The sequence below is a fragment of the Myxocyprinus asiaticus genome, chromosome 16, assembly GCF_019703515.2.
Source record: "Myxocyprinus asiaticus isolate MX2 ecotype Aquarium Trade chromosome 16, UBuf_Myxa_2, whole genome shotgun sequence".
Taxonomy (NCBI): domain Eukaryota; kingdom Metazoa; phylum Chordata; class Actinopteri; order Cypriniformes; family Catostomidae; genus Myxocyprinus; species Myxocyprinus asiaticus.
Window position 1 is genome coordinate 987501 of NC_059359.1, and position 230000 is coordinate 1217500.

The 230000-nt window shown below is 37.6% G+C and overlaps 12 protein-coding genes across 19 annotated transcripts in view; 4 read left to right on the forward strand and 8 right to left on the reverse strand.

Annotated features, from left to right (window-relative positions):
- The window catches only part of LOC127453662 (5-azacytidine-induced protein 2-like), a 19117-nt gene extending 16965 nt beyond the window's left edge, over positions 1–2152 (reverse strand). For both annotated transcript variants that reach the window (XM_051720225.1, XM_051720224.1), the window contains exons 1-2: positions 2008–2152; positions 501–723 (exon numbers count right to left, since the gene is read on the reverse strand). In XM_051720225.1, coding sequence (XP_051576185.1) covers positions 501–716 — 216 coding nt within the window. In that variant the 5' untranslated portion in view covers positions 717–723; positions 2008–2152. The remainder of the gene's footprint in view (positions 1–500; positions 724–2007) is intronic.
- A 4649-nt stretch (positions 2153–6801) lies between these two features.
- LOC127453669 (nuclear receptor coactivator 7) lies at positions 6802–15356 on the reverse strand. 2 transcript variants are annotated; one of them, XM_051720234.1, is made up of 7 exons: positions 15279–15356; positions 12512–12662; positions 10309–10434; positions 9985–10137; positions 9635–9730; positions 9452–9525; positions 6802–7730 (listed from the first exon to the last, which is right to left on the reverse strand). In XM_051720234.1, the coding sequence occupies exons 1-7, from the start codon at positions 15302–15304 to the stop codon at positions 7595–7597; spliced, it is 762 nt and encodes a 253-aa protein (XP_051576194.1). In that variant the 5' UTR covers positions 15305–15356; the 3' UTR covers positions 6802–7594. The 2 variants fall into 2 exon arrangements, with proteins under 2 accessions (XP_051576194.1, XP_051576195.1); XM_051720235.1 differs by lacking the exons at positions 12512–12662; positions 15279–15356 and adding an exon at positions 10800–11329.
- A 26546-nt stretch (positions 15357–41902) lies between these two features.
- cndp1 (carnosine dipeptidase 1) lies at positions 41903–53111 on the forward strand. Its single transcript, XM_051720216.1, has 12 exons — positions 41903–42131; positions 42222–42329; positions 46402–46545; positions 46712–46874; positions 46965–47053; positions 47158–47355; positions 50431–50515; positions 50600–50760; positions 50963–51127; positions 51220–51361; positions 52554–52701; positions 52803–53111. Exons 1-12 carry the CDS (start codon positions 42129–42131, stop codon positions 52873–52875), a joined length of 1479 nt encoding a protein of 492 aa, XP_051576176.1. The 5' UTR covers positions 41903–42128; the 3' UTR covers positions 52876–53111.
- Positions 53112–54808: 1697 nt separating this feature from the next.
- On the forward strand, positions 54809–71042 carry wdtc1 (WD and tetratricopeptide repeats 1). 2 transcript variants are annotated; one of them, XM_051720188.1, is made up of 16 exons: positions 54809–54999; positions 55445–55574; positions 56092–56175; positions 57663–57709; positions 57789–57900; positions 57988–58175; positions 63343–63525; positions 65893–65987; positions 66086–66201; positions 66334–66409; positions 66548–66638; positions 66765–66938; positions 67885–68120; positions 68303–68471; positions 69973–70165; positions 70338–71042. In XM_051720188.1, exons 2-16 carry the CDS (start codon positions 55509–55511, stop codon positions 70533–70535), a joined length of 2028 nt encoding a protein of 675 aa, XP_051576148.1. In that variant the 5' UTR covers positions 54809–54999; positions 55445–55508; the 3' UTR covers positions 70536–71042. The 2 variants fall into 2 exon arrangements, with proteins under 2 accessions (XP_051576148.1, XP_051576149.1); XM_051720189.1 differs by lacking the exon at positions 66765–66938.
- A 12910-nt stretch (positions 71043–83952) lies between these two features.
- Positions 83953–90679, forward strand: tmem222a (transmembrane protein 222a). The gene is made up of 6 exons (XM_051720246.1): positions 83953–84114; positions 85172–85256; positions 85338–85369; positions 85463–85559; positions 86091–86221; positions 89633–90679. The coding sequence occupies exons 1-6, from the start codon at positions 83990–83992 to the stop codon at positions 89718–89720; spliced, it is 558 nt and encodes a 185-aa protein (XP_051576206.1). The 5' UTR covers positions 83953–83989; the 3' UTR covers positions 89721–90679.
- A 9559-nt stretch (positions 90680–100238) lies between these two features.
- Positions 100239–118639, forward strand: LOC127453660 (keratinocyte differentiation factor 1-like). The gene is made up of 4 exons (XM_051720223.1): positions 100239–100467; positions 104857–105872; positions 107076–107165; positions 117079–118639. The coding sequence occupies exons 2-4, from the start codon at positions 104876–104878 to the stop codon at positions 117129–117131; spliced, it is 1140 nt and encodes a 379-aa protein (XP_051576183.1). The 5' UTR covers positions 100239–100467; positions 104857–104875; the 3' UTR covers positions 117132–118639.
- Positions 118640–121439: 2800 nt separating this feature from the next.
- LOC127453668 (nuclear receptor subfamily 0 group B member 2-like) lies at positions 121440–124665 on the reverse strand. Its single transcript, XM_051720233.1, has 2 exons — positions 123847–124665; positions 121440–122833 (listed from the first exon to the last, which is right to left on the reverse strand). The coding sequence occupies exons 1-2, from the start codon at positions 124370–124372 to the stop codon at positions 122592–122594; spliced, it is 768 nt and encodes a 255-aa protein (XP_051576193.1). The 5' UTR covers positions 124373–124665; the 3' UTR covers positions 121440–122591.
- Positions 124666–135221: 10556 nt separating this feature from the next.
- On the reverse strand, positions 135222–155336 carry LOC127453642 (polyadenylate-binding protein 1A). 2 transcript variants are annotated; one of them, XM_051720195.1, is made up of 15 exons: positions 154736–155336; positions 147561–147754; positions 147323–147438; positions 146728–146858; positions 146545–146639; positions 146315–146452; positions 143517–143612; positions 143150–143422; positions 142940–143030; positions 142755–142868; positions 142527–142672; positions 140850–140934; positions 140584–140714; positions 135643–135738; positions 135222–135531 (listed from the first exon to the last, which is right to left on the reverse strand). In XM_051720195.1, exons 1-14 carry the CDS (start codon positions 154926–154928, stop codon positions 135649–135651), a joined length of 1893 nt encoding a protein of 630 aa, XP_051576155.1. In that variant the 5' UTR covers positions 154929–155336; the 3' UTR covers positions 135222–135531; positions 135643–135648. The 2 variants fall into 2 exon arrangements, with proteins under 2 accessions (XP_051576155.1, XP_051576154.1); XM_051720194.1 differs by having other exon boundaries at positions 146719–146858.
- Positions 155337–155707: 371 nt separating this feature from the next.
- LOC127453674 (polyadenylate-binding protein 1-like) lies at positions 155708–162766 on the reverse strand. The gene is made up of 9 exons (XM_051720240.1): positions 162578–162766; positions 162371–162486; positions 161690–161829; positions 161379–161473; positions 160873–161010; positions 160690–160785; positions 156487–156762; positions 156293–156360; positions 155708–155923 (listed from the first exon to the last, which is right to left on the reverse strand). The coding sequence occupies exons 1-8, from the start codon at positions 162749–162751 to the stop codon at positions 156301–156303; spliced, it is 1095 nt and encodes a 364-aa protein (XP_051576200.1). The 5' UTR covers positions 162752–162766; the 3' UTR covers positions 155708–155923; positions 156293–156300.
- A 3083-nt stretch (positions 162767–165849) lies between these two features.
- On the reverse strand, positions 165850–204068 carry LOC127453643 (pleckstrin homology-like domain family B member 3). 4 transcript variants are annotated; one of them, XM_051720199.1, is made up of 15 exons: positions 203901–204068; positions 191528–191679; positions 191316–191426; positions 191122–191244; positions 188687–188815; positions 185997–186167; positions 185637–185747; positions 174855–174956; positions 174684–174765; positions 173220–173391; positions 172209–172293; positions 168891–169022; positions 168601–168808; positions 168311–168396; positions 165850–166382 (listed from the first exon to the last, which is right to left on the reverse strand). In XM_051720199.1, the coding sequence occupies exons 2-15, from the start codon at positions 191657–191659 to the stop codon at positions 166248–166250; spliced, it is 1779 nt and encodes a 592-aa protein (XP_051576159.1). In that variant the 5' UTR covers positions 191660–191679; positions 203901–204068; the 3' UTR covers positions 165850–166247. The 4 variants fall into 4 exon arrangements, with proteins under 4 accessions (XP_051576159.1, XP_051576157.1, XP_051576156.1 ...); XM_051720197.1 differs by having other exon boundaries at positions 168601–168805; positions 203892–204068; XM_051720196.1 differs by having other exon boundaries at positions 203892–204068.
- A 2814-nt stretch (positions 204069–206882) lies between these two features.
- LOC127453665 (persulfide dioxygenase ETHE1, mitochondrial-like) lies at positions 206883–215786 on the reverse strand. The gene is made up of 7 exons (XM_051720230.1): positions 215560–215786; positions 214523–214667; positions 214100–214248; positions 212518–212647; positions 209576–209665; positions 207712–207828; positions 206883–207413 (listed from the first exon to the last, which is right to left on the reverse strand). Exons 1-7 carry the CDS (start codon positions 215686–215688, stop codon positions 207367–207369), a joined length of 807 nt encoding a protein of 268 aa, XP_051576190.1. The 5' UTR covers positions 215689–215786; the 3' UTR covers positions 206883–207366.
- A 1534-nt stretch (positions 215787–217320) lies between these two features.
- LOC127454539 (transmembrane protease serine 6-like) lies at positions 217321–228732 on the reverse strand. The gene is made up of 9 exons (XM_051721838.1): positions 228411–228732; positions 225783–225887; positions 224571–224705; positions 224311–224497; positions 224018–224196; positions 221442–221537; positions 221174–221316; positions 220909–221064; positions 217321–217530 (listed from the first exon to the last, which is right to left on the reverse strand). The coding sequence occupies exons 1-9, from the start codon at positions 228730–228732 to the stop codon at positions 217477–217479; spliced, it is 1377 nt and encodes a 458-aa protein (XP_051577798.1). The 3' UTR covers positions 217321–217476.
- Between the last annotated feature and the right edge of the window lie 1268 nt (positions 228733–230000).

A 230000-nucleotide genomic window follows, 5' to 3' on the forward strand; every position in this document is an offset into this window, starting at 1 on the left:
TCAATCCGCACATCTTATTACGTGGCTTGTTGAGCGCGTTGCCATGGAGACATAGTGCGTGTGGAGGCTTCACGCCATCCACCAAGGCATCCACGCTCAACTCGCCACGCGCCCCACCGAGAACGAACCACATTGTAGCGACCACGAGGAGGTTACCCCATGTGACTCTACCCTCCCTAGCAACCGGGCCAATTTGGTTGCTTAGGAGACCTGGCTGGAGTCACTCAGCACGCCCTGGGATTCGAACTAGCGAACTCCAGGGGTGGTAGCCACCTCCTTTACCACTGAGCTACCCAGACCCCCGACAAGTGTCTAACAATTTGGTCTAAGAAGTTGGAGTAATAATAATAATAATAATATGTTTATTTAGTAGAACAGTATTTTTCAAGCCAACATAATAAGTTCCTTAACAAAAAAAACAAGCTTCACGTGCCTGTTTTTAAACTCTAGACTTCTGCTGTAATGGTGTTTTTAACCTGTAAGACATGATTTAAACCGACCTTGTCCTCGAGCTGTTTAACTCTTCTTTTGAGCAGAGCGTTCTCTTTCTCCGTGTCTCGTAATCTCTTCTTGATGTCCTCGTATGCCGTGACCAGGGCGAAGTGAGACGCCACGGACTCGTCGCTGGCGCACACAGACACGGGGCTCTCGGTCGGGCCGTACGCCGTCTCATGCTTCAGGATACAGATGTCATCATCCACAGCGGGGAAATCCATACCACAGCTGCCAAACAACACATCATAAACACATTCAATAATTAGTGACAGACGGATATACAGTATATGAGCCAGGCTGATTAATCACATGATATTTGGCTATTCTGAGATTATCGGTAGCCTTGAAAAATCTTTCATCTCTTTTTGGTAAGTTTAAATGTCCATATAAACTATATTAAACAGCATTATTTTATAATTACATGCAGCTTTAATGAGCTCATATTAATCGATAGACTACATGGCATATTTGTATTTTACAAATTCATTTACCACACTGCAGGACCATTTAAAATTAACTAGTGAAGAAAATAAGATAATGATAAAGATGATAATGTTAAAAAAACATTAACATTAATTGTTAATTGTTCACAATTAAGGTCCAATCAAGTATTTGTCCTGATTCAAAAAACAAACAAAAAAAAAAGATTTTTATGCATGACAGAAAAGACAATAATATTAATTATTAATATTATTATAATTTATTGCTAGCAATAAAATAATGAATTATAACATTATTATAATGATTGCTAAACACATTTAATGTTGATCTATACATAAGCTGTTTTGATAAAGTGTCTAGATAACACTTTTATTATGTAAATATTATTATTATTATTTAAATAGCAACGCTTAGGTAACATGAACTAATAATGAACAATACTTTAGGTCACTTTAATTAATAAATCTTGGTTAATGATCATTTCTACTCATGAATACATTACAAGTTGTATATGTTAACATTAATTAATGCATTATAAACTAACATGAACAAGCAATTTTGATGCATATCAAACAACATAAATGTTGTATATAATTATTCATGATACCTAATGCATTTACTAATGTTAATAAATATAATTTTGCAGTATAGTGTTACAAAAAAAATACAATAAATAAAAAACACCTTTATTTTAGATTGTAGGACTCGTTAAAATCGAAAGAGAAAGCAGCTTTAGTGTGACAAAGGAGCAAAGAGCAAAATGATGAATGTCGAATGAAATATGAGGCAGATGAGGTACATTTCTTAGATTAAAAACACCACTAACATGATTATTTACATTATATGAGAAAAAAATAATCATATGAATCCTCAAGTAAAGCAGCAAATGTCCTTTTCAGCAGCACAAAGCAACAAGCTGTCATGTCAAACTCCAGCCAATCATCACTTTAATTTGTAAACAAACAAACATGTACGTTGTTTCAATATGATGTTTTTGTGTTAAAGATGTTGACAAATATGAGGCTCAATAATGTGCTCCCTATCTAGTGTACTATGGGGTGACACACTTACCAGACAGCAGTCAGACTGGACAGCAGAGTGGAATATAAATATAAACCATGATACAGAGTAAAAACACGGTGATTTAGAGAGAAGACAGTAAAAACACGACAAAATAAAGCAGCAACACACAAACACACACTGCAGGAAGTGAACCTCTATGACGACTGTACTTCCGGCGGAAACACAACTGTATTGCAATCCACTTCTATTTAACCCTTGTGCGTCAATTTAAATAAGTTACTCAGAGGACACAAACGTCCGCGTCAAAAAACTGCCATAATAATATTATATATTAATATTATTTTCCACTTTCAATAAGTTATTTTTTTATAAGTCATAACTACCAAATATTCAATTATTTTCAGGATTTTAACCCTTTAAATGCCAGTTTGTTTATATAATGCAACTGTTGTTTATATATATATAATAAAAAAACACATAAAATGAATTATTTTACATAAACTCAATGCTAAGGGGATTTATTTATTTATTTAATTTTTTATGTTTTTTTTTTGTTTGTTTTTTTTTTGGATTATCACAGTCAGGGATATGTCAGTGATTAGCAACAACATTGATTTTGATGCATTATTATTTTTTGTGCAGTGTCAGATAAAAAAATAACAAACTCACACTCAGGACCTTAGAGGACAAAAATGTCAGCATCAAAAAACTGCCATAATAATATTATATATTAATATTATTTTCCACTTTCACTGACTTAGGTTTTTTAACCAACATCAGTCCTGATCATAACTACCAAATATTCATTCATTTCAGGATTTACCTTTAAATGCCAGTTTGTTTATATAATGCCACTGTTGTTTTTTACACACACACACACACACACACACACACACACACACACACACACACACACACACGCACACACACACATATTTCTCAATACACACATACAGAACACACTCTGACATCCATACCAACACACACACACAATTTTATCTGCATCATTTATTTAATTGGCCTGCAGTGCACTCTAATACAGCAAACAGAAAATAGGGGAAAAGCTTGTATTTGCTCCATAAGCTAAACATGAGAAAAATGGCGCCATCTGGTGGAAAATATTAAAATGTAAATTTTGAAGCCAGGGCTCCAGAATGAAAGCATAATATCATAGAATTCATTATTTTCTGCTTTAATTACACTAGGATCAAATATTGCAGTTTTAATTGGTTTCAATGGGGACATTTTTGTCCTGGAGGTCCTGATTGTAACTATTTTGTGTATTATAGATGTATTATAGGAACTGACGTTAAAATATGAAAATTCCCCCAAAAATACACACCTTTGGCTAAATTTATGCCATTGGCATTAACACAGACAAAATAATAAAAAAAAACAAAAATGAAAAAGACAAAAATGTCCCGAAGGTCGCACAAGGGTTAAATTAATGGGAGAAAGTGGAACGCTCAACCAAGAAGCTCTGAGCGCCCATCGGTCAACTGTTGTAGAAAGGAAGTCCCGCCTTACAGGTAAAAGAGCCAATCACCTTTTAGATATAGACATCGCCTGTCAATCAACCCGAGAACGCACATGCGCATTAGCTATACAAGACAGAAAAAGCCCAGTCAGCTCTGATTGGTCAACTGGTCCAGTCTGTTGTGATTGGTCAACTGCTTAGAGCGTGTGTCGGAAATGTAAAGGCCCTTACCGTAACCGAAGTAGCCCTTAGGTGGGCATTATGCAAATGTGTTACATAGTGACATAGCTAAGTCACAGAAGTAATGGCTGGACTGCAAACCAGCCATTTCTTGTAGTTGTTGAGGAGTATTTTCTGTGGGAGAGAATAACTCCCTTTGGCGTGGATTTTGTGCTTTGTAACTTTGCAGACCTTTTACATGCACAAACAGCTATATTACACACTAAAGGAAAGTCCCAAAAAGCATAACAGGGCCTCTTTAATAATAACCATTGTAGCCCTGATCTAGTAATGATTATTGTGATGATGCACTTTCAATGTGTGGAAAAAACCTAGATGCAGTGTTATGATTAAAACAGAACTCAGGTGTCTTGAGACGCGTCTAAAAAACCGCGGTGCTTCTGCTCGAGGTGGTAAAAAACAGCGATACGTGGCGCAACGGTCAAAGACATCCATCTAGCGCATATTTACATAGAAAAACAATTTAAATACAGCGCATCGCGTGAACAGCCCCTTACATTCTGTAAAGTATCCTTGGAACGCTGTTTTACAAATCAAAAACACTGCATGATAACATTCTTAAAGGAATAGTTCACCTAAAAATGAACATTCTTTTATTATTTATTATGTCGGTCCAAAACTTTATGACTTTCTTTCTTCTGTAGAACATAAAAGACACGTTAAAAAAAAAAATACATTAAAAGAAAATTTTCCCCTCTGCAATAGCTTTCAAATCTCATTCACACTTGTGCATATTAAAACCTGGTGCATCATGTTCAGTTACAGTGCACTCGAGAACCAATGGCATTTGAGTGCGTTTACATGCACGTTCTTACATCGATTATGCTTAATAAGCTGACAACGTGTGTGGTCATATAAACGTGTTAAACAGCGTTCCTTTATCGATGTAAGGTCATAAACAGCATAAGAATAAGCTGATCGACACAGGTAGATTTTTGCCCGTTACGCCGATTTCGCGTGGCATGTAAACGCCTTAACTACGTTCTTACCGGCTTATCCAATGTGTGCACATGTTGAGCGCATGACTCTTCACTGATGACGTCAAAAGCAGACAACAACTCCTTTATTTAAAATGTCATGTGAATGCAGATTTCTTGCTATGTCTGATTTTTTAAATAAGCTGATTTTTGGGAATTATGCAGGGCCGTTTCTAGCTGTAAGTGGTATAAGTGGCCGCTTAGGGCCCCTGAGCCACCAGGTTGGAAGGTTGTTTTCTTGGGTGGGACTGAATCCGGGACGGCGCCCAATCAAGAATTCACTTAGGGCCCCCACATGCTCAGAAATGGCCCTGTGTGCATATGAACGCGCTCATTGCCGTAAAACCTGGCAAGAAACATTTTAATGCCACAAATTTGAATATGTGCAAGCACCCATGAGATTTGAGAGCTCTGGCGGAGGGGAACTTAAATTTTGGCATGCTCCTCAAAGTTTTATTGTAGGTCTGTCTTCAAAGGTTTATATGTTATCATTTGAGATGAATTTCTCTATGGAAAATGAATGGATTTTTACTTCCGGAACCTGACTGTTGCACTCTCTTATGATGTCACAATACAAGTATTCAACTGTGTAACAGCATGTTCTCAAATAGAGGGTCATATTCCCATTTTGATTTTCATGAGATCTCCTCATAGTTCAAGTGCTGCTGATATCTAGTCTGTGAGAATAAAGAGGTGGAGCGTTTGACCCAGTGTTCAGAAATGTGGGACCAAAACATCTCAACACCAGAAGTAAAGCATGATTTAAACCCTTCCCGCTCTCACCAACAGGGAAGCCAAAAAGGCAAGTTGATCTTGGGAAGATCTCCAAAAGTTTTTTCTTGCCAGACATTGGGCAGGAGAAACGTTCACGAGAATAAACGACCTCAGGGCGTGTTGGAGTCAGAGCACCCATCATTTGTCCAGAGCTATTGCTCAAAAATCACTTATGAGACTGTGTGACCAGTGCAATCGCTGACCGCTCCACCTCCTCTCTAATGCCTCATTTACCTGGCAAACGCTGGGCTTTGCCACAATGCTGTGTCACTGCACCTTGCCATTTCAGTCTGTGCCCCATTCAAGCTCTCAGATAGATGTATGAAGATGGGCACCTATAGGCTCACCAGCCAGTGTTGTCTATTGTGAGTTAAAGATGGTTTGAAATAAAATGAACAAAAAGGCGAGTGTAGTCTTACCCCATTATACACGGCAACAAAAAAAACGTTTGTAATTACTCTTTTTTTTTTTTTTTTTGGCTTGTTTTCCCATATAAATATCTAATAACACATTTAAAACAAGGTACATTTACTTGAGGATGTGTTTTCAGAGAATGCTGAATATAATCTTGAATATAAGGGTATTTTGTCTTAAAGGTGCATATCACTTTATAAAAGTCATATCAGTAACCTTATAAAAGCTGTTTTATTCTACATGGAGAGGGTCCGCACATGGGGGCTGCCATGTTATAATCACATGACATGAATCTCAGTCACTGTCCTGTTATTTGACACTTTCACTCATTGATTAAAGTAATCATGGCTGAATTAAAGTAATCATAGCTAAATTTCTACAATTTCTGAATTAAACTCCTTGAGTATTTTTTCCTGTAATTCAGTAAAGGTTATTTGGAAGTGTTTAAAAGATGCTTTTGTCCTCTTTTCTTTATTTTTTTAGTAAGCACATGTTAAATACAACCTCTTAACTCCAGGCACAAGCTGAATTGTCGGTTAAGAGCTGATGGTTAATCGCTGCAATAGTTGCTAGATTAGTTGTCGATTATCAAAATAATAATTAGTTGCAGCCCTAATGAGAAAATACTGTAACCACTAGGTGGAGCTGCTCACAAAGTAAGCAAACCTCATTTATAAGCAGGTTTCTCCACACGCTTCCTTTCAGGCTAAGAGTTGTATTAAAACCTATTTCGATTTTTTCTGACATCATGTTATTTTGAATGATCTAATACTGTGATGATCATATGAAACAAACTCAAACTCTGAGCCACACTCACACAGGTGTCTGATATATGGCAGGTGTGTATACATGCATACTTGTTAATAGGTCAGTATGGACTGTGTGTTTTATTTTGTTCTCATTAAATGTTGGGAAATGAAAGAGCGTTACCTAACAAGATAATCCGAATTACACATGATGCAAAAGCCATGCTTTTTATTAGACGTTTCAAGGTTTACAAATGCAATGCCAGCACTGCATGAGAAATACAGACACAATCTTAGTCAGTAAAATAGTTTAAACATTTAAAAAAACAGACTAATTTACATAGTTCAAACAAGTTATTTAAATACAGTACAAAAATACAGTAATTTGTAGTAAAATCGCACCCATCCATTTTTAATTTTCACATCCTTTTTCATCAATGCTCTGATTGCTGGACACAAATCAATTAGTAGTATAACATGTAAACCATTGGTCCTCTATTAAGTGCATTTTTAAAGTGAAGACACTGAGTATCTGACAATACACAAAGTGACTTTTCCTCAGTAGTACTCAAGAGCTCTATTCCAAAACAGCCTACATAGGGAGCTCCCTTCTTAGGCAGAATCCTAACTGAAATAGAACCTTATACAGAAAGTGACAGATTTGGATTTCAATAACACACACAAGATTAGCTTAAATAGTCCATTTTTAAATACACGATGCCCAGGAGTGAATTTATGTGCTACTCTAGAAGCTTTAAATCACCATTACAGATCTTGAGTAATGGTTTTCAGCATTGTCAGTGTTGTCAGTTTTCAGTCAGGTGGACTTTGACTGGATTTGTACAGTTACTGAAAATAGCAACTCCAAACGGTAATCCTGCCCCAACCTGTTTTCTTGATCCACCTGTAACTGTTTCAGTTAGGAGACAAGTTACGGCAGTTTCAGAGCTGGAATGGTTTGTTGCAATGAAGCCTTTGGCGATGCTGGGAAGATTCTTGATTTCTCTTCACATGAAGGTCCACACCTCCAGATCCTGAATGGTGAAGTCATTATGGAGTGAGAGTGGCTGGTTGTAGAAAGTGCTGCATGAATAACTCGAGCCTTGATACAGGTCAGCATCCAACCACAGGCCAAAGTATCCACTGAACACACAAACAACATGATCATTAGATAAATCCATCCATGTGCTTTTATCAATTATCATTAAAGGATTAGTTCACCAAAAAATTAAAGTTCAGTCATTGTTTACTCACCCCTGTGTTGTAATAACCCTATATGACTTTCTTTCTTTTTCTGAACACAAAATGTTGTGCTCAGTGATGTCATACAATGGCAGTTTATGGTGACCACCTCTTCAAGCTTCAAAAGAACACAAAAGTATAATTCAGAAGTCTAATAAATTATTCATGAGACTCATGATTGTTGTGAAAGCATACGATAAGATTTGATGAGAAACAAACTGAAATCTAATGTATTATTTAGTGAAAATGTTCACTGACCGTTGATCTCCTGTGCGAGTTCATGATAGGACACGAGAGCAACAGTTCACGCAGCCCCTTCACGACATTGGGGCGTTCAAGTGAAAACTCGTTTTATCTTAAAACAGGTCCTCCACAGCGATAGTCACAACACAACACAGCTGCACACAAAACAGAGAACAGAACTTTCTAAACATGTCTGAAGAGTTTGTAGTCGAAGAATTGATGCATTTCTATGCCCAGCCTTATTTATTTTTTTTAAGTTTTTGGACCGGTGCCAGTTCACAGTGGACAGAGTAACCCACAAAATGCTGAAAATAGAAAACAAGCGATCTATAGAATGTACCATCACTCATCACTGCTGGTTAGGACAAAAACTCTGATTACCATAGAAAATATACCTTTAATCGCGTCATTTGCCATCAGTTTAGGACACGGTGTGACCGTGGCTGCCTGTAGCGCTCCTCTATAAATAAGGCTGGGCATAGAAATGCATCAATTCTTCAACTATAAACTCTTCAGACATGTTTAGAAAGTTCTGTTCTCTGTTTTGTGTGCAGCTGTGTTGTGTTGTGACTATCGCTGTGGAGGACCTGTTTTAAGATAAAACGAGTTTTCACTTGAACGCCCCAATGTCGTGAAGGGGCTGCGTGAACTGTTGCTCTCGTGTCCTATCATGAACACACACAGGAGATCAACGGTCAGTGAACATTTTCACTAAATAATACATTAGATTTCAGTTTGTTTCTCATCAAATCTTATCGTATGCTTTCACAACAATCATGAGTCTCATGAATAATTTATTAGACTTCTGAATTATACTTTTGTGTTCTTTTGAAGCTTGAAGAGGTGGTCACCATAAACTGCCATTGTATGACATCACTGAGCACAACATTTTGTGTTCAGAAAAAGAAAGAAAGTCATATAGGGTTATTACAACACAGGGGTGAGTAAACAATGACTGAATTTTCATTTTTGGGTGAACTAATCCTTTAATACAAAAACGACTTGGGACTTAAATTAATAGTTTACCCAAAAATGAATATTCTGTCATCATTTTATACTGTCAAGCTTCAAAACAGACAAAATACACCATAAAAGTAGTCCAAACGACTTCTGCAGTCATACGATAGCTTTGTCTTAATTTTAAGCCCTTATTCATAGTTTAAATTGATCGCAAGCATTTTAGGTTTCTTTATTGTCTGTTTTGGATCTTGATATACTGTTAATCACCATCTGCTTTCATTATATGGAAAAGACCAGCATGAACATTCTTCCGAACATCTTTGTGTTTCACGTAAGAAAGTAAGTGAGTAAATGATGACAAAGTTTACATTTTTGGCTGAACTATACCTTTAATGTCATGAAACAACAGTAATACTCACCCTCCGCCTCCCATCTGGAGCGAGTCGAGGAATCCTCTTACAAAGTAGGAATTTTCTCCACTCCAGCGGAATATCTGCATGAACACAAACCGTTTAAGAACCCGTGACATTACAGTAGGACAGCAGGCAGTTGTCCAGCTATTTAACAAAAAACAGAGCGGCAGGGACTGAAAAAATATTTACCTGAAACTCCGGACAGAAGCTGTACAGGAACGTTTCTCCGGTGCCATAACAGTGGCTGCTCACTTTGAAAGGGTCGGAAGAGAACGCTCCAAAAACCTGAAAATTATTCAACAAGATTGTTTTATCATTTAGCACATGTCCAGGTCCAATTTCACCCCAACAATCAAAAGATAGAAGGAAATATACAGAAATATTTTGCATGTTTTATAAGATTCATCCATGTTTACGTTAAACATAGCTTAGTTTTCAAATTCATTTAAAAGTGCATAAAAGAAGTTGCACATATTGAGGGTTTAACTGATGTAAGATCAAGTCATGCATGTGCATCAATGATCAGTTTTTCATCTTACCTGGTTGTTTGTATCCTTGATGACCAGAAGAACAGGTCTGTCTATGTCTGCCATGTGTCTGTAGAGTGTGTTCAAACTGGTGCCGTGCTCCGTCGTGCTATACAGTAATTTCCATGGATACTCTTGAGTCCGTGCCGGAATGTGATTCATCAGCTGTGAAGATCAAGATGCACATATAAATATATAGAAATAATGAAGAAACGACATTTATGAATTTGACGGAGCACCTTGTGCATTCAAGCTATGCATTTGATCAGTCCATGCATTGCATGATGTACCAGATGAACACTAAATTAAAAGTTTAAGAACTTAAAAAAAGCTTACTCGTTCAAGATGATGCACCTGCAAAATATGACTTTGGTCTGTTAAAACTGGCAGCAGATCCTCAAATTCAGAGTCTGTGGAGCTACAGAGACTCAGACGACGCTTGTCCGGTTTTACAGTGATGATCTGAATGCAAAGACACAAGAAAAGCATTGTTAACATCAACGACCAATGAACAGATAATCCACTTAAAATCATCAAAGCTTTGGAAATCACACAGTAAAAAAATAGCAACTTGTTACTTTATTTCCTAAGCAAGTCTTAAGAATGACTTTTGTTGGTGTAACAATGCATTCAGGTTAATTAAGCTATATTAAATAGTATCTAGCCTAACAACACATGAGCCTCTGTATGCTGGCTTCAAACTAAAAAGCATTTTTTTCATGCATTCATAAGATGCAGAGATTTTCATGCACTGTCAAAATTTTGCATGCACATTGCTGCTCGTTTTCTAAAACTCTCACAAATTCATTCCTCAAAGACAAGCTCACCTCTACAAAAGGCTCCTCGGATGTTTTGGCAAAGTATAAAACCTTCATGCTCTTTGGTATTGGTCTCATGTCTACTGAGGGTATTTCTGGTGTGTAATAGTTGCTTTGAAAGTGTCTTGACTCTGTTTGTGTCCTCAGCCACTCTCTGTCTGCTTATATAGTGTTTCCTGCCTCTCATTGGTCTGTTCATTTTTTTCTCTCTTCCCGTCAGTTCAACCCTAGGGACTTTTAATTTATTTTCCAGCAAAACACAACATAAAAGAGGAAGTCTTGCCAAATATGGTATGTTAACAGTAAACTGTTACAAGTCGCTTGCAGCCTCATGGCACATTAGAAGTTTGGAGATGGGAAAATGATTGTGTTCCTGGAGAATTATTTAAATGTGTTCTAACTCACAATTGCACAAATCCCTTTTATAACTCAGTTTTTTTCTCCTATAGACATCAATCAGATTAAATAGAGAGCAAATTGAGACTTTTGCTAAAGTCTTCTGCTTCTGAGATGTTTCTCCAGAGAAAGACTCCAGTAATCTTACATGCATCTGCACTAGAGTTCTGAGTTGAGATCTCAACAATGTCTCAAACTGTGCTCAGATTTGCAGAGATCTCAATATGAACTCAAACATTTCTCATTAAATTCTTCCAGGTCCAAATGATCTATCCACAATTAATCTATATGACAACAATGACAGTGATTGGCTCATTGGTGTCTATTTGTGTTTCTAAATAAGTTTTATGATATTTAGAGATTCTGATTCTGATTTTTGTTTCCAAATAAGTTTTATGGTATAGAGATTTTTTTAACCAACTAGTATAATATCTGTTTTGTCTGCATTTATTTTGAGGAAATTGGTGGTCATCCAGTTCTTGATCTCATAAAATATGGCAATTAAAGAACAGGGGGGAAAGTGGCAGTGGGTTTGGGGCTAATATGTGTCCTGAGCTCGTGCTTTTCAAAACTAGTGAAGCAAAAACGATTGTTTTTGTTATCTGCAATGTTGTTCCGAAAAGCTGCGCAAAGAACTACTCCAACAGAAATTTCCTAATGAAAATAATTAACTAAGCTCAAAACTGTTTTTGCAACAAAATATGCAAAATATCTGATTGTAAAAGCTGTAATAAATGTGTTACGTCACATTAAAACTAAATGCGCGTGTATCTCGAACACTCTGTGCTTTACAGCAGTGATGCTGTCAATCATGTACATCACCGTTGCCATTATTGGCCCTTTGTTGCCAAGTCCTGCCCATTTGAGAGCTTGACCAATCATCATATAAAGCAGCCAGGCTTCGATTCAAAAGCCAAATGTCCAAGAGAGTGCAACAGTCAGGTTCCAGAAGTAAAAATGCTATTTTTTTTTCCATAGGCGATAACTTATAAACCTTTACAGACAGACCTACTGTGAGCTACCATGAAGCCACTAGTCCACGTTATTTCAATTTTTAAAAAAAAATCATGTTTAATAGCAAATTCCTGGTGAAGAACTACACTACCCATGATCCTGTAGAGAAAGATCCACTAAGCAGAGACAAGCAAAGGGCGCCAAAAGTGCTCTGCAGCAACCGCCCAATCCCATGATGCATTGTGAATGATGCAGTCGAGTCGCTCTCCCTACACTTTCAAACATATATCTGAATATTTTGCAGTAAAATAAAAAAAATATTAATTAATCAACAAGTTTAAATAAAAACTATATATATTTCTTAAAGTTACCTGCCAGTTGTTGGAGGCGGGATTCTTGAGTAAACTGCCAATCACAGTCAGTGTATCCCTGTGGACCTTCACTAAGCTCTGCTTTCTGCTGTGTTTACTGTAGATGCTCTCTGGAGACCACTGAACGAAGAACGTATACAAATGATCGACTCTAAAATAAACAGAAGCATACTCCGTGTTATGAACTGTAATACGTAATTGATTGAAAATGAGCTTAAAATTGAGAATTGAACACACTTTCCTCTGCCAGATAATGCATGTATTTACATGCTGTTATGCAAAGTTTGATGGAGTGAGTATCATGGGCAGTGCTAGGGGTGGGCTATGGGGGCTTAAGCCCGAATGTTTTTTATCATCTTGTAGAGATATCAAAAGTACCAGTACTTTGGTATCAAGTCTTTAGTAAAATATAAATATATTTTAATATTAAGTAATATGTATAAGTAACGGGGTGGGCTACAGGGGCTTAAGCCCCGAATGACTTGGTCCATTCAAATGAACATACTTAGATACATAATCCTGAAAACAAAGAGTAATATAAACTGATCAGCCACAACATTAAAAGCACCTGCCTAATATTGTGTAGGTCCCCCTCGTGAAATACTATTCTTCTCAGCACAATTGTACAGAGTGGTTATCTGAGTTACTGTAGACTTTGTCAGTTCAAACCAGTCTGGCCATTCTCTGTTGACCTCTCTCATCAACAAGGTGTTTCCATCCACAGAACTGCCGCTCACTGGATGTTTTTTGTTTTTGGCACCATTCTGAGTAAATTCTAGAGACTGTTGTGTGTGAAAATCCCAGAAATACTCAAACCCGCCCATCTGGCATCAACAATCATCCATGTGATTATCTAATCAGCCAATCATGTGGCAGCAGTGCAGTGCATTAAATCATGCAGATACGGTTCAGGAGCTTCAGTTAATGTTCACATCAACTATCAGAATGGGGGAAAGATGTGATCTCAGTGATTTGGAGCGTGGCATGATTGTTGGAGCGTGGCATGATTGTTGGTGCCAGATGGGCTGGTTTGAGTATTTCTGGGATTTTCACACACAACAGTCTCTAGAATTTACTCAGAATGGTGCCAAAAACAAAAAACATCCAGTGAGCGGCAGTTCTGTGGACGGAAACACCTTGTTGATGAGAGAGGTCAACAGAGAATGACCAGACTGGTTTGAACTGACAAAAGTCTACAGTAACTCAGATAACTGCTCTTTATTTCCAAAAATATATAAAGATTGACTTTAATTTATAATTTGATTATAAAGTGTATTATTTTACAAAATACACCCATACGTAACCACAGATGTCGGGGCTAAGCCAAGAATATCCACTGACCCTAGAACCGCCCATGAATATCATTACAATGTCAGACTGGGTTTTCCAGACTGGGTTTTGCGCAAGTGAATTCCAGGAAACTCTTGGAATGTTGGAAACTGGAACTCTTATAAGCGCTGCTACACTGCAGCACATTTGTTTTTAACATTCAAACCAGCAGATTTCCCTCAAACTTGCGCACAAATTAAAGCATCAAACATGCACAAATGTTTCACTGCACACAGGAAACAGACAGTTGTTGTGTCTTTATGGCTAAACTAAATTAAAAACTAAATTTTACTGCACCATGTAAAAGAGCTCCATTTTTGGCTGAAAGCCCAAGCACACATGCTATCGTCCCTAACTAGTGTACATCCTATACTTCCTGTTGAATAGACCACCGGTCACCAGCATACAGACAGTACGTTTGGACTTCTTTATATATTTTCTATCGGTCAGCCCTGCTGAGAAACAACATGAACGTTCATAGTATTTCTTTCATTTTTTGCTGGTAAACAACATAGCTACCCTGGTCCAGCTAAACTAGCACTTAACCAGCACTAACTAGCATAAACCAGCTTAGACCTGCATGGAAATTAATTAAAATTAATTAAAAATTCACGTCTTAAGTTGTGCAGATAGAACATATTTTAAAAGGATCAAATTAAAAGCTAGAAATGTCATAATTCAGATTGGACGAATTAGCCCTCCTTTCAAATCATGAGTTTCAATTTAAGTTGAATTGGCCTCACCTAAACAAAGAGTTAATTGAATTATAATTCAAAGAAAAGAAAAGTTTTTTAACAAAACACAAATAAAAACATCATTAATTTTGTCTAATTATGCATATTTTATTCTTGATATGTCGAGTATATATATTCATATTCTCTAAACTTTCATAATATGAAAGTTAATTGATTAAATTCAATGAAATACAAATACATTAAATTCAAATTTCTATTATTGGCATCGCAAACTTTGATTATTAGTATCATATAATTTGTCTGGAAACAGTCCAGGTTTTAATGGGTAAATTATTCAAAAACATTTAATATATTTAATTATTACAACTTATTTAATTAAATTGAATTATTATAATTATAATTGAAATTAAAATTAATTTCTTATTTATAATTTTTTTTTCTTATTTACTAAATGACATTTACACATTAAAAAAAATATTTTAAGATTTACAATTTAAATTCCATAACAAAATTAAATATCAACAAAATAAATACATAAATATTAAGTTTTATTAGTTTAATTTTAGTTAAAAATGACACAATTCTAAGTAAATCTTAAATAAAGGCTAAAATATTTTTAGAGTGCAGTTTCTTTGATTTTTTTGTTTTTCATTTTAATTATATTCCCTTAATTTCACATGTTTCGATTTGGAATTTAGAATGCGTTCTCAATTCAATACTGCGATTTAATCAAAGCGACTTACTCTCCTACGCTGTATACGACACCCATGTTGATCAGAGGATGCAGATGTCTTTTATGTAGGAGTGTGTCGTAGTGCTGGAGACCGAAATCCACCCAGACTCACTCGCCGCCGCTCCGTTTTATACCCACATCTTAGCTGAGATAAGCTTCTTTCACCAAAACCCTTCCAAAGGTCCTTCAAGGTCCGCCATCATTTCACAACTGGGTTAGGAAGACCACTGAGTGACATATTAACTTCAAATGAGTCTTCTGTGCTGCTGACTGGAGTTCAATAAGTTACTGTGCCACTTCAGGTCTGGAAATTTGCTGCCAAAGAGATAAAGTCTCTGAACATCAGCGCTTTCTTACCTCAACGTGATTAAAGGCACTGTGCTGGTCTTGAACGATTCACCACTGCACGTCATAAGATAAAAATGTTTGTGTAAATAATCTTTAAGTCGAATGTACTAATTTGCTCTGAAACGACTTTCCTTTTTAGCTGAAATCTTCCTCAATCACCTAATAGAGACACTTTACACCAGCCAATCAGTTTCTAATTAATAAAATCAAATCCCGCCGATTTATTTCTAATTAAATATCCTGTTTCACTCTGACATGTATCGGATTATGAAAGCAAAATGCTTTTACATTAAAGTCATGTTGACTTTAATGTAAATGTGTTTTCTGTATTATTGCAATATCACATTTGTACTAGTACATACTGTGCATATATAGTGCATATATAATGCATATATATATATATAATGTGCAGTATGTTGTTGTCTGTGTGCTTTGCTTCAGGGAGTTACAGAAGGTCATTTGGATCTCTGAGTACAATTCATCTATTATGTGCTGTGGCACCACTGACTTCTGATAAACACCCATATATATATATAGATATTGGTCATATCCCACCCTGTCATCCCGACATAACCCAACCCATGTCTGTTCTTAACATGGACACTTTAAGGCATCTGTGCATGGATGGTTCTTGTGCTATTTTGTTCACAAATGTGAGTGTCTCACATTTGTGTAAATTTGTGTAAATTACCATATTAGGTTTCTTTTGTCTACAATGTCTTTAATGTTTACTTTTGCAATCTTGCTGACTGTCTGGCTGCAACTGTATCCCAATTACACACATACGGTCAATAAAGGTATGTATGTACAGTATGTATGTTACAACATAGTTTATGACAACTCATAACTAATAATTTGCAAAAATGGCAAAATCGTAAGACATTGTACGACTTGGCTTGTACGAAAAGGTACCACTTTTTCAATCAACAAACAGAACTTCAAAAATGTTTAAGCTTGCCTCCTATCCAACACTTTATTTTATATGAAAGGCAACGACTGTTTGGTTACTCATTCCGTATTTATTTATGCAATACAAACGACTGATATGTGTTAATAACCTGTAATACGCATCTCTCGTCTCGTACCAAACCCTGATGTTTTCTTTCTTATGTGGTACACAGAAGTTACTTTCCTATTACAATCTTGGTTTAGGTTTGGGTTAGGGGTTAAACTATGGAAAAATGGTAATAACATTGTTCTTTGGTTCATTCATTTTTCTCTATGGGAGTAAAAGTCGTATGTTTTTGTACGAGCCAACTTGTGCGATTTCTTAGGATTTCTAAATGCTTGCTTAAAATTTGTTTAGAATAAAAATAGTTTAGAAATTAAAATTGTGCATATGTAGGAATTTCTTTACAAAATGAATATATACTGTATATTCACATTTACATTTACATTTATTCATTTGGCAGATGCTTTTATCCAAAGCAGCTTACAAAAGAGGAACACATAAGTGAATCATCTTAAGGAGACAGTGGTATGAAAAGTGCTGTATTACAAAGTTTCACTAGCATCAGAATAGCATTTAAAACAGAATAATGTGCAACAAGGACATTTTTTATTTTTTTAATAACTGGTTAAGTGCTCATGGAAAAGATGTGTTTTTAGCCATTTTTTGAAGACAGAAAGTGAAGTCCGGGAAAGTGTTTTGGTGCCTCTTTGTGTTGGTACCACAAGGCGACGTTCCTTAGCCGACCGCAGGCTTCTGGTGGGCACGTAGCTCTGTAGAAATGATTTTAGGTATGCTGGAGCAGACCCAGTGACTGTTCTGTATGCCAGCATCAGAGCCTTGAATTTGATACGTGCATCAACCGGCAGCCAGTGAAGAGAGACAAGGAGTGGTGTAACATGTGCTCTCTTTGGTTCATTAAAGACCAGACGTGCTGCTGCATTCTGGATCATTTGCAGGGGTCTAATTGCACATGCAGGGAGGCCTGCAATGAGAGCGTTACAGTAGTCCAGTCTAGAGATGACAAGTGACTTAAGAAGTTGTGTGGCATGTTCAGAAAGGTGGAAGGTGGAAGGGTCTTATCTTCCTGATATTGTAGAGTCTACATGATCGTGCTGTCTTTGAGATGTGGTCTGTGAAATTCAGTTGGTTATCAATGGTTACCCCTAGATTTCTGACCATTTTGGAAGGCGTTACTGTAGTTGCACCTAGCTGCACGGTGATGTTGTGTTCAACAGCAGGGTTGGCTGGAAAGACAAGGAGTTCGGTCTTGGCTGGGTTGAGTTGCAGGTGGTGTTTCTTCATCCAGGGTGAGATGTCCACCATGCAGGCAGAGATTCGAGCAGTCACTGTGGTGTCGTTGGGCTAGAAAGACAAGTAGAGCTGTGTGTCATCGGCGTAGCAGTGGTAAGAGAAACCATGTGCCTGAATGATGGGTCCCAGTGATGTTGTGTATATAGAGAAGAGAAGTAGCCCAAGCACTGAGCCCTGAGGTTCCCCAGTAAGTAGCTGATGTGACTTGGACACCTCACCTCTCCAGATATATATATCCAGTATATGTGTGTGTGTGTGTGTGTGTGTGTGTGTGTGTGTGTGTGTGTCAAGTTTGTAGACATGTAATCTTTGAGTTTATGATGTTTTAAAAAAAACTGAAAAACATTTATAGCATTTTCTACAAAAACATTGATTTAATGACTTTAAAAATTTCATGTGGTGTAACCATCAAGTAAAAGGTATTACAATAGTTTCTTGCACCTTGAATACATGAGAGTGAACGCAACTTAATCATTAATTTCAAACATGTTTCAAATATTTTTTTTACAAATATCATGAATTTTTAAGTCAAGAATATTAAGAAGTTTTCTCGTGGTTGCACCAAATGACCTGAACCAAATGAGCCTTTTCATGCAAAATACTGATATTTAATGATATGACAAAATAATGATTTGTTTTTAAATCTTCACACACAGAGTTTAAATAGGTCTTCTCAGTTTTATGATTTTTGTCACATGACAACAACATTTCTACCTACATGTTGGTTATACCACATTACTTTGATTTGGTGGACAAAACGTTTTTCAAATATTAATCATATTTTATAATAAAATTGTTTCACTGTTTTAAAAAAAATTAGTGCTGTCAGTCGATTCAAATTTTAATTGCAATTAATCACATTTTTTTTTTTTAATATTTAATCCAGATTTTAATCCCACAGTTTTAGAAAATGCCGACTCTAAATATACTTATTTTCCTGTCAAAATGCATTTATTTCCTTCTTAGGAAAAAAGCAAAACAATATGTACCAATATAATGTTTTATGAACATTTTCCAAACAAAGCCTTCCATACTATAAAGATAGAAATGACCTAAAATATCACCAATTCAAGTAACATTAAATGTTTCATAAAGTCAAAGTGGGAGTTTGACTAAGTGAAAACTAGTCTCCACATATGTTGCATATTCATTGCAATGCGCATTAAATCTCTTAAACTCTCATCATCCACAATATGAATCTGCCAGTAGACTGTGACTATACACTATTACAGCAATCGTGAAGCTGCGTTCATGATTCGCGTCAGAGCAGCAACACCAGCGTCCAGCGCCGCTCTGAACTCCACATGAAAAGCGCTTGCTGACAAAAACGTCTCATTCTGTGTTTTGGTGATAGTCAAGACTTAACGTGCTTCTGTGGTAATTAAAACGTGCCTTACATAGGCTGAAAAATACTTGATTTCTATCACAAGTCACATCTCGGCTTGTTTTGCACATCAAATAGCGCTAAGAGCTTAATCATTTAATCACTGACAAGGAATCACTGTTGTGTGTGTTTGTGGTGTGTGCGTCAGTGTAATGTCTTCGGGCGCACACTTTGCAAAGGTTCCGCCCTTTCAACAAGTGTATATGCTGGTTTATACTTTATCAACATCAAATGCGTTAATCGCTATAGGGAAAAATTAACGTGTTAAACTTTTTTTTTATTTTGACAGCTCCAGTAATAATAGATTGTTCAGCACTACTTGTGTCAGTGTGTCTGTTTGACTAAACAGAAAGGATTTGTGCAGTCTGTTTTTGGTATTTGCAGGAAATGATGCTAGACAGAACTTGTTGTAGCATTTCCTATGGGAAATCCTTATCAAGAATATTTTGCTCTGCCTCCACTTGATGCAATACTGCATCATATAAGCCCAATGGGAGCCCTGTATGTAAACAAAAGAGTTTGTTGGTCCCAGATAACTTGGAACTTTCTCAAACTTTCACAAATGAGCTGACGGGAAACATGGAAATGCCCACTGACGTCATGCAATATTAATTTTGTGATCTTGACTTAATGAAAAATAATCTCAAGAAAAGTAATCTTGAGAAAACAAGACAGGAAATAGTAGTAACACATGGCCTCTAACAGTTATATATGAGGAGACCGGGGCTAGTTGTCACAAAGGCTTATATCTCAGTAATGATAAGATTTAGAGACAAAAGTCCAATTATACAAAAGTGTGTTTACTCGAGCAGAGGATTTGTATGTTGGTTTCACACACCTCGTTCAAAACTCTCTTACATTAGAGTAATGTTTATGTATTTTACCCTCCACGCTATCATCATATCTGTGTTATAGCTCGTGTGTTATAAACAGTCAACTATATTATGAATGTTTAAATGTGTTTTCAGGACAAAGATATTTTTCATCAAAGTCAGGTGATGCATGTTATCACATGTGTTTTAAATGTAAACAATTTATCAATTACAATATTTGCCCAAAATTTTTTTTTTGTTGATATTTTTATATGTAATCTTCTCTGTTTTTGTTGTTTTATTACTTACTTTTTACATTTTGCTGAAAAGCCTATAAAAGATTGTTTAATGCAGGTGTAGATTTTCTTTAGGTGGTTGTGATGGTTGGGCAAGCACTATTGCTTGTGCTATTGGGGCAAGTTGTCACAAAAGTTCAACCTATGTCTAATGTACTGTCTACTTTCCCTGGGCAATAACGGTGGACATGTGCAATAGCTTTAACCTCCAGTGTGCTGTCTGTCTGCACTGGTCTCAGAACAGTTTGAAATGCACCTTATTTTCATCCTAACTCCATATAAAGCCTCTGAAAGACACATTTTTCAGCTTTTGCATGAATACATTTATTCTCAATGTGATAATATACAGTAAATATAGGAATGCATTTACTAATTGTATTGTATAGTGATAACAAAATGTATATAAATAAAGTGAAGCTAAATGACCAACTGATGTGTTTATGATGAAAGTTATTCAAAATAACTAGTTTTTCCAACTTTTGAGGGAATAATGTCCCAAAATCCACATATGTGGATGTCGTGTTTATCAGCGTGCCGATGCTTGAAAAATGAACAGATTTTTTTAAAGCAGCATATCAAATGAAACTAGAGACGCTACTCTTTACAACCAAACAGGTTTCAATGAAAAAACTTAAAGAGATTAAGTTTTATCAGAGGCACTTTTTTTGGCTCTGTGCCTGTAGAAGCATTTCAAGGAAATCAGCGGCATATTGTTGTGTCATATGAGTCGTGCGGCAGAGCTTTAACCCTTAAATGACAGTCTAGAGTCTTATGAACAGTATTCAGTCAGTTTAAATTGATTTAAATTATGCATTACATATAGCGAAACCAAAATACAATGTCCACAAGGTTAAGGTGTGTGTCTATACAGAAACTGACTTTCAAAAGTAAACCCAATTAGTAAACCCCACCCTCAAGTGTGACAATTAGCCCTGCTCTCAATTATATAGAATTGATTTCATAGATTTTGCTCAGCAACAGCAAAACTGAGATGGAACTTTGGTCCTAATCTCACTTCTTATGCAACAAGAGCAAGTGCTTTACAGATCAATTAAATAGGAAACATACATTTTAACATACATCACACATTGAATGAGACTTATTTACATAATTTTTTATTGCTGTGCATCATAAGTCAAACGCTAGTCTTCCACCTGGTGTAATCGCGGGATTTCGAGCCGCACATGCCCAGATGCACTTCCTCTTTTGCTTCCACTCGACTCACACTTGTTTTCAGTCTTTGTGCTGCTTTAAACACTCTCTTTCATTCTGAGAATGTTTACATTAGTCACAACCTCTGGATCGACACAGAGCATGTACCAGAGAACAAATTTGTAAAAAGAATAAAATGAATGGGCATCCAGAAATCCAGAAATGTATGGGCAAACGATGCAGAATTTTTGGTAACACTTTCTATGAAGACCGTATTTATAATGCATTGTAAAGGCATTATAATGCATTAGTAATTTTTCATAATACACCTTATAGTAATTTCAGTTATTTTATAGTAGTACAGTTATAATACATTAAAAGACTTCCCTTATTCATAATTATACTTTAGAGTATAATGCATTATAACACAAGCAACATCCAATTTTAATGCAGCAGAAGTTAATAAAGTTAATGTTATAAGTGCTGTATAGTGTAAACAGTCTAAAGTCTTTATGACACGATCATATTATAAGTGGTAAAGTTACAAAAGCAATATCTTCTTTTAAACAGCCATACACTTGTAACATACAATACAAATCAGACTTATATTATGGAAGTTATTTATTAAATAAGTTTCTAAATAAGATGCACAAACATAAAGTTTACTGAGTATAGAATCGGGTGATTTATTCTTGGGTGTACAGTACATGTGTGATCAACATATATATTTCTTTCTCAAGAGAGTATCTGATATATTTTAACCTTGTAGCTTCACAAGTGTTTTTCATAATATCTAAAAATTAACATTGAATGTGTGTTATTTTTTATTTCATACATGTGTAATGTATATAACTTCCAGCATAACTTGCAATGTCTTAAAACCGCTTAAAAATATCTTATGGGTGTTTATAAGAAGAAACTACTTTTGTCACTTTACTTAAAGCATACCTATTATATTTATTACAAATATATGTAATACATTATAACTTCTGCAGATAAAAGGGGATGTTGCTTGTGTTATAATGCATTATACTTTAAGGTATACAGTAACTATGAATAGGTAAGTATTATGATGTATTAAAATTGTGGTTACAATTATTTATGAAAATGTATAACATATTATAAGGTGTATTATGAGACTAATGCATTATAATGCGTTTACAATGCATTACAAATATTGGCTAAAATGTTTAGGGGCCAAGCACCGAAGGTGCTGTAGCACCTATTGTTTTGTTATTATTATTATTATTATTATTATTATTATTTTATCCCCTTTTTCTCCCAATTTGGAATGCCCAATTCCCACTACTTAGTAGGTCCTCGTGGTGGTGCGGTTACTCACCTCAATCCGGGTGGTGGAGGACAAGTCTCAGTTGCCTCTGCTTCTGAGACCGTCAGTCCGCGCATCTTATCACGTGACTCATTGTGCATGACACCACGGAGGCTCACAGCATGTGGAGACTCATGCTACTCTCCGCGATCAACACACAACTCACCAAGCGCCCCATTGAGAGCGAGAACCACTAATCGTGACCACGAGGAGGTTACCCCATGTGACTCTAGCCTCCCTAGCAACTGGCCCAATTTGGTTGCTTAGAAGACCTGGATGGAGATTCGAACTCGTGACTCCAGGGGTGGTAGTCAGTGTCAATGCTTGCTGAGCTACCCAGGCCCCCTCGTTAGTATTATTATTATTATTATTATTCCTCCCCAATGGGAGTCTGAGGCCATAGAACCGTACGTAGGAAAATTATGAAATTTGGCACATTGATAGGGGTGGTCATGAATAGCCCCCATACCAAATTTGGGGTCTCTAGGACATACTTTATAGCGCCACCACCATGTAAAAAATTCACTTTTCTTTTGTGTGTACCTTTTGAACTGTTTTGCCTAGAGACACTGTTGTTATTTTTTTTTGTCTGATTACTCCTCTTGATGATTCAAATAGACCTCTTACATTAAGGCTCTGGCCATTACAGTGGCCGCCATCTTGGATTATGTCATCGTTTTTTCACTACTATTTCTTCAAACATTACCCAATTCTGCAAAGCAAGGTTTCAAAATAATCTCCAGATTGAGCCGCACAGACTGAATAAATACAAAATCATAGTTAACGAGGTGGTCGTGAAATCAGATTTGAGGCTGTATCTCGGGAACACTTTGTCCTCTCGAAAAGAAACTTGGTATGCTTCATCAGCACCATGATTTGAGGGCACATGCAGAGTTTCATGACAGCCCCACCTATGGGTCAGAAGATGTGAAAAATGGCTATTTTGCCCATAACTTTTTCTAAATGTCCTAAAATCATGGGGTTGGTGTCTGTGGATTCCTTAGGTCATACAGATATCAATAAACCAGTGTTAAAGTTATAACTTGTTTCAAGGGTTGTGGGTTCAAATCCCCAAATCTGCAAGTCATTCTGTAAAAAGTTTTGTAGTTCTGTTGATTTTTGTAATGTGCTTAATAGTTGCTGGGCTTTTCGACAATCAAATTCTGAATTTGATCTCTGTTGAAAAGTTACATCATTATAAATTTGATCATGGTGACTTTTGTGATTTGCTGTAAAAAAACTTCTTAGCATAGTATGTTCCTTTTGGTGGCTGTTAGCCCAGCAGCTGAGTGGAGCAGTGCTTAGAGCCATGAAATGTCAAATGGAAGGTTCCCAGCTTGATATCCACCTTAGCATATCACACATTAGAAATGTGTATAGTTCTGGATAATTTTGTATTGTGCTTACTGAATCGAGGTTGGGCTTTTCCCAATCAAAAGTAGATTTGCATCTTTGTTGAAAAGTTACATGAATATAAAGTTGATCATGGTAAAAGCTGTGCTCAGCTGTGATTCCTCTAAGGTTGGTATATCTCTTTGTTGATTGGTAATGTTGTGGCTGTGTGTTGCAGTGGATAGAACACTGAACAGTGGAACAGAAAGTCATGGGTTCAAATGCATCTGGGGCAATATTATCTATGCTTGCTCTGTGAGATCTTTGGGTTGTGCAGTGGTTGCCATGCTGGTGCTTGGCCCTGTAATTGCTGCTTACAGCTATATTTATTATTATTCTGTCTAGTCTTCCTCCTAATGGGAGTCTATTTTCTCCAATCAAATTTTGATTTTCATTTTGTTATAGATATATCTTCTCTTTTTACATTGTGCTTGAATCTCTCCCAATAAAGAGTAAAAATAACAATAATAATAAAAATAAATAAACATAACTGAAAATTAATTATTACGTTTGATGGCTCCTGTTTCACTCTCTGTTCAAGCTGACGAGTCAAACAATCTATAGTATGTAAGTTTCACATGTTTATGGCACCATCTAGTGGTTATTGTGAAAAAAGTGGTTTCAATGTTTATATCGATCTATTTAAAATGGCGGATTTGCACAAAAAGTGGCTCTTATGTTGGGATAAATGACAGCTTATTTTAATAAAGTAAATATGACAGTAATGATTATATTGTTACTGATATTTTAAAATGAGTATTTGCTGAATAAGCAACTTGTGCTTGGTTAAAATTTTGTACATTATTTTATTGAAAACCCCCTTTGAAATCCATGTATCAAATATGATACAACAGGCTTTTGAGGAATATCTCTCAATCACCATTACTTTACATTCATGCACACCACACAAATTTTTTTTTTTAATTAAAAAAAATTAAAAAAATCACAGAACTTTGAAAATTCTGACATATATTTTTTATAAAGTATATTAAAAGTGTGAACTAATATTTCTGTGTATTTTTATATATGCAACCTACTCTGTCATTATAAAGATCTAATTGATGTCATTACATAACTAAACTGAAATCTCCTTTTTTTTTTTCTAAAGGCACAAAAATACTCCATAAAAAGTTGCAAATAATCTTCATTGTGCTAAAAGCACTTTTCCTCTGCAAAACAATAGGCAACTCCGTATGTTTGCATCTGCCTTTAACATTACTTTAAAAATACTCAAGGGACAAACCCAGAACTGCCAACATATCTCACATTTACATAAAGCTGGACTCAATTTATGTTTCGATTGAAAGTGTACATATTTAACCAGAGTTTGCATGCCATTGTATTTGTAAAATTGCTTGCTGAAGGAAGTTTTAGTTCCTTTTTCAAAATCCCTTCAGTTAGGGCTCCAAAGTCTGAGACCAGAAATAACTATGCTTGTACATTCTTTTCTAATTTAATAGCATAACAATTAAAATAAAAAAAAATGTACATCAAATTGAGAATGTTGCAGAATTTGGCATGTGTCTCTTTTGCGTTAATGAGAGCATGCACTGGAGCTGACTGCTGGCTGTATATAATCCCTTATATACTGTATATACAGGTGCATCTCAATAAATTAGAATGTCGTGGAAAAGTTCATTTATTTCAGTAATTCAACTCAAATTGTGAAACTTGTGTATTAAATAAATTCAATGCACACAGACTGAAGTAGTTTAAGTCTTTGGTTCTTTTAATTGTGATGATTTTGGCTCACATTTAACAAAAACCCACCAATTCACTATCTCAACAAATTAGAATATGGTGACATGCCAATCAGCTAATCAACTCAAAACACCTGCAAAGGTTTCCTGAGCCTTCAAAATGGTCTCTCAGTTTGGTTCACTAGGCTACACAATCATGGGGAAGACTGCTGATCTGACAGTTCTCCAGAAGACAATCATTGACACCCTTCACAAGGAGGGTAAGCCACAAACATTCATTGCCAAAGAAGCTGGCTGTTCACAGAGTGCTGTATCCAAGCATGTTAACAGAAAGTTGAGTGGAAGGGAAAAGTGTGGAAGAAAAAGATGCACAACCAACCGAGAGAACCGCAGACTTATGAGGATTGTCAAGCAAAATCGATTCAAGAATTTGGGTGAACTTCACAAGGAATGGACTGAGGCTGGGGTCAAGGCATCAAGAGCCATCACACACAGACATGTCAAGGAATTTGGCTACAGTTGTCGTATTCCTCTTGTTAAGCCACTCCTGAACCACAGACAACGTCAGAGGCGTCTTACCTGGGCTAAGGAGAAGAAGAACTGGACTGTTGCCCAGTGGTCCAAAGTCCTCTTTTCAGATGAGAGCAAGTTTTGTATTTCATTTGGAAACCAAGGTCCTAGAGTCTGGAGGAAGGGTGGAGAAGCTCATAGCCCAAGTTGCTTGAAGTCCAGTGTTAAGTTTCCACAGTCTGTGATGATTTGGGGAGCAATGTCATCTGCTGGTGTTGGTCCATTGTGTTTTTTGAAAACCAAAGTCACTGCACCCGTTTACCAAGAAATCTTGGAGCACTTCATGCTTCCTTCTGCTGACCAGCTTTTTAAAGATGCTGATTTCATTTTCCAGCAGGATTTGGCACCTGCTCACACTGCCAAAAGCACCAAAAGTTGGTTAAATGACCATGGTGTTGGTGTGCTTGACTGGCCAGCAAACTCACCAGACCTGAACCCCATAGAGAATCTATGGGATATTGTCAAGAGGAAAATGAGAAACAAGAGACCAAAAAATGCAGATGAGCTGAAGGCCACTGTCAAAGAAACCTGGGCTTCCATACCACCTCAGCAGTGCCACAAACTGATCACCTCCATGCCACGCCGAATTGAGGCAGTAATTAAAGCAAAAGGAGCCCCTACCAAGTATTGAGTACATATACAGTAAATGAACATACTTTCCAGAAGGCCAACAATTCACTAAAAATGTTTTTTTTATTGGTCTTATGATGTATTCTAATTTGTTGAGATAGTGAATTGGTGGGTTTTTGTTAAATGTGAGCCAAAATCATCACAATTAAAAGAACCAAAGACTTAAACTACTTCAGTCTGTGTGCATTGAATTTATTTAATACACGAGTTTCACAATTTGAGTTGAATTACTGAAATAAATGAACTTTTCCATGACATTCTAATTTATTGAGATGCACCTGTATATATATAATTTTCTTTATTTCCAGCTATTTCAAGACTTTTGAAAGCCCTTGTGTCTCTGTAACATAACTGTCACTTGCTTGATAGTAAAATGTGTAATATAATGACACAAGGTGTCACGTTAAACACTTAGAGTAACGCAATGCATTGAGTAAAAGGGTGTAAAACACTCATTTAAGGGTGTAATTGCACTGACTCAGGTGAACTGTGTGATGACATGTTGAAACGGTCACTGACCTACTTTGTGACACTCTACAGAATAACCACCATCAAACAGATTGTCTGTTTCCGTCTGTGGTGAGAGTACATTTGACAAAATTCCCCAGCAGTTGAAAGGAAACATTGGTCAACATTTAAAACACTTTTAAACCATCAAATGTCAAACCATTGTTTTGGACAACAAACATTGCAATTACTAAGTTGTGTACATTTATAACATTTAGAACACATGCATTTAAATAACCTAAATTAAATAATTACTTTTTGGAGAAAAAACTACCATCATCATAGAGCATTATGAATGTATGGCAGTGTGGTTTTATCAAAGGCATTCTTCTTTAGGATTATTTGCACATTCTCGAATTGACTGACAGGCGATGTCTGTATCTAAAAGGTGACTGGCTCTTTTACCTGTGGACTTCCGCTTCTACATTCACCATATTGGGTGTTCCAGTGTCTTCCATTCTCCCATTCAAGTTCTCCATCTCTGGCTAGAATGAAGAGTAACATTTTAAAGCATATTTATCTTGAATTTTTTGTGAATGAAATTGTTAAATTACACAGTAATTTGATTGAAAACTGTGGAGACGCTGAATCAGGTTGGAGGCAAATGATTATCACAGTCACTTGAAAAGAGAAAAGCTTCATTTAATAGTGATTACACACCTGATAACATTAGTGTAAGTGAACATAACTGCTTATAATGTCTTATAACATACTTGCTATGATGCAGTGAACTCTTGGTCCCACTTTATTTTAGGTGTCTTTAACTACTATGTTCAAAGATTAAAATACATACGATACAGTGTAATTATTGTGTAACTACATGTTATTCTGCACAATTCTAACAAATTCACATTTGCCGCTACTGAGGTTGAGGTATGGGTAAGGTTAGGTTAAAGTTAGGTCAGGGTAGGGTTAGGGTGAGGTTTAGGTTAACAGTGTAACTACAGATGTAATTACATGCAGGTACTTTAAATGAAAATTCAATGCAACAAATCGTAGGTACATAATAAGTACATTGTATCAAATGCTTAAGTACATAATAGTTAAAGACACCTAATATAAAGTGGGTCTGAACTCTTTTACTATCGCCTTTATTAAGACCTGAATCAATACGTAAATTTATGAAAGTTAAGTTATTAGCTTTATGTACCTTTGAGCAAATGTAGGTGTCCTTTCTGATGATGAATATGTTCATTTTTGGTTCAAACTGGGACTGACATATTTAAAGATAAAAAATTTAAAAAAAACACTGCGTTTATCCTATCTGGGTACATCGAGGTCATTTCTGGGTACATTTTCCATTTCTCTTTTTAATTTATAACTAGTAGCACCTAAGAAGCAAGCAAAAAAACAAAAAAAACAAATTTGTTTTTAAAGCAAGTACTCAACCTAAAAATTATGTCCACATATGTGGACAGCGGGACTAAGTTGTGAAATTTTAAATAATATCAAACTATAGAAAGTCAGATTTTTTTCATCAAATTGTTTATTATGTTTCCAGGAGAGTCTCCTGAACTGAGATCAGTCAGTTTAAATGAATTTAAATTATGCATTGCGTATAGTGAAGCCAAAATACAACGTCCACTCATGTGTACGTGGGGTCGCACGAGGTTATGGTTAATTACTGAATCGAAAAGCTACATCTTAACTATTGCAGGGCAGTTAACATTTGCAAATTCTACATTTTTAAATGATATTTAATATTATTACTAAACTATTTTATTATTATTAAATATTAATAACATTGAACTGGACCTTGATACCATAATTATTGATTTATTTATTTTTTTTGATGGTTATAACTTTCACTTTCAATCTTTATTGTTCTCGAAAGGGCATTTCAGGTAGGCAGCAGCCAAAAACACGATTAACATCAAACAATACAAAAATGATCTTATGAGCTATTTATAGAAGTAATTATTGTGGGAATAAAATCATTGGCTACTGTCCAAATGTCTTACCGTTGGACCCCTAAAAAAATAATAAAAAAAACACAAAAAAGATTACAAAGATTACAATGAATGCGAATGGGAATGATGCCAAGACCAGGGAGTTACTTGCCATCTGCATTGTACATTAGATGTCACATTGTGACGTCACTTTAGTCTTTACTGGATTTCTCGTGATATGTGTGAATGTGAGCACAGATTACGGGAAAGCTCTGGGCAGTTTGAATGAACAACATCTGTGTAAAAGACGCTATTGTGTTTAGACCTACTTGTGAATTCTGCCCTTCAGAATTTATTTATTTATATATTTTTAGATATCTGTTGGGTAAACAAAAAATATTCTACTACAAGACAGTTTAAAACTAGGTGTTTGAGATAAACATCCACTGCTTAAGAATTTGGATCATTAGAATTTGTATATAGCCAATGTGACTACTTGCCCCGATCTCCCTTATATCAGGGATATAGGTGCGTAATAGTGCACACGCTTTAACTTGCATATGTTTGCATTTTGTCCTCACTAAATTTATTTAAAACATTTCTGACATATAATGAATGTCTGTTCATCACTCTAAGTGCTGGATCGTACTGTAAGGTCAAAGGTTAGCAGGTTACATTGTGCTGCCCATGCAGCATGTGAAGTGTGTTTAACACGTAGCATTTACACAAGTCTGGCATGAGCACAGCGCTGAAGCATGCTCACTTCAATCATTTATAGAACGGATTAGTTCACTCAAGGGTTACTACAGTATTATATAATCTCAGAACTTGGCCTGGAAATCACAAATCACTTCTAACTCATACAATGGAACATGTGGATTTTTCAGTATGTGACCATTATGCATAGGTGTAGAGGTGGGCACACACACAACAACAGTGTTTCCAGCTGTGTGGGTGATGCTAAATTCAAGATGTTCCTTTACTAGGTTTTGGTGACCTGATTTTGTGGCACCCATCATGTTTCCTGTCTCAAGCGTGGGGCAGGGTGGGGGGTAAAACTATACTTTCACAGTAGTGTGGTTTTAAAAGAGCAGCACAATCTCATTCTGAGAGCAATTTTAAAAAAAGAGACCCTTCTTGAAATCTCACAGTTGAATGAGTTAAAGATCAGATTATTGCTATAAAGAGAGCATTAACTGATGCAGCACTGAAAGTTCAATTTTTTTTGTTGACAAAATTCAACATTTCTGGTTGTTCATGATTACTGGATAGTGATTTTTAAATTGTGAAATGTATATTCACAACAGAACTTTCCATGACTTTTCCAGGCCTGGAAATCATAATTTGAAAATTTCCTAATATTTGCAGGTTTTTCACTACTAAGGGAACCCTCTATTAGAGGCAGACCTATATATCGGTTTTACCAATGAATCGTTTACTGACAAAAATCTCTGCCGGTAGTTGCTGAAAGTTTTTTCTTTTTTTATTCCTCTATGAATAAAATATCTTGTTTCTCTGTGGCCGTCGCTGAAGGATTCTACAGATAAAATGGTTTGGTTCTGCAATATGACAGCGTCTTCTAGAGATGAAATAAAAACAATCACTGACACCTCTTGAGGATTTGCTGTATCTAAATCTTTCATCATTTAAAATATTCATCCATATTTTTAATCCACACTTCAATGCATATTTTGATTAGATATATATTTAGATCAAGTGTTTTAAATTAAAGCAAGGGTATGCAAAGAAAAATGCGACTATATGGAAACGTCCACTGTCAGCACATACACTAACTACTTTTCCATCCAAGGGTTTTTTGTTTTTTTTTTGCGACAAAAGGTGTAGCGCATCAAAACCGATATAGCTTATGGAAATGCAAATTAATCGCTAAACTTTCCCAAGTGTCTACATAATATTTTTCCATTTAACTCTAGCACATAAACTCTATGTTGATACTTCAAATGTTGCGAAAAACTGGTTTGGAAACACTTTGTTGAGAAAATTGGCATTAATGCAAAAATGAAGGGTCACATGACAGAAGTTACCCCAATCATTAGCCTGTGTTAATCATGACAACAAGGTATACATCCTTGAAAGCCAATTTATTGTATGTGAAGCATTTCTATCAGAAAGACTTGCAGACTTGAGTAAAGTTTAAGATGACATTTATTTGATAAATATGAAACATGAAGCGGTCAGAAGAAGTTGTACTTGGAACCCTCAGATCCTGCTGGAGATAGGAGGCAGGGACGAGGAACCTACCCCAAAAGAGCGAAATAAAATACTACCCCCAAAAGAGATGGTTATGAACCAGGTCTTGTGTTTGCCGTTCAATCTGGAGAAGAGAAAAAGAGATGTAACAACCTAGAATTGACACTTGGCATGAAATACACAATATCCCTGGCATGGTTGTGCAATACCTTTGCAATAGGATGAGCCGTGCTTGCGTTTACTGATGGCTCTTATGATAGAGGGGCATAGTGTGAGTGATATCCTTGCTGGAGGATAGCCCTTGTTGAGAGACAATGAGTTTGATTTTGAGCCCTCCGACAAGGCGCCCATAGTTGTGTAGAATCTTTGCCAAAAGATAAATGTAATATGAGGCCCTATGATAAGGGCGACATTGTTGTGCTCTACCGTTTGCTGAAAGATAAACAACACTGATTATGAACTCTCTGACAAGGGCGGACGTTGTTTGAAATATCTTTGCCAGAAAATGAACACCGTAGCTTAAAGCCCTATGATAAGGGCGACGATATTGTGCAATACCTTTTGTTGAAAGAAAAACAAAATTGGTTATGAGCCCTGCGGCAAGGGCAGGCGTAGTTTAATGGTTATCTTTGCCAAAAGATGAACAACATAGCATAAAAGCCATACGATAATGGTGACGTTGTCATGCAATACCCTTTGTAGAAAGATGTACCATGTTGATTATGAGCCCTCCGACAAGGGCAGACGTTGTTTGTAGAACATCTTTGCCAAAAGGTGAACAACATAGCATAAAGCCATACAATAATGGCGATGTTGTCATGCAATACCCTTTGTAGAAAGATATACCACATTGATTATGAGCCCTCTGATGAGGGCGGCCGTTATTTGATGGTTATCTCTGCCAAAAGATGAACAACATAGCATAAAGCCATATGATAATTGCAATGTTGTCGTGCAATACCCTTTGTTGAAAGATGTACCATGTTGATTATGAGCCCTCCGACAAGGGCAAACATTGTTTGCAGAACATCTTTGCCAAAAGGTGAACAACATTGCATAAAGCCATACGATAATGTTGTCGTGCAATAGTTGTTGAAAGAAAAACAACATTACGCATGAGCCCTCTGATAAGGGTGAGCTAGGCTTGTGCAATACCTATGCAAAGGAAAACCATGTTTGGGACTGTGGAAGCACTGGTGAGGAGGGTGGATATGGCTATACGGTGTCATTGCAGGACAATATAAATGCTTGAATTTGATGATTCTGTGAGAAGAGATGTGGATGAGCAGAAAGAGCCCCCAACCGCCACCAGATTGGTATGAAAATTTACGGCTGATGGAGAGTTGAGCATATGTGATATTTGAGGGTTGGGTCAAATACATTTCTGATAGGATGAGGAAGACCAGCAGCTGAGTATCTTGATTGTGGGTTCTTATAGTCCTTGATGAGCAGCCATTGGCTGCACCAATTTTGAATGAGTGCCCCGAGAGACTCGGGGAGGGGACCGCAATATTTGAGGGGTCAGATGCGAAATGTGAACTAGTTTGCAGTATATAATGTGGAGGTGTCGGGTCAGGAGGAGCTGGAGATTATAGATATCGTTACACAATGACCACACCCTGAGTGGTCTGTTTTGGAGTGTTTGAGAAAAAAGGGGGAAATGAGCGTGGATTGGGCGAGTCCTTCTGCATGAGTTTTAGCAGAATCTAAAAGGGGGAGGGGTGAGGGGCTTAGTCCGGCAGAAGGTCTGAAAGGTGTGGGCAGGGGACGGGAAGTATGCTGGTGGAGGGACATGTCATTGAAACTCCTAAAACGAGATAGAGAGTCAGCGATTGAATTGAAAACCCGGGAATGTGCTCGCTGAGAGAATGGAGTGCAGTTGATGATCTGCCATGTCAAATGTCTCAGTAGGGGTTAAGGAGCTTGGAGGACCTGCCTTATAGATGATCGCCACGGCGGTGGTGTCGCAAAAAAAAATACATTTCTATGCCAAGATGGGACCCCATAAAATTCTGCCGACAACGATGGGGTCAGTTTCGAAGATGTGGATGAATGGGAGCTGGGTACGAGTGAAAAATTAGTCTGGCCATTTCCCTGCGAACAATGTTCCTATACAGTAGCCTCAAGACCTTCGGAGGGCACGCATCAGTGAAAAAGGACATGTCGTCTGAGGTCTCAAGGTTTTTATTATGGAATATAGGGAATTCAGTTCCAGTGATTTAGTAATGGGGGCCAAAATTAGAGGTCTGATCGCAGCAGTCGTCAATAGATACATTGTCAGAGTTATTGATGGAATGGGCTAGCTTGAGGTGAGAGATGGAGCGGCCTTGATGAATGATGCCCTGGCAAAATAGGTGACCCGAAGGGTCAGCGGATTGCATCTGGAAACTGATACTGGCAAGAGGAAGGAAATGCAAACTAATGATCTGTCTGATTTATAGAGAGGTGGAGAAGCTTGTGTCTGGGGGAAATGGAGCACGATACCAGTTATTTTGAGAGACATAGAAGGGCTATGGTTTTTCCACTGGAGAGGGAATGCCCAGCTTGTGAGAAATTTTGTTTAAATGTCCAGGGTGGAGCTGAGAGTGGCACGGGAAAAGAGGAGCAGAGGATCGGAGCAGGTGCATACAGATGGGAGCTTAAAATATTGGAAGGATCCGGCATAAGCCTTCCGACTGAGAATTAAATGACTACTTCTACTCATGATTGTGAGCTGGACAGTGAAGTAAAATTTACCACATGATGCCGAAATTGGCCAGTCAGTGGGATGAATGGGCATGACTTTTTGGAAGCGTCTTGATGTTTGCTTTGGAGAGGAGGGCACCGTGCCCAGCCTTGGATGGGGTTGAAGTATGTAGATGCGAAAGATGTGATGATTGAAGCTTAAGCTCCTGATAGAGCCTGTAAAACCAGCAGCATGACACATGGTCCATGACAAGTAAAGCTTCAGTCGACGGAATATTTGGTATCTGCTTCACAAGAAACATTAATCCGGCATGGTTTTATCCAAGAGTGAACGAATCTTACTTACCTGTTGCTAAATGTAAGCTGCCCTGACTGCAAATATATTTATGGTGAATGGAGCGGAGAGCAAAATGCATTTGTAACTTAAAGAATAATAAATAAATAATGCGTTTAGGCAAATCTAGTTGTAGAAATAACATAGAAAGCATTATGAAGGAGCATATGTCTTACCAGCAGGAACAGAAAATGAACTATAGCGGAATTGAAATAATGAGTTTTTTGACATTTCGTGTCAACTAATCCGGTACAGGTTGGATGGTTGGTTAAATGGATATGATTGAGAACTTAGCTTATTTCTGATGGGGATCAGCTGCTGCCTTGAGGCAATGATTTTGATGGACTTGGCAAGGAGCGCGCTTCTTCTGATTGCGGTAGATGCGGTGGCTCGACTTAGCGAGGTCTCCTATGTGATTGAGGTCTGGATGAAGATCAGGATTTGCTGATCGTTTACACCCTGTGGGTTTGATGCAGGGCAGACAGTTGAAATGGAGTGGCGGCATCATCGGGGAGGGAAGGCAGGCTTCCCAAGATGTTGGGTGCGATGATGTACAGCTGCGAGTCTTCCCGCTAGAACTACGCTGCTTACATTACTCGCACTGCTATGGATTGGTCTTAACGGCACACCTGCACAGATCCGATGCTGCAAACACATCTGCGTCATGACACTTCCAGGAATGCCAACACAAATATCTTGTATCATGCACCTGTCATCGACAGGTGCATGGAGAACAAATAAATGGCCACTCTTTGCGATTAATTTAATCACGGTAGCCATCCATTTATTTATTAAAGTTGCTTTTCCACACCATTCAAAATAATAGACGGCAGTCATGGAATTAGCCCACAAGACAAAAAACATATCATTTCTGTGCACAAAGATGTTTTAAATTAAAAATAAATACACAATACTAGCAGAAAAGCTTCAGTGTGCTTTTTTGGAACACTATATAGCCCAGTTCTATAAAATTATTATTTAGCTTACTTATGAAAAAATGCTGGCAAAATTCCTTGTATTAAATAAAATAAATTACCAAACGAAAAAATAATATTGTTAGGACTATATACTTGCCTTTTCTTTTTTCTTTTTTCTTTTTTTTTCTTCTTTTTATCCCCTTTTCTCCCAATTTGGAATGCCCAATTCCCACTACTTAGTAGGTCCTCGTGGTGGCGTGGTTACTCACCTCAATCCGGGTGGCAGAGGACAAGTCTCAGTTGCCTCCGCTTCTGAGACCGTCAATCCACACATCTTATCACGTGACTCATTGTGCATGACACCGCGGAGACTCACAGCATGTGGAGGCTCATGCTACTCTCCACGATCCACACACAACTTACCACACGCCCTACTGAGAGCGAGAACCACATTATAGCGACCATGAGGAAGTTACCCCATGTGACTCTACCCTCCCTAGCAACCGGGCCAATTTGGTTGCTTAGGAGACCTGGCTGGAGTCACTTAGCACACCCTGGATTCAAACTCGCAACTTCAGGGGTGATAGTCGGCGTCAATACTCGCTGAGCTACTCAGGCCCCATATTGCCTTTTATTTCACAAACTTAAATTAGGCTTACCCTGTTCTGTGGACAAAAAAATTTGGCTGAATGACATTCTCAGAATGTTCTAGACTTTTTTCAAAACTATAAACTATTGGAACTATTTGTCCAATGCTGAGTTCACTTTCAGAAAACGAGCTTTTGAACATTTTAAAACTTTTAAATTGTTTAAATCTAACCCTCTTTACCTCGGATCGCATTTGCTGAGCTTCTTCAGAAAATGTAAATTGCATTATGAAGGTAAAATTAATTTTAGATGAAAATCAAGTTCAGTTGGTCATTAAAAGTTGCTGGACAAATATGGAGGACATAATGCAGTTGTGATGGCAATATTTTAGATTAGATGATTGTTCAAAATAGCCTATTGAATATCAGGAATGTATCATATATGTAAACCCTGATATTACTCTGCATCAATTTTTCTTTAATAGTTGTGCACACAGTATATACACATTGATGGATGGTCCTTCTGGGAATTAAAAGCTGTTTATTTTTTGCCATTTTTGACCTATTATTGACCATAAGACATGCCCGTCTATTGTATACCGTGGCAACTCAAAAACAAACACAAAGACAATGTTAAGCTTCATTTAATGATTCAGCTGTGTTTGATATAATGGCAAGTGATTTTCTAGAACCAAATTAGCAATTTAGCATGATTATTGGAGTGATGGCTGCTGTCTAGATTTGATCAAAAATGACTTTTTTCAAATAGTGATGGTGCTGTTTTTTACATCAGTAATGTCCTGACTATACTTTGTGATCAGTTGAATGCCACTTTGGTGAATTAACATTCCAATTTCCTTCCGAAACAGCCAAATCTGTACATTATTCCAAACCTTTGGCCACCAGTGTATGTCTTTGACAGTTATGTTAGTGTTTCTTATATGCCACATTTTTGCTGATAACTTCAAGAACAATAAACATAACATAAAATATCACATACCATTACTTATAGGGGGTGATTATCTTTCAAACGAGCCCACACACAAGGTAATCAGATGCATAAATCATTAGATAATCCACATGAAGCACAATGTTACATATGACCACCAGGAGATGGCGCCAAATACATGACACAGACTCAATGATGACTCAAATGACACAGAATGAAACTCATTCTGTGAAATCTCATTACTAAAATCATGTCTGCATGCTATACAAACCTTTAGTCATTGTTGTGTTTGCATGTGTAATTAGTTCTTATGTACAATTATTATGTTTTATTTGTTTGGAGAGGCTTTTGGACACTAGGATAAATTATTTTTGCAATGTTATACGTTTTTATTGCTTTGTTGTATCAACAGAAAAATTTTCTCAGATACAGTTGACATGATTGGGAACAAAACAAAAGCAGTTTTTCGGAGCCACCTTATTTACACCCAGAGATATATAATGTTAAATAAGAAAAAAAGTAAAATTTTTGGCTCAATTTTTGTTTTTGTTTTTTGTGATTTTTCAGCAGTTTCTTAGGCTGAGAGTCTCAGAATGTATCATAATCTATATCATATTTTTTTTTTCTTTACAGTGACACCAAACACATGACTCTCCTTGTTTTTGTTTTTTGTTGTTGTTTTGTTTTGTCAAGTTATAAGCCTTTAGTTCTGGGTATGCCACTGAAACAGGAAATCTTTAAAAACACCCTCAGAGCTTAAAGGGTTCATAACTATTGGCTATTAATCTGTTATCTGCCTTTTCCACCACCTTAGTTATCGGTATCACCAAAATCCACTATCGGTCGACCTCTTCCCTCTATACTGCATTAACGCTTCAGGCATTGTGGGATGCCATTTTTGTACCTGTATACTTTACATTTCCTAACTGTACAGTATGGTATATACCATTAGTTGATAATACATTAGTGTACCAACTATTTTAAGTTCTTAAAATTACTTTGTACCACCATAATATTACAATACATAGAAGTCCCCACAATTTCTTAAAGTTCATTGAATCTGGCCTTTCTGTGAACAATGGCTAATAAACATATATAGACAGACAACACACTGTCAGGGTACTACACAAGACACAAAAATTCTGTCATTAGAATGTACTAAATAACAATAAATGTAACATGATACATCCTAATGTACATAACTGATAACACAAATAAGAAGAAACATAACTATTTTAATAAAATACAATCTTCTGGGAACACATTTGTAATGTTTTCATGTAAATTTTACTTACATAATTTTGACAATATTCAACTGTAAAAGTGCATTTATTCTTCTACTTCCAAAACACATAATTTTTTTCAGTATTTTACAGTAATGTGTTGTCTTATTAAAATCTAAAATTATTTTCACCTTAAAAGGTAAGGTTGCTTACTGTCAAACAATAAACCGTTTTTTCCAGTAGTACTTTACATTCTTATCCCATTAAAATAAAGAATACATTTTTCAAGGGCTACACCTTGTGGTATTTCTCTGGAATTACTTGCAAGCTTTACCAAAGTTCTGGAAGGTCTGTGATGCAAATAAAAAAATAAAATAAAAAAATGCTCCATGCAGTTAAGCTCTCCTGACTAATCCAACTAACTCAGGACAGAATTCCAGAACTAAAGCACAAACCGTAGTCTTTAATCTCAAAGGAATTTGAAAAACACTTTAATATGACATTTGTAAATGCAGGTTATTCTTTACGTATATTTTGCACAGAGTGTGTACACTCATTTAGGAACGGGTCTGTTTGAGCATGCTGGGTTAATCTGCAGAAGTTAAAAGAACCGGAAATATTTCATATTTAATTGTGTTTTGAACCTGTCAATCTAATTACCAAAATTTCCTTGTTGACCCTCTAATTAGGCCCCCTGTGTTTCAAAGTAAAATGTCATCATTCTTTTCTTGTCTTAGAAGGTAATTATGTTTTTGAAGCTGGGAATCAATACATCATATTATTTTCTTTTAAAACCCCAGGAATTTAAAATGAGACTTTTGTGGCAAAATGACTCTCAAACTGTTTTAAACATTCAAGTTCAAGGGTTTTCACATTTTTTAATGACAAGGTCCCCCATGCAAGGGCCCCACTTTCTTAAATATAAAGACAGCTACAGTATAATTTATTTAGTACACAAACCCATTTATACTATTTGAGAAAAACATTAGATATGATTTACACAACAGGTTGTTTCCTAAATTAAATTATTGGCACTAGAGGGGGGTGCTATATCACGAAACAAGTTTATGCTTAAAATGTTAGTCAGAGATAACCATCACTTCTGCATTTGTTACTTAAAATAACAAAATAAGGCCTCAAAACATCTGCGTGAAAATTAGCGCCCCCTAGAGGCAACGGGGTATAAATATTTATATGAAAATAAAAATCCTTCACATATATGGACAAGTCATATATCAAATGAAAGCTCTCACTCTCATGAATGCACCTCTACAGTTAATTTTGTTGCACTAATATCACAGTTTAAAAGATGTTCAAAAGAATCACAAAGTGAAATATGATTTCTGTAAGTCATCAAATACAAACGTCACTTTTATGCTCCGATAACTGCTGCTGTAAGTCCCAAATAGCTAAAAAATGTATATCTGATTTTACTTTAGGCAGTTTTTTTTAATGAGCCATTTGTTACTCGTCTGCGAGATTACTTGTGTGGATAATCCAATGTTATATCTTAGATGTCCAGAACAAAATATTCCATCCAGAAGGAAAAGCATGTTAACAAATTATCAGAAAATATTTTTGACTATTGATGATAAAATGTTATATATCATCAAAAAGGGGAGGATCTCAGCTTTCTAATGACACCTAGATTGAGCTTCTAGTCCACTTAGAGGCCGAGATATTCAATGAAATAATGAGGGTGTTGCTTGAACTGAACATTAGACTGAATGTCTATGGACGAGCACATCTGTGAGGGATAAAATGTGTTAGAGCGCCACCTACATTTCAGATCTGTATATTGTGATGGAATGTGATGGAGAAAAAAAATCTGTTAACACTTTCTATGAAGCCCATATTTATAATGCATTGTAAAGGCATTATAATGCATTAGTAATGTCTCATAATACATCTTATATGTTATAACTTCTCATAAATAATTGTAACAACAATTATAATACATTATAATACTTACCTATTCAAAGATATACTTAAAGTATAGTGCACTATAACAGAAGCAACATCAAATTTTACGTGCAGAAGTTATAATGTATTCTATATATATACTGTATATATATATATATATATATATATATATATATATATATATATATATATATATATATATATATATAATAGATATGCTTTAAGTAAAGTGACAAAAGTAATGTCTTCTTATAAACATCTATAAGGTATTTTTAAGTGGTTGTAAGATGTCATGCTGGAAGTTATACTGTATATTGTACACATGCATAAAATAAAAAATAACACACATTCAATTTTGAGATATTATAAAAAAACACTTGAAAAGATACAAGGTTAAAATACATCAGAAACAAAAGTATATATGTTGATCAAACATGTAAAGACACCCAAGAATAAAATAAATAAATGTATACTGGACTCTATTCAATAAACTTTAATGTTTGGAGACTTATTTTATAAATCACTTCCATAATATAAGTTTGACTTGTGATGTATTGTATGTTACACATTTATGGCTGTTTATAAGAAGAAACTGCCTTTGTCACTTTACTTAAAGCAGGTAAAGAGCACTTATAATATGATTATAAAGACTTTAGACTGTTTACACTATACAGCACTTATAACATTAACTTTATTAACTTCTGCTGCATTAAAATTGGATGTTGCTTGTGTTATAATGCATAAAAAGTATAACTATGAATAAGGGAAGTCTTGTAATGTATTATAACTGTAGTTACTAACTTATTATAAGGTGTTTTATGAGACATTATGAATGCAGTATAATACATTTATAATGCCTTTATAATGCATTATAAATATGGGCTTCATAGAAAGTGTTACCAAAAATGTTTTTCTAGTGCTTACTACCATCTAGTGGAATAAAATGAGACTTTTCAAAGTGAGTGAACAAAATCAGGATTACATGTTTACAAAGTTATGTCTGTTTATCATAAGATTATAAACAAATACAATATTATTTATGAATAATGGGGGTTTTTTTTCTTTGGGGGGTGGGTGGGGGGGTGGTTGGAGTTTTCTGCTAAATTAGACCAATTTTTTGCAATTAGTCCACAGTATGTGTGAATGGTGAGCTTTGTATTTGAGGGTCAAAAATTGAGGGTGGCAGCCCAAAAATGCACCAGAGTTTAAGGGGTTAATATTGGTTATTATTAGTAATAATAATTATTGTTTCAAAGTAGCCTTATAGGAAATACTGTCTTATAACCAAGCAAGCACATATGTTCAGTATGTGTATATTCACACTTTTGTATGAACAAATATACAGAACGTTGCAAGGAAGGAGAGATGAACACTTTAAAACTATTTGCAGATTTTTTTGTTGTGTTATACAGTTTTCTCTCAGATTGTTTGTGGACGTGTTTGAAACCCCTTCTCTAGTTTGTTCTTCTGACACATTGCTCTCTGTATTACTCAATGTTTGAGCTTTGGAATGTCACTCAGCTGATCTTCCATATGAAACTCAGCATGAGCTTTAGGGATTGTGTTTGTCAGCGAGAGAGTTCATTTTGGCAGTAATAAGCTGTTTTTTCCATGCTAAGGAGACATTGGTGACCTTATCTCGACAGGAGGTGCCCTGTGATGAAAACTATTTAACCACACTTTTCTGGAAAAAGCCATTTGATTAGAACTGCATTGAGAGGTTCGGAAGCTCTTCCTTCTAAAGCAGTTCATTTTGATATGGTAGGTTATTAAACTTCTCTTTAAATATCTTATCTTAAAACGGGAGATTATGTCATTCTTGTGCTCATTACGTTTGTTTGCTCTCAACAGATGAACATCATTACATTTGTTTGTCTGCTTCTGTGGACAACAGTGTCTTCTTTCAGATTTGATGACTTGAAACAGTATGTTGACACCCATGAAGAGGATTTTATAGAGGTATTATTTGGGTGTTATGAGACTCCTTCATTTTAAATGCAGTTGAGCTTCAGTTTTGCATCTCTGTGATAAGTGCATTGATATTTGTTGATTATTACTGGTCACCTGACGTGGGTTTTTAATAGCCGATACTGCTATTTAGAGAGCAGACTGACCGATGGTGAGAAAATACAATTTAATGATGGCAATAAGAAGGATGTATACTAAATTGCTGAATTAAATAAACGTTTTTTTAACATCAGTTTTTTACTTAAAATTAATTTAAAGAATCTGAGAACAGAAATGTATATGCTACTGTATAACACTTTTATCAATAAACCAGTCGGGCACAGTAATCAATACTGATACTGATACTTTTAAATAGGCCAAATATCTGACGATGAATTGGTCTGTTAATAACTGATATCCACATAAGCAGACAGTGAGACTGTTTTGTGTTTTATTAATTTCTGAGTGAGCAGATGAAGCAAACCAAAGATACTTAGAAAGATTCAAATCACATGACGACAGGACCAACATCCTCTAATGTCATCGTTATTGATGCATCTAATCACAGTAAGAATGTTATACAATCAGCTGCACTTTATAACATGTGTTTGTTTATTTAAACTATAGATAAACACCAGTATTGCACACAATCTCTTCTTTGATCATTTAGCATTGTCAGCACAGATAGATTAGCTGCTTTGACGACATGCAATGCATAAAAAATAAGAGTTTGGAGGGCCTCATTTGGAGAATGTTGTTTAAAATATCTTTGCAATTCCTACTTTTTTTATTGAGGTAGCAAACAAGACACAGAACTGTAATGCAAATGTGAATTTAAGGAAGAAAAATTACTGCTGTAAGTGTTATTTTTAATAACAAATTTGAATCATAAACCTACTGTGAGAAATATTTGCAGACACATTAATTTATATTCACAAAGGGTTCCACCTTTTTGACCAATTTCCATGACCTTTCCACACTGTAAAAAACTACTGTAAATTTACGACCAAATTCCTACAGCGATCTACTGTAAACTTAACCCTAACCCCTAACCCCTAACCCCTAACCGCAACATTAACCCTCACCTAAACCCCTAACCCTACCCCTAACCCCTAACCGCAACACTAACCCTAACCCAAACCCCTAACCCAAACCCCTAACCCCTAACCCCTAACCCTACCCCTAACCCAAAAACAAACCCCTAACCTTTAACCCTAACCCCTAACTGCAACACTAACCCTCACCTAAACCCCTAACCCTACCCCTAACCCAAACCCCTAACCCAAACCCCTAACCCCTAACCCCTAACCGCAACACTAACCCTAACCCAAACCCCTAACCCAAACCCCTAACCCCTAACCCCTAACCCTACCCCTAACCCAAAAACAAACCCCTAACCTTTAACCCTAACCCCTAACTGCAACACTAACCCTCACCTAAACCCCTAACCCAAACCCCTAACCCCTAACCCCTAACCCTACCCCTAACCCAAAAACAAACCCCTAACCTTTAACCCTAACCCCTAACTGCAACACTAACCCTCACCTAAACCCCTAACCCTACCCCTAACCCAAACCCCTAACCCAAACCCCTAACCCCTAACCCCTAACCGCAACACTAACCCTAACCCAAACCCCTAACCCAAACCCCTAACCCCTAACCCCTAACCCTACCCCTAACCCAAAAACAAACCCCTAACCTTTAACCCTAACCCCTAACTGCAACACTAACCCTCACCTAAACCCCTAACCCTACCCCTAACCCCTAACCCCTAACCACTAACCGCAACACTAACCCTAACCAAACGACTTTCAAATGGCACTATATGTGGCAACAGTGATGCATTACACATAAAAACATAAAAGCAAAAACAGTAAATGATATTTCAGCAAAATGAGTGTTTGATGTTTTTGATGAACTTACAGCATAACTCGAGTTGTTATCAAGACACACACAGATATCAACTCTCGGCATACAAAACGCAACAGTGGTGACAATTAACAAACATACTTTTACATAAAAAGTAAAAGCTGAACATTAAAATACAAGCAACTTAGATGGCAACAAAAACAACGTCAAAATAAACCTGTAAACAATAAAACATCTAAGTAATTTCTTCATGCTGCAGTGCATGCTGGGAACTTAGCTGTTCATTTCAACAACAGTAGATAGTATGTAATTTGACAGCTATATGCTGCTAAATTACAGTTGTATACTGTAGCTGTAAAAACAGTATCTAGCTGTTAATTTCAGCAACAGCAAGACACCGTTAATTTTACAGTAACATGCTGGCAACCCTGCTGCCAGTTCTTTACTGTTTATCAACAGTGCAGGCGTTTGTGATAACTGGAAAATCGTTTTGATTTGCTATCGGAATTTACTATGAATCTTTTAGAGCGATTTGTTAACCGCTTAAAGTTATTCACGGAAAAGAACTCAAAATATCGATAAGTTGAACATCACTATGGCATCACTAGCCAGCTTTACTCTAAACAAAATAATACTTGTCTGAGCAAAGAAGAACTAGAAAAATTATATTCACTATAGACATTTCCATGACTTTTGAGATGACAATGACTTTGCCTTTATTTTAAAACTCCCTGAAATATAAAATTCCCTATATATATATATATATATGTATGTATGTATGTATATAAATTCTAGAGCAAATAGTTTTCCTAATAATGTATGTCCTCATATGTGGACATCGAGACTAAGTTGTGAAATTTTAAATAATATCAAGTTATAGAAAGTCAGATTTGTTTTTCATCAAAGAGTTTATGATGTTTCCAGGAGTGTTGATTATTCATGTTTCTGAGATGTTACAGACATTACATCATAAATTATCATAATTAATTCTGATGCAAAGTAATGTCCAGCATCATCCAATCACTGTCAACCATGTTAAAATAAAATGATACATTATAAATTCTGAATCTATGTACTGATTATCATTGTCTCATGTCTGTCAAACATGTTGAGTGATCCAAACATCATCTGCAGCCTGAAACTGAACTTTTGATCAGATTTTAGGAGTGAATGCACTTAACTGCATAGAGAGCTATAGGATGCTCCCTTGATCCCTATTTAGTGAATGACTTAACCTCCAGTGTGCTGTCTGTCTGCACTGGTCTCAGAACAGTTTGAAATGCACCTTATTTTCATCCTAACTCCATATAAAGCCTCTGAAAGACACATTTATCAGTTTTTGGATGAACTCGTTTATTCTCAATGTGATAATACACAGTAAATATAGGAATGCATTTATTAATGTTAATGAATAGAACCGTATTGTACAGTGATAACATAATAAAATATAACTAAATGTATATTAAAATGAAGTGAAATGACCCACAGATGTGTTAATAGTTATTCAAAATAACGAACATGTTTTTTCTACTTTTGAGGAAATGTGGTGCCAGTGTCCACGTATGTGGACGTCATGTTTATCAGCGCGCTGACGAGCGATAAATGAACAGATTTTTTAAAGCAGCATATCAAATGAAACTAGAGACTCTCCTCTTTACAACCAAACAGGTTTCAATGAAAAAACGTAAAGAGATTTCTTACCAGAGGCACTTTTGTTGGTGCTGCATCCATAGGAGTGCTTCACAAAAATCAACGTCATGTTGTTGTGTCACGTGACTCGATGCACCAGAAGTTTAACCCTTATATGACAGTCTAGAGTCTTATGAACAGTACTCAGTCAGTTTAAATTAATTTAAATTATGCATTACATATAGCAAAGCCAAAATACAACGTCCACACATGTGGACATGGGGGTCGCTCGAGGTTAAGTAGATAGTAGTTAAAGACAAATAATATAAAGTGGGTCTTAAAATGTTATTAATTTACTTTAGGCTATCCGTCATTATTTAATGGGCCGTGGTGACAGAACATGCTCCATTTTTCCAAAAGTCTTCAAAATGGAGCAAAACAACATAAAGCAGGCTTATATTATAAATAGTGTGATTAATGATGCAAAATGAAAATACTAAAGACTAATGAAATTTCTTTGTTTGATGAAAAAGAGGCATTTAAAAATTTTGCCCAACACGCGTGTTCGGTCTGTACTTTGTTTCAGACACTGAGACAGTGGGTCGCTGTAGAAAGTGACTCCAGTGATGTCACAAAGAGAACCGACTTGCACAGAATGATGGACATGACGGCAGAGAAACTGGGCCTCATCGGAGGACGTGTGGAAATGGTGGACATCGGAACGCAGACGGTCAGAAAACGAGTTCACGCTCATGATCAACCAATGTTCTCCAAACTACTCCAGTTCTACAAGTTTAGAGTGTTAAATAAAGATTCTGTTTCCTCCATAATGCCAGTGTCAATTCCCCAAAACAATCCAAGCTTCATATGATCTGTTCTTTTCACCTGTTGTACAGTTGACCAATGGAAGCACCATCGCGCTGCCCAAAGTTGTGACAGCTCAGTTTGGTAATGATTCTAGTAAATACACTGTTTGTGTTTATGGTCATGTGGACGTCCAGCCAGCCAAAAAAGAGGACGGATGGGCAACAGACCCTTACGAACTGACCGATATCAATGGTAACCCTCTAACTTAGTTATTTCAGTTACTGTTTCACTGGAGGTTTAATTGTTCTCTGGCAAATATTCATACGTAAAGTTTCCTCACAGGAAATCTATATGGAAGAGGAGCATCTGACAACAAAGCACCAGTGTTGGCCTGGATCCATACAGTGGAGGTCTACAAAGCCCTCAACATTGTAAGAGATGCTGAAATACAGAAATGTTGTAATAAATCAAATGCAACAGGTTGCCGTTCAGTCAATAAGTGATGTGTTTTCTAACTGAACTCTCTGTTCTTCAGGAGCTGCCTGTGAATGTTAAATTCATTATTGAAGGGATGGAGGAGACTGGATCTAATGGTTTGGATGCTATGATTGTGGCTCAGAAAGACTCATTCTTCTCAGATGTAGATTACATCATCATCTCTGACTGTGGTTGGCTCAGTAGACGACCAGCGCTGACATACGGCACCAGAGGAAACTGCTACTTCTTTGCTCAGGTGTTCTCTCATTAGCAGATATTTGTGTTTTATGATGATGGCAAACACTTTTAGTTGCCAAACAGGTTATTAAGCATGTGCTACAAGCATCAGGTACAGTCTGAAGTCAGTCAAGCTTACATGGGATTCACTAAGCAAGATATGGTATAAAAAAGGACAAAAGCAAACCGTTCTGTGTTTTGGGTGACAGACTAACAGTCAGAAGGCAGCAGTTTCTCTGCCAGCATCAGTTTACACAGGGCAAACACATTTCAATTCTTAACTCTATTACAGTTTTCATAAATGGTCACATGTAAAGATAACTTATAATTCAATAATTCAAAGACAGTGATTCAGTACATAGTACATAGTCGTGAGGTCGCCTGCGTTAGAAGGTAAACATGCAGTTCAAAGACTCAAATACTTAGATTAAAGAATCAGATAATCTGTTCAGAGATACAAATATTAAATTCAAAGAATCAAACACTGAGTACAAATAATCAGATGCTCGATTCAAATGATCAGATAATCAGTACAAAGATTCAGATATTTAGATTAAAGAATCAAATACTCAGTTTAAAGAATCAAACACACAGTTCAAAGAATCAAGTACTCCGTTCCAAGAATCAAATACAAAGTTCATAGAATCAAACACAAAGATTCAGATGCTTAATTTAAAGAATCAGATACTCAGTACAAAGAATCAGACACTCAGTACAAAGAATCAGATGCTCAATTTCAGAATCAGATACTCAGTACAAAGAATCAGATACTCAGTACAAAGAATCAGATACTCAGTACAAAGAATCAGATGCTCAGTACAAAGAATCAGATGCTCAATTTAAGAATCAGATACTCAGTACAAAGAATCAGATGCTCAATTTAAGAATCAGATACTCAGTACAAAGAATCAGACACTCAGTACAAAGAATCAGATACTCAGTACAAAGAATCAGACACTCAGTACAAAGAATCAGATGCTCAATTTAAGAATCAGATACTCAGTACAAAGAATCAGATACTCAGTACAAAGAATCAGATGCTCAGTACAAAGAATCAGATACTAAGTACAAAGAATCAGATACTAAGTACAAAGAATCAAATACTCAGTACAAAGAATCAGATACTAAGTACAAAGAATCAGATACTAAGTACAAAGAATCAAATACTCAGTACAAAGAATCAGATACTCAGTACAAAGAATCAGATACTAAGTACAAATAATCAGACACTCAGTACAAAGAATCAAATACTCAGTTCAAAGAATCAAATACTTAGTTTAAAAAATATAAATACTCAGTTAGAATAATCAGATGCTCAGTTTAATGAATCAAATACTTTCATAGTTCATAGATTCAGTTGCTCAGTTAAGAATCAGATACTCAGTACAAAGAATCAGATGCTCAATTTAAGAATCAGATACTCAGTACAAAGAATCAGATACTCAGTACAAAGAATCAGACACTCAGTACAAAGAATCAGATACTCAGTACAAAGAATCAGACACTCAGTACAAAGAATCAGATACTCAGTACAAAGAATCAGACACTCAGTACAAAGAATCAGATGCTCAATTTAAGAATCAGACACTCAGTACAAAGAATCAGACACTCAGTACAAAGAATCAGATACTCTATTTAAGAATCAGACACTCAGTACAAAGAATCAGATACTCTATTTAAGAATCAGACACTCAGTACAAAGAATCAGACACTCAGTACAAAGAATCAGATACTCAGTACAAAGAATCAGATACTCAGTACAAAGAATCAGATACTCTATTTAAGAATCAGATACTCAGTACAAAGAATCAGATACTCAGTACAAAGAATCAGATACTCAGTACAAAGAATCAAATACTCAGTTCAAAGAATCAAATACTTAGTTTAAAAAATATAAATACTCAGAATAATCAGATGCTCAGTTTAATGAATCAAATACTTTCATAGTTCATAGATTCAGTTGCTCAATTTAAGAATCAGATACTCAGTACAAAGAATCAGATACTCAGTACAAAGAATCAGATACTCAATTTAAGAATCAGATACTCAGTACAAAGAATCAGATACTCAATTTAAGAATCAGATACTCAGTACAAAGAATCAGATACTCAGTACAAAGAATCAGATACTCAGTACAAAGAATCAGATGCTCAATTTAAGAATCGGACACTCAGTACAAAGAATCAGATACTCAGTACAAAGAATCAGATACTCAGTACAAAGAATCAGATGCTCAATTTAAGAATCAGATACTCAGTACAAAGAATCAGATACTCAGTACAAAGAATCAGATGCTCAATTTAAGAATCAGATGCTCAGTACAAAGAATCAGACACTCAGTACAAAGAATCAGATACTCAGTACAAAGAATCAGATGCTCAATTTAAGAATCAGACACTCAGTACAAAGAATCAAATACTCAGTTCAAAGAATCAAATACTTAGTTTAAAAAATATAAATACTCAGAATAATCAGATGCTCAGTTTAATGAATCAAATACTTAGTACAAGAATCAGATACTCAGTACAAAGATTCAGTTGCTCAATTTAAGAATCAGATACTCAGTACAAAGAATCAGATACTCAGTACAAAGAATCAGATACTCAATTTAAAGAATCAGATACTCAGTACAAAGAATCAGATACTCAATATTAAGAATCAGATACTCAGTACAAAGAATCAGATGCTCAATTAAGAATCAGATACTCAGTACAAAGAATCAGATACTCAGTACAAAGAATCAGATGCTCAATTTAAGAATCGGACACTCAGTACAAAGAATCAGATACTCAGTACAAAGAATCAGATGCTCAATTTAAGAATCAGACACTCAGTACAAAGAATCAGATACTCAGTTCAAAGAATCAAATACTTAGTTTAAAAAATATAAATACTCAGTTAGAATAATCAGATGCTCAGTTTAATGAATCAAATACTTTCATAGTTCATAGATTCAGTTGCTCAATTTAAAGAATCAGATGCTCGGTTCAAATGATCAGATGCTCAAAATCTTAATCAAATAAACTGTAAAAGGGGATGAAATAAAACCAACTGTTAACAGTCACATACTTGTGTTTATTTTTGACTCTTGCAGGTGGAGGGACCAAAGCAGGATTTACACTCTGGCGTTTATGGAGGCACAGTGATTGAACCAATGACAGACATGATTGGCATCTTAGGTGCTCATTAAACCTTTCTGCTCTTTATGATTTCATATGACAACAGCTGATGTTCTACATTGCAAAGATTCATTTTCTTCACAGACAAACTCATCAGCCCGAGCGGGAAGATCCTGATCCCTGGCATAAGAGAAGCTGTCGCGCATCTTTCTGACGAGGAATGGAAGATGTATCAAGACATTGAATTTGACGTGGAGAACTACAAGGAAAAGATTGGCGTCAGCGAGCTCATGTACAGCAACAAGGTACAGAACAAGAGATCAGATCAAGGGAAAAGGCTTAAAGGGAATGTTCTGTCATCATTTACACACCTTAATGTTGTTCCAAACCCATATTACATTCTAGAATGTTCACACAACTTTTTTTTAACCTTTAATAAAGCTAGCTGCACTTTATTTTGAAATCCATGAAAATATAATGTTGATGTTTTTTCACCCCCCTTTTAAGGTTGACCTGCTTGCCCATCGTTGGCGTCACCCAACTGTGTCTATCCATGGCATAGAGGGGGCGTTCTCTGCACCAGGCACTAAGACTGTCATACCGGCCAAAGTAACGGCTAAGTTTTCCATTCGCCAGGTACCGAATATGGATCCAGCCATGGTTGAAAAACAGGTAAAATCAGCTTATTTTAAGATGTAAAAATGGCTGTTCACATTATTTATTAGCTGTATTAAAAAGAGTTTAACATGTTCTTTTTAACACAGGTGACAGATTATCTCCACTCTGTGTTTGCCAAACGAAAGAGTCCCAATAAACTCAATGTCACCATGGTTATTGGGGCCAAGCCTTGGTTAGCTGATATCAATCATCCACTGTATGAAGCCGGAAAAGCAGCGGTCAAGAGAGGTTTCATATTATACACTTACTGTACACCATATAATTCACTGCCATTGTCACAGGAATTATCAGACATGCAATAGAGAATAACAGATGTAAAAATCCTATTCATTTTCACTTTGACAAGTTATTATTTGTGATGGGTTGTTAAGCGAGGGAGTATGCTTCGGTAGAAGCCAATAAGTAGGATTCATTTTTACTTCGTTTGAATAGAATTATACAAATAATTGTTTAATTTAAAAACATACTGTATGGGGTCTGGGTATCTCAGCGATTATTGATGCTGACTATCACACCTGGAGTCGTGAATTCGAATCCAGAGTGTGCTGAGTGACTCCAGTCAGGTCTCCTAAGCAACCAAATTGGCCCGGTTGCTAGGGAGGGTAGAGTCACATGGGGTAACCTCCTCGTGGTCGTGATTAGTGGTTCTCGCTCTCAATGGGGCGTGTGGTAAGTTGTGTGTGGATCGCGGAGAGGTAGCATGAGCCTCCACATGCTGTGAGTCTCCGCGGTGTCATGCACAACGAGTCACATGATAAGATGCACGGATTGACGGTCTCAGCTGCGGAGGCAACTGAGACTTGTCCTCCGCCACCGGATTGAGGCGAGTCACTACACCACCATGAGGACTTAGAGCGCATTGGGAATTGGGCATTCCAAATTGGGAAGAAAAGGGGAGAATTTTTTTAATATATATATATATATATATATATATAGAGCAGTGTAACAAATCTCAAAATAAGAGTCCCAAACTAAGTAAGTATATTTCGGGATTGTTTACAGTTAAAAAATGTTAGCGCATAACTTGGGGCTCTGGTTATCAAAAAAGGGACAGGAGCGCTAAACCACAACCCTAACCTTGAGTAAAAGTGACGCCCCCTTTCAGAGTTGCCGCAACCCCTTCTGGAGTATCGATTAATCGGTAAAACTGATATATCGGCATACCTCTAGTTCATTGCCTCATAAAGGTAGGTTAAATGCACATTTGCCTTTTTAACCGATTTTTAAACACCTTTATTCACTTTTCTGACACCCTATAGAGAAAATGAATGGGTAAAACACTTTGGTCACGGTTGCACTCTATCAGAACCCAAAGATCACGTTTGTTGATAAATCATGATAATTGTGGTTATGGTAACTAAATGATCGAATGAATACCACAATCGTGTCACAAAACATGCTAACCTCTACTCTTCTGTAGTTTTTGATGTAGAGCCTGACCTGATCCGTGAGGGAGGCACGATTCCCGTCGCCAGAACTTTTCAGGATGAGACGGGCAAGAGCATCATCATGCTCCCCATCGGCGGCTTCGACGACGGCCTTCATTCGCAGAATGAGAAGATGAGCAGGTAAATGTGTTTCTCTTTAGTCAGTGGGACTGCTTTTCTTTACTTACGCAATCCATAAATAAATTCTATTTTGTTTTCAAATATTTTTTGTTATCTTTCAGGTACAACTACATTGAGGGAACCAAACTGTTTATTGCCTACTTGAATGAAGTGTCCCAGATCAAGAAGCTTTAATCAGATTATGTGAAGCTCTTTCTGACAAAAGCATACATGTGAAATATTGCTGAGACCAGTGTTTCATATCCTAAGATGTACTTTGTAACCTTCAAATATCACCATTTTGTATTGGTTGAAATAGCTGCCCTGTTATCAAATATAAAACCTGTATTTTCCACTCTTATTACATCTTCTGACTGTGGAATTGACAACATTCGTGTGACTGGCATATATTAATTAAACAAATGTTTTGCAATGCATATGCAGTGGTTGTATTTGTATAAGATATCTATGATTAACTCATGAGCGTTCATTTACTCATCAACGTTTGTTTATTCAGATGACTTTTATTTTGTAATTTTACGCTGCTGGTAAAACAGGAAATGCCTTGACAGCGTGAGAGTTGCCAGATATTTATTAATCCGACCTTTGTCCCTCCCTCATAAACTCATTTCTCATAGTTGTATTTAAACTTTCAAAGCACATATGAGCAGTTTTCTCTATAAATAGAAAACTTTGTTATTATTAGTAGCATAGATTATATCACTGATGATTGACAGGCGATGTCTGATTGACAGGCAAAATCTGTTTCTAAAAGGTGATTGGCTCTTTTATTCGTAAGACGGGAATTTCTTTGCTACATCCGTTGGCCCAGTCAGAATTGATTCAACAAGGTTTATGGAGTTACACTTGTGCCACAATTCTGCATGCACAAAATTATATTTTGAGTGCACAAAAAAATGTTCTGCGTGCGCAAGATGATATTTTGAGCATGCAAAAAGGTATTTTTCATGCAGAGTGGGTAGGAGGAGAAGAATTCTGAGAAAATTTACATTCAAATAAACTTTATTCAAATGCAAATTAGATTTTCGTTTTCTCAAAATGAATTTATCTTTGCAAGAAGAAACATTGCTTTACAAAACTGAGTTCAAGCACGTGCAAAATAACTTTTTGTGCACTCAAAATATCTTGCACGTGCAAAATAACTCTTTGTGTGCTCAAAATATCATCTTGCATGTGCCAAAAAAAAATACAAAATAATGTGCACTCAAAATATAATTTTGCGCGTGCAAAATAACTGTACGTTCAAAATTTCATCTTGCGCGTGCAGAAAATGTTTTTGCACTCAAAATATCATCTTGTGCGTGCAGAATTTTTTATTTTTTTTTTTTGCTCTCAAAATATCATTTAGTGTGTGCAGAAATTTTGTATTTTTTTTTTTGCACTCAGAATATCATCTTACGCATGCAAAATAACTCTTTGTACGCTCAAAATTTTATCTTGCGCATGCAGAATTTTTTTTTTTTTTTTTTCACAAAAAATATGCTTGCGTGTGCAGAATTGTGGCACATATATAACTCCATACAACGTTAGCATAGAATTGCATAACGCAGCGGTCCCGTTCAGATTCTATGGTGGGACACTGGCGAGGAGACAAGAGACCGTTCTTTTTGAATGGATGTCTATGGAGGAGATGCTTCCCAATGCTGAATAAACTGCTTTTTGGAGGAAATAGCTCATCACTTAATGAATTGACAGCCTATGAACGAATCTTCAACATGTTGTACACTAAACAGTCTTTTGGAGTGAACTATGTGTGGAGCTGACTACGATAAAATTGCTGTTTTATCAGAGAAGACACGGACAATTTTGCGACATGTATGTGTCAGTTTACGGCTCTCCCCATTCATTTGTATGGTATCCGCAAACGGTGACTTACTGTCGTAACACGCACGCTTGAAAAATGTTAAAAGATCTCTGGTAAAACAATAATAACTATAGGTTTCATTTTCCTATATTATTCCTATTATTTTACTACGAATATAAGGGTTAAAATATGGTTACTGTATTAAACCCACGGAAAATAAGCTTTTTGTTACTAAATAAAAATAAATAGTTCTGTGTCGTAACTGGATATGATGACACGGCGCATTTAACGTGATCTGGCAACCCGATCAGTCAAGGAAGCGTGTTTGTTATGTAGCTTAGAAATCTTACCAGCGCTTAACCACAACTAGTAATCTGTGAACGGAATACTTTAATCAGCGCTACAGTATCGAGTTTAATTAATCAAACTAGTCTTCGGTTTTCGGCGTGAACATCGAGTTATCTGCGCACATAAGATCAGGCCAGACTGCACAGGTGAGGTGACACTAACTAACTAATAAACAAGCTGACTTTGTTTATGTTTTGGTCAACTGCATCAAATCAGACACTCAAACTAAGCATGTGCATGAATGATATTTTTAGCAGAAATAAAACACATGATTTATGTAGCTGAAATTGAGGTTATATGGCCTGCTTGGTAAAATACACAACAAATTTGCACGACATATTTGTTACTGCATGCAGGTAATGTGTCATGCTTTTATTTATTACCATCGAACACAATATCAAAGTCCACTTGAAGGTTGATTAAAGCCAAGATCTGATCTTTAGTCCAGGACATCTGATAATATGTGTTTTAACAGGTTGTAGTCAGTCATGCCCCAAATTGAATAATCACCCATATTTACTGTAAATATTGTGATTTTGTTTGGGTGGGTGTTATGTCCTGTTAATACATTGTTTTTGTTTTCATTTATAGCTGCTTGGCCTCTCGGTGAGGCTTTGATCGCACAGATGATCGGAGATCTCTGGCATCTGGATCCATGACGTGCTGTGAGACCATGTCCGTACGGAACGTCACTAGTGATCTTCTGCACAGGCAGATCAGGGTGAGAAATGCATTTTATTTTGAGGAAAAAATGTGGTGAGATATACCACAACACAATGCTGTCATTCCGTCATTAGTTTCTCGATTCTGACATTATTTACTCATACTCATGTTATTCCAACCTGTTGTTTTCTCTGTGGAACACAAAAGGAGATATTTTGAAGAATTGTCAGGCAGCTCTTTTCCATACAATGACAGTTTATAGTGACCATGACTGTCAAGCTCCATTAAGAAAAGAAAACAAAGTAGTTTAAAGTAGTCCATACGGCTTACAGACTATATTCCAAGTCTTCTGAAGTGATCCGATAGCTTTGTGTAAGGAACAGACCCAAATTTATGTCGTTATTTACTGAAAATCTTCCCCTTTGCTACAGCTCTTAAATCTCAATCTCTATTTTGCATATTCAAATTACTGTGCCACGTTCAGTTACGACATACACAGGAAACTGCTAGTTTTGCGATATGAGATATAAATTAGTATTTACAATGCAGTCATGTGTGTTGACCCATTTGTGTAGGAGAACTGGGCCCTGGACTTCCAGAGACACTATCATGTGACCGATCCCTTGATAAAGAGACTAGGACTGGAGGCAGAACTACAGGTGACTTTTTATGAACAAATGAGTGTGTTAATATTTTAGGGCTGCTAATTAAAGCTGTTCAATATAGCAAGTAAATGTTGTTTGGATATATTAGTGCTCTTAAATTAAAATGATCACTCTTCCATGTGCTCTGTTAGTTAAAAACGGTTGCTAACTAGATTTCTCACTGTATTTTTTAATTTTTACATTAAACATTTTGTATCTACTTGGCTGCATTGACTTGAAATTGGTTTAAATGATGACTCCTTTGGGGGGATGCATACAAATATGTAGTACATTGAGATACAGTGGCAAGAAAAAGTATGTGAACCCTTTGGAATTAGCTGGTTTTCTGCATTGATTGGTCATATAATGTGATCTCATCTTCGTCAAAGTCACAAGGCCCCATTAAACATTCACAGTGCAGGTTGGGAAAAAGTAAGTGAACCCCTAGGCTAATGACGTCAACATAAGCTAATTAGAGTCAGGAGTTGGCAAACCTGGCATCCAATTAATGAAACAAGATTTGAGGTGTGGGTTAGAGCTACTTGACATATAAAAAGCACTCAAATATTTTGAGTTTGCTATTCACAAGAAGCATCTGCTGACGTGGACTATGCCTCGCCAAAAAGGCCTACATTCCAGAATTGTTGCTTTGCATAAAGCTGGAAAGGGTTACAAAGTTATCTCAAAGATCTTAGATATTCATCTGTCCACAGTTAGACAAATTGTCTATAAATGGAGATGATTTAGTACTATGGGTACTCTCTCTAGAAGTGGCCGTCCAGTCAAGATGACTGAAAGGGCACACCGCAGAATGCTCAATGAGGTATAGAAGAACACTAGAGTGACAGATAAAGACTTGAAGGAATCATTGGAACTGGTTAACATCTCTGTTCATGAGTCTACTATACAGAAAACATTAAACAGGTATTGAACAGGTCCATGGCAGGACATCACAAAGGAAGCCGCTGCTTTCCAACAAAATCTGAAGTTGGGTGAAGCAGCAGGACAATGACCCTAAACATTGAAGTAAATCCACCAGAGTCCAGACCTTAACCCAATAGAGATGCTGTGGAATGACCTCAAGAGAGCCGTTCACACCAGATATCCTCAGAATATGTCTGAGCTGAAGCAATTCTGTAAGGAGGAATGATCCAAAATTCTTTCTGTACGTTGTATAGGTCTAATCTGCAACTACAGTAAACACTTGGTTGAGGTTACTGTTGCCAGAGGAGGTTATTAAATCCTAGGGTTCACTTACTTTTTCCACAGCACTTTGAATGTTTAATGGGATGTGTTCTATAAAGACATGAAAGATTATAATTGTTTGTGTGTTGTTCTTTTAAGCACTTTGGGTTCGTCTATATTTGTGACTTTGACAAAGATGAGATCATATTTTATGACCAGCTAATTCCAAAGGGGTCACATACTTTTTCTTGCCAGTGTACAGTATATATTGAACCTCATCAAAATGCTGAAAAAGACATAATTGTGTGTGTTTTCAGGGTCACTCGGGGTGTGTGAACTGTCTGGAGTGGAATGAGAGGGGAGAGTAAGTGCTCTGAATCTCAGTGTGTTTATGTGATTGTCTCTCTAAATAAACTCATTCTTTACTTGTTCTTTGTGTTTAGTCTTCTGGCATCAGGATCCGATGATCAGCACGCTATCATCTGGGATCCATTCAGACACAAGAAGCTCGTCACAATGCACACAGGACATGCTGCCAACATCTTCTCAGTGAAGGTGAACTTCAGACTTGAGCACTAGAGTCACAGATGAATTTAGTACCTTAAGTATTATTTATCGATTTCTGATTGTGCCTGTTTACAGTTTCTGCCTCACTCCGAGGACCGAATCTTAATCACAGGAGCCGCAGATACCAAGGTGCACGTCCACGACATCACAGCAAAAGAAACCATTCACATGTTCTCAGATCACACAAACCGGGTCAAACGAATCGCCACGGCGCCCCTGTGGCCCAACACGTTCTGGAGTGCCGCTGAAGACGGGGTCATCAGGTAGGTTGTGTATCTGCCTCAGATGCCACGCCCAGGTTCACATGGCATGTACAAACAAAATGAATTGTGGTTGGTAACTTAACATGTTGGTCAGACAGTCTTTTCCTGTCTAAAGGAAGTCACACATCAAGCCTGTTTTTTCTGTGCGAATGTTTGTTTTGAACAAGCTTTTGACTAGGAACAGTGGTTTCCCAATGGCACAAATTAACACTGTTTTTCAACAAAAACTATGGCTCCTACATTCTACAATATTAGTAGCACTTTATTATAAGGTAACATTTGTTAACATTAGTAAATGCATTAGGTATCATGAACCTACAATTAACAATATATTTATTCTTTGTTAATGTTAGTAATAAAAATACAATTGTTCATTTTTAGTTTGTTAGTTCATGCTGCATTAACTAATGTGAACATATACAACTTTTGATTTGAACAATGTGTTAGTATATGTTGAAATTAACAGTAACCAAGATGAATAAATGCTGTAAAAGTGTTATTCATTTGTAGTTCATGTTAACTAATGTTGTTACTAATGTTAACAAATGTAACCTATTTTAGTGTTACCAAAATATTACTATAGTAAAACCGTAGTTAAACTATGGTATTTGCATTAGTAAAACCATGGCACCCACAAAATTATGATTTTTATTAACAACATTTTCATTTTCCTGTATTATCACTATGGTTTCGGGAATGCAAAACTATTTTGAGGGAATGTAAAACTCACTGCGAGGGAACGCAAAACTATTTTGAGGGAACGCAAAACTCACTGCGTGGGAACGCAAAACTATTTTGAGGGAATGTAAAACTCACTGCGAGGGCAAAACTATTTTGAGGGAATGTAAAACTCACTGCGAGGGCAAAACTATTTTGAGGGAATGTAAAACTCACTGCGAGGGCAAAACTATTTTGAGGGAATGCAAAACTCACTGCGAGGGCAAAACTATTTTGAGGGAATGTAAAACTCACTGCGAGGGCAAACTTTTGAGGGAAACTCACGCGGGCAAAACTATTTTGAGGGAACGCAAAACTCACTGCGTGGGAACGCAAAACTATTTTGAGGGAACGCAAAACTCACTGCGAGGGAACGCAAAACTATTTTGAGGGAATGCAAAACTCACTGCGAGGGCAAAACTATTTTGAGGGAACGCAAATCTCACTGCGAGGGAACGCAAAACTATTTTGAGGGAATGCAAAACTCACTGCGTGGGAACGCAAAACTATTTTGAGGGAACACAAAACTCACTGCGAGGGAACGCAAAACTCACTGCGAGGGCAAAACTATTTTGAGGGAATGTAAAACTCACTGCGAGGGAACACAAAACTATTTTGAGGGAACACAAAACTATTTTGAGGGAACGCAAAACTATTTTGAGGGAATGTAAAACTCACTGCGTGGGAACGCAAAACTATTTTGAGGGAATGCAAAACTCACTGCGTGGGAACGCAAAACTATTTTGAGGGAACACAAAACTCACTGCGAGGGAACGCAAAACTCACTGCGAGGGCAAAACTATTTTGAGGGAATGTAAAACTCACTGCGAGGGAACACAAAACTATTTTGAGGGAACGCAAAACTATTTTGAGGGAACGCAAAACTCACTGCGAGGGAACGCAAAACTATTTTGAGGGAACGCAAAACTCACTGCGTGGGAACGCAAAACTATTTTGAGGGAACACAAAACTCACTGCGTGGGAACGCAAAACTATTTTGAGGGAATGCAAAACTCACTGCGAGGGCAAAACTATTTTGAGGGAATGTAAAACTCACTGCGAGGGCAAAACTATTTTGAGGGAATGTAAAACTCACTGCGAGGGCAAAACTATTTTGAGGGAACGCAAAACTCACTGCGAGGGAACGCAAAACTATTTTGAGGGAACGCAAAACTCACTGCGTGGGAACGCAAAACTATTTTGAGGGAACGCAAAACTCACTGCGAGGGAACGCAAAACTATTTTGAGGGAATGCAAAACTCACTGCGAGGGCAAAACTATTTTGAGGGAACGCAAATCTCACTGCGAGGGAACGCAAAACTATTTTGAGGGAACGCAAAACTCACTGCGAGGGAACGCAAAACTCACTGCGAGGGCAAAACTATTTTGAGGGAATGTAAAACTCACTGCGAGGGAACGCAAAACTATTTTGAGGGAACGCAAAACTATTTTGAGGGAACGCAAAACTCACTGCGAGGGAACGCAAAACTATTTTGAGGGAACGCAAAACTCACTGCATGGGAACGCAAAACTATTTTGAGGGAACGCAAAACTCACTGCGAGGGAACGCAAAACTCACTGCAAGGGAACGCAAAACTCACTGCGAGGGAACGCAAAACTATTTTGAGGGAACGCAAAACTCACTGCGTGGGAACGCAAAACTATTTTGAGGGAACGCAAAACACTGCGAGGGAACGCAAAACTATTTTGAGGGAATGCAAAACTCACTGCGTGGGAACGCAAAACTATTTTGAGGGAACACAAAACTCACTGCGAGGGAACGCAAAACTCACTGCGAGGGCAAAACTATTTTGAGGGAATGTAAAACTCACTGCGAGGGAACGCAAAACTATTTTGAGGGAACGCAAAACTATTTTGAGGGAACGCAAAACTCACTGCGAGGGAACGCAAAACTATTTTGAGGGAACGCAAAACTCACTGCGTGGGAACGCAAAACTATTTTGAGGGAACGCAAAACTCACTGCGAGGGAACGCAAAACTCACTGCAAGGGAACGCAAAACTCACTGCGAGGGAACGCAAAACTATTTTGAGGGAAGGCAAAACTCACTGCGTGGGAACGCAAAACTATTTTGAGGGAACGCAAAACACTGCGAGGGAACGCAAAACTATTTTGAGGGAATGCAAAACTCACTGCGAGGGAACGCAAAACTATTTTGAGGGAATGCAAAACTCACTGCGAGGGAATGCAAAACTCACTGCGAGGGAACGCAAAACTATTTTGAGCGAACGCAAAACTCACTGCGAGGGCAAAACTATTTTGAGGGAACGCAAATCTCACTGCGAGGGAACGCAAAACTATTTTGAGGGAACGCAAAACTCACTGCGTGGGAACGCAAAACTATTTTGAGGGAACACAAAACTCACTGCGAGGGAACGCAAAACTCACTGCGAGGGCAAAACTATTTTGAGGGAATGTAAAACTCACTGCGAGGGAACGCAAAACTATTTTGAGGGAACGCAAAACTATTTTGAGGGAACGCAAAACTCACTGCGAGGGAACGCAAAACTATTTTGAGGGAACGCAAAACTATTTTGAGGGAACGCAAAACTCACTGCGAGGGAACGCAAAACTCACTGCGAGGGAACGCAAAACTATTTTGAGGGAACGCAAAACTCACTGCGTGGGAACGCAAAACTCACTGCGAGGGAACGCAAAACTATTTTGAGCGAACGCAAAACTCACTGCGAGGGAACGCAAAACTATTTTGAGGGAACGCAAAACTCACTGCAAGGGAACGCAAAACTCACTGCGTGGGAACGCAAAACTATTTTGAGCGAACACAAAACTCACTGCGAGGGAACGCAAAACTTACTGCGAGGGAACGCAAAGCTATTTTGAGGGAACGCAAAACTCACTGCGAGGGAACGCAAAACTCACTGCGAGGGAACGCAAAACTATTTTGAGGGAACGCAAAACTCACTGCAAGGGAACGCAAAACTCACTGCGAGGGAACGCAAAACTATTTTGAGGGAACGCAAAACTCACTGCGAGGGAACGCAAAACTCACTGCGAGGGAACGCAAAACTATTTTGAGGGAACGCAAAACTCACTGCGTGGGAACGCAAATCTCACTGCGAGGGAACGCAAAACTATTTTGAGGGAACGCAAAACTCACTGCGTGGGAACGCAAAACTATTTTGAGGGAACACAAAACTCACTGCGAGGGAACGCAAAACTCACTGCGAGGGCAAAACTATTTTGAGGGAATGTAAAACTCACTGCGAGGGAACGCAAAACTATTTTGAGGGAACGCAAAACTATTTTGAGGGAACGCAAAACTCACTGCGAGGGAACGCAAAACTATTTTGAGGGAATGCAAAACTCACTGCGAGGGCAAAACTATTTTGAGGGAACGCAAAACTCACTGCGAGGGAACGCAAAACTCACTGCGAGGGAACGCAAAACTATTTTGAGGGAACGCAAAACTCACTGCGAGGGAACGCAAAACTATTTTGAGCGAACGCAAAACTCACTGCGAGGGAACGCAAAACTATTTTGAGGGAACGCAAAACTCACTGCAAGGGAACGCAAAACTCACTGCGTGGGAACGCAAAACTATTTTGAGCGAACACAAAACTCACTGCGAGGGAACGCAAAACTTACTGTGAGGGAACGCAAAACTATTTTGAGGGAACGCAAAACTCACTGCGAGGGAACGCAAAACTCACTGCGTGGGAACGCAAAACTATTTTGAGCGAACGCAAAACTCACTGCGAGGGAACGCAAAACTCACTGCGAGGGCAGGCAAAACTATTGGGAGGGCACGCAAAACTTTTTTTTGTTTTTTTTTAATCCTGCCCTGTCCTCTAAGGGGCTCCATAGAATATGGTCCGAGCAGGAAAACAAAATAAATATGTTTGTAGGACAGTGCTGCATACTGTACAGTGGTAGTTTTGTTTTTCATTTTATTTGTAATGGTCTTGGTGTGAATGGAACTTTTGACGGTTATTCTCGCAAATTCGTCATAAATTTGGTGTGAATAGGCCTTAAGTGTGCAGTTATTGGCCAGAGTGGACCCTTTTAACAGACTATGTTGCGTGTTTCCACTTTATTTAGCAGTGTAAATCTAGTCAGTGTATTTTTTTTTTTACCCTCTGTACCTGTACGCTGTCTCAGAGGGAATAGAAACAAGTCACACTTATGAGAAAAAGCTTATATGCCCTTGAAAAGCATGTTCCATCCGCTCCAGATGTTGTGTTGGCTGCAGGGTGGTATCTCCCATCAGGGGGCTCGCACATGCCCAGGCACAGTAGGTCTCTCGACAGTGCCAAAGCTTACTGCCACACTGTCTTATGCTTTCCATGTAGAGGACACATGGACAATGTATGAAGAGCTTTTTGGAAAACCGCTTTCACTCCAGCCAAACAAACTGAAATCTGACGTCAAACCATGTTTTTAATTAATCTGTTTTTTCCCTGTCTCTGCAGGCAGTATGACTTGAGAGAGAGCGGCAAGCGGTCCGAGGTTTTAATTGACCTGACAGAGTTTTGCGGGCAGCTTGTCGAAGCCAAATGTCTCGCTATCAACCCACGTGACAACAACTACATGGCTGTGGGAGCCAATGGGCCCTTTGTTCGGCTTTATGACATTAGAATGATCCACAATCACAGGTGAGTTTATTAGAATAAAGAAATGTTGCTCCCACTCGTATTATTCCAAACCTGTATGTCTGTCTATCTTCTGTGAAACACAAAATTAAATGAGAAACCAAATGTCCGAGCTGCTCTTTTGCATACAATGAAAGTGATGGTGATTTATACTACCAAACTCCAAAAAAAAAAAAAAAAAAGAAAAAACACCTTAAAAGTATCATTAACCCTTTTAGCTCTGAAGGTGTTTTGAAAGTTTTCTGTTTTAGTGGCATACCCAAAATGTAAGGCTTATAACTCGACAAGTAGGGTAAAGTGTTTGGTGTCATTGTAAAGAAAACTTTTCACGTTTTTTAATGATATACATTCTGAGACTCTCAGCCTAAGAAACTGCTGAAAAAACAATTTAGCCAAAAATGTACTTTTTTTCTTATTTAACATTATATATCTCTGGGTGTAAATAAGGTGACTCTGAAAAACTGCTTTTGTTTTGTTCCCAATCATGTCAACTGTATCTGAGAAAATGTTTGTGTTTATACAACAAAGTAATCAAAAGTTATAACATTACAAAAATAACTGATCATAGTGTCCAAAAACGTCTCCAAATAAATAAAACATAATAATTGTACATAAGAACTAATTACACATGCAAACACAACAATGACTAAAGGTTTGCATAGCATGCAGACATGATTTTAGTAATGAGATTTCACAGAATGAGTTTCATTCTGTGTCATTTGTGTCATCATTGAGTCTGTGTCATGTATTTGGCGCCATCTCCTGGTGGTCATATGTAACATTGTGCTTCATGTGGATTATCTAATGATCTATACATCTGATTACCTTGTGTGTGGACTCGTTTGAAAGATAATCACCTCCTCTAAGTAATTGTATTATATTTTATGTTCCGTTTATGTTTGTGAAGTTATAAGTAAAAATGCGGCATATAAGCAACACCAAAATAATTGTCAAAGACATACACTTCGCTATTACTCGCAATTTGTTTGTCTGTGATTAAAACAAATAGGTTGGTTGTATTCTGCTGTTTGAGGGCCTTCCAACGACATATGACACATGACTATTTGATCAGTTTGATGCTTTTACTGATTGCAATATAATTTACAGTGCAAATTTGTTTTTATAAATCATCAAAATGGAACACTTCTGATGATTATCAGTAAATAAGGTGTAGTGCATGAGTTGTTTAACCACTTCAACTCTACGGGCGGCGCTATATCACAAAAAAAGTTTACGCTTAAAACATTAAAGTCTCTGTATACATAAGTCAGGCATATGAGGTATCATTTGAAAGCTTAGAATTTAAACTTTTCGGAGATAAACATCACTTCTGCATTTATGTTACTTAAAATAACAAAATAAGGCCTCAAAACATTCGTGTTGAAAAGTAGCACCCCCTAGAGGTAATGGGCTAGAAATATTTATATAAAAATAAAAGTCCTTCACATAGCATCTAAATGGACAAGTCATATATCAAATGAAAGCTCTCACTCTCAGGAATGTGACTGTATAGTTTATGTTGTTGCACTAATACCACAGATCGAAAGATGTTCAAAAGTATCACAAAGTGAAATATGATTTCTGTAAGTCATCAAATACAAACGTCTATTTTGTGCTCTGATAACTGCTGCTGTAAGCCCCAAATAGCTAAAAGCTTTAAATCTGCTTTTACTTTAGGCAGTTTTCTAAGAAATTAGCCATTGTTTAGTTGTCTGTGAGCTTGCTTGTGTGAATAATCTAATGTTATATCATAGATGTCAAGAACAAAATATGCCATACAGAAGAAAAAGCATGCAAAATAAATAATCAGAAAAATATGTTTTTGACTATTGATGATAAATTGTTATATATCATCATCATCATAAATGGGAGGATCTCAGCTTTCTAAAGACACTTAGATTGAGCTTATAGTCCACTCAGAGGCCGAGATATTCAATGAAATAATGAGGGTGGTGCTTGAACTGAAAATTAGACTGAATGTCTATGGACGAGCACATCTGTGAGGGATAAAATGCGTTAGAGCGCCACCTACATTTCAAATCTGTATATTGTGATGGAATGTGATAGAGAAAACATATTTTTTCTAGTGCTTTCTGCCATCTAGTGGAATAAAATGAGACTTTTCAAAGTGATCTAGAGGGAACAGAACCAGAATTACATGTTTACAAAGATAGGGGGTAGAGTTGGGGGGAGGGGTGTTCTCTGAAAAATGAGACCAATTTTTTGCTTTTAAATTTGAGTGTGAAAAATTTTATGGAAATGAGCAACTTTGGAATTCTGCTAAGCATCTTTTGTGTTTCACGGAAGAAAGTCGAACAGGTTTTCGGGAGAGGTGTTGTTTTAAATATTATGCTATATTTCTTCTTGTAGGAAGTCTCTAAGTCAGAGCTCATCAACCGGAGTTCATACTTTTTGTGACAAGCGGAAATCGATACCGGACGGGGCAGGACAGTACTATGTGGCAGGTTTGTATTCAGTCGTGCTGTTCGAACGTTTTATTGAACAAAGTTTTGTCGCTCTAATTCTTATCTGCTTTTACAGAAATGTATTTCTCTGTTTGCAGGTCATTTACCGGTCAAACTTCCTGACTATAATAACAGATTAAGAGTTCTGGTGGCAACTTATGTGACCTTCAGTCCTGACGGTACGGAGCTACTGGTTAACATGGGTGGAGAACAGGTGATCAACTTGAATAGTGATTGTTTTGTAAGGATCTTATAATGCTGAAAGTTATTATAAGATTAAATTATTAAAGGACAAAAAGACTGTCCATTGCCGATAAACATTCATGCAATGTTGTTTCCTTTTCAGGTTTATTTATTCGATTTGACATTCAAACAAAGACCTTACACATTTCTGCTGCCCAAAAAGTGCCACTCATCATCAGGTAAGAAGCAATATTATTAATGAAAGATGTGCTATTCAGGAATATTAGGTATTGTAGTTAATTATGTTCATTACTGGCATCATGTTGTACTGTTGTGCTCTTGGTTAATGTTTGTTTATGGTGCACTTCTCTTGGCAGAGGTACAGAATGGCAAAACCACTAACGGATTGTCCAATGGAATTCACCTTCCTGCCAGTCGCCTCAGACTGACTCACGGCAAACTTTACAGGTAATGATTCATCTTTTCCCTTATCCAGGTTAGGGATGGACATGAGTACTCGAGGACTCAGAAGTGACAGCAGTGGTATTCATATTTTCATGAGCTGTGCTAACTGTTGCTATGTGTGTGTGTCAGTGGATCAGGTGATCTTCCTCCTTACCTGGAGAGAATCAAGCAGCAGGCGAATGATGCGTTCGCACGGCAGCAGTGGACTCAAGCCATACAGCTGTACAGTCTGGGCATCCATGAGGATGGCCAAAACGCCATGCTGTATGGGAACCGTGCCGCCGCCTACATGAAGCGCAAATGGTGTGATATAAAATGTCTTCAGACTGAATGCGTTACAGCGTTAAAAAAAGCTAGAGGCAACTAAAATAAAAATTGAAGCTATAAAAGTGTGCTACAATAAGAACGAAAACTAAATAGAATCATAGAGAAAATTACTAGCACACAAAATGTGATGGTATTATTTTGAGCATGAGTAGTTTCTGATTAAGTGCCATCACAGGCAGATAATATGGTAGGCTAACACTTTAAAATAAAGTTGCACTCGTTAGCATTAATAAACGCAGCATGAACAAACAAAGAACAATGTTGTTTTATAGTATTTATTAGTTCAATGTTAATTTAGAAATCTACAATTGTTCATTGTAGTTCAAGTTAGTTCATATTGCATTAATGTTAAGATATACCATGTATTAACCTCCTGAGACCCGAGTGTGACTGTTGTGTGCATTTTCCATTTCCCTTTTTTGATTTGTAACTAGTAGCATGTAATAAACATGCAAACAAACAAACAAAAAAGGTTTTCTAGAGCAAATAGTTTTCCTAAAAATGTATGTCCTCATATGTGGACATCATGTTTATCAGGGCGCTGACATGTGAAAATGAACAGATTTTTTGAAGCGGCTTATCAAACGAAACAAGATACTCAGGAGTCAGTGGGTTTCAATTAATTTAAATTATGCGTTGAGTATAGCGGAGCTAAAATACAACATCCACACATGTGCCGTTTTAAAAAAAAATGCAAATGAAATAAAAACTAGTGAAATTTTCAAAACTATAATAACCCTGCAGAGACATCCGTCTACCACATGTTGAACAGCCCCTAATGATGTGAAATACATCTTATAAATGTGTAATTTAGACTCGGAGTTCTGATTGGACAAGCTTTGTTCAAAGCAGTTTAGTGGATTGTTGTTTGATTATTTGAATGTATGTTGTGTTTATGTGGTTTTACTCTTTGTCTCTGCAGGGACGGTGATCACTATGACGCACTGCGAGACTGTCTCAAGGCCCTGTCAGTCAACCCCAGTCATCTGAAAGCACACTTCCGTTTAGCACGCTGTCTATTTGAACTCAAATACATCGCAGAGGCGCTGGAGTGTCTAGACGACTTCAAAGGAAAGTTTCCGGATCAAGCGCAAAGCAATGCATGTGACGCGCTGGACAAGGACATTAAAGCAGCGCTCTTCTCAAAAACAGACTCTTGTACGTTCTTTACAAACACTGATTTTTTTCCTGCTGTTCGTGGCCTGATCAGAACAGAACTGTGGTTTATTTTATTATTCACACCAGTTGAGATGCACTGCTTTACAATAACTCTTGTATTTTGTTTGATTGGCATGTGAATAATCAAACCTGTCTAAATATTCTCCATTTATCTGATGCAGCTGAAGATAAAAAGGGGAACAGCTCGATCCGCTTCCATAATTTCAGCCGGAAAGAGTCGATCCCTGAAGATGAGATGGTCCTGAGAGAGAGAAGCCTCGACTATAAACATCGCTACTGTGGTCACTGCAACACCACCACTGACATCAAGGAAGCCAACTTTTTTGGAAGGTCGGTCTGCTCTTATTATAGTGATTGATTAAGACTTATACTATATATATTGTTACTGATTCTTAACTTCTCCTAGATCTATCTGTCTGTCTGTCTGTGTCTTTCCGTTTGTCTGTCTTATCTGTTTGTGTCTGTCTGTCTGTCTATCTATCTGCCAGTCTGTCTGTGTCTGCCAGTCTGTCTGTGTCTGCCAGTCTGTCTGTGTCTGCCTGTCTGTCTGTCTATCTATCTGTCAATCTGTGTGTGTGTCTGTCTATCTGTCTGTGTCTGTCAATCTGTTTGTGTTTGTCTGTCTGTGTGTGTGTGTCTATCTGTCAATCTGTCTGTGTCTGTCTATCTGTTTGTGTTTGTCTGTCAATCTGTTTGTGTTTGTCTGTCAATCTGTCTGTGTGTGTGTGTCTGTCTGTCTGTCAATCTGTCTGTGTCTGTCTATCTGTCTGTGTCTGTCAATCTGTTTGTTTTTGTCTGTCAATCTGTCTGTCTGTCAATCTATCTGTCTGTCTATCTGTCTGTGTCTGTCAATCTGTTTGTGTTTGTCAATCTGTCTGCCTATCTATCTGTCAGTGTGTCTGCATCTGTGTCTGTCTGTTTGTCTGTGTGTGTGTCTGTTTGTTGTCAATCTGTCTGTCAATCTTTCTGTGTCTATCTGTCTTTGTCAATCTGTTTCTGTTTGTCTGTGTGTGTGTCTGTCTGTCTGTCTATCTATCTATCTGTCTCTGTGTATGTGTGTCAATCTGTCTGTTTGTCTGTGTCAGTCTGTCTGTGTGTCAATCTGTCTGTGTCTGTCTGTGTGTGTGTGTATCTGTCTGTTGGTATACGTGTCTGTCTGTTAATCTGTCAGTCTTTCTGTTTGTATATCTGTCTGTGTCTGTCAATCTGTCTGTCTGTAACTGTCTGTGTGTCAATCTGTAGGTGTCTGTCTGTCTGTCTATCTATCTGTCAGTCTGCCTGTCTGTCTGTGTGTCTGTCTGTTGGTATGCATGTCTGTCTGTTAATCTGTCAGTCTTTCTGTTTGTGTGTCTGTCTGTCTGTCTGTATCTGTCTGTCTGTCTTTCTGTATGTTTGTCTATCTGTCTGTCTTTTTGTTTGTCAATCTGTCTTTCTGTATATGTGTCTGTGTCTATCTCTCTGTTGGTATGCATGTCTGTCTGTTAATCTGTCGCTCTTTCTGTTTGTGTGTCGGTCTGTCAATTTGTCTGTCTGTATTTCTGTCAATCTGTCTCGCTGTGTCTGTCTATCTATCTATCTATCTATCTATCTATCTAACTAACTGTCTGTCTGTCTGTCTGTCTAGCAATCTGTGTGCCTGTCTATCTATCTGTCTGTGTATCTGTCTACCTTTCCATCTATCTGTCTATCAATATTTCCATCTGTATGTCTAACTGCCATAGCAACCAACAAAACACACTAGTAACTCTGTATCATTTATCCAGAATACACCAGCAGTTACAATACAATGTGTGTTATTTTGTCAGTTTAATTCTGTATTTACTCTCGACAGTAAAAGTCAGTACATAGTGAGCGGTTCTGACGATGGCTCGTTTTTCATCTGGGAGAAAGAGACGACAAACCTGGTGCGGATCTTACAGGGAGACGAGTCTATAGTGAACTGCCTACAGCCACATCCCAGTTACTGTTTCCTGGCAACCAGCGGCATCGATCCAGTGGTGCGATTGTGGAGCCCCAGACCAGAGGTATTAAAGCAGTCTAACAGCACATCACTGCCATGTGTCATTAGTTTTGAGGGAATGTAGAGCCTCCTGCGGTGTGACAGTGAATATTCACAATATATCTGGAGTGGTTAAGTTGGTATAAAATGAAGCAACATTCTGTACATCCCAATGATTTGAATGTGTTTTAATCCAGTCGGAAAGTGAGAATTGTCGTGTGGTGGAGGACATGGACGGAGCGGCGCAGGCCAACCAACGGCGCATGAATGCCGACCCACTGGAGGTGATGCTGTTGAACATGGGCTACCGCATCACGGGTCTGAACAGCAGAGGAGCCGAGGGCTCTGATGAAGAGGACAGCTCAGATGGGCAGGTGCAATGCCGATCCAGCTAGAATGACACAGTCTTCCATCACGCACCCATCCCGTTTGAGAAGAGGGGAAAGCATCTTACATATTTACTTTTCAGTTTCAGTTTGTGAACATGAATTTTGTCGCTTGCACTCTATGCACTGGCCACATGGACAGTAGATGTTTGGAGAGGAGGAGGCCCATGACGAGGATGAGGTGCGCTTCAAATGCCCCTCGCTAAACCGAAGTTGAGTCAAAGCACTTATAGATCAATGTCTGCAAAAACATAGCGTGCTACAGTCAGGTTAAAGCTTGTTTCCAAAGTTGCAAAGCGCTCTGTTTTCTTTCTAATACAGGGCTTGCTGCTGGACGCTGTTGGCCACGATATTTTGTTCTCATTTTCTTTCTTTTCCGAATGAACTTGATAATCGTTAGGAGCGTCAGAGGACAGTCAAGTGTGTTATCGTTCCATAAAGTATGTTTATAGGACTGCAGCACTTTCATTTTGAATATATTCTGGAAAAATAAACAGTGTTTGTGTTCGATCGAGACTTGCGTTTTGAATGTTCGTGGATCCTCTGGTTTGCTGGGACTGAAGATGTTTTGTTGTTCATGTTTATTGTAATGTTTTGAAACATTGGAATTGTATGTTTTTTTTTAGAACAAGAAGGACGGCCGACCGTTGCTTTTTTATCTTCATAGATAAACCTGAGAAGAGATTATAAAACATTATACAGGAATAAACAAACACAAAGACAGACTCTACACAAAGATTTTAACGCACATAAAAAGATGCTGACGTTTGCTTTATTACATTGATATGCACATAAAATATGACCTATATAATAAACAAAAACATTCTGTGCAGAAGCAATAAATAAAGATCATATTTTTGCATAGCAAACATATATAATGTAATTAAGACCACTAGGGTCTTAATGTATCATCTGAAACCTTTGTAATAGCGGCGTGTTATTGATACAAGATGGCAAGTCCAAACGTACTGTCAGTCTTTAGCCGAAATGACTTCATATAAATGGTTTGGAGGAAAAAGGAAACTGAATTGTGTCTTCTAACACGACACCATACAGATTATTTTGGAATATGTGTGCTTTTGTTTCTTCATGTTGCTTCTTTTTTTTCTTTCTTGAGATTTCAGTACAGTTTAGTGCAAAATATATATATATATATATATATATATATATATATATATATATATATATAAAGACTCAAAGTTCTGCAACAGCTCTGTTGTTGCTGTTATGATTCTTTGTGGTGGTGTTTTTTTGGGGGGGTTTCACAGAGGAAAACATTTTATATAACTAAAATGTAAATTTTGTCTCACCAACATCTTATGAAAAGCATGACTTTTTAAAAACAGCTCAAACATCATGTTGTACATGCAACAAAACTAGGCCACTTCTATTATATTTAATGAAGCCGTTTAAACTGGGAACTGCCATTGTATCAGTTTGACAGACACACTGTTTCTATTTTTGACATGCTGCGCAGCTGCTCCTGCCACTCAATTTTTGTTATCCACCTGACATAGAAATATATGTGTTAATTGAGAGATTTTATTTTGACTGGTACTGTATATCAAATCCATCCATCCATCCATCCATCCATCCATCAAACTACATCTGGTAAGAAACCATATTAAGTTTTTACATTGAAACCTGTTTGAGTCAAAAGATTAGAGTCTCTAGTTTCATCCAATATGCCATTTTAAACATTTGAGCAATTTATTGCGAAATGGCACGCTGTTAAACACAATGACCACATAAGTGGACTATAGGATCATTTTCCTTTAAAAAGTCCTATATTCACTGTGCAATATCACTTTGAGAATCAATGAATGCATCTTTTTTGTTTTGTTTTTTGGAATGCCCAATTCCCACTACTTAGTAGGTCCTCGTGGTGGCACGGTTACTCACCTCAATCCGGGTGGTGGAGGACAAGTCTCAGTTGCCTCCGCTTCTGAGACCGTCAATCCGTGCATCTTATCACGTGACTCGTTGTGCATGACACCGCGGAGACTCACAGCACGTGGAGGCTCATGCTACTCTCCACGATCCACACACAACTCACCACACGCCCAATTGAGAGCGAGAACCACTAATCACGACCACGAGGAGGTTACCCCATGTGACTCTACCCTCCCTAGCAACCGGACCAATTTGGTTGCTTAGGAGACCTGGCTGGAGTCACTCAGCACGCCCTGGATTCGAACTCACGACTTCAGGGGTGATAGTCAGCGTCAATATACACTGAGATACCCAGGCCCCCATCTTAAAAAAACTGGAAAATGTGTCTTTCAGAGGCTTTAAATGGAGTTAGGATGAAAATAAGGTGCATTTCAAACTGTTCTGAGACCAGTGCAGACAGACAGCACACTGGAGGTTAAGTCATTCACTAAATTGATTGGTCAGTAGTGAACATTCTACAGTGACATGCAGTGCGCCTCTCCTCTAAACCGATTGGACACTCTGAATTTACACAAGCTCCCCGCTAAATCCCTGAGCACTACTTTGATGAAGTTGTTATATACATTTTCTCTGCCCACAATTTGTGAAAGTCTGTCTTTTGCTGAATATTCTGTTTTTTTCTGCGAGCATAATGTATTTGCTGTCGTGTTGTGCCACAAACAGAGTGAAACTGTGTTTACCTGTCCTCTACAGGCCACCTGACCTACAGTATCTCACAGAAGTGAGTACACCCCTCACATTTTAGTAAATATTTTATTATATCTTTTCATGTGACAACACTGAAGAAATGACACTTTGCTACAATGTAAAGTAGTGAGTGTACAGCTTGTATAACAGTGTAAATTTGCTGTCCCCTCAAAATAACTCAACACACAGCCATTGATGTCTAAACCGCTGGCAACAAAAGTGAGTACACCCCTAAGTGAAAATGTCCAAATTGGGCACAATTAGCCATTTTCCCTCCCCGGTGTCATGTGATTCGTTAGTGTTACAAGGTCTCAGGTGTGAATGGGGAGCAGGTGTGTTAAATTTCGTGTTATCGCTCTCACTCTCTCATACTGGTCACTGGAAGTTCAACATGGCACCTCATGGCAAAGAACTCTCTGAGGATCTGAAAAAAAGAACTGTTGCTCTACTTAAAGATAGCCTAGGCTATAAGAAGATTGCCAAGACCCTGAAACTGAGCTGCAGCACGATGGCCAAGACTATACAGCGGTTTAACAGGACAGGTTCCACTCAGAACAGGCCTCGCCATGGTCGACCAAAGAAGTTGAGTGCACGTGCTCAGCGTCATATCCAGAGGTTGTCTTTGGGAAACAGACGTATGAGTGCTGCCAGTATTGCTGCAGAGGTTGAAGGGGTGGGGGGTCAGCCTGTCAGTGCTCAGACCATACGCCGCACTGCATCAAATTGGTCTGCATGGCTGTCGTCCCAGAAGGAAGCCTCTTCTAAAGATGATGCACAAGAAAGCCCGCAAACAGTTTGCTGAAGACAAGCAGACTAAGGACATGGATTACTGGAACCATGTCCTATGGTCTGATGAGACCAAGATAAACTTATTTGGTTCAGATGGTGTCAAGCGTGTGTGGCGGCAACCAGGTGAGGAGCACAAAGACAAGTGTGTCTTGGCCTACAGTCAAGCATGGTGGTGGGAGTGTCATGGTCTGGGGCTGCATGAGTGCTGCCGGCACTGGGGAGCTACAGTTCATTAAGGGAACCATGAATGCCAACATGTGCTGTGACATACTGAAGCAGAGCATGATCCCCTCCCTTCAGAGACTGGGCCGCAGGGCAGTATTCCAACATGATAACGACCCCAAACACACCTCCAAGACGACAACTGCCTTGCTAAAGAAGCTGAGGGTAAAGGTGATGGACTGGCCAAGCATGTCTCCAGACCTAAACCCTATTGAGCATCTGTGGGGCATCCTCAAACGGAAGGTGGAGGAGCGCAAGGTCTCTAACATCCACCAGCTCCGTGATGTCGTCATGGAGGAGTGGAAGAGGACTCCAGTGGCAACCTGTGAAGCTCTGGTGAACTCCATGCCCAAGAGGGTTAAGGTAGTGCTGGAAAATAATGGTGGCCACACAAAATATTGACACTTTGGGCCCAATTTGGACATTTTCACTTAGGGGTGTACTCACTTTTGTTGCCAGCGGTTTAGACATTAATGGCTGTGTGTTGAGTTATTTTGAGGGGACAGCAAATTTACACTGTTATACAAGCTGTACACTCACTACTTTACATTGTAGCAAAGTGTCATTTCTTCAGTGTTGTCACATGAAAAGATATAATAAAATATTTACTCAAATGTGAGGGGTGTACTCACTTCTGTGAGATACTGTACATACACTAATGAGAGGGAGACACAGCTGACATCTCGGCCAGAGAGGAGGAGAAGATCGGTTCAGAGTAGCATATTATCATACTAAGCTTACTGTATCTGCAGAATATAACATGTATACTGTGTACAGTAATGAGTAAGTTAGTGTTCTATTTCAAGCATCACTTACATTACTGTAGTGCAACAAATGTCTTGTACTTTGACAGAATATTGTAGAACACCTCATATGCTCGCTGGCATCCTGCCAGAAGTGCACACCTGTGCCCCATTTTAGTGAGTTTGCTAAGCCATTAGGTTGATAAAGAAAGCTGTATGGCAAAGCAGGATGTCACACAACTGTAAGGACGTACTCGATAGTGTCACCCCTAACAGTCTGCAGGTGTTACTGAGTTACAGAATACACCTGTTACTATATTCCTGTGATTTTAAGAGGCCCTGTTCTGGTGCTTACAGTATGTTCTAGATGGGTCTCCTGGTTCTTAATATGGCAAGATATTATTCTACGATGCCAGGTAATAATTCACCTCTGCTGTCCCCCCCCTAAATAGAAATTACATGTATAAAAAACTATTAAATAAAATGAAGCCTTTTCTTGGTCTGATAAGAATTTGTTACTTTTTGACATTTTTAGGACAAAAAAGCAATGATTCACCCCACATTCTCACTACTTTAATGCAAAATAAATGAATAAAATATATATATTTATTCACTTAAAAATAAATGTTTTATATATATTGTATGACAGTAATGAGAATGGCAGTAAAATAAATAAAAAGTCAAATGCCCTGACCAGCTCTTTATTTCTTTGGTCCAGACTCATTATGGAAATAAAAATAATGTAGCAATAAATAAAAAATTAAATAATTTCTTTATATAAAACATAAATAAAAACAAAAACACAGAGATCCTAAAAATAAACTTAATTTTCTTTATGCAAAATATAATTTCATACTTTATTTTTTTGGTGTGAAATATGACCTGGACATGTTTTCATGAGATTCACTCAAATTCATCACACACTCGTCAAAGTTTAATAAATAAGTAAATAAATAAAATGACTCATAGTGGCCCCATGACATTTGGGCTCTATTTTCGCAGTGCTACATGCTACGACCATGTGTTATGTCTTATCCAATTTTCGTGAGAGCGCTAATTCTAAGTGAAAATTTAGTGCCAGCGCAGAGTGCAAGTGGCCATTGGTGGGAGTGTTTGTGCTATCTGTGGGTATATTGTATGGTAATTAAGTGGCGAAAAGCGCAATTTGTTATTTTCCTGAGAAATAGGTCATTGCGCTAAGACGTTTCAGAACCACGTCTGTTTTCAGTGCAATGTCTAAATTCAGTTCCTGCATTTGCAGTTTGGAGATTCCACCATTTTCGTGCCACTTGCGCTCTGCGCTGGCACGAAAATTTCGCTTAGAATTAACGCTCTCACGAAAATTGGATGAGATGGTGATAAATCAGATGGTGATAAAGTTCATGTCCAAATTCTGACAATACAGTGGAACATGAAATTAAGTCCCTACACTGTTGTAGCTGTTTTATGAAACAAATATGTATGAGAGTTGTGTTAAACTATCTAAAGTTCATGGTTTATTTTCAAAAATTATTATCATTATGTTTATATTTACAATTGTATTAATGATCTGATTTGTATTGGTATTTTTCCACTTGTTGTCGTAGAGTGATTTTTTAGTCACTGCAAAGCGGTCGGTGGAAGAAGTTGGAGAGAGTAAAATGTTTGGATTTGGTATGATTTTTTCGACCACTTCATCATATTGATTCTATTTTCGTTTAGTTTGAAGTGTAATTTGAATTTAGAAATATTTTTGGTTTAATTTTTCGTGTTTCAATAAATGAATATAATTTTTCTAAATCAAAATGGACCGGTAGAAGTGAAGTGCATGCTGATACAATCACTGTTAATACTAGCCATGATTTATGTGTCAGTAGATGAAAATGATTAATAATACTTACATTCTCTATAATTTAACGGGCATTCAAATCCTGATGAGAATCACATATTTCATGAGTATAAAAGGAGCGTGTTACTATTATACAGATATGCCTGACATTCATCAAGGACGCAGTTAATGCACAATAGAACTTGAGTCCATATTTCTATTCTTCTAATTCATTGCATACATATTGCATTCATATCGCTGGTGCTTGAGAGAATGGACTGTAAAATAGGACGCAGATGGTGAAATAACCGGAGAAGATCCTCAGAATTAAACTGCACTTGGTTACGCCTTTTTGTGAGTTGTGCGCATGATTAGCGCATGCGCCCATTGACTTCGCATTTATGACTTGAGCCCCATTCACACTGCAGGTGGCATGTTGCTAGACTTTACGATCTGTGTCGCTGGTGGGCGTTCCTACTGCTGCCACCACTCTAACGTTATTGGTGGACTGCACAACTGGCCATAGTAGCGTTTGAAATGCTGTTTACAGATGATACCGCCGATAAAACTAAGATATACTAAATTGACTAATAGATAGATAATACTAAAAGGAACAGTGTTGGGTAAGTTACTCAAAAATAGTAATCCACTACAAATGACTAATTACTTCTCTAAAATTATAACCAGATTACTTTACTAATTACTTCATTGGACAAGTAATCACATTACTAATTATTTTAATTTTAAGTTACTTTCTAAAACACTTCCTCTCAACGAATTCAAAATAATGTCTCTTTTTCCTCCTCGTTCATTGTTGTACATAAGTCATACACTCAGCACCTCACATTACTCATATTATAGACCTCACTCATTACAGGTCTATAATTCATACATTAAAAGAATTCTACATAAATAATATTATTTCAAAAACATGTGTAATGCTAATAATGTACTTAAAATACTGGATATGATCATCATGATGGCCGCCTCGGTGTGGAGCTCCTCAGTTCTTTTGTTGTTTTTGTTTGTTTGTCCTGTGTTTAGTAATCTTTTTCCAGTCAGTTTTAACAGTGACGAACTGCTGAACATTCGACAGCATGTACCAGACAATTTTTTCCCGGATTTTGAATATTCAGACGTTTTGTTTGACATTTTAGTTGAAGGCACGGCTTTGTTGTTCAGGAGACGCAGGCGAGGAAGACGAGCCAGTGTGCTGGTCAAACTCCATCGCTGTGGATTTCGAACAGCGCTGCCGAGTATTCACTTAGTGAATCTCCGCTCCCTAATAAAACGGACGAACTACATCACCTCACCCGCACAAACAAGGACTTTTCAACCTCTGCTGCCTTGTGCTTCACAGAAACCTGGCTGAGTGAAGCCATTCCGGACAGCGTGTTACATCTGCTTGGCTTTCAGCTGTTCAGAGTGGATTGCATGGCGGAGTTAACGGGGAAAACGAGAGGTGGTGGAACATGCTTTTACATCAATGAAAGTTGGTTTACAGATGTAACAATGTTAAAGAGGATGTGCTGTCCTAATTTGGAAGCGCTCTTTATTAACAGTAAGCCTTTCTACTCGCCACGGGAGTTTACCTTGTTTATTCTGGTGAGTGTGTATGTCGCACTAAACACGTGTGTGAACACAGCGCTGCAACAGCTGGCTGATCAAATCACAGACACAGAACAGCAATACCCGGACTCAGTTATTATTATTCTTGGGGATTTTTACAAAGCAAATCTCACACGTGAACTGCCCAAATACAAACAGCACATCACATGCTCCACCAGAGACAGGAACATACTGGATCATTGTCTGGTTCCTCTTCTTCCAACCTACAGACAGAAATTAAAATCAGCTAAACCTGTAGTAAGGACTGTAAAGAGATGGACCAATGAAGCAGAGCGGGAACTACAAGCCTGCTTCGATTGTATGGATTGGAGTGTTTTTGAGGCTGCAGACACCAATCTGGATGAGCTCACAGATACTGTTACATCATATATAAGTTTCTGTGAGGATATGTGCATTCCTACTAGGACTTATTTAAAGTTCAACAACGACAAACCATAGTTTACAGCAGAGCTCAGGCAGCTTCATCAGGCCAAAGAGGATGCTTACAGGAGTGGGGATAAAGTTTTGTACAATCAGGCCAGGAACACACTGAATAAGGGAATCAGAGTGGCTAAAAGAAGATACTCTGAGAAGCTGAAAAACAAGTTTTCAGCTAACGACCCTGCATCAGTGTGGAGTGGCATGAAACAACTCACAAATTACAGGACTCCTACCCCCAACCCTGTGGTGGACCAACAACTGGCTGACGACCTGAATGTGTTCTACTGTAGATTTGAAAGGCCCAATCTCACACCCCATACCCACTCTGACCTTCACTTCACACAAACACCAACACCTCCTGTAACCCCCCTCTTCCCCCATCCTGCTACTCAACCTGCATTTAAGATCAGTGAAGATGATGTGAGCCGCGTCTTTCGGAAACAAAAGACGAGGAAAGCTTCAGGCCCAGATGGTGTCTCACCAGCGTGTCTTCGATCCTGTGCTAACCAGCTGGCCCCCATCTTCACACAGATCTTCAATAGATCACTGGAGCAGTGTGAAGTCCCATGCTGCTTCAAATGCTCAATCATTATTCCTGTCCCAAAGAAACCAAAAATCACAGGACTTAATGACTACAGACCTGTCGCCCTGATGTCTGTGGTCATGAAATCATTTGAGAGACTGGTGTTGGCCCACCTGAAGGACATCACTGGACCCTTTCTAGATCCCCTTCAATTTGCTTATCGAGCAAACAGGTCTGTGGATGATGCAGTCAACATGGGATTCCATCATATCCTGCAACATCTGGACAGACCAGGGACATATGCAAGGATCCTTTTTGTGGACTTCAGTTTGGCTTTCAACACCATCATCCCAGCTATACTCCAGAATAAATTACACCAACTCTCTGTTCCCATGTCTATCTGTCAGTGGATTACCAGCTTTCTGATAGACAGGCAGCAGCTTGTGAGACAGGGGAAACTCACTTCTAGCACCTGTACAATCAGCTCTCCCCACTACTCTTCTCCCTCTACACCAATGACTGCATCGCCAAGGACCCCTCTGTCAAGCTCCTGAAGTTTGCAGACGACACCACTGTCATCGCCTCATCCGAGATGACGATGAGTCTGCATACAGAAGGGAGGTTGAACAGCTGTCTGTCTGGTGCAGTCAAAACAACGTTGAGCTGAACACACTCAAAACGGTGGAGATGATAGTGGACTTTAGGAGAAACACCCCAACACTGACCCCCCCTCACCATTCTAAATAGCACTGTGGCAGCAGTGGAGTCATTCAGGTTCCTGGGCACTACCATCTCACAGGACCTGAAGTGGGAGACACACATTGACTCCATTGTGAAAAAGGCCCAGCAGAGGTTGTACTTCCTTCGCCAGCTGAGGAAATTCAACCTGCCACAGGCGCTGTTGATACAGTTCTACTCAGCAGTCATTGAGTCTGTCCTCTGCACTTCAATAACTGTCTGGTTTAGTTCAGCTATGAAATCAGACATCAGAAGACTACAAAAGACAGTTCGGACTGCTGAGAGGATTATTGGTTGCCCCCTGCCCCCCCTTCAAGAACTATACACTTCCAGAGTGAAGAAAAAGGCTGGAAAGATCACTCTGGACCCCACTCACCCTGCCCACTACATTTTTGAACAAGGAATTTGTCGACCTTCTGGCCGACGCTTCAGAGCTCTGAGCACCAGAACCGTCAGGCACAGGAACAGTTTTTTCCCTCAGACTATCCATCTCATGAACAGTTAAACTGCCCCATTGAGCAATAACTATGTGCAATACACAGTCTAGTCTTTTTTATATTTATCCAACACATCCAACCTCTTCTGCCATTTAATTCCTCTGAAAAAAAAAAAAAAAAAACATTTGCACTGTACATAACAGATTTGTATTAGATTTGCACTACCCATGTGTATGTGTGTACGTACGTATGCGTATAATTAGTTTTAATTTTATTATTATCTATGTCTTGCTGCTGTTTTTGTATTGTTTTTGTATTGTTGTACACTGGAAGCTCCTGTCAACAAGACAAGTTCCTTGTATGTGTAAGCATACTTGGCAATAAAGCTGATTCTGATTCTTCTTCTTCTTTTAAAAGTAATAAGATGAATTAAAAGTCAGTAACTCTAATCTGATTACAAGAATTTAAAATGTAATGTGTTACACTACTTTTGCCGTAAAGGTAATTAGATTACAGTAACTAATTACTTTGTAATTGCATTACACCCAACACTGACAAGGAATCAGTTCTTTTGCCTCTAAAAATGCACATTGTGCAGGGGAGAGCTTTTTATATAACCTGCAGCAGTGCTTAAAGCATCATATGGTTTGGACGGATGACGTAAGCTCCTCTGTCTTCACTCTCATTGGTAGTCGCTTGCGAATGTCGCACATCATTTGCATAAAGTTGAAAATTATTCAGCTTGTCTTGTCACTCCCCACGGCGATCTCTGTCGCCAACGGTCGCGACAGGTCTTGTTGCCAGAAGTTGCTGTGCTCGCATTAAAAATGAATGGGATAGTGTCGCTGTCTCGCGCAGTGGCGCTGCTGGTGTGATTGGGGCTTTAAGACATTGCGTTGCGCGTAATGCTTGCGCTCTTAAAATAGGGCCTTCTCTGTTTGTTGTACTACCTTAAATTCATGCAGAATTGTATTACTTTTTCCATTGAGAATAATGACAATTACAAAAGAACTCAAAAGTAAAATGTCCAGATGCATTACAGAAATAATAATAATAGGCTTAATTTGTTTTAATTACGCACAATATATATATATATATATATATATATATATATATATATATATATATTGGTTTGGTGTGACCTGGACATGTTTTTGTGAGATTAACTAAAACAGTTACACACTCATTGTCGTATAATAAATCAATCAGTCAATCAAATGAATAACATACTAATACTACTGACCCCCTACAACGTGGTGGCGGGCTAGTCCCCCTTCCCTAAGGAGAATATATAGTGATTTAATAAGATCTACTATAGATTATGGCAGTATTATATATAGTTCAGCTTCTGCATCTCTGGAAAAAAAAAAAGGTAAAAGTTATCTAATTCCAGGCATTAAGAATTTGTTGTGGTGCATTCAGATCTTCACCAGTAGCTGCTTTTCAAATGGAAGTGGGAGCAGGGCCATTTCTAGGCATTGGCGAACTAGGTGGTCACCTAGGTCGCCACCTGCTGGGGGGGTGCCAAAGAGGTGGCCGCTGCAACGCACCCCAAACCCCCCCCCCAACAGGGGCAGCAATAGGGATCTTGCCTAGGCCGCCAGAATGGTCTGAAACGACCCTGAGTGGGAGAGATGCCTTTGGAAATTCGCTGGTTACAATTGAAAATGGTTTATTGGATATCAATAAAAGGACATAGTTATAGTCATCCTGTAAAGAAAGTTCTGGACAACTGTTGGGAGTATGAGTAATCACAGTTGGCGAGTTTCAGTTGGAACGCAAATAATGAGGCTCACCGAATGGGAGTTTTCAATGTTGAAGTAAGCCCAACAGTGGCAATGCCAGGGTTACCTCACTGGATGTTTCCAATGCCATCAGTCGAATTACAGTTGCTGGAAAAAATAAATGACAAACAAAGATGGGTTTCTAAGGATATGGTAGTGAGGTAATATATAGATTAAGAGCATTATTATTGTATACAAATAAACAATAATAGTTCAAAGGATCCAGAGTCTGGACATACAGCAGCAGTAGTTATTCCTCAGTTTGACTGTAAAATATGGAAAAGAACATCTAATCATTTATCTGTTTACTCATCAGAAATGATAGCAATACAGTTGGCTCTTCAGTGGGTGGAAGAGGTTCAGCCACTAAATGTGGTGGTCTGTTCTGACTCTCTTTCTGGCCTTACTAGCTTAATGAATGGGAAATCTAATTCTAGACAGGATATCCTTTTTGAAAACCTTCAGACATTGTTCAGAATACGACAACAAGTGGGCCTGGGTAGCTCAGCGAGTATTGACACTGACTATCACCCCTGGAGTCGTGAGTTCGAATCCAAGGCGTGCTGAGTGACTCCAGCCAGGTCTCCTAAGCAACCAAATTGGCCCGGTTGCTAGGGAGGGTAGAGTCTCATGGGGTAACCTCCTCGTGGTCGTGATTAGTGGTTCTCGCTCTCAATGGGGCGTGTGGTAAGTTGTGTGTGGATCGTGGAGAGTAGCATGAGCCTCCACATGCTGTGAGTCTCCGCGGTGTCATGCACAACGAGTCACGTGATAAGATGCGCGGATTGACGGTCTCAGAAGCGGAGGCAACTGAGACTTGTCCTCCACCACCCGGATTGAGGTGAGTAACCGTGCCACCATGAGGACCTACTAAGTAGTGGGAATTGGGCATTCCAAATTGGGAGAAAAGGGGATTAAAATATATATATATATTTTTTAAAAAAAGCATACAACAACAAGGGATGAAAACATTGTTTCTGTGGGTGCCGGCACATGTGGGGGTAAAAGGTAATGAACTAGCAGATGAAATGGCTAAACAGGCATTAGAGTATCCAAGAATAGATATGAATATACCAATGAGTAAAGCGGAAATGAAAGGAATAATTAAAGAGACAGTTAAAAGGAGGTGGCAAGAAATGTGGACCCATGAGAGAAAGGGAAGACATCTATATGGAATTTAAAAAGAGGTGGGAAATGAGAGAGTAGTTTGTGGCAAAAGAAGGGATGACACAGTAACTTCACAACTCTGTATTGGACACATTGCATTGAACCAGTCACTATTTAAGATAGGAAAGCATAACAACGGACTGTGCAATCATTGTGGATTACTGGAAACTGTTGACCATGCTCTATTAGAATGTATAGGAGATTACAAAAAAGATCTCAGCACAGAGAAGATGTTAAAGCCATATCCAAAGGGATAAATAGTTTAACATTACAGAACTTACTGAATAACAATTCAAAAGTGACTAAGGCTGTATTAGATTACCTAAAGATAACAGGTCTGATTAGAAGAATATAACATCAAGTCCTTGGGAAATAATATGATATTCAGATTAAACCTTTTTTCCATCTTTTTATTTCCTTCTTCATCAGTGCTTCACACTCCATTCCAGTAGGTGGCGGAAATGCACCTAAGCTTGTTTGCCAACCGCCAATAAATCCAAAGAAGAAGAAGAAGACTCCGCGGTGCCCGTGACGCATCCATGACGTCACTGCGGGCCGACTGTGATGGCGGATGTCAGTGAAATAGACACGATGAAACATAAACATTTACAGGGAAGTTTCGAGAAAATCGACAAAGAAATGAGCCGCTATCCGTTCTGTATCGTGTGGACACCTATTCCAGTGCTGTCGTGAGTTGCGGACTAATATTACATAAATATATAATAAATGACTGATGAAGATGATGTTAGCCTGTGTGCTAACAGCTGATGACATGACCAAACATGACAGAAAACAACAATATACGCGATTTAGTGTAATAACTAGGATATTATTAAACTCTTGTGCGACCTTCGGGACATTTTTGTCTTTTTCATTTTTGTTTTTTCGATCATTTTGGCTGTGTTAATGCCAAACGGCATAAATTTAGCCGTTTTGAGTGTATTTTGGGGGAATTTTGATATTTGAACCTCAGTTCCTATAATACATCTATAATACACTGTGTACACAAAATAGTTACACTCAGGACCTTCAGGACAAAAATGTCCCCATTGAAACCCATTAACACTGCAATATTTGATCCCAGTGCCATTAAAGCAGAAAATAATGAATTCTATGATATTATGCTTTCATTCCAGAGCCCTGGCTTCAAAATTTACATTTTAATATTTTCCAGCAGATGGCGCCATTTTTCTCATGTTTAGCCTATGGAGCAAATACAAGCTTTTCCCCTATTTTCTGTTTGCTGTATTATAGTGCACTGCAGGACAAATGAATAAATGATGCAGATAAAATTGTGTGTGTGTGTGTGTTGATATGGATGTCAGAGTGTGTTTTGTATATGTGTATTGAGATGTGTGTGTGTAAAAAACAACAGTGGCATTATATAAACAAACTGGCATTTAAAGGGTTAAAATCCTGAAAATGAATGAATATTTGGTAGTTATGATCAGGACTGATGTTGGTTAAAGAAGTTAACTCATTAAAAGTGGAAAATAATATTAATATATAATATTATTATGGCGTTATTTTGACGCAGATATTTTTGTCCTCGAAGGACCTCCGAGTAACTTATTTAAATTGACGCACAAGGGTTAATTATTGTTCTCGACTGATGTGTTTTATTATACTTATGCACATTTCAGTGGATTTTTGATTTGGTTTCACTCATCTGTATGTATGTTGTCATGGTAATAAATCATTTTAAAAATGAGCATCTAATGTTATATTATTGTTTGGTGTTTTCAGGTGGTTTCTGCCGTTCATTGGCCACATGGGCATCTGTACTTCCACCGGTGTGATCAGAGATTTTGCTGGGCCGTACTTTGTATCAGTGAGTGTATATGTGATAATTGAGCTTTAACTGTATATTTAGCCTTTATTCACTGACTATTTTTATTCATATCTCATGTAGGAGGACAACATGGCTTTTGGAAAACCAACAAAGTGAGTTATAATCATATGCACAATACAAGACACAAAGATTATGTTATAAATTGAGTATTATTGGTTTAATGTCTTATATGTGTGTGGTTTCAGATACTGGAAGCTGGATAAGAATAAAGTTTACGGTGGTGGAGTGAACGCCTGGGACGCAGCTGTACACGAGGCGTCTGAAGAATACAAAACCAGAATGGTAAAATTATATTCGTTGATTAATACATTCGGTCTGTTGTAACAGGGAGCAAACATTTTATTTTTGTATGTATTTGATTTATTTAGAGAGGTTTTAGACACAGTATAATCAGCATATATTATGTAAGAGTATAAATAAAAAGATATGTATAGTCAGAAATAATATAAATGTGTAAAGTTCGTCTGTGGCGAGAGTTTTCCGTCCTCTTTTTTCACACTGACACATGACTTGTTGATGCATAAGTTGTTACTATAGAAACTGATGCAGATATTGATCAAATGGATCTGATTTCATCCCTTGCAAATTTATAGTGTGGACAGTCCAACCAAAATCAGAATTGAACAAAACCAAACGTATCTGAATTATTTGATCTAATTAATTTATTTCTAAAAACATGGTTAGGGTTAATAAAACATTTAGAATTTGTATATACCTCTCTTAGAAATGACTCTCTCTGAAATAGTAACATTTTCCATTTTTGAACTGACATGATTCTCTCCCTTCTTTTGTGATGTCATCACCACGTTACAGCACAATCTGTGTTGTGATAACTGTCACTCTCACGTTGCCATGGCTCTGAATCTCATGCGCTACAACAACCGCTCGTCGTGGAACATGGTCAACCTCTGCGTACTTTCCTTTATACACAGCAAACATGTCAGGTGAGTCTGTTTACTTCATATAATGATAATACAAGTAGAACAAAGGAGGGAATTGCACATTAAATGAACACAGAGATTTCATCATATGCATACATAATGAGGCGGCTCTCTATAGATATAATCTAGACGGTCTGTAGATGTTTGTTCTGCCTCAAACTCTATCTAGCAAAAGATTTTCTCCTTATATCCTTTGATTGTCTGTAGCCCTGTCCTGGTGTATTGAGCAGAGGCATAGCAACCATTATATCAGAAATTAGTCAATTCGGCCCATTCACTTTTTAGGAGATAAAAACATATTTTTTATTTCTTTTTTGGTCCGCAACTGTTAAATTGTTCAAAAATACAATTAACACAAAACAAAGTTGATTAATATTTTAAAAACCTTTGTCCGCCAAATCAAAGTCATGTGGTGTAACCTTCATGTAGGTAACAGAGAGGACCCCTTTAGTCCATCATGACCATGTGTGAAGTAAAAAAAAAAAATTATATCATTCAATTTCATAATTTTATGAAAAGGCACATTTTGTTCAGGGTATGTGGTGTAACCCTGAGAAAACTTATATTGGGATAAATATTATTTTTTCAATTAACCATTTTTATCATATGTATTTTATGCACCAAACACTATATTGACATTTATAAAAGGGAAATTGTAAAAGTTTTGTCGCTGGCTCTCAGGATCTTATGGTAAGATGACGTCATAATAGCTTGTGATGTAAAATAATGAGATCTTTATAATGACAGAGCACGCTGCATTAGGGCTGCACGATTATATCAGAAATCATAATTATTGCCCTTGATATTGTAATCGTAATTATTAATGTCGATTAAAATATTAAATTACTGTGATGTCACAAAATAAGCAAAGTAGCAGATTTCAATGGTGGATATGAGCTGCGCTCCAGTTTCTTTTAAGCATTAAATATTGTAATAATGTTTGTTAATGTTTGGGCAAATAAAACTTATTTTAAAATGGATATCTATGGTATAAAATACATTAAATTATTGCTAAATTACTGCTTAAATTATTAGTCCACATACAGTAAATAATATGGCATATTCAGTATTCAAACTTATTAACAGCTGATATAAATTGACCAAGTTACTGCATTCAGTAAGAGACGGGACTGTTCATCCCCTTAGATCTTCAATGGTGATCTTGTTCATGTACGATCATCGTTAGATCATTTTTGGCCATTTGTGGTGCACTTTGGAAATTAAAAACAGTCGGTGATTCCTGAAATATGCTATTCATGCCATATTCTTTATGTTGGCTACACCTCCAAAACACCAATAGAAGAGTTAAGCTGAATTACTTTATTGCTAGTTTGTACAAATCATATTCACATTGGCCTACTTATTAACATGACAAATCTAAACATTTTTAATAAATTGTACACAGAAATCGAGCAACCCGACAAACTCTCCCATTACAATGACTGCTGTCACTCACTGCAGGTTTCAGATCTGCATTTCAACACAAGCTCAGTGACACTCCACACAAAGTTCTGCACTCTCACGAATGCTCTCATTAAAAACGAAGCTGTCTAATCAGCGTAATAAATCAATTATTTACACCAGGTCTATACCTTGATTGGAGAGTGTTTTAGTTTTGCCGTGTTGCTCATTTGCAGTGTATTTAACATCTACGTTCAAAGCGAGCGGCGCAATATGCAATGAATCCAAAATAATTCCAAAGTGCTTCTCACTCTTGTTCTACAGCTTCTTTTCAAGTGTCAGGTGATGTTTCTTCAGTATTCATTTTCGTGTGCCACCGCGAACAGAGGTGGAACATATAGCATCTGGGCATTCAGACAGTTTAAAACCTGCACATTAGGATCAGTTGTCATTACTGATAGGACGGAGGACTAATCTAAGCGGCTCTGATTGGCCATTGCCGTTTCACTGCTCAACGGACATGTTAGTGATTGCTTAGAATACTCAACCGCTGCAAAAACACGTTGTAAATAGAAACCATTGAAGCAACACGAGCAGACTTAAATTGAACGCTGTAATCGTCAGTTTTCACGATTACATAATCAAGGCAGCCATAATCGTAATCCCTAGGCTGCATATATGAAAATACACAGAAATATTAGTTCGCACTTTAAATATATCTTATAAAATGGGCATGAATGTAAAGTAATGGTGATTGAGAGATATTCCTCAAAAGTCTGTTGTATCATATTTGATACATGGATTTCAAAGGGGGTTTTTCAATAAAATAATGTACAAAATTTTAACCGAGCACAAGTTGCTTATTCAGCAAATACTCATTTTAAAATATCAGTAACAATATAATCATTACTGTCACTTTTACTTTATTAAAATAAGCTGTCATTTATCCCAACATAAGAGTCACTTTTCATTTTAAATAGATCGATATAAACATTGAAACCACTTTTATTTCCACATATAACCACTAGATGGTGCCATCAACATGTGAAACGTACATACTATCAGTTGTTTGACTCGTCAGCTTGAACCGAGAGTGAAACAGGAGCCGTCAAACGTTGTAATTCATATTTGATACAAACGGCGTTATAGGGTTAAGATACCATTTACTTGATGATTGCACCACACGACATTTTAAAAGTTATTAGATCATTTATTTTGTAAAAATAAAAAATGCTATAAATGTTTGGTTTTTTAATTCATGAAGCCAAATTGGACAAAGAGAGTACATTTCTACGCACTTGACACCTGTGTTTTTAAACTACATTTTCAAACGATTTCTTATTTGTATCACCTCAGACAACCTTATTATCAATGACCCATTAAAGAGGTTTATTTTGCTTGGATGAAAAAAACAAGAGCACCATTTTCTCCATCAAAGAGAAAGAAAAGGTAAGCCAAAAGAAGGTATCTTAGAAGGCAGCATCATTGTACTGTTTTTAATTATGTGGAACAGTTGGGAGTGCACCTAAATAGCTGCCTTAAAATGCAGTCTAGGTAGGCAGCTCACTAGGTTTCAAAACCTTCTTTCGCCGCTGGTTTTGACCATGAGATATCTGTAGGTTACTGTGTCCTCACGTGTGACTGAATGATGTATGGCTGTATATCAGCACTCCTCCATTTGGACTCATGTAGAGGACACAAACACATAACAGTGAGGGTTTCTGGGAGAGAAAGAGAGACATAGTAGATCTCTGCGTAAGACTATCCTCATATTTTTATGATTATAACAAAAAAGCTCACCCAATAATAACAATTCTGCCAGCGTTAACCCTCCCTGTCATCCTCACTTCTTTTGCGTTTCATGGAAAAAATAACAAAATCATTACAGGTTTGGGTGACACGAGGGTGAGTAAATGGTGACAGAATTATCATTACAGTGCAGTGGGATATGTGTCTGGAATGTTATTACCATAATGCTAAACTCGAAAGTGTTTGCTCCTCATCGTCTCACAGCTTTGTGGGGTTCCTGAAGACCTGGCTACCTTTCCTGATGATCTGTGGGATCATAGTCACCATCGCCCTCGCTGTCAACCTGCGATGACTGACATCACATGACAGCACCTCAAAGAATGTTGGGTGGCCGAACACGTGCCTCAGGACCAGTTTAAGCTACGAGAAGCAAATCAAATCCTGTTGCTGAAGCAGAACTTTAAATAACTTTTTAATCGCACAGATTCAGACTGCACTGCGAATAGTCTCTTATTTGCATCTGACGACATCGACACATGAAGACTATCATTACCATGGTAAATAAGTGGATTACAGGGACTTTTTCCATCACTGCTTAGAAACAAATCGTTTTGTATTTATAATATAATCATATCATACACTTCAACTAATTCCCCCACCGACAAATGGTACTGAATGAAACATTGATTTCATGCAATTTCCTGTCAAAACTGTTGCAAGTAGTGACTTCACTACCTGATGTGGTGAATATTGACAAATTATTATTTACTTAATTTTTGGTTGCCATTTTTTCATAGAAGTTTGCATTTAATTCACTGTAAACCCCAATGTTGTCATTTCCTGGTCTTAATTAAACACAACTTGAAATGTCAAGTTTTGGGCTCGTAACTCTACTATCTATGTTATAGAGTTTGTATGACCTAAATTTGAGTCAATTAAATACAAATTATTGAGTAGAAACAACAACATTTAAATAGCAAATCTGAGTTAAGTCTACTTGCATCTAGTTACCTTAAATAGTTAAGTTCATTCTATATGATCACCAAGTTAAGTGAACTTATTTACACAAGTTTTGGGGATGCCATTACTCAATTCAATTAAGGAAACGAGTTTACTCAATCAGTTGAGTAAAGTCAACTTATTAGGGTTTTCAGTTTTGTGCATCATTATTTTGAGAATGTTAAGTATTTAAACATTGCAGGATGTTTACAGGTATAGATTGCTTTGTTTTATGACAGTCTGTAAACATGGTTCAGTTCAGTTTATGTCTGCATTTATACTATATGACCAAATAAAAAAGTATATCCTTAATCTTTGTTCTCATTTTTATACAGAGTATATATATATATAAACATATGTTGTAAAAATTGTGTACGGTCTATACATCTCGGTTTATTCAATATTAACCTTGTGCGTATTTTGGCTTCGCTATACGCAATGCATAATTTAATTTCATTTAAACCAACTGAGTACTGTTCATAAGACTCTAGACTGTCATTTAAGGGTTAAACTTCTGCCGCATCGAGTCACGTGACACAACAACATGACGTCAATTTCCGTGAAGCGCTTCTTTGGATGCAGCGCCAACAAAAGTGCCTCTAGTAAGAAATCTCTTTATGTTTTTTCATTGAAACCTGTTTGGTTGTAAAGAGGAGAGTCTCTAGTTTCATTTGATATGCTGCTTTAAAAAATCTGTTCATTTATCGCTCGTCAACGCGCTGATAAACATGACGTCCACATACGTGGATTTTGGGACATTATTCCCTCAGAAGTTAAAAAAAACATGTTAGTTATTTTGAATAACTATTAACACATCTGTGGGTCATTTCACTTCATGTTAATATACATTTAGTTATATTTTATTATGTTATCACTGTATAATACGGTTCTATTCATTAACATTTATAAATGCATTCCTATATTTACTGTGCATTATCACACTGAGAATAAATGAGTTCATCCATAAGCTGATAAATGTGTCTTTCAGAGGCTTTATATGGAGTTAGGATGAAAATAAGGTGCATTTCAAACTGTTCTGAGACCAGTGCAGACAGACAGCACACTGGAGGTTAAGTCATTCACTAAATAGGGAGCAAGGGAGCATCCTATAGCTCTCTATGCAGTTAAGTGCATTCACTCCTAAAATCTGATCAAAAGTTCAGTTTCAGGCTGCAGATGATGTTTGGATCACTCAACATGTTTGACAGACATGTGACAATGATAATCAGTACATAGATTCAGAATTTATAATGTATCATTTTATTTTAACATGATTGACAGTGATTGGATGATGCTGGACATTACTTTAAATCTGAATTAATTATGATAATTTCTGATGTAATGTCTGTAACGTTAATATTCAACACTCCTGGAAACATCATAAACTATTTGATGAACAAAATCAGACTTTCTATAGCTTGATATTATTTAAAAATTCACAACTTAGTCTCACTGTCCACATATGAGGACATACATTTATAGGAAAACTATTTGCTTTAGAAAAAAAAAAAAAACGTTTTTTTGGCACGCTTCTTAGGTGCTACAATTAACAAATCAAAGGTGGAATGTAAAATGCACACGGCAGTCACGCTCGGGTCTCAGGATGTTAAGACACCAGTCAAACTTTTAAATGTGTGAATGTCACTGATCAAAGTGATTTTTAAATCAACTGGTGTGTTGGTGATTTTTAGTGGATGTATGAAGTCAGTTCCCCTCAAGCTCACACAGGTGTCCAAACCACAGGTGGAGTTCAGCACATTATCTAATAACATGACACAAACTGACACAATAATGAAATACTGGAATGTGTTATTGATTATGCTTATGCATTTGGTAAAATAAATAATAATGCAATGACATTCAGACATTTTAAAGTGCCACTTAAGTGTTTAAATACTTTTGGGGGCCTCTAATACACTGTAAACTTGAATGCATGACTAGGGACTTGAAAGAAAGTGCTAGAAAGTTGATGGATACTTCTATTTCACAATAGTATAATTTAAACCAGTATAATCATCATAAAGGAATAGGTCCAGAGAATTTGAATTCCTTTAGACATACTACTTACTACTTACCCTACTCCTCTGAATGGATGGATGTAGAGAATATAGAGCCCCACCCACTGACGTTATACAGTGTATCCGAGATCAGGTGTTTCTAAAAAACGAGTCCCGCGTGCCATACTACACGTGTACAGGTTTAACGGACTGAAGAATGTCTTCGACCTCAACCTGAGTAATAACGGGTAAGAAAACCTAAAACCTTATTAGTAGTAGTTTTTTAAACACAAATTTAGGGGAGACCGGGGCTATTTGTCATTTATTGCAGTGAATATTTCTGTATATACACAAACCTGGAAGAAAAGATTTTTAACATTTCCACCGTTATTGCCCAGGAGAAAATATACAGTTCATTCAACACATGACCCCTTATAGTAGGGCATGTTGTCACACTATAGGGGTAAATTGTCACTGTGGGAACTTGCCTTTAAATTGTATTTTATAGGATTTGCAGCAAAATTATTATGAAACAGCAAACATACAAAAATGATCAAACATAGTTTTGACCAACAGAAATTGTGATTAATGGAATATTCCGGGTTCAATAGAAGTTCAGCTCAATCGACAACATTTGTGACATAATATTATTGATTACCACAAAAATTTATTTAGATTCGTTCCTCCTTTTCTTTAAAAAAAAAAAAGCATAAATGTGTGTTCCAGTGAGACACTTACAATGGAAGTCAATGGGGTCAATCTGTAAACATTAAAATACTCACTGTTTCAAAAGTATAGACACAAGACATAAACAATATGTGTGTTAACATGATTTTACTGTGAGAAAATCACTTTTCAACTTTGTTGGCATGATGACGTAATGCCGTAAACCCTAAAACAACAATCAAAACGACGATTTAATCAACTTTACAGCTCAAATAATACACAAGTTTATCAGAAGAATTAATGTAAGTGCTTTTATAAAATTATAAGAGTCACATTTCTGCCTTTAAACCCTCCAGAAATTGACTCCATTGACTTCTATTGTAAGTGTCTCACTGGAACAGATTTGTGCTTTTTAAAGAAAAGGAGGGACGAGTCGAAATTAATTTTTTTTGGTAATCAAGATTATGCCACAAATACTGTCGATTGAGATGAACTTGTATTGAACTTTGATTATTCCTTTAACAAACTGCATAGCATTTAAAACATGTGACAACTTGCCCCAGCCTGACATCTTTTCTATCTATCTATCTGTCTGTCTGACTGTTATCTATCTGTCTATCTGTCTGTCTGTCTGTCTTTCCTATCTATCTGTCTGTCTGTCTGTCTTTCCTGTCTGTCTGTCTGTCTTTCCTGTCTGTCTGTCTATATGTCTGTCTGTCTTTCCTATCTGTCTGTCTGTCTTTCCTATCTGTCTGTCTGTCTGCCTGTCTTTTCTATCTATCTGTCTGTCTGTCTTTCCTATCTATCTGTCTGTCTGTCTGTGTTCCTATCTATCTGTCTGTCTGTCTGTGTTTCCTATCTATCTATCTATCTGTCCATCTTTCCTTTCTATCTGTCTGTCTGTCTGTCTTTCCTATCTGTCTGTCTGTCTGTCTTTCCTATCTATCTGTCTGTCTGTCTTTCCTATCTATCTATCTATCTGTCTGTCTGTCTGTCTTTCCTATCTATCGGTCTATCTATATGTCTGTCTGTCTTTCCTATCTATCTATCTGTCTGTCTCTCTGTTCTATCTATCTGTCTGTCTGTCTGTTTGTCTGTCTTTCCTATCTATCTATCTATCTATCTATCTGTCTGTCTTTCCTATCTATCTATCTGTCTGTCTGTCTTTCCTATCTATCTATCTATCTATCTATCTATCTGTCTGTCTGTCTTTCCTATCTATCTGTCTGTCTGTCTTTCCTATCTATCTATCTATCTATCTATCTGTCTGTCTGTCTGTCTGTCTGTCTGTCTGTCTTTCCTATCTATCTATCTATCTATCTATCTATCTATCTATCTGTCTGTCTGTCTGTCTTTCCTATCTATCGGTCTATCTATATGTCTGTCTGTCTTTCCTATCTATCTATCTGTCTGTCTCTCTGTTCTATCTATCTGTCTGTCTGTCTGTTTGTCTGTCTTTCCTATCTATCTATCTATCTATCTATCTATCTATCTATCTATCTATCTGTCTGTCTTTCCTATCTGTGTCTGTCTTTCCTATCTATCTATCTATCTATCTATCTGTCTGTCTTTCCTATCTATCTATCTGTCTGTCTGTCTTTCCTATCTATCTGTCTGTCTGTCTTTCCTATCTATCTATCTATCTATCTATCTGTCTGTCTATCTATCTATCATCATCCATCTGTCTGTCTATCATTTGTCTATCTGTCTGTCTGTCTTTCCTATCTATCTATCATCTGTCTGTCTGTCTATGTATCATCTATCTATCTATCTGGCCGACCTCATAACCGCCCTGTGCTGGGGTGACCTCACAAACCTGCTGCTCCTCGACCTGTCGGGCAATCACCTGGACAGACTGCAGTGCACTTGACATTTTTATATCGAAGTATATGGGTTTTTAATGGCCAATGCTGATATCGATAACTACAGAGCGGGATGGCTGATGTAGTGCCAATAAATATGTTATATACACAACGAAATCTTTCTTGACAGATTTCCGATTGAAACAGGACATTTGGGCAATGTCAACAGGCTTATACATTTTGTTTAAATAGCAGAAAGACTGTACCTTTTTAAATACATACTATACATATCTGCAAAATATTATTTTGACAATGTTTAGAAGTACGCTAGCACTTAGATGACCTCAAAGTCAACAGACATCAACAAAAAAAACCACACAACACAAATTGTGATTTCATGGGGTCTTTTAGGCCAGGAGTTGTCAAACTGGGGTCCGCAAAGGGGTATTAGGGGGTCCGTGGAAAATTTCAGAGAAAGACAAAAAAGTGTTCATAAATGTAAAAAGTAAAAAACTATATTTAACAAATTTGACACTATTGCCATTTCAGTTTAATCAAAATGTTTTACTTCAGGTTTATACATTTAACATTACTCAGTTATTGGGTAGAAAAAGATATGCTGTCACTGTACTACAAAGTAGGCAAAATATTTCCCAGATAATTAGAGACGTGCCGATATGAACAGTTTTGGCCTAAACGATACCGATTTTAACAAAAAACTATAAGCCGATACTGATAATATGCCACCTACTCACCTTATTTTGTCATCAAATCACTGTTTTGCTAAGTAATTGTGCTTTAAAAATGCTTTTAAAAGCTAAGCTATTTTACTATTTTAAATTAATAATTTCCATTGAACATGGATTGGATCTGTTAAACACATGATAGGCCACAATGTAAGAAAAAAAAATTCCTTAAATTAAAAAAACGTTGTTTTTTCCAGTCCTAAACGAAACTCACATTTCACATATTATGACAGAACATTGCAAATTTATATTTTGCATTTTTGCCATTTATTTTGGTAGGTATATTTTGATATTACACACAGAAAAATTATTATAATCTTAATGCGACACAATAAATTAATAAACATAATTCATTATAAGTAAACCATTGTTTTATATACAGTATATAGATACACTATATCGCCAAAAGTATTCGCTCACCCATCCAAATAATTGAATTCAGGTGTTCCAATCATTTCCATGGCCACAGGTGTATAAAATGAAGCACCTAGGCATGCAGACTGCTTCTACAAACATTTGTGAAAGAATGGGCCGCTCTCAGGAGCTCAGTGAATTCCAGCGTGGTACTGTGATAGGATGCCACCTGTGCAACAAGTCCAGTCGTGAAATTTCCTCACTACTAAATATTCCACAGTCAACTGTCAGTGGTATTATAACAAAGTGGAAGCGATTGGAAATGACAGCAACTCAGCCACGAAGTGGTAGGCCACGTAAAATGACAGAGCGGGGTCAGCGGATGCTGAGGCACATAGTGCGCAGAGGTCGCCAACTTTCTGCAGAGTCAATCGCTACAGACCTCCAAAGTTCATGTGGCCTTCAGATTAGCTCAAGAACAGTGCGTAGAGAGCTTCATGGAATGGGTTTCCATGGCCGAGCAGCTGCATCCAAGCCATACATCACCAAGTGCAATGCAAAGCGTCGGATGCAGTGGTGTAAAGCACGCCGCCACTGGACTCTAGAGCAGTGGAGACGCGTTCTCTGGAGTGACGAATCACGCTTCTCCATCTGGCAATCTGATGGACGAGTCTGGGTTTGGCGGTTGCCAGGAGAACGGTACTTGTCTGACTGCATTGTGCCAACTGTGAAGTTTGGTGGAGGGGGGATTATGGTGTGGGGTTGTTTTTCAGGAGCTGGGCTTGGCCCCTTAGATCCAGTGAAAGGAACTCTGAATGCTTCAGCATACCAAGAGATTTTGGACAATTCCATGCTCCCAACTTTCTGGGAACAGTTTGGGGATGGCCCCTTCCTGTTCCAACATGACTGCGCACCAGTGCACAAAGCAAGGTCCATAAAGACATGGATGAGCGAGTTTGGTGTGGAAGAACTTGACTGGCCTGCACAGAGTCCTGACCTCAACCCGATAGAGCACCTTTGGGATGAATTAGAGCGAAGACTGCGAGCCAGGCCTTCTCGTCCAACATCAGTGTCTGACCTCACAAATGCGCTTCTGGAAGAATGGTCAAAGATTCCCATAAACACACTCCTAAACCTTGTGGAAAGCCTTCCCAGAAGAGTTGAAGCTGTTATAGCTGCAAAGGGTGGGCCGACGTCATATTAAACCCTATGGATTAAGAATAGGATGTCACTTAAGTTCATATGCGTCTAAAGGCAGATGAGCGAATATTTTTGGCAATATAGTGTATATACATATATAAACCGATGGTTGATATCAGTGATTTATATCGATGGTTATAGCCGATGGTTTTACTTTCATGCATCCCTAGAGATAATATTTTAATCATTTATTTTGGCTTTAGTACAATAACAATATAAAAGCTAATTACTTAAATTGTCTTTATAATAGCATACTTACATTTTACCTTAGTTTTTCTCTGGTCTTTAGATACAAAAATACATAGCGACCTTTATATATTTTAGGACGGGGTCTTTCATGAGGTGATTGTCATATTTGGGGGTCCTTGGCAATTAAAACGTTTGAAAACCCCTGTTTCAGGCAATTGAGGTATACACTTTTAAACTGAAATAAAAGAGTTTTTTTTACACAATATTTACTCAATTAAATCAGCCAGTGACGATAACCTCAAAATGCCCAAATATCAATTCATTTATCAGTTTGCTTGATATAACGGTATATAACTACATGAGACCGCACTTTTTCCAAAAACTAGTGAGCTGTCTCTGTAAGCAGCGTTTTAAGGCACCTTAGAAGGCAGCTGCCTGTGTAGGCTGTAGTCAACAAGGCAGCTAGTAGGTTTTTGACAGAGCCAATTACAGCATCTACCCTCAAATCAAAGAGCAAGTTGTTGTCGTGCCAAATTTTCTAGAATGTATGAGCAGACCTGTAGATGCACTGAATGACTTCTCATGTGTAACTAACACAATCTGACTGAATTACAGTCTTTGGTGCGGCCCCCCACATTCACTGCTACAGATTGTGTCCTCAATATGCCGTTACGGCTCATCTCACCGCGGCCTGAGGAAAGCAGGGCGATGAAGAGGGTGTTCAGGGGAAAATGGGGCACAATGAAGGGCACATAGTGAATGTCTGTGAGTGCATATGTGCTCGCCGGAGCTGTGAACTAATGACTGTAATTGGTCAACACCAGACAGCCATCTGTGTCTCTGCTTTTGGCAAACTAGTATTTAGTATGTGTGAACTATGTAACCTTCAGAAACATGTTTTTTAATCTCAGTTGCTAATATTATTAAAATTGCATTGCATCACTTTTATGTTAATGGACTGAGAAGTGTGTAAACGCTGTTACTGACGTTACTATTTAACTACGATAACACTATAAAATCACATCTATATACATAAGCACTGCATATTACATCAACAAAACCTATTAAAAGTTAAATTCAAGTGTGTTGTTTGTGCATGTGATTTTAGTTTTTGAGATAACCAAGCATGAATGACATTTATAGCATGAAGTAAACATACATTTTTTTTTACTACTAATGAACCTTTACTTCACCCACCTATTAGTATTCAAGTTTCATGTAATCCAATTTATTTATTATATATCTGCAGCTCATATCAGCTGATGTCATTGAAAAATAATCTGATAATTCTTTCTAAATTCTGTGAGACTAAAAACACCTTAATATATATATACATATATATATATATATATATATATATATATATATATATATATATATATATATATTTTTTTTTTTTTTTTATTGTTATTATTTTATTTTTATTTTTTTATTGATGGAGCAAAATAATTAGTTTTTTTGTCTATTGTTTTAAGTAAAATGCAGCTTAAAAAAAAAAAAGGTGGTGCAAGTAGGTATAGCTGCAGTCTGGAGACCTCCAAATGGGGGCGGGATCTCCACAATAGGGCGTGGCTACTCCAAAAGGGGGCGTTAAGGTTAGGGGAGGGGTTAGGTAAGGGGCTCGCTATTTCTTTAATGGCAGTTTGGAGCTCACGCCCCATTTTTGGAGCACTGTCTGCAGCTATATCCTTCTCCACATGGGGTTATAGTGATATCATGTAGATATTGGGACAATAGTTATGAAGAAAAATTTGTCAACTGATGCAAATAATTTTGAGACAGCAAGATGCTTTTTTTTTTTTCAAACACATTTGGCATCTCAGGTATTGTATGAACAAATTAATCTCCATTCATTGTGATTAGACCAGCCAATGTGAGCCCACTTTGAACATTTTACATAACAATCTATTCACCTCACTTGTGTTTTATAGGGGTCTTTAGCACCTGCAACAGGTGGGGGCTTTTTACCCCAAATACCATCCTTTCACTTATTGGTCAGTTAAAACTTCTGATTTAATGACTTTAAACAAAACTGAAAATGATAAATAAGTATTTTGTCTCAAAATAAATACATGCATATATTTGCAGCATTTTAAAAAATACTAAAAATGAGATCAAATTGCCTCGAAATCAAACTTTAGACATTACACGCAAATATTTCATGGATCAGGAATATTTTCCAGTGTAAAGTGACGAACAGGTGTTTAGGAAAAGCCTGTTGTCATTTTTGTTGCTATTTAGTGTTTTGAAAGAAAGTAAAATCAATGGAGCTAGTTGTACCCTAATATTTACCTGCGATTAATGGTAAAATCACATCTCTATAGACTTAAACAATGCATGTCCCTATTGCAAATGTGAATAACTGATACTAGATCAAGAAAACCTGTTAAAAGTCCAATTCAAGTGTGTTGTTTAGTTTGAGCATGATGTTTTTGTTTTGGGGTAATAACCAAGCATGAATAACATTTATAGTATAAAGTAAAGATGCATTTTTTTTAATTACTAATGAACCTTTAATTCACACACACACACAATTGTTATTATTATTATTATTATTATTATTATTATTATTATTATTATTATTATTTAACAATATGCTACTACTTTACGGATCATTCTTCAGATATTGTAATCTCTGCAGCTCATATCAATGTCATTGAGAAAAAAATCTGATAATTCTAAATTCTGTGAGACTAAAAAAAATCAAAAGGTTTTTTTTATTGATTAATTTTTCATTGGTGTCCTATTAATCATGATAAAAATGCGGATGCACGATTATATGTTACGAAGTATCTTAGAATACAGAAACGAAACAGAAAACATTGCAGGATTTCAGCAGCACATCCGTCTGGAGCCGTGACGTCACTGCTTACCTGTCAGGTGGGCGTTAGATTTACCTGTAGCCGCAGGTAAAATACGAAACACGGCAGGAATGAAGCTCACCAACCGAAGCTTTACTGTGAGCCGATTCTGGGAGAGCGTGTTTCGCGACGAAATCTCTACATTTCACTCGTTTTCAGTCAATGAATCAAAGCACAGATCGATGAGGTGGACATTATAAGGCGTCAAAGGGAACTTATTTCACACTCGGACGACTTCCGCGATCTTGCGCTCAAAACACTGAAGATTCCGTCCGAGTCTATGCGGTAAGTGTGACTCTCTGACGATCTCGATCAATCCGGAGTGTTCGACTTCACGCTTGTAGTGATTTTCAAAGCTCTGCAACCCTACATAATGCTCTGAAGTAGATTAATATTGTTTTTAATAGCCATAATATACAGTCGAGTACAGTAAGAGACAGTTAAGACTCAATGGGGTGATTATATTAGTAAACCCTTTGAATATATTGAACAGGACTGACAAACTACCAACATGTCAATACAAGCAACACATATGAGGCCATCTGTTTAAACCCCCCAAATAAAGTGTTTGGGACTGGACTGAGCATTCCTTACAGGCCTGCATCATGTCCAACTTGTTTAGCAACCTCCAAAGTACTGATATACCCACATAAAACCAATGCCACATAAGAAACCACATATTCAGGATTTGGTGGGACCAAATGTAGGATAGAAAAGAAATTGACACCCATGTCAGTCAATATTGGTGCGCATGAGTCCCTGTCAATGTTTATGGTGGCTATATTGCCCCGCAAGAAAATACACTGTAAATAAATGTCTGTATATTTAACGGTAAAAGACTGCAAAAATGCTACAGTAAAAAAAACGTTAATTTGTAAATGAGCATTTACCTTAAAATATATGGTAAAAAATTATAATATATTTAAAAAAGTCAATGCATGCAATTTTACAGTACAATGTTGTACAAAATTAAATTTTTTACATGTAAAAAGTGTGATTTTACTGTATAATTAACGGTAAAAATGTATATTATGTTTAACAAGAGAGTACATGAGGGGGCTTGGGTAACTCAGCGAGTATTAACGCTGACTATCACACCCGGAGTCGCGAGTTCGAATCCAGAGCGTGCTGAGTGACTCCAGCCAGGTCTCTTTAGCAACCAAATTGGCCCGGTTGCTAGGGAGGGTAGACGTCACATGGGGTAACCTCCTCGTGGTCGCTATAATGTGGTTCGCTCTCAGTGGGGCGCATGGTGAGTTGTGCATGGATGCCGTGGAGAATAGCATGAAGTCTCCACACGCACCATGTCTCCACGGTAACGCGCTCAACAAGTCACGTGATAAGATGCGCGGATTGATGGTCTCAGACGCGGAGGCAACTGAGATTCGTCCTCCGCCACCCGGATTGAGGCGAGTCACTACGCCACCACGAGGACTTAGAGTGCATTGGGAATTGGGCATTCCAGATTGGGGAGAACGGGAGTTTGTGTGAGTGACACTGAGCACTGTCTCGACATGTTTATTGGTTTATTGCTCTTGGAAAGGCCACTACTGATGAACTTCATGTCATCATGTGCTTTTCTGTAAATATTACAGTAAGTAACAATACATTATAAAGTGAAAAGCAGATTTTTACAGTGTCAGAAGGTATTAAGTTTATACCATTTAATAATATAAACGGTAATGCACCGTAAAATATACAGGCATCAAAATGACATCCCGTAAAGCCTGAAGCGTGGTTACCGTATTTTTTTCAGTGAATTTCTGGCAACCACAGCTACCAGTTTTTTTTTTTACCGTAAATTTAACAGGATTTTTTTTACAGAGTAAAAACCAGACCTTTTAACAAGTTTCAATACAGTTGTTGGTATTTTTGATGTCTTTAAGGATCTCCTCATACTCTCTGTCTTTGATAAATGATTAATGACAATTGCCTGTTTTACTTACTGTCCATATCCGGCATTCACAGTTTGAATGGCATGTTGCTCGCTGAGAATTGGTGTCCAAATTTAGAGAAAACGCATCTCTGTAGACAAAGAACACAAACCAGAGCTAAACACTGAGTAGTATGAAAGGTGAAGTCACAAGGGAGTGTATTTCCAATGCATGTAAAAATTTGATGATTGAGTAATTCATCAACGAGTGTTACGTGTGATAGCGAGATCAAGATTTTGTTGCATTTGTATGTGCAATATAATCTTAAAATGGCTATGCTGCTGTAACTGATACTCACGTATTTTAGACTTGCATAAATAGCCATTCTATCTATGTAATCTGGATACAGATCAGCTCACTCTTAAGGTGTTTTGAAATGCTTCAACACATGTAAACAAATGTATATACAGTACATCAGTGGAATAATGCTGATGATAAACAGTCCATTTCATTTGTCATGAGAGCTTCCGTTGCATGTTTGTGGTGTGTTTCTGTTACATCTCCAGTGCAGTGAACTTATTATTGCTTCCTTGAAGCAATAGTTTGCCCCACAATCAATTTTTGTCATCATTTACTCCGCCTCATGTCATTCCAAACCTGTATGTCTTCCTTCCTTCCAGGGAACAAAAAAGAAGATTTTGCTGTTTTTGGAATGTTGATTTATACCATCAAGCTCAGGAAAAAAAGCATTATAAAAGCAAGTCTTTTGATGTAATATGATAGCTTTTTGTGAGGAACAGACTCAAATTTAAGTAGTTATTCCACAGAAATATTCCCCTCTGGCATTTGGTGTCAGTGACCCATCCAAAGACACCTTTGTTTAATTGAACACAAACGTTAAAGAGATTTTAAGAGAGCTGCAGCACTGAATTATCAGTTCTGGCTTATGACTTCAGTGGATGAGTCATATGGACTACTTTTATGCCATGTTAATTTTCACACAGTTTTTATTTTAGTAATAATTTTTGTCAAAAATGTCCTTTAAGTTCAGTCAATATTTCGTCATGTCATCTACATTAATTTCAGTCAATTTTACTCTGAAAAAAAGGCATATTAAAGTTGACAATAATGGAAAAAGCATGCATCAAACTCCAACAGAAATTCAATATAATGTTTTGAAAAATGTATACTTACAATTATTTAAACATGTATCAAACATATTAAAGATGAACATGCAAAACAAACAAGACAAAACTTGTGAAACGTTACTCCGTTGTGAATGGCTCATGTTTAGACAGTCTAAGATATTGCATTACATGTAGTGAATTTAAGGAAACGGCGTCTTCACGATGCAAGATACGCATTCTGATTAGCGTGTAACTTAGTTTAAGTTTACCTGTTCATTCGCTTCATTGTCTGTGCAGATGTATATTGTAATATTTGGTTTATGTTGTGGATATATTGATTAATGTCATATATAAATAGGGTGCATTTGAATGATTTAATTAACCTTTTAGTTAGGTGTTGAGCTCTTTTAGCTCACGCAGGGAAATCCCCAATATACTATGACTGGATTATTTAAATTAATTCTTTCTACTTTTTCTTTCTTTTTTTTTTTTCTTTTCTACCCAATTTGGAATGCCCAATTCCCAATGCATGCTAAGTCCTCATGGTGGCGTAGTGACTCCACGTCTGAGACGTCAATCCACACATCTTATCACGTGGCTTGTTGAGGGCGTTACCGCGGAGACGTTGCACGTGTGGAGGCTTCATGCTATTCTCCGCAGCATCCACGCACAACTCACCACGCGCCCCACCGAGAGCGAGAACCACATTATAGCAACCACGAGGAGGTTACCCCATGTGACTCTACCCTCCCTAGCAACCGGGCCAATTTGGTTGCTTAGGAGATCTGGCTGGAGTCACTCAGCACGTCCTGGATTCAAACTCGCGACTCCAGGTGTGATAGTCAGCGTCAATACTCGCTGAGCTCCCCAGACCCCCTACTTTTTCTTTCTTTAACCTCCTGAGACCCCTGCATGACTGCTGTGTGCATTTCCCATTCCCCTTTTTGATTTGTAACTAGTAGCACCTAAAGCTGATTTGCTGCCTAATCAGTTAATGGCTTCACTGGCAGCTGTTTTGAATGATTGGAACTCTAAGTAACTGGTCTCCTTTGTTTCATCCTGCCGCCGGATACAGTCTCCGAAGGCAGCATTTTCCTGGTTTCGAACGCAGCACCGGTTTCGTGGTCACGCCCAAAAAATCTGTTGTCCTCTATTGTGGTCTGAGGTTTGTAACCACGATAAATCGCTCAAATGTTTAAAATGGCATATCAGATGAAACTAGAGACTCTAATCTTTTGAATCAAACATGTTTCAATGTAAAAACGTAATTGGGTTTCTAACCAGATGTAGTTTTGTTGGCATTTCAACCAAACACAAACTCCACTGCGATCACTGCCATGTTGTTTGGTCACATGACTCCGTGCGTTGAAAGTTTAACCCTTTACTGACAGCACAGAGTCTCCTGAACTGAGATCAGTCAGTTTAAATGAAATTAAATTATGTGTTGTGTATAGCAAAGCCAAAATACAACGTCCACGCATGTATTTCACGCAAATATTTTTGTCAGAGTCAGAGTAATACAAGGGTGAGTAAATGATGACAAAATGACATTTTTTGGGCAAACTATTCCTTTAACTCAGACTTTGGGTACCGCTTACACAAGATGTAAATCATGCCTATGAAGCAATGCTTTGTGAAATTTCTCTGCACTAAGAATATATACGTTCCTGCAGGTCCTGAATGTTGTGAGTTATGCCTGGCCACAGCACAGGAACACATCACAAGATGCGTCCTCACAGCTCGAGCCGTTCGAGGGCTGATGGCTACAGGCAAAGCCGCACCACGCAAGACACATACAAAGAGCACTACAGCGAGCAGCCTCGCAGCATAGATGCACAATTTCCCCGTAAAACCCATCCTCACTACGCCAATGGCCGAGCCTCAGAAACTCTAGGCTTCATACCAGGCTCTGCAGACTCGCCGCAGGGCACTCAAGCCTGTGGTTCTTGTGCGTCCCTGGGCTGGAGCAGTTGTAAAGCTCTACTGTGTTGCATTCTCACCTGTGGGCTTTACGGGTCTCGCAAACCTTGTCTGCCACCCAACGAGAGCTCCACTGATAACCCTTTGAAAGCTGAGCCTGAGCCACGGAAGCCCAACGGTCTGGCGCTGTCCAACCCAACATGTGGCGTAGGCCTTGAACCCAGCAAGCCGAGGCAGCTCCCCAGCTCTGGCAGCTTCAGGTATTGCGATGTCTACATCGGCGGTAAAAAGGTGGAGTACACCGTCAACTCGGAGGCACATCCGCGACGGACCAGGACAGCAGGGAAGGGAGATAGCCAGAGGCCAATCAGCAACACCAGCATCTACTCAAGAGAGGACTTGGATCTAGATGACCTGGATGACGGTGGCACTGATATCGACTCGCTGATCACGAAAAAGCTCCTGGAACTTTATAAAATGCACCAGATCGAGCAGCTGGCCAAGTGCACGTCTGATTTGTCATTCTCTCGTAAAACCAATGAGATCAGTGACCTGATCAACAGCATCGCTCAGGACTATAACTTAGAAGAGCAGGAAGCAGAGTGTCGGTTGGTGCACGGCGTAATACGCATCAGCACCCGCCATAAGACAAATAAAGGTAAAGGCAAAGACAATAAACCACAGGATGCGATACAGCATGCTAACGGTAGGAGGGATGGAACGCTGCCTGATAGTGGCAATGAGACCATGACTTTCACCTTTAGTGATGGTAAGATGTCTTCATCTATGACAAGTCTCTTGATTTAGGCAGAGTTACATGTCATTAGAGCTCAACAGTGCCAGCTCTCTTTTTCAGCCGTATTGGTTCTGGAATTATTTTTCCCGTTCATTTTCTATATTGGGATTTCATAAAATCCTTCTTAAAAAAGTTGTAAGTCATGAACCAAACCAACCAGCTATGAGGTGAATCACAACATTACAAACTTTGATTCGAAGCGAAAAAGGATTTGAAAATCAGGCAAAAAGACAAAGATACAAGACTGTGTACTTATCGTCTTTAATGAGAACTACAATCCCATGAAGCATTGTGAATGACGTAATCAAATTAAAAACGATGGAAAAATATAAAACTATTCATTTAAAGTATAGAAATACAATATTTAGATTTTAGTGTGAAATATTGAGATATATACATATATAGAATTAGTTTGAGTGTTGGGAGAGCGACTCATGGAAGTGGGCGGAACTGCAGAGCTCTTTTGATGCACTTTGTTTGACCAAACTCTGATTGGTGGAGTGTTTCTCTTCAGGATCATGGGTAGTGTTGTTTTTCATCAAATCAATTTATCGTTCACAATAATTCTACTATGGTAATAATGAATGGGAATTATACTTCTGGAACCAGACTGTTGCACTCTACTAGAGGTCGACCGATAGTGGATTTTGCAGATACCGATAACTAAGGTGGTGGAAAAGGCTGATAACCGATTAATAGGCCAATAGATTTTTAAAATCGATTTATAGAAGGATCAAAGATTTATTAGTCTTTCCTTACTATAACGGGCATGGACAATGAGGCTACAAGAGTCCAAAATGAATAAAATCCCAAAAGCAGTTTATTGTGCAACCAAAATTCCAATAAAAATCAGAAAAATTCAGATTTGGTGCGTAATGCTGGACTTTTTACTATAAACAAGCCCAAAATACACTGGACTCTATTACAATGCTCTATATGTAAGTATTTAACAAATTAAGCTTTTTATAGCTTGTATACTTATCACAGGTTTATTGATGAGGAATCATTTTTAAAAAAATCGGAAACTGTTCGCAGATTTTGCCGATAACCAATAGTTCCAAAAAGCAACTATCAGCACCAATTAATCAGAAAACCGATATATCGGTCTGCCTCTACACTCTACAGTACTTGACTAAAGTTTGAATGCATACTGACAATATTTCATTTCTCTCGAAGGGGAACCCGAGATGCAAGTGTCAGAATCGACAACCTCAGATCTGCTCGCCCGAAATATTCAAAATGAAATGAGAGGCTACAGCGGGAAAAGTAAGTGTCAAAGTTTTTTTTTTTTCTCATAATTTCTGATGCAGTATATTTTTTACACATTTGACAGATAGATCGTTTAAAATAAAACAAACAACTGGCATTGCATTCGAGATACTATATATGTTTTTATGCTCCCTGGAAATCGAACCCACAACCTTGCCATTGCTAGTGCTGCTAAGATGTTCCAGTTACAGCTACAGGTTCTCATATCACCCCACTGTTGTTCTTAGATTCTTAAGAGGGGAACACGAAAAGGTAATTAACTGCCAGCCCGCAGTGCCACGTTAACCCTGTCTTAGGGTATGAACATTGTGGAATGTCACCCTACGAATGGGGTATTCTTTCGCTCCGGTGTCCTATTGTAATAGTATCATTTCTAAACATTTTCTCACTCTTTTCTACTTTCCAACTGGCATTCCTGCCTTTGATCTGCCCTCTAAAGAATAATGCCCTCACCCACCCATCCCCTCTCCATAATCTATAGTCGTCGGGCCTAAAGCTTTTGACTGTGAATACTGAAGATTCTCATCTCACCTCACAAATGGTTTTGAGGGGCCTTCGCTCGCCTCTAAGCAGTTTATACAGTATTACACCGTATCAGTTCACATCTACCTGTCCTCAAATAATGGTGGTGCTCTCAACTTGTGTGACGGTCTCACTTTTCTTTGAAAGTTTTGTGCTATTGTGTCTCTGTATGCTGGAGATGTGTGGAAATGTGGGGTGTATTTTTACAATGAATATGAAGATGAATGACTGGAGTGAGATATTTGAACACTTAAAGGGATAGTTCACCCCAAAAATGGAGAAGCCTTCCATGATTTACCCAACCTCATGCTGTTCACCTGTATTCACCCATATTACTTTCTTATGTGGAACACAAGTGATGTTAGTCAGAATGTTAGGGACTTGTCTCCATTCTTCAAAATTTCGCTTCTTGTGTTCTACAAAAGAGGAAACTCATACAGGTTTTGAATGACAATTTCTGTTTTATGTATTTATTTATTTATTTTGATTAACAAACTCTTTAATTAGGGGGTCCACCAATAAGAACATTTTTGGCCAATTTTAACAAAACAAAAATATATAAATATAGACGGGTACGCATATTTTGCCACTTACCTAATTTTGCCATCAGATCACCATTTTTGCTTAGGAATTATGCTTTAAAAATGCATTATTGTTCTAACAATAAATAATTTCCATTGCACATGGATTTCATCTGTTAAACACATGACGAGCAAAACATTTTAAAGAGAGCCACAATGAAAGATAAATACAACATGATGATTGACGTGGGGGAAAATTTTATTTTGCACTTCTGTTTTTGCAGCTCTAACAATTGAACTCACGTTTTACATACTATGACAAATTCATATGATACATGTGATTGACATGCTTAACTTTTTCTGATTAATTTTGGTTGGTATTTCTTTCATTAAACACATTTTCACCTCTCAAAATTAAAAATAAAAGGAGTGTCGATCACTTTTTACTCTTGAGATTTATATTACACAAGGACAAATTATTATAAACATTAGACAAAGCAATACATTTACATAATTAATTATAAATAAACCATCGGTTTTTCATATTGCCATTTTCATGCTTATGTCTGTTATGCCCATGGTTTTAATTTGGTCAATATTTGGCTAATTCGCCATGAGTTCCCTCAGGAATTTCACCCTTGAAAAGGTTTTTAACGAAGTCAATCCAAATGTGATTTTAGAGTTTTTAGAAAAAATGGATCTTAAACATCTTAAGTTTTTTTTTTTTCCTACTATTTTAACCTGGTTTTTGCCATGACAATAGCCATAAAAGCTGTCATGACGTTAAGAAACATATGAACGAACAAACAAACAAACCCTCAGGAATTTCCTATGGGTTTTTAGAAAAGGGAAATTCAAATTACGAGTATGAAAAGACCTGTGGTGAAAATTGCATGCAAAGACTTCACGTTTTGTACTAGAACATAAATTACACACAGTTGTGGATTTTGATGCATCGCTATTTAAACTCGCGATACCAAGAAAAACCCATTGCTTAAGGACTTCAATATTCGACCATTTCATAAAGCATGTAGCTCACATGCTGATGGTAGCTGTAGTCCTTAATTAGCATTGTGATAGCAACATGCATGTTTAAAAAACACACAGTAGCTTCAAAATTAACATTTGATGTATGATTGTTTGCAATTCGGAATGTTCTAAAACCATGTACCAGTTGTGCAAGCACGTATCTCTCCGCTCGCAGGCGGATTTACATTTATTCATTTTGCAGACGATTTTATCCAGAGCGACTTACAAAATGAGGAAGGATACAACGATACCGGAGATTGAGGAATCCACTCGCAGTTTGGCCGGTAAATTTGTTACTTTTGTATTCCAAGAATGATCTTTGGTTGCCCGCTAACGGGGTAAGGGAAATGAGCAAATCAAATGACAAATAAACTTTCATCTCAGTGGAAAACATAGCTCCACAAGTTTATCTAGGACACATAAAAGATTTTCCAGAACTCATCTGGTGGCACGTACGTAGAAAATCCGCAAATATGTGGAACAAATTCACAATGTTATTTTTTACTTTGGTAACACTTTACAATAAGGTTCCATTTGTTAACATTAGCAAAAATAAAATAAAGTGGAAGAAAGATATTTTTTGACATTTATCATTATTTATTATTGTAGACATTATTGTATGTATTTAAGGCTACGCTCAGATTAATCCAGATACATTTGAAAATGCAGTTTCGTGTTAGAAACGCTCTCCCACACTGCCGTTTTCAAGTGTTTTCCAAAAGTTTTTAGTCCACACTGAAACATATGAAAAGCAGTTCCGATTAAACTTCCTGTCACCTTTGAAGAAATGCAATGTGAAGGTTGTACAAAGTAACATTTATCTTTAACAACACTATCAAAGTGGATATCAGGCACAAAAACGCCGCTATAACACGGGCCTCCATCTTGGTTGTTTTGAGTTGAATGGATCACATGTGTCACATGACAACAAATACATCATTACCACCCCTGGAGTTCGCTAGTTCGAATCCCAGGGCATGCTGAGTGACTCCAGCCAGGTCTCCTAAGCAACCAAATTGGCCCGGTTGCTAGGGAGGATAGAGTCACATGGGGTAACCTCCTCATGATCGCTGTAATGTGGTTCATTCTCGGTGGGGCACGTGGTGAGTTGTGTGTGGATGCCACGGTGGATGGCGTGAAGCCTCCACGCGTGCTATGTCTCCGTGGCAACGCGCTCAACAAGCCACGTGATAAGATGCGCGGGTTGACGATCTCAGACGCGGAGGCAGCTGGGATTCGTCCTCCGCCACCCGGACTGAGTCGAATCACTATGCCACCACGAGGACTTAAAAAGCACATTGGGAATTGGGCATTCCAAATTGGAAGAAAAAGGGGAGAAAATCCAAAAAAAAAAAATAAAAAAAAATCCGTCATCGTTTTCAGATATCGCTGTCAATCTCTGCCAATATTAGTTATTTATCTGCAGTGCAAGTCATGGTTTAAGATTAGTAAATTAAGTAAGTGTTAAGGGTCAGTGTTTAAAGATTTTCTATGAACTGTATGATTAATGACTAATGTCTTTGAAGTTCATCCTGGATTAACTGCAGTAGTTCACATAGACGCATTGTCTTTTGTTAGTTTGCTGTTGAAGGCTTTTGTTGGCAATTAATTGATAGTCTATGTATTCCATTATAAGAGTGTAGTCCATCAATAGACAAAGGTGATGATCAGTGAGGTGCATCGCAGTTCAACCGGCAGGTCATTTCGGTGAGGTTCGGTGGGGTCTATCCTAAGTCCAAGGTTCAGGCAGTGGCATATGAAGTATCCGATGTCTTACAGTTGGAGTTGGCATCAGTTCATCCTCTGAAGTCCATCGTAAAAGACTGAAGTGATGTCTGGCTGGCACCAGCTGTATTTAGTCATCATCAATCAGAGACACGTAGCAGTGGAGTCCGACACCAAGCAGCAACGGAGCTGGATCTGGCTGGCTCTGGTGACCTCGGTTGAGACAGGGAAACAAGCAGAATAATATTAGTGTAGATGCCATTCAATTAATTGCAGAGTTATAGATTATGAGAAATGTTTCTGATAAATGTTTCTGGTTCCGGCAGACCTAACTAAAGCAGCCTAATTGTGAGTTGATAAATTAGGTGTATGTCTGGTTAAATAGATGAGTCTTTAGTCTAGACTTAAACTGAGTGAGTGTGTCTATGTCCCGAACAGTGTTAGGGAGACTCTTCCATAGTGTAGGAGCCAAATAGGAAAAGGATCTACCTCCTTTTGTGGATTTTGATATTCTAGGAACTATTAACAAGCCAGAATTTTGTGATCTTAATGAACGTGATGGAATATAGCGTGTCAGAAGGTCACTTAAGTACTGTGTAGCTAGACCATTCAAAGCTTTGTATGTAGTTAACAGAATTTAGCCATTGTAATGACGATAAAATTGGGCTAATATGATCATATTTCTTGGTTCTAGTCAGCACTCTGGCAGCTGCATTTTAAACCAATTGAAGTTTATTTACTGAACTTTCTGGACTTCCTCCCAGTAATGCATCACAATAATCTAGTCTTGAGGTCATAAATGCATGAATTATTTGCATGAATTTTTCGGCATCAGCAACAGAGAGCATGTGTCGTAATTTAGCAATATTTCTGAGGTGGAAGAATGCTGTTCTACAAACATTTGTAATTTGATTTTCAAAGGACAGATTGTTATCAAATATAACACGTAAGTTCTTCATTTAGTCATTTAGCAGATGCTTTTATCCAAAGCGATTTACAAATGAGACGCATAGCAAGCAATTTGTCATACAAAGTTTAACAACATCTGCAGTTTAGGACTGCCAAGTTCTCACAGTAGCTTTAGTATTAAAGATGCTAGCACAGACATTAAGTGCATGTTGAGTTCAGTGGTAAGTACAATTAGTGTGGGTTGGTTAAGTGCTCGTGGAACAGATGTATTTTCAGCTGGTTCTTGAATGTTGAGAAGGTAATTCGCTGTAGAAGACGATGTAACTGTACATCCATCAAGAGTCAAATTATGTTTTAGCAGCTTATTTTTAGAGGTTTTTGGTCCAATAATTAGTACCTCTGTTTTGTCAGAATTGAGTAGAAGGAAATTTCTGGCCATCCAATCTTTGATTTCATTGATACATTCCGCTAATTTGGGTTTATAAATAACAGTGGAAACTTATTCCACAATTCCTGATAATATCCCCCAGGGGAAGCATATATAAGGAGAAAAGTAGAGGCCCTAAAATTGATCCCTGTGGCACTCCATACTTAACTTTTGTTTGATTTGACAATTCCTCGTTTACACAGACAACGTGGTAGCGATCTGCTAAATAGGACCTAAACCATGCTAATGCAAGTCCACTAATGCCAACATAATTCTCCAGCCTATTCAAGAGAATGTCATGATCTATGGTGTCAAAGGCAGCACTACGATCTAAAAGCACTAGAAGAGAAATGCAGCCGCAATCAGATGATAAGAGGAAGTCATTAGTAACTCTGATAAGTGCAGTCTCTGTACTGTGATGAGGCCTAAATCCTGACTGAAATACATCATATATACCATTTCTCTGTAGAAATGAACATAGTTGGGAGGACACTACATTTTCTAGTATTTTCGACATAAATGGGAAATTTTAAATTGGTTTATAATTAGCCAATTCTCCAGGATCAAGCTGTGGCTTCTTAAGCGGTTTGATATCTGCCATTTTAAAGTTTTTTAGAACATGTCCTAAGGATAGCGAGGAGTTAATAATATTAAGAAGAGGTTCTGAGATTACAGGGAATACCTCTTTTAAGAGCTTAGTTGGTATTGGATCTAACATACATGTTGTGGCTTTTGATTTTTTGATAAGTTTTGTTAGCTCTTCATGACCTGTGACAGTGAAGGATTGAAGTTGCACGTGAGGAAAATTATGAGACACTGTTTTCTGAAGTACTGTGACAGATGATTGCATAATTCAAATTTTATTTCTGATTATTTCAGTTTTATCAGTAAAGAAATTCATAAAGTCATTACTATTGTGCTGCAACGGAATATCTGGTTCAGTCGAGGCTTTATTCCTAACCAATTTAGCCACAGTACTGAATAAACACCTAGGATTGTTGTGGTTATTTTTTATGTGTTTGCTAAAATATGCTGACCTGACAGCTTTTAGTGCCTGTCTGAAGCTACAGACACTATCCTTCCATGCACCGTGAAATACCTCTAATTATTATTCTTCCACTTGCGCTCCATTTTCCAAGCTACTCTCTTGAGAGCATGAGTGTGATCATTGTACCATGATGAGGGGCTTTTTTCTTTAATTTTCTTTAATTGAAGGGAGGTGACACTCTCAAGAGTGCTAGAGAAGACTGCATTTATATGTTCTGTTATTTCATCAAGTTCTTCTAAACTTTTTGGCTTACTGAGTATGTGAGACAATTCTGGAAGATTATTAGTGAAGCTATCTTTAGTGGTCGAAAGAATAGTTCTACCCGAACAATAGCGTGGTGTAGATTGAGTGAAATCAACTGATCGCAACAAACGAGAGACGATGTAATGATCCGAGATGTCATCGCTCTGCTGTAGAATTTCTATAGTATCAACATCAACTCCATATGACAGAATTAAATCTAGCATATGATTATGGCGATGCGTTGGTCCTGTCACATTTTGTCTGACTCCAAAAGAGTTGAGAATATCGATAAATGCTAATCCCAATGTGTCATTTTCATTATCTATGTGAATGTTGAAGTCACCAACAATTAAAGCTCTATCTACAGTAACTACTAGATCTCATAGAAAACTGCAAATTCACGAAGGAAATCAGAATACAGCCCGGGTGATCTATATACTGTAGCAAGCGCAAAAGACGACAGATAATTTTTATCTATATCTGACGGTGTCATATTAAGCATTATTAGTTCAAAAGACTAAAATATATCCTGTCCTCTGAGTAACACCAAAATCTTCACTGTAAATTGTAGCAACACCTCCTTCTCGACCCTTCGGATGAGGCTCATGTTTATAACGATAACCTGGGGGAGTAGATTCATCTAAACTAATATATTCATTTGGTTTAAAACAGGTTTCAATCAAACAGAGCACATCCAAACTGTGATCTGTAATAATTTCATTTACAATTAGTGCTTTGGTTGAAAGAGATCTAATGTTTAGTAGCGCTACATTTATATGATGTTTATCTTTTTTTATTTATTTATTTATTATTTAATAATTTTTTTCTACATGATTTAGTGAAGGGTTGGTGTTTGGTAGTTCGGGGAACAGACACAGTCTCTAAATGATATCTAGGTGATAGTCTCTATGTGTTGTAGTTTATGTGACCTGTGTGACGTCTCAAGGCAGCTAACAGATGTTCGGATTAACCAGTTTGTCTGCTTCCTGACCTGGGCCCCAGTTAGTCAAATACTATCACTATTAAGACTATGTGCCAAATTACTAGAGAGGAGAGCGGCACCTTCCCTGGAGGGATGGAGTCCATCTCTCTTTAGCAGGTCAGGTCTACCCCAAAAACTCTTCCAATTGTCTATGAATCCTATGCTATTCTCCAGACATCCAGCCATTCAGTGACACTAATCTACTATAAACCTCATCACCACGATGAGCAGGGAGAGGGCCAGAGCATATTACAGTGTCTGACATCGTTTTTGCAAGTTCACACACCTCTTTAACATTATCTTTAGTGATCTCCGACTGGCGAAGCCGGACATTGTTAGTGCCAACATGAATAATAGTTTTAGAAAATCTGTATTTAGCATTAGGCAGAACTTGTTTATTTGATCTGATGTCAGATGCTCTGGCACCACAAATGCATTTAACAATAGTGGCTGGAGTCTTTATTTCTATGTTCCTTACAATAGACTCTCCTATAACCAGAGCTCTTTCAACATTATTCTCAGTGGGTGCATCACTGAGTGGGGAGAATCGATTGGAAACCCTAACTGGAACGGCAGAGTTGTGTCGCTTTGTGAGCGAGTATGCCACTGAGACGTCACCCAAACGCCCTGCTGCGGGGGCTCTAAAGCCGGAACCAAAATGTGTGTGTTGCTCGCTGTACAACCGCATCCGAAACAGTATCTACCGGCTTCTCTTTCTCACTGACCTCCACTAGCATTCGGATGCATGCCTCTTACTCATCAACCTTCTCTGTCAGACTGACTAATTCCTTACATGTAAATCCCTCACTGCTGACGGAAGAAGCTATAGTAAACATGTGGCATGCAATGCAGGAAGAAATAACATGAGCGGATGCCATGACTTACCGCACTTGTTTGTTGTTGTTATGGTTGTTCTTGAGCGGCGAGGGTTTGAGATCAACGTGGTTCGATGTGGTTCCTGATCAGCAGATGTTTGAGATTGATGCAATAATCCGTGTAAAACACAGAGAAAACGAATGCATGCAGTCGAGACTCGAGATGTAGACAAGCGGAAAAAAGAAAAGAAAAAAGAAAGAAACGTGTGCACGCAGTAAACTATATGCAGTTGAAACAGTAGAAAAGTGGAAAAAACCGAAGCATGCGGTAAAATGGCAAAGGATAAAGAATAAGCAATGCTAAGCAGGCTAGCAAGCTACAAACACAGACTCGTGCAACGTGCCGGCAGTATTTACCTCCACTAGGCCTTTATCACACGTTCATCTCAAATACTTAATCTAAACAGACCTACCTCACCGCACAGTCATTACTCAGGGATGAAGAAAAACGATGTCATGTTGTTTTATTATTTTAATCAGGATGTATGCGAGCAGGGCACACTTCAGAGTACAAGTACGTTTTTTTTATTAGATGAATGCAAGAATATATACAAACAAGAACAATTACACATGAAAGAGCATTAGAACAAGACAAGGATATACAGTGTCACAAAAAAAAAAAAAAAAAAGTATATTCCAAGTAAAGATTCTACAGAGTATTTACGATGATAATGATCACATTGCTCTCATGTACTTACTTACTTATAATCTCCATGTATGACATAAGATCCATTTAAAACATTTCAAATAAAGAAACCTTTCCATCCCAGAGTCCGTAAACGTGGAGTTATGTCCTTGTGGTTTAAGTACGATGATTGGGGAAGCATCCACTCGTGAGTTGTGACCGAATGCAATGTAAATAAAACATAAAGATGAAAATGTCCCAGTGTCTACAACTGTATTATATTCATAATAGTGAAAACGACATTCAAACACTTAAACGCTGTCTCTTCGGACTTGAGTTGAGCACAATAATCCTCTGGAAGTGAGCTGAACAGCACGCGCAGCTTCTCATGAACTGGGAAATCTTTGCGCTGATAACTGCCTCGCAGGATACTATTACACATTAAAGTGATAGATAACACATATGGTGAAGTGCTGTGTTAATCCAAAGAAATTATTAAACGTCTGATGCTTACTGCCAAGTGCATCCAAGTTGGCTAAATTTATTTAGAAAAACTGCAGTCGTCCATAGACCAATCAGTGAGCGGATGTTTGGTTACGCTACTGTTCGGAGCCGGATGTGACGACACGCGGACTGTGATGAAGGCCTCTGGTTTATCACTTCCCCCATAGATAATACTTAGTATAACTATTGCACATGCACGTTAGCGAGTTGATTGACATGCGATGTCTGTATCTAAAAGGTGATTGGCTCTTTTAACTGCAAGGCGGGATTTCCTTTTTACATCCGTCGACCATTGGGCGCTCATAGCTCCTTGGTTGAACGCTCCACTTTCCCCTATTAATTTTAATAGAAGTGGGCCATCTCTGCTATATAATCTCTGACTGCTCTATTGCAGAAAAGTATCACTTATAACATTTGTTGAATGCAGAATTATACTCCGTATGCAGTTTGAAAGCTTGCAATAATTGCAATAATTAAAAAAATATTCTTTTCCTCCACAGATTTTTGCTCCAGCTCAGCCACGGATTCATCAGGAGCGCCGTTATTGCACTAACACCTCTTGCTGTTTCCTCTCCAATATTAATACCTACTTAGTGTTCACTCTGTCCATGTGCTCCTCCCGTATTTCAGTGAAAGCAGTGATTATGCTGAGGAGACTCTGTGTTTGTCTGAATGGCCAAAGACTGCTGTCAACCACGCATGTTCTGTTGTGGTTCTACAGAGTGTCTAATGTTAAACATGGGAGCCTGCTGCAAAAAAAAAATGTTGTAGGTCGACTTGATGGTTTTCTTCCTACTGCACTCACCAGAAGCCATATGGTTAGTTACAAAAGGGACAAGTTTCCTGACCAAATCTTTGCTATCTGGTATTTATTTGCGTTTGTTTTAATTTACTATCAAGTCACAAGAGTCGTCCTATATGTGGCGATGTATCCAGTGAGGATGTTTGGTTTAAGCACTGATTAATGGCAACCATGAGACGCTATGGTGCTGCTATAGATCAGACTGCTTTGCTGTGGTAGCCCGTCCTGCAAGTGTCAACTCAGAATATTTTGTATTCCAATGTTGCTATTTTTCTTAAATATGTAATGCAATTTAATGTTGTTTTGGTACTGCTCACTTTATGACAAGACACCCATATCTTTATTGTGGAATATTTGTCAATGTTTTACAATGCTTTGTAAAGATTTTTTTTTTTTATCTAAATAAAAAGGGAAATTTCCCTGTTTTTCTGTTCTTTTAACCATTATTTTTAAACGGTATCTGCATCCTTTTGTCTTTGATATAGTGTGCATGTCAACTTTTAGAACACAGTTTTAGCTGCATTGCATAACATATTTACACTTGTATGTGTTAACCACAGTAAATCTCTCTCGCTCTTTCCTGTGCATTATTTTTCTCGGAAGGCTGCATCGGTGCCTCCTCCCTCTGTTTCCCTCAGGTCACTGTGCTATGAACTTGTTTGGCTGGTTTGACAGAAGAAAGGAAATAATATCCTAGTGTTTGTTGGAGTTGTACATTGCGGAGGAGGGGCAAAACTCCAGTGATAATTCCCCTCGCAACTGTCCTCTTTATGACACCATGCGGCCTACCGTCACACTAGCTACTCTATATTTTATTTTCAGGATATGCCAAATAAAGTTTATAGTAATTTAATGGAAGTTATCCAGGATAAACTTTCTGTCAGACATGTTTACAAAACATTATTTTCATAATTACCTCTCTGTTAATATGTGATCTGTGTTAGGATTTTGCTAAGTTGTAGCACTTTGCATTGACCTGTGTCAAAACATTTCACATTCCAATTCATTGTGTGTTAAGAGCACAATGGCAAAATGGTCTTTGAATTAGATCTGAACTCTCTCTATGTCTAACGAGTGATCACACTGGTGATTTAGCAGATGTAGCTGCTGTATTTGCATTATCTGTTTTGTTTTTTCATGTGAATTTATTAATAGTCCCCTCTATATTTGTTTTTACATTTTCTACCTTGATGTATCTTAGGATTTCTTCATGGATGGCCCATTCTGTATATTCTTTTGATATATTAACCAAGCTATTGAACCAGTTCATTGTTTACAAAATGTAATAAAATTATTTCTTTTTTCATTTGTAGTTTTGGTTTTCAGTCCATTATGTGTGTGTAGCATTTCATCCTTGACTTTACAAGAAATGAAGGCTATTTTCAGAATAGCATACTACTTTTCTACTTATACTATTTCTGCAACATGTAGTATGTATACTGAACTTAGTATGTGGATTATATACAGTACTGTGCAAACGTTTTAGGCACTTGTGAAAAATGTTGCATAGTGAGGATGTCTTCAAAAATAATTAAATAGTTTTCATTTATCACTTCATGTCATACAAAGTCCAGTAAACATAAAAAAGCTAAATCAATATTTGGTGTGACCACCTTTACATTTAAAACAGCCCCAATTCTCTAGATACACCTGGACACAGTTTTTCTTGGTTGTTGGCAGATAGGATGTTCCAAGCTTCTTGGAGAATTCACCACAGTTCTTCTGTCTATTTAGTCTGTCTCAATTGCTTCTGTCTCTTTATGTAATCTCAGACTGACTCGATGTTCTGTGGGGGGCTGTGTGGGGGCCATGACATCTGTTGCAGGGCTCCCTGTTCTTCTATTTAATCTGTCTCGATTGCTTCTGTCTCTTTATGTAATCTCAGACTGACTCGATGTTCTGTGGGGGGCTGTGTGGGGGCCATGACATCTGTTGCAGGGCTCCCTGTTCTTCTATCTATTTAATCTGTCTCGATTGCTTCTGTCTCTTTATATAATCTCAGACTGACTCGATGTTCTGTGGGGGGCTGTGTGGGGGCCATGACATCTGTTGCAGGGCTCCCTGTTCTTCTATCTATTTAATCTGTCTCGATTGCTTCTGTCTCTTTATGTAATCTCAGACTGACTCGATGTTCTGTGGGGGGCTGTGTGGGGGCCATGACATCTGTTGCAGGGCTCCCTGTTCTTCTATCTATTTAATCTGTCTCAATTGCTTCTGTCTCTTTATGTAATCTCAGACTGACTCGATGTTCTGTGGGGGGCTGTGTGGGGGCCATGACATCTGTTGCAGGGCTCCCTGTTCTTCTATCTATTTAATCTGTCTCGATTGCTTCTGTCTCTTTATGTAATCTCAGACTGACTCGATGTTCTGTGGAGGGCTGTGTGGGGGCCATGACATCTGTTGCAGGGCTCCCTGTTCTTCTATTCTAATCTTTTCTATTTGCAAAAGTAATGTTTGGGAGTCTAACATTTATATTTCCTATTGACACACTAAAGCTGAAGATATAAATAATCATCTTAAGACAAATACTTTTGTGAAACATCATATGTGCCTAAGACATTTGCACAGTACTGTATATGTATGAAATTGCCGGATGACCGACTGCATTTGCCAAAATGTACAGTATACAGCAGAGCAATAATAAAAGTAACTTTTACATATTATTCCCCTCAATGCAATACCCCTGACCTTATATTACTATTTTGATGAATAAACTGAAAGGAATGTACATGCTGTGATTTTTAATGTTGGTTTCCGGTTTGTTATTTGTTCAGTACGAAAGGAACAAAAGAAGACACCTTAACAAAATTCCCCTCGTAATATTTTTTTTCACCGTGCGGTTCAGGGCTTCCATATTACTTTGCAGATAGTGAATGGTAGTGGTAATATATATAGTGGAGTAGAATGGTGGTGTGCTGGCTATACCACAAGCACAAGTGTTGGCCTTGATGATCACCAGAGGGCACCATAGTACACACAAGCATTTGAGACTGGCCTATCTCATACTTGCATATTTCTAATCTGTCCTGTGTGATCTTGTGAGAAATCCTTCACTTCAGCACATATTCAATATTACATAAAACTGAAGTTGGTAAATCAACAGAAGGGTTTCTATATTTGTTGTTACTTAAAAAAACACATTGAGCAATATTTTTGTAAAGAAAATGACCAGAAGGTTCAGTTTGTTTGGAACGGCACAATCTGCTACTAGTTGTGCTCCAACAAAACCGAACATTCGCCATATTCTAAAGAAAACCTATAATGATAATTGTAGTGTTTGCTAAAGCATCACTGTTACTTCCACAAGGGTTACATTTAGAAGATTTGCAATCCAGTTTAAACACATTGTTTTGCAAATCGACTGAAACACACTGATATTAAATAACATAAATAACATGTTGAAGTGCTTGGAACTCGTCTGTCAGGCTGGTTAAATTCTCGATACCAATCTCAAAACTGAGTGCTGAACTAAGTGTGGATCGGCAGGCCTCTCTGAAGACCTTGCCTTCATGAAGGCGAGCATCTAGGTATACAGAACATACATAAGAAAATTTTTTTATTTTTTGGATTGTACATTTCCAGAGTCTTGTTGCCTGGCTGTATACTCATCGTACCACAATCTGACATAGAATTTATTTTCAGTAACTTTGGTAAGCAATAATTCCACTGAGAAGAGGAATGTGCAATTGCTACTGACCCTGTACAGTCACTTCACTCGCTTTTACTGCAATTACACGATGATTACCACAAAAATCTATTTTGCCTCATCCCTCCTTTTCTTTAAAAAAAAGACAAAACTCGAGATTACAATGAGACACTTACAATGGAAGTCAATGGGGCCAATTTTTGGAGGGTTTAATCGCAATATCAAGCTTATAATTTTATAAAAGCACTTCTTCTGTTAAAACGTTGTATTTGAGCTATTAAGTTGTTTAAATCGCAGTTTTTACTGTTACATAAAACTGGACATAACTTTACACAGATGCGGTTAGTAAGTGATTTTATCACACTATTTACGCCTTGTGACTATAATTTTAACGTTTACAGATTGACCCCATTGACTTCCATTGTAAGTGTCTCACTGGAACACAGATTTGTGCTTTTTTGGGGGGGGATTTTTCCCCTTTTTCTCCCAATTTGGAATGCCCAATTCCCAATGCGCTCTAAGTCCTCGTGGTCGCATAGTGATTCGCTTCAGTCCGGGTGGTGGAGGACGAATCCCAGTTGCCTCCGCGTCTGAGACAGTCAACCCGCGCATCTTATCACATGGCTTGTTGGGCGTGTTGCCACGGAGACATAGCGCATGTGGAGGCTTCACGCCATCCACCGCAGCAACCACGCTCAATTCACCATGCGCCCCACCGAGAACAAACCACATTATAGCGACCACGAGGAGGTTACCCCATGTGACTCTACCCTCCCTAGCAACCGGGCCAATTTGGTTGCTTAGGAGACCTGACTGGAGTCACTCAGCACGCCCTGGATTCGAACTCACGACTCCAGGTGTGGCAGTCAGCGTCAGTACTCGCTGAGTTACCCAGGCCCCCTGAACCTGGAAAATTCCTTTAAGTTTCCAAATACTTTTTGGGAGCACTGTACATTTTTAAATTGAGTCTGCTGTAAACTGTGAGTTATAGAGTTGTAAGGTTTCTCATAAACCCAAAACAACATAGTAACTCCCTCTGATAAACAATATTTTATTGTTGGGAACTTAATTATCTAAAGATTGACTGAATAAATCAATAGGTAGATATATTCATTTATCTCTTTTATAAATACATGACAAACAATAGGGAGAGACAAAGGTGTTGTTGATTAGCAATGCCAAAATGTGTAAAAGTACATTTATTTCCAACTGTTTGAACATTCATAATTTTGTCCTCAAATGTGGATTACTCAAACAGTTTTCTCACAGAGACGATACATGAACCCCCTCCTTAGGTGTGGAGATGTTTTCAAGAGAGTTCTTTTTCTAACATCAAGAAATACATTTTTACAATCAATTCCCGTACTAAAAGCAACTGTACTAAAAGGCACAAATAGACCTAAATAGCATGTTACAAAGGTGCAGTAAATTCATTTAGGTGTGTAAACAATAAAGTCTGTAACTATTCAAATATTTCAGGCATAACCCTGTTTTTCTATGAACACTGGAGAAAAGAATATTTAATCGAAAGTCCAAAGTCAAGCGGTCCATGAGTTCCTGGTTCACTACCTGGTGAAAAGCATGTCAACCAACAAGTCCAGAAGATCCGCTTGACCAATGACCGGCCGAAAGAACAGTTCTGTGATGAGGCTAGGAGTGATGGTCTTTAAAGTGGACGCGGTGAGAAGGATACATGCAAATCGCCCTTTGTCCTCTGGAGGAAGCGGAACCAGAACCTCCTTCAGGGCATGTTGAGCTTCATATTGCAGACCTTCAACGAACAAAGCTGCCTTCAGGCCTGGCACATCTGTAGAAGCAAAGAAAATGTATGTTTTAGGGCAAATGAAAATGCATAAATTCTTATGGCGAGTCACTGAAGTTATTTCATCGGCTCCCGTCCTATTGGCGAATGACAAATAATGTTGTCTGAGGTGATAAAAATGAGAAATCACATAAAAAAAAATTGTTTAAAACATGTCAAGTTTGTAAAAATATTATATTTGTGTCCATGTTGATTTTTAAAAAATTTTGAAAAATAAAAAACGTTTATAGCATTTTCTAAAAATGTTTTAAAAATGATTTGTTTTACTTTAAAAATGTCATGTGGTGTAACCATCAAGGAAAAAGCATTACATTACTTTGATTGTAGCTTAAAAATATATATGAAATAAATAATATATTAAATTCAAACATATTATATATGTTTTATACATATTATAAAACATATTTTTCAAGGTGAATTTTTTATTTAAGAAGTTTTAATAGGATTACTCCCTTTGACCTGAACAAAATGTGCATTTAAATAATAATAATAATAATAATAATAAATAAATGTAAAAAAAAATCTAAAAATTTATATTTAATGATATGAAAAAAAAAATAAATAAAAAACTTCAAAAGCAGTCTTTAGGGTTAGGTGGGTGCTCTTTTTTTTTTTTTTTTGTCACATGACAACAAAACGGCACCTACAAACGTTTTTCAAATATTAATCATATTTTAAAATAAAATAGTTTCACTGCTTATTTTTTAAGAATTAATAAGATTATTCAGCACTACTCATGCCAACATTTCTTTTTCAAGAATTTCAGCTTAAAATAAAACTTTTATTTTATTTTTTTATTTTTTATTTTACTATCTCCGGATGGTTACACCACATGACATTTGTGACTTTAAGCCCCAGAACAAACATCAAAATGACTTTGAACTCAATAATTAAAAACATGTTCATCATAGAAGATAACCCTAACCCTAAGTAATTGTTTTGTGTGCTGTTATGTTAAAGGTCAATTTGTAGATTGGTTTTGATTTTGGAAAACCTACCAGGATTGAATATGATGGTGCCTTTCAGATAAGCGTACTCCTTGGGGCTTAAATCCAAACTCCAGAACTTCTTGAGGCACGATTTCAGGGTTTGGACTCCAGCGAGCGTGGGTTGCTCTCGCTCTGAGTTTGACATGTCTTGGACATTGAGAAGAATTCTTTTCAGCATGCTGGGCGCCGGAGTGTCTTCGATCTCAATGTGGACTCTGTCCTGGGCCAGACCCAGAATGAAAAGTGGCGCCCAGCAGTTCTGCAGCAGGGACAGCTGGTCTTTGGGCGGGAGTTGCTGGAACGCCGGCAAACTCCTCATGAAGTGCATTGTCTTGATGAGAACACCCGAAGCCTCCTGACACGTCTCGTTGGGGGTCTTCAGACAAACTTTCCTGCGTTTATCGCAGTTGCACGTGTGAGGAACCCGGTTGTAGTTCGGCTCGTTTTGAGCAGGCTCGCCTCGGCTGAGAATGTTGAAGAGGATGGCTTTTGACTGTCTGGAACTGTGGTCTGAACAATCACATTCATAATCCATGTTTCAATGTGTGAAACCCTCGGTATTTTCTAGAACTCAAACTAGACTCAATGGCACAACGTCCACCTCAACCTGTGAGATCCACACATCTGTCACTGGCATAGCTCCTATTTATATAAACCGTTTACACGGTTAAACTCTTGAACCTTGACCTGTCAATCTACATCTGCTGCAAGGAAAACAACTCCCTTGATCTGTTTAGCAATTGAGTAAATGGTTATAAGGCCCTTTCAATGCAAACCAACTGTAGCTTGGGATATATTTGAGGTGAGGCACTATTATCTCAGTTGTAGTCATTACACCAGGCTGTACCAAGCAACCAAGGACTTGTGAAGAAGTTTTATGGTCCCTATCATTGCAAACGGAAAAAATGAGGTCATTGAACCTTGATGACATCTCGACTTTTGATGACTTCATTAGCTTGAGTATTTGCTCACTTCCTGAGTTACAGTGCTTAAACAAATCACAGATTAGAGGACCACATAGACATTAAGGTGAATGTATTGGCTAAAAAATACAGTTTATAAGACACATACCTCTTCTTGCACCAAACAAGCAGTCAATTTATCTGACAAGTCTTTATCGCAGACGCTTTTTGAGAAATTCCTGAGTTCATTGACATGTTTTTCTGTAACGTAATGCCCATGTGGGACTTGGCCTGGTTTATTATCTCGGCAGTGCCTAGCACAGAGAACTTAACTTATTAGATAAGCGAATTACTATACTGCACTTCCACTTGCATTCCGATTAAGTACATTTATATTTTCCAAAGACATTCACCAATGCCACCAATACTGCGTTTATCATGTTTGTTGTTGTTGATGTTGGTGAAACACTCACTGAGCCAATAACACAGTAGCTACCAATACACTGAGTGAATCTGAGGAGTCATTCAATGTATTTCAGTCTGTTAAATGACAATTTATTGATTGGTTTTGATAAACAATTGATCTAAATGATCTGCTTTTGGGACTTTGAGTCTCTGTACACAGAAAAACAAACAAAAAACATTGGATGAATCAATACAGTCTCTGCATGTTTAATTTTAAAAGCCAGACTTGTTTACTGTATTAACTTTGCAATTCAGCAAAACAAATTCCACATCGAGTGTCTGCAACTACAATATACAATGGACTTTTAGAAATATAATGAGCAGAAAAAAGAAATATCACCATAGATTCAGTCGTTTGACACCACTGACGAAAATGTCAAAGAAAATCGTTCAGTACAAAATATTTGAGAAGAAAATGAACATGAATTTGAGAATGTGTCTCTTTTGCTTTAACCCTAGAAAGCATGATTCGAAAAACCTACATGAATGCATAAAGAGGGTGAAAATGACCCCTACTGGTTTCAATGGATTTCTTCCAAGAAAAGGTATCCTGTTTATATATTTTTATTTTCAAAAATGTGTCATAAATTGACCATGTGAAGTCAAAATTACATAGATTTTCCGCCATTTAGAATTTTTTCGAAAAACCTTCTTTTTCTCACTCCTCCTATACATGTCAGATTTGCATGAAATTTGTCTAGAGAAACTGGGGACAAAAATGTATCGAAAGCTTTCTGATAGACCAAAACGTTTTCGAATAGCGCTTCAACGAATTCTATGGCGAGAACGGCAAAATGGACGTGAGGCTGTATCTTCACAATGCTTTGGCGTATTGACACGAAACTTGGCATATGTCATAGCCATCATGACTTGAGGGTACCGGCACAGCTTCAGCACAGCGCCACCTAGTGGTCAGGAGATATGAAAAATGGCTATTTTTGCGTATAACTTCTGAATAGTTCACCTAAAATCATGAGACTGGTCTCAATAGATTCCTTGGTGCACAACGAGTCAATTGATACCCAATTTTTCTATGTCGGAGATTTTGGGCATTGGCCATTTTGAATGGTCGTAAAATGCTGTATTTTACAAATGCATTGGCATAACATTCCGAAACTTGGTATGCATGATCAGCACTATGCCCTGAGGGTACCTATAAAGTTTGGGCCCATCGCCCCCTTGTGGTCAAAAGTTAACTAAATGTTTAAAAATGCTTTTAACGTTTGATTAATTTGACTTATCATCCTGTCACTGCTCTCCTTAGATTCCTTCAGTCACACCGAATATACTGATACCAAATTTGACATGGTCGGCCATACTTCCTGTCCGCCATTTTGAATTTCATTGAAAACATACTTTTTCTAACTCCTTCTAGGCCGCGAGTCCGATTTGCATTAAATCTGTTGTGTATCATCTAGGGACACTCATAACAAAAATGTATCAAAAGCTTTTTGATAGTCAAAACGGTTCTTGAATAGCGCACCAACGGATTTGATGGCAAGTCGCCAAAAAACATCCGAGGCTGTATCTCTTCAACAATTTGGCGTATATTCATGAAACTTTGTGTGTAACATAATGACCCAACCCTGACCTCACCATATATATGTGAGGACAGCGCCACCTATTGGTAAAAAGTTATAATGAATTGTATTGCAATATAAGCAATTATATTAGTTTTTTATGCCGCTTTTCTTACAGTTGTAATCAGTGATGTCCAATCATGCTTCATTACATGCAGTTGGTGTGATAAGCCCCGTAATTAGGGGCCAAGCACCGCCTAGTGGTCAAAACTATATTTCTTAAAATAACCTTCAAACTGCTTGGTTTAAAATTATGATTTTGGTCTAATTTAATTATTCGGCCATGCTTGCTTAGCTGCTTACTCTGCTTTATTAATGCTTGGCCCCGGAATACTGCTTCCAAACATCAGACCCCTTCGGGGACCCCCTTTAATGACATCATGCTGAACGTGAACAAAACCTAATGATCATGTTCTCCAGCATGATTCGAGAATGTTCCACCGAGCATCTAGTGCTTCAATCTGACCGTCTGTACAAAGAGTTTTAATCCAATTAACACCATTAATCGTTAATTGGATTAATGACCTAAAATAGTGCAGAATCGTCTATATTTTTTATTAATTTTGCATCATAAAATCCTAAAACTCACTGTTTAGTGTTATGTTTAAATGTGATTTTGAATCAAAGATTTTCAGTGTGACCTAAGAGCCTGGATCCCACTATATATGTTGAAAATGTGGAAAATTCCCCATTGTTCAAAAACATTTTTCAGTGTTACATTACCGTTTTATGTTGTCGTTTTGAGATGAAGAGTTTACATGCATTTCAGCAGGAGCACATTAAGTCTGTCTGAAACAGTGACTTCATCATGTCATAAGAGTGTGATAAGAAGAGTGTTTATTGAAGGCCAAGACAGTCTGAGACAGACACTGAGGACAGCATCTTATCACCAGTGTGATAGTAAAACTCAATAAGAAAAGACGAGACGCGGTATAATAACTGCTAATTCCAATTATTTTAGAAAGTACTAAATACATGTATTTTACTTGCTCTTGTTTATATTGGACTCTAAATAAAGAAAATAATACTTTGCTGATGAATACAGGTGCATCTCAATAAATTAGAATGTCGTGGAAAAGTTCATTTATTTCAGTAATTCAACTCAAATTGTGAAACTCGTGTATTAAATAAATTCAATGCACACAGACTGAAGTAGTTTAAGTCTTTGGTTCTTTTAATTGTGATGATTTTGGCTCACATTTAACAAAAACCCACCAATTCACTATCTCAAAAAATTAGAATATGGTGACATGCCAATCAGCTAATCAACTCAAAACACCTGCAAAGGTTTCCTGAGCCTTCAAAATGGTCTCTCAGTTTGGTTCACTAGGCTACACAATCATGGGGAAGACTGCTGATCTGACAGTTGTCCAGAAGACAATCATTGACACCCTTCACAAGGAGGGTAAGCCACAAACATTCATTGCCAAAGAAGCTGGCTGTTCACAGAGTGCTGTATCCAAGCATGTTAACAGAAAGTTGAGTGGAAGGAAAAAGTGTGGAAGAAAAAGATGCACAACCAACCGAGCAAACCGCAGCCTTATGAGGATTGTCAAGCAAAATCGATTCAAGAATTTGGGTGAACTTCACAAGGAATGGACTGAGGCTGGGGTCAAGGCATCAAGAGCCACCACACACAGACATGTCAAGGAATTTGGCTACAGTTGTCGTATTCCTCTTGTTAAGCCACTCCTGAACCACAGACAACGTCAGAGGCGTCTTACCTGTGCTAAGGAGAAGAAGAACTGGACTGTTGCCCAGTGGTCCAAAGTCCTCTTTTCAGATGAGAGCAAGTTTTGTATTTCATTTGGAAACCAAGGTCCTAGAGTCTGGAGGAAGGGTGGAGAAGCTCATAGCCCAAGTTGCTTGAAGTCCAGTGTTAAGTTTCCACAGTCTGTGATGATTTGGGGTGCAATGTCATCTGCTGGTGTTGGTCCATTGTGTTTTTTGAAAACCAAAGTCACTGCACCCGTTTACCAAGAAATTTTGGAGCACTTCATGCTTCCTTCTGCTGACCAGCTTTTTAAAGATGCTGATTTCATTTTCCAGCAGGATTTGGCACCTGCCCACACTGCCAAAAGCACCAAAAGTTGGTTAAATGACCATGGTGTTGGTGTGCTTGACTGGCCAGCAAACTCACCAGACCTGAAACCCATAGAGAATCTATGAGGTATTGTCAAGAGGAAAATGAGAAACAAGAGACCAAAAAATGCAGATGAGCTGAAGGCCACTGTCAAAGAAACCTGGGCTTCCATACCACCTCAGCAGTGCCACAAACTGATCACCTCCATGCCACGCCGAATTGAGGCCGTAATTAAAGCAAAAGGAGCCCCTACCAAGTATTGAGTACATATACAGTAAATGAACATACTTTCCAGAAGGCCAACAATTCACTAAAAATGTTTTTATTGGTCTTATGATGTATTCTAATTTTTTGAGATAGTGAATTGGTGGGTTTTTGTTAAATGTGAGCCAAAATCATCACAATTAAAAGAACCAAAGACTTAAACTACTTCAGTCTGTGTGCATTGAATTTATTTAATACACGAGTTTCACAATTTGAGTTTAATTACTGAAATAAATAAACTTTTCCACGACATTCTAATTTATTGAGATGCACCTGTACTGATTAAAGATGCAAATCTACTTTAATAAATATACAGACTGATTTCTGATTAAATGTAAGATTTTAATGCATAAATAATAGATAAATGCGATTACGGCTATTTTGGCTATTCATAATAATGTTTTATATAAAAACTTTCCCATTAAATTTTTCATGAAAACATCCATTATTTTCCCATTATGGTATGATGTTGCCTTAAGGCAACAAGCTCCAAAATATATAGAAAATATGTATTGATCATGTTTAAGTGTTAAATTTGAAGCAGAATGAAATTAAATGATATTTCCCACCGGTTTCTAATCTTCACAGAGGGTTCAAATGATTTTGCAGTGTAAGACCACTTTGACTTCTGATTCCTGTAAGCAGATGTGATTATCTCAAGATTTTATCTTTATTTAAGTGCAACAATTTGTAATATTAACGTTAACTTTATCTCTTGGATTTTTTCCATATAGATGCCTTCTTCCTCTATCAAAAACATTCTAATAAATACAATTCCACATCGGTCTTATCAAACATGGTGCATCTGTTTGTCAATGACAGCACCTTGAATCTATTTATATTTCGAGCTTTATGGTGGTCATAAGAAACATTTGGTTGTAAAGTTGAAGGCTGGGTCGAGGAGAGAACGTTTCGTTTTCCTTCGGTTGCTGGACCCTGGTAACCTCTTCTATAACAGTTGATCTGGTTTTATTTCAGGCGTGATAATCCCGTTGAACATTAATTCTAGTGCTGAGTGAAATACAGAATATTCACAAAAGCAACATTGTGAATATCGCAACGATTTTATATACATTTGGTCACTGACTCATCGAGTTTTCGAAAGAATGTATCATTAGACTAGTTTCGTGAAATAATCGCGAGTTTTAGAGCTAAGGATCGGTAGATCGATTCTAAAGTATCAATACTTAAGATACCGATGTTGTATCGAGAGGAACGATCTCCACATTAAAATATTGATCCTAGGTTGTTTTTACTTAGTTATTTTATTATTTATTTACCATGGAAAAATTAAGACTACACTGAAAAAGGGGTGGCCTGGGTATCTCAGCGAGTACTGACGCCGACTACCACCCTGGAGTCGCGAGTTCGAATCCAGGGCGTGATGAGTGACGTAAATAAAATGGGTATTGCCAAACCTATTAGCTCGATGTTGGATTCCAATGGAGAGGTGGTGGCGTAGTGGACTAAAGCACTGAACTGGTAATTAGAAGGTTGCTGGTTCAATCCCCACAGCCATCACCATTGTGTCCTTGAGCAAGGCACTTAACTCCAGGTTGCTCCGGGGGGATTGTCCCTGTAATAAGGGCACTGTAAGTGACTTTGGATAAAAGCGTCTGCACAAATGCATAAATGTAAATGCAATAGAATGAACCTTAGAAGGTCTCTGCATTGTGCTGTCTTTCCTGAGCACTGAAGTAAAGCAATTATTGTTAATGTACACTTTACAAATTGATTCTGTTATTAATTTTATCTGACTCCAATTTAAGTTGACCTCTAATTTAGATTACAGCTCTAATTAACTTCTGATCATTCTTTTAATTTGATCTTTTTAAGTTATTGATTACTCTAAATCCTCTTCTATTCATTGTCCTTTCGATCTTTGGAGTCTTACGCCAGACGTTTTTATATTACGTAAACCTCCCGAAAAGATCCGTTCTTAGTCAGCGGTTGTAGGGTTAAATAATATCGTCTGGTTTGGCTTGTCTCATAACCAGACGATATTGCCGCTTAGTCACGTACATATAACTTGATAAGACGGGTGGTGAGCAGTGACTGAGTCTTTATGTGGCTTTCTCCTACCCGGTTGTCCTAGGTGGTTTCTCCTATATTAAAGGTCCAGTATGGTCTGCGCTGGTCTTGTGAAATTCAAATCCTATCTGGTTGTCCTGGGTGGTTTCTAATACATATCTACCAGTCACAATGATTCCAGAGAAATTCAGAATAATCAAATAATAATTTATTTGTCAGGTAGGATATAAAACATCATTAGAGAAATTCAAATCAAAGCCAATTTCACACATGATCACAATAAACAAACATTACTAAAAATAAGATAAGAATTAAGAGACATACCTGACAATGGAAAACTACATGCAACGGCAAAGCATGGGAGGTCTGGCTTACAGATTCCCTGGTAGATTTAAAAAATGACACAATGTTTTCTGTGTGGGTCATCTGGCTACAGACACCCTGAGCTCCTCTGCCATCCTTCCTTAAGTACCAAACGATTCTATTGTTATTTCAGATGTGTATGTTTGATGTTATTTAGGATTTGGTTTACAATTTAGGGAGTTGTGAGTAGACCTTTGAAACTTGCGTAGGTCGTTTGAGGTTTACAAAGAATGCATCTAATCTGCATACAGCATCTGGTCCCTGTGAGAGACTTGGGAGGGGTCGTGCCCCTGATAGAATACAGTATTTTACTAAGTTTTTAAACCTTACTTGTGATTTGACTTTGCTGAAAGGGAATGAGACCATTTTACCAGTTGCACTGAGACCTCTTGAATGATACCAAACATGTATGATCAGAAAACCAGAAAGGATAAGTCATAACTTTTTGGTGTCCTTAAAGTGACCTGAATTGAGAGAGAGAGGGCAGATGTGAGATTTGCATTTTATGGTCTTTAAAAAGTAGGATGTGTTGTCTCAGGTGGAGATGCTCTTCTGTGTCAGAGTTTTATGATGTTGGCTCTCACAGAGCCTTTTGAGGTGTAGACATCCCGGTGCCAGCCTTACAGTGACTCCAGCCAGGTCTCCTAAGCAACCAAATTGGCCCGGTTGCTAGGGAGGGTAGAGTCACATGGGGTAACCTCCTCGTGGTCGCTATAATGTGGATCTCGCTCTCGGTGGGGCGTGTGGCGAGTTGTGCGTGGATGCCACGGAGAATAGCATGAAGCCTCCACACGCGCTACGTCTCCGTGGCAACGCGCTCAACAAGCCACGTGATAAGATGCGCGGATTGACGGTCTCGGACGCGGAGGCAGCTGAGATTCGTCCTACGCCACCCGGATTGAGTCACTACGCCACCACGAGGACTTGGAGCGCATTGGGAATTGGACATTCCACATTGGGGAGGAAAATAAAAATAAATAAATAAATAATTCCAAATTGCACACCTTTGTTCTACAGCTTCTTTTCGAGTGTCAGATGTCAGAGATGAAACATACTGTAAGCAAGCATCTGGACATCAGACTACTTAAAACTTGCACGTAAGGATTGGTTGTCATGACTGATTGGACTGTAGACTCACTGCGTCTCTGATTGGCCATTGCCGTTTCATTGCTCAATGCACGTGTCTGGGATTGGTTAGAAACTTAACCGCTGTAAAACACGTTCTAAATAGAAACCATTAACTCAACAGGAGTAGACTTAAATCGAATAATCGTCAGTTTTGATGATTACATAATTGTGACAGACGTAATCGCCATTAGTTTTTCGATTAATTGTGCAGTCCTAGTATTTACATATATTTACGTTTAGCAGGGAAATAAAATTACAGTGCAAATTATGGTTACTCCTTGTGCATTAAATGCTGGAAATGTCCCGCCCCTTACTGAAAAGGAAAATATGATTGGTTAGCAAATATCCAATCACATCTGAAATGGATGTTCTGATTGGTGGATCAGATTAGTCAGACTGTCTGTATTGCCATCAGTTGTGCTCCCGCCTTCCGCAGCCCCGTGCTCGTTTAGAGAGAATCTCTGTACACTTAAAATATACAAATATATTTGAGTATGTATATGTTTGAGCGAGTCTTGTGAAGGCGCAAACGCTCGTCTGCTTGTGTCTTTTAGCATGCATGTTAAGATGAGTGGAAGAAGAAATAGTTCCTATCCTGCACAAGTATTTGCTAATATAGCCTAATTCATTTTATTTCACTCTGAAGCTTATGATTATTGTTCACATTCATGGTAACCAAATAAATATCCCTAGCTTAAAATTTTTTTTAGAATCTATATTTTTTTTCACACTCAAATGTAAAAGCTCATCATTCGCACATACTGTGGAATAACTGCAAAAAATTGGTCTCACTTTTCAGAGAACCTCCCAAATAACAAAGACTCGTTATTCATAAATAATAATGTACTCTTTTTTTTTTGTCGTAACTTTGTAAACATGTAATTCAGGTTCTGTTCACTCTACCTCACTTCGAAAAGTCTCATTTTATTCCACTAGATGGCAGAAAGCACTAGAAAAAAATATGTTTTCTCTAGCACATTCCATCACAATATACAGATCTGAAATGTAGGTGGCGCTCTAACACATTTTATCCCTCACAGATGTGCTCGTCCATAGACATTCAGTCTAATGTTCAGTTCAAGCACCACCCTCATTATTTCATTGAATATCTCGGCCTCTGAGTGGACTACAAGATCAATCTAGGTTTTTTTATCCCTTATAAATCGCTTGAAAGCTTGAAGTCTCTAGCTTCGAAATATGCCCACTGTTTTGCGATCTGAAAGACGTCGTTACAGTAATGCATTAAAATACTGAACGAGTGGATTTTAAAAAGCACACAATCCATGGTAAATGCCTACGATTGAAAGTAGTCAACCATTTTATCCAAAACAGCAAAAATTTAGGGGAAAAAAAACCTGACTGATCATCCTTTGCTTGCATCATCACGTAAATTAAAATGTCATCTATCATCAGTAAAATATTGATTTTAAAATTTTTATCAATCAGCATTGAGGTCTTGAGGTCTCTGGTGAAATGTCCACGTTGTTTGAGCCCACCCATGAGTCTCTCTGTAATTCACAGGCTGGAGCTGTCAATCAAACCAGATCAAAGGCTCCATGGCCTCTCCAAAATGCGCATTTGCTGTTTCAGTCAATAGATCCATCCAATGGATTGCCATTCAAGATTTGATTGACAGGTCATGTAGCCATTGGTATGACGTTTCTATGGTTACAGGGGTTGGCCTTCCTCATTCCAGAACAGTGATGTCATCCTAGTGTTGAATTTTTGCGCCAGGAGTGGCATAAAGTCACCCAACAGCAATGTGAAAGACTGGTAGAGAGCATGCCAAGACACATGAAATCTGTGATTGAAAATCAGGATTATTCCACCAAATATTGATTTCTGAACTCTAAGTTAAAACATTAGTATTATGTTGTTTATAAATGAATATGAACTTGTTTTCTTTGCATTATTCGAGGTCTGAAAACACTGCATCTTTTTGTTATTTAACCAGTTGTCATTTTCTGCAAATAAATGCTCTAAATGACAATATTTTTATTTTGAATTTGGGAGAAATGTTGTCAGTACTTTATAGAATAAAACTAAAATGTTCATTTTACTCAAACACATACCTATAAATAGTAAATCCAGAGAAACTGATCATTTTTCAGTGGTGTCTTAATCTTTTCCAGAGCTGTGAATATTTAACTTGGATGGCACCATGCGTTGTGCATGTTTGTCAGCATTCTGTGCACAAAAACACTTAAATGTTTACAACTAATGTACAGCCCATAGACCTTTGATTAATCCAATAGTAATAAACATTATCAACTGTATTTGTACAGCCTGGCTGAGAACCTCAAAACGTGCACATTTCACCCCTACATCAAAGAAATTAAAGCAAAATATATATACAATATTTTTCATCTTTGGAGTGAAATATAACCTAGACATGTTTCATAAGATTCCCTCAACTATTCCTACAGACTGATAGCAATGGCTGAAAACACCATGTCAATTTTTCAACTTCTCTATTGACTCGAGTCCAGAACTTTTAACACGGCACACGCTGTCGTTTAATTTTTGCCACAGTCAGAATCTTAAATTCAATAAAAACAAACAATGATAAATGTTTAACGTTTTATTTATTCAAGAAGTTTAATCCAATGTACTTTTTCCAAATGTTCAGCTATCAACTGCAAGAACACAATTGACATTGAGCATTCAATTAAAAGGAATAAAAAGAAAAGGAATGTTTTGGAATTTTCAAAATTAAAAGTTTTCCTTTTTTTTTTTTTTTTTCTCAATATAATCAAGGTCAAGATTTAGTTTCTTAACCTGGCAAATTACTTGGGTGAATTTGTATTTTTTCTGTTTTTCCAATATTTATTATTTTTCCAATGCTTCCCCTCTTGTTGAAGTCAGGTCCATAATCATTCTGAAAACAAAAATAGGGGCGTTAAAGAAAATAATCCAAATCAAAGTCAAGCAGAAAAAATAAACACTCTTAAAAACTTATTACCAACATAAACCAGCATTCAAATGTCACCTGGTCTTAAACGGCCGGTACAGCAGGACTAGGGACTGATTTCTGGGCAGCTTCTTTGGCCTGATGAGCCTGTAGCACAGCAACGGCTTCATCCACCTGGAATAAACACAATTATTTAATAACTGATGATTCAAACATAACAGACGGATCAAATAATGTAAAACTGTTCGTGAAAAATGCCAATCCTGACACACACACACAAAAATAAAAAGGCATAAAAATTAACCCTTTATCCGTTAAATGCATGGTAATTTTCGGGTCTTTAGAGACCCGGCACGTACATCTATCAAAAATGAACAAAATGCCCAGTGTGTGTCAAATTTTCCAAATATTTTCAAGACAATTAGAAAATAAATAAGATATATTTTGATGTTTTATTTTTCATATATCAAATAGATGATGCAACAAATGTAGAACAGAATTGATTATTTTCACACTGAAATTTCATGAGACGCAACTGACTGTCTAACACATATTGAGCTACACGTAATCTACACGTATGTATTTTCTCAGGCACTTCGAGTCTAAATAGACGCACAATTGACAATTTCATTAGTACACGCAAATGTCATATACTGTTCATGTGTTAAACTTGCTATAGTTTACACTTCCATGATGTTTCTTCATCAAATATCAGTGTCAAAAGTAAATCAAGTCAATTACTGAAACAACAGCGCCACCTTGAGGAACAAATAACATGTGTAATATGTATGTGTACACGCATATGAGATACCGATAATTCACCATTGTTGATTAATTCATTGTTGCACAGAAAATCAACCTGATAGTGTTTATTTGTATGAATATAGTACTAATTTCTCTTGTAATAAACAAATAGATATCCTGTGATAGTAAACTTAGATTTTAAAAGACTTTTTTTTTTTTTTTTTTTTTTTGCACTTCCAAAAAAAACACACACATACCTCGGGGTTTACCTATATACACTTTAAATACATGTTGCAATTTTGGTTTTTTTTGTGTTACACTATAAGAGACAGATTTGGGCTGCCGCCCGCAATTTTTCACACTCATATTTAAAAGCTCAATTCACATACTGTGGACTAACTGCAAAAGATTTGGCATTTTTCAGAGAACCGTCAAAATAAAGACTCCAATTATTCATAAATATTATTGTATGTTCATACTCCTTAATAAACAGAATAAAAAAAATTAAAAAAAAAACTTTGTAAACATGTAATTCTGGTTCTGTTCACTCTCTCACTTTGAAAAGTCTCATTTTATTCCACTAGGTGGCAGAAAGCACTAGAAAAAATATTTCTCTACCCAGCAATCGCACAGATGCTTCAAAGTTCAATTCAAGGACTTTATTTGTTTTTAAGGACTATGCTCGAGATGTCATTAAAACTAATTCTTTTTTTTTTCAATTTAATTAAAATATTTTAAAGTTAATCACTTATTACAAGTACAACATCTCAATGTGCATCTTTAACTACACATTAACAGTTCTTGATTCATTCATGATGAAACTGATGTTCAATTACAGCGTGCTCCTTTAAAACGCACTTCACAATCCAACACAAGCGTGTAACCGCGTCCGCAAACACAAGCGCGTAACCGCGTCCGCAAACACAAGCGCGTAACCGCATCCGCAAACACAAGCGAATAACTGTGTCTGTAAACATATTTTATATATATTATAAAAAATATTCTGTAACATGTTGACATTATTCTTATTCATAAAGGACAATTTGGCGGTTATTTCTTTTATTATTTAATTGTTTCACGAATGAAGTTAACACTAATGAGGGTTCAGTGGGGTACAACACCAAATATCTGTGTGTGAAAATATTAGTTAAAATGTGAATTAATCACTTAACATGCTGGGAAAAATCACTATATGCTATTTAAGCAGCCTCTGAACTTTGACCTTAAAAAATATTTCCCACAATTTTTTTTTTTTTTTTATAAAAAAGTTTTAACATTGATAACTCCAATGCCATGAAATCAAGGGACAAACATTCTTTTTAAATTATTATTTATACATTTGTTTTGTTTTTTTACACACTTGTTTGGCCTTGCACTAATGCTTGTATTAAAAATAAGTACAAAATAAACACATAAATAACATGTCAGAAGTGGGGTACCAGATGAAGGGGAAAAGAATTTCAGGCAAATGACAATTTCAAATATATTTTCTAAAAATTTGCAAAACAGAGTCAAGCCATTTCATATCATTAAAGGTTAGGTTATAGAATGACACCTTTTAATTAGGATTCCTCCAAGAGGAGGAAACCTATTGTTTTTGTTAGTATTTTTCTTATTATTATTATTCCTGTAGCTCTAAATTGCCCAATAACTCAAGATCTCCTTGGTAAAAAGTTTTGAAATTTGGCACATTGATACTACAGGCCACGAGTAACTACCACACCAAAAATGGCCCACATGAGCCCGTGTGGCACTACAGGCCACGCCCCAATTTGTCACTTTTCAAAGTGATGCCATTTCCACCCCATAAGTCCCAAATTTCTGAAACCTGGTATATATACCTCATTTCTCACGAGGAACAAAAAAGCCTCTAGAACCCATAAAGTCCGCCATGATGGATTTTCCTGTACAACACAAATTCGTCCAAAACTACAAATATCTACTCCTCCTGAACCATAGCTCCAATTGACTTGAAACTCGGTATGTATGTGTAGGATACATGTCTTTCAGTTTGATATTTAGCAAAAAGGAATATAATCCAAAATGGCTGAAAGGTGTGCATTTATGTAAATGTCCACATTGTCTCAATATCTGTCCATAAATCGAACGCCATTTTGACGGAAGGTTTTTCAAACATAACAGGCTTCAAGATGACATCACTCTGTACTACTCTGCTAATTTTCACCATGATATGTGAAAAGATGATGGAATTAGAGCCAAATCTGACCCAAGCTAATAAACTGGTCTCTGCTGATTTCAACATTTCCACTATAAATATTTTACTATTATGCAAGTATACTCTTGTCCAATGGTAATGCTACAAAATCAGCCATTGCTACAACTGCTTTGAAATGTTGTATACATGTGACATAAATGTCTCTACCATGTCAATTTTTAAATAATTTGCAGTTTTGAGGAATCCGTATTGCTGCTTGCAGCTATATTTATTATTATTTTTTATTGGCTTTTTGAAAGCTTTTTTTCCATGACTAAAAAAATGACTAAAAGTCAAGGGACATGTTTGTCCACATATTTTGATACTGACCCAAATGTTGTCAGAAATAACATTTTATGAGACACAAAGCTTTTCTTTACAGCAGGGGGCGCTAGACGGCTCACAAAACTGAATCCTCCATTGATCGGCATTCAAATCTCAGAACGTTTTACATCTCATCTCATTGTTTCACTCTGGAGAGTAATTTGTCATTAAAACTGATAGTTGCAAGGATTCATATTTGTTAAATCTGACACAGCAGTATCTATAAAATATATATTTTTTTAATCCTCCAGCAACACTTGATTGTGATTGGCCCATTCTGAACAGCGCTGCCAAAAGTAACAGGTGTCACGTGACAGCGCCGTCTATGCACTGCTTCAGCAGTGGTCTAGAGGTCTGTTATCATGTTTTCCCGAAATAAATACATTTCATTTATTCAATGATTTAAGCAACGTATTTTACGATTTTCTCTAATTCAAGAACTTTATAAGCATCTCCTGGTGAAAATTGCAATTTTCAAGGGTTTTCCAGGACTTAAATTTGAAAAAGCCAAATTCAAGCACTCCAAGCACCTTGTACGAACCCTATCACATTCCATCACAATATACAGATCTGAAATGTAGGTGGCGCTCTAACGCATTTTATCCCTCACAGATGTGCTCGTCCATAGACATTCAGTCTAATTTTCAGTTCAAGCACCACCCTCATTATTTCATTGAATATCTCGGCCTCTGAGTGGACTACAAGATCAATCTAGGTGTCATTAGAAAGATGATATCCTCCCCTTTGTTATATCAAATTTTATAATTTTATCATCAATAGTCGAAAACATTTCTGATGATTTGTTTTGCATGCCTTTTCTTCTGGATGGCATATTTTATTCTGGACATCTATGATATAACATTAGATTATTCACACAAGCAAGCTCACAGATGAGTAAAAGCAGATATAAATGTTTTTTTTTGTTTTTTTTTTGGCTATTTGGGACTTATAGCAGCAGTTATTGGAGCATAAAATAGATGTTTGTATTTGATGACTTACAGAAATCATTTCACTTTGTGATTATTTTGAACATCTTTCGATCTGTGGTATTAGTGCAACAAAATAAACTGTACAGTCACAATCCTGAGAGTGAGAGCTTTCATTTGATATATGACTTGTCTATTTATGTGCTATGTGAAGGACTTTTATTGTCATATATATATATATATATATATATATATATATATATATACACACACACACACACACTTCTACCCATTAGCTCTAGGGTTGCGCTACTTTTCAACATGAATGTTCTGAAGCCTTTTTTGTTATATTAAGTAACCGTCACTTCTGTATTTATGTTATCAATGAAAAGTTCAGATTCTAAGCTTTCAAATGATACCTCATATGCCTGACTTATGTATACGGGGACTTTACCGTTTTAAACGTAAACATTTTTCGTGATATAGCGCCCCCTTTGGACCTGCTGGCAGTTTTAAACCCATTAAGAATTTTTGCATTGACACTTTTGTGACAATTAAGCACATTTTTACAAGAATTAGAATCACTACTGAGCATTTCAATGCAAAAACTCTTAATAGTCTTAGAAGTAGGCTTTATTTTCAATCAGAAGTAGACACTTCTATGCACTATGTTTTGTGAGATTCACACTAATAGTGCCCATATGAGTTACAGTTATACAATTGTACCTAAACAAATACAAAGACTTGATACTAAACACCGGTTGTGGGTTAAATCAGATGTCGGGTGGATGTGATCATGTGACCCCTGACCTTTGACCGCAGTGACTCTGGTGACTCCAGCATATGCAGCAGTTCAGAGTTGTCAATCTCCAACAACATTCCAGTGATTTTTCCAGCCAGACTGGGATGCATGTTCTGAATGAGCGGGAACAGGCGCTCACCTGAGACGAGAGAAACACGTGTGAGCACCTCCACTGTTTTATCATAATGTCCGCCATGTTACATGGAATATAAAATAAACCCTTCTTAGTTAAACAAGCAATACTCTTATATATAGAGATTAGAAAAATACTCACCCAGCATCTGCTTCTGTTCCTGTGGCAGGGCGGCAGCCAGCATGGACGCAGTCAGAGGCTCCTGACCCTGAACATGGACCGCAGGCTGGAGGGGGGCACATTTTTATTTATTTTAGTACACCTGAATTTATGTACATCCACTCACAATTTCTAAAGATAATGAGCCCAGTTTACAGCTGATATTACGATCCGTGACATCTGACACTGAGCAAAATGTCCCTTCAACAGAACATTTGAACAAATGTAAGCGTATGCTACAACAAGCCGTTTCAGATCAAAATATCTGATAAATGAATACAGCATAAAGCACAAACTTCAGTTTATACAGGAGCTCAACTAAAAAGAGCATTCTGCTCAAAAAATTACATTTAAAGTGAGATTAAAGGGATAATTCACCCCCCCAAAAAAGTAAAATTCTCTCATCATTTATTCACCCTCATGCCATCCCAGATGTGTTTGACTTTCTTTCTTCTGCTGAACACAAATGAAGATTTTTAGAAGAATATTTCAGCTCTGTAGGTCCATATAATGCAAGTGAACTTTGAAGCTCAAAAAAAGCACATAAAGGAAACATAAAAGTAATCCAGTGGTTTAATCCATGTCTCTAGAAGTCATATGATAGGTGTGGGTGAGAAACAGATCGATATTTAAGTCCTTTTATTACGCTAAATCTCCACTTTCGCATCTGAAAGTCACAGGTGGTGTCCGTTTAGTTTCACTTTCACATCTGAAAGTGAAAGTGGAGATTTATAGTAAAAAAAGGAGTTAAATATTGCTCTGTTTCTCACCCACACCGATCATATTTCTTCTGAAGACATGGATTAAAACACTGGAGTCTTATTTGTTACTTTTATGCTGCATTTATGTGCTTGTTTGAGCTTTAAAGTTCTGGTCACCATTCACTTGCATTGTATGGACTTACTGAACTGAGATATTCTTCTAAAAATCTTCATTTGTGTTCTGCAGAAGAAAGAAAGTCATACACATCTGGGATGACATGAGGGTGAGTAAATGAGAATTTTTATCTTTAGCCCTATTCGGACGGGACTACCTTTCCCTGAGGTGGTTAGGGAAATGTGTGTTTCTCAAGCCCTATTTGGACGGCAATTGTTTCTCAGGGTGACGCCTGTAAAAGTACATTTTCATGGCTCCTCTGTGATAAAACTCACGCGTTTGGATGACAATTAAATCACGGGGGACGAGCGAGACTTTGTCGATCACATGATTGCCGTTGCACTTGTTATATGGAAAATTCAATCCACAAACTGTGTCCTCTGTATTTGCATTTAAATATGTTTGGAATTACGCTAAACTGAAAATAAAAATTTTAAAGCATGAGGGAACCACGTTGCAAAGCGCTGCGGACATACAGTGCACATTTTCACATACGGAGCAAGCCACAATTCTTGCAAAGAGCAATTAAACGAATCAAGAAACTGTTGGGACAAGACTGCTCATCAACGCAGCCAAATAAATCTGTCAATATGGGTGCTCATGTTTCATCACACGCATCCCCTCAGTTGCGCCACTTGTGCGTCCTCTCCTAATCGCACACAAGCAGATATAGAAGCATTTGAGAATGTAAACACCAGGTTTAAACGGGGTCTAAGATACCTTACAGCAACAGAAACCACTGAAAGGAAAACTAGCACCAGTGTTTCAGTGTTTCTCTCATACCTGCTGCATGGGCACTTGCTGTTGAGTGGGCATGTGCTGCTGTGGGTTGCGAACTCCAGGTGCATACTTGTACTGCGGCACTCTCACTGGAGCTGTACCCGTCGCTGCGCCCCCAGCTGGTGGTCGAGGACCCATAGCCTGAGAGTCTGACGGGTAAACAGACAACTTAGACACGTCAACAGTGGACGCATGTTTCTAGAATGCATTACTGCAGGGCTGTTCACTCACTCATGCGCTGCGAGGTGATCATGCGGGGGATCTGGTTGGATGGGGGCCGCACCGCACCGAAAGTCTGTGGACGGGGCGCTGAAGTCCTGATCGCGTTGGGCATGTTCTGGAAATCTGCAATGAAAACAAGGATTAATTAAACGGCGGTATGTGTTTTGGGAGGAAATGTAGGCGGAGATACTCACGCTGAGGGCGTACTCCCGGCGAAGTCCAGCGAGGGCTAGGGCGGAGCTGTGCGAGCTGACTGGCGGGGTAGTATGCGGCACGATTCTGAGGCTGTGACACATATGACATGCATTGAGGGCTCAGTCGAAACAAGACCACAATCAAAAAATATGGTTCCGATTGTACAACGATAATAGCAGGTTTTACATAACCGGATACCGATTTCTGACCTGTGGAATGGCAGCCATGAAGTACCCAGATGGTGGCGTGGGCTGGTATGGGTTGAGGACAGGGTTTGGCACAGCTCTGACGCTTGCCATCCTCTGCATGTACTGGCTGGTGAGATGGGCCTGACGCTCTTCCTTCCTCTGCGCCAGGGCCACGTACAGCGGCTTTGTGGCAACGATACGTCCGTTCATTTCAGTCACTGCTTTAGTGGCCTCTTCAGGAGAAGAGAAGCAAACGAATCCAAAACCTTTACTGCGGCCGCCCTCCATCATCACCTGATTGAAATGATAAAACAGATGTATTTCAGTGAGACGTTTAACACTTGAGGCCAGTTTTACAGAAATGTTTTGTAAATAAACTCGTTTATACCTTAGCGCTTGTGATGGTGCCAAATGGAGAGAATTCTTTACGCAGACGTTCGTCGTCTAAGCCGTCGTCCAGATTTTTTACGTAGAGATTCACTCCCTGTTGAAAAAGACGAACACCAGTGAGATCATTCAAACACTCAGGTAACTCAGGACACGTTTAGCAGTAGTGTATTGCATATTTTGACAAGATTACAATACTGATACAAAAATATGCATTGTGACAATTAACTATTTTAATTACACCAGTGATGCAATTAGGACGAGAAAAAAATAACGCTGCAACATATTAATGCACAATGTTTTTAAGCAGCATCCTGTGCGTTTCAATGGGTGTAAAGAAATACGTCACTTTGTACAAAGAAGTTAAACAGGGCTGTCACGTTTATGACATTTGGCAAATGATTAATTGTCTCTTAGGGCTTTTATGATTAACTGTCATATAAATTGTCATTTCTTAAGGTGCATGTGTGCTTCATACACATTTACATATTTAACTTCAAATATACAAATCAAATAATAAAATAGGGATACAAGACTTCCTTTTAAGGCTTTATAACTATATGAATGACTTCAAAAAAAATTATGTTTTAAATATCAAAATATTTCTAAATACTTAAAATATGTCACTTTTCAGTCAATTTTACATTTACACTGATTTTGGAATGCATTAAAAATATATATAATATAAAATATTATAGTATGCAATAATAAAACATTTCTGTCCTAATTTCTTCACTTTCACGTTATTTTAACCCTATAATACCATTTGTATTAAATATGATACACAATGTTTGACGGCTCCTGTTTCAGTCATATGTACATTTCACATGTATATGGCACCATCTAGTGGTTATTGTGAAAATAAATGGTTTTAATGTTTTAAATCGGTCAATTAAAAAATGGTGGACTTGCATGATGTTGGGATAAACGACAGCTTATTTTAAATGTTCACGTTAACATTATAATTAAAGTTTTTGACAATAAATATTTGCTTTATAAAACTAGCCTATCATTGTTTCAAAGCACTGTGTTTAAGTTAAAGAGCACCTATTATGGTTTTTCAAATATCACCTTTCACGTAGTGTGTTATATAGCTGTTTGTGAATGTAAAGAAGTCTGCAAAGTTTCAAAAATCAAAGTGCACGACAAATGGAGTTATTGACTCCCAAAAGAAAGAAACGATTCTGAACACCTGAAACGAGTCGTTAGTAATTCCAGACTTACTTCCTGTACTAACCTACGTAATTTTGACCCGCCCTCAAACACTACACTAAGCGGTAGACCAATCACAACAGACTGGGACATCTGACCAATCAGAGCAGAGTATGCTCTCTGAAAGGAGGAGTTTAGAATGAATCCTTTAGAATGGATCATTGAACGACACTGGGAAATAAAGGTAATGCTGCAATTTAAATTATGAGCAAATTAAAGTCTTTTTTGACCTTGGATGCATGTAAATCTATTGTATGAGACCTTTAAAACAAAATTAGGCACGTTTGAAAACCATAATAGATGCTTTTTAATTACTTTGTTGAACTTATTAGGCTTTACGGGTTAAATATGCCATTAGCACTCTGTTATGTGTAATATATTATTGTTCTGTCCTCTTGAGAATAAATAGTAAACTTTGTAATAATTTTAAAATCTATATGATAATTATTATATTTGTTTTTAGAAGGCAAAAAGGCATCTCAGATTTTAAATATGACATGCTGTAATAGACAAATTATATAATAAATATGAAGAAAAAAATATATGTATATGATATGCATGCCTCTACATTAATCTGTGAAGAAAAAGAAACAGGACAGTCAAAATATTATAAGGAAGATTACTGAAATAAAACTGTGCAGTGATTTCAATATATATATATATATATATCTATACACACACACACAGTATATATCTATATCTATCTATCTATATATCTATATCTCTATATATACACATATCTATATCTCTATATCTATACACACACAGTATATACACACAGTATATATCTATATCTATCTATCTATATATCTATATATATATATATATATATATATATATATATATATATATATATATCTATATATATATATATATACACACACACACAGTATATACACACAGTATATATCTATATCTATCTATCTATATATATATATATATATATATATATATACACAGTATACACACACAGTATATATCTATATCTATCTATCTATATATATGGCTCAAGCCACGTGATAAGATGCGCGGATTGACGGTCTCAGACGCGGAGGCAACTGAGATTCGTCCTCTGCCACCCGGATTGAGGCGAGTCACTACGCCACCACGAGGACTTAGAGCGCATTGGGAATTGGGCATTCCAAAATTGGGAAGAAAAATAAAAAAAACATGTCTCATCCTCTGTATCACTGTGTGTCAAACACTGCATATATGACCCAGTTATGCCCAGGAACATTTGCCATTAGACGATCGTTTAAACTGAAGCGCTTTGTGTTCACTAAAGTTCATATTTGTTTATATTTCCGCGGGAGTTTCGCTTCATGCGCTCTTCCGGACAGGAGCTGCTCTGGTTGACATCCGCGGTGCGGCTCACACTAAATGACACATTTGCATTTGTTGATGGCATTTATATGTTCCCTGAAAATTCCCTTATTTGAGCTTTAAAATGTGACTGGACATTCAATTAGCAGGTCAATTCAAAACCACAGAGACATGTTTATTATTTCTGTTTTCTTTAAACATAATATAATAGTGAAACTCAAAATGTCTTTAAATTCATTATGAATACTTTATTGGTCATGTTACCTGGTAGCGGGTCATGCGGTCCTGCTTCATCTGCTCAAATTTGCGCTTGAGCTCTGTCTGTCGTTCTCCTTTCTTCTGAGCGCGGCCCACGTACACCTGCTTCCCGTTCAGCTCTTTCCCGTTCATCTCATCCACGGCCTAAGGACCAGAGGAAAGCACGTCAAATTCAACGGAACACCGAACCTTAAAGTGACAATTACAATATTTCAGACATCATCACATTCACTCACTCTCTGGGCGTCCTCATGCCGCTCAAAGCTGACAAAACCAAAGCCTCTCGATTTGCCGCCGTCATCGGTCATGACGCGAATACTCAACGCTGGACCTGAAATAACACGCAAAACATCAAAGATACAATTCAACTCGCCGAGTCGAAAACATTTTACCACCAGCAAAATACACACCAAACTTGCCGAATATCTCCTTCAACTTCTCATCGTCCATGTCGTCTCCGAAGTTCTTGATGTAAACATTGGTGAACTCTTTGGCACGGGCGCCCATCTCCGCCTCGCGCTCCTTGCGAGACTTGAAGCGACCGACAAACCTTTAATGTTAAAAAAAAATCCTTTAATTATTCAGACCTTGTGTGACCAACTAAGTGGGTAAATCTTATGAAAACATATCAAAATGTAAAGTTTAGCTGCTTAAAATGTGCCTATTTTATGACCATTAAGATTTTTTTTAATGACAATTCATCACATTTTCCTCAAAGCTTTGTTATTGTAGTGTAATACAGTAGTTTACAGTAAGTTACCATGTTTAATTTATCATGATAAAATACAGTTTTCCCCATTACTGACTTTTGTGCATTACAGTAATGAGAATTATAATGGAAATTGTCAAATGCAAAAAAGATTTGTTTCCTTAAAGAAAAACTATTTATTTTGATTTTGGGGTGACCCAATGATTTGCCACTTCAAACCAACAACCACATAATATGATGCAGTTAATCAAATAATTTCAGACGTGCAAGATAAACTCTGATTCCCTTTTTAAAGTCACACTTACACTTTGCGATCATTGAGCAACATGCCGTTCATTTTCTCAATGGCTCTCTCTGCAGCCTCGTGGGTTTCAAAGTGCACAAAGCCGTATCCTTTAGATCCATTCTCATCACAAACCACCTTCAGAAGTACAACAACGAGCACAAGCATCAAACGGCAGTGTTCACAGTTAAAGCTTGTGTTAATGAACAGAACTGCTGTAAACATGCACTACAAACCCACGTCACACTCGTCTTTATTACCTTGCAGGAGAGGATGTTTCCAAAGGCGGAGAATGTATCGTAAAGGGCCTTGTTGTCAATGGACTTGTCCAGGTTCTTAATAAAGATGTTCCCAACACCACTCTTGCGCAGTGAGGGGTCTCGCTGGGACCACATGATCCGGACGGGTCTGCCCTTGATCACGTCGAAGTTCATGGTGTCCAAAGCGCGCTCGGCTGAAACGGGTCGAGTTTACAAAACATTAGTATTACAGTATTCTGGTTACGACTGCTAGCCAGATTACCTTTAATATTAATCCTGACAAAACTGTAAAAACTAGTAATAAAGTGAAAAACAGTCAATTATTTGATCTCCTTTAATCTGGGCCAGCAGCGTTCAGAATCTTTTTATTTGATGATAGAGGTGGCCAATACCATGTTATTACAACATCGCAATAAAAACAATATAAGAAAACTGCTGGCTTTTTAAAAACATCCATTAAAGAACTTTCTACATAAAACAGGGCTCTAGTGGTATTAAAAGCAGGACAGTCCAGAAAAATATGCTTCATAGTAAATTTATCTTACAGAAATCACAATGGCGATTCTTCACTTTTCATTAAACTACAAAACATATGTTGATTTATGCATTTATATTCTATACGGTTTTTATTTGGTTGCTGCCTTTCTTTGCCAGATCTCTCTCGTAAAAGATACCCAAATCTCATTGGGACCAACTTGGTATCAAAAATAAAAACACTTGTGTAAGTCTTGAATGAGCAATACGACCCCTTGGTGTGTTCGGTTTGATCATATCTCATTTCAAAAGCAAAAAAAGCAAAGCATAATTCATTTATAACAGCGCTGACTTCATATACATTGTTATGAACACCCTCATCCCACGTTAGATGTGAAAATATGTAGGCCTATTACTTTGGAATACTTAGAATATCTATAAGAAACATGCACATCTGGTCATTCATCATGTATAAACACACACACACACACACACACACACACACACACACACACACACACACACACACACACACACACACTGATCAGCCACAACATTAAAACCACTGGCAGGTGAAGTGAACAACATTGAGTATCTCGTTACAATGGCACCTGTCAAGGGGTGGGATATATTAGGCATCAAGTGAACAGTCAGTTCTTGAATTTCATGTGTTAGAAGCAGGAAAAATGGGCATGCGTAAGGATCTGAGTGACTTTGACAAGGGCCAAATTGTGATGGCTAGACAACTGGGTCAGAGCATCTCCAAAACAGCAGGTCTTGAGGGGTGTTCCCGGTATGCAGTGGTTAGTACCTACCAAAAGCAGTGCAAGGAAGGACAACCGGTGAACCGGCGACAGGGTCACGGGCGCCCAAGGCTCACTGATGCGCATGGGGAACGAAAGCTAGCCCGTCTGGTCCGATCCCACAGAAGAGCTACTATAGCACAAATTGCTGAAAGACTTAATGCTGGCCATGACAGAAAGGTGTCAGAAGCGGTCAGAGCGCCCATGCTGACCCCTGTCCACCGCCGAAGGCGGCTACAATGGGGACGTGAGCATCAGAACTGGACCATGGAGCGATGGAAGATGGCCCGGTCTGATGAATCACGTTTGGTTTTAGATCATGTGGCCGGCCGGGTGCGTGTATGTCGTTTACCTGGGCAAGAGATGGCAGCAGGATGCACTATGGGAAGAAGGCAGGCTGGCGTAGGAAGTGTGATGCTCTGGGCAATGTTCTGCTGGGACACCTTGAGTCCTGGCATTCATGTGGATGTTACTTTGACACGTACCACCTACCTAAAGATTGTTGCAGACCATGTACACCCCGTCATGGCAACGGTATTCCCTGATGGCAGTAGCCTCTTTCAACAGGATATTGTTCAGGAATAGTTTGAGGAACATGACAAATAGTTCAAGGTGTTGACTTGGCCTCCAAATTCCCCAGATCTCAGTCCGATTGAGCATCTATGGGATGTGCTGGACCAACAAGTCTGATACATGGAGGCCCCACCTTGAAACTTACAGGACTTAAAGGATCTGCTGCTAACATCTTGATCAGATACCACAGGACACCTTCAGATGTCATGTGGAGTCCATGCCTCAGCGGGTCAGAGCTGTTCTGGCGGCACGAGTGGGACCTACATGATATTAGGCAGGTGGTTTTAATGTTGTGGCTGATCGGTTTACATACATTTATAAATATCTACATATATTAGGAGGTAGACCGATATATCGGTTTCACAGATTAATCAGTGCCGATAGTGATGGGCGCTTCGAACCATGCTTCATGAAGCTTCGAAACCTTTATGAATAATTTGTTTCGAACCAATGCTTCGGAGCGCGTGTCAATTTGGCCAAGTCACGTGACTTCAGCAAACAAGGATTTTTTGAAACTAACGGTTATTGGCAAATATCTACAGCAATAGCTGTCGAAAGTTTTTTTTTTTTTTTTATTCCTCCACGTTCCTCTGAAAATCAAATTGTAAAATGAATGCGAGGACATGCAAAAAAAAAAAAAAATAATGCAAAAAAAAACATTTTCTATATTGAAACATCCCTCGCCAGCACACACATTGTGTCTCCAACTTCATAATGTGAATAATTTAATATATAGGCTACAAAAAGCTTAATTTGGTAAAGATTAAATATAGAGCATTGTAATGGAGCCAAGTCTTCACTTCAAAATAAGAGTCCCCTGTGTGTATTTCAAGCTTGTTTAGTGTTAAAAGTATGCGCCCAATCTCTTTTTCCTATTTATAGAGATTTTGGTTGAAAAACATCTGGGATTTTATTCATTTTGTACTCTGGCCTCCATTTCTGTTCTTATGTGACTTGGAAAATGTTGTAACATTCTATGAATCGATTTTAAAAACTATTAGCCGATTAATTGGTTATCGGCCTTTTCCACCACCTTAATTATCGGTCGACCTCTAATACAGTTTAAGTCAGAAGTTTACATACATCTTAGCCAAATACATTTAAACTCAGTTTTTCACAATTCCTGACATTTAATCATAGAAAACATTCCCTGTCTTAGGTCAGTTAGGATCACTATTTTATTTTAAGAATGTGAAATGTCAGAATAATAGTAGAGAGAATGATTTATTTCAGCTGTTATTTCTTTCATCACATTCCCAGTGGGTCAGAAGTTTACATACACTTTGTTAGTATTGCCTTTAAATTGTTTAACTTGGGTCAAATGTTTTGGGGAGCCTTCCACAAGCTTCTCACAATAAGTTGCTGGAATTTTGTCCCATTCCTCCAGACAGAACTGGTGTAACCGAGTCAGGTTTGTAGGCCTCCTTGCTCGCACACGCTTTTTCAGTTCTGCCCACAAATGTTCTATCGGATTGAGGTCAGGGCTTTGTGATGGACACTCCAATACCTTGACTTTGTTGTCCTTAAGTCATTTTGCCACAACTTTAGAGGTATGCTTGGAGTCATTGTCCATTTGGAAGACCCATTTGCGACCGAGCTTTAACTTCCTGGCTGATGTCTTGAGATGTTGCTTCAATATATCCACATAATTTTCCTTCCTCATGATGCCATCTATTTTGTGAAGTGCACCAGTCCCTCCTGCAGCAAAGCACCCCCACAACATGATGCTGCCACCCCCATGCTTCACGGTTGGGATGGTGTTCTTCAGCTTGCAAGCCTCACCCTTTTTCCTCCAAACATAACGATGGTCATTATGGCCAAACAGTTCAATTTTTGTTTCATCAGACCAGAGGACATTTCCCCAGAAAGTAAGATCTTTGTCCCCATGTGCACTTGCAAACTGTAGTCTGGCTTTTTTATGGGGGTTTTGGAGCAGTGGCTTCTTCCTTGCTGAGCAGCCTTTCAGGTTATGTCAATATAGGACTCATTTTGCTGTGGATATAGATACTTGTCTACCTGTTTCCTCCAGCATCTTCACAAGGTCCTCTGCTGTTGTTCTGGGATTGATTTGCACTTTTCGCACTAAACTACGTTCATCTCTAGGAGACAGAATGCGTCTCCTTCCTGAGCGGTATGATGGCTGTGTGGTCCCATGGTGTTTATACTTGCGTACTATTGTTTGTACAGATGAACGTGGTACCTTCAGGTGTTTGGAAATTGCTCACAAGGATGAACCGGACTTGTGGAGGTTCAAAATGTTTTTTCTGAGGTCTTGGCTGATTTCTTTTGATTTTCCCATGATGTCAAGCAAAGAGGCACTGAGTTTGAAGGTAGGCCTTAAAATACATCCACAGGTACACCTCCAATTCAGTACACCTCCTATCAGAAGCTAATTGGCTAAAGGCTTGACATCATTTTCTGGAATTTTCCAAGCTGCTTAAAGGCACAGTTAACTTAGTGTATGTAAACTTCTGACCCACTGGAATTGTGATATAGTCAATTAAAAGTGAAACAATCTGTCTGTAAACAATTGTTGGAAAAATTACTCGTATCATGCACAAAGTAGATGTCCTAAACGACTTGTCAAAACTATAGTTTGCCAATATTAAATCTGTCCAAAATGAATAAAATTCCAGATGTATTTTATCACGAATAATAATACGAAACAAATAAGTTTGGGTACACAACGTTTAACACACACACACACACACACAAAAAAAAAAAAGCCTGAAATACACAATGGGGGCACTTATTTTGAAAATGGAGACTTGGCTCCGTTACAATGCTCTATATTTAATATTTACCAAATTAAGCTTTTTACAGCCTATATATTATTATTCACAATATACTGGAGACATGATATATGTGGTGATGAGGGACGTTTCCCCTAGTCAAAATTCTTTGCATGCCCGTGCTTTAATTTAAAAACTGTAATTATCAAATGAACATGGAGAAATAAAATAAAACTATTGGTAAGTATAAGCATCGTTTTTTGACAATAACTGATAGTTCCAAAAAGCAACTATCGGCACCGATTAATCAGTAAAACTGATATATCGGTCTACCTCTAATAGAAATAAATACATACATATAAACTGGTGGCCAAAAGTTTGGAATAATGTACAGATTTTGCTCTTATTGAAAGAAATTGTTACTTTTATTCACCAAAGTGGCATTCAACTGATCACAATGTACATTCAGGACATTAATAACATGAAAAATTATGATAATGTTCAGAACTTCTTAAACTACTTCAAAGAAGAGCTTTGCAGATCCTTGTTATTCTAGCTGTCAGTTTGTCCAGATACTCAGGTGACATTTCACCCCACACTTCCTGTAGCACTTGCCATAGATGTGACTGTCTTGTCGGGCACTTCTCACACACCTTACAGTCTAGCTGATCCCACAAAAGCTCAATGGGGTTAAGATCCAGAACACTCTTTTCCAATTATCTGTTGTCCAATGTCTGTGTTTCTTTGCCCACTCTAACCTTTTCTTTTGTTTTTCTGTTTCAAAAGTGTACTTTTTCTTTGCAATTCTTCCCATAAGGCCTGCACCCCTGAGTCTTCTCTTTACTGTTGTACATGAAACTGGTGTTGAGCGGGTAGAATTCAATGAAGCTGTCAGCTGAGGACATGTGAGGCGTCTATTTCTCAAACTAGAGACTCTGATGTACTTATCCTCTTGTTTAGTTGTACATCTGGTCTTCCACATCTCTTTCTGTCCTTGTTAGAGCCAGTTGTCCTTTGTCTTTGAAGACTGTAGTGTACACCTTTGTATGAAATCTATCAAAGCATTGTATAGTCTTCATTCTTCAAAACAATGATTGACTGATGAGTTTCTAGAGGAAGCTGTTTCTTTTTTTGCCATTTGTGACCTAATATTGACCTTAAGACATGCCAGTCTATTGCATACTGTGGCAACTCATAAACACAAAGACAATGTTAAGCTTCATTTAAAAACTGTGTTTGATATAATGGCAAGTGATTTTCTAGTACCAAATGATCAATTTATCATGATTACTCAAGGATAAGGTGTTGGAGTGATGGCTGCTGTCTAGATTTGATCCAAAATGACTTTTTTCAAATAGTGATGGTGCTGTTTTTTACATCAGTAATGTCCTGACTATACTTTGTGATCAGCTGAATGACACTTTAGTGAATAAAAGTACCAATTTCCTTCCGAAACAGCAAAATCTGTACATTATTCCAAACATTCTGGCTGCCAGTGTATGTGTGTGTATATAATATTATATATATATATATATATATATATATATATATGTATGTATGTATGTATGTATGTATGTATATACACACACACACACACACACAAACACTCACTGACTCACACACACTCTCATACACACACAGAGATACAGACACACACAGAGATACAGACACACAGAGAGATACAGACACACAGAGAGATACAGACACACAGAGAGATACAGACACACAGAGAGATACAGACACACAGAGAGATACAGACACACACACAAACGCTCACTGACTCACACACACTCATACACACAGAGATACAGACACACAGAGATACAGACACACACACAAACGCTCACTGACTCACACACACTCTCATACACACACAGAGAGATACAGACACACAGAGATACAGACACACAGAGATACAGACACACAGAGATACAGACACACAGAGATACAGACACACAGAGATACAGACACACAGAGATACAGACACACAGAGATACAGACACACAGAGATACAGACACACAGAGATACAGACACACACACACAAACGCTCACTGACTCACACACAGAGATACAGACACACAGAGATACAGACACACAGAGATACAGACACACAGAGATACAGACACACAGAGATACAGACACACAGAGATACAGACACACACACAAACGCTCACTGACTCGCACACACTCTCATACACACACACAGATACAGACAGACAGACACACAAACGCTCACTGACACACACTCTCATAGACAGACACACACACAGACAGACACACACACACACAGACACTATATATACATATACGCAAATATTTAATATATTTTGGGCGCAAAGTGTATTATTGATTAGTCCTGATCTATATAGAAACAGGTTTCAACACAAATTGTGATGTTTCACATTTCTAGCCACATGTTTAGTGTGATGTACTCAAAACCTCGTTAAACAGCCAAGACTGCATTTTTGTGCTTAATCAACACTGCAACATGCGGATATGAAATGACGGCTGGAACGATTGACTATAAAGGCAAATCACGAGAACTTGACACAGTCGTTGTATTTATAACCCAAACATCAAGTGTTTCCTTACCGTCAGCGGGTTGCTGGAAGTTCACGTAGGCATAACCGAGAGAGCGGCGGGTCATCATGTCCCTGCACACCCGAATGGACAGGATGGGCCCGGCTGGGCTGAACTTCTCGTACAGCATGGCCTCGGTCACATCCTGGTGGAGATCACCCACGTATAGAGAGGCCATCGGGTAACTGGGAGCGCTGGGATTCATCTTCCTGAGCGAAAAACGAAAGAAAAACTAACGAAGCACGACAACCGAAAACCTGCCCCGAACGCACACACGTATCTTTCGATTTACTCCCGTAAGAAGGTCACTAAGCAAAAAGGCTTTAAAGACTAATTAAAACGCGTTCGGTATCGATTAATCGCCTTATTGTCCGCTGTATCGATTATTAAAATTCTCCCTAGGCCTACTGAAGTCAAACCGATGCGATGTTAAGCTCCTCAAACTGCACGGGGATCCTGCTTCACCGAGGTATTCGGAAATAAAAGTAGATTTTTTGTTTGTGTTTTTCAGTTTTGTGAATTTTTTTTTGTATTTTTGGTTTTTTATATAAGATTGTGTGCCAAGGCTATGTGGCACACGCGCTCTCTCTCGCACCGCACAAGGTGGGGGAGAAGCGGAAGTAGAGCGCAGATAAGAAGGCGTTGTGAGCGGAAGTTGCGTGTTTTAAAATACTTTTTAGAATAAGAGTCTCTTTTTCATTTAGTAAACGGGAATGACATAATAAGAGTCTCAAATAACACCATAAATATGCTCCACGATGTAAACAAAACCATTTGCAGGAAAGTAATTAATCATTCTCAATAAAACCAGGAACGTAAATTAATAAAGTAAACAGAGTAAACAGTCCTTCAAATAGTGACTTAAATGTTGAAAGCTAAATGTAGCAGAAAATACGTACCTAACATTTGATAAAATACACGGAAATCATTTAAAATAAAACTGCTTTGCAAAACAAACAAAATCCCATGGTATATATAATATTTATTTGCTTATTCATAACTGCTCGTTAAACAAGTTTTAGCATTTAAAATTGAAATTGAAATAAAAAATATTTTAATAAAAAAAAAATTAAAAAAAAAGAGAAAATATATGTATAAACTGTGCAAGATTTTTTCAGACAATATGGATGACAGGGATGGTGAAGATTTATGTGCCTTCTCCATCTGATAAGCTTGAAGAACAGCAACTCCGTTATTCACCTGAACACACACATACACACACAAACTGTGTTAATAATATTGTAATTCTGTAATCGTTACTCATGTCAGGGCATTTTCTTAAAAAAAAAAAAAAAAAAAAAAAATCTTGTTGTTGTAAAGTTGTTTAAATAGTTGTTTTTATGGTCATTTTAGGGTTTGTAGCATTACGGCATCATGGCAATTGACCTTATTGGTCGACCACTAGTTTGGAGTGACATAATTTTCATTTTTGGGTGAACTATCAATTATAGAGTATTTATGTCAAACAGATCCTACAAGTACTATTTGACGGAATTTATTTTCAATGAAATGTGGTCGAGCATCAACAGGGTGAGATATCTTGTGTGCTATTTAAGACGGGTTACTCACAATGAGGGTCAACACCCAGTGTCCCATTGAGTGCTCAAGTAAGGGTAGTATGGAGCCAAACTCTGAATCTGTGAAACATATAGATTCATGCTCAAATAAAAATCTGAATTTGTTTTTTAAAAAGTATGTAATTAAGCCTGCTATGTTGAAAAATCATCGTGTGTCGTTTTATCCACTATATAGTAGATCCTGACCTGTGGATCCAAATAATTTCCAGACGGTGGGTTTGTATGGTTAAGGTTAATGACTGGGTTTATCATCAGATGTTGGTTGGAAAAGCTCATCATTCTCATTGTGTGTTGGCGGTTAAGTTGAGCCTGTCGTTCACTCTTCCGCTGCGCGAGCGAGACGTATATCGGTTTGGACGCGATGATGCGGCCACTCATTTCAGTGATGGCTTTAGTGGCCTCTTCAGGAGATGAGAAACAAACAAATCCAAAACCGCGATTGTGGCCGCCGTCCGTCATCACCTGAACACAAAACTGTCACTAGATTTCTCAAAACAGACTTCTGTATTTTTTTAGGCTTTGCCTGGTTACAGTTGTGAATTAAAGGAATAGTTAACCCAAAATTGAACATTCTGTCATCACCCTCATGTAATTACAAAACCGTATGCTGTTGATTTTTGAAGAATCTCCACACCTCTTTTCTACAGAGGCCCTAAGAAAAATTTATTTTCTGAAATATTTTTGCATTCTCTCACAAAAAGTTTTACTTTCCTTCACAATAGTTTTATCCATCCCTTACAAAAATTAACCATGTTTTTTTTAATACAGTAACTATAGTTTAATTACTGTATTTGTAGTAAAACCATAAACATACAATTTACCACTGTTTTACTACAGTAACCATATTTTAACCATGATATTCATAGAAAAACCATAGTAATAACACAGGAAAACCAAAACTATTAAGTCCACCAAAAAAAACATGGTTAGAGTTACTATAGTAACACCACGGTTAATTTTTGGTTCATGAAGCATGTTTTTTAAAACTATGGTAAAATCCGCAGTTATGGTTTTACTAGAAATATCATAGTTAATCTACATTTACTGTAGAAAAACCATGGTAGATTTTCATAAGGGATGAATAAAGCTATTGTGGGGGGAAACGCAAAACTATTGAGAGGGAACGAAAAACTTATTGAGAGGGAACGCAAAACTATTGAGAGGGAACACAAAACTATTGCAAGGGAAAGAAAATATTATTGCAAGGGACCACAAAACTTATTGCGAGGGAACGCAAAACTATTGAGAGGGAACGCAAAACTATTGAGAGGGAACGAAAAACTTCTTGCGAGGGAACGCAAAACTATTGAGAGGGAACACAAAACTATTGCAAGGGAAAGAAAATATTATTGCAAGGGACCACAAAACTTATTGCGAGGGAACGCAAAACTATTGAGAGGGAACGCAAACTTATTGCGAGGGAACGCAAAACTATTGAGAGGGAATGCAAAACTTATTGCGAGGGAATGCAAAACTATTGAGAGAGAACGCAAAACTATTGCGAGGGAACGAAAAATGTATTGTGAGGGAACGCAAAACTATTGAGAGGGAACGCAAACTTATTGCGAGGGAATGCAAAACTATTGAGAGGGAACGAAAAACTTATTGCGAGGGAACGCAAAACTATTGAGAGGGAATGCAAAACTTATTGCGAGGGAATGCAAAACTATTGAGAGAGAACGCAAAACTATTGCGAGGGAACGCAAACTTATTGTGAGGGAACGCAAAACTATTGAGAGGGAACGCATACTTATTGCGAGGGAACGCAAAACTATTGAGAGGGAACGCAAACTTATTGCGAGGGAACGCAAAACTATTGAGAGGGAATGCAAAACTATTGAGAGGGAATGAAAAACTTATTGTGAGGGAACGCAAAACTATTGAGAGGGAACGAAAAATGTATTGTGAGGGAATGCAAAACTATTGAGAGGGAACGAAAAACGTATTGCGAGGGAACGCAAAACTATTGAGAGGGAACGAAAAATGTATTGTGAGGGAACGCAAAACTATTGAGAGGGAACGCAAAACTTATTGCGAGGGAATGCAAAACTATTGAGAGGGAACGAAAAACTTATTGCGAGGGAACGCAAAACTATTGAGAGGGAATGAAAAACTTATTGCGAGGGAACAAAACTATTGAGAGGGAATGAAAAACTTCTTGCGAGGGAACGCAAAACTATTGAGAGGGAACGAAAAATGTATTGTGAGGGAACGCAAAACTATTGAGAGGGAATGCAAAACTTATTGCGAGGGAATGCAAAACTATTGAGAGGGAACGAAAAACTTATTGCGAGGGAACGCAAAACTATTGAGAGGGAACGAAAAACTTATTGCGAGGGAACAAAACTATTGAGAGGGAACGAAAAACGTATTGCGAGGGAACGCAAAACTATTGAGAGGGAACGAAAAACTTATTGCGAGGGAACGCAAAACTATTGAGAGGGAACGCAAACTTATTGCGAGGGAACGCAAAACTATTGAGAGGGAACGCAAAACTATTGAGAGGGAATGCAAAACTATTGAGAGGGAACGCAAAATTATTGAGAGGGAACGAAAAATGTATTGTGAGGGAACGCAAAACTATTGAGAGGGAACGAAAAACGTATTGCGAGGGAACGCAAAACTATTGAGAGGGAACGAAAAACGTATTGCGAGGGAACGCAAAACTATTGAGAGGGAACGCAAACTTATTGCGAGGGAACACAAAACTATTGAGAGGGAACGCAAAACTATTGAGAGGGAATGAAAAACTATTGCGAGGGAACGCAAACTTATTGCGAGGGAACACAAAACTATTGAGAGGGAACGCAAACTTATTGCGAGGGAACGCAAAACTATTGAGAGGGAATGCAAAACTATTGAGAGGGAACGCAAAACTATTGTGAGGGAACGCAAACTTATTGCGAGGGAACACAAAACTATTGAGAGGGAACGCAAAACTATTGAGAGGGAACGCAAACTTATTGCGAGGGAACACAAAACTATTGAGAGGGAACGCAAAACTATTGAGAGGGAATGAAAAACTATTGCGAGGGAACGCAAACTTATTGCGAGGGAACCCAAAACTATTGAGAGGGAACGCAAACTTATTGCGAGGGAACGCAAAACTATTGAGAGGGAACGCAAAACTATTGAGAGGGAATGCAAAACTTATTGTGAGGGAATGCAAAACTATTGAGAGGGAACGAAAAACTATTGTGAGGGAATGCAAAACTATTGAGAGGGAACGCAAAACTATTGAGAGGGAACGAAAAACGTATTGTGAGGGAACGCAAAACTATTGAGAGGGAATGCAAAACTTATTGCGAGGGAACGCAAAACTATTGAGAGGGAACGAAAAACTATTGTGAGGGAATGCAAAACTATTGAGAGGGAACGCAAAACTATTGAGAGGGAACGAAAAACGTATTGTGAGGGAACGCAAAACTATTGAGAGGGAATGCAAAACTTATTGCGAGGGAACGCAAAACTATTGAGAGGGAACAAAAAACGTATTGCAAGGGAACGCAAAACTATTGAGAGGGAACGCAAAACTTATTGTGAGGGAACGCAAAACTATTGAGAGGGAACAAAAAACATATTGCGAGGGAACGCAAAACTATTGAGAGGGAACAAAAAACATATTGCGAGGGAACGCAAAACTATTGAGAGGGAACAAAAAACGTATTGCAAGGGAATGCAAAACTATTGAGAGGGAACGCAAAACTATTGAGAGGGAACAAAAAACGTATTGCAAGGGAACGCAAAACTATTGAGAGGGAACAAAAAACGTATTGCAAGGGAACGCAAAACTATTGCGAAGGAGCAAAAAATGTATTGTGAGGGAACACAAAACTACTGAGAAGGAACAAAAAATTTTTGCGAGGGAACAAAATATTTCGAGGTAAAGCAAATCTATTGAGAGGGATATAAAAATGTATTGTGAGGGAATGCAAAACTATTGCGAGAGAACACAAAACTATTGAGAAGGAATGCAAATGTATTGAGAGGGAACTAAAAACTTCTTACAAGGGAAAGCAAACTATTTTGAGGGAAAACAAAACTATTGCGAGGGAATGAAAAACTTGTTGTGAGGGAATGCGAGCTATGGTGAGGGAACACAAAACTATTGCAGAAAAAGAAAATTCCCTCTCTGTCCTCTAAGGGGCTCTGTACTAGTGAGTATGAAAAAATGCCATTAAAACACCATGTATCTTTTATGGAAAAGTGCTTTATAAACATTCTTCAAAATTCTCCTTTTGTGTTCCACAGATAAAATAAAATCAAACAGGTTTGGAATGACATGAAGGTAAGTAAATAATGAGTACATTTTCATATTTGGGTGAACTCTTCCTTTAAGAAAATAAATGACTGATTCTACTTGTTTAAGAAACAAAGATTCACTTTTACCTTCACACTGGTGATGTTGCCATATGGTGAGAACTCTTTGAGGAGTAGCTCACTGTCCACGCTGTCACTCAGATTTTTAATATACAGATTTACTCCCTTTTAAGAAAATAAAAATGCATTAAGCATCGTAATAAATGCACTAATCAGCAGTGTCCACGCAGCATCACTGTCTGTCTGTGTAACCTGATAGCGTGTTATGTTCTTCTGCTTTATCTTCTCATATCTGCGCTTCAGTTCCGCCTGACGCTCGCGTTTCTTCTGAGCGCGACTCACATACAGCCGCCTGCCGTTCAACTCCACCCCGTTCATCTCATCTACAGCCTGCGGATGCATTTTTAAGTCAACATGAATCAAAATGGATTCATTTATTTCCTTAAAACATGATCCTGGTCTTATTGTGAACAATTCATCAGTGCATGTTATTCCAAAGAAAATCAATTGTCTTTATAATCTTTTATCAAAATGTTGCTTGTTCCGCCTCTGAAACTACTTTCCTTTTCGTGTGATGTCACTAATCCTTCTTATTTTTCAACCACCTGTCATATAGAGACACTTACACCATCTACTCAGTTCCCAATTGAGCATTGGTTGAGCCAATGTCGTTATGTCCGTTTGGTTCCAGTAGTGGTGCAGAAATGACACATTTCACCGTAAAAATATTTTGATAAGCCTCTGGTTATGTTACGCACCCTCTTGGCATCACTGTTATTCTTGAAGTTGACAAAACCGAATCCCTTGGAGTTTCTGCTCTCATCAGTCATGACTCGAACGCTCATGGTCGGGCCTAAAATAACAACGATATTTTGATGCAAGATGCAAAAGAACAAAAGCAAGTCAACGAAGAGTGTTTCAAGGAATATTCCGGGTTCAATACAAGTTAAACTCAATCGACAGCATTTGTGGCATAATGTTGATTACCACAAAAATTCATTTAGTAATCAACATTATGCCACAAATGCTTTCGATTGAGTTCTATATTGTCCACAAAATTAATACTCACCAAATTTGCTGAATATCTCATTGAGCGTCGTGTCAGTCACATCTGATCCAAAGTTCTTGATGTAAACGTTGGTGAATTGTTTGGCTTTCTCCTGCATTTCAGCCACACGCTCTTTACGGGACTTGAAGTGGCCGACAAATCTTGAATGTGCGTCAAAAGAGACTTATGAGACAAACATTCTGAAGCATTATTTTATATCATCTTTCCAGTATTACAGCACATTTTCACCTGCCGCACTGCAGATCCTACTGAAAAGTCCCAATGTTAGTTTCATTTTAATAATCATTTCAGTCTGATCTGAACAGTTTCAGCAAATATTGTTTTATGATTCTGTCACAATGTAATGCAACTTTATAAAGAGGCTGCTATTAAAGGATGCAGCAGTAAAAACTACGTTGAACCTGACAGCAAACTGCAGCTTGTGTGTGAATGCAGCAAAGCACTGTTACTCATTTCACATGTAAAGATGTCAGTCTTAAAGACACAGCAGCTACAAACACCCTTAAAAAGTTTAATTCACAGGGTCAGAGAAAGGGGTGAAATCGACAAGTATGTTTATGGCTTAAGAGAGGACCATAGAGACAAATATAAAGTTTAAGTATGACATAACAATGGAATTTAGTTTTGATGTCGCACTTTATAACAATACAACATCAGTGAATCAAGTTAATCACAACTTACACAATCTGCTCATTGATCAACATGCTGTTTAATCTGCTGATGGCTTTTTCAGCAGCTTCATGGGTCTCGAAGTGCACAAATCCAAAACCTTTAGATCCATTTTCATCGCAAGACACCTGTAGAAAAAGAAATGTCTTTTTCTCCGGCACTTTATACAGATGTGTGTTTAATAAAACAGCATAACTGCAGACAAAGCTCATTACTTACTTTGCATGATAAGATGTTTCCAAAGGATGAGAAGATATCGAAGAGCCCCTCGCTGTAAATTGATTTCTCCAGGTTCTTGATGAAGATGTTTCCCACCCCGCTCTTCCTCAGTGAAGGATCTCTCTGAGACCACATCACACGCATCGGCTTGCCATTGATCAGGTCAAAGTTCATCGTATCTAAGGCACGCTCAGCTGAGGTAGAACAAACATGATGCAAATTTGGTTATGAATTCCTTCATTATGACATTTGGAAATTCAGCACTACAAATAGCATGGATGGATGGACAGACGGACAGACAGACAGACAGACAGACAAACAGACAGACAAATAGACAGACAGACAAATAGATAGATAGACAGACAGACAGACAGACGGGCAGGCAAATAGATAGACAGACAGACAGACTGACGGGCAGGTGAACAGACAGACAGACAGACAGACAGACAGACAAATAGACAGACAGACAAATAGATAGATAGACAGACAGACAGACAGACGGGCAGGCAAATAGATAGACAGACAGACAGACTGACGGGCAGGTGAACAGACAGACAGACAGACAGACAGGCAGACAGATAGACGAACAGATGGATGGACAGATAGAGAGACACATAAAAAGACACACAGACAGACAGATGAACATGCAGACAAACAGACAGACAGAAAAATAGATGGACAGACAAATAAAAAGACACATAGATGGACGGACAGACAGACAGACAGTCTGACAGACAGGCGGATGGACAAATAGGCAGACAGACAAACAGATGAACGGAAAGACAGACAAATAGACAGACAAACAGACGAACGGAAAGACAGACAAATAGGCAGACAGAGAGACAGACAGACAGATGAACGGACAGACATATAGAAAGACAGACAAACAGACAAACGGAAAGACCGACAAATAGACAGACAGACGAACAGGCGAATGGACAGACAAATAGACAGACAGACAAACAGATGAACAGAAAGACAGACAAATAGACAGACAGACAAACAGATGAACAGAAAGACAGACAAATAGACAAACAGACAAACGGAAAGACGAACAAATAGACAGACAGACAAACAGATGAACGGAAAGACAGACAAATAGGCAGAGAGACAGACAGACAGATGAATGGACAGACAAATAGAAAGACAGACAAACAGACGAATGGAAAGACAGACAAATAGACAGACAGATGAACAGACAAATGGACAAATAGACAGACGAATGGACAGACAGACAGACAAATAGGCAGACAGACAAACAGATGAACAGAAAGACAGACAAATAGACAGACAGACAAACAGACAAACAAATAGACAGACAGACAAACAGACAAACGGAAAGACAGACAAATAGGCAGACAGACAGACAGACAGATAAATGGACAGACAAATAGAAAGACAGACAAACAGACGAATGGAAAGACAGACAAATAGGCAGACAGACAGACAGACGAATGGACAGACAAATAGAAAGACAGACAAACAGACGAATGGAAAGACAGACAAATAGACAGATGAACGGACAGACAGACAGACAAATAGGCAGACAGAGAGACAGACAGACAGATGAACGGACAGACATATAGAATGACAGACAAACAGACAAACGGAAAGACCGACAAATAGACAGACAGACAAACAGATGAACAGAAAGATAGACAATTAGACAGACAGACAAACAGACGAACGGAAATACAGACAAATAGACAGACAGACAAACAGATGAACGGAAAGACAGACAAATAGACAGACAGATGAATGGACAGACAGACATATAGGCAGACAGACAAACAGATGAACAGAAAGACAGACAAACAGACAGACAGACAGACAGATGAATGGACAGACAAATAGGCAGACAGACAAATAGACAGACAGACAAACAGACAAACAAATAGACAGACAGACAAACAGACAAACGGAAAGACAGACAAATAGGCAGACAGACAGACAGACAGATGAATGGACAGACAAATAGACAGACAAACAGATGAACGGAAAGACAGACAAATAGACAGACAGACAAACGGACAGACAGACAGACATGATCATGTTAAATCTTTGTACAGTCTGTAATATTAACTTGCTTCCATTGAAACGAATTGAATTTAAAGATGCTCTTTGGAACATCCTCAAATCACACTGGGGTAACATGGACACAATATAAAGAAATACATGTATATTTTTCATCGAAGATTTTACTCAAATGATTGATAATATAACTTAAAAAATTATAAAAGCATAAATGGTCTCAATCAAGCAATACTGTTGCAGTAATATAGACTAACATTACATTTGGTACATTTGTTGGAATTGTTTCTGATTTGAGCTCATCTCACCATCCGCAGGTCGTTCAAAGTTCACATAAGCGTATCCGAGCGAGCGGCCGCTGAGTTTCTCTCTACAGACTCGGATGGACAGAACCGAACCGGCCGCACTGAACTTCTCATAAAGAATCGATTCAGTCACGTCCGGTTCAAGATCACCCACATATAACGAGCCGCTCACCCTCATCATCCTCACAGATAATCACTCAATAATTCTATCAATAAATGAGTGATGTCCAACTCAAATACTTCAGATTCACCGAGCAGCTGTGTAACGATCAATGCAACTCACCGATTTAAAAATTACAGATAAACATTCGAATCAACATGTTTAAAAAGATACAATGTAACAATACAGTATGCGCGAGCTGCACGGAAACGTTTTATTTATAGACTTCGCATTAATCACACTGACTACTGCATATCTAATGTATTTATTACTTTATAATAAAATGATCTACATATTAAATATTTTTAAAACGAAATATAATTTTATTATGAATATATATATATATATATATATATATATATATATATATATATATATATATATATTCAATTCGTGAATTATTAAGCTATTACTTGTGATCTGGATCAGAGCTTAAATTAATAACCACATATTCTTTATATTTACAAGGTAAATATGACAGATTTTATCTGTAACGTACATATATATTTTTGTTTTATTTATTACTATTAATTGCTGCAGAAGATTTAATTAATATACAGCACTTTCAGGACCACATTTTTGCATATTATATGTTGTAAAGTCTAGTTTTGTCATTAGGCTTCAGTTTGAGCAATTCTTTTACACAATAACATTAAAAAACAATTCAACAATGCTTTTGTAGTTCATGATATTAAACTCATCCCTTTTTTTTTTTTTTTGGAATGTACATTTTTATTAACAATTTTGCTGAATTTCCCCCCCCCCCCCCCCCCCACACACACACACAAATATGAATCAATTTCAATTGCAAAATATAATAAAAAGCCAAAACAAATAGTAAGAATAATAAATAACGTGTCAGAAATATAATGCTGTTGCCCTCCATCAGGGAGTGATGTGTTAACAGTAGGTGGCAGCAGAACACAAACCCATTGAATGTGTCTATTTATACAGTATGTGCTGCTCATGTCCCTCTTCCATACTTGCAATATACACAATATTCCTGTCTCCACTCATCCTACAGTCCGCTCCACTGAGATTCATGTTCACTTTGTGCTGTGGTGTCCATTAAAAAAATCCTGAGTGCAAATTCTATGAGATGAACAAAGACTACATCTCTCTGTTATAGTACATCATTGAGTAAAACACTAAGTGTCTTTTGTTGAAGTCTTCATCAGTATCTGCTGTGTTCATCAGTTGCTGTGACAATAACATCCATCCAGATCCTCATGGCTTCCGCACTGTGAGCCACGAGAAAGAACAGTCGCTCGTATGTTTTCACACAGAAGGTGAGACTCGGTCGTGGAGACTGAAACACAAAGAGGAATGATGCATCAAGAAAAGCCATAATTGACAAATCATATATATCTCTCTCTATATATATATATATATATATATATATATATAAGAAAAAAATATATTTATATAATGTATTATGTATATGGGATCATGACATGATGCTAATTTGTTTGTTTTTCATAACTACATTAAAAATGAAATTCACACAAAACAGTGACTTGAATACACCTCTACTATGATGAACATGTTTTTTACTGAATTCAAAGTCATTTTTATATTTTTCTGGGGCTTAAAGTAAAAAATTTCAAGTGGTGTAACCATCTGGAGAGAGTAAAATAAAACAAAAGTCTCATTAACCCTTTAAGCTCAGATGAGCTCGCAAGAAAACAAAATAGTCAAAATATAAACAACTACAGTTTTGACCAACACACAATAGGTATCGACTGAAAGCTTAGAAACTCTACTTTATAATGCATGTAGACATTATGACCAAAACTGAACAAGCACTTTGAAATTTGCAGACAAATCAGAAGTGTTCCGTTTTGATCATTTATTTAAAAAAGTTGCACTGTACATATTTTTGTAATCGTTAAAAACATCAGACTGATTAAATATCCATGTGTCATATGTTGTTGGAAAGCTCTCAAAGAGTAGAATACAACCAGCCTATTTGTTTTACTCACAGACAAAAAATATAGCAAGTAACAGCTAAGTATATGTCTTTGACAGTTATGTTAGTGTTGCTTATTTAACGCATTTTCGCTTACAACTTCCATTTATAATAAATAAATGAAACATAAAATATCACATAACATTACTTAGAGGAGGTGATTATCTTTCAAACGAGCCCACACACAAGGTAATCAGATGTATAGATCATTAGATAATCCACATGAAGCACAATGTTACATATGACCACCAGGAGATGGCGCCAAATACATGACACAGACTCAATGATGACACAGATGACACAGAATGAAACTCATTCTGTGAACTCTCATTACTAAAATCATGTGTGCATGCTATGCAAACCTTTAGTCATTGTTGTGTTTGCATGTGTAATTAGTTCTTATGTACAATTATTATGTTTTATTTGTTTGGAGAGGCTTTTGGACACTAGGATAAATTATTTTTGCAATGTTATAACTTTTGATTGCTTTGTCATATCAACATACATTTTTTCTATTTAATTTTGTGTATGCCACTGAAACAGGAAATCTTTAAAAATAGAGCTTCAAGTGTTAAAAACTGAAATTACTGAAAAAAGAGTAGTGCAGAATAATCTTTTACTACTCTTACTTCTTTCTAACAATTTTGTTTTGAAATATTATTAATATTTGAAAAACTAAAACAAATCAAAGTCATGTGATGTAGCCAACATGCAGACAGCCATTTTGTTGTCATGTGACCAAAATAAATAAATAAAATAAAACAGTAAATTAAAAAAAAATAAATAAAATATTTCAAAATTTTTATAAAAAAGGACCAAATTGTGTTCAGGTCAAATGGTGTAACCCTGAGAACACCCTTATATTCTTGACTCAAAAATTCATAATATTTGTAAAAAAAAAAAAAAAAAAAAAAAAAAAAAAAAAAAGCTATTTTTTTTTACCTAGAAAAATATGTCAATGATTAGGTCTTATCTATTAAAGGGTCAAGCAAAACATTTTACCACCTTTTACTTGATGGTTACACCACATGACATCAAGTCATTAAGTCAAATTTTATGTAGAAAATTCTATAAATGTTTTTCAAAAAATGTCTGAAACCAAATAGCACACAAATATAACATTTCTGCAAACTTGAAAAATGTGTTTTAAAACTAGACTTCTAATTTCTATCTCTTTTAACAACCTTATTTGTCAATGACCGCTATATATTTATGAACACGGTCAAGACTCAAGTATACCGTCTATATGAAGAATATGTCAGACTCACTGTTGTAGCCGTTCGTAGATGATCATAGTAAACTTCCTCAATGGCCTGAAAGTAAATCACCCCTTTGAGTTTCTTCTCATCAAGTTCTGAGAACAGAGTCCAAAATAACAAGAACATTTAAATAACAGGTATTTAAAATGCCTTATAATACACCTTATAATCAGTAGCACGTTCGATTGATAAGTTGTAATCACAGTTATAATGAATTATAAAATGGTCAACACTCATTATCATGTGTTCTCAGGTGTTGCATAATAACTGAGGTATAATGCCCCGTTTAACGTCCTCACCGGTGTAGTACGCCAGTCTTTGGTGGTCTAGATCGAAGATAAACCACCTCCTCCTCCACGTCTTTACTCTGCCGCCACGTTTTGTCAGAAAGCCGCCACACCTTCGCGGCGATAAATTCACTCCCATACAGCCGGTCACATTGTGACCCAGCGCCTCCACGTGAGCACGCAGGTCAAAGTTCAGCGTCAGTGAGAGTGGGACACCCTGCTACATGAAGAAGAAGAATCAGACAAGATAAAACCACAATTAAAAACTAAAATACAACATTGAGATTGCATAGTTTTAGTACCTCTGTCGTCCTCTGCGCTGGATTATGCTGTTGATCTTCAGCGTTTGATTCCAGTTTTGATTCGTCTGTGTGTATTTTTAATGAATTCAGCTCGATCTGTCTCTGTTCTGCCTGCAGTCGCCGTCTCTCCTCCTGCAATCAAACAAATCACTTACACCACTGACACTCAAACTGGGCGACACGTAGCTTGAATTATTTTTATGCTCTTTTTTTTTGGCCATTGCGTTTCCAAAAGTGTGTCATAAAACGACTTTCATGACACTTCCTTGTCTCGCAAATTGCAAGTATGAGAGTGTTAAGACAGAGATGTTTTTTGTTTCATTTCTGTGAATTATTTCAAACGGTCCGTTTCAATAAATCAATTCAAAACTTGATTAAACTGCTAAAAAATATCCATTGAAGTCTCAGTGTACACATTTATGTAAGTAAATATTGCTGTTTAGTGAGACCCCCGCGTGACTGCTGTGTGCATTTTCCATTTCCCTTTTTGATTTGTGACTAGTAGCACCTAATAAACATGCAAAAAAAAACAAAACAAAAAACATATATTTTTTAGAGCACGCATTTTTCCTAAAAATGTATGTCCTCATATGTGGACAGCGGGACTGAGTTGTGAAATTAATAAATAATATCAAGCTATAGAAAGTCTGATTTTGTTCATCAAATAGTTTATGATGTTTCCAGGAGTGTTGATTATTCATGTTTTTGAGATGTTACAGACATTACATCAGAAATTATCATAATTAATCCTGATTCAAAGTAATGTCCAGCATCATCCAATCACTGTCAACCATGTTAAAATAAAATGATACATTATAAATTCTGAATCGATGTACTGATTATCATTGTCACATGTCTGTCAAACATGTTGAGTGATCCAAACATCATCTGCAGCCTGAAACTGAACTTTTGATCAGATTTTAGGAGTGAATGCACTTAACTGCATAGAGAGCTATAGGATGCTCCCTTGCTCCCTATTTAGTGAATGACTTAACCTCCAGTGTGCTGTCTGTCTGCACTGGTCTCAGAACAGTTTGAAATGCACCTTATTTTCATCCTAACTCCATATAAAGCCTCTGAAAGACACATTTATCAGTTTTTGGATGCACAGTAAATATAGGATATTTTAACTGAAACTGAGCATACAGTCCACAAATGTGGTCACTGTGTTTAGCAGCGTGCCATTTACCGAAAAATCGCTCAAATGTTTAAAATGGCATATCGGATGAAACTAGAGACTCCCTAGAGACCAGATGTAGTTATGTTGGCATCTCTCCCAAACACAAACTCTTCTGCGATCGCCGCCCTGTTGCTTTGTCACATGGCTCATGTACACATGAAAGTTTAACCCTTTACTGACAGCACAGAGTCTCCTGAACTGAGATCAGTCAGAATGAAATTAAATAATGTGTAGTGTATAACAAATCCAAAATACAACGTCCATGCATGTAGACGCGGGGTCGCACAAGGTTATGAAGTATTGTTATATTGGTGCATATAAATTAAATGGATTAATCCTCAGAGACCCAGTGTAGCAGATTTGCAATGTTTGTTTACAGCAATTAAACAATACCTATTTTTTATAAAACATTTAAAAAAATGACACATAACCATAGCTGACACTCTGACCTGTATCACGACAACAGTTGTGGTCTGAAATAAATTGCATATTTAATGTCACAGCTAGCTAAAGTCAAACATAATTCATCCCAAAACAAAATATGGTTAAAAATAACATTTTTATTATTTTTTTTTTATAATCAGTGGCTTCCTAAAAATATGATGGAGACAAAAAGACAATATATCATCAATCTCTATGCTTGGGTCTCTAAGGGGTAAAATATAATTCTTCTTTTTGTTTATTTAGTGAAAAACAGTGTGGAAAACATCCCTTGATTATTTGTAACTAGATTTTTACTGTATTTTACTCTTGAATTAGCCTTGTGCAACCTCATGTGTGGACGCTGTATTTTGGCTTTGCTATATGTAATGCATAATTTAAATTAATTTAAACCAACTGAATACTGTTCATAAGACTCTAGAGTGTCATATAAGGGTTAAACTTCTGGTGCATCGAGTCACGTGACACAACAACATGCCGTCAATTTCTGTGAAGCGCTTCTATGGATGCAGCACCAACAAAAGTGCCTCTGGTAAGAAATCTCTTTACTGTTTTTTTCATTGAAACCTGTTTGGTTGTAAAGAGGAGAGTCTCTAGTTTCATTTGATATGCTGCTTTAAAAAATACGTTAATTTACACACGTCAGCGCGCTGATAAACATGATGTCCACATATGAGGATTTTGGAATATTATTCCCTCAAAAGTTGGAAAAACTAGTTATTTTGAATAACTTTCTAACACATCTGTGGGTCATTTCACTTCATGTTAATATACATTTAGTTATATTTTATTATGTTATCACTGTACAATACGGTTCTATTCATTAACATTAATAAATGCATTCCTATATTTACTGTGTATTATCACACTGAGAATAAATGAGTTCATCTGAAAACTGATAAATGTGTCTTTCAGAGGCTTTATATGGAGTTAGGATGAAAATAAGGTGCATTTCAAACTGTTCTGAGACCAGTGCAGACAGACAGCACACTGGAGGTTAAGTCATTCACTAAATAGGGAGCAAGGGAGCATCCTATAGCTCTCTATGCAGTTAAGTGCATTCACTCCTAAAATCTGATCAAAAGTTCAGTTTCAGGCTGCAGATGATGTTTGGATCACTCAACATGTTTGACAGACATGTGACAATGATAATCAATACATAGATTCAGAATTTATAATGTATCATTTTATTTTAACATGGTTGACAGTGATTGGATGATGCTGGACATTACTTTGAATCAGGATTAATTATGATAATTTCTGATGTAATGTCTGTAACATCAAAAACATGAATAATCAACACTCCTGAAAACATCATAAACAATTTGATTTAATGTATGTGGACATACATGTTTAGCAAAACTATTTGCTCTAGAATTTTTTTTTTTCTTTTTTTGTGGCCTTTTCTTTTTTTGCATGTTTATTAGGTGCTATTAGTTACAAATCAAAAAGGGAAATGGAAAATGCACACAGCAGTCACTCTCGGGTCTCTGGAGGTTAATAACAATTTGAATCTACTGGTTCTTCTGATTTAAAAAATGTTCGTCATTTTAGAGCAAATATATAAATATCAAGATACAGTATGTATAAAATGTTATGAAAAGGCTGAAAAACATCAATATAATTTTCTATCTATAACTTGAGTTCATTACAGTCAGTAAAAGATGTCAGTTCTTGTCAGAGTATGAATAACTCACTCTCTCTTTGAGTAAGCGTTCTCTCTCGGCTTTGGCCTCTCTGAGTTTCCGTTCCATTTCCACCAAATCCAAAAGACTTTGAGGACTGGAAAGATGAGAGGCCACATGATCAGACAACTTCACCACAAACAACAGACGGTATCGGTCACAGCCCAGAGTTCATAATTATATCATAGCAAATAACAGTTTTCCAAACTTATTTTTTGTTGTTGTTATTTTCCCCTTTTTTCACCCAATTTGGAATTCCCAATGCGCTCTAAATCCTCGTGGTGGTGTAGTGATTCGCCTCAATCCGGGTGGCGGAGGATGAATCTCAGTTGCCTCCGTGTCTGAGACCATCAATCCGCACATCTTATCATGTGGCTTGTTGAGCATGTTACCGCGGAGACGTAGCGCATGTGGAGGCTTCACGCTATTCTCCGCGGCATCCACACACAACTCACCACACGCCCCACCGAGAGCGAGAACCACATTATAGCGACCACGAGGAGGTTACCCCATGTGACTCTACCCTCTCTAGCAACCGGGCCAATTTGGTTGCTTAGGAGACCTGTCTGGAGTCACTCAGCACGCCCTGGATTCGAGACGAACTCCAGGGGTGGTAGTCAGCATCTTTTACCACTGAGCTACACAGGCCCCCACAGTTTTCCAAACTTCCCTAAAATGAAAATTCTGTCATTATGTTGTTTCAACCCATATGCTGTTATTCTTTCTGTAAAATTCTCCTTTTGTGTTACACAGAAAAAAATAACAACGGAGAGTAAAACTTTGAGGCATTTGAGGTTTTCATGTTTGGGGGGGGGGGGGGTTATTTTTGTGCAAACTGTTTCTTTAATTTCACACACACAAACCTCAAATTCACATGACTCATACAAAATACATTACACACCCATGTAAACACACACACACACAATTGTGACGAGCACTTCATATAGAAATGATTATATTCTATAACATCGGACATTCACAGCTGCACATTATAAATCACAGGAACTACTGTGGGCAGCTCACCTGGGCGCACGGGAGGTGTTGGCGCTGTTGCAGGGTGTGTGAGAGCCATTCACATCAATATGCCCTGATCTCTGCCCATTACTGTGCCTGTTAGTCAGTCTGTGAGTGGCATGAGGAAGACGAGGAGATAGAGCCTCTGAGGTCGGTCTGTCCGGAGTCATCCTCACTAACACTGACACACACACACACACACACACACACACACACACAAATTATTTAATGTTCATTACTGTAATGCAAGTAAAATAATAATATATTATTTAAATTGCTTTTTTACCTGACGGTATTTTGCATTTGTTATAATACATTTACTATATATTGATTTTAATTTATATTACTTATTTTGTGTAAATACAGTATATTACTATATTACACTACATTACAGTTATGAGATTTTGGGGGAATAATATTTAATTGTCATGAAAATGATGCATTGATGAATAACTTTCTTTATTCAAAATGTATTTCTTTTTTTTAGCCTCTTTTCTCCCAATTTGGAATGCCCAATTCCCACTACTTAGTAGGTCCTCGTGGTGGCGCGGTTACTCACCTCAATCCGGGTGGCAGAGGACAAGTCTCAGTTGCCTCCGCTTCTGAGACCGTCAATCTGCGCATCTTATCACGTGACACGTTGTGCATGACACCGGAGACTCACAGCATGTGGAGGCTCATGCTACTCTCCACGATCCACACACAACTCACCACACGCCCCATTGAGAGCGAGAACCACTAATCATGACCACGAGGAGGTTACCCCATGTGACTCTACCCTCCCTAGCAACCGGGCCAATTTGGTTGCTTAGGAGACCTGGCTGGAGTCACTCAGCACGCCCTGGATTCGAACTCGTGACTCCAGAGGTGATAGTCAGTGTCAATACTCGCTGAGCTACTCAAAATGTATTTCTTATTAACTTGGGGTGAAATATGTTTATATGAAAATCACCATTTCATCCAAGTCATACAACCGCTAGTTTTTTAGTGTAAGGCGGTATCAAACAGGCAGTGCTGAGAAATTAGGTCACATCCCATAATTCAGTCATTACTTCATAAGATTCCTTATTGACTTATTGTTTGCGCAACAAATCTGTTTAATTAAGACAAATACAGCTTTACACACAGACCCAGTTCCACAGATCTTTGTGTGGTAGTTTGATTGATTTTGTCATGAGAAAATATAATGTTTGGAATAGGACAGACGCAGTAATTCATGCAGAACAAAAGCACCTGTGTGTCTCAACAGCAGCACTCGCTTTACCTGTAAATCCAGCAACTGACACGCCTTCATCCAGAGAAAAAAAATTACAAGAGCTTTCAGCAGTGATTAGTCAAAGCATGCACACTATTTGCCGTTGCGCTTTCTTTGTTGTCGTTTCACACACTGGTGTTGCTGTTTGACCTACTTATTGTCTTAACAATACAAGCATTATGACAATAAAGTTGATTTGAGCTCAGTTCGTTGCTCACCTTGTGCAGAAAGAGGTCTATCTGGGACTTTTCTGTGTGAGCTGCGTCTGCGGGGTAAACTCGATGACTCCTTCAGTGATTCCTGGAAACATTGATTCAAACTGATATTTAGTGTGCTGCTGACACAGCAAATCTGACAGCTCTGACTGTCAAACTAGTTTCACAATGTACCTGTGCTGCTCTGTGAATGGTCAGAGGGGAGAGTGACATCATGCAGGGGGAGGGGCCAGTGATGTTGGACCAATCGGAGAGCGGCTTCTTCTCTTTCAAAATCTACAAAGGTAAATGTCCTTGATGTTTAGTGTGTGAATGAGAGACATCTCCTGAACAGTGCTGCAAAGGTAATAAACTCGCATTAAGTGTTAAATGTTTCAATATAACAGTAGCAACTGCAACAGTTATGATTAGAGGTAGACCGATATATCGGTTTTACTGATTTATCGGTGTCGATAGTTCTTTTTGGAACTGTCGTTATCGTCATAGCGTAAGACGGCATAACCAATAGTTCCAAAAAGCAACTATCGGCACCGATAAATCAGTAAAACCGATATATCGGTCTACCTTTAATATACATACATATATATATATATATATATATATATATATATATATATATATATATAGTCCTTGATGTAAGTGTGTGAATGAGAGACATATCCTGACCAATGTTTCAAAGGTAATAAACTACACATTAAGTGTTATATGTTTCAACAGAACAGCAGCAACTGCAACAGTTAATATTAAAAGTAGACCGATATATCGGTTTTACAGATTAGTCAGTGCCGATATTTGCTTTTTGGAACTATCGGTTATCGGCATAGTGTAAGCGTAACTGATCGGCACTGATTAATCTGTAAAACCGATATATCGGTCTACCTCTATTATATATATACAGTATATACATGAGTAAATAAACCTTATATAATCGCATAGTGCATTGTAAGTTAGCCAAGTCTCTTTCATTTTAAAATAAGAGTCCCTTTTGTATTTCAGACTTGTTTTAAGTTGAAAGTCCCCCGTAATGCACTTAATCGTAATTTTTCTAGTTATAATTGAGATTTTGGTTTCACAATAAACTGCTTTATGGGTTTTATTAAATTTGGACTCTTGTAGCCTCAATTTATTTGCCCTTCATAGTAAGGAAAGACTAAGATTTTTTTATTTTTATCATTCTATAAATTGATAATGGCTGATTAATCAGTTTTTGGCCTTACCCACCACCTTGGTTATCGTTGTCGGCAAAATCCACTATTGGCCGACCTCTAGTTATGATCATAAATATCTAAAAACCTTCGTGCTGTCTACTGTCTACACAGGCAGCTGCATTCTAAGGACACCAGGGTCCGAAATCAAGATGGGCCCTGGGCAAAAATGCCACCAGAAGTGATAAAATGCCCCAAAAATTCACAGAATGAGGACAAAAATTTTAGGCATTTTGAAGTTTCGTCTTTGTGATCCGATATAGTTCTTAATATTCTATTGTCGGCCTATTCATACATTTTAACATATAAAATATGTGACTTAATGCTGCTTTAGTTTCATGGTTAAGAGGTACTGTAACAAATTCAGATGTGTGTTATGGAATTGATAAATCAAGGATGACACCATATATTTTTACCATTAGAAAACAATTATGCTCTCTTAAAGATTAAGAATGCCCCTTCAAATCAAATCCAGGGGGCACATATTGCCCCTTAATGGAAAAAATCATTCTTGCATTGATGTGCTCTGTTTTTCATCATTTTTCTATGTCAACAAACATGCGGCAGACACCTGTATTTTGCTCCTTCAGGTCTATAGAACAAACGGTGAGGGTGAAATTACAACCCAAAGTCTACATTCAATTAAATTTAATTAAAATAGTTTTTTAGTTCATGTCTGTTATAGGGCTGGATATTGATACAGATTTTCAGATTTGATTTGATTTCCGATTAACAAGCTCTTAATTCGATTCCGATTCGATATTGATTCATATAACTATATTTCAGCTATAATGTCCATTTTTTCTTACATATGAAATAATTTCTCTCCCAGCTAATTAATTATACTGGGGACCTTCTAACTAGGTACATTACAAAAATAATCATTTTAATATTATATTTTATAGTTTTCATGATTTTGGTCACATTTTAGCTTTTTAAATGAACAAATCCATGTATTATATTAATAAATATTATATTATATTATATTGCATATTTTATATTTTGTTACATGTTGTACTGTTTACAAGTATTTACACTGATTTGTAGAACAAGTGCTAAAACGGTACTGTCTCTTTAAGACTACCGGCAGTTCTGTAAATAAAGCGCATATTAATGAGAGAGGACACTAATGGCTTCTTTACCGCATCCGTGCAATTCGTAATTAGAATTAAATGTTTATTTTTTGTTGTTTTTGATCAACAACTGACTGTAAAGGACAGAAATGTTATTAGCCTCCTCAGACCTGAGTGTGACTGCTGTGTGCACTTTCCATTTCTCTTTTTGATTTGTATCTAGTAGCATCTAATAAACATGCAATCTATGTACTGATTATCATTGTCACATGTCTGTCAAACATGTTGAGTGATCCAAACATCATCTGCAGCCTGAAACTGAACTTTTGATCAGATTTTAGGAGTGAATGCACTTAACTGCATAGAGAGCTATAGGATGCTCCCTTGCTCCCTATTTAGTGAATGACTTAACCTGCAGTGTGCTGTCTGTCTGCACTGGTCTCAGAACTGGTCTTGAAATGCACCTTATTTTCATCCTAACTCCATATAAAGCCTCTGAAAGACACATTTATCAGTTTTTGGATGCATCCATTATGCATAGCCTATAGCGTAGCCAAAACGTAATTTCCACGCATGTGGACGCAGGGTCTCAGGAGGTTAAAAGAGACTTTATTCAATGACAAATGGATTGTGTTGACCTCATCTTTGGACACACATTACACAGAATGAGTTAAACCAAACTTTTACTCTCAACACACAGTGAAAAGATCTCGCTGCTGAACTTCTTCTCCACTAAACTACTCAATCACTGCTGAGTGAAATCTCAACATATACCAGCCAGTGAAGAACACTTCAGACATTTTTAAAAGGAAGATCACGATGCATTGGAAAATCAAGACGTCTTTAAAACTTAGCGTTAGGGGTTAGTTCAAAATCAAATTAGTACGAATAATAGTACAAGTGATGCTTGACTTAAACACCACTAAAACACAAGCTTATAAAGAGTGTTAAAGCATTTAGACAGATAAGGATAGAGTTAAATCTCTCTCCCTCTGACTCACAAACACATGAGCAATTCCACAAACACATCCCTGTTTCTGCTGAAAGCACAGTCTGTACGGACACATTCCCATGACGCATCAGTCAGAATTTAGTTAGACATGATATTACTAGACAACAGCCGACCTTACTGCAGCAGCGCTTCATTCTCAATGCTGTTTACACACAAACTTTATATCTTGTGAAAAAAGCCGACTTACATCTGAGGTACAAACCGACTCACTTACTGGACAATCTGACACAGTCAAACAGAAACTTACCAGCCGTGTGTCATATGTGTTTTGATGCGTGAAGTCCTCTAGTCGTTCTTTGGTCCTGCCCTGTTCTGTGAATGCTGCCCACTCTCTCTCTCTCTCTCTCTCTCTCTCTCTCTCTCTCTCTCTCTCTCTCTCTCTGACTTTTTTCTTCCACCCACTTTTTCTTCATTTAATGCATTAATACTCTCTGTAATATAACTATAATGTTTTTTTCACTCATTAATGTTTCTATTGCTCATGGTGATTTGATCAAACCTCTAACTGTAAGTATTAAACGTTGTTCTGTTCCAGACACGAATGATCCCTCATATCATGTGTGTTATTGAGTAGAAGTGTGCTGTTACTTTACTAACAGATCACACTTACCATTTTCACCTGGTGCAGGGCTATGAAACCCAAACCATATCGGGCAAAAATTAGATTTTTTGGCATATCTATTTATTTATTTTTCTTTCTGAACAGCTAAAATCCCTCAGTGATCAATCTAATGTGCATGTTGCCTAATCAGTTAAGCACTGCAGCATGATGACAGACATGAGCAGAGGTAAACGGACCTGTTTTAAGAGTGCTTGCGCTACGCCGTTAGTCATAAGTGCAAAGTAAATGGGCATGGTCATGAAGTTTTGGTATTTTCATGCAATCATGCGCAAAATCTAAGGGCAAATGGTTTGGCAAAATTGCAAGTCACTACTGGGCTGGGTCAAGTGCAATTCAATTATTGCAGGGTCTACGTCCTATTATATAATCCGTTTACCTGTCAATCACCAGCAGTATTATCAGCGATCTTTTGTGCATTAACTGCGTCCTTGTTAAATGGGACACGCTCCTTTTATGTGCATGGAAAATGTGGTTCAGGATATGGATGTAGGCTCCATTAAATTATAGAGAATGTAAGTATTATTAATCATTTTCATCTACTGACACATAAATCATGGCTAGTATTAACAGTGATTGTATCTGCATGCACTTCACTTCTACCGGTCCATTTTGATTTAGAACAATTATATTCATTTATTGAAACACGAAAAAATTAAACCAAAAATATTTCTAAATTCAAATTACACTTCAAACTAAATTAAAATATAATCAAAATAACGAAGTGGTCAAAAAAATCATACCAAATCCAAACATTTTACATTTATGAATTTGGCTTTTGTTCTCCCTTTCATCTCCCAATTTGGAATGCCCAATTCCCAATGTGCTTTTAAGTCCTCGTGGTCACACAGTGACTCGCCTCAATCCGGGTGGTGGAGAACGAATCCCAGCTGCCTCCGCGTCTGAGACCGTCAACCTGCGCATTTTATCACGTGGCTTGTTGAATGCGTTACCATGGAGACATAGCACATGTGGAGGCTTCACGCTATTCTCCGCGGCATCCACGCACAACTCACCACACGCCCCAACAAGAGCAAACCACATTATAACAATCACAAGGAGGTTACCCCATGTGACTCTACCCTCCATAGCAACCAGGCCAGTTTCATTGCTTAGGAGACCTGGCTGGAGTCACTCAGCACACCCTGGGATTCAAACTAGCAAACTAGTGAACTCCAGGGGTGGTAGCCAGTGTCTTTACCACTGAGCTACCCAGGCCCCCTGGCAGACACTTTTATCCAAAGCAACTTACAGCACACATACATTTGATCAATTTGTGCGTTCCCTGGGAATCGAACCCATGATCTTGGCGTTGCTAGCGCCATGCTCTACCAGTTGTCCAACTTCTTCCACCGGCCCCTTTTGCAGTGACTTAAAAATCATTCTATGACAACAGGTGGAAAAATACCAATACAAATCAGATCATTAATACAACTGTAAATATAAACATAATACTAATAATAAATGAAATATAAACCATGTTCTTTAGATAGTTTAACACAACTCTCATACATATTTGTTTCATAAAACGGCTACAACAGTGATTGTCAGGGACTTAATTTGATGTTCCACTATATTGTCAGAATTTGGACGTGAACTTTATCACCATCTGATGGTGGAATCTCCAAACTGCAAATGCAGGAACTGAATTTAGACGTTGCACTGAAAACAGACGTGGTTCTGAAACGTCTTAGCGCAATGACCTATTTCTCAGGAAAATAGCAAATTGCGCTTTTCGCCACTTAATTACCATACAATATACCCACAGATAGCACAAACACTCCCACCAATGGCCACTTGCGCTTTGCGTTTAGAATTAGCGCTCTCATGAAAATTGGATAAGACGTAGCGCATGGTCGTAGCATGTAGCGCTGCAAAAATAGAGCCCAAAATGTCCAGTTTTCTCTTTCCACACTGACAGCTTCTCTTTGGCACAGTGCTAACACTTATGTCACTACAATAGCAACTGATGTAGACACACCAGTTTTTTTATTGATGACACAATCTGAACAAACAGATCTCATTTCATCACATGCCTAATGAGTGTGGACAGTCAATCATAAACATCGTAATTAAAAAAACAAAACAAATCAGATTTATGCACAATGTGAACAAAACCAGAGACCCCATTTACACCTGGTATTATGATGCGTTTCGGTCGTTCCGATCACGTGGTCAAGTGAGACACATCACTGTTTACTCCTGGTCACTTAAATGCACCTCCTGCGACCACTTGTGTTCGGATTTAGAGGGGAGGGTCTCTGATTTCATGACAATGTCAATCACTGTCCTTGTGTTACTGCATGATAATAAACTGCCAAAAAGTTATAAAGCTCAAATAAAACCAGCACACTGTTTCTCAGAAATGCAGCAGTAAATATTAACATTTCACTCGCCAGTGATAGAGTTGTGTAGTGTCGAAGCACCAAGGCCCTTTCACTGAATAAAAAGCAGTTGATTAAGAGGCTGGATTCAGCCTCGTCTTTCCCTGCATGCTGTCTCATGAGCACGCAGGAAAAAGCACTTGCATCTCATTCAGTTGAACTCCGTGCATCTCAGGGAACCGCACTGCGGACATCACAAGAGCAGCTCTCTTGAGAGCGTGTGAAGATGAACCACTTCTCAAGCGCTCTGATGTGCACGCCGTCAACAGAGGCTTGCGCTAAACTCCCGCGAAAATATAAACAAGGTTTAAACGTATTAATTTTGTGAACGCAAAGTGCTCCAGTTTCACTTAATGGCCATGTAATGGCAAATGTCTGTGGTCACTGTGGGTTTATTCACGCAGTGTTAATAACATGCAGTGAGACAGAGGAGATGCCCTGCTCTATTTCTGTGGAGATGATAAAATGCAAGAAACAGAATCTCAAAGCCTTCCTTCATGAGAAATAAGGGCTTGTGAGTTAATCAGAGAACCTTAAAATAATGTGTGAAAGTGAAGAATTTAAGGCAGAAATATTTTACTATTGCATAATATAATATAAGTATAATATAATATAATATAATATAAATATAATATAATATAATATAATATAAATATAAGTATAATATAAATATAATATAATATAATATAAATATAATATAATATAAGTATAATATAAATATAAGTATAATATAAATATAATATAATATAATATAAATATAATATAAATATAATATAATATAATATAATATAAATATAAGTATAATATAAATATAATATAATATAATATAAGTATAATATAATATAAATATAAGTATAATATAAATATAATATAATATAATATAATTTAAGTATAATATAAATATAATATAATATAAATATAAGTATAATATAATATAATATAATATAATATAATATAAATATAATATAATATAATATAATATAAGTATAATTTAATATAATATAATAATAATATAATGTAATATAATGTAACATAATATAAGTATAATATAATAATAATATAATATAATATAATATAATATAAATATAAGTATAATATAATAATAATATAAATATAAGTATAAGTATAATAATGATATAATAATAATATAATAATAATAATATAAATATAATATAATATAATATAATATAAGTATAATATAATAATAATATAAATATAATATAATATAATATAATATAATATAATAATAATAATATAAATATAATATAATATAATATAATATAATAATAATAATATAAATATAATATAATATAATATAATATAATATAATATAAGTATAATATAATATAAGTATAATATAATATAATATAATATAATAATAATATAATATAATATAATATAATATAATATAAATATAATATAATATAATATAAGTATAATATAATATAATAATAATATAATATAATATAATATAAATCTAATCTAATATAATATAATATAATATAATATAATATAATATAATATAATATAATAATAATATAATATAATATAATAATAATATAATATAATATAATATAATATAATATAATATAAATATAATATAATATAATATAAGTATAATATAATATAATAATAATATAATATAATATAATATAAATCTAATCTAATATAATATAATATAATATAATATAATATAATATAATATAATATAATATAATATAATAATAATATAATATAATATAATATAATATAATATAATAATAATATAATATAATATAATATAATATAATATAATAGCTATACAGGTTGCATGGGTTACAAAAGAAGCAAAAGAAAATAAAACATTGAAAAAGTCCAATGGATCAAAAGTAAATCGGACAAATAAGAGAGATATATTTGAGTTATTTAGACATATTTTGATAATTGAAATATTATTTGAATTATTTTAATTTTTATACTTTTATATTTGAATGTCATTCATATGTTTTTGAAGCCTGAAAAGGAAATCATATACCCTTATTTTATTATATGACCTAAGCTAAATTTGTATAAATGACTTTGTTGTGTGCATGAAGCACACACAGTGAGTTTGTATGGTAATTAATCATCATATTCGTGAAACACCTATAACAGGCAATTAATCGTCATAATCGCAATTATTTGTTTGACACTTAATTGTCAGCCAAATTTCACAGTCGTGACCCCTAATTTTCATTATTAGGTTCCTACCTTGTGAATTGTTTTGTTAAAAATGTGTATGAAATTTCAAACAGTGACAACAGCTGGTATCATTATTAAAAATGCAATTTCATGACATCATATAAATTGATAGAATAAGAAATGTGTACATTTTTAAAAAGCTAAAATGTGATGAAAATCATAAAGCAAAATATAAAAAAAGAATTACAATATACTATATTGCGTGAATATATATGAAGAGGCCCCCTCTCTCAGTTTGCTTAATATATTTTTAGTTATATTATGCTTACATGTCGTCAAAAGTCTGGAGAGTAAAACTAAAATTGATCGTAGAGGGTTGCGACAGCATGTTGTATTAAAATGTATTAATGTGGTTCAACAGTTTTAATTGCGCCCTGGCCCAAGATCATGCAAACTGTCTGTATCGGCCTTCCAAAAGGCCGTGCATGGAAGCATGGCTGCGGTGGGTTAGTTTTCAAACGCACTTCCACCACCCGACATTGTTGCAAAAGTTCTTATTTATTAACTCCAGTGAAAATGATGAATGAAACAGACTGAAATTAAACTCAAAATAATACAAAAGGAAATCTACTTATAAGAATTTTTTTCCAACAAAATAACGTCAAACAAAGTGGTCAAAAATCGTGTCTGACCCACTCCACGTCTCCCGACATTTGCCATACTCTACTCAAATTGCCGGCCTCTTATTCTTATGACGTATCTACCTTGCACAGGTACTCCCACCCATGGTCTACTTCCATACAACAATAAACATAATAAAATAAACATAACACATTCAATTAAACTGAATATTAAAATATAACACCACTGAACTATAGGCCTAATAATAATGGCTACAACACGGTCTGAAGGCTGCTTAATAGCAGCAGACTTCTCTCATTATTTAATAATAAAATCACAGGTCTGGCTATCAATCTGTTAACTTCAATTTAACTTATTAATTTTATGTTTGTTAAGTTTCTCTAAATGACCGCTGCCATTACAGATTTCAAACATCTGTGATTAAAATTAAAATAAGTCAAGAATAGCTGCAGAAACCTTTTTTTTGTAATTGCTTTATAAAACAACTACAAAGCCTAGTCATGAGCGTTCAGATGACATTTAAGCTGCTTTGCGTCCGCTGTCTAGTAATTGACACAGGTGTGTCTAACTGGTTGAGACGCCAGGCAGATATTGTTTTTCGCTTTATTTATGAAGGACTTGATTTTCCTTTTCTACTTTGCAATACAGAAAACAGCAAGAAAACAAAATAAAAAAGCCTGCTCTGAGACACAAAACAAACAAGATGTTGTAGTGTGTGCTGTCCACTTTGACAGCGTTGTTAAAGATAAATGTTACTTTGTACAACCTTCACATTGCATTCCTTCAAAGGCTACGGGAAGTTTACTTGGATTTGCTGCCTGGCGGCGGAACACGAGGACAATTGCGTTTCAGACCGTACATGGAACAGCGATTTTTCGCAAGCGCAGTGACGAGATTTCATAGGACAAGAAACTTTTGGAAAACGCTTGAAAACGGCAGTGTGGACGGAGAGCGTTTCTAAACGTCTAAACACAAATGCAGCATTTCGAGCAAATGTATCCGTTGTTTAAGTGGAGTACCTGTATATAACACAGTCAATGGAAAGGAGGAGGCGAGAACCGGCTTTACGATATAAATAAAGGTTTAATGATAAACGTAATCAAAAAGACAAACACACACACAGGTGTCCGACGGATGTCCGTAACTCTCTCTCTCTGTCGCACTGCCGTCTCCAGTCGGCCTTATCCCTCTCGGGCTTAATCAGCCTAATTAGGGGGCCGGGTGTCACGACCCGGCCCCGCCCTCTGCCCTGCCACACTGTATTAACTGAGATTCAGATGTGTGTGCTTCTCATCTGTGTCTCTGCATGTTGATATCAGACACACTGAAGAAATTTCAGATTGGACGGTTATTTCATTTTAAAGCCGCTCGTAACCAGCAAAGTTTAAACTCTTGTTTTAGCACAGGGGTTGATTGACAGGTGAGGGTTCACTGCTGTCCGGGACACATTAAGGATGGATTAGTGTTTACACCTCAGTTGCGATGAGGTCACATGCATTTTTGACCACATACGTATGTGGTTTCAGTGATCCCCGTTTAAACCTGTATTTAGCGCTGACCACTTGTGATCGGATCACCCGAAACGTATCTTCATACCAGATGTAAATGGGGTCACAGAGTCTTCAGGGAGACTTTAAACTTGGACCAGTAAGAAATCACATACCAACCACCCAGAACACCCTAGCAACTGCATGGCAACACCCTAACATCTTAAGTTTTGTGCAATAAAACACCACTCACATTCTCTTCAGATCATGTAAAAATCTAGTTTCATCACGCAAGAGCAGAAATGAATCTGGTTTAATTTCGACATTTGTCACTGACGGTTTCCCACAGAACAAGCGCGATGACGTCGTCTTACCCTCTGTGATTTGTGTAGCAGCTCTTTCCTCTCCTGTCTGAGGGAATTCAGCTCTTTATCTCTCTCTTTCTCCATTTCCTTCAGCTGCTTCTCCAGTTGTTGAACACGTTCCTGCAACACAGCGACATTATAATTAAACTACAATCTTCCTGATGAAAACATTACAGCACAAAAACTCATATCCAACCCACAAATTCACTAGTACTGTTCCGTCTGGTGCGTTTAAGGATCATGAAACAATGAAGCATGTGTTTAGAGATGTCTGGTTTGTTTGTCTCTCTCTCAGAGAGAGAGAGAGAGAGAGAGAGAGAGATACAGAAAGAGAGAGAGAGAGAGAGAGAGATGGTGCCGCCCGTTCACCTGAGATGTGTTGAGTGTGTGTTGTACTCTAGATATCTCTCTCTCGATCACCGTCTCACTCTTTCCATTGTCCTCTTCCTCTCTCTCGTCTTCCACGCCGCTCTCCAGCTCCAGAACGTGGAACTCCATGTCTTCAAACGCTCGCACTGCGGCATCCAACGCATGCTTATCCTGCAAACAAACGGGAGTTCATATACATCACAACAACCAAACCAACTAGCGCTGGGCAGTATGAACTAAATCTTATATCACAGAATGAGTAAATTAACATAATGGTAACAGTTTTCTATAGTTATTATTTCCAGTAAATTACATACTTTATCAACGTATTTCATCTCATTTGTATGGAAGCCCATTTCTGCCACATAGCTTTGATATGTCAAAATTATGAGATAAAAGTCAAAATTATGGGATAAAAAGTCATTATGTTGAAACAAAAAGTCATAATTATGAGATACAAAATTATAATTATGAGCTCAAAGTAAAAGTTTTAGATAAAAAGTAAAAATTATGAGATGCTGTAATTTATGAGATACTAAATCATAATTATGAGATTAAAAAGTAAAATTTATGAGATAAAATTCATTTTGTTTGAGATAAAAAGTAAAATTTTGAGATAAAAAGTCGAAATTAAGAGATTCAGTCATAATTATGATATACTAAGTCATAACTATGAGATAAGTCATATTTAAGAGATAAAAAATTATAATTATGAGAGTCAAAATTATGAGATAAAAAGTAAAAATTATTAGATGCTAAATCAAAATTATAAGATAAAAGTCACAATTATGGGATAAAAAGTCAAAATGTTGAAATAAAAATTCAAAATTATGAGATAAAAAGTCATTATGTTGAAATGAAGTAAAAATTATGAGATAAAAGTCACAATTATGAGATACAATTCAAAGTTATGAGATAAAAAGTCATTTTTGAAATAAAAAGTCACAATTATGAGATAAAATTCAAAATTATGAGATTAAAAGTCATTATACTGAAATAGTCACATTTTTTAGATAAAAGTTATAATTTTGAGATAATAAAAGGTATAATTATGAGCTCAAAGTACAAATTTTAGATAAAAAGTCAAAATTATTAGATGCTAAATCAAAATTATAAGATAAAAGTCACAATTATGGGATAAAAAGTCATAATGTTGAAATAAAACTTCATAATTATGAGATAAAATTCAAAATTATGAGATAAAAAGTAATTATGTTGAAATAAAAAGTCAAAATTATGAGATAAAATTCAAAATTATGAGATAAAATTCAAAATTATGGGATAAAAAGTCATAATGTTGAAATAAAAAGTCAAAATTATGAGATAAAATTCAAAATTACGAGATAAAAAGTCATAATGTTGAAATAAAAAGTTCAAAATTCAAGATTATGAGAAAAAAGTAAATATTTTGAGATAAAAAGTCATAATGTTGAAATAAAAAGTTCAAAATTCAAGATTATGAGAAAAAAGTAAATATTTTGAGATAAAAAGTAACAATTATGTGATGCTGACTCTAAGGCCTTGTTCAGACTGCCACTAAAAATCAGATTTTCTGCATATCCAGATTGTATCCAGATGAGTTTTTGAGAGTCTGGACAGCGAAAAACCACATGAAATCTGATTTTTCCCAATCTGATTCAAACCACATCGGGAGGTGGTTTCAAATGCGATTTAAATCTGTTTTTTTCAGATGTGTCTCAGTCCGGACGCTCTGGCTGCTCATATCAGATTTCAAATGGTCTTTTGACTCTTAACACGACACACAACGATGACGTCATAAATCGGTGACTGCAGCACGGAACATCACAATATTTACCAGTCTCCTCGTCGCTGAGTTTTTCTTGTGCGACGGAGGAGTTCTGCACCGCGACTAGACATAGCGCTTATTTGGAGAGCGAGATGATGCACCTCCATTTTTCCCGCATCTGTTTTGAAAGCATCGTCACATGGGTACACCAACGTCGTTACCAAAACAACCCATGCAGATAGGTTGGTTATGTCTGAATGCGCAAATCTGATTTGATCACTTGCAGTTAATATCTGAAAAGATCTGATTTGAGAAAAAATCTGATTTGCCTGCAGTCTGAACATAGCCTAAGTCATAATTATGAGATAAAAAGTTACATTTTTTCTCTCTCAACAATGGTGAAAGTTGGAGAGAGTAAAATGTTTGTATTTGGTATGATTTTTTTGACCACTTCATTATTTGTATTATATTTTAATTTAATTTGAAGTTGGCCCTACAGAAACCCAGACCCCTCCACTATCACATGACCCGAGACTGTCTCATGAAATGTCAGTGTGGAGTCTCTCTGTAGATCCAGATTTACAGGTAGAACCATTTCCAGTGTTTTACGTCGCAAACTGACTCCCGCATCAGGTTCTGCACGTATGGTGAGCACATACCACACACACAAAACACAAACATGACTACATGTTCCCTGGGGTAAACTTTACTTTTCCTGCTGAATGTGCAATTCTGAATATGTTTGTCTCGCTTCAGTGACAGATTTATAAAGCTCTACTGTATATAGTCAGTAACTGTGTTAACAATCACACACCACACATATGGTGCTCTTCACTGGAAATGTTACTAACCTTTTGTCTAACGTCTCCTTTTGTGTTCCACAGGTTTCGAACAACATAATTGTGAAACTATCCCTTTAAATGAGGTGTGAGTTTATTGCCACCTGTTGTAGCTGTAAGATCAGTTGTTCTCGCTGGTCTTCTGGTTGAGTGGGAATCAGTTTCTCCATCTCCTCACACTTCCTCTTCATCTGCTCCACCTTCAGACGTTCCTCCTCCAACCGAACACGCTCCTGAGATTTCGACAGACCGACACGTCAGTTAAACACTCACCTTCAGGGCATTCAAGCATGTTCAGTTGGATTGAAGGACCAATTCACTAATAGCCGAAATTGCGTGGCGTATTTCAGTGCAAAAATCTACATTTTATTCACTAAGCATCTGCAATCCAGTTAATCAGGTGCTATTTGCACTGGTACAGCGCTGTGGTGTGAGTATTCTGATTAAGTCATAAACCTCGTTCACACTGGGCTCAATTCCGGGGAGGCTTCTGTGTGAACACAAGCAGGAGCTGGAATGCCATAAAATTTGATTGAGTCGATACCGCGAAGGGTGCGTGTCTTAGTGATAATGTATTTAGATTATCACTAAGAGATTCAGCAGTTTCACTGTGTACCGCGGGTTTAAAAAATATTCGGCTATGATACGGCCACTTTTTTCCCCATTCACGGAATTGTGTGAGTCCGGATTCTTTCCATATTTTATTTTAAATATCCAAGTAAAGAAATCGACTACATTTACAGCTTCACCAACCTGACGTGATAAAATAGGAATACTTTGGGTATTTAAAAATGTTAATGAGAAGTTTTGGGGGCCTGGGTAGCTCAGCGAGTATTGATGCTGACTATCACACCTGGAGTCGCGAGTTTGAATCCAGGGCGTGCTGAGTGACTCCAGCCAGGTCTCCTTAGCAACCAAATTGGCCCGGTTGCTAGGGAGGGTAGAGTCACATGGGGTAACCTCCTCGTGGTCGTGATTAGTGGTTCTTGCTCTCAATGGGGCGTGTGGTAAGTTGTGTGTGGATCGTGGAGAGTAGCATGAGCCTCCACATGCTGTGAGTCTCCGCGGTGTCATGCACAACGAGTCACGTGATAAGATGCACGGATTGACGGTCAACTGAGACTTGTCCTCCGCCACTCGGATTGAGGTGAGTAACCGCGCCACCATGAGGACCTTCTAAGTAGTGGGAATTGGGCATTCCAAATTTGGAGAAAAGGGGATAAAATAAATAAATAAATACAATTTTTTAATGATGGTTACCAAGTTTGTAAATTGTGACAAAAAAAGTGCCATCTCATGCATGGGAACATTCCAAACAAGTAGGCTACTATGAACATAATTCCACAGAATTTGTGAAGATGAATGTAAGTGAAAATATGGTAGGTGTAGGCTAATTAATTATACATAAGAAACACAACCAGATACAGTACACTTTTACCAGTTTTTTACTGACTCTGGCGTTTAGCGTTTAGGTACACTAATTCGCCACAGCGCTTGCAATGGCCCGGTTGCTAGGTAGGGTAGAGTCACATGGGGTAACCTCCTCGTGGTCGCCATAATGTGGTTCACTCTCTGTGGGGCGTGTGGTGAGTTTTGCGTGGATGTCGTGGAGAATAGCGCGAAGCCTCCACACGTGGTAACGCGCTCAACAAGCCACGTGATAAGATGTGCGGATTGACGGTCTCAGTCGTGGAGGCAACTGAGATTTGTCCTCCGCCACCCGGATCGAGGCGAGTCACTACACCACCACGAGGACTTAGAGCGCATTGGGAATTGGGCATTCCGAATTGGAGAGAAAAAAAATAAAAATAACACACAACATAGAACAATACAAAAATGATCTTATGAGTTATTTATAAAAGTAGGCCTATCTGCCGGAATAAAATCACAACGCAATGTCACTTTTGTCTTTACGATTGTCCCACGATGTGTGTTAATGCGAGCACAAATGAAGGGAAAACTCGGGCAGTGTGAATGAACAAAATCTTGAAGTCTCATAACAGTTGCCGGAACAACTTTTCCAGGATTCATCCCGGGATCTCTGTGTGAAATGGGCTATAGTCATTATTTTCAACGCAAACATGCCTCCGTGTTGTGCAAATTAGGGTTTATTATTAAATGTGCCATATTCACAAAAGCCAGCACTATTTACTTGGTGCAATTAACCTTGCGCTGTGAAACGCCCACAAAAAGCAGACAGTAAATTTAATTTTATTTATTTATAAGACGTTTGTGTAAATTTTTTAGAAATGATGGCAGCAGTTAGTCATAAAATTATGGAGAAAAGCATTTTAACCGGGCAAATATCCGGATGCGCGGTCCAGTCGAGCACACTTTCAACAATTTTACGAGCCGATTCAGGTGTGTGGACCTCAGTGCTGGGTTGATGCTGTACAGTCCCAATGAAGTATGACAGATCACAACAGATCAAAACTGCCTGCAATATGGAAAACTGTGGTGTGGAGATCAACTGCAACAGCATGTGCAAATAGACAACGCTACCAGCGAGCGCAATTCATTCTTAGTAAATTCCCCATACCTTCTGTCTGCTGGCCCATCGCCTGTCTTTTTCCTGCAACATATGCAGCTGCTCCGTATGTCTGCGCAGATGCTCCTGCTCTGTCTGCAGCTCGCCTCGCAGCAATGCGACCTCCAGCTGCAGCTGCAAAAGACAGAGTCACTCTTACTCCACAGTGATGACAGAATATAAGACCAGAGCATTTCTCTACTCACCTCGATCTTCAGCTCCTCTCGCTGCTGGTCGAGCTCCGTGATGCGTCGCTGCAGCATAGAGGGAGACGTCAGGAAATGCGGCGAGTTGCCATCTGCTTGTTTGATGCGAGACTGGAGAAGAGAACGAGAGTTTGGGTGTGGTTTAAACACTAGTAGATGGAGCTGGTTAAGTTGATTTCTGTTCTGATTATCAGATGAAAGCTTGCGCTTACCCATTCACTCTCCGTGCTGCTCCCCTCTGTGTCTGACTCTGCCCCTGAAGAGGCGGGGCTTTGCCCTACAGCCACTCGCATTATCCAAGGGGACAAACGGATCGGCTTGTGCTGGCTCCTCAGAGGATCCATATTACTGTGTCTGGGCAGGTCTAATTAAACAGGAATGGACACTAGTTAGTGGAGGTATGAGATCTTTACGGCGAGTCATTTAACTATGTCAATTTCGATGCCAATGACAATTGGTCATGAGACTCGTAAGAATCAATGCTGTTTACTGTACTTGACATCAAACCTCGCATTATGTGTCTAATGGCGCCATATTGAATTGAGAGCTACAGCGGAATAATGACTTCAAAAGATTTGTAATATAGCCCACGAGTCATTAGAAATACTTTTATGATACTTTATTGTTGTTTTTTGCTCATTTGGATCTTGACAGCTCCAGTCCTCATTCACTTTCATTAAATGAAAAATAGTGACCAGGTTTTGTTCAAAAATTCACCATTTTTACTTAAAGGAATATTCCAGGTTCAACATAAGTTAAGCTCAATCGACAGTATTTGTGGCATAATGTTGATTTTAGAGGTAGACCGATATATCGGTTGTACCGCCATCATCCGCTCGGGTACCACCAGGACTACCATCGACCTGAGTTTGAGGCCAATCCGACCTTGTTTGGTCGAGTTATGCATCAATACGGATCCGTGTTGGACCCTTTTCCATGTGTTCAGTATTTACCATATAAATCAGGGGAACATAGGAGCCTGGGAACATAGGACCCTGAGAACATAAGACACTGGGAACATAGAACTCTGGGAACATAGGACCCTGGGAAGATAGAACCCTGGGAATTTAGAACCTTGTGAACATAGGACCCTGAGAACATCAAAACCTGGGAACATAGGACCCTGGGAATATAGAACCCTGGGAACACAGAACCCTGTGAACATAGGACCCTGAGAACATAGAACCCTGGGAACATAGAACCCTTGGAACATAGGATCCTGGGAACATAGAACTCTGGGAACATAGAACCCTGTGAACATAGGACCCAGAGAACATAGAACTCTGGGAACATAGGACCCTGGGAACATAGAACCTTGGGAACATAGAACCCTGTGAACATAGGACCCTGGGAACATCGAACCCTGGGAACATAGGACCCTGTGAACATAGAACCCTGGGAACACAGAACCCTGTGAACATAGGACCCTGGGAACATAGAACTCTGAGAACATAGAACCCTGTGAACATAGGACCCTGAGAACATAGAACCCTGGGAACATAGGACCCTGGGAACATAGAACCTTGGGAACATAGAACCCTGTGAACATAGGACCCTGGGAACATAGAACCCTGTGAACATAGGACCCTGAGAACATAGGACCCTGGGAACATAGAACCCTGTGAACATAGGACCCTGAGAACATAGGACCCTGGGAACATAGAACCCTGGGAACATAGGACCCTGGGAACATAGGACCCTGGGAATTTAGAACCTTGTGAACATAGGACCCTGAGAACATCGAACCCTGGGAACATAGGACCCTGGGAACATAGAACCCTGGGAACACAGAACCCTGTGAACATAGGACCCTGGGAACATAGAACTCTGGGAACATAGAACCCTGTGAACATAGGACCCAGAGAACATAGAACTCTGGGAACATAGGACCCTGGGAACATAGAACCTTGGGAACATAGAACCCTGTGAACATAGGACCCTGGGAACATAGAACCCTGTGAACATAGGACCCTGAGAACATAGGACCCTGGGAACATAGAACCCTGGGAACATAGGACCCTGGGAACATAGAACCCTGGGAATTTAGAACCTTGTGAACATAGGACCCTGAGAACATCGAACCCTGGGAACATAGGACCCTGTGAACATAGAACCCTGGGAACACAGAACCCTGTGAACATAGGACCCTGGGAACATAGAACTCTGAGAACATAGAACCCTGTGAACATAGGACCCTGAGAACATAGAACCCTGGGAACATAGGACCCTGGGAACATAGAACCTTGGGAACATAGAACCCTGTGAACATAGGACCCTGGGAACATAGAACCCTGTGAACATAGGACCCTGAGAACATAGGACCCTGGGAACATAGAACCCTGGGAACATAGGACCCTGGGAATTTAGAACCTTGTGAACATAGGACCCTGAGAACATCGAACCCTGGGAACATAGGACCCTGGGAACATAGAACCCTGGGAACACAGAACCCTGTGAACATAGGACCCTGGGAACATAGAACTCTGGGAACATAGAACCCTGTGAACATAGGACCCTGAGAACATAGAACCCTGGGAACATAGGACCCTGGGAACATAGAACCTTGGGAACATAGAACCCTGTGAACATAGGACCCTGGGAACATAGAACCCTGTGAACATAGGACCCTAAGAACATAGGACCCTGGGAACATAGACCCCTGGGAACACAGATACGCTCCCGTGTAAGACGGCATAACCGATAGTTCCAAAAAGCAACTATCGGCACTGTTTAATTGGTCAAACTGATATATCGGTCTACCTCTAATATATATAAATGTATGAGTAAATAGGGATGCACCGATACCACTTTTTCTCTTCCGATCCGATCCCGATATCGGAAATCTCAGTATCGGCCAACACCGAACCCGATCTGATACCAGTGTTGTGTTTTTTGCATAATCAGTTTAGAATATCTTTACATTATTGTGTGGAACTAATTGGGTGTGCTCTTTAATATGTAAAGAAACACAAACCTCTAACTACACATTATTTCAATATAAATGTATAGCTTATTAAGAAAAACTTTTTTTGTTAACTAGTATATTGGATAATGTAGCAGCAAAATTAACAGTAATTCCAGTATTATTTTTTGGAACCCATTCAACTTAAATTTTATTATAATTTGTAAACAAATGATAATAATAATAATAATAATAATAATATATTTTAATAATATATAACTTTAAAACCCTCTGACTTTTATTTTGACATTCTGAACTCTCCAGGAAGTCCTGTATGTGTCTGTTTATAAGCAAGTAATTCACTTCTTTTTCAAATTCTGTTAAAAAAAAAAAAAAAAAAAGCATCTCCGGTGCCGTTCTAAATGCATATTATAAGTGACCCGAACTTTTGAGCATCTACATCTGAGATGTTGTACGTGAGTAGCGCTCAAATATTGCGCACCGCTGTGAAGGCTAAAAATAGCCGCGTGTGTGTCAACAGAGCAGCGCCATTCACTGACGCGCTGGAGCTTCATGTGCATTTTATATATTTACTTATTAAACACAGCCTTTTGCGATTCACAGAGCTATCGCACATCTTCAAGTGGGTGTGAATAAAATGCACGAGTCACTAGTTTAATAGTGTTTTTATGGTTCTTTTATGTCATTTTTTGAGCTTGACAGTAACGAACATGACTAACACACAGTATCGGATTTGGATCGGGCTCGTCGGACCGATACCCCATCCGTCTAAAACCTTCAATATTGGATCGGTGCATCCCTATGAGTAAATACACCTTATATAATTGATAATAATATACATGGTGTTGACATTTTCTTATTTTTGTTTTTATTTTTTTTATACTAAGAATAAAGATAGTTTCTTTTTTTCCTAATTGTTTTATTCCTCATCCATAAACCTCATCTGGTGAAACATATACATATAAACTCTTTATCTGGTGAATATATAGACTGTAAAAAGTGTTATTTGGTAAACACTTGCATCTAGAGCATTGTAAGTTAGCCAAGTCTCTGTCATTTTAAAATAAGAGTCCCTCATATATTTCAGACTTATGCACTAAATCTTAATTTTTCTAGTTATAATTGAGATTTTGGTTTCACAATAAACTGCTTTTGGGATTTTAATTATTTTGGACTCTTGTAGCCTCAATGTCTGTTCCCGTCATAGTAAGGAAAGACTAATTCTATAAATTGATTTTTAAAAACGGATTAATTAATCGGCTATCGGCCTTTCCGACCACCTTAGTTATCGGTATAGGTAAAATCCACTATCGGTCGACCTCAAGTTGATTTCCACAAAAAATTAGTTTCGACTCGTCCTTAAGCAAAAATGGAGGTTACAGTGAGACACTTACAATTGAAGTCATTGGGGCCAATTTTTGGAGGGTTTAAAGGCAGAAATGTGATGCTTATAATTTTATAAAAGCATTAACATGAATTATTCTGTAACACTTGTGTATTATTCGAGCTGTAAAGTTGTAAAAATCATTTTTACGGTCACATTAGGGTTTACAGCGCTGCGTCATCATGACAACGCAGTTGTAAAATGGAATACAACTTTACACAGAAATGGTTAGTAAGTGATTTTACACATATTGTTTACGTCTTGTGTCTATACTTTTGAAACAAGTGAGTATTTTAATGTTTACGGATTGGCACCATTGACTTCCATTGTAAGTGACTCACTGTAAAAGAGACTTGTGCTTTTTTTAAAGAAAGGAATGGAAGAAAGTCATAAGTGTTCAGAACGACATGAGGGTGAATAATGATGACAGAATTCTAATTTCTTGGTGAACTGTTCCTTTAAACATTAAAATAAACTGTATGAACTGCTAACAAACAATATCAATCAATGTCTGCTTAATAAAAAAGTACATTTCTGGCATTGTTGTGGAGAGTATCAATTGAACATGAAATCTGGAAAGGATCTTTGTTAAAAAAAATGACCACAGAAAAGGCAATGAAGATGAAAGTAAAAATGAAAGAGACCCATTCAATACCACTGTAGTGGCAGCGAGTTTCTCTGTAGCTTGTACAGGTGTAGGTGTACAACAAGGCCACAATTCAGTGTAAATGAACTCTAAATGTTGTATCCATTGAAGCCTTTGTATTCGACGCTCTGTGAACTTCACAAGTCCTCTCCACCCCGAGTCACTCTTGTTCGCTCTTACCGCCACTACACACACATATCCAACAATACTGAGTGTGGGAACAGACTCGCTGTATGCCATCACCCAAACCGTTTCCCAGCCTCTCTCGGCCCTCTCCGTTCCCCCTACCCAAACCTTATTAGGAAACTAGAACTCAGAGCAACATGGATAATTATAAAACTCTTGATACGATGAGTTCAAAACACAGACTGATACACAGAGAGATCTGGAGGAGGAAGTGGCTTCTTAAATGTCACAGGCCGGTTTCATGTTTCCACACACACTGAAAGTGATTGGACTCCAAGAATAACTCCAAACCTCACTGAGCGGCACATACAATAGTTTGTTTACAAATGAATATAGTAAAGGTCCTCATGACTAGAGTGTGTATTATATATCATGTATATTTAATGTAAGTAGTCTTGATCAAAATTAGGCCTTGCTTCTTTAATTTAGTACGTATCATAATGCTGATGGTATTATGCTCAAAGCAAAACTCTCGTCAACACTTTAGCTAGTTTAACAAGTGTTGTTTAATCACAGATTAATAGACTAATCACACTGGTCGAACATTTTGCTGCTAAAATCGGTCTGTGCTTACTGAAAATCGAATCACTGACTCTTAGTGGCCGAAGCTAGAAGTGTTAACGTATGTGCACGAATGAGCTCCACTTTATGGGTGAAATGTCCACAGAGTGGCGCCAAAAGCGAGTTGTGTTTTGTTGTAAATGATGCAATACTAAAAAAATGGTGAACACATCTGAATTGATGCAAAGAAGGTTGGAGTGCCGCTTGTCAGTAATTTGGTAGAAAGTTTTCGATTACAGGATACATGAACATTCGGAAGCAATATGTTGATTTCACATTTAATTGAGAAACGACAGCCCGCTATGGGTCTGTTCCAAAACCTAGCGCTCTGCTTTATGGCACTTTTCCACTGCGCGTTACGGTTCGACTCGACTCGACTCTGCTCACTTTACTTTTCTGAGCTTGCTTTTCCACTGCGGTTTTGTGCCGCCTCAACATGGGTGGGATTATAGGCTGATCGTTATAGTTGCACCGCCTCTACTGCCGTGACATCATCTTAAATGCGACACAAACATTACTGACCATAAACAATAACACGATCGCTAGCTGTTAGCTACTAGCTCATTGTGCTGCATAAAGCAGTTGTTGCATGGTGATTTTACACAAGTGTAACAGTTAAATTGGCCTGGTTGTTTTAGAAGCAAGCTTTCCAGTAGCTGGTCAACTAAATAAAGTGAAGCTTTCAAGCAGAATGTAGAGTTAACGTAACAAAACGTACTATCCTCCATCGTGGACTCCAACAACACCGAGTCCAGGGCACTCTCCCTCCCATTGCTCGCCGGTCCATTTGGTCGAACCACTTTCACTTTCTTCTGTTTGAACCACTCCGGCTGTTGTGGTCCTTGATGGTTCTGTAGTCACTTAAGTTTTTTTTAACTTTTCCCTACACTGTTGGTAGGTCCGGTAGTAGCCGTGTGCGGCCAACAGCTGAGACACTTCCTGTAAGTCTTTTTCGTTTAGCGTTGTTTCGTTCGTCGCTAACGAGAGGAACGTCTGCACCTCGTTTATTGACCACGGCGTGGTTTTGCGCACAGCCATTTCTTTTTACAATTAGAAAGTCTATGCTATTGCTGTCGCTGTTGTTAACTTTAAAACTAGCGGGTTGATGTCCCGTGTCGCAAATCCAGTGACGCTGGTAGTGACGATTCTCTCTGACCAATCAGTGATCTGCAGGGTTTTGACGTCACAGTTAGTATCGGCTCGGCTCGCTTGGAACCTTGACTAAGGTGGTACTAAAAAATATCAGGTACCAGGTACTATCCACAGTGGAAAACCCCCAAAAAGCGGGCAGAGTCGAGTCAAGTCGAGTTGTACCGTGCAGTGGAAAAGCCCTATAAGTGTCCTTATACTTTTCAGGAGGAACCGCTAAACATGTATAATAAATCCAAGATTATGAATGGTAATTTGTGCAGTCCAGTGTTGGGTAATTACTGAAAAAAAAAGAGTAATCCACTACAAAAGTAATCCACGACAAAAAAGACAAACGTTTAACACTTTACTGCCAGCACAGAGTCTCCTGAACTGAGATCAGTCGGTTTAAATGAAATGAAATTATGCGTTGCATATAGCGAAGCCAAAATACAACGTCCATGTATGTCGACGAGGGGTCGCACAATGTTAAAAAAAACGTCCGATCGACTTCACGGATCTACTTCAGTGTGTCTGATATCAACATGCAGAGACACAGATGAGAAGCACACACATCTGAATCTCAGTTAATACAGGTACTCAGCTAAAACAACTGATAATTTTGCTTTAAATGTTGTGTTTGTGCTTAGATTAAATTTCAACTACATCTGGGAGAAACAGCGCGCTGGTTTTGTTCACGCTATCCTTGTCTTTTCTGACTTTTGCGTGGTTTATTATCACGTAGTAACAAAATGACATAGCAACTGATGTATGTCATCATGAAATCAGAGACCCTTCCCTCTAAATCTGAACACAAGAGGTCACAGGAGACGCATTTAAGCGAGCAGGTGTAAACAGCGATGATTTTAAATGTAATGCATCAAACTGATTTTTGTACTGAAAGTAATTCGATTGCAGTAACTAATTACTTTGTTTTTTCAAATGTCTCAAGATTGATTTTGTTAACTAATACTAGTCGACATGTGCAGCAAACAAGCAAAAATGCAATCTAATCTGTTCTTTATCTAAAATCCAACTCATATACGGATGGTCTTTTTTCAGAGGCGTGAACAGTATTCAGGAGAGGAAGCCGTTGAAGGTCCAAGTCAACGATGATAAATGGTGTTTTAGCAACGAGTAGGACAGAATGTAGATGTGAAAGTTCTGTGGTGGATGGGTAATTGAGATAAACTTAAAAGAGATATGAAAAGAAAACCAAGAGTGACATAATATACAACAGCGCAGGCGATACAGCTGAACGGAAAAAACTCTGAGTCAGAAATCGTTGGTAATTGCAGAGGAGTGGCTGTAGAGATTAGACAGCACAAAACATCCTGCTTCGCCAACACTGCCGGGACGAACTGATGAGTCTCAGCACAGTCTTTATTTACAATGCCTTGTTAATTATTTTCTCCTTGACTCTGCAATAACTCGCCGCCGCAGACCCCTTTACCAACACAATAACCCCTGCTAACATGCTCCTTCCACGTATTCTCAGCGTTACAGCAAATCACAGAGTGTTTGACAAATAGAAGAAGAATTTGTATGTCAATGAAATACAGTAGCTTCCACATCCTGCCACAAACCCACTTTGCATAAGTCATGACTCAATTTCATTGTCCTTTATTAAAACACCAACAAATCTCCTTGTAAAACCAGTTTAGATATAAACCCAAAGGAGGGTACTACCATAGTACTCTGATACACACTATGGCATCATATTCATAGACTATGGTATTACCATGGTACTATGTCCAAATGGAAACTTAAATGGCATTTACATTGTGCCAAGGCATTTCAAAACACATCTTGACAACACCATGGCATGTATAGGATGTATATAAACGAACAGAATTATGGTATTATAGCAAAGCTCTAGATTGCACCTTGTAATTGTCATTCTGCACACCAAATTCGATTATTAAATTAGTTTATTGTTATTGCATAGAGAATGCAATATAATAAATCCGCTTACCTGTAAAGAGCAGACTTTCAGGTGAAGTGTCACACCTTACATACACTACTCAAGAGAGCGTTCCACACACTGACACCTTCCACTATATGCAATCGAAACTTTCAACACGCCTCTGTATAATTACAGGTGCAACATTCTTGAGTGCAAAACACTCGCAGGACGCCTGCAGGTCAGACGAGCTGAATGTTTATTTAGGGGTCTATCATACAGAGTATAATAAACTGAGGATGTTTGTTGATAGTGATATCTAGAGAGCAGGGAGGCCAAAATATACAGTATATAAGATATATCTATTTACAAATAAAAGATGTACACAAAATTTCATTTACACCCTATTTATTCACTAAACATTTGAAAGCAGAAAATTGTGTACACCTGACAGGTTAACACTTCTGTTAATCTGTCAGGTGTACACCGTTATTGGTTGATAATTTCAAAATGGCTGAAATATCGATCACTAAAAGTGTAAAACCAGGGGTTTTCAAAGTGCTCATAAATTAAAAACCACAAAAAAAACACTTTATTTACTGAATTTGACATCATTGTCTTTTCAGTTTAATCTAAATGTTTCTCTTCAGGTTTTTGCATTTAAAAAATATACTGTCAATTTAAAACAAAGTAGACTACCTATATTTTCCAGACGGGGTACAACGGGGCTAAACGTACTTTAGACATTGTGTGCAATGTCTACAGTTTGATTTTAAGGTAATTTTATGTCATATTTAATTATTTCTATAATTTTGCAAATGTATGTAGCTAATGAGAATCACTAAAACTATCACATTTATTTTCAGGTGAAATACTTATTTATCATTTTCAGTAGGGCTGGGTATTGATAGAGATTTCCTGATTCAATTCCACTCCAGTTTCGATTCAATTCCATATGGATTCATATGGGTTTATTTCAGTTATAATGTCCCTTTTGCTTACATATGAAATAAATTATCTCCCATCTAATGCTGTGAATTACAGGGGACCTTCTAACTAGATACATTAAGAAAATACTAATTTACTAATTATATTTTATAAGTTTTTCATTATTTTGGTCACATTTTGGCTTTTTTTATATATATATATATAAAAACATCCATGTATTCAATCAATAAATAATATATTATATTTCATATATTATTTTTTGTAACATGTTTATTGTTTAATTTCAGAATTTGTACTATTTACTGGTATTTACATTTATTTGTTGAGCACATGCTAAAAAACCGGTACTGTCTCTTTAAGAAAGACGCCATTTCTGTAAACAATGTCTTTCTATGGCTATTTTCATGGTGAAAATAATAATAATAATTATATTTATTTATCACACATTATACATTTGCACATATACAGTGAAATTCTTTTTTTTTCACATATCCCAGTTAAGCTGGGGTCAGAGTGCAGGGTCAGCCATGATACAGCACCCCTGGAGCAGATAGGGTCAGGGGCCTTACTCAAGGGCCCAACAGTGGCATCTTGGCAGTGCTGGGGCTTGTAACCCAGAGCCTTAACCGCTGAGCCACCACTGCCCATAAAACCAGGTTAAAGTAGTAAAAAAAATAAAACTAAATAAGATGTTTAAGATCCATTTTCACTAAAAACTCAAACTAAATTTTTATGAACTTTGTAAAAAAATAAAAAAAAGAACAAATCAATGTTTTTAATCAATAAATATGATATTATATTGCATATATTATATTATTGTTTAATTTCATAATTTTTATTATTTACTGGTATTTACATTGATTTGTTGAAAATCGGTACTGTCTCTTTAAGAAAACCGGCAGCGTCTGTAAATTAGCGCATGATAATGAGTGTTCTTTATCTCATCTGTGCTATGCCTGATTACAATTAAATGTTTATTTGTTGTTGTTTTTAATCAACACATGACTGTAAAGAACAGAAAGAGTATTAAAAGAGACATTATTCAATGACAAATCGGCCGCGTGGTCTTAACATTTACCAGCCAGTTGCCAAATATATACATTTTTAGTCGCATAGCGTAAAAATTGGTTGCAAATGTGAGTGATTTCCTCTCATTGTAGTGGAGAGTTGCGCATAGAGTAAAAGATCGATCTTGGGTTTTAAGAATCGATATCGTTCAAATGAAGATCGCGATGCTTTAGAAAATCAATATTTTTTTCCCCCACCCCTAATTTTCTGTTTTGTTCAAGGTTATTAAATCAAAAGTATTTTAATAGCTGTCGAATAAATTAAAGTATTTGGGGTAAAAAGCCCCCTATAAAACAGGTTTGTTTGTTTTTTTAAGTGGGGCGAATAGATTTGTTACGAAGAATGTTTAAAGTTCAACTTGACTGATCTAATCACAATGGAGATTAATTTGTTATAAAATACTTGATTGAAATTAACAGATAACGGTTAACCCTAATCTTAATTTATTACTCAAAAAAGCAACAGTATTAGCCCTGTAACTATTGTCGCTATATTTACACAATATTCAGTCACTCCAGGATTCTTGCAAATTCTGCATTTCTGCATTAACTGCGGCAGCTTGCAATTTTTTATAATTTCCGCAAATGTTCTGCATCATTTTCCTTCGTGTTTGACAGCGGCAAAATACATGTTTGAAACTGTTTACGCAGTCGCAACATATGTAAATGCACAGCTGCTATTGTATCATCTCCATAGTAACAGTGTAAGTGTCTCCGTCTCGTCTCCTCCACGTTGCGCGTTCACAATCAAAATCCTTCTAAACTTTTGCGGGACCGCAGACAGCACACATACATCACAACTAGCGTTTAATCGTAACCCTGGGTGCAGCGAATGAGTCACAAAAACCACGTTTATACAAAGAATCCCTAACATTCACATAAAATCCCCATTAGCTGTGTAATAAAATGTGATTAGAATTTGAAGTGCTATTAATACAGTAGGCTACGAATCTGAAAATAGCAATATGCTTATATGCTGATAATAAATGCTTATAAATGTTTTTTTACTCAAATAAAAAAGGTCACATATATGCAACATATATTTCAAAATATAACTGCCATTTTCATAAATTTTTCGAAACATTTGTGGAATTTAAATGTGTACATAAATGCTCAAATATATGAACCATAATTGTATTTATTTATGTTTTTTTTTTTTTTTTTTTTGCTAACTGCATAGAAAGTTATTGTGCATTAAAATATTTACACGTAATTGCATTTACAATGTAATTACCACAATTACAGAGGTATATAATGATGATTTGAGAGTTTTCACTGCAAAACAACACAAAAAATACCGCAAAATTGGAGAAAAGCCGGAGCAAATTCAGTTATTTTGGGCCGCAAAAATCAGGAAAAAGTGCCGCGAAATCCTGGTGGGACCGAATATTACTTAAATATCCTTTTACCCCAAGTGTGTTCCCTCGCCAGTTTTCATTGTCAGAGGCATGTGGATACAAAAACAGATAGGAGTGGATACAGGATGCCCGGGACGGAGAGGTGCAGCTTTGAGTGGGGTGGCCAGGCTTCTGTAATAGGGGGGCCACGGACACCCCTGGCCACCTCCTAACTCCGCCCCTGCTTTACAGTTTTCTCAAATTGGTCTTTATACTTCATTATTTTAGGAAGGGGGTCCCTCGCAGGGATATTTGCGGGTCCTTGGCATCAAAAAGTTTGAAAACCCCCAATTAAACCCCTGCATATAATGTATTGAAGTTTCCAAGTTATTGTACATTCTCCTTATGCAAACGTAAAATAGTGTCGTTGTCCAATAAAAACTAAGAGAAACTAAATTTACAAAAAGCACTGTTGCCAAACCATGATACTTACCGATCATACCTGGTCACAAACTTCCGGAATTTGAAGTAAAGGCGATATAAACTGACAAAAGCGACGCATAAAGTCCGTGCTGTGAATGTGAAGCGGGATTCCCGGTAATCTGAAGCGAGCGGGATTTCCAACTTTCACTCAGCCGTCGCGGACGGAGCGCTTTCGCTATGAAATCCAACAAATCTGGCGTTGTCTCAAACTCTAGTGAGCCGCCTATCTAGACCGCAGGGCGGCGCTATCAAACACAAATGCAGCACGCGCATAGTAGGGTCAAACACGCTGTCTACGTAGGCGGCTCACTAGGGTTTGAGACATTCGTCAACCGTCATCAGGTAAAGTTCAAGCGAGGCGCTGCGGATAATAAAATAAAAAACAGTCAAGTTTATGGCCTACATGACAACACATCCACTATAACTAAACACATACATATATATATATATATATATATATATATATATATATATATATATATATATATATATATATATATTTTATTTATTTTATTTATTTATTTATTTATTTATTTATTTTTATTTTTTTTATTTTTTATTTTTTTTACCCCATTTAACTCTCAAAATGTTCCCCTAATGTTAGCGTAAGGTTCCCGTTTGGTTATTTTTTTGGGAACCAATTCCTAACGTTCTCTTAAGGTAGTTCCGTTTTTTTTTAAACCACAAACTAATGTTCCCAGAACGTTGCAGGGAGGTTTTTGTATGACAACCTTAAAATAACATACGGAACGTTCTCTTATTTTTATTTATTTTATTATTATTATTATTATTATTATTATTATTATTATTATTTATTTTTAAAATAATGATTATTTTAATAAACGTTAGACAACAATGACTGACATTAGTGCAGTACAGCATAAATTAAATCAGAGTTACTTAGCAGAGACGGGCCACTTCTATTAAAATGTATGAACGAGAGAAATTGAAATGCTCATCGGTCAACGGATGTAGAAAGGAAGTCCCGCCTTACAGGTAAAAGAGCCAATCACCTTTTAGATATAGACATCGCCTGTCAATCAACTCGAGAACGCGCATGCGCATTAGCTATACAAGCCGGGAAAATTGCGTCTTTTAGCCTTATCTGGGATAAAGTATCCCAATTTATGATACCAATACTGTCATATTTTATTGCTGATTTGAAACATGTTCTTTGATAGTAATCTTGACCAACCGTTTCAGAGATTTCGGTGTTTCCCCATTCAAGTAGATAGGAGCTGCACTATCATGACTGGAAATAACCTCCCGAGAGCGTTCTAAACATGACCAACAGCGACTTGCAAGAAAGACTTTAATTAAATGTAGAAAAAAGGTAACAGTAGCCTATATGTTGGAGATGTAGTATAATAATGCTTTTAAATTGTGCTAGGTTGCTTGAAAATCATTACTATACTCGTTATTGTTATATGTTTACATTTGGAATATTATCGTTTGAATATTATCATTATATATTTACATTTTTAATAAGACAGTCAATATGAAACTACATGATATTCAACGTGATATGACATGGGGGGAAAGCAGGGCGGGGCTTGATTTCATCTGTCAGGAATTGATTAGGTGACTTAAAGTGACAGGTGGTCAGAGAGGAGGGGTTAAAAAATAAGAGGGCTTGGTGACATCAGACAAAAAGGAAAGTTGTTTTAGAGGCAGAGAAAGTTATTACTTTTCAACGAAAGTTTACAAGGACAAATATTAGTATTCTTTGAAATATCACGCACTGATGAATGGTTCACAAAGTATTTAAAAAAGTAAATAGACTCAGTTTACTTCTGAGGACTTGACAAGGACACCGATATATGCAAGGAGCCACAGGTTGTGCCTGACAGGTTGATCAGCCTAACTGACTCCACCAGGGTAAGTTTAGAGGTAGGTTTAAGGTTAGGGCCTCGTTAAACTGTCAGGCACATCCTGGGGCACCTTCCACCAATGGGCAACATGGACAGTGTGACTGGTGAAGCCAAACATTTCTGACACTCTCAGCATTCCTTCTAAAGCACGAGGGGGGACCCACAGTCATGTGTGAATGAACATTACACACCACAGTGCCACACAAACAGAAAGACAATGATAAAATATAGCACAGACAAAACAGTGAACAGATGGAGGAATGCAGTATATTCTTGCTCTGAATGGACAACTGGCAGCTCTTTTGTGCACCCTCTTTCCTCCAGTACTCTAGACAGTGTCAGTGACATAAATAATTTATGCCTGGTTGCAGAAAGATAACATAAACTGGCAACTGTCAAGTGAGGGCATTAGTGCCTATATGTTAGTTGTTTTGGTTCAGTGGGCTACAGAATACATTGTGTCTATGATTAGCATTCACGGGCTACTGTCAAGAAAAGACAAGAAAAACTTGCAGCATTGATGTTTTCCTGCTGAAGCACATCTGTTGACTTCCTGGCATTGAGTTCCCTCATAAAGGGCACTGAGACTCCTCCGGCATGTTGGCTAATGATACTGTAGTGCTGTAATATACTGCAGATAACAGCACAAAACTCCATTGTGAAGTGTGTAATTGCAGCACCCCTAGTGGCACCAAACGAAACTGTCAAAATAATCACTGTTTTCAAACTAGTTTCAAAAACTAATTTCTCTCTGGAGAAAAAATAATGGGATTTTTAAAATCTGCGACTCTGCTGTTGCGCTCTATTGCACACTTTTTTATACTCTCTACATACAGTACATGTAGTGTGCTCGGGTTTATCAGACAAAGATAAAGTTATCACAAGGATATGAAAGCAAAGGAAATCTGAACTGATATACTAATGCAAATGGCTTTGTGTTTTGAAGTTGGGAGATGCAAGCTGTGCATGAACTCTCAAGTGATTTCACTTGCAAAGTGAGTCGTTTTTCTAGTCTGTCCTGACAGTGAAGCTATTTGTCAAAAACGAGCATGTTATTCAGCTGTTTATTTGTGCTCAGCTGGTTTAAGAGACTTCAAAAATGTCAAAAAGAAGAGGCAACTGTGGTTTGACCAAACACTTTTATTAAAAACAGAATTATATATTATTTCATAGTTTTCATACAAAATCTGTCATTACATGTAATAGAAGTTTTAATATGGCAAATTACACAAGCATTTACCATTTTGTTTGGACTTACAATTATCTGAAGCATTTCAGTGATTTCTGATAAAGCATTTGTTTAATGCAACCCATGAGATATTTTGTCATTTGCCTGATCTAAGTATGATATATGGCATATTTGTTATGCAATCCAGAAATATTTTTATGTCAAAGTGGACAAGAATTACTAGAGACCAGAAATAAAACAGCACAGTTTGATATTTCAGTAATGTTGACATTCTTTTCTACTTACCCTGATTCAGATGGGTTCATTACTGCAATTACAATCACTGCATGAAGTTTAAAGGCAATTTCTGTCTCTATACACAACATAAAATTAATTTGTCTTCTTAAAAAAAGCTATGCTTGTCACACTGGATTTCTTCATAATGTTCAAACATCGTGAAGTCCGCACACCAAGTTTGCAGGCACTGAAATATCTGTGGGAAAAATAGTGAAAACATAAGGCTAAAGATTTGTTCAAATGAGCAAGAGTAAATAGTTTAGTGGCAAACCCCACTAAAAAGTCCCTCTAAAAGAAGAAACCCCTCATTATCAAGAAAATGAAGCTTTTCCCGCTTCAGAACGCTCTTAAAATGAGTAATAAGCCGCACCTTGACTCACTAACAGATACAACATGTCATCACTCATCCAGCAATTACCTCTAAAGATAAACACATTCATCAATCTTTTATCAAGTGACACTTCATTCAACTGTTGTATAAATCTGTACTCTACCTATTTTTTTGGGGTTGGGTAGATTCAGATTGTTCATGATTTTCTCAAACTCATCCATTGTTTTGGTCAGACGAGGGTTGAATTTCCTCTCTTCATCAACAGTGGACACTGTCTGACCTTCAGTGAGCAGACGACATCCAAACAGCGAAATAAATCATATAGAAAAGACACAATTGCATTCAAAGTCCTTGTAAGATGCAGATAAACACACACAGACACACAGACACACACACACACACACACATGCACACAGGCACAAAGACACACATACACACACACTCACACACACACAGACACAAACACACACACACAGAGACAGACACACACACACACACACACACACACACAAATACACACACTCATACAGACACACACACACACACACACACACACACACAGAGAGACAGACACACACACACACACACACACACACACACACACACACACACAGAGACAGACACACACACACACACACACACACACAGACACGCACACACAGACACGCACACAGGCACACAGACACATAGACACACACACTCACACACACACAGACACAAACAAACAGACACACGCTCACACAGACACACACACACACTCACACAGACACACAGACACACACACACACACACACAGACACACACACATACAGACACAGACACACACACACACAGACACACACACATACAGACACAGACACACACGCACGCACGCACACACTCACACACACACACACTCATGTTGGTGCAGCTATCATTATGAGGACTCTCCATAGACATAATGATTTTTATACTGTACAAACTATAGATTCTATCCCCTAACCCTAACCCTACCCCTAAACCTAACCCTCACACACACACACACACACACGCACGCACGCACGCACGCACGCACACACTCACACACACACACACACGTTGGTGCAGCTATCATTATGAGGACTCTCCATAGACATAATGATTTTTATACTGTACAAACTATAGATTCTATCCCCTAACCCTAACCCTACCCCTAAACCTAACCCTCACACACACACACACATTCACACACACACACACACACATGTTGGTGCAGCTATCATTATGAGGACTCTCCATAGACATAATGATTTTTATACTGTATGAACTATAGATTCTATCCCCTAACCCTAACCCTACCCCTAAACCTAACCCTCACAAAAAACTTTCTGCATTTTTACATTTTCAATAAAACATCGTTTAATATGATTTGAAGTGATTTGAATTATGGGGACACTAGAAATGTCCTCATAAACCACATTTATAGCATAATACCCTTGTAATTACCAGTTTATAACCTAAAAAAAATGTCCTCGTAAACCACTTAAACCTGCCCCCCCCCCACACACACTCACACACACACACTCACACACACACACACTCACACACACACACACACACACTCACACACACACACACACACACACACACACACACACACACACAGACACACACACAGACACACACACAAACACACACACACACAGACACACACAAACACGCACAGACACACATACACACACACACAGACAGACACACACACACACACAAAACACAAACAAACACACACAGACACACACACACACACACACACACACAAAAACACACAGACACACTTGTGATTGCATATTCTATATAAATGTGCCAAGTTGTTTGAGAACCATAAATAGCCAGCAGTTAGGCTAATAAACTATATGACTTAATGGAAAGCTACTGGAGGTGAAGTTACAATGATTTCACCAGGTAAAAGGGATTTTAGGCACTCCCTAAGTTGACCTGACTTGGGGTAAAATCCCAGTAACATACGGCCTCTCCTAGTTTATAGCTTCAGTAATAGTATAGCTTCATACCCTTGTAGTCATGTGCGGGATAGATGAAACAATGTCCAGGTAGCGTGAAAATCCTCTTATGAACAGACTCGTACAGTCTCTTTGGACACCCTGAAACACATAAGATGAAAAGCTTCACTGTATAGCCATCATGTGGACATTTGGAGTATTACAAAAACAAAGACAAACACATGGAGGAGCATGCATAAAAAAGGGATTGTTTCTGCCTTTTCAGTTGACTTAAAGGATTAGTTCACCCAAAAATGAAAATTCAGTTATTGTTTACTCACCCTTATGTTGTTATAACCCTATATGACTTTTCTTTACATACATACACACATACACACAGACACACACACACATACATACATACATACATAGTGCAAATCTAAATACAAATCTGTTATATACAGTGCAAGGGAATGTAATGGCAGAGGAGGTTGGATAAATATAAAAAGACTAGACTGTGAATTGCACATAGTTATTGCTCAATGGGGCAGTTTTAACTGTTCATGAGATGGATAGCACGAGGGAAAAAACTGTTCCTGTGCCTGACAGTTCTGGTGCTCAGAGCTCTGAAGCGTCGGCCAGAAGGCTGACAAATTCCTTGTTCAAAAATGTAGTGGGCAGGGTGAGTGGGGTCCAGAGTGATTTTTCCAGCCTTTTTCCTCACTCTGGAAGTGTACAGTTCTTGAAGGGAGAGCAGGGGGCAACCAATAATCCTCTCAGAGGTCCGAACTGTCCTTTGTAGTCTTCTGATGTCTGATTTCGTAGCTGAACCAAACCAGACAGTTATTGAAGTGCAGAGGACAGACTCAATGACTGCTGAGTAGAACTGTATCAGCAGCGCCTGTGGCAGGTTGAACTTCCTCAGCTGGCGAAGGAAGTACAACCTCTGCTGGGCCTTTTTCACAGTGGAGTCAATGTGTGTCTCCCACTTCAGGTCCTGTGAGATGGTAGTGCCCAGGAACCTGAATGACTCCACTGATGCCACAGTGCTATTTAGAATGGTGAGGGGGATCACCATTCCCGAAGCTCAGGGATCTGAACAGCTGTCGACTCTGCTCCGGGCTATGACCAACCCGAGTGTTGGGGTGTTCCTCCTAAAGTCCACAATCATATCCACTGTTCCAGGTTGTTTTGACTGGACCAGACAGCCAGCTGTTCAACCTCCCTTCTGTATGCAGACTCATCGTCATCTCGGATGAGGCCGATGACAGTGGTGTCATCTGCAAACTTCAGGAGCTTGACAGAGGGGTCCTTGGCGATGCAATTGTTGGTGTAGAGGGAGAAGAGTAGTGGGGAGAGCACACATCCCTGGGGGGCACCAGTGCTGATTGTACAGGTGCTGGAAGTGAGTTTCCCCTGTCTCACAAGCTGCTGCCTGTCTGTCAGAAAGCTGGTAATCCACTGACAGATAGACATGGGAACAGAGAGTTGGTGTAATTTATTCTGGAGTATAGCTGGGATGATGGTGTTGAAAGCCAAACTGAAGTCCACAAAAAGGATCCTTGCATATGTCCCCGGTCTGTCCAGATGTTGCAGGATATGATGCAATCCCATGTTGACTGCATCATCCACAGACCTGTTTGCTCAATAAGCAAATTGAAGTGGATCTAGAAAGGGTCCAGTTATGTTCTTCAGGTGGGCCAACACCAGTCTCTCAAATGATTTCATGACCACAGACATCAGGGTGACAGGTCTGTAGTCATTAAGTCCTGTGATTTTTTTTTTTTTTAAGCAGCATGGAACTTCACACTGCTCCAGTGATTTGTTGAAAATCAGTGTGAAGATGGGGGGCAGCTGGTTAGCACAGGATCTAAGACACAGGGGTGAAACACCATCTGGGCCCTGTGCTTTCCTTATCCTTTGTTTTCAAAAGACACAGCTCACATCATCTTCACAGATCTTAAGCGCAGGTTGAGTAGCAGGAGGGGGGAGGAGGGGGGTTGCAGGAGGTGTTGGTGTTTGTGTGAAGTGAAGGTCAGTGCAGGTGTGGGGTGTGAGATTGGGCCTTTCAAATCTGCAGTAGAACACATTCAGGTCATCAGCCAGTTGTTGGTCTATCACAGGGTTGGGGGTAGGAGTCCTGTAATTCGTAAGTTGTTTCATGCCACTCCACACTGATGCAGGGTCGTTAGCTGAAAATGAGTTTTTCAGCTTCTCAGAGTATCTTCTTTTAGCCACTCTGATTTCCTTAGTCAGTGTGTTTCTGGCCTGATTGTACAAAATTTTATATCCATCTCTGTAAGCATCCTCTTTGGCCTGACAAAGCTGTAAACTATGGTTTGTCGTTGTTGAACTTTAAATAAGTCCTAGTAGGAATGCACATATCCTCACAGAAACTGATATATGATGTAACAGTATCTGTGAGCTCATCCAGGTCTGTGGCTGCAGCCTCAAAAACACTCCAATCCGTACAATCAAAGCAGGCTTGTAGTTTCCGCTATGCTTCATTGGTCCATCCCTTTACAGTCCTTACTACAGGTTTAGCTGATTTTAGATTCTGTCAGTAGGTCGGAAGAAGATGAACCAGACAGTGATCAGAGAGTCCCAAAGCTGCTCTAGAGCGATATGCATCCTTTATTGTTGTGTAGCAATGACCAGTATGTTCCTGTCTCTGGTGGAGCATGTGATGTGCTGTTTGTATTTGGGCAGTTCACGTGTGAGATTTGCTTTGTTAAAACCTCCAAGAATAATAATAACTGAGTCCGGGTATTGTTGTTCTGTGTCTGATGCTTTGATCAGCCAATGTTGCATGTTTTTCAAACATCTATCATTTATCAAGATAAATATATATATATATATATATATATATATATATATATATATATATATATATATATATATATATATATTTTTTTTTTTTTTTTTTTTTTTCAGCCCTGTCAACTACACAATGATAGATATATTCAGTCAAAATATTTGGTTAAAAGTGTTATTATAATCCTAATAATCATCACCTTGCTGAAAGTCTGTCCGCCCGCAGCCCCGTATGAGGAGTGCATCACCAGTGAACGCCATACATAGATCTCCAGTGATGTACGTCACACATCCATCTGTGTGTCCCGGGGTCTCGCGCACCATCAGACACTGAAACAGATCAAAGGTTGAGGAGTAGATAAGAGTGATCAGACTATCAGCACTTTAATCATTAAATAACTGACCAGCCAATGACAATGCTGTAAAATATCATACTATCAATAAAATAGATGAACTCTAGCATGAAAAAACTGTGAATGTATATGCGGGTAAAACACACCTTAACCCTTTAAGTTCTAAAGGTGTTTATGAAGATTTCCTGTTTCAGTGGCATTCTCAAAATTAAAAGCTTATAAATTGTCAAAAAAAAAAAACAAAAAAAAAAAAACAAGGAGGGTCAAGTGTTTGGTGTCATTGTAAAGAAAACTTTTCCAATTTTTTAATGATATAGATTATGACACATTCTGCGACTCTCAGCCTAAGAAACTGCAGGAAAAAGATTGAGCCCAAAAAGTTTTTTATTATTATTTTTCTTAATTGACAATGACGTAAGGTGGCTCCAAAAAACTGCTTTTCTTTTGTTTCCAATCATGTCAACTGTATCTGAGACAAATGTTGTGTTGATACAACAAAGCAATCAAAGGTTATAGCATTAAAAATATAATTATCATAGTGTCCAAAAACTTCTCCAAGTGTCCAAAAGCCTCTCCAAACAAATAAAACATAATAATTGTATATAAGAACTAATTACACATACAAACACAACAATGACTAAAGGTTTGCATAGCATGCAGACATGATTTTAGTAATGAGATTTCACAGAATGAGTTTCATTCTGTGTCATTTGAGTCATCATTGAGTCTGTGTCATGTATTTGGCGCCATCTCCTGGTGGTCATATGTAACATTGTGCTTCATGTGGATTATCTAATGATCTATGCATCTGATTACCTTGTGTGTGGACTTATTTGAAAGATAATCACCTCCTCTAAGTAATAGTATGTGATATTTTATGTTCTGTTTATTTTTCATGATGTTTTAAGCGAAAACACGGCATATAAGCAACACCAACATAATTGTCAAAGACATATACTTAGCTATTACTCACTATATTTTTGTCTGTGAGTAAAACAAATAGGCTGGTTGTATTCTACTCTTTGAGAGCTTTCCAACAACATATGACACATTACTATTTGATCAGTTTGATATTTTCACTAATTACAATAATACGAACAGTGCAAAATCAAAACGGGACACTTCTGATTTGTCTGCAAATTTCAAAGCACTTGTTCAGTTTTGGTCATAATGCCTACATGCATTGTAAAATAGAGCTTCTAAGCTCAAATGATACCTATTTTGTGTTGGTCAAGACTGTAGATATTAATATTTTGACGATTATTTTTTTTCGCGGGCTCATCCGATCTTAAAGGGTTAAACTCTCTCAACAGCACTTATTTAACCTGGAAATATTCTTTTAAACATTCAAACATGATGAGAGAACTCATTACAATCTATCCCAAAATTTAATTCCAAATGTATCTAATACTTTGGCAATACTTCATACATGTTTTCCGAAAATGATTTGGTCTCCGTCAGAGAGCAGTATGTCTGCATTGGCTCCGCTGTGTTTGGAAATGGCACTCTTCAATCCAAACACATTCTTCTTCAGCCGTCCAGTGCCAGTGATGTGATCCGCATGACAGTGAGTATTCGCTGGAACAGACAGATCAGACAAACTCACTTTAATGTTGAGAATGAAGAATTGTTTCCATTAAAAAAATAAATGACTGAAATTAAATGAGTGCGCAGTCTGAATTTAATGTGATTGAAATCTTTCTGCACTAGGTAGGAAGTTTTGAGCTCTGAAAGTTACAGTATTTTTTACAGTCCAGTAAAAGCTTATCTCAAAAGACCAAGTTAAATTAGATTCCTCATGCTACAGGTATGAGCCTTTTTACAAGCTCAGAGAATAAAAGGAAATGTTTACCGGCCACTGTAAGTTTAAGGCCCAGTTCATTGATGAGCTTCAGGTCTCTGTCCACTGTTTCTAGTACAGGATCGATGAGTACGGCCTCTCTGGTGTCTGTATCGGCCAGCAGGTATGTGTATGTGCTGCTTTCAGCTTCAAACAACTACAGGAACATCAACACCAATATCAGTACAGTACAGTCAGAGTAAGTCAGCTAAATGTGTTGTGTATACCGTAACAGCATTCCATTCATGTCTCACTTCATCAACAAACTGCAAACTATTGTTACAATGTATCAGTGTTCTTGCCACATGCCACTAAACCTACCACAGTGATCAGAGTTCCCCACAAAATACTATTAAGTTACTGTTACTACAATAAAACTATTATTAGCTATTTTGTGCAGATCATCAAAGCACTAGTAGTAACAATAACTGTATTAACAATAACACTGGTTACAATGTTACATTACTGTAAGAGGAATTAGAGCTGGTAAACACATTTTAAGTGCTGAACTGACTGAATGTCATATGTCCCAAAAATATATTTTTGGATTATTAGGCATAAACAACATCTCTCTGAATGTCACTGCAATTACATAATAAAATATCAAAGCAAGTGTCATTTAATTTAAAGAAAGAGAGCACAGTTACATTTTGGCAATGTTTAGGTGTAAAAACAGTGCCAAAAGTGTAAGCAGGGGAAAAAAAAGGAATTCAGAAGAATACAGACCACATTTACTTTGTGTTAATATAAAATTACAGATTCACAGCACATGAATTACACTTATGCAAAGCATTAAAGTATTGCTAATATTTTCTACTTATTCTTGCAACTTGATTTACACCTTTACAAAACCTTCTGTGCACTCAAAACTATTTATAGGCACTATTTTACCTTCATACAGTTCCGTACCCTGAAAGAGCTGAACATTAACTAAATAAATAAACACACAAAACCATGCACTTGTCCCACTCATGTTAAATGAATACAAACCTAAAACGAGCATAAATGCTTAAATTGCATTTCCAGAGCATTTCCATGAGTTCTCTCACCTGTCTGAACAGCAGTCCACTGTAGAATCGGCGGGGACTTGGATGAATGTGAGAGATTCTGGTGCTCCATGACCGGAGTGTGACACTCACGGCTGGCTTCAGTTTGTTCAATAACACGACTGCACTCATTTCACTTCTCTGTGCACGACTAGTTCTCCGCCTTAAACCGGTATGGTGACAGTAACCTGAGGTCTGATAAGATCACTGTGTGATTGTGAAGACGACAATAAACACGCAGCTGTCAATCACTCTTCTGTTTACGCGTTGTTAGAGCTTATACAGATGTGACGTAATCATGCATGCGATAGCTTTATATAGTACTGTGGCATGGGGCGGCGGCGTGCTCATGTGTCTGTCTGGGAGAGAGAAAGAGGTTTAGGCTCCTCACCTGGGCTGTAATTACTCTAACACATGTCTCTCATTAGGCTATAGTAATGGAGGAGGGCCAGAGCGTCAGAGTGGGAGAGAGAGTGACCAGAAGGCACAAGAGAGAGTGACCAGTGATTTAGAGAGTGTTCCATTGAATCTACGAGTTTTTATGTTAGTTGACGGTTACTGTCGAGTGTGTGCCTATCATTGAAAAAACTGACCTTGAACCTGTTTCGTTGTCTCCTGACTCCTCCACTGCCCATGAACTCAACATTATCACAGTGGTGCTGAAAACCCAGCTTTGGAGGAGAACACCGTTATGGAGTCCCTACCTCTGGGCGAAGTCTTCAAGACCCTCGCCAGCATCCAGCACAATCAGCATCAAGCCCTCATGGAGGTACGCCTGAAGCAGGAACTGCGTTTCCAAGTCCTGCTCCAGGCACAAGCAGAGGACCAGGCAGGTGCTCTGGAGCCTGATTGCCAGAGAGGGGGCTGGCGCTGCGACCTCCCTGGAGGCCATCCCACCTGTGGCCCTGATGAAGATGGGGCCGGATGACGACCCGTGGAGGTATGGATGTGGCCTCCCGACCAGTGGGCGGCCCGCCTATTGCCCTTACTCTCCGGGGAGGCGCAGCTAGTGGCACAGCAACTCCTCGCCACTATCCTCCTTAATTACAACCATCTGAAGAAGGCCATTCAGCAACGGGTTGGTCGTAGCCCGGAGCAGAGTCAACAGCTTTTCAGATCCCTGAGCTTCGGGAAGCACGGCCGCCCATTTACGGCGGCGTACGCAAATGGTGTGCGTCGTGCCACGAATGCCAGTTAGTGAATCCACCAGCCACCCCAAAAGCACCATTGCGCCCTCTGCTGTTAATCGAGGTTCCCTTCGAGAGAATTGGCATGGACAAATGGGGGGGGGGGGGAGTAGGCAGGCCAGATGTTGCCCCAGCCTGAGTCGGTGGTGGAGGTATGTTGCATGGGGGGGCGTGGTCATGTGTCTGTCTGCAGGAGAGGGAAAACAGTTTAGGCTCATCACCTGGGCTGTAATTATTCTAACACCTGTCTCTCATTATAGTGGTGGAGGGAGACCAGAGCGTCAGTATGGGAGAGAGATTGACCAGAAGGCACAAGAGAGAGTGACCAGTGATTCTGAGAGTGTTCCATTGAATCTACGAGTTTTTATGTTAGTTGATGGTTACAGTCGAGTGTGTGCCTATTATTAAAAAAACTGACCTTGAACCTGTTTCGTTGTCTCCTGACTCCTCCATTGCCCACGAACTCAACATTATCACAAGTACATATGTACATGAACAAATGACTTCACACATTCATTTCACATTCATTATGACTCTTGCACAGTATTATAATTTTTTTATTGATGTATTTACCCAACAGACACTGCCTTTTGTTGCACCTCTGTGACTCATGTCAGAGCTATTAAAGTCATCATGTGCAGGTCTGCACGTACACTGAACGTTTAGTTCAGATCATATTACAAGTTTCATGCAATCAGTTATTTAAAAACAAAATACTGAATGACACTGTTTTTCAAAATCCACTATCCTGTGTGGGAACAATCGAGACTGCCTCTTCATTTTCTTCCTGAAATAAAAGAAAAATAAATAAATGTGAATGGATATTGGATTTATAGACTTGAGTATGGACTTTTTATGGATTAAGAATTAAAGGAAAGTTCTGTGTTCAAAACAAGTTTAGCCTTATTAACAACATTTGTGACATGTTTTTTTGAAAGTCTATGTGAGGCATTAAAGCAAAAATGTGCAGCTCATACTTTTGTTAACATACTTTTTTTTTTATCCCCTTTTCTCCCCAATTTGGAATGCCCAATTCCCACTACTTAGTAGGTCCTCGTGGTGGTGCGGTTACTCACCTCAATCCGGGTGGCGGAGGATGAATCTCAGTTGCCTCCGCTTCTGAGACCGTCAATCCGCGCATCTTATCACGTGACTCGTTGTGCATGACACCGCGGAGACTCGCAGCATGTGGAGGCTCATGCTACTCTCCACGATCCACACACAACTTACCACACGCCCCATTGAGAGAGAGAACCACTAATCACGACCACGAGGAGGTTACCCCATGTGACTCTACCCTCCCTAGCAACCGGGCCAATTTGGTTGCTTAGGAGACCTGGCTGGAGTCACTCAGCACACCCTGGATTCGCACTCGTGACTCCAGGGGTGATAGTCAGCGTCAATACTCGCTGAGCTACCCAGGCTACCTGTTAAAGTACTTCTAAGAATTTTTCTGAACAAAATGTGTTATATTTGAGCTGTAAAGTTGTCTAAATCTTCCATTTTGAGGTGGGACCACTGAACCCTTTGGATTTTTGACTGTATAAACAGTCCCTTTTTTGGTATCCTTGTGCATATTATGCAGAAGTTACCATGTGTACTGGCTTTAAATGGTCTTGACACGAGTTTTGAACTTGTGTCAAAGTAAGCAATTGTATCACACCAGTCTCATGTTTTACAGTCAAACATTTTTTTCAGTGGTAATCAATACCACAGATGTTGTGAATGGAGCTCAACCATGAACATTCCCTTAACCCTTATGTTCTGTTCTGGCACTTTTGTCCAATTTGATCCCTTTTTTTATATACTATATAAAAATGGCATCCTTCATCGGAGTGGTCTGGGTCATTGTGACATTTCCTGTTTTAACCACTTAAATGCAAAAAAACAAAAAACGAAAACGAAATACTAAAAAGATTCCATTAAGTTTAGGTGGCCACAGACGCCAACTAACACCCCTGGAGTTGCGAGTTCGAATCCAGGGTGTGCTCAGTGACTCCGCCATCCGGACTGAGGTGTCACTGCGCCACCACGAGGAATTAAAGCACACTGGGAATTGGGCATGCCAAATTGGGGAGAATCGTAATCGTAATGATCCTGGACAAACACAAAAACACACAAAAACTAAACGTTTGACCCCACTTTGGGAAGAGTTTACCCTCCCAGGCAAAATATTGCAATTTTTCTTTTGTTTGTTTTGGAAACATTTATATTCTCATGTAAAACCATTTTCTCAAAGCTCTGAGCTTATTAAATGATGTTTGCAAAATAATTGATAGATAAAATAATTTTTCTAAGTCTTCTCTTTGTAACACCATGGTCAGGTTTGACTGTACATTGAGCACTACATGTGGTTATCAGGGTTGGGGAGTAACGGAATACATGTAACGGGAATAAGTATTTAAAATACAAAATATTAGTAACTGTATTCCACTACAGCTACAATTTAAATAGTTGGAAATCAGAATACAGATACATTCAAAAATGATTTTGATTACTGAAGAGATTACTTGTCATTTGTTTCATTTAATATTTAGTCTATTAAGTTGGAAAACATTTATCCGTATAAACTATGTGATCCAAGGAGCGCATGAACAGCCGTGAAACACTTTCTTATGATGTGTTACATTCATACGAGCAGACAGAGGGCGCTTTTACACTGTTATGAGTGAAATGTTGGAATGGTGGATGTTCATGGAGGAGACGCTTGATAACGCTGAACTGACCACCTGTACGCTAATCTTCAACATGTTTTACACTGAACAATCCTTTTGGAATGAACTATGTGTGGAGTTTACTACGATAAAATTGTTGTTTTATAAGAGAAGTCACGGATAATTTTGTGAAAGGTAGGTGTCAGTTTACGGCTCTCCCCATTCATTTGAATGGTATCCGCAAACAGTGACTTACTGTCGTAACACACTAGTTGACCGTTACGCTCTCTCCAATGTTAAAACGTGGAGGTTGCTATCTCTGTTGTGTACACTCTGTGTGGTTTTGAAGTTATTTTGGAGCAGCAGAAAAATTTAACCTTGTGTAAAATGTCATGTGAACATTTAGCTTTATGCTAAGCTAAAATGCTATTTCTAGCCCTTTTACATGCATGTTACCAGCCATGATTATATATATATATTTTTATAAAGAAAATCCACACTCGATCATACAGATATTTACCTAGTATCATACAGATATTTTTTTCTCCAGTAAGATATTAGGGCAAAGATATACTGCTGATTTTTTATTTTCACTGAGATTTTTTTTTTTTCCTGTAATAAATATCTGAAAAAAAAAAAAAAAAAGTTTAAAACAAGATAAATTCACTTTGCATAAGATATTTAGGCTTTTTCAGAAAATGTAGTTTTGATATAAGTGTATTTTTTCTTTCTGTACTGGCAGATGTTTTTTCACATGTTATTAAAAAATCTGCCAGTGCTGAAGAAGTAATCCAAAGTATTGAGATTACATTAGTGACCTTGAGTAATCTAACGGAATACGTTACAAATGACATTTTACAGCATGTATTCTGTAATCTGTAGTGGAATACATTTTAAAAGTAACCTTACCAACCCTGGGCATTATTGCAAAAACTGAATATTGTGGCTTAAAAAAAAAAAGCTACACTTTGACAAATAATTGTCTTGTATTATACCTAAATATGTCTAAATGTATAACATGTGATAATGTCAATAATTTAAGTTACAGCAGTGGATTACAGACACCATTCAACAATAAGGGGAACACTGTGGCCACCTACAGGCTATACTTATCATTGCAATGAAATTGTCAAATCTCTGTCATGTTTTTTCCAGCAGATGGCGGCAGACACTCCTAATGCATGACACATAGCAGTCTTTGCATACATTTTCAACTTTGCTTTTTTAATGAATTGAAGGTAAAAAAAAAGTTAAGTGGAGCTAATGGAGTTCTAAATCCCTAAAGTCCTCACCAAAATGCAAAAAGGTGTTTATATCTATGAAATAGTTAGTTTAGAGGTGTGACAAACCAAATATGTAAATAAATGTGTTATCACGTATTTTGGAAAAGACAGATTACACGAAGACTGTTCCAGACAGTTTTGTTCGGAAACAGTATGAGTGTTACTCCAATATGAACAGAACACAAGGGTTAACAATTATTATTTTGTTGATGTTGTTTTCTCACATACATTGATGTATTGATCAATCCATTGCAAAAGTTGAGTGGTCCGAGTGTAAACGCCTGGTTTGTTGGGTCTTCCACAGCCTTCTCCCCAACTCACCACGCCCGCCAACCTCCAATCACCCTCCGCAGTTTTACACACCAGAGGACCACCACTGTCACCCTGACAAACATTCAACCACTTACACACCAACCAAACTAACCGACCTCTGATGTCAAAAGGACACAAGTTTGCACCAAAAGTTTAGTGTGAAACACCTGGATATTGATACCTGACAAGAGTCCACACCTCCCTCCATAAGGCCAGCACAAAGCATTCTGGGAGTGAGGAGGGCACCGTACACAAACGGCTGTGAGCACATCGACTGATCGATCACCTGAACCAGAGCCTGTCTCAAATGTGTGGAAACTGACCCTGTGTGAGGGAGTAAACAGTATACTGAGCCCTAAACGCATTGGATTGGTGATGAAGCATACCATAATGAGAGCATAGAAGGCATTTAAACACCTCACAATACTGTAAACATTATCTGCACTCACCCCCTTCATGAGTGTAACCCCAACCAGTTACCCAGCACGAGGAACCAGGCAGAAAGGACTCTCTCAGACGTGGTAAACACACGGGTCGCACTCCATCTAAACAACATTCAACACATCTGTTTTCAATCACAAAGGAACTTCAGGACATTTCATTTCCCATTAAATTAGAGAGATTTAAACCTTTTTCTTTAAAACTGGTTTAAAGAAAAATCATTTATTTTTGGTACTTTCAAATGTGTTTTATGTATAGATTTGACTGTTTTAGCCTTCAGACCCAGACTTTCAATATTAAACTATGAAAATACATTATAAAAATACTAATTATTACATGTTTCAAATTATGATCATCTAAACAAAGAGTGAAATAAACATCATTTGTGTGTTGCTTTGCCCATGTTCTGCTGCCAATAAAAAGGCCACTCTTTGAGGGTTCACTCTTCAGTCCTCTTAAAAATATCCAAACTCACATCTTTTTCACTTCAGCCACAAACAAACAAATAAAAGTATAAACAAAGAGAACAAAACGTTGACATTGCACCTGTCCACTGTGTACCTGTTTTTGTCTGCTTTGTGATGGGACTCTTTTTGGTCTATTTGGAATTACACAAAAGTGAAATTAAAGCGAATCTAGAACGCACAGACAGGACAGGGCACCGCACATATCCTTGGAATAGACCCATTTTTACTATAAATTCTCCTCCCTGTCCAATAAGTGGCGATACACATGAAGAATGCAAAAAAAGTCTTAAATATTGTTCTGTTTCACACCCACACCAATCATATAGCTTCTGAGGACATGTATTTAATCACTGGAGTTGACTGGAGTACTTTTATGCTGCCTTTATGTGCTTTCTGGAGCTTCATAGTTCTGGTAACCATTCACTTGCATTGTATGGACCAACAGAGCTGAAATATTCTTCTAAAAACCTTAATTTGTGTTCTGCAGAAGAAAGAAAGTCATACACATCTGGGATGGCATGAGGGAGAGTAAATGATGAGAGAATTTTCATTTTTATGTGAGCTGTCCCTTTAAGACCAAGTGGTCTAAGAGCTTTGCTGGTTAGCATGCTCCAGTTAGCCCCTGCTGGTAGATGCTGTAACTACACCATTATGGGGGGGGAAAGCAACTTTCTCAATTGATGGACATTCAAGTAATTGATGTATTCTGATGTAACTGTGTATTCTGATGGAATACATTTATGCAAGCAACATTTATATTGCAAAAAATTAAAGGATTAGTTCACTCAAAAATGAAAATTCAGTCATTGTTTACTCACCCCTGTGTTGTTATATCTCTATATGATAAAATGTTGTGCTCAGTGATGTCATACAATGGCAGTTTATGGTGACCACCTCTTCAAGCTTCAAAAGAACACAAAAGTATAATTCAGAAGTCTAATAAATTATTCATGAGACTCATGATTGTTATGAAAGCATACGATAAGATTTGGTGAGAAACAAACTGAAATCGAATGTGTTATTTAGTGAAAATGTTCACTGACCGTTGATCTCCTGTGCGAGTTCATGATAGGACACGAGAGCAACAGTTCACGCAGCCCCTTGCAACATTGGGGCGTTCAAGCGAAAACTCGTTTTATCTAAAAACAGGTCCTCCACAGCGATAGTGACAACAGAACACAGCTGCACACAAAACAGAGAACAGAACTTACTAAACATGTCTGAAGAGTGTGTAGTAGAAGAATTGATGCATTTCTATGCCCAGCCTTATTTTTGTGAACATTTTTGGACTGGTGCCAGTTCACAGCGGACGGAGTTACTCGTGCATTGCCGAAAATAGAAAACAAGCGATCAATAGAATGTACTGTCACTCGTCACTGCTGGTTAGGACAAAAACTCTGATTACCATAGAAAATATACCTTTTATCGCGTCGTTTGCCATCAGTTTAGGACACGGTGTGATTGTGGCTGCCTGTAGCTCTCCTCTAAAAATAAGGCTGGGCATAGAAATGCATCAATTCTTCGACTATAAACTCTTCAGACATGTTTAGTAAGTTCTGTTCTCTGTTTTGTGCAGCTGTGTTGTGTTCTGTTGTGACTATCGCTGTGGAGGACCTGTTTTTAGATAAAACGAGTTTTCACTTGAACGCCCCAATGACGTGAGGGGGCTGCGTGAACTGTTGCTCTCGTGTCCTATCATGAACGCACACAGGAGATCAACGGTCAGTGAACATTTTCACTAAATAACACATTCGATTTCAGTTTGTTTCTCATCAAATCTTATCGTATGCTTTCATAACAATCATGAGTCTCATGAATAATTTATTAGACTTCTGAATTATACTTTTGTGTTCTTTTGAAGCTTGAAGAGGTGGTCACCATAAACTGCCATTGTATGACATCACTGAGCACAACATTTTGTGTTCAGAAAAAGAAAGAAAGTCATATAGGGTTATAACAACACAGGGGTGAGTAAACAATGACTGCATTTTCCTTTTTGGGTGAACTAGTCCTTTAATAATATTATGTGTTGTTCTGTTCTGCCCGGTCGGGCCGTTCAAACAGACAGAATGCAATTCTGATTGGTGCGGCAGATATGACAAACTTTTACAACATACCTCCCATCTCCATCTCCGACTGGGTCTGCAGCAGGCAAAGGTCGTAGTCATTGGTGACCTCTGAGTAAAGGGGGTGTGGGAATATTTTCAGTATTTTGTAGCGTTTACCTTGAGTCAAATCTGATAGACTGACAGTATCAATCACAACTACCCACTGATACTCTGTCATCATGTTATATCTGAGAAATAAGACATAAAGAATGGAGTATAAACAAGACGTGCATCTCCTGAAGGATATAGCAATGTTAAAATATAATGTAGTTAAAGAATAATGTTAAAGTTTAGGTCCTCACTGTACAAAGCAGTGTGCGGCAGTGATGACCCATCGAGAGGTCACAATAGCCCCTCCACACACGTGTTTGCCCTGCCAGTGTAAACTGGTCTGCCACCCCCACTGGTCCTTCACAGCCTCCGTACCACCAATAATCCGCATCCCACGAGACGTGTCGTTCACTGCTGCGGAGCAATCTATGAGATTTTCTGCAGGTAAAGACACAATACAAAGATTTCAGCCGTCCAAACATCATGTTTATGTCAAACAGACTGATTATACCTGAGGAAACGTTGACTGTGTGATTAACGGGATATTTCACTGAATAGAAGGGCATTGGTGTGACGGTGCAGTTCCGTGCACCACCAGCAGGTGTGGCAATTTCTTGCGCATTGGTTGGGAAACACACGAACTTCACTAATGAGGAAAAGCATCATGTTATCTGTCTGTTTCATGTTATGATTCATTAATTACTGTAAAAAGATAATTTGCATAAAAAAAAGATTAATTCATATACATGCGGTTAGGGTTAGGTTAGGTTAGGTTAGGGTTAGGTTAAGTTTAGGGTCAGTGTTAGGGTTAGGGTTAGGTTAGGTTAGGGTTAGGGTTAGGTTAGGTTTAGGGTCAGTGTTAGGGTTAGGGTTAGGTTAGGGTTAGGTTAGGTTAGGTTAGGGTTAGGGTTAGGTTAGGTTTAGGGTCAGTGTTAGGGTTAGGTTAGGTTAGGTTAGGGTTAGGTTAGGTTAGGTTAGGTTAGGGTTAGGTTAAGTTTAGGGTCAGTGTTAGGGTTAGGGTTAGGTTAGGTTAGGTTAGGTTAGGGTTAGGTTAAGTTTAGGGTCAGTGTTAGGGTTAGGGTTAGGTTAGGTTAGGTTAGGTTAGGTTAGGGTTAGGGTTAGGGTTAGGTTAGGTTTAGGGTCAGTGTTAGGGTTAGGGTTAGGTTAGGTTAGGTTAGGGTTAGGTAGGGTTTGGTTAGGTTAGGTTTAGGTTAAGTGTTAGGTTAGGGTTAGGGTTAGGTTAGGGTTAGTGTTAGGTTAGGGTTAGGTTAGGTTAGGGTTAGGTTTAGTGTTAGGTTAGGGTTAGGTTAGGTTTAGGGTCAGTGTTAGGGTTAGGGTTAGGTTAGGTTAGGTTAGCGTTAGGTAGGGTTTGGTTAGGTTAGGTTTAGGGTTAGTGTTAGGTTTGGGTTAGGTTAGGGTTAGTGTTAGGTTAGGATAGGTTAGGATTAGGGTTAGGGTTAGGTTAATGTTAGTGTTAGGGTTAGGGTTAGCTTAGGGTTAGGGTTAAAGTTAAGGTTAGACTTAGGGTTAGGGTTAGGTTAGGGTTAGGCTAGGGTTAGGGTTGGGTTAGGTTAGGTTAGAGTTAGGTTTAGGGTTAGTTTAGGGTTAGGGTTAGGGTTAGTTTAGGTTTAGGGTTATGGTTACCCTAACCCTAACCCATCATTTCATATTGATTTTTTTCACATTCAAAATATGTTTTTAGAGTGAATCTCCCATTGTGTACCTGTGATGGCGATGCAGACGGTGATGATGACTGTGAGAATTAGAGTCATGATTAACACCAGACGTGATGAACATGATGAAAAGAATCTAAAGCCAGATGTTTCCGCTATAATAAAACAGAACGTTTCAGAATTTGATGCATTCAGTTCAATTATGTATGTATCAGTGTTATGATTGTTGATCAAAACTAAATGAAAACATTTTCATTAACTGAAATAAAAATAAAAACTGACATGACTTGAAAAAGCTGAAACTACACACTTAATGTCTGTAATTTTAATGGTAAAAGAATGTAAAAATGCAACAGTAAAGAAAAAATTAATTGGTTAAATACGGTAAAAAATTACAATATATTTAACAAAACAATACATGTAATTGTAGGGTAAATTATTTTTTTTTTAGATGTAAGAAGAATGATTTTACCGTATAATTCACGGTAAAATGTATATTATTTTTAACAAGAGAATACATATGCTTTTACGGTAAACTATTGTTAAAGTTACGGTGAAAAACAATAATCGGACTTTCACGTTAGTCTATCATGTTGCAAATATATATATATATATATATATATATATATATATATATATATATATATATATATATATATGAAAATAAAAGCTTTTGTAATTAAATGTGTACATGTCATTTATTTCTACACTTGCCATCATATTTAAATCATATCTATGAATTTCTTCTCCCTATTTGGTGAATTATTATTGTTGTTGGGAAACTATTAATTATAATAATAACTATAAAACCAGCAATGATAATTGATGATGATAATAATGATAATAAAAATGATTGAATATTAATTACCCATCTGGCCAACAGCAAGGTTTGGCAGCAAACCTCAGAAAACCATTCACAAAACCAACAGCATTATTAACTTTCTTCAAAGCTTATTTTGAATGTTTCTGATCTTTCTCTATGTCTCAAGGGGCTGGATGTTCTGACATCACAATTCATGAGTGCCTTCTCACATGTAACGAACATCGCGTAAATGTGGCAACGTTTTTGCTAATTAAAATAATGTGGTTCAGCACACGTATTTCACTCAAGTATGTTTTTGGCTAGATACTTGGACTTTTAATTGAGTAAAATTGTCACTCAAGTATAATTTCTGAGTACTTTTTATACCAATGGTATTAATTATATGCTGCATTTTCGCTTATAACTTAATTAAAAAAAACAGAACATAAAATATCACATTCCATTACTTAGAGGAGGTGATTATCTTTCAAACGAGTCCACACACAAGATAATCAGATGTATAGATCATTAGATAATCCACATGAAGCACAATGTTACATATGACCACCAGGAGATGGCGCCAAATACATGACACAGACTCAATGATGACTCAAATGACACAGAATGAAACTCATTCAGTGAAATCTCATTACTAAAATCATGTCTTCATGCTATGCAAACCTTTAGTCATTGTTGTGTTTGTCAGAATGTATCATAATCTATATAATTAAATACCAAACACTTGACCCTCCTTGTTTATTTAATCGAGTTATAAGCCTTTAATTTTAGGTATGCCAGTGAAACTGGAAATCTTTAGAGCTTAAAGGGTTATTGTAGTTTGGTGATGTTTATTGCATTATTTTAGTGTCACATGTGTTACCCTGATGGTGTTTTGTGTTTGTGTCTCTACATGTATTAATTACTGATCCAGTAAGGGTTACTCTTGATGGACTTTTGTAGTTACTATGGTGATTAACAATATATTTTAAAGTGAAAAGTAGACTTTTATAGTACCAGACGGTTAGTATATCAAATTTATATAATTTAATAATATAAACGGTAGTGAACCGTAAAATATAAAGGCATCCAAAATATATTCCATAAAGCCTGAAACATGATCACTGTATTTTTTATGGTAAATTTCTGGCAACCATAGCTGCCTGTATTTTACCATAAAAAAAAAAAAAAAAAAAAAAAAATATATATATATATATATATATATATATATATATATATATATATATATATATATATATATATTTAATTTACAGTGTAAATTAAAATATTTTACAAATGTAAATAATACAAGTAAATGCTTTAGCAGCCATTAAAATACTAAAACTAAAATATATAGAAAAAACTAAATTAACAACCCAAAACTATAATAACCCTGGTATGTACAGTATACAATGTGTGTATGTGTGTATGTGTGTATATATATATATATATATATATATATATATAATGTACCCATGGACTTTTTTAAAATCAATATCAAGATTTTGGCCTGTTAATAAATTGTCATCATTTTAATCACTTTTTTACATTCACTAGTTCATTTTAAAGGTGCACTTAGTCATTTTTTGTTTATGTCATCTTGGACTTACGCTGACATCTAGTGGTGTGGATGCAGCATCATTCAAACACAATAGTTTTCAGTTACCGATGCCATTGTAGAAATTCACTATTCACAGTCAGCCATGAGTAACTTAATCCATGAGTGAAAGTGTCCAATAACAGGGCAGTTACTGAGATTAAGCAAGTAGTATTCGGCTGGTCATGTGATCATAACATGGCCGCCCCCATGAGGAGACCCTCTCCATGTAGAATAAAACAGCATTTATAAGGTTACTGATGCTCGTGAGCTATCTCTTACCTGTTTCATCTTTGGAGTTGTTCTTAGAAACAGCAATGATAATGCCTCCCTCCTGTGAGTTGATCTGTTCTTGTTTTGAAAGGTCTTTCAGGTCAGTGAGGGATAACAAGTTGCTGTTAGGTTGGTGGGCAAGAGGGGATACCCGGTGTAGATGGGGCATGAGTGCTGACAGTGTGTACAAGGGTAATTCAGAAACCCCCAGCAACTCAACACAAGCAGGAGAGATGTGTTGATCTGAGTGAACGTGCGGGAGACACCGAGAGATCAGTATGGAGTCACTTCTTGTTTCACACAGCGAGAGCGCTGGCGTCTGAGGGCACATGTCTGTGGGATTCTGTGAAACTGAGCTTGTCGTCGTAACTCCAGGTGTGTCATTCGTGAATGCAACTGTGAGTACAGACACGGACAGCAGATCGGGAGGAAAGCAGCTGGATGTATGAGATGTTTGGAAGGACTGTGGAGACTCACACTTGTCCTTTGCTGGACTGATTTCATAGAAACCCTAAATATTACGAAAAGATCACTGGTAAATTTTCAAATATTGTCTTTAAAAACATTTAAAGGAATTGTTCACCCAATAGTTCTTTTGAGAAGGCAGAATGTTTTCCATACAACGAAAATAGATGATAATTGATCAGTGCCAAGCTCCAAAAATGACAAAAACACCATAAAATTATATGCCATATGTCAAGTCTTCTGAACATTTTTGTGAGGAACAGACTTTCAGTTGTAAATTTAAATTAAATTCTGACTTCAGAAGACTTAATTTAAGCTCAGCTGACAGGATTTGTGTCGTAATGTTGATTACCACAAAAATTAATTTCGACTCGTCTCTCCTTTTCATTAACCCTCCTACGATATAGAAAAATGGCACCTCCCTTTGGTATTCGTGGTCATTTTCGACTGGAAGGATCAGATGTATAACCCTTTTTTTGATGATGATAATGATACAATTTTTCTTCGCTGAAGTAAGAACAAAAAAATTATTATTCTTTTGGGATTTTATGCCGTTTTGATCTTATTTATATGTACATTTTTAAATTGTACCATTCATTTGCATGTACAAATAAGCAAATGTTTGGAAAAAAAAGTTAAAAATTCAGAAACCTACACTTCTATAAGTTGAAAAATGAAGAAAATATGAGAATGTGACATAAATTGGAGGCAGATTGCTGTCGTCTGGTGAACAAAATATAAATTACATGACTTGAACACCATGTCAGGCCAGTAACAGCCAGTAGATGACTGTAGCCACATACTGTTTAATCTGATAACCTAATTTCATATATGATCACAAGATATGCATTTGAAATTATATTTAGACATTATCAAACTAAGTTTATCATTTTAGAATTGATTTGAAGTTTTTGCAGATAATGTCATTATGTTTGCAATCAAACCTGACCATGGTGTTACAAAGAGAAGACACAGAATAAGCATTTTTCTACCAATAATTTATTTCAAAAATAAAAGTTGAATAACTCAAAGTAAATGCATAATAATGCCAATAAAATGAACCTCAAGAAACAGAAATGAACTGCAAAATTCTGAACATTTAATTAGAATATAAAACAGAAGAATCAGAGTGAA

Excerpts from the sequence above, each read along its gene's own strand:
- LOC127453669 (XM_051720234.1), bottom strand. The coding sequence starts at position 15,304 with ATGGGTGTCGTATACAGCGTAGGAGA. Across the intron at positions 12,663-15,278 it reads GTCGTATACAGCGTAGGAGA|AGTCGATCATTTGTATACGT; the intron begins GTAAGTCGCTTT and ends TGTTTATTTTAG. Across the intron at positions 10,435-12,511 it reads CCGCCTCCAACAACTGGCAG|ATCATCACTGTAAAACCGGA; the intron begins GTAACTTTAAGA and ends CTTTGCATTCAG.
- cndp1 (XM_051720216.1), top strand. Across the intron at positions 46,546-46,711 it reads TGGACATCGGAACGCAGACG|TTGACCAATGGAAGCACCAT; the intron begins GTCAGAAAACGA and ends CCTGTTGTACAG. Across the intron at positions 52,702-52,802 it reads CAGAATGAGAAGATGAGCAG|GTACAACTACATTGAGGGAA; the intron begins GTAAATGTGTTT and ends GTTATCTTTCAG.
- wdtc1 (XM_051720188.1), top strand. The coding sequence starts at position 55,509 with ATGACGTGCTGTGAGACCATGTCCGTACGGAACGTCACTAGTGATCTT. Across the intron at positions 55,575-56,091 it reads TTCTGCACAGGCAGATCAGG|GAGAACTGGGCCCTGGACTT; the intron begins GTGAGAAATGCA and ends CCATTTGTGTAG. Across the intron at positions 68,472-69,972 it reads GAAGCCAACTTTTTTGGAAG|TAAAAGTCAGTACATAGTGA; the intron begins GTCGGTCTGCTC and ends TACTCTCGACAG.
- tmem222a (XM_051720246.1), top strand. The coding sequence starts at position 83,990 with ATGGCGGATGTCAGTGAAATAGACACGATGAAACATAAACATTTACAG. Across the intron at positions 84,115-85,171 it reads ACACCTATTCCAGTGCTGTC|GTGGTTTCTGCCGTTCATTG; the intron begins GTGAGTTGCGGA and ends TGGTGTTTTCAG. Across the intron at positions 85,560-86,090 it reads AAGAATACAAAACCAGAATG|CACAATCTGTGTTGTGATAA; the intron begins GTAAAATTATAT and ends ACCACGTTACAG.
- LOC127453660 (XM_051720223.1), top strand. The coding sequence starts at position 104,876 with ATGCCTGGCCACAGCACAGGAACACATCACAAGATGCGTCCTCACAGC. Across the intron at positions 105,873-107,075 it reads GACTTTCACCTTTAGTGATG|GGGAACCCGAGATGCAAGTG; the intron begins GTAAGATGTCTT and ends TTTCTCTCGAAG. Across the intron at positions 107,166-117,078 it reads GAGAGGCTACAGCGGGAAAA|ATTTTTGCTCCAGCTCAGCC; the intron begins GTAAGTGTCAAA and ends TTTCCTCCACAG.
- LOC127453668 (XM_051720233.1), bottom strand. The coding sequence starts at position 124,372 with ATGGATTATGAATGTGATTGTTCAGACCACAGTTCCAGACAGTCAAAA. Across the intron at positions 122,834-123,846 it reads CACCATCATATTCAATCCTG|ATGTGCCAGGCCTGAAGGCA; the intron begins GTAGGTTTTCCA and ends TTGCTTCTACAG.
- LOC127453642 (XM_051720194.1), bottom strand. The coding sequence starts at position 154,928 with ATGAATCCCAGCGCTCCCAGTTACCCGATGGCCTCTCTATACGTGGGT. Across the intron at positions 146,640-146,718 it reads GGAGATATTCGGCAAGTTTG|GTCCAGCGTTGAGTATTCGC; the intron begins GTGTGTATTTTG and ends GTGTTATTTCAG. Across the intron at positions 140,715-140,849 it reads GGAACAGAAGCAGATGCTGG|GTGAGCGCCTGTTCCCGCTC; the intron begins GTGAGTATTTTT and ends CTCTCGTCTCAG.
- LOC127453674 (XM_051720240.1), bottom strand. The coding sequence starts at position 162,751 with ATGAACTTTGACCTGATCAATGGCAAGCCGATGCGTGTGATGTGGTCT. Across the intron at positions 162,487-162,577 it reads GAAACATCTTATCATGCAAA|GTGTCTTGCGATGAAAATGG; the intron begins GTAAGTAATGAG and ends CTTTTTCTACAG. Across the intron at positions 160,786-160,872 it reads AGAACATAACACGCTATCAG|GGAGTAAATCTGTATATTAA; the intron begins GTTACACAGACA and ends TTTTCTTAAAAG.
- LOC127453643 (XM_051720196.1), bottom strand. Across the intron at positions 191,245-191,315 it reads GAGAGGAGCTGAAGATCGAG|CTGCAGCTGGAGGTCGCATT; the intron begins GTGAGTAGAGAA and ends TGTCTTTTGCAG. Across the intron at positions 174,766-174,854 it reads CCATTCACAGAGCAGCACAG|GAATCACTGAAGGAGTCATC; the intron begins GTACATTGTGAA and ends CAATGTTTCCAG.
- LOC127453665 (XM_051720230.1), bottom strand. The coding sequence starts at position 215,688 with ATGAGTGCAGTCGTGTTATTGAACAAACTGAAGCCAGCCGTGAGTGTC. Across the intron at positions 209,666-212,517 it reads GCGGACAGACTTTCAGCAAG|GGTGTCCAAAGAGACTGTAC; the intron begins GTGATGATTATT and ends TATGTGTTTCAG. Across the intron at positions 207,829-209,575 it reads TCCCGCACATGACTACAAGG|GTCAGACAGTGTCCACTGTT; the intron begins GTATGAAGCTAT and ends TGCTCACTGAAG.
- LOC127454539 (XM_051721838.1), bottom strand. The coding sequence starts at position 228,732 with ATGTGCCCTCAGACGCCAGCGCTCTCGCTGTGTGAAACAAGAAGTGAC. Across the intron at positions 221,538-224,017 it reads GTCGGAGATGGAGATGGGAG|ATGGAGTGCGACCCGTGTGT; the intron begins GTATGTTGTAAA and ends AATGTTGTTTAG. Across the intron at positions 221,065-221,173 it reads GAGGTGTGGACTCTTGTCAG|GGTGACAGTGGTGGTCCTCT; the intron begins GTATCAATATCC and ends AATGTTTGTCAG.